We start from the raw sequence: 288,358 nt of genomic DNA on the forward strand, positions 1-288,358 counted from the left end.
GCCATAAAAAGAAATGAAATTGAGTTAGCTGTAGTGAGGTGGATGGACCTAGAGTCTGTCATACAGAGTGAAGTAAGTCAGAAAAACAAGTACCGTATGCTAACACATATATATGGAATCTAAAAAAAAGGTTCTGATGAACCTAGGGGCAGGACAGGAATAAAGACGCAGATGTAGAGAATGGACTTGAGGACACGGGGAGGGGGAAGGGTAAGCTGGGATGAAGTGAGAGAGTAACATTGACATATATACACTACCAAATGTAAAATAGATAGCTAGTGGGAAGCAGCTGCATAGCACAGGGAGATCAGCTCGGTGCTTTGGGACCACCTAGAGGGGTAGGATAAGGAGGGTGGGAGGGAGACGCAAGAGGGAGGGGATATGGGGATATACGTATGCATATAGCTGATTCACTTTGTTATACAGTAGAAACTAACACAACATTGTAAAGCAATTATACTCCAATTAAGATGTTTAAAAAAACAAACACATGTGCCTATGCACCTCCTGGAGAGTCTTCATTTATCCCCAGGGATATCTGTATCCTAGTTTAAAGAATGCTTGTGTAATTAATTTTATCCCCCTCCCAACTAGACATAATTTTTGCTTTATGCAGTCTTTGTTTGCTTAGTTTCCCCCACATGTTCACCAATTTCTTTGTTCATTCTTGTATTGGAAATCTGCTTGTAATTATCCTTTCTTCTTAAAGTACAGCCTTTAGAATTGCCTTTGGTGAGGATCTGTTGATAGTAAACAATTGGTTTTCTCAAAAGATCTTTACGTTTTTACACTAAATGTTAGTTTATAATTCTAGGTGAATTTTCTGTCAGAACTTTGGCTATATTATTTGGTTATCTTCTAGCTTCCGTTTTTGCTGTTGAGAAGGCAAGTTTCACTGTTATTCTTTTTAGGCAATTTTTTGTTACATTTAGGACCTCCTTTTTGTCACTCTGCAGTTTCACTAAGTTGTCTATCCTGCTTATGATTTGTTGTGCTTCCTAAATTCAACGATTCCTAACTATGATCAAATCTAAGAAAATCTCAGCTATTATTTAATATTGCCCCTCTCGTATCCTTTTATCTTTGGAACTCCAATTTTATATAGATTCAATTTTTTTTCACTCTATCCCCCAAGTCTCAATATCTTTTATTATTTTCTGTGCATTTGTGTTATTTCTGCTGTATATGAGGCAGTGTATATTGGGTAAGTTTTTACAAGTTTTAGTTTTTCTTTGGCTGTGTTCAATGTTCTGCTTATTTTTACTTTCAGTGACTTTTTAAAATTTTATTTGTGTGAGTTGATTACTTTTCAAATATGCCTGGTCATATCTCAAAGACTTTTAGTCCTTGCTTGGCTTTTGGATACCTTAATTTTTCTAAATATTCTTAAGCATAATCATTTCGTATTCTGCATCCAATACTTCCAATATCTGAAGTACTTGGTTTGTAATTGTCTCTTAGGTATAGTGGCTTATTTCCCTGTGCTTTGTAATTTGGACTGTGAGTTCATATTTAGGTGGGCTTTATCTACCAGAATCCTCTGGGGCCCCAGTTAAGGATGCATTCCCCTCAAAAGAGCATCTATGTTTGCTTTTGCCAGACACCCCAGGGCACTACCAACTGAGGGCCACTTTAATATCTTGGTTTGAGTTTCTTAAGCCTTGATGGTAGCATAAGTCTGAAGTCCAATGACATGTTAGGGCACACTTGTGGTTTAAAATTCTTGTGGAGGACTTTTTTTCCCACCAGGAGCTGAGGCTGTAACAGACATACATATATATATATATATATATATATGTATATATGTATGTGTATATATATATGTATATATATGTGTATATATATATTCTTTAAATTTTTCTTTCCATTAGTTTATTAGAAGATATTGAATATAGTTCCCTGTGCTATACAGTAAACCCTTGTTTATCTATTTTATATATGGTAGTGTGCACCTGTTAATCCCATACTCCCAATTTATCCCTCCCCCACCATTTCCCTTACCGTAAGTTTGTTTTCCATGTTTGTGAATCTGTTGTTTTGTAAATAAGTTCAGTACTTTTTTTAGATTCCACATATAAGTGATATCATGAATTTGTCTTTCTCTGATTTACTTCACTGTATGATAATCTGTAGGTCCATCCATGTTGCTGCAAATGGAATTTCATTCTTTTTTATGGCTGAGTAATATTCTGTTGTATATATATACCACATCTTCTTTATCCATTCATCTGTTGATGGACACTTAGGTGGCTTCCATGTCTTGGCTATTGTAAATAGTGCCGCTACGAACATTGGGGTGCATGTATTTTTTTGAATTAGATCTTTCGTCTTTTCTGGATATATGCCCAGAAGTGGGATTGCTGGATCATATGGTAACTATTTTTAGTTTTTTAAGGAACCTCCATACTGTTTTCCATATAGAGTTTGTTTTTTAGAATATCTAATCATCCCTATTGCTGGAAGTAAAAGTTCAAATATTTTTGCTGTACTCAAAAAGATACATGTACACAACTGGTTGCAAAAGTCAGCTTAACCTGTTTCTTGATAGATAGATGAAAAAGCATGGATATTAATGATTTGGTCATTCTATTGGTCTTTACTTGCAATCTGTATGATGATGTATATGAAGACGTTAACTTTTAAGGCCCTTGTTGGTAAAATAATTGAATGATGAGTTTTGGTATATAGTATAGAATGAAAAAGGGTACACAAATGACTAGACAGGGCCACATCTGAATCTGGGAAAAGTTAGGAAGCTTGTATAGCTAAATGCCTCTTGATTTTTTTCAGTGTGTCTAGTGGGATGGAAAAAATGGTTAGTTTTTTAACAATGTGGTTTGAATAACTTGTGTTTAAAAAAAATTGTAGTAAAGTGAAAAATGATTTAGAAAATATGTATTACTACAGATATGAGCAATGGCTTACCTGGGGGAAGATTGGTTAGTTGGTTCTACCTTGAATTATTTTTCGTGGAAAAAAAGTCATGCCAAAGGAGAAAAACATATATAAGAGGTAATAAATTCAAGTTATTCATTGTTTGCCTTCATAATAAGGAAGTGGCTAAAATGAAAAGCTTTAGCTCTGTGTTCATGTGGAACCACCTTCCACATTGGTCAAGTGGAGAGAAGAGGGCAAGACACAGGAGTGTTCGTAGTGTGCTGTCGTTCCTATAAAAATATATAAGCTTGATTATGCAGAGTATCTCTGGAATGATCCCCAGAAACTGGAAACAGTGGTTTGCACCTCTAGGGAGAACGATTTCCTTTTCACTATCCTTTCGTAGGTTGTACCATGTGGATGTATTACTAATACACACATAATATAGTTTTTTTCGTTGTTGTCTATTTTTATTTTGGCTGTGTTGGGTCTTCGTTGCTGCACACGGGCTTTCTCCAGTTGCGGTAAGTGGGGGCTACTCTTCGTGCGGTGCGCGGGCTTCTCATTGCGGGGTCTCCTGTTGTTGCAGAGCACGAGCTCTAGGCGCCTGGGCTTCAGTAGTTGCGGCACGCAGGCTCAGTAGTTGTGGCGCACGGGCTTAGTTGCTCTGTGGCACGTGGGATCTTCCCATACCAGGGCTCGAACCCATGTCTCCTGCATTGGCAGGCGGATTCTTAACCACTGTGCCACCAGGGAAGCCCTACAATATAGTTTTTAAAAGGAACTCACAATATTGTCTTTACAAGATTTTTCTTCTCAAGGATAAGCGTTCTCAAAAACTCTAAAGCTGTTCGTTAAAAAAAAAAAAGGTATAACTGCTGTAATTAATGGATAAAAATAGTTGGCTGTAAGGATGATGAGCTGTGAAAATTAGTATTATTATCAAAACATAAGTAAAAATAAACCCATTTTTCTTTTCTACTTAGAGATCTTTTGAGTATTTCCCTGAGACAGTAGGAGACTGACTGCTGTTTCAGAGACCTCTGAAGTCTGCTACCTTACATAAACACTGACCTCTTAGCAAGAAGGTCCGCTTGTTAAAAATTCTACCAACAGCAACCTGAAAACATTGTAATTTACCACTTCTTTCCAAGTATCTGGGCATTGTTCACTCACTGGTAAAGTCACAAGAACAGGGGAAAATGTTATCACTTGTGTTTGATTCTTAAAATATTTTAAAACTGAGAGAGGAAAAACTGGATGTTCAATCAGTAAGCAGTATCAGTCTCTTCCATTCAGCCCTGATTTCCAAAATGGAAAACAAGATTGAATAGCATTTAACTTATTCACTGGAAAATTTTTACTTTGTTTTTTCCTTCATGGTGTGTCATTTAAAACATTGAGATAAAAGTACATTAAAGAATGGAATGTAAAATGTGCATGAATTCTGGAGCTGAGATGGGAGTGAGGAGGACTGATTTCGGGCTTATGTAAGCGGGTGGATGATGAAGCCCAGAGTTGAGGGTTGAGGCGTACGGAGCAGATAGAGCACCGTAACTGGAGTCATTCTCTTCCATCTCACCTGCCAAAAAAGAAAAGCCTGGTGCTGTGCTGTCAGGAGCACCACCCTGGCACTGGTCCTAACCTAACACGAAGAGCCCGGCTCAGTGTACAACTCTACTCCCCTTGTCCCCAACCCAGTCCTTTCCCTTCCACAACTCCTCATGAAATAGTTAAACCTCAACTATTTTGCTAGTCTAGGAAGGGGAAAAAAAGAGCTAGTGGGGAAGTGAGAATGATTTAATAATAATAAAATTGTCGGGGGAAAACCATTATTAATTTCATTTTTGACATGGCTGAGGTGCCTGTAAGATACCCAAGTAGAAATTTCTAACAGACACCCAGTAGAAAAATCTGGGTATATAGGTAAGAGATTTGGGGTCATTCTCTTACAGTCAACGAGGCCATGAGGGTAGATGAGGTCACAAGGAGAGTGTCCAGCAGTGGATCTTGGCTGCACATTGGAATCAATTGGAGGACTTAACAAACAAACAAAACCACAGCACAAAACTGATGCCTGACCTTGCCTCCAGAGATTCTGGGGTGTGGCCTTGAAATTTCTGAAAGTTCTCCAGGTGATTCTACCAAGTAGCCAAGTCAAGACCCCTTGGCTTTAGAGTTGGATGAAAACCCAGGGTTGATCCCTAGCCCAGAGGACACAAACATGTGAGGATTAAGCAGAGGAAGGAGCCTGTAAGGGAGAGTTGTGGCCCCTAAAAGAGAAAAACAGAGGTGTGTTTCAGAAGCCAAAGAAAGACCATTTAAGGAAGGAGGGGTGGAGAGTCACTGCAGGGAAGACTCTCAACGTGTCCATTTACTACCGTGCTGTCTAGACGTTACTAGAACACAGTAGAAAACAGCACCCCCCAAAGCTGTCTTAATTTAAAAATCCATGCAAGTGATGCATTCTCTTCTTTAATGTATTTTAATTTTAATATAAAAGTAATATTTAAAATGACTTAACCATAGAGGAAAAATGAAATAAAAACTCCAAATCTTATAAGCCACCTCAAGAGATTATCTCCATCTTCTGGATTCTTACACTTAAATTGCAAACAAATTGCAGCTGCTTACAGCCCTGACTTACTTGTTCATACTGATTACTGGCTGTAGAAAACTCCACATTTTTGCAATTATCAATAATTTTAAATTAAGAAATAAGGCATAAATCCCCTGGTTAGGTGAGCAGGTTCTAGTGGGAACAGGTCAACAAGTTTTCTCTAATACTTATCTGTGAAGTTTAGTTTCAAAGTGTTATATGTGCAGTTATTTCTTAATGCTCTCGTGATGAAAACTAGTTTTCTTATTTAAGCATTATTGATATTAACAAGGCTTCCTTATAAGTAATTATTGCACTTAGTAGGTTTTCAAAAGTTTGTTGGATAAAATAAACTAATACTTGTATTTGTATTGATTTATATAACAGTCAACTCCTCCCATGTCAGGAAAAAAAAGCATTCATTTTGCTAAATCAGGAAAAGATAGGGAGAAGTACACATACCACCTACAACCCCAAGAGTAATGTTCCTTTATCTAGTCTCAGGGAAAGTATTCTGAAGTTAGGCAGTTTGGTATCAGGTCTTAGTCACACCACCCAGCTGGGGCTTCTTTAGCTGGAGGTACCTCTGGGATGCCAGGGGCAGGCGGCAGAAAAGAAGAGGAGGGAGGGGTCAAGCCCCCTTAGCAGTCTGCTGCATCCAGAGCAGCCCACTTTTAATATAATGGACTCCATTATATTGATTTCACATGAAAATAGGATTCTTTGCTTAAAAAAAAGTTTGAAAACCACTGGCTTAGACTCTAAGGTCTGGAAAGACTTTCGAATTGCATATATCTATTTAAATCACAATATCTTTGACATCAGTTAACTAAGTTTCCAATACGTTTTTGGCAATCTAAAGTCTGAGAAGATTAAAAAAAACCCACAACTAATTTCCTCAAAGATTGAAATGGAAATATAAATAGGTAATGTCTCAAAACTTTGCAAATTCAGGATACAGGCTGTACTGAAGAGAAAATAAAGGAAAGGAATTGAAATAAAACAGATGACACCTCTTTTTCAAATGTCACATTTAATGTTTTCACCACTGTACTTCAAATCTACATTGTACAAAGTGACCAGTAAGTGTGCCACGGTAACTGACCAACCTCTGAGATTGTACCTTTCACACCAGTGTCTTCTTGGGCTCTTTTGATACTAAACACGTTTCTCATTCAAGTGAATTGAAATGCTTCAGTTGGGTTGATTCTCAGGAGCCTCATAAAAAAAAACAAAGATATTGCACCATCTTTGTTTAGTAATTCAATGTTTGTTTCTTTCACAGCAAATAATTACTTCATTGAAGTTAAAACTTCCAAACATAACTTATTAATAGTCTTCAAATTCAGCTCAGATCACTCAAGATGAAAATACTCTGCTAAATACAGATAACTTACAATAACTTTAACAGTTAATTGTCCATAACACACACCAAGGTTTTTCCTAGACCAATTTTAAGACGATCCATTAGTATTCCTTGTACAGGTGAAAAACGATCTTCAATTTTCTTGTCTTTTTATTTTTAATATAAAAGTTGGAAGGGACATTCAAGTTTCAAGTCTCCACATTGAACTTAAAAAAAAAAAAAATAGTCATCATCAGCATGTGGAGGTAAACAAGCCAAGTTGTATAACTCCAGGAGGTAGAGGCCTTCAATTTGTATTCATATATACATATGCACAGAAGAATTCAGTGTTCCAACAGAAAAAAGAATTTGTCAAAAAGTAATAAGTTATTTACTACTGTGACATTTCAAGACTCCCACAGCTTTGCCTAAGGACACAAACACATTTGACATAATTCCCTATGTGCCTTTTTTTTTGTGGCTTAAATTTTTTTTTAAAATTTGTTTTTGTCTTTTATTTATTTTTTTTACTGTCCAGTGCAGGAAAAGTCTCACAAAATTTCACAGACCTAAAATGTGCAAGCTAGTTCTCTCTCTATACAGCAATGTTGGGATTCTTTTGAAATTAGCCCAGAAATGAATTATTTACACACATGAGAGATGCATGCTTGGGGGTTCTTTTATGTAAGAAAGAGCAGAAAAACTTCTAATAAAAATAGATTAAATATATATATATATATTTATACTGGGTAAGGAAAACAAAAGTTTAGTCTCTCCTAGTCACAAACTCATTCTCTCTACCAACAACATTGGATTTTAGACAGCACACATCACCGTCACGGCTCTAATGAGAAGCTAATTATAGGGCTTGATCATTAGGTGGCATGCCCCTCCCCCCTCCCCCCTCCCGAGGTGCAGCCACGATCAGCTCACGTGGCTCCATGATTGGTCGCAGGCAAGGTTTCCAGATTCTTTCGTTTTAGAGAACCCCAAATTTTCAGGAATGGCTCAAATATCAAAATGTATGACTGTCCTTGTGTGTGTGTGTGTGTGTGTGTGTGTGTGTGTGTGTGTGTGTGTGTGTGAACAATCTCACTTCATTTTAAAAAAGAAAAAACAAAACAAAAAACACAAAACCCCAAACTCCCAAATTTGGTTCAATTCTCTTTTGTTCTGAGGTGAGCCATAACAGCTGCACTAAATTCATAAAACATGTGCAACTCTGGGTAAAATATTTTTCTTCTAAAAGCACAACCACTTTACAAGATTAAAAGTCTAGTAACATTTCTAAATATTATTCATATCATACAAGTAGTGGTTGTTAATTTAAAACTTCATTAGTAAAATTACAGTACAAGCATGATTAACCTCCAGAATTGCAAATCCCAGACTCCAGTGGAAAGCTACATTACATCTTCAGTAGTACATTATCTTCCACCGTCACTCCCACACCAGAGGAGATGGGGGCATCTCAGACGGCTGAGCAACAGTGGAACTGGAAGAGAACAGAGACACGGTGAACCGGTTGTAGCACCACAAAAGGCACCAGGGCAATCCACTGCTGCCTGTTTTCCCCCTTCCTTTAAAAAAAAATTGTAAAGTCCATTCCTGGATTTTTATTTGTTTCTTTTCACTTCTTGAAAGGTGCATTTGTTCCAAATTGTTCATGTAAGGATCTGTATCTGTAGTGAGGCGATATGGTACAGTAGCTAATGAGTGGGCTTGAAAGCAACACATCATTTACTAGTTGTATGACAGCGAGCAAATTCCTTCATCTTTCCTCTCCTGGAAAGGGATGCTATCCACCTCATAGGATATTGTGATGAATAAATGAGATAATGTACGTTTTTCACAGTGCCTACTTCATAATATAAATGGTAGCTATTATAAACAATAATGCCTATAAATCAGTCGGGAAAATAACCTTAAAGGATACAGAATTATCCATTTAAAAGTAGCTTCTCAAAATAAGGTGATTTTAAGTGGGGACCTATTTTGAATGAGCCTCATAAGCATTCTTTTATCAAGTTTTAATTGATAATCATTTAGCACTTGTTATCCACAGATCTGTTTTATCAGTTATTTCACATGTCTGTCTAATGTTGCCAAGATTATAGACTTGAGGGGGTTGTGTGTCACTTTGCTTCCTGGGGGCCCAGGATAATGAATGACTTGCACCTGAAAGGTATTAAAACACCTAATTGACTCTTAGGGAAAAATATTAAAACAAAGTAATTTAAATTTTTATTTATTTATTTATTTATTTTTGGCTGTGTTGGGTCTTCGTTTCTGTGCGAGGGCTTTCTCTAGTTGCGGCAAGCGGGGGCCACTCTTCATCGCGATGCGCGGGCCTCTCACTATCGCGGCCTCTCTTGTTGCGGAGCACAGGCTCCAGACGCACAGGCTCAGTAGTTGTGGCTCACGGGCCCAGTTGCTCCGCGGCACGTGGGATCTTCCCAGACCAGGGCTCGAACCCGTCTCCCCTGCATTGGCAGGCAGATTCTCAACCACTGCGCCACCAGGGAAGCCCAACAAAGTAATTTTAAACCACAGGGAAGTAAAAAGGCAACTTAATTCCTTCTTTCTACAGAAAAATACATGGAAGGAATGAAAGTCACCTGATTTTAAAAATTATAAACAAAAATTCTTGACCTTGGTTCAATAAATTCAATCAGCTTCAACACTATATCAAGGCCAATTAAAAGGAAAGTGAAGGGAAGGGAAAGAGAAGCAAGGAGGAGAGGGAAAAAGGAAAGGGAGGAAGGCAGGAAGAGTGTGGCCTCTCAGATCAAAGCCTCCCTTCGTGCTGCTCTGTGATACCTGAGCCAGACCCTGTTCACCTTTTTCCTTCGCCACGGGCCCAATGATAACCTTTGTCAACAGAGGGCGCTGAAAGGGCATTGCAAGGCCACAGCATTAGGAAGCTGCTTCCCTTCCTGGTTCCGGTGTGCGTCTTTTTTTTTTTTTTTTTTTTTTGCCGTGGAAGGCCCAGCTTTGGTCTACCCAAACTTTCTGGCAAGTTTCTCTCCACCTAGCAGGCTCTTTGATGGATCAGCTCTGTTCACCCCTTTTGATGGTAAAGTCTCTTCACCATCATGCTGTGTTCCTGTGGCTCCTCTCCAAAGAGGTCCAAATCTTATTAGCCTTGGGTAGAGGGGCTTCCTCTAAGTTCTCAATTTCTCCCTTGTTCACTCTCCCTCAGTCCAGAGGGAGTACTTGCTTTCTGCATTTGCTACTTCGGACTCTTCAGAATCCTCTTGCATGCCTTTTAGTAGTTAACCATCTTTTCCTAGTTAATGCTTGTTATTAAATTTTCCCTGTTCATATTACCGGGTGTGGTTTCTTTCTCCTGACTGGACGTTGATTGATACAAGGAGTTAGGGAAAAAGAGATGGAGAAGGTAAGGACAAAGAGAGATCAAGAGAATGACGCTTTCTAGGTTCTGAAGGAGGTTTATAGCTCTATAACCAATAAGACTATTGGTTTCTCTTTAAACAGGATACACCAGCAGTCCACCTATAAAATAGAATTTTCTCGCTTGCGGTTATTATTAAGGTGGTGGGGATGGCAGTGGGAACTGAGACGACCATGTGCAACTCCAGGACAGTGGCTGCCGCGCTGCTGGCAGAGGAAGATCCCCATGTACTTGACCAGGCAGCGTAATGGGCATCTGGGGAACTGCCAAGGCAGCCACAGCGAACTGGAGCTAGTGTAAGAACAAATGTTTACATTTTTAACATGCTTTTGACTAAAGCCAGAACTCACAACAGAAACTTTCTGTTGGACCTTTTATCTATGTTATCTAATCTAAATAAAACCAGAAATATGCTGAATAACAAACTCACAATGGCATCCTTTTAATTCTAACAAGTCAGAATTACATCCATATAGTTACCTAATAAAGCTCTTAAAAGCAGCAGACTGAGGGTTGATGCAGAGAGGCACTCTGTTTCCTTTCTGCTGTTCCAAAATGAACTGATGAATAATTTCTGTGGAGAAAACAAATATCATACAACCCACGCCAATTTGCAGGCCTGGGAGCAGTGGATTCTCAGGTTAACTCTAGTTAGCATCTGAATGGCATTTCCTAGTGGTTTAGTTAAACACACACGTCATCTATCAATCAGGCAGAATCCAGTGGAACTTTCCTGAAACCAAAATGACAGGTGCTGCTAAACGTAGGCAAAACCCCCCAAAGTGCCATTACAGGGGTTGGAAACCCCACGAGTGGGAGGTGTAAAATGGTCTATAAATTTGAGAGTGACTCCACTGGGTTGGCATTATAAATGAACTCTTCTAAATTGCTGGTAATTATTGCCTTTTTGAAAATCACTTAAAAAACCTCAGTTGGTATTTAGGTACATGGTTTCAGGCTGGTCATTTTGGGGACTACTCTCTTCTAAAATGTCCTAGAGCAGACACTTAAAACCACTCAGAATTCTGGATGTCTTTACCTGCCCCCCCAGTAGGAGATCGTGTCTGGAAATTTTACGAGCAGACAATCAGAAATCCCCTTCTCGTCATCATCCAAGGAATGATTCCCTCAGTGGATGTTTATCCTTTTAAAAACTTTGCATATTATATAAAAAAGTCCAATATGTATCATTCCATGAAATCACACTGAGTGACTACATATTAAATATACTGAGTCACACTAAGTAAGTCAGCTTTGAAAACAAGAACAAAATGTTCATTCCTCTGCTGGACCCTCCCCTGGATATAAAATCAGTGTTTTTATAACACACACAGCTTTCTTGGCATATGTGCTCCAGACAAACAGCTGTATGCAAGTTTGTAAAACAAACATATAAAGGAGCTTTGATCTCCATCCAGAGCTCAGCTTTCCACAGCCACATAACAGAAAATGTTACCAGTCGTCACCCCACCTGGCGGAGGGCCAAAAAAGCATACTCACCTTTAACCTGTCGGACAGAACTGAGGTTCTTCTCAAAAGTGTCATCAAACTTGGGATTGGTGATGGGCTCAAAGTCACTGGTATAAACTCTTCCAGTAGAGGTGGAAAAGCAACATTTACACATACACGTGTGATATCGTAGTCGCCCTTCATCTAGGTAGGGGTGGGCTAAGGCATCCTTAGCGGATATTCTTTTGGACTGAAATCAAATTTAGAGACCAGCACATCAACACTGCAGATAAACACGACTGTCCACACAGGATCTTTCACGAGCCACAGTGACTGCTTTACACAGCTTATACTTAATTTATGGAACATCCTGTGTAAAGGGATAATTGTGGACAGTGAGGGTAAGAGAGTAATTGAGTTTGGAGGTGGGTAACGTAGCAGTAGAGGGAGTATATGACGTAAGACAACAAACTACTGTGATAAACCACCATACGCCACCAGAAAGCACTTAGAAATGACCCTGCTAAGATCCTGAAAAGTTCCTACCTTGAAATAGATATATGCAGGGTCAAAAATGACAAATAACATGACATTCAAATATGTAATGCTTTGGAAGGGATATATTTACATTTAAAATAACAGTTATATTTTCTAAATATGTCTCAGCATTTAGAAGAGGTGTGATCATGGTGGCAATTTTACAAAGCTCCTTGAAACTTTTATCCTCTTGGATACCAAATCAACTTGGGCAAAAGCTTATCTGAAAGCTGCTGGAGTTAGGCAGCAGCTAATGAATGGCCTGTATGCCATGTTTTGATATCCAGCCCAGTGTGAGTATCAGCAGCCTGGGGTTTTCTGGCTCTTCAGATTAGAACACTTAATATACTAGTTTCAGGTTACATAAACCATAAACTTTTAAACTCATTTCTCCATGAAAAAAAGAAAAAAGCTGTCCCTCCTTTTAGCTCAGTGGGTATGTAAGTACTACTGAGAGAAGGTGGATTTTAAAGGATTTAAGGATGACTCACTAGTAGAGAGTAGAACACAAACTGACACTTTGCCCTGCTTATAATATGATCCAGCACTTCACATAACACAACTAAAAAAAAGAAAACCATCTGCACTCAAACCAAAAATAACTGGATCACCGCAACTGGTTCTGGTCCCCCAAATAATAAAATGTTAAATATTTCCCATAAGCCTGGATTCCCTAAAAACACTTTATCTCTGATTTTTTGCTATGCTAATGTTAAAAGGCATGTCATGACCTTTTGGGATATGATAATAACAAGAGAAAGCTGCTGTTTATCCACCATGAAGAGATGAATGTAAGCTTCACAATCCTGGTTTTGTTCCTTTTGCTACTTGTCATGTTTTGTATTTGGTGATGCAGCCCTTCTGAAGTCTGACTCACTAGCACGCTTAGCAACTAAACTTTTCCTTTTCTTCCTAAATGAGTCCAACTATTCCCAGAGGTTCCACTGGGATCAAGGTCTACTGTCAGAACCAAAAGAAACAGGACAGTACACCTTGCCTGGGTCTGGGCCCCTCTCAGTCCTCAGCATCTCTGGCCAGTCTCACGTGTGGGATTGAGCTCTTTGGCTTTTGCCCACTAAATCTGGTTATTGGCCAAGTCTATTTCTGTTTCTGACTGAGCATGGCTGATCGTGTCCAAACTCGTGGCAGCAGTGATTGAATCTGGGTTTTAATTTTATCATATGACCATTAAGTCACTTCTGTCAGGTGGCAGATGTCAGAAATTGGGTCCCTGTCAGCTGCCACCAGCAGATGGAATCTGGTTTCACTGTTAGTCTTTTTTGTTTGTCTGGGAATTCTGATATTTCCTGAAATTTCAGATGCAGAGCTGAAGAGATTTTGGTGTTTTCCTAACTATGGATGGCACGCTCTGTGTTTGTATGTTCCTTGTGCACCAATATGGGGTCCTCTAAAGTGTCTTACCTAAGAGAAGCCTTTGAACAAAAAGTAAATCAAATCCCTAGCATGCAATGATCAACTTTCATTTCTTTAAACAAATTAAGGTCTCTCTGGGACTTCTGAAACAAGGCTAAAGAAAGGAGACTGTCGTTTTTTAAGGGGTATGAACACTGAAAAGAAAAACTGTCCTGTTAAATTGAGGAAAAAAAGAAAATCACAAAATTTCTCAGATTTAATAGTGATGTTCTTTTGAAGGAATTGATGGTGCATAATTATGTCCTCTATGTCTTAATTACATCTCATTTAAGTAATCAACATTTGTAATAGATACGGACACTTCACTTGTTTATATCCTAGATTTTGTTACTTTATCAAAATTGGCTCTTCTAGTTTTGAATAAGTGAAAAAATTTTCCATTTTACAAATATAAATGGATGTGCTTCGTATACTTCTGAGGGGAGTTAATACATCATATTATGAGATCTCTTAAAATCAAATGGAGCAAACTCCTATTGCAACTGGCTTTTAGAAACAGTATTAACACATTAAAGACATATAAAAAGAAATGGAAAGGTTTAAAAACATTATTCTTCCTTATGAATAAAATATTTCGGCTCTTTAGAAATTTTTGCTTGCTCAAGTTATAACTCAAAAGATTAAAAAAAGCTTTAATTGGGAGTTAAAATAATACTATTACTTGATTACTAGATTACAAAGTAGGCAAAATATTTCTCTTAAACAACTTAGAAGTTTTAATATCCGGTATATAATTGTATAAGATAATTGTATACAAGATGACTCTTTGGGCAAATCAGTCTGAGTTAATAGTTATAAAAATTAAAAAACACCTGTACAAATAATGCTAATACAATATTCTCATTTATATAAGTTTTAGGTTTGTTTTCTCAAAGAAAGCCTAATCATTTTGAATTTGATTTTTTTTCCTACTGGTTTTGCTGGTCAGATAAACTAATATTACTTTCTCTAAGATTATGGAATTGCAAATTATGTGTTAAACTAAATGAGATGAATCATAATAGGTAATGTGTTTCTAAAAAGAAATTAGTTTTTTGTATGCTACGAATCATAAAGACTTAATGAGTCAACTAAAATTTCAATCTCCTAATTCTTAGTTAACATTAAGACCTTACTAACATTAATTTGAGTTAATAAATGGTCTTTCGATATATGGACAACATAATTTTAATATACCTAGGCTCTTCATTAATACTGTATTGAGTAGCCATCAATAAACAGTTAAAAAAGATGTGCAAATACCTTTGGGTTAAAGTACATATGTATTGTTTTGAAGAACGTAAAAGAATGGGTGATGATAGGAAGATGTGTATGTAAGATAACAGTGTTTTTTTGTTTGTCAAGAGAAAAAAGTAAATAATTGTCTAAATTCCTAATAATTATTGTTGTGCTTTAAAAATATTGCTTGTAACTGTTTACTGCCTTTAGATAAATTAAGGTCTCTGGAGATTTGTTTAATGTCATCACTATTTTGAGGTAATAAAACCCTCATTTCTTTCTTCTTAATGTATCACTAACCCTCAAATTTAACAGGTTAAAACCAGAATGAAACATTCTTTAAAAATGGTATCTAGAGGGACGGGCAAGATGGCGGAAGAGTAAGACGCGGAGATCACCTTCCTTCCCACAGATACAGTAGAAATACATCTACACGTGGAACTGCTCCTACAGAACACCCACTGAACGCTGGCAGAAGACGTCAGACCTCCCAAAAGCCGTGTGGATGAAAGGCTCTTGGTGCTCCAGCCAGGCGTCAGGGCTGTGCCTCTGAGGTGGGAGAGCCAACTTCAGGACACTGGTCCACAAGAGACCTCCCAACTCCACGTAATACCAAACGGCAGAAATCTCTCAGAGATCTCCATCTCAACATCAAGACCCAGCTTCACTCAACGACCAGCAAGCTACATTGCTGGACACCCTATGCCAAACAACTAGCAAGACAGGAACACAGCCCCATCCATTAACAGAGAGGCTGCCTAAAATCATAATAAGGCCACAGACACCCCAAAACACACCACCAGATGTGGACATGCCCACCAGAAAGACAAGATCCAGCCTCATCCACCAGAACACAGGCACTAGTTCCCTCCACCAGGAAACCTACACAACCCACTGAACCAACCTTAGCCACTGGGGACAGATACCAAAAACAACAACAGGAACTACGAACCTGCAGCCTGTGAAAAGGAGACCCCAAACACAGTAAGATAAGCAAAATGAGAAGACAGAAAAACACACAGCAGATGAAGGAGCAGGGTCAAAACACACCAGACCTAACAAATGAAGAGGAAATAGGTAGTCTACCTGAAAAAGAATTCAGAATAATGATAGTAAGGATGATCCAAAATCTTGGAAATAGAATAGACAAAATGCAAGAAACATTTAACAAGGACGTAGAAGAACTAAAGAGGAACCAAGCAACGATGAAAAGCACAATAAATGAAATTAAAAATACTCTAGATGGGATCAATAGCAGAATAACTGAGGCAGAAGAACGGATAAGTGACCTGGAAGATAAAATGGTGGAAATAACTACTGCAGAGCAGAATAAAGAAAAAAGAATGAAAAGAACTGAGGACAGTCTCAGAGACCTCTGGGACAACATTAAACGCACCAACATTCGAATTATAGGGGTCCCAGAAGAAGAAGAGAAAAAGAAAGGGACTGAGAAAATATTTGAAGAGATTATAGTTGAAAACTTCCCTAATATGGGAAAGGAAATAGTTAATCAAGTCCTGGAAGCACAGAGAGTCCCATACAGGATAAATCCAAGGAGAAACACACCAAGACACATATTAATCAAACTATCAAAAATTAAATATAAAGAAAACATATTAAAAGCAGCAAGGGAAAAACAACAAATAACACACAAGGGCATCCCCATAAGGTTAACAGCTGACCTTTCAGCAGAAACTCTGCAAGCCAGAAGGGAGTGGCAGGATATACTTAAAGTGATGAAGGAGAAAAACCTACAACCAAGATTACTCTACCCAGCAAGGATCTCATTCAGATTTGATGGAGAAATTAAAACCTTTACAGACAAGCAAAAGCTGAGAGAGTTCAGCACCACCAAACCAGCTTTACAACAAATGCTAAAGGAACTGCTCTAGGCAAGAAACACAAGAGAAGGAAAACACCTAATAACAAACCCAAAACATTTAAGAAAATGGGAATAGGAACATACATATCGATAATTACCTTAAATGTAAATGGATTAAATGCTCCCACCAAAAGACACAGACTGGCTGAATGGATACAAAAACAAGACCCATATATATGCTGTCTACAAGAGACCCACTTCAGACCTAGAGACACATACAGACTGAAAGTGAGGGGATGGAAAAAGATATTCCATGCAAATGGAAATCAAAAGAAAGCTGGAGTAGCAATTCTCATATCAGAAAAAATAAACTTTAAAATAAAGACTATTACAAGAGACAAAGAAGGACACTATATAATGATCAAGGGATCGATCCAAGAGGAAGGTATAAGAATTGTAAATATTTATGTACCCAACATAGGAGCACCTCAATACATAAGGCAAATACTAACAGCCATAAAAGGGGAAATCGACAGTAACACAATCATAGTAGGGGACTTTAACACCCCACTTTCACCAATGGACAGATCATCCAAAATGAAAATAAATAAGGAAACACAAGCTTTAAATGATACATTAAACAAGATGGACTTAATTGATATTTATAGGACATTCCACCCAAAAACAACAGAATACACATTTTTCTCAAGTGCTCATGGAACATTCTCCAGGATAGATCATATCTTGGGTCACAAATCAAGCCTTGGTAAATTTTAAAAAAATTGAAATCGTATCAAGTATCTTTTCCGACCACAATGCTATGAGACTAGATATCAATTACAGGAAAAGATCTGTAAAAATTACAAACACATGGAGGCTACACAATACACTACTTAATAACGAAGTGATCACTGAAGAAATCAAAGGGGAAATCAAAAAATACCTAGAAACAAATGACAATGGAGACATGACGACCCAAAACCTATGGGATGCAGCAAAAGCAGTTCTAAGAGGGAAGTTTATAGCAATACAAGCCTACATCAAGAAACAGGAAACATCTCGAATAAACAACCTAACCTTGCACCTAAAGCAATTAGAGAAAGAAGAGCAAAAAAACCCCAAAGCTAGCAGAAGGAAAGAAATCATAAAGATCAGATCAGAAATAAATGAAAAAGAAATGAAGGAAACAGTAGCAAAAATCAATGAAACTAAAAGCTGGTTCTTTGAGAAGATAAACAAAATTGATAAACCATTAGCCAGACTCATCAAGAGAAAAAGGGAGAAGACTCAAATCAATAGAATTAGAAATGAAAAAGGAGAAGTAACCACTGACACTGCAGAAATACAAACGATCATGAGAGATTACTACAAGCAACTCTATGCCAATAAAATGGACAACCTGGAAGAAATGGACAGATTCTTAGAAATGCACAACCTGCCGAGACTGAACCAGGAAGAAGTAGAAAATATGAACAGACCAATCACAAGCACTGAAATTGAAACTGTGATTAAAAATCTGCCAACACACAAAAGCCCAGGACCAGATGGCTTCACAGGCGAATTCTATCAAACATTTAGAGAAGAGCTAACACCTATCCTTCTCAAACTCTTCCAAAATATTGCAGAGGGAGGAACACTCCCCAACTCATTCTATGAGGCCACCATCACCCTGACACCAAAACCAGACAAAGATGTCACAAAGAAAGAAAACTACAGGCCAATATCACTGATGAACATAGATGCAAAAATCCTCAACAAAATACTAGCAAACAGAATCCAACAGCACATTAAAAAGATTATACACCATGATCAAGTGGGGTTTATTCCAGGAATGCAAGGATTCTTCAATATACGCAACTCAATCAACGTGATACACCATATTAACAAATTGAAGGAGAAAAACCATATGATCATCTCAATAGATGCAGAGAAAGCTTTCGACAAAATTCAACACCCATTTATGATAAAAGCCCTGCAGAAAGTAGGCATAGAGGGAACTTTCCTCAACATAATAAAGGCCATATATGACAAACCCACAGCCAACATTGTCCTCAATGGTGAAAAACTGAAACCATTTCCACTAAGATCAGGAACAAGACAAGGTTGCCCACTCTCACCACTATTATTCAACATAGTTTTGGAAGTGTTAGCCACAGCAATCAGAGAAGAAAAAGAAATAAAAGGAATCCAAATTGGAAAAGAAGAAGTAAAGCTGTCACTATTTGCAGATGACATGATACTATACATAGAGAATCCAAAAGATGCTACTAGAAAACTACTAGGGCTAATCAATGAATTTGGTAAAGTAGCAGGATACAAAATTCATGCACAGAAATCTCTTGCATTCCTATATACTAATGATGAAAAATCTGAAAGTGAAATTAAGAAAACACTCCCGTTTACCATTGCAACAAAAAGAATAAAATATCTAGGAATAAACCTACCTAAGGAGACAAAAGACCTGTATGCAGAAAATTATAGGACACTGATGAAAGAAATTAAAGATGATACAAATAGATGGAGAGATATACCATGTTCTTGGATTGGAAGAATCAACATTGTGAAAATGACTCTGCTACCCAAAGCAATCTACAGATTCAATGCAATCCCTATCAAACTACCACTGGCATTTTTCACAGAACTAGAACAAAAAATTTCACAATTTGTATGGAAACACAAAAGACCCCGAATAGCCAAAGCAATCTTGAGAACGAAAAATGGAGCTGGAGGAATCAGGCTCCCTGACTTCAGACTATACTACAAAGCTACAGTAATCAAGACAGTTTGGTACTGGCACCAAAACAGAAATATAGATCAATGGAACAGGATAGAAAGCCCAGAGATAAGCCCACGCACATATGGTCACCTTATCTTTGATAAAGGAGGCAAGCATATACAGTGGAGAAAAGACAGCCTCTTCAATAAGTGGTGCTGGGAAAATTGGACAGGTACATGTAAAAGTATGAAATTAGAACACTCCCTGACACCATACACAAAAATAAACTCAAAATGGATTAAAGACCTAAGTGTAAGGCCAGACACTATCAAACTCTTAGAGGAAAACATAGGCAGAACACTCTATGACATAAATCACAGCAAGATCCTTTTTGACCCAGCTCCTAGAGAAATGGAAATAAACACACAAATAAACAAATGGGACCTAATGAAACTTAAAAGCTTTTGCACAGCAAAGGAAACCATAAACAAGATGAAAAGACAACCCTCAGAATGGGAGAAAATATTTGCAAATGAAGCAACTGACAAAGGATTAATCTCCAAGATTTACAAGCAGCTCATGCAGCTCAATAACAAAAAAACAAACAACCCAATCCAAAAATGGGCAGAAGACCTAAATAGACATTTCTCCAAAGAACATATACAGATTGCCAACAGACACATGAAAGAATGCTCAACATCATTAATCATTAGAGAAATGCAAATCAAAACTACAATGAGGTATCATCTCACACCGGTCAGAATGGCCATCATCAAAAAATCTAGAAACAATAAATGCTGGAGAGGGTGTGGAGAAAAGGGAACACTCTTGCACTGTTGGTGGGAATGTAAATTGATACAGCCACTATGGAGAACAGTATGGAGGTTCCTTAAAAAACTAAAAATAGAACTACCATATGACCCAGCAATCCCACTACTGGGCATATACCCTGAGAAAACCATAATTCAGAAAGAGTCATGTACCAAAATATTCATTGCAGCTCTGTTTACAATAGCCAGGACATGGAAGCAACCTAGGTGTCCATCATCGGATGAATGGATAAAGAAGATGTGGCACATATATACAATGGAATATTACTCAGCCATAAAAAGAAATGAAATGGAGGTATTTGTAATGAGGTGGATGGAGTTAGAGTCTGTCATACAGAGTGAAGTAAGTCAGAAAGAGAAAAAGAAATATAGTATGCTAACACATATATATGGAATCTAAGGAAAAAAAAAAAAAAGGTCATGAAGAACCTAGTGGCAAGACGGGAATAAAGACACAGACCTACTAGAGAATGGACTTGAGGATATGGGGAGGGGGAAGGGTGAGATGTGACAGGGTGAGAGAGTGTCATGGACATATATACACTACCAAATGTAAAATAGATAGCTAGTGGGAAGCAGCCGCATAGCACAGGGAGATCAGCTCGGTGCTTTGTGACCATCTAGAGGGGTGGGATAGGGAGGGTGGGAGGGAGGGAGATGCAAGAGGGAAGAGATATGGGGATATATGTATATGTATAACTGATTCACTTTGTTATAAAGCAGAAAGTAGCACACCATTGTAAAGCAATTATACTTCAATAAAGATGTTTAAAAAAAAAATGGTATCTATTTCTAACTGAACCCTCAGAACTAGAAAAAGAATCCTTAATATCAATCATAAACTAAATTCAGTAAGCATGTCAGATAAAAATTCCAGATAAATCATATCTCCTTCTTATAGATAAATCATATCTCCTTCTTATAGACAAATCTAATTTGTAACTATGACCACACCAAAGGTTTCATTTAATTAGGTGTGACAATCCCACTGTTAAGGAATAAGGACTACATTTCACATGTAGAACTGATGTCTAAAAGGCCTCCCAGGAAATATGCGTGGTATCCGCTGTACAGTTCAGGAAATTCCAGCCTTAGAGTTCCAGCCATGAGCTCCTGGCAGGTCAGGATCATAAATAAACATGGGATCTCAGAGAAAGAGGATACCCAACAGCTGTAAGTACTGCGGGTAAAACCTGGTACAGGTGAATTACACAGTTCCTCGTTCTTAATCTAAGTAGAACTAATAAAGAAAATAACATATTTCTGACACAGAAAAGTAAATTTAACCTCAGGGCCTTTAGAAAATCCTCAATGGGCAGACAGAAATTACCTCTGAAACCTGAAGTTCATGTGCCTCTAGTTTTGTTAACCATACAAAAGGTCTTTATGTATTAATCAACATCTCCTGTTAGCTACGCAGATAAACTTGCGAAATAAAATATCAAACTAATGACACTAAACCACTAGCTCATTCAGCAAATTATGTGGCTGAAACTGTCCTTAATGGCAGGAACTTCACCACAAGGAGGGACTGTGGGAACAAGAACTGCCACTTTGTCTTGCTTCCCGTATCACTACGTACCTCACATGCCAAAGTAAACAAACAAAAGGAAAACAAAAACACCAACCAAACAAAAAATCCACTTTGCACCCTGAGATGTAATAAAAATAACTTGATCACTCTGATTGGTTCTGGTCCCCCAAATAATAGAACCCTGACTGTTTCCCACAAACCTGGACTTCCTAACAAAACATTTTTATCCCTAATCTTTGTTATGCTGACATCTGAAGATAGTTCTCACCTCTGTGGATTTAATAATCATGTGAGAAAGTTGCTGTTTTCTCATCATGAACAAACCAATGTAAACTTAATAACTCGTAATTTTCTGGGTATTTTTCCCCTTTAAATACCTGTTGTATTTTGTATTTGGTGACTTCCATGTACTCTCGGCAAGTAAAATTTTCTTTTCTAAATGCTTCCGTTTTTTAGTCTTCTTTGACAACAGTTATTGGCACGGATGTGAATAATGAATATTCTTTGGACAAATGAATAAATGAAGAGCTGAACTTTGCCCCAGAAGAGTCAAGTCTAGAAATGGCATTTGGAAAAGCCACCATTTCAACAACCCAGAGTAAATATTTCCTTACGCAATACAATGGGCAGATTTTTTTCAAATAATGTTAAAAAAATTTTTTTTTCCTAATTCAAATTGGTGTCAAACTCCTTTTGCAAATATTGAGATAAATAAGGATGGTACCGTTCCTTATCTCTCTTCACCTAGCCTCTTATGTGGTAATACTCAAACTTCTGTGTGATGGGTGAGCATGATACACATGGAACTGGGGGCTGAAGTTTATCTTTTAAAAAGTCATTATTCATTAAAAAAAAAAAAAGTCATTATTTACGTTGCCCATCTATTCAAAGCCAGGATGTTTTTCTCAGAACACATATTTTTAATTCATTAAAAAAAAATAAAAACAAACACTACTTACTGGATCAAAGACCAACATCCTGCAAAGGAGATGAACAGCTTCATGTGTAGCCTGGCTAGACAGGGTATAAAGTACAGGAAGAGATGGCTGTGAAAAAATAAAGAATTCAAATATGCAAGTGAGTCTTTGTGCAAGTAGATATGGAATACAGCCAATTTATGACAAGGTAAGTATCCAGCTCAAAAGGTGTATGCACATAAGTTTCAACTCAAAGGAAATGAGTATTCCCCTCATTAACCAGTCTTCAAAAGCAACAACAGTCACTGACTTTCAGTGGCATATTTTATATTGCATGATTACCCATTGTAGGTCAGAGCACAAAAGAGCCTATGAAAAATGAAAGCTAATCCTGAAAATATGGAGCTCCTGTTAGCCTTATATCATACACGCTTTGGCAAGAAGGGAAGACCAAACACGCCCAAGGATGGGAGAAAAGAAGATTTAAAACCTTGGCTACATGCAAGTAAACTGCGCAAAGTAGGCATGTGAACTATGTCTTACAGCAACATTACCTTGCTAAAACACTAAAGGAGCTTTAGGACACTCGGGAATTTACAGAATCTTCTAAGAAAGGATGACACCACTTTAGCACCGATTACTCACTCAATAACTGTCTTTTGTAAGTGGCAGGCATATCCACACACCTATATCTAACCCTCTTGCACTGAGGCAGGGAGCTGACTCTAATGACCTGAGAAGCCACAGAGCTTATAAAGCTTTTATTTCGCTGCTTGGAGAGTCGGGATGGAGCAGGTGAATGGCATCACTGCTCTGTCTCTCACGCAAGTAACACTAAAAGGTCTCCTTGTATCTCAATCACGGGCCTAGAATCCTACTATGATAACCACTAACATCAAGTACTTTACATATCTGCCTCCTTCCCTCAGTTAAGCCGTAGAGGAAAATTCTACAAGAACAACAAGACACCTCATAATCATCAGGAGGTAATTATTCACTGTACAGATGTTTTCTTCAGGATCAAGAGTAACAGGAGATGAGATGGGGGTTCTAGTTTACTAACTAATTAGATAAATCAACATCCTGAATCCCAGTATCCTTAAGTATAAAATGAGGAGGTTGGACTAAATGATCACTGAAGTTTACTTTAGTTCTAAAATTGTATGACACTTGATAGGATTACTATAGGTAAAAAGCATTATGTGCACAGAACCCATATATAGTTGGCACTTAAATATTTGTAGAGGGGAATTCCCTGGCAGTCCAGTGGTTAGGGTTCTGCACTTCCACTGCAGGGGGCACAGGTTCGATCCCTGGTTGGGGAATTAAGATCCCCCATGCTGTGGGGTGCGACCAAAAAAAAAAAAACCCCCAAAACCCATATATATATATACATATATATATATATACATATATATATATATATACATATATATATATATATATATACATATATATATGTATATATATATGTATATATATATATTTGTAGACCAATTTACTACTCCTTGATGCATTTACATGTTTTCCTGCTAAAAATATGTAAATCTATGGCAGCTCTGAAATTATTTGTATTAGTCAAGATAAAGGAGGGGGGATTGTGGAGAGCGTGGGGAGAGGTTTTAACTTACAATTTACATATATTTTCCATAAGAACTTTTTTATTGTGTAAAATGAAGTAATTTGATATTCTTAAAAGATTCCGATTCTTGGTTTGACGGTGAATAACTGTGCTTTTTTTCACTGGCTTGTGCAGGATGGCAGCCAAATTCCAGTCAGTTTTTACTGACCAAAATGTCTCTCCATAAGCAATTCTTTTCTTTCCACTCTCAAAGTGGATCTACCCCTCATCCCATTTTTGTGGTGCAGGCAGGTTATAGGGAAGGGAACACTGGAATGAGTACTAGAAGACGCGGCTTCAAATTCTAACTCTGCCATCACTAGACTCAGATAAGTCACTTGAACCTTGGCTTTCTCATCCATTAGACTGCGCAAGTACAGACCTGCTGACCTACCACCATCACTGCTGATCATCTAACATCCACCAAATGCCAGGCCCTGAGCTAGGTGCTGGGACAACAAAGATGAATAACACCTCTCTGTGGGCAAGGAAAACATAAACAAACAGTTCCAGAGGCCACTGAATAGAGGATATAAGACAAATTAGAAGGCAAAATTTACGACTCAAGGACAACTGGGTATGGGATGGGGAGCTTGTGAAAATCAAGAGTGGATGTTTAAGGCTACCTGAAATTTTTAAAATCCACCCCCCCCAATATTATCTTTCTTTACAGAAGTATACCCCAACAAATACACTAAAAATAAGCCTAAGTTTCATTTCAGCCTAAACAGTCATTTGATATGCTTTCTCCTTTCCTGTGTTTATATTATATATGCAAGTTAAAAAGAGGGACAGAGAAAAAGAGTCAGTTCACTCATGCCAGTACCTCTCTAGAATGACACCCATTAATAATTTAGCATTGGCTCCACAGGAAAGATGCAATACTAGAAATGCTGCATTTCTAATTCCATTTTCTTCCCCTCTAATTTACCAGCCATTATGCCCGGGCAAGAGGCCCTAGATGGTATATGCCACAGTCATCATGAGCCAACTGCAGAGTGTGGTCACCCCGGCAGCATCGGCCAGGCTGCACAAGGCCTGTTAGATGTTCCTGATAGTCTTCACCCGGCAGCAGAGAAGCTGAGCTCCTCAGTCAGCAGCGTTAATTGAGTTGCACCATGCGCGGTGCGCTCTAGTAAGCATTCTTGGGGTTATACAAAAGAAACCCCCGACTGAAACATAAGAAGTTTGAATTGAATGAACTCTCTACCATACTCTGAGTCTCTTAACTGTGAGATAAGGTCCCTGTCAGGGGACAGGACCATTTTCACCTCAGTGAAAATATTTTACCTATTTCTGACACAATTAACTGAGAACAATCTGAGGAATGATGAAGATCTAAACCTTATAAGAGATGAACAAAGGGACTAAGGGCTGATAAGAGACTTTTCAATCCTATCAAAACGGCGGTGCCTCAACAAGTATCTGCCTTAATAGATCCCTGGGCCATGGCAGCTAAGATTTTGAGTTGTGGAAAACAGACAATAAATTAAAAATGCCATATAGTGTTCTTGTCTGCCCCCCGTTTCCTGACTTTAAGGGAACCACTCCCTTTCTCACTCTCAAATCAAGTGGTTTGGCTGGGCTTGATTTCAATCTCTGAACTCCAAGGATGGGCACCTGACCCACGCCTGGCCAATCATATGGTATATTCCCCTGAGTACCACGACTGGTTCCAGGATGGGCACACAGTTAATACAGGTCAGGAACATACAATGGAATGGATAAACTAACACACACCTCCAATCTGTTTATCCCTATCTACCTTTATTAACTGGGATAGAAAAGACCCATTTTTTTTTTAGCTTCTCTTGCCATCTCGGAGGCCATCTATCGCATAGTTCTGGACAACGACATATAAGCAAAGGTTTGCTAGGCAGGCTTCTGGGAAAACTTCTGCTTTCCCGATAAAAGGAACAGATAGTGCTAGTTCTCCCTCTTTCCTCCATTTTTTTCCTTTGAATATGGATATGATTTCTGGACAAGCTACAGTCATTTTGTGACCATGAGGCAATAGGCAAGAGACTATGAAGTCAATATTCTAAAGATGGCAGAGCAGAGAGAAAGGAAAAAACTAAATCCTCTATGACATAATTGAGCTGCTATGCCATCACCAGACTGCCTACCTCTGGGACTTCATGATATGAGGAAAAAAATAAACTTCTATTTCTTTAAACCATTGTAAGCAAGGTTTTCTATTACTCATAACCAAATACATTCTTAATGGAATCAGAGACCTTCCAAATATTTTTATGGCTATTTGGGAAAGCTCTTTCCTGAGGATTGATATGCTAATAGAACGCAGGGCTGGACTACTGGTTCCATTTTTGCAAACACACGGGGGAAAGCCTGTCTGAAAATGAAGCCACCACATAGGAAAACAGAACAGAAGAGAGTCAGATTCCTGGCATGAAACATCACTTGACTACCTGAATCCAGCAGAGCCTGAAGTCAGTGGAAGCTCAAGACTTTTCAGTTGTATGAGCCAGTAAGTTCCCTTTTTTGCTTAAGTCAGTTTTAACTGTCTCAGTGGAAAGAGTCCTGACTGATGCCACATGCAAGTATGTATATTAATCAACCAACACAAGTATATTAATTTGAGGCAGTAATCTGTGACTTTAAGAAGACAGCCAATAAGGTTCTCCTTCTGTATATGTATATTTTTTATAAAGTCCCAACAAATAATAGTACATATTTCTGTTTGTACAAATTATGTAAATAAATGCATAGAAAAATATGTCTGGAAAGATACTCTAAAATTAATCCAGAGGAGACTAGGATGGCGTGGGGGTAGCTATGGATGACTAACTCTGTAAAATTTTTATTTTACATATACTCACATATTACTTGCATATATACAAACAAAATTTAAAAAAACTGCTTTGAAGGTATATGTGCCAGGTATTGATAAATTAGTTTAATATTCCCGATACTGGCCAGTAAACTGAACATAACAGATCTTGTTAGTTCTTTCTATTTATATAGAACCTTCCTCTAGGTTAAGACTTACTGTGCTCTTCTAAGGGAGTTAGGGCCCAAATGATTCTATACTTCTAAACTAAATGCAACAGAAGGACGTAACCAGCAGGGGGCTATTTAAAATACCAGCACCTACATCTCTAGTAGTAAATCTACATTTACTAGTTCGGGCTGGTTTTAGAAGATAACACACTTTACCCATTGCCCTTTTTGCCTGTGAAAATGGAAGCTCTGGAGTCACTAGAATCACAGAGAGGGAACCAAAAGGGAAAGGTAAGGCCTTGACCAAATGTCTGGCAGGTAATTTGAGAGGACTGTCAAACTCAGTCTGTCATTTGGTCTATCAATTAGATCAACCAGATCTTCTAATGATCAATCAGATCATCTAAATGCCCAGTTTAAAAGAAAGCAAGGCAAAGCCCAGGAAAATTAGTTGCTGAGTCTTCCTGTTCAAGCCTTCTCTCTTCTGTTTCGGTTTGTTGTTCCTAGGAAAGGTATTCCCCTTACTCACTCTTCACATCATTAAGCTGTTTTGTCCAAAGGAGATTAGGAAAGTGCTTCTAAAAAATGCTGCTAAATCGACAGGGTGGAGATAATAACCATCTTGTCTTTCTCAGCAGTGACTCGGCTGGTTGCAAGTAATATTGATCAGTGCAAATCTGGCAATCTCTCTTCATACTTCTTTTCTAACAACATTCACATCTGATTCTGTGTTAGTGGCAAGAGTGCAATAGAAACAGCTTCACATTCCTGGCTGGAATAAGAGATACCAGGTATTTCGGCTCAGTATGTGGAAAGGATATCTTGAGTATACATGCACTAGGTTATGGTACTGAGGTCAAAGCTCCACCCCCAGTAACTTTTCCCGGACACATCAAAAACCAGGAGACAAAAGCCAGGGGTCATTTATTAGCAAAGGTGCTACAAAAATATTTACTATTTCCTATAGCATTGGGAATTACTATATTCTATTGGGTTTGACAAATATTTTAACATTTTCTTACTTATGGCCATGACATAAAAAAATTAATAAAACCTACAAGTAATGCTTTTGTTTAAAAATTCTCATTTCATTATTCTGTTGGAAGAAAACTGCCCAAACAGATGGTTACCAGATACAGAGCCCTTCTCCTCCTCTTACCTGTTTATGAGGACCCCTGAGTATGTGTGCCTTAGCACCTTCACAAGCTGTCCTCATTGCTTCCAGTGATGGTGTGCCCAAGAGATCTGTGATCAAATCCAACTATGAGGAAACACGAAGTACAGATGGATAGTAAGCTCATGGAAACAACATTTCATTACTCTTAAATCACAGCGTTAGAGATGAGGACCAAATTCGGGGGAAAAGAACATTAAGGCAAGTTCCAGATTAACTGGTAGGAGCCTCTACTTTCACTTTCTGGCCTTTTTTTAAAAAAAAAACAACAAACAGATAAATGTTTATTAGCAATCCGTAAGATACAAATAGAGAAAATAATTTTGGCAAGCATAGCATTCTAAGGCTATAGTAATTTAGGGTCTGCATCTGCCTGCCCCGTGTCTTGATACCGCAGCCTCTATGATCCTTGTAGAAACGAACTGCTCTCTCAGTGATGGCTAATGACTATTCTGTTCAAACAGAAAATCAATGGATTCTGATGCTTCAAACGGATTCAGGTTCATCAAGGAGCTAATCCAAACCAGGCAGCTGTGATTTAGTAAATACTCAGAACATTCACACCTGAAATAAAAGCTAAGTTTGGGCCAGTGCAGACCCTTTACATTCTAGTTATGCTAGAAATCTCTTATACTGGCGAAAAACCGTGTGATTTAGAAAACTATGACACCGCATAAGGCCACACCTAATTAGCTGTGCACAATAAAGGAGACCAATAAAAATGGTCTTCTCACAAACAAGTCTTTGGAGGTAGCAAACTACCTTAACAATTTTCTTTAGTGCTATGATTGTTCTAATTTCATAACCCAATTAGCAATAACATTTCATTCTAATTCCTCCAGGATGGAAAATTCTTATCCAGAGAATACTTATTTTCCTGGTTCTGGGGTTGCCAAATACAAAGCACTATTTTCTGCACTTAACTAAGCTATGGGGTAGCCATCAGTATCACTGCCCTCCAGGATAATGGAGATTCTCAAGTAGCTTGTTTTGCACAGAATAAAAGATCTCTATATAAAAGCTCTTTGGGAAAAGTGTATTGGCGATACTTTTGGACCTCTAACAACTACACTAAAGGCCGAAGGAAATGACTGGCTCATGAAAACAAATGGAAATATTGAGAAAGTTGTCTAAAATGGGTCAGACCTATGGATGAGAAACATTTTTATGAAGTCTGCTGGTACTACAGTACATAGGGTATTTATTTCTCGAAGAGAAAATGCTACAGAAAATATCTACTTCCATTTAGAAGTTAGACTCTTTTTTCATTTTAGATCTTGATTTCTCACTCCAAAATACACTGATGACTGATAGATGTGAAGGAGACTTCAGCGGCTACATCAGACTGGCAAACTCAAGACCTATGTTATTTCTCTAGAAAATGAGATATTTGAATCCCGTTCCAGTTGCTTCACACTTTCTTTTGTACATTCTTTTCAGCAGCAACCCAAGATCCTTGTTCAATATATAGTATTTGAACAACATCTTAATTTTTACTTAAGCTTATCTGTATGGCAGCTTATGTCCAGATATGACATATCATCTTACAGGTAAGTCTGTTAAACTCTACCTTCCAAAGAAATTGAATAGTAAAGTGAATATTATCAATAGTATCCAACATTAGATTATATATGATAATTTTTTATCACCAGGATCAATTTTAAAAGATGTAAACTTAAACAAAAAGACTGAATGTATAGCACAGAAATAAATTTAAATGTTGATCAGAGCATATATAGTTTCTAATGTATCAGTTAACAATTCTTGGTAGATAGAGCATAAAGGAAATGATTTCATTTTTGGTCAAGTGCATGAATTATTTACAAAGATACACAATAGTTAGGGTGATCTTTTAAAACGTGATCAATCAAATCTTAACACTCCCTTGCTCAAAACCCTTGCTCAAAAACAGAGAGCTTTCCATCACACTTTGGATCGAATAAAATCCAAAGTCCTTATCAGGTCTCCATGGTCAGGATCTTTCTCTCTGACCTCATCTCTTACATACACTTCCTTAATCAAGCCATCCCTCCAACACGCCACACTTGTTCCTGCCTCAAAGGGCTTTGTTATGCTGGTTGTCCCTTTTGTCCCAGGTATGCTCCTGGCCTCACCTCCGTCCAGGCACCTTCTGGTTGTCCCTTTTCCTGGAATAATTCTTCCCGGTATCTTGCTCCCTCATTTCACTTGGGTCACTCCTCAAATGTTACCCTTCAAAGAGTCCTTTAGCACTGCTCTGCTCCATCATCATTATCTATCCCTAACCTGGTTTAATTTTTTCTTCATAGAATTTACCATTACTTGGGATATTTATTGGTATACTTATTTTCTATCTCATGTGAAAGTTTCACAAAGCTTTGTCTTATTTATGGCTGTATCCCTCACACCCTGGCACACCACCACCACCATCATAACTGCTAACATTGACTAAGTGCTTACTAGATCCCAGGCCTTACTTTCAGCTTTACTACTTCATTTAATCTGCACAACAATCCTCAGGAACAGTTTAACTTGCCCAAGATTTGATAGATAGCAAATGGCAGAGCTAGGATTTGAGCCCACCAATTTGATTCTACGGCCTGACTCATCATTGTTACGTTATTCTCACGCAAACAATATTGTTAAAATTTATGAATAAAAAATACTTAGGAATTACCCCAAAGAAAATATGGGTAGTAATGAATTAGCTATAAAGACAGACAGTTAAAGTATAATATCATGAACGGTTTCCTAAAGCTACAGTTTAATCAGCTCCTGATGTTCTCTGCCACATTTAAATATTTTAGCTCAATAAAGGTTAGAAAGGGTTTCTAAATGTTCATAAAGAAGTCAACACTTAAAATTTACATTCTAAGCACAAAGTGTAAGTACATTAAGTCACCAAATACATTTTCATGTCAGATCCATTCAGTTAGAAAGAACAGAGGCCCTCTAACCACTGAAGATTACACCTGTGCAAACTGTTACATCGGAGTCTGCTGCCATGCATCAGTGCGTGTAATAAAGTCAACATTCCCTCTAATAGGCTCGTAAGTTGCAAAATCAATCTCTCTGTAATCTTCAACTTCATAACTTTCTGAATTTTAAGTGAACCTGAATTTGCTAAAAGCAATTTAGACAGTACAATGAATAAGCCCAAGACATGTGTGCAAGATGGTTTTTCCTTTAAATCTGTAACAGAATTGAAAAGCTCCTAAAGCCTCAAGTGAAATCATACCTGCTGAATGGGACTCTGTGCCTGAAACAGTATTCTTCGTCCTAGTAGTTCTGCAAAGATACATCCGACAGACCAGATGTCAATAGCATTGCTGTAATGACGGCTGCCCATCAGGATTTCCGGAGCCCGATAATACTGAGTAACAACTTCCTGAGTCATGTGACGGGATTCATCTAATTCTTCCACTCTGGCCAATCCAAAATCACAAATCTAAATAGAAAACATTATCAAAATATTGTCAAACAAATATATTTACAAGTGAAAAAGTAAAACAAAATAACAAAAAACTAAAATCTTGATAGACCTCTGAACTTTGAAAAGTTTTCAAAGATATAGGTAGAGTATATTTGTGTCAATATAATTTGATCTTATTTGGATGAAAGGGAAGAAAATTCTCAAACTTCCATATTTCTATATAAAATGATGTATTATAAAGATATGCTTTTCACTTTTCATCTGTTTTCAATTGTAACTAACTAAACAAACAAACAAAAAGCAGCTGAATGCATACTTCTAGGTTTAATGAACAAATCAAGCTAATTTATTTTCAAGGCTGGCTTATGGAGGAAGATATTACAAGGAAAATCTTGAAGACCTCCTGAGCTAACTATGTTCACTATCTTTTTTTTGTTTGTTTGTTTTTGGCCGCACCACATGGCTTGCAAGATCTTGGCTCCCCCGACCAGAGATGGACCCTGGGGCCCCGGCAATGAAAGCGCCAAGTCCTAACCACTGGACTGGAGGAAATTCCCATGTGTTCACTACCTCAATGGAATATATACGGTAAAATTTCTTTAAAGCTACGGGTTTCAAACGGAGTCCTGCTGAATCCAGTTCTGAGGAGGTAATTCAGGAGTTCCGTAAACATTTTACCTAAACTTCACATGTATCTATTTAAAATACACACTCAAATGTGTGAATATGTCAAAATGTAGCACACTGTAGAATACCAATGCTAACAGGTTCCTTCATTTCTTCACACCATAAACATTTAATTAATTGAGTGCCTGTTATATTTTAGACAGTATGCTAGAACTTGGAGACATAATGGTAAATGAGAAAGACTGGTTAATTTACATGCAGACCTAGGAATAAATCTTTTCTTCCTCTTTCTGTTTAAGTGAAAAATATTTGGAGGTTGCAAGGTGAGCTGTTAGTAAATAGCAGCAGTGCCACCACCAGCAACTTCTGCTTATTTTCAGGAATTAAGATTTTCTTGATACTGGGCAACCAAAACAAAAACTGGGAGCACTGAGGATAAGAGAGGAATGACCATCTAAGCTCCAGTGTTCTCACTGATTAACTCTGAGCCAATATTATAAGGGACAAAATAACACTTTTTAATCTGTCTTCTAAGTTGAGGTGCCAGCATAATATTTCATTTGAAAAAAGGGTCTGGAGGCTTAAAAAAATTTGAAAACCACTGCTTTAAAGAAAACAAATTTTACCCCTAATTTTTGGCAATCCTCTGTTTTTATCTTGAATGTATTATGTCTGGTCACATCAAATGAATTCATGTTTGTATGTGGGGATGAAGAAGTATAAAGCCAACATCTTTAAAACTTAAAAATGAAGGTAAATTTCCAGACCACACAGAAAAAACTATACCAAAAAGGAAAAAAGGCATATGTTGTTTATCAAATCCTCCCAAAGGCCAGTGTTCAAATAACACATAATATTTAAACGCTCTATTACTTGGCCAAAAAATTTTAGGATATCTTTTAAAACAAAATAAAACTAAAGGAAAGAACTTAAATCCACTTTATTTTTCTTGTATTTATACTAAAAAAAACAAAACACAAAAAAAACCAACCACCTACCCAGCAGAAAATGTTTTCTCTTATAAAACAGATCTGGAATCATTTTTGGCAATTTATCTGGAAGACAGGCTAAATTCAAAGTAAGAAGCTTATATGGTCAGATAACCAAAAAGATATTGCGATTTCCAGCAAAATTATCTGTTTTGTGTCTAACAGTAAACAAAATATATTCACAATCTGAAAGGATGTTAATTTTAAAAAAATGTTTTATCATAATTATTTTCTATGCATTTTTACATTTGAAAAGAGAGAATTAGCATCAGCAGACTGGCACTCTACTCTGGCTTTTAAAAGTAGGCTGCTAAGACAAGTTAAAGGAACAGAGCAAAATTTCAATTTGTTCTGATCTGTATGTTGTTTATTCATAAATGACATTTTCTTTTAGTTACTCATTCATGTAGCCAGAGGTTACAATACCATAACGATTTGGAAAATGGACTGCAAGCAGTTAATGGCATCAAGCATGACAGATTCTACACAAATGCTTTGTGAAGTTCTCCAACCAGAAACTGAAATAAGAAGAAACTGGCTTAAATTGTCATAAAGTGATTTGGTCTGAATAGGACAAAGAATTCCTGACTATAAGGTTTTTAAAAAAAAAAAAAAAAAAAAAAAAACAGGATTTATTTATTTATAAAATCTTTACTTATTTATTTATTTTTGGCTGTGTTGGGTCTTCATTGCTGTGCACGGGCTTTCTCTAGTTGCGGAGAGCGGGGGCTACTCTTCATTGCAGTGCGTGGGCCTCTCATTGCGGTGGCTTCTCTTGTTGTGGAGCATGGGCTCTAGGTGCACGGGCTTCAGCAGTTGCAGCACGCAGGCTCAGTAGTTGTAGCTCGCGGGCTCTAGAGCGCAGGCTCAACAGTTGTGGTGCACGGGCTTAGTTGCTCCACGGCATGTGGGATCTTCCTGGACCAGGGCTCGAACCCGTGTCCCCTGCATTGGCAGGCGGATTCTTAACCACTGCACCACCAGGGAAGTCCCTGACTGTAACGTTCTTAATTTTTTTTTTTAAGAATTAAAATAGCTTATGGGGATAGGTTACAGCTCTTCTTATTTTTTTATTTTTATTTAAAAATATTTATTTATTTGGCTGCGCCGGGTCTTAGTTGCCACATGCAGGATCTAGTTCCCTGACCAGGGATTGAACCCGGGCCCCCTGCACTGGGGGCGTGGCATCTTAACCACTGGACCACCAGGGAAGTCCCTACAGCTCTTTTTAAAAAGTGAAAAGGTGGCAGGGGAATGAACTCAATGACCTATAGAAGGAATATTTACTTCAGTGGTTTTTGGGACAATTAATTTTCTGTGGAAACAACAAAAGAATGAACTACAATATTAGTTGTTTTCAGGGAAGATATGAAAAATAGGTGTTTTAAATCTTTCTAGAGTTAAAACAGGAACACAGTTCTTCAAGGATAGAGTGAAGGGAAATTTTTTATTCAAAAGCAGTATAACACATCAGCTTTTGAAGAAAATTGGCCCGCAGTTTAAAGAAAGCATTTAAGATAAAAGTGAAATTCATTTATATACTTGGTTTTAAGGTTTAGTTTAACTGCCAACAAGCTAAGTACTAATGACAGTCTTGATTATGTTTAAAATAAGATGACATTTATAAACAGTTCTTTTCTTTTTCAAATATATCAGTTGAAATGTTAAGAATATTTACTGTAGACTGAAGCACCATATAATACTTTAGCCACTCATAAAATAAGAGGAATTTTAATTTGCTTACACAGAGATGACTCAGCTCTAGGAAGGCCCTTATCTCTAATTTCTATGATAGGGAAAAATATGGTGGGCCCCTCACTATTTAGGAGTTCTGCTAATACACATCTCTATTAGGGGTAGGGTATATGTACACATGTGGATTTTGCTATTTGTGAGCCACTCTAACAAAAGACAATGGGGTGGGGATGGTACTGGGGTAAGAATAAAAAACTGAAATTGACATCTTGAGATTTGCGGGCTGCTAACCGTAATAAATCCTGTAATCAATACCCCTTCAGAGGGATAACTGAGAATTGGCTACTGTATACCGTGGAAATACATTTGACCCTTTCCTGGCTTAGTATTTTCACTTTTAAATGTTTCTATTTCCCTACTTTGCTGCCTCAGTCAAACAGCATATAAAAATGTTAGCTGTGCAAAAACATAGACAGTCTTCTTAAAAGCCACACTTGATTCTTACGTAAGTAGAAGCTTACTGGTCTTCCAATCTTTCTTCTGATATACACTTCCTTTATAAGGGAACAATCTGAAAAGAAATCACCTTCTCTATTCTTATTTCTAGTCACACTGCAATTCCAATTCCAATGTTTCCAAAACATGTGCAAAATATCACGAAGAGACCATGAGCCAAGACTACAAATTAGTTACTATGTCCATGACTAGTGATATTGCTAGAGAACACTGGGTTCTTTAATTTTTGGTAAAGTGATGAAAATAAATTTAACCATTTCTTTCTCAAAAACATGTTCTTAAACATGCCTTGACGTTCCAATTTTTTCTTACATGTTTAAATAAACTGAAAAGCTACCTTTAGAACACAGTTGCTGTTCACAAGGAGATTCCCTGGCTTAATGTCTCGATGTAAAATGCCAGCTGAATGGAGATATTTCAAACCTGAAACAACAAACAGATTTAACTGCAGACACTTAATTCCTTTTACTCAACCAATGATTTGGGGAAAACCATAGAAACAAGAGTACAGGATTTTAAATTGTTCTCTAAATAACTGCATAATGAACATTATTAAAAGCTTGACTTAGTCCTACTTCAAAAAACTATAATTTTGCTACAGTAAAATAAAATGTCATCAAAGGTTTGCACAGTCTAGAGATAATGTCCATAATTCGAAAGATTATTTAGGTTTAAGTATATAGACAAGCGTTCCAAGCACTGGAGTTAAGGCTGACCAGACCAGTAACCTTGAATTGTTCACAAGTGTGGCTACTGGAGCTCTGCTATTGATACTCTCAACCCGTGATTGTGAGCTGCTCCCACAAAATAGTTCCCATCAACCAGCAGGGAGCCTTTCCCAGGACAGATCTTCACTGATGAGACAAAATTCAGAAACTTGCCCAGGTTTGTTGGTAGTATTCTCCACCACTAAGAATCAAGAGGGTAATTACTTTAAAAATATTCTTGACATCTTGAAAGACTGTAGGCTTTAGCACTGCTCAAGATCACAGCTTCAAGGCTGAGTCTTCTGAATAAAATATAGCAAATCCCATTATTTTTTACAAGTGTGAAAAAAAGATCCAATATCCAATATCTCCCCTCTACCCCCACCCCACCCCCATCCCCAAATATCAACAAATCTATAGAAGGTGAACTTTCTAGCTTTAACACTGTGTATGTGCTTTAATTCTTTTGGCAGATGCTTGTCAATTTTTATAAAGAATGTCTTAATTCTTTGAATCCCGTGGGAGAAAAAAAGTATTTTACTAGGTAAGAAAACTGTTTCAGTTTTAAACAACTCTCCATCTGTAAGAGCAAAATTCTGAAGGACACACCTGATGGCCAGAGGAAGCTCCAACAATGTCAGCCCAAATCGCTTTTCTGTCAAGTCAGTGCTCTTTAATGAGCCAGCCTAGAGAATTAGTTAGCTGGCTGTTTCTATCAGTCTCCTCCATGCTTGAAGAGTCATTTTGCTTTTCTAGAGTTGAACTCAGGCATGCCTGCCAACACTCAGGCCAGGCCCACCTACTGCTGGCTTGAAGAATGTATGTTATCCATAGGGAACACAGTTCCTTTTCAATTTAGTCATCTGATGCCAGCCACACACTCCTACTAAAGGCTGTTTAGTGGAAACTTGGTGACAAAGCATTCCTGTTTGACAAACCATCTTGCTTATTTACCTCCCTATATTAACCCCCTCGGCTACCTAATGAATTAGATAGGGCCTTCTCTTCCATCACTGAAAATAAGAACCACTTGGCTACCCTTAAAAGCCTCTTATTTAACATCAAGTATAGAAATTATTAAATATACCTTGGTCAAAAGAAAGAAGTTGTTAGGGAAGAAGTCAGCCTTGGAAGGTCAGATTAGTTCAAATGAAAAGCAAAACATTTCATTTATACAGTGACACTACCTTTTTCTTCATAAAGAAAATCTTACCTCGCAAAATCTGATAAAGAAAAACTTTGACATGATCTGAGCTGAGTGGTTGAGGAGAGACGATAATTTTATGTAGGTCACTCTGCATCAATTCTGTGACAACATATCTTGAGGTTTCAAGTTAAGGAAAGTTCCGAGAATTCAGCCCCCAATCCCTGCAAAGTAGGTACCAGGTCTAAATAACTTCTGTTCTTAAGGCTGGAAAAAGCTTAGGGAAAGAAAGCTTCTAGACAGCATGATAGAGGTGACAATTCCAGCCCTCACGAGATAAAACACTGCCAAAACTAAAGAATTTTAAAAAGTTAGCAGAAGTAAACAACCAAGTGACTTCACTATAATTAGCATTATAAAAGAGAAAAATAAGGGTAAATATTTTCAACAACAGCTGGGCCAGGAAGAGCGTGAAGACCAGTCTGAGGGTCTATTCAGACATGTTACTGGAGTGTCCTTTGAACCCCAAGAGAGGGTTGTTGGTCTCACCCTAGGCCACCATGGCACCAATGGAAAAGATGACAACCTACCTATCAACTGTGGCTTAAGTTACTTTATAAAGTATGGTACTCCTAAAAATATGCAAAATGGTTATTAGTTCAAATCCAAATCTCTCTACAATCTTCACAACTGAATTCTTTTATTATTTAACTTTTTATACATTTATACTTCCCTTACTAAATTTTAAGCTTCCCATGCTTTGCACTCTGTTATACCCTCAGGGTTTTGCTCAATCAACACAAGGCAGATGATCAAAGGCTGGGGCACAGGGAGCAATGGAGATGGGAATTCAGGACTCTTGTGAAGGCATCACCTTTTGCTTTATCTAGAAAAGGAAAGATTCATGTCTTACTCTGCCTGCAGTTAAGAACTCCTTAAAAGTCTGGGTGAGTTTTATGATTTAAATAATATAAGCTTCCTTATATTATTTAAGGGGAGAGGGCCTTTGACTTTAGGAGGCTCCTACCAGGATTCAAATTCTTTTGACACCTTGTAAAAGTCAGTTTCACATTCTGCGTAAAACAGTAAGGCTTCCCTGGCCCTGTGCACCTGAAAGCAGGGAAAGGCAAGACAAAAAATGTCAGTTATTTTGCTTTCTTACATAGTTCCTCAGATCCTAAAATTCTTCTTCCAGAAAGATATTATGGAGGCTGTAGTCTTAGGGTGCTTACCATTAGCTATAAATGAACTAAGAGGTCCTGGGGCTCTTGTTTTAGCATTTACATGCTTGTTTTAAGGGTAAATGCTGGGCTTATAAAAATAAAGACGAGAAGGAATCTGCCTTCAAAACTTAAATTTTCAAAAAGTGATGTTAGGCTTTGTATCTTACCCTTATGAGCTTTAAAAAGTCTCTTGTAGTAAGTGATTATTATTTGGGGAGAAGGATTTAAAAACACTTCTCATTTAATGTTGTAGCAAAAACAGGTAGGAAAAGGGACAACTTGGGAGTAAGGGAGAATAACTGACAACACTCGACACACCACAGTTGGAAACGCCCTCCTCCTTGAGACATTTTCTTCAACTGGCTAGCAGGACACCCAACTGTTGACTTTCCTTCTCCCTCTCTGGTTCTTTCTTCTCAGTCCTCCTTTGTTGGTGCTCTTTCCCAAGCACTTAATGTTGAAATGCCCCTCTTGAAATGCCCCAAGAGGCTTGGTCCTCTTCTCTCTCTCTCTCTTTTTTTGGTCATGCAGTATGGCTTTCGGGATCTTAGTTCCCCAACCAGGGATTGAACCTGGGCCCTTGGCAGTGAAAGCACAGAGTTCTAACTACTGGACCGCCAGGGAAGTCCCTGGTCCTCTTCTCTTTCGATACTCACTCTCTAGGGTAATGGGGTCCAGTCCCATGACTTTAAATAACATCCATGCTGATGACTCCCAACTTTGTATCTCTAGTTAATCTTCTTTCCTTAAGTCCAGCCTTGTCTATCAAACTGTCTACTCATCATCTCCACGGGATGTCTAATTGACAGCTCGAACTAACATGTCCAAGATGTATTCTCTATCTTTCCCCCACCACACACTTTCTAGGTGCAGGCTTTCCCACAGCAAACCTATTTTTCCAGCAAGTTGGTCACACCACAAACCACAGACCTTGGAGTCAACCTTGATCCCTCTCTCACTCTGCCTCCAATCCTATTGGTTCTTTCAAAACGTAGCCACAGAATTAGAGCACTTCTTATCATGTCCACTCTTACCACCCTGGCCCAAGACCCCTAGATTTCTAAAACACAGTAGCCAGAATACATTTTTCACTGTTATATCTTGTCTGTATATTGAGTCACTTTATTATATAGAAAATGCAATTTTAAGGTTTTTATACTCTTAGGTTTAATTTTTATGTTAGGTTTTATTAACCAGGCTGTCTCCAAAGAAATATATTCTACTTCATAACGAAGGTTAGTGAGGAAATGAGATTTGGCATGTAGAATTTCCTTATAGGAGTTTTCAGTGACATGTTAGAATCTTTCTATAAGATGATACACATCAGTTAAATTACAATATTATTATCAAGGTTAGATTTAGTTATCTTCTTAATAGTTAAAAAATTTTTTTTCTTATAAAAATTTCCAAACACACAGAAAACTTGAAAGAATTAAATAGTGATCACCATATATATGCCTACCACCTAGATTTACACTTAACGTTTTGTCATATTTGCTTCAGTGCACATTTATCCATGGCCCTTTCCATTCATCAATTCATCTTATTTTTTAGATGCACTTCACATAATCATGCTTTAGAACGAAAGCCAGATTATGTCACTTTCCTGCAAAACCTTCCCATTTCATATAGAGGAAAAGTCAAAGTCCTTAAAATGTCCTTGCAGGGCCATAAATGATCTGGCTTTCTTCCTTGTCTAACCTCCTGTCACTTTCCTCTTTGCTGTTCTCTGAAAATGCTAGACACATACTAACCTTAGGCCTTTCCTTTTTCTCTGCCTGGACTGTGCTTCCCCAGACATCTACTTGGCTAACTCTTTCACCTCCTTTGTGTCTTTGCTTCAATTTTATCTTTCGATTGAGGCCAACTTTGACTACTCTAATAATGTGTTCTGCATTCCTCGTCCAATTGCTACCCCCTCGCACAGCCCTACTTTTTCTTTTTTCCTTTAGTATTTATCCTACATAATTTACTTATTACATCTATTGTTTGTCTCTCCAATCCTTCTCCAAGAGGGCAAGGGTTTTTTCTCTGTATTGTTCACAAGTCTATCCAAAAGTCTCAGAAGAAACAATGCCTACATATAGTAAGTCCCCTGTAAATATCTGTTGAATGAATGAATATATATTGAGCACCTACTAGGTATTAGCCACTCCATTAAGTATTTTAAATATATCATCTCATCTAATTTCAATGGCAATCCTACAAGATAGGTAGTGGTATCCCCAATTACAGATGAGAAAATTGAGGCTAACAGAAGGCAAGTAACCTGCCTAAGGTTACATAATAGTGAAATTGACTATGTTTAAATTGTTTCAATGGCCCTACACAATTTAGGATTTTACCTTCTTTTCTTTTGAGTTATATTTTTAAAAACTCTAATAAAATATACTAAATGTTCAGTGTCCTTTATAGAAGAATTTCAGCTAATAAATACAGAAGTAATGATAGATTAGGGGAAAAAAAATCACTGTTTTGCAACCTCTATGACACCATGGATCTAAGGTACCAATTATCAATGGTTGTTAAAACCACTTGAAAGGAATGAGACCCACATCAACTCAATCCACCACTCAATCTTAGCAGCACTTATTGTGGGACAAGATATTATGTCCCTGTGATATACACACCACTGCCTAGAAAATATTCATATCTTAAAAAACAAAATAATCGGGCTTCCCTGGTGGCGCGGTGGTTGAGAATCCACCTGCCAGTGTAGGGGACGCAGGTTCGAGCCCTGGTCCGGGAAGATCCCACATGCCATGGAGCAACTGGGCCCGTGTGCCACAACTACTGAGCCTGTGCTCTAGAGCCTGCAGGCCACGGCTGCTGAGCCCGTGTGCCACATCTATTGAAGCCTGCGCACCTAGGGCCCTGCGCACCTAAGGCCCGCGCACAGCGATGAAGACCCAACACAGCCAAAAATAAAAATAAATAAATTAAAAAAAAAACACAAAAAACAAACAAAAAAACCCAATATAATCAATCTTCTAGTTCTAATTATCAGTTTACTAGAAATATGGGAAATAAAAAGACAACATGAGGAAGCAATCAGCTAAACACACAATGTGGATCATTCTCCAGGAAAAATATCTCCAAAAAATCAATGAGAAAGAAAGAAAGAAAGAAAGAAAGAAAGAAAGGGAGGGAGGGAGAAAGAAAGAGAGAGAGAAAGGAAGGTGGGAAGGAAGGAAGGAAGAAAGAAAGAAAGAAAGAAAGAAAGAAAGAAAGAAAGAAAGAAAGAAAGAAAGAAAGGAGGGGGTTGTGAGGGGAAGGGAAGGGAGGAATGTTTGGGATAAAAAGTCTCAAGAGATATAATAACCAAATGCAATGTATGTACTTTGTTTAGATCCTGATTCAAACAAACCTGATTAAAAAAAGAGATCTTTGAGGCAACCAGGGGATAGTAAGGAATTAGCTAATTTTATTAGGTTATGATGGTTATGTTTTTAAGGCCCTTACCAGTTAGAAATGCATATTTAAGTATTTTTAGGTAAAATAATGTGATAGCTGGGATCTACTTTAAAATAATACAGCTCTCTTTCCCCCTCCTCTCAATAAAAAGGAAATGAGACTGGCAAAGTGATTAGTAATTGCTGAAGCTGGGTATTGTGTATATGATAGATATTATACTATTGTCTCTCCTTTTGTGTATTTTTAAAAATTTTCCAAAATAGTTAAAAAAAAAAAAATTCAACACAGAACTAGGGAAATACAAAGACGCCAAAGAGTATAAAAACTACATAGAATCCTACCTCTTTGAATTAACCTATAATATCTTCATGTAAATGTTGTGTATGCATACCTATATGTATATTTAAAACTGGGATTATAGCATACACATGGCTTTGCTGCCTGTTTTCTTGCAGAATTTTTACTACTGTAGAGGGTTCTAATGTATGGATATATTTATAATTCATTTAACCAATCTGTCATTGTTGAAAATCCAAGTTATTTCTAATTTTTTAAACTATTTTAAATAACCATGGGATAAATATCCTACATATATAGCTTTATGTGAATCTGATTATTTCCTAGTGATATATTCCTTGTAGTGGAATTATCGTGACAAAGTAGATCATATTATATATATATACACACACACATACATACATATTTTTTAATTTAAAATATCTTGTGAATATCTTTCCATGGTATACAATTCTTTTATATCATTTAAAGTGCTTAAATAGGGACTTCCCTGGTGGTGCAGTGGTTAAGAATCTGCCTACCAATGCAGGGGACACAGGTTCGAGCCCTGGTCCGGGAAGATCCCAGATGCCACGAAGCAACTAAGCCCGTGCGCCACAACTACTGAGCCTGTGCTCTAGAGCCCGCGAGCCACAACTACTGAAGCTCGTGTGCCTAGAGCCCATGCTCCGCAATAAGAGAAGCCACCGCAGTGAGAAGCCCGCGCACCGCAATGAAAAGTAGCCCCCGCTCGCTGCAACTAGAGAAAGCCCGTATGCAGCAATGAAGACCCAACACAGCCCCCCACCAAAAAAAGTGCTTAAATAGTATTCCAATTTATGTAATATGTCATGACTTAAGTAATCCCCTATCAATCGGCCTTTAGGTTATTACTGTTTTGACTGTAATGTAGCTTTGTGTGTGTGGGGGAGGGGGCGGCGGCATAGAGCTTTAATTTTGTTTCACGAAGGATCCTCAATTACGTATAGATCCTCTCTCGGGTTAATCCATTTCTCTAGAGAAGAGCCCTCCAAACTTCTGTCTTGGAGGGCACAGGCCAGGTTGCCAGTGTTCTGTATAAGTGGGGGATGGGGCCAAAGACACCACAGCTCGGCTCATGCTGTCTCCAGGGGATAAAGCATTATATGGTCTCCTGCGGAATAGGAAACGATCTGAACATTTGAACATCTTACTACTTCTTACACAGGCTTGCAACCAATTCTGTGTTTAGGCCTACCTGCATCGCTACTTTCTGAGATACTTGATGCCTCCAAACCCTGAGCTGCTCTGATGTTCTGAGCAAGAACTTGTTTCTGGGTTCTCATTACTGCCAGCAGAGGTTTCTGCCTCTTCTAGTTTGAGTTCCTAACCCTTTAATGACATTTTAGGGGGGCTGCAGGAAGAATTGGCAGTAAAGATTTGTGTTCTATCAACTGTGTTTTCAGATTGAAAACTGTTTACATGTTTATTGGCCATATATATGTGTGAGTATGAGAGAGGGAAAAAGAGAAGAAGAGTGAGAGAGAGACTTGTTTCTTTTCTTTACTCAGTTTTCTACTGGGGTGATAATTTATTTGTAAAAGTGCCTTACATATTAAGGATATTAACCCTCTTGTATATACTAAAAATTTTTCCCACTAGGAAATCTTAATCATAGGATAGAGACAGGAAAAAACTTCTATTTGCACCATTAAGCCTTAATCAGAAGTCCTAATATTCTTGAGTTGGTTCCAGAAATCTCAAGGGACGAAAACAAAGGAACATCACACAGGAAAAAAACCAAGACAGAACAAAAGAACAAAACCAGAAAAACTTCACAACTGCTATCCCTGTATTAAGTACTATCAACTTGCAGTTTTACTCAGGTAAAAAAAATTCCTAAAGAGAGTACTCATCTGTATGGGATGTCAGCCATGTCTTCTGAGTTTATTGGCAATTTTTTCTTCCTGCCAGGATTGAAAAGTTCTTGCATGGAAGTGAAGAGCAGGTTAGATTCTATTCTGCCTCACTTATCTATAAAACAGGCAGCCAAGCTGCGATTCCAGAATCTTTACTGTTACTGGTGACAGTTGGTATGCATGCAAACAGCAGAGAGAAAACATCTTAGTTTTCAAGTTATCAGGTTGAATTCACAGTGCTGGCACTTGAAAAATCTTGCTTTGACTTATAAAAGGAACGAACTGATACAAAAGCCAAAAACAGAGAATAAGTATGAAATAATGTCATATGCTTTCTTCTAACAGTGACTACATTTTCAAAGAAAAGGGAAAAGCAAAACATTGGCTGGAATGGGTACTGTTCTAGTCAGATATTTTATAAATAATTACTAATTTCAGAAAAAATTCTTACGTTTCACTTAGCATTACGAAACATATATTTCCAGATCAGGGTGTTGTTCACATCCTAGACCTGTTGGATTTGAACTGACAATGTTTGACCATTTTGACCAACAAAAATAGTAATTTCACATTTTTCAACCTAACACAGAGCAAAGTATTACCAGATATCAAAAAAACCCTGAAAAACAAGGCATTCAAAATGAATATAAAACACGATTTCAAATGGTAAGTCAATTCTTCTATACTAAGTGCCCATACATATGTGCACAGTTTCTTAGAAAATATAAACCAGCAGGTATTCCCTCTGCTAAGCGCAAATAACTAGATTACTATGTTACGGTCCTCAGGATCTGTGAATTTAAAAAACCTTTCATTCAATCTCCTGTTATAATATTTAAGAAAGAAGAGTTTAGAAGAGTGTTACTTTCATATCTCTGCTTCTTGAGAAGATGACATGCTGGGTTAAAAAAATATGAGGGTAGGTTAATAAACTCTTAATTTAACCAGAAAGTCCAGGGCAAAACCACATACAGCCCTGTCTACCTTGACCATTTTGTTTACCTTTGTGCAGAGATGCTTTCCCCTCCTCTAATATCTTTTAAACATAAAAGTCTGAGAAATTTTAAATGTATGATTTTTACAAAGTGATTAAAACAGCCACTCTGCAGAGAGTAAGTTCTGTCAAGCTTTAGCTTAGCAAAGTAAATTCTTCAGGGTTGAAATGAATATTTTTCACCTCACGAATAAAGCATTTTTTTCTTCACAGAAAACAAGCCAAAGACCAGGCCAACCTTAAAAAATTTTATTTCTCTGGAAAATACAATTCCTGAATTTGGAGATTTAACAATATAGCTGCAGAAATTTAGAAGCAACACACACCACTTTATGATAAGGTTTCTGCTTTGCTCTAGCAGAAATCCTCTGAAGTCTCAATCCCTAGCATAATGTCTCCCAGATGTCTCAACTAGTTGCCATGCCAACTAAAGCAGCTTAAATTAAATGAGGGCCTGAAAAGGCACCTGCATCACTCCAGGTCTGTTGCACATTAAATAAAGCTCTCTTGACAGGGACTCAGAGGTGCCATTAACTTGAACAGCAGCTATCTGATTATTGTTTCTGAGTAATTGAATGAGGGTCTCCAAACAAGAAGAAAAACAGGGTGCACTTTCCCTCTCCCGGTCCTTCTAAATGGGACAGCCTCTCCGACAGCCGGTGCACCCACTGGGTCAATGACTTGTGGCCTTTTAAGTTAGCATTGGGTAAAGGTAAAACACAGGACCAAAGTTAGGACTTTCAGGAGAATATCAGCAGATTAACCATTTTCCCTTATTAAAACTCATCATTAAAAATATGGTTGTAAAAAACACACTGTGCATGGTATGCCAACCTCAGAGCGATCTGAACAGCGCTGCTATAAAATAAATTGCTGCTGATTGCAGCAATTAGTTAAGTAGCTCCATGAAATATGGATTTCAAAATGTTCTGATTTGCTTCAGAAAAACGAATGATGCAAATTAACAATTACAAATGCAAGGGTGGGGGCGGGGGGGGGGGATGGCAGCTCTTGATGCCTCAGGTGCCCAAGAGACACAAACGTTTCTGTGTTGTTTTAAAGAGTTAATTGTGTGTGGTTTTTTGTTTTGGTAATACTGACATTTCAGAAGCTTCTTTATATATAACAGGGTAGAAAATAGTCCCTTTGCTGCTTTCTCAATTATTAGTCAATGGGGAATATCACTTAAGAGAAACACAAACTTCAGCTAGAGAGGTTATGTGATTTACCCAAGGTCACATTCAGTCCCGACTCCTAGTCTAGTGCTCTCTCTACCCCACCAAGCTGCTTCCCATAGCAGCTTGCCTACTATTCCCATTTCTTAACCAAATGTCACCACAACATGCAGATTACTTCGAAATAAAGAATAGCTGAATTACTTTTAATTATGCGCTATGAGAAGAAAAGGAGAAAGGAAGCTAACTTTCTGTTGAAGCTACTTATGTGCCACTTTATATGTCACCTCACTTAATCCTCACTTACAATACCTAATTTGTAACTATTTCTATTAAGATATGAGCACATCGAGGCTGGGACAGGTTAAGCTGCTGACACAGAGCTCGGATTCAAACCCAGATTGTCATGATTCTTAAGACTGACCCTTTCCATGAAATTTTGCCTCACTCTGTTTACTATCAAGAGAGAAAATGAAATCCATAAGACTGACATTATTTGTATGTTGCAAAAACCAGGTTCCAAGCAAAAATCAGAAAATCAGTACTGCATTACATGATGTGGCTTTCAGAATCCCTCCCTTGCCATGTGTCTTCAAATGGGAAGTCACTCTCTTCATTCTTCAACAAATATTCTCAACAGCAGCATGTGCCAGACACTGTTCTAGACACTGGAAATTTGATGGTCTATAAGAACGTCACTGGGCTTCCCTGGTGGCGCAGTGGTTAGGAATCCGCCTGCCAATGCAGGGGACACGGGTTCGTGCCCCGGTCCGGGAAGATCCCACATGCCGCGGAGCAGCTAGGCCCGTGAGCCACAACTACTGAGCCTGCGCATCTGGAGCCTGTGCTCCGCAACGGGAGAGGCCGCGACAGTGAGAGGCCCGCGCACCGCGATGAAGAGTGGCCCCCGCTCGCCCCAACTGGAGAAAGCCCTTGCACAGAAACGAAGACCCAACACAGCTAAAAATAAATAAATAAATAAATAAATAAATAAATTTATAAAAAAAGAAAAAAAAAAAGAATGTCACTGATGTCACTGAGTTCATAGCCCACCAAGGGAGATGGACAATTAAACGAGCAATTATAACAGATTCACTCAAAGATCACAAGTGTTATGGCTGTTAATCTCATAAAGCCCCTTAGGCACTGCTTTGGGATTGAATACTCCAGATTTGCCATCACACAGCCAACAGGAGTTAAGAGAAACAGAGTAGCACAACCAAGAAATATTCTTCTAAAAAGATAAATCTCTAAATTATTAGAATTGCTAAATTCCAATAACTACAGAGATTTAAACCTTTAGTTAAACATGTGAGAAACCATCAAGATTTCTTCAGCTCCTACTGAACTTCTAATTAGATGCACATTCTAATTGGCAATTTGCCTATATCTATAAAAACACATACATACTTGCCTTAGGTTTCCTAAAATGGTTCACCTTAAGACTTTTTTAAAAACACATGAGAAATAACAAAAATAAAAGCAACTAACACTTATTGAGCTTTCTCTATGTGCCAGGCACTTTCTAAGCACTTTATACAAATTATCTCTATGAGTTCTCACAGCACAAGTGGTAGGTTATTCTAGAGACTACTTGTTCTCTTTTTGAGTTTTAGTCTTTCCTTTTGGAAGGAACTGAATCCGAAGATGTCTGAAGTAACTGCCCAAATCCACACAAGTACTCTTATTAATTTCTTCTAGGATCTGTAGTCTTAGTTCTGTTACTAGTAGGCCACAACCTCAAATAAGAAGCAATCCCACTGTTTGCTGAAGGATGATCTCAGTTTGGTGAAAAATATTTTTGAGCCTAGTATGTGCCACTTTTAACATAGTTCACCTCATTTAATCCTCATAACCTGGAACTACTCCCATGCAACAGATCTAGGCTGGGGGTGAAGAAATGTCAGGTGGACAGGCTAAATAATGATACTCCTTTTGCCAGCAACTGAAAAATAATACAAAGGTTAAAAAAAAAATCATAGAGGCAAGTTTTCCTACCTTAAACTTTCTTTGCCTCTGTCTCTTTCTACCTCCTGAGTTACTTCCTTCAAGTCTTATTCCTTTCACCCTTTTTTCTTTCTTTTTTTTTTTCATTTATTTTTGGCCACTCCGTGTGGCATGTGGGATCTTAACTCCCTGACCAGGTATCAAACCCACGCCCCCTGCATTGAAAGGGTGGAGTCTTAACCACTGGACTGCCAGGGAAGTCCCCTTCCACCCTTCTTAGTCAAATTACAAAGCTAAAATTGACAATTCAATAAACATTTTCCTGTACCTATGAATCATGTATGCTTACCTGCATAGCTTCATATTCCCTATTTTTTTTTTTAACGGATAAGGAGAATTTTAAAAATTCACGTGTGCGCACGTCTGTGTACATATAAAGAAGTCCCAGCTAACTTTTTGTGTGTGGTGGGGTAGAGGGCTGGGCTAGTAGTCCTTGAGAAGAAAATGGGAAAAAAAGAAAAAAACTGAACTACAAAAAACTCTGAACTAGAGATTGCTGGAAATATAGGACAGGCTTTGGTGGGAGATCTAAATTGAAAATATAAGTTTATATATTATATTACATTAGATATGGTAAGAAATAAACAAGTCTCTACTTTCTACTAAATGAAATCTGCCACAGATGGGGTATTAATTTTGCTTTTGGTCACAATCTTCTTTTTCTTGTACAAAGTTTTTATTTTTTTATTAAAATTTTTTTCCCATTCTTTCCTTTTATTAAAAAAAATCTGGATTTTGAAATTATGGAAGCATGTCACTATTAATGAGCTATAAATTCAACCTTACTGATATGATGTTCTTTAGAATAATGCACATCAGTGTCAAGAGCTGAGTTGTTAGTGCATAGAGCCCAAATATAATATGCAGGACACCCTGCTAGACTTCCACAAAGGTTGCTGAGGAATAAAATGTGTTCATGGAGAACAAAAGTTGAAGCAGGAAAAAGCAAAAATAAGAAATCTTCTGAGGATCAATCAAAGAAATGAGGTAGGAATGTATTAGAGATACCAGGAAGGCAGAGAAAAGGGAGGAGTGTTTAGGATTAAAAACAGTTTTGTACAATTTTCTTTGATGCAAAAGAGGATTATGGGCAAGATGACTAGGGAACTAATGTAGATGGATAGAGCCTGGCAGTCAACTACCCCTCAATGTAAGCCTCCCCTGACCTCTTGCTTCAATTAAAACAAATCTGTACTACAATCAATATTTGTTTAACCCACCTTTATGATGCTGCATCTATTTTAGGAAGTAATTTAAGAATGCATGATAATCAGCCTCATGCCAGAAAGCCTGACTACTCCACCTGTCAAGTAATTCTGCAGAAAAAGCTATATAATCACCACAGAAACAAATGCTGACATCAAATTCTGACCTTCAATTATGAGTAAGATGATTGAGTCCTTTTCTGTTTTTAGGAGTCATGATTACTCAGGCAGTCTCAGAGGCTGCAGGACCGGTGCCAACAGCATCTTTGTTTAACCACCATCATTAGCATCAATAAATACTGACTAGGTACCAAGTGGGTGTAAAGAGCATGCTAACTCAATGACAAAACAGAGAAAAAAGATGGATGAATGCAAGGCAACATTCAAGATATTAGAAGAAGCCTGAGACTAATGTGTAAAAATCAGGTAGAGAAAACAAGAAGGAAGCAAAAAGATTTTAATGTACACAGCCACAGAAACTTGATCAAAAAAGAAAAATAGCTGATATTTATTGAGAGTTTTCTATGTGTCAGACTTCCAGCTTAAACTTAATTTGCCTCATCTACCCCTAATTACTCTAAGTAAGTCCTATTAAGATTCCCATTACACAAATAAGCGAAGAGGTTTAGAGAGGTGAAGGAACTAGCCAGAGGTCATAGCTGGTACACAGAGGAGTTGCTGCTAAATCCCAGCTTTTGTTCTTGACCTGTGCTCTGTCTTTCAAAAGATGAAACCTCAAAAAAGGTGAACAAAATAATTCTACTTAAGAAGAGAGCATATTTTTAAAATGAGGAGTTAAACGGGTTTAGGCAGTGTGGTGTAGGCTCTGGAATCAAAGACCAGGTTAGAATCTCGACTCGGTCACTTACTAGCTTGGTAACATTAGGCAAGTTAAATAACTTCTCTGAGTTTGTTTTTACTTCTATAAAAGAGGCACAACGAAAATAAAAAAAAAGAAAGAGGCACAAAGATACCTACTACACAGGGTTACTGCCGGGTTTAGATGTTGTATGTGAATCACATATAAATGCCTGGCACATAGGGAACAGTGATTACGTGGAAGCTGCTGCTACCATCATCACCATTGTTATGGGAAGAACACATGTGACTATGTTCTTATCTCCTCCTAACATCCCTCCCCCCCACCCTAAGAAAAAGCCAAAGGAAATAAGTAAAAAAAAAACCAAACACAAACAAAACAGGCAACCAATTTAAAAAGCTCTTTTAAGGTACTGATCTTAAAAAGAAAGATCAGAATCTTAAAAGGATATCACTGCTGAAAAGGAAAATTATATTCACTTCTTATTAACGGGGTCTCATGTATTAGTTTTCTTGGCACCAAAAAACAGTACGTCCATTCGTGATAGTCACATTCCTTCATAAGAGGACAAAAACCCTTTTCTTAGGCCAAGAAAAGTTTTCTACAGGGCATACTGCGTATTACTTTTGAGAAAGAACTAGGGTTGGTTTTGGACAGATTGGAAACTCAAGGGAGCAATTAAAAGTGTTAATCTCTGTGAGACCTCCACACAGGGGACTCCTGGTTTTGGTAAAGGGCTTCTAGTAACCTGAAGAGTTTCTCAGTCTGAGCGCAGGGTGGTAAAAATTAGCTATCATACTGGTTTCCCCTAACTGATTAGTATTCCACATATCCAAAACAACACACACATGAAACAAAACTCTGCTTGGCTCATGCATATCATATTTCCTTTGGAAAAATGCCACTTCAACCTAATCCTATTACCTACCATCTGGGTTCTCTTGCCACCTCTAAGTGATGTAGCAGTAAGAGGAAAACTGTCAATAAAACACATAATTATTAAACCTATCACCAACAATTCAGTGCTCTTAATTTTTAATAATGACATTCATATATTATACAGAGAGAAAACCAATATAATAAGTAGTACATAAATAAATTGTACTCCGGCTAAAATACAGATTTGTGCTAGTGCACTGTAGGTCTATTAAGTTCCTTGAAGTACTGCTCTCAAATAAATTGAGTTGGTAGCTGGAGACTCAGCTGGTCTATGAAGTGGCTGAGAGCCCCACTGCTTCCCCATATCCTCCAATTAAGGCAGGTCTGATATATTTAGTGGCTTCTGAAACCTCTGGGCATGTAACACATGCCTCCCTGGTGTCCACCAACCTTAAAAAATAGAAATAAAGTCAGAACAGTGGGATAGGACAAAAAGATCAAATAAATAGTCCTACGAGCGTCCCTAAACTCTCATACCTGAATTAAGTATGTCAAGAGGCTAATAATCAGAAGGTTAACCAGTTCAAGAGAATGATAATGGGGTTATTTAGGTATGGCTTTGTTGTTATTAATTATTACCCTCTATTAGTTGGGAAGCCTGACAGCATTTCATTCCCACCAGCTGGGAAGTTTTAGAGGTATATTTATTTTGTAATAGAGGTGAAAAGACTAGATTCTAGCTTTAGACTTTTTTTGGCTTCACCTGAAACACACATGTTTCAAAGAGCTGGTGTGAATAAGTTGCTCTGACTATAGTGACTCTCTTCAAAGCAGAGGGAAAAAAATTCCAACTGTGAGCTGGAGCTTTAAACAGTTCTTTTAAAACAACCTCAGGATTTGCTAGTACACTAAGGCCAAGGTAATCTTTGTGCAGTCAGGAAGGGACTACTACTAGGAGATGTGACTACTGCTTTAGGGCATAACAAGGGGAGTGGTTCTGGGACTGTAGGTTGAAGGAGGAGATTAGGTCTTATCTTTCTAATTAATAAGAAAGGTTTGGTTAAGGTAATGGAAAAAGAAAAAGTAGTAAGAAAGATATAATGTGGATGCAGTCTGGATGGAAGGCTTGGAGCTGCTAGCGAGTTGTATATAGAATATATTTTCTGGTAAGAGGAGACCACGTAAGGGAATATGAGGTACTGAGGTTGACAACCCATTCCTCATTAACAGTTCACATCTTATTAAGACAAAAAATCTCTATAATTAGGCTAGGTTTGTTACTGACAGACCATTATGAAAGTCCATTTGTTTGTGATGAGTACTTGTTAATGCCATCTGTTGGTAGTTGGCTTGGCACACTTTGTTTGCATCACAAAGTTTATAGGAGTTCTTATTGTCTTCTAGCTTCACTAAGTTCTACTTCCTCTGTAAGGCCTTCCCTTACTACTTTTATAGCACTTATTAAGTGCCAGGTACTGTTCTAAGTCTATTTAACTATCCTAATTTATTCCTCAAAATAACTTTATGAGGTAGGTACTGTTATTATTTTCATTTTATTAACCAGGAAATTGAGGCACAGAGAGGTTAAGTAACTTGCCCACGAAAACACAGGTTGGACTTCCCTGGTGGCGCAGTGGTTAAGAATCCGCCTGCCAATGCAGGGGACACGGGTTCAAGCCCTGGTCCGGGAAGATCCCACATGCCGCGGAGCAACTAAGCCCGTGCACCACAACTACTGAGCCTGCACTCTAGAGCCTGTGAGCCACAACTACTGAGCCCGCATGCCACAACTGCTGAAGCCTGCAAGCCTAGAGCCCGTGCTCCGCAACAAGAGAAGCCACCGCAATGAGAAGCCTGCGCACCACAACAAAGAGTAGCCCCCACTCGCCACAACTACAGAAAGCCTGTGCGCAGCAACAAAGACCTAATGCAGCCAAAAACCAAAAACCAAAAAAAAAAACCCAGAAAACACAGGTAGTAAGAGGCAAAGCTGCAATTCAAATCTAGGTGGTCTGGTTCCAGACTCCATGCTCTTTGCCACTATGATAGATTTTCTATTACCTCAAGCTAGCAGAATGCTGACTAGGTCGGCCCTGAACTGATGATAAAGATTTTGAAATAAACAGAGGATAAGGAGCTTGTTCCCATTTCATGATGTGATAATAAGTCATCAAACTCAAGACTGCTCTTGTCAGGCAGCAGAACTAACGGATGATGAGAGTATGGCAAGCAGAAGGAGTGGAGATGGCATTGATTTTAGAGTGCTGTTATTTAGGCTCCAACATCAAGAACATATATTGGAGGAGCCACCAAGGCTTTGTAAGGAGAAGAAAGGGAGATATTTGGTGGTCAATTTCCTAATATAACAATCCTCTAAGAATATGTAATGAAGGCCAATTTTCCATATTCCCATGTTCAGGCCTGCCAATCAGTCTATAACTTAATTGTTTCCACCTCTCAGACAAAAGAGAATAAAGCTGATTCATTACCCAGCTTCTACAGTCAGTAAGAACCAGGGGAATTTATAAACTATTATGAATAAATGACTGCTATTGATAAGGGCTATGCAAATATTTCATAAGAAAGCACTGCTATATAAGTACTTTAATAATAGAGAGCTAACCATTCTGGACAGCTCAAGTTGTGCATATATGTGAAAATCTGTGATGTGGTCTTATGTAAAAAAACTACCTATCAGCTTCAAAAACTCTGGCCATCTGGAGTTCCGAACTACAGCGGCTGACCTGTCTGCTTAACTGAACTGAAGTCTGAGAACACATTTAATGTTTTATGTGCAATCAGCAACTGAGGTTGTGTGAGAAACTATTAATGATGCATTAAAAGCCTTCAGATAGCAAAATAAGGGTATTTAACTGGTTTAGCTGGGTTGGGAGAAGAAAATGGAGAACCTGCTGTATCAAATTATTTCCTACAGAATGAATATAGACAGAAAGCTCTGAAAACACAATTTTAATCCCTGACTTCAGATATTAAAAACTGGACAATTCTTTCTTCTATTTCATTCTGGACAGAGACCAACACTAAGCCAAATTATAAAAAAGAAATCTTGCAATATTAAATATTTATCAAGTAGAAGCCATCCATGTTGGTCAACAGTTTTACAACTATTTGTTTTAAAGTCTTCATCTTTATGCAATGAGTTAAAACAAATATGAAAATCAGGTGATTTTTCCAAAAGGACATGGTGAATTTTTGGTTTAATAAACTATAGTATGTAGATACCAAGTCTGATTCCTGAAGCCACAGATTCTCTTATATGAAAAGTCCAAGAATGACAGTTAAAATATTCTTAAACTCACATTAAGCACTAATTCTGAAATCCTGCCATTCCTGTCGGAAGGAAAAATCTCACAACCATAAGTATGGGAGACTTAACAGTATCCTTTTCCTTACATTTTTTTCTTCCAAAATCAGGTCCACAGAGCAGGGAAATTTCAACCTCGATCTCAGATATATAACTGCCTCTGAAATAAAAACGAGGGCATTAAATAGCATGGATAATGAAAATCTGGTTTATGGGTATTGTTGATTTCAAACAATGCTTTCCACGTGAAAGAAAAACAGCAATGCATCACAGAGAAAATTGCTTTCTCTGGTAACAAATGGTCAGCCCTAAATCTCATCATCTTCTTTGCAACAAAAACCATGGGTGTCTTTGCAACCAGAAAAAAATTGGTGTGTGCTTCAATTAGAATCACTGACCTTTTCTGAAGCATGCTGGTGCTTCTCTATAGAAATCAATGGAATAAAAGGTCACGGTGTTAAAATGTTTGAATATAACAATCTCTTTCCCAGGCTAAGGCAAATTCCTCTTCTTTTTAAGGTAACTAATTTGTTGTATAGAATATCAAAAATCAAAAAATTAAAACTACCTTTAATTTGCGATGTAAAATTGACTAAAAAAAGAAAAAGAAGTCTATTCTACCACCGGAAAAAAAGAAAAACACCCTGGAAAGTTGTCATTCTACATCCCCTGTCATGGCCTAGAAAATTCTGTTGGCTGAGTCCTTGTCACTAAGGCTATAACCACAAATGCAATGAAACAGAAAAAGCATCCTAGAAAATATTATGTTATTTCAAACCTCAGCTCTTTTCTTCCCAAAGTACCCTAGAGAAGGCAAAGGCAAGCTTCTGTGTCTGTCAAATGTAGGTGGTAGAGCCTGGGATTACTAATCTTCCATCATCACAGCCCTCCAAAGCAAATAAATGCACGTATACACAAACCCAGACATTAAGAGCCAAGGAACAGGATTTCCCTGGTGGCCGCAGCGGTTAAGAATCTGCCTGCTAATGCAGGGGACACGGGTTCAAGCCCTGGTCCGGGAAGATCCCACATGCCGTGGAGCAACGAAGCCCGTGTACCACAACTACTGAGCCTGCGCTCTAGAGCCCGCGAGCCACAACTACTGAGCCCACGTGCTACAGCTACTGAAGCCCGCACTCCTAGAGCCCGTGCTCTGCAACAAAGACAAGCCACTGCAATGAGAAGACCTCGCACGGAAACGAAGAGTAGCCCCCGCTCGCTGCAACTAGAGAAAGCCCGCAAGCAGCAACGAAGACCCAACAGAGCCAAAAATAAATGAAAAAAAAAAAAAAAAAAAAGAGCTGATAAGTAGAGAAGGAGTAAACTGCCTTCTTCTCTCCTACCCTTTCCAGGCTATGGTTGGCCCCACTGTTATGCTCAAAAACCTCTTAAAAAATATACAACAGAAGCTAATTCCACATTCTCTCATCCTTGTCTTTTCTAGCAGCCTATACAACAATCCTGATTTTAGCTACATGACACAAAAAGCTAGTTTACATTTGCGTATTCAAAGTCTCCCAGGTGGTCACTGGTAACTTCAACATTCATACTGAGAATCATTCCAATGCTTCAGTCTAGTGGATCCCAACCCCGAGGCCACATTAAGTTCACTGGAGGGAAGTTTAAAAAAAAAACTGACTGATGCCTAGGATCCAACTCAAACCAATTAAATCAGAATCTCTGGTGCTCAACATTGCTAATTATTAGAGAAATGCAAATCAAAACTACCATGAGGCACCACCTCACACTGGTCAGAATGACCATAATTAAAAAGTCTACAAATAGCAAATGCTGGAGAGGGTGTGGAGAAAAGGGAACCCTCCTATTCTGTTGGTGGGAATGTAAGCTGGGGCACCTACTATGGAGAACAGTATGGAGGTTCCTTAAAAAACTAAAAATACAGTTGCCATATGATCCAGCAATCCCACTCTCCCACTCCTGGACACATATCCTGACAAAACTATAATTCAAAAAGATACACGCACCCCTCCCCCACGTTCACAGCAGCACTATTTACAATAGCCGAGACATGGAAACAACCTAAATGGCCATTGACAGATGAATGGATAAAGAAGATGTGGTATACACACACACACACACACACACACACACACACACACACAATGGACTATTACTCAGCCATAAAAAAGAATGAAATAATGCCATCTGCAGCTACATGGATAGACCTAGAGATTACTGTACTAGAAGTAAGTCCAAAAGAGAAAGACAAATACCATATGATATCACTTATATGTGGAACCTAAAATATGACACAAATGAACTTATCTACGAAAAAGAAATAGACCCACAGATAGAGAACAGACTTGTGGTTGCCAAGGGAAAGTGGGGTGAGGGAGGGCTGTATTGGGAGTTTGGGACTAGCAAATGTAAACTATTCTATATAGAATGGATAAACAACAAGGTCCTACTGTACAGCACAGGGAACTATATTCAATATCCTGTAATGAACCATAATGGAAAAGATTATGAAAAAGAATATATATATATGTATGTGTGTGTGTGTGTTTGTGTGTGTGTATATATATATATATATATATATCTGGGATGCAGGGTCTGTTCATTTCTTTTCTTTCTTTTTTTTTTTTTAAAGTTCCCTAGGTGAATGTGATGTGCAGCCAGGGTAGAGATTCTCTACCCCTCAGTTTCTCAACCACCTGAACTCTAAAGACTTTCATTATTATTCTACTTCATCCACTTCAAAGCGTGGCTTTAGATCTTGAAGCTACTACAACTTGTTCTTCCTTTCTTAGAATAATCTCCATATTCAAACCACACGACTACTCCTGCTGAGCCTGCTATTTGCTGTCATCCCAACATCTGTCTTTGGATCTTGCCTCTCCCCTTTCTCAGAGTACGCCAAGTCCTCTTCTGATTTCAATTATTTCTCTACCGATGTGGCCAGCCATTCTGTAATGTTCTAAGCAGCCCCTCAGATTTCTTCATTTCCTTGTCTTGCCTCTGTAAATACCCAACCAGTCATCAACTCGACAACCTAGGCTGTTGAGTACATGGCTAAAGAAGTCCCAATCAATTGCCAAAAATCCTTCTGTCCTTTCACTATATTGTGCACAGTAGTCACTGCCTCTCAGCCCCAAAAGTCAGGTCCTTGTTAAGGTATTTTTAATTAAAAAAAATTTTTTGGTAAAATATACATAATAAAAATTACCATTTTAACCAATTTTACGCGCACCATTCAGTGGCATTAAGCACAATCACAATGTTATGCAACTATCACCGCTATCCAATTCTAGAACTTTCTCATCACCCAAACAGAAATTCTTTGTTAAGTTTATAAAGTACGCTTCCAATTCCGTCATTCCTCACCACAAAAATCTTTCATTGGGCCCTAAAATGCCTACTGAATAAAGATGAATTTCCTTAGTTCAACCTTCAAGGCTCTCCATGACTTGGCCCTAACTAGCTTAATTTCTCATTATTCGTGCATTCTGAACTCTAGCCATTCCCTAAAAGATGCTAATACTTACTCCCTCCATTTGGAATATCCGCCCTCCTCAATGTTACCCATCCAAATCCTTCTCATCCTTCCATACTCAACTGAAATGTCTTTTCCTCCACGAAGTCTTGTGTTTTCTTTTAAAGTCCCACATCACCTGTCTATATTCTTTTGGCACATTCTACCATATATAATAGTTTTTTCTTTACATCTTATCTCACCCCACAGACTAGAGGGAAACATTGTTCTTGAGGGAAAACATTAAGAGGCATCAGTGGGTTAAGAGCACTCTTGGCCCATTGGACCAGTCAACATGGGTTCAAATCCCAGCTCTATCGTTTTTAAGTGACCCTGATCAAGTTATCTGCCTCTCTGAGCTACAGTTTCTTCATCTTTAAAATGGAGTTAAAGGTATTTAGAACAATGCTTGACACACTAAATTTTAAAAAAGTAAAGAGCCAAAGAGTCAGTAGATACTAAGGTGGTTAAAGTCAGGAATTTTGCTGTTCTTGGACTGTTCTGCTAACTTTTCCTTGGTTTTGCCTTTCTTTGTCTCTGTCCTAGGCTTCAGGGCTAAGGAGCCAGAATTGGTGACAGTGGGTAAGTGAAAGTTTTTGTTTTAAATCATCAAATGCTTTTCAAGTAATCAGCTTGGAAACTAAAATGGGAAAGAGTGAAAAATCAGATCCTCAACGCTCTGAGGATATGTAGATTTTTTTTCTATCACTATACTTTCCAACCTATATTATAATTATTGTTTACATGATTGTATCCCCCACTAGATTACAAACTTGAAAGGCAGAGACTATCTTATTTATGTAGCACTTACTATATGTTAGGTACTGTTCTAAGCACTGGGAATACAACAGTGAGCAAAACAGAAAAAAATTCCTGGTTCTAGGAATATAGTTGATGCTTATGCTTACTGAATAAATGAAGAGGAAATTCTAACAATATGGGAATCTTCAAAACTCCTAAAATGTAGATTTCTGGTCCCTGCTGGTACTGTTGTTGCAGAAAGAGTGTACTTATATATGCATATACACATTTTATTTTGTTTGTTCTTAGCTTTTCACTGGCTCCTAAGATTCCCTGAGGGTTATAGAGCTGTTTCATAGCACTAGGGAATTACATATTGTGTATATAAAATATAGTATACTAACACTATCAATTAAACTACTGCATCTGGGAGTAGTTTAAGTGATAGTATTACATTATTGCCTACCAAGGACTTTAACTGGCTGAACTGGATGTGTAGGTTCCCTCACTGCCTTTACGACAAGAAATTCCTGTTTAAACATTGCCTGCACAAGCCAAACCTATTATTCAAACAGGGACATTTCTGAAAGTGAAAGGAGAAACTTATTTAGTATTTATACCAGGATATCAGGTAAAATCCAGGAGTCCTGGCAAACTGGGACACATAGTCATCCCATTAGACTTCTTGTTTCCAGTGGTTTTAGGCTGTAATTGTTTCTAGCACACAAGACCTGTACCATCCATATTCTTCTCCATAAAATGCTAAGATTATGTTTCAAGTTAAAAAGAAGCTTTTCCCAAAGCAAGCCAAATTTTAATTTCTAATCCAGTCGGCATCTAGTACTTTCTGGGAAGGGGCCTGTTTATGTTACAGAGTCCAGAATCCTGATGGAAGCATGATAAGTAATGTTTCCAATCAAACAATTAGAAACTTGTTTCTCTTGGATGAAATTTCAGTAGGCTCAAAGTAATTAAATGCCAAACTGCTTTCATACACATTTCCAAATAGGAACTCAAAGTGCAAAATGAATAATGTAATCCTTTAACAAGCTGAAAGCTCAATTCAGAAAAAATATAGTCTTTCTTAATTATTAAAGAATATATTTTCTAGGTGTATATATTAGATTTTAAAACTATGAAAACACAAAAGCTAAAAGATACAGAGGTCATAGTAGAATTTATTGCTCTTTCCATACCTGACTCATCTGTTGAACCCTGTAGGAAGATTTGTAAACAGTTATAATCATTGTCTTTTTAAAAGCTGCTTAAGGAGGTATCTAAAGATGCATGGTCTTTCAAAACCCAAGCTAAATCTTTGGTGGGCACTGATATGATCATTTTTATTACAGTTTTAGGGAAAAACATATGATTAACTGCGTGATACCCATGTTGACACTTATTGTGATTGTGACACCTGATTACATCAAAATGTTCATAGACCTCAGATTTTCAAAAATGATATTAACTGTTCAGTTTTAAAAAGACCTGGTTTAAAATACTATTTGCGAAAACTTACATATGCAATATAACATCCCAATTTTCTAGTCTTAGAAAAAAGTGTAATGATATGGTACTTTATGTTCAATGGAAGATTACAAAAGATTGTTTCTTTCCCTTTACAACTTAAATAATATGATATATATTTTTGACTCTATAAACTGACTCCTGTATCGACTAAATATTAGAACATCCATTAGATGAATAGCAATATGTGTACACAGAACTTACCTAAAACAAGAGCCTCAAACAGTCCTCAAAAATAGTTTCTTCAAAGCACAATTCCAAGATCATATATTTAAAATTCAAAATATTATCCATTCTAAAATCCTCCAACTTGAAAAAAGCACTGTCTAAAACCATGTGTAATGTGTATGCCATGATTTTGAGATACTATAGAGGGAGCTGCTGGCACAGAGGGATAATATATTAAGTTGAAATCAAACAGTAACTTGAGATCCTATTAATCCTCAATATTTTTGTGTTGTAGGTAGTAAGTTTTCTTATTTTTCAGAGGGAAACTGAGGGGAAAACTTTTTTTTGCTTTGACTACAACAAATTTATTTGTATTAAAAAGCACAGGACACAGAAAACTTTCTATTTAGAATATTAGAAGAATCAGGCAGAGCATATATGTAATAACTAAGGCATTTCTTACGTTTCTATTTAATAGCTGTTCTAAAACACAAAATTTTAGTATTTTGTTTCCCAAGCTAAACCATGCCTTCCTAAAAAGTCTTTATAATCCTGTAGCAGCTATAGGTTTAATTCTTTTTTATGTTAACAGGATTTGGTGCTTTCCAAATGGCACCACCACTGGAAAACACCTTTTTTCTGTGTATCATTCTACATATAGCTAAAAATTATACAACAGAAATAAAGAATATTGAGGTTGAGGTTTAGGTTTGAAGGTTTTTCCATCTGTAGCCAGCTAATTACTGTGAAAGCACAGGTGTCAATCTTTTAACCTGAAGGTAAATAATTAAATAAAAAAGTAAAACATTTAAGTAAATGGTGTACTAGGGGTTCCATGAATATTTTATGACAAAGGCTTTTAATTTAAACATTCATGAACAATTTTAGGGAAAGAATTTCATAGAAACATTCTGCTAGCTAATGAAATGGGCTGAAATCAGCTACCAACCACTCATGGTTTTAAATCATAACTATGCTAAAATTTCCTCTGCTCTGCAAGTATTTGAAATAATAATGAATCCAGGATCTCCCAGACTCAAATTATGGCCTATAATAATAAGCGATTGAGAACTCCTAGCTTATAAAAGCACACATAGGGTTTTTAAAGGAATGACAAACCCAAGTACAAAAAATTAATGCCTGATGTAAACAATTCATGCTTGAACTATAAGATAAGACAGACATGGATATAATGAATTAGCTAAGTTCAGTGAAGAAAATCTAAAAATATTTGACATTTATTTAAAATACTCATATTCACCAATTATCTTATATGAAAACATTCTTTCCCCACAGATGGTCTAAGTGTAGTAAAGGGTTAATTCAGCTGATCTGGGTTGCCCCAAACCTACACATTCCAAAAGTCTTTAGGACTGGTCCCCAACTGGCTCCTGGGATATAACCTCTGAACTCTTGCAATATCCTGCCTCATATGAATGTCTTAGTATACATGATGCTTTGGCCATACCAGATGGCTTACGCTAACTATGTGATTTATGGTGAACACCTGTTTTTGTTCACCTGTGGCCCTGGGCCAGCTGTATTAGTTCAACCTCTGGGTGAGGAGAAGGGAGGAGGGCTGAAGACTGAGTTGCTAAGGTCAGTCCCTAAGGCTCACTGACCTCCAATAAAAACCCTGGACACCAAGGCTCAGGTGAGCTGCCCTGGTCAATAACATTTACCTGTGTTGTCATACACTGTTGTTGTGAGAATTAAACTCTATCTGTGCAATTCCACCAGGAGAGGACAACTGGAACTTTGTGTCTGGTTTCTCTTGGACTCTGCCTTATGTACCTTTTTCCTTTGCTGATTTTAATCTATATCCTTTTGTTGTAATAAACTGTAACCGTGAGTAGAACAGCTTTCCTGGGTCCTTGAGTCCTTTCACTGAATCATCAACCCTGAGGGTGATCTTGGGGACCCCTGACATACCTGTAAATCCAGTAAAATTATTATTTAATAAAGAAAATTTCTTAATTTCCAAAGAGGCAGAAACAGTATTACACACTCAGAGGAATGCCTGCTAGTATGTGGATGCCCTTCCCACCAAAAAAAGGATAAAGAAGGTGGCTCCTGGCCAGGTGTAGAAAGTTGCTTCTGCTGAATGAAACAAGTACTGCCCCCATCCTACCAGCTTCCTTCTTTTCTTCAGTGAGGAGCCAGGTAATCTTCAGGAAGTCTAAGAAATGGAATCCTTAATGCTCTCACCTCAGTTGCTACCACTGACCTATAGCTGAGGAGAAAAGAACTTTCTCAATCCTTCTTTCCTTAGATTAATTTTATACTTTTAAAAAAAGGGTGTGTCAGAACCATCTGGCCTGGCCCAAGATCTCATTTTTGTATACCAAGAGGTATACAAAGACTCTATCAGCCAGGAGCTGGTCAAGGGCCAGTCTCTTCTTTGGAATGTACAGGGGTGGAGCACCCCAAGTCCACTGAGTTAACCCTTTACTGCACAAAGGGATTAGTTCCACAAAGGACTGGTGGGATAAAATATCACCAAGAATTATAGTATTCAAGAGCTCTCTTTAATTTTCACCTTACCCCAAGTGGTGGATAAAAGGGCAGTATTACCTTCTTGACTGATTGGCAGTTGTTGTATAGTGATAAGAGCACTTTATTGAGTTCTACTACAGCACAGCTGCCTCAGTGGTTTCACCAGCAAAATGGGAATAGCAATACCTATCTCACAAGGCTGTGGGGATTAAATGAAATATCTGTTCAGAAGTCTTGTTTTGTGGTATCACCACTCAGGATATATTGATAATGTTGTGCTCTGTCAGATACTTGGGATTTCAAAATTACCTGGTTCCAGGTACTCAACCACTTCTGCAAGGATGAGATTTAATACACTTCAAGGCATGAACCCCAGAAGGTGCTAGAAGAACAAATTAATAAAAAATTGCTCCCTTCTTTCACATTCCCTGGTTAGGATACATTTCTTCAAAATAGTCAATGTGTGGAGGTTGGAGTATGTCAAGGGCAGAGAGTACCTGGGAAAAGGAAAAAAAAAAAAAAGCCAAATTTAGAGAAACAAAAAAGAAACAAAATATGACATAAATGCAAAAGGACACTATTAACTCATTAATGATTTTAGGCTTGGTTACAACTGAACACTGAGATTAACTAAATTTATCAATCAAGAAACATGGTCCAAAACATTAAGATAGGTTTTGTAAAATCACTATCAAAGACAATTTTACTTACGCCAATATGAGAGAGGCAACTGGGTTATACTACATGCTACCAGAACCCCTGCACAGGAGAGTGCTGGAAAGAAATGCCCGATTTTTACTCATCAGTGTTGCTCTAAGAGCATGAGGAGCCGTATCTACCATTCATTCCTTTACTCCTCTGTTCAAAAAATGTTTACTAAGTGCATTCTATCTGGCAGGTACTGTGGGAGGCTCTTGGGTAAAGCTGATGAATAAAACTGATAATCATCCCTGTTCTGGGGACCACGGGAGAGGAAGGCATTAAACAAATAGTTACACAAAAATATAATTGTGACATTTATTATTATGAAGGGAAAAAGTAAAGAGGAGTGGGAGAAAGAGCTTCCCTGAAGCAAAACTACTCTAAGAGTTGAAGGGTGAATAGGTGTTGGTCAGGCAATGTAAAGGCACTGAGGCAAGAAAGAACCAGGCAGATTCTAGAAACAGAAATGCCAGTGTTTATGGAACATAGTGGGTGGGAAGAAAACAGACTGGGATAAAACAGAAGAGAAAGGCAGGGTTATATCACACAAAGTCTCTTTAAATTATGGTAAGTGTTTTGGATCTTATTCCAAGTACAAAAAAAGAAGTCACTAGGGTAGGAAAAAAAGACTTTAAGGCATCTGAAATTCAAGTCCTTTATAAAAGCAGCACACTACCAATGTAACTTCTGCCATCGAAACACAACAAATAGGCCTTCTTTCCCTACCAGCTGTTTATCTACTCTTTTAAGCCCCATCTATGATGTCACACTTAAGAATCTGAATCTATCTTGCTAATGAGAAATACCAGGCTCAAAGGATATAGAAGAAATTATTTAACAGGAAATAAACTGTGTAGTACAAGTTCAAATTTTCTGATCTTTAGCTTAGTTTTTTAAGAAAAAAATTTTTTTATTATGGAGAATTTCAAACATATAAAAGTGGGCAGAATAGTATAAAGAATACACATGTAATCAAGACCTGGTCTTAGTAGTTATCTACACATGACCATTCTTGCTTCATCTATGCCCTCCACTCTCCTTATATAATTTTGAAGAAAATACAAGACTTATTTCAGCTATACATCAGTAAATATCTCTAAAAGATAAAAACTTTAAAAAAGTACAATCATCAAATCTGAAAATTTACTGTTTTTCAATACCATCAAATATCCAGTGCTCAAATTTCTAATTTTCTTATTTTTTTAAAAAAAGTTTGTTAATCTAAATCAGGAGCTGAAGAAGATTTACATATTATGGTTGATTTATGTCTTTCAAGTTTTACCTACAGATTTCACCTCCATTTCTTTCTCTTTTCCCCTTGCAGTTTATGTATGGAAGGAACCTTGTTCATTTTAAAGGTTATTCTTTTTCAAGCCAAAAGTTTGTCACTTTAAAATTTTTAATTAAACTAAAACCTCCTGTATTGAAAAAGCCTTCACTCACTTTAAAACCAGTTAAATATAAAGGTTTTAAAATATTTTAGATGTTTTATAAAGAATATCTATATTTCCTTTCTGAATTAAAATGTTTATACGTAGACTCTTTGTATAAATGGAAAATAACAGATTTTCCAGTTCCTTCAAAGAATAATTTTTATCATATGAAAGATAAATTATTTCATTTCTATATTTTTAAAAACCTATAATTAGCTAGTGTCACAAATTCACATAAATTCATTTCTCATTACGTGATAGAAAAAATTTCAACATGAATATTTGATGCTTGTGGAAGGCAGTTAAAAATTAATGTTTTACTTGACATCTTTTGGACTCTAAGCTCTGTATCTGAACAACATACATCCTGTCTTGGGGGAAAACAGAATGCAATGAGTGACAGCGTCCATTAGACAAAGCTATTTTACACTTCAAATCTATCTGCTATAATTAGAGGTTATCTAAAGGAAAGTGACAACCATACATTTTAAACCTTGATAGAGAAGAATGAGGCTTTCTTACTCCAAATTTGATGAGGCTTTTTGTAGAAAAGCCATATAAAACAGTGTTAGACATTTGCACCAAAGCATTTAGCTGTGATTCTTAGCTTCGAAGGTACAATATTTTAAACTCTGCCTGGAATTTTTGAAATGGCTGTTGTCTTATACTCCTGTTCTTTCTACCACCTCAAAATGTTTATCGGATGATGGCATTCCACAGTGTTTCTAGGTGGCAAAAACAGTGCTTAGACCATTAGAGATGATCCATGAATTTTAGAAGTGGTGTAAATGAGGAAGTGAGAAGGAATAAGTAGCAGAGTTTCAAACTCCAGACTTCATGCTTGACTCACTATTTAAAAAGCCCAAGTCCTTCTATAACCCCTCTATTATCTGTGGGAATAAAGTACGTGAGATTAGCCTTATGATGTAAATAGGAGGACCCTTGTAAAGACTTTGACTTGTAAAGAGTCGAAGTATCCCAAAATACCACAGACTCGTCAGAGGATCTCAAATACAAAAAAAAGCAAGCAGACCTGTTTAATTAAAAAATGAACTAAAGCTACATCCTTAAATAATGGTCATTACCAGTGTCTCAGCATACTTCTCAAATCTTTTAAGAGTTGGACAAAAGCTCATTGCGGTAGCTGCTTTTTAGAATTTTAACCCCTGTGATGTTAGAAGATTCACTATCAATTGGTTACATGATGAGTTAATGGCTTAGTGTTTTTTTTAGTTAATCCTTTATCAATAAAACAATTGCTGTGAATAATCGCAATCCTAAATGTAAAGACTAAAAATTTAACTGTTTGTAGAGTGCATTCCCACATTTAAGCAAAGGAGCTCCCACCTCCCCATTCTCTCACCACCACCCCCACCCGGAATAGATTTCAAGTTCTTTAAGGTAGCGACTATTACTATTTTTTATAGAGTTGTAAGATATAATAAAGTATACAAATCCTAAGTGTATAATCTGATTAATTTTTACATACAAAGTGTATAACATGATAAATATTTACTCCATGGTTAAAATCTAGATCAAGAAATTAAGGATTTCAAGGCCCCCCCTTGCTCCTTTCCAGTCAAAACCCACCTCTGCTCAGAGATTACGATTATTCTCATTTCCATCACCATAGACTCCTTTTGCCTGTCCTTGAACTTTATACAAATTGAATCATAATGAGTGAAGACCTTTGTATATGGCTTCTTTCATTTACTGTTATGCCTGTGAGATACACCCATGTGTGGATCCTCATCCTTTTTATTGATGTGTAGTATACCATTATATGAACTAACACAGTGTATTTATCCAGAGTACTGCTGGCAAACTTTTGGGTTGTTTCCAAATGATATCATGAATAAAGTTTCTATGAACATTTTTGTACATGTCCTTTGGTAGATATCTGCAGTCATTTGTCTTGAGTATACCAAAGAGTACACATGCTGGGTCATCGGGCAGGTGTATATTTAGCTTTAGCAGAAACTGCCAGGTTTCCTAAGTGGTTTTACGAATTTACATTCTCACCAGCAATGATGGGTTTCAGCTGATTCACATCCTTGTCAACACTGGGTATTGTCAGTCTTTTATTTAAGCCATTCTGGTGAGTATGCAGTAGTATCTCACTAGTCTTAATTTACATTTCTCTGATGACTAACGACTTTGAGCACTTTGTCATATGCTTATTAGCCATTTGGTTATCCTTTTATGTGAAATTCTTGATTAAGTCTTTTACTGATAGGCAAAAATTCTTGATTTGTAGAAGCTCTTTATAAGATATATGATGTTTAGATACAGAATTTACAGTCTGAAAAATGTCAAGTAAAATATTTATTTCTAATGGTCTTCCTCAAATGCTAAATATTTATTTTAAAACTTGTTCTATCACATAATATATTCTGGAAACAAGTTTTTTGTTGGATAATGCCTGAGGTCTGTCTTTTCATTCTCTTAAACTTCTGATGAGCATTAATTTTTAATGTTAATGGTGTCCTGTTTAACACTTTTTTTAAAAAAAGGTCAATGCTTTACTTGTCTAGTTAAGAAATCTTTGCTTATTTCAAAGTCATGAAGACATTTTCCTATGTTTTATTCCAGAAGCTTTGTTATTTTACTTTTCATATTTAAGTCTATGATCCATTTTGAATTAATTTATGTATATGTCATAAAGTAGATTTTTTTCATATGGATATCTAATTGATTCCTGTTTATTTGCTTTTAAAAGTCTTTATTGAATTTGTTACAATATTGCTTCTGTTTCATGTTTTGGTTTTTTGGGCACGAGGCATGCGGGATCTTAGCTCCCCAACCAGGGATCGAACCCGCACCCCCTGCATTGGAAGGCGAAGTCTTAACCACTGGACTGCCAGGAAAGTCCCTGATTCCTGCTTATTGAAATGGCTATCCATTTCCCTCTGGATTGCAGTGGCACCTGTCTTGTAAATCAGGTGGACATGTATGTGTATGTCAGTTTATAGACTCTCTATTCTGTTCCATTAATCTATTTTTCTGTCCTTGTGCTGCCTTGATTATTATAGCTTCATATGTTTCAAGTGTGAATCTCCTACTTTGTTCAACTTCTTCAAGATTGTCTTGAGTATTTTAGGTCTTTTCCATTTCCATTAACTTTAGAATGTTTGTCAATTTCCACACACACATACGCATAAAACCCTGCTGGGATTCTCCTTGGGATTACATTGAATACATAGTTCAACTGGGGAAGAACATGGGTATTAACCACAGTGAGTATTCCAATTCATGAACGCAAAGCTGTATTATTTTAAATGCATCAAGAATCTGCTCAGTACCACAAATTTTAGGCACAGAGCACACAAAACCAAATCCACTGATAAGTAACATATTCTAAGTATCCTTTGCCTTTTCACACTCCTTAGCAGCAGAACCATTAGCATTAATAATGTCTGCAGCCAAACAGCTTGTCTGCATTCAGAGAAGGGAGGGTCCTATTGGTATGTTTCTTTATCCTACTTATGAACCTAGAGAGGCCTTATTTGAGTTCAGTCAGACTATACAAAGGAAAACAAATGATCCCCCTTTGCCTTCACTACCTCCTCTTTTGCCTCCTCTACTCCAGAACTAAAAGGTTGGGAAAAAGTAACTCCAAGAGAGATCACTGAGGTTATCATTCCAGACTCGGAGATTTCATATTTTTTTTCCGTCACTTTCACTCACTCACTTACTCTTCCATAGACTGACTACCTACCGTGTGCTTAGTGCTATTGCCTAAGGACAAGAAAAACCCAAGAACTCTATTACAGGGGCTCTTAGCAGGAATCAATGGGTCCTAAGGAGGCACTGGATGGGCATTAAAGGACTAGTAAAAGTCTAAAATGACATAAAAATTATGTGTATATGTATTTTTCCAAAAGAGGGTTCATGGCATTCATCAGATCATCAAAGAATGAAAAAACCCTCAGTCATCCTTTTTCCATGCTGATAAAATGACAACTCTGTGTGTGTGTGTGTGTGTTTATGTACACACATGCACAAGTGCACAGATGGGCAAAGTAGAGAATATTTTGTCAGATTTTATAATAGCTCAGATTCTGACTAGACACTGCTGAGAGGCCTAAACAACATCAATCTTTAGAAAGTTAAACCCATTTCTGTTTCTCTAAGTTGCTACATCAAGGCGAACCTATCCCTTTAAGATGAACAACCTTTAAGGAAAAAAGTGTGCGTGTGTGTGCATGTGTGTGTGTGTATGTGTATTTCAATCAGTCAGATCACCTGAAATCAATGAATATGATATAATGACTTTGAAGGTTCTGTTCAAAAGAAAATCTAAAGGCTTCCAGGGTTTTGCAGCTATTCTCTGACACATAAAAAGCCACATCCAAATTAAAATCCAACCTTCCTACAACAGCCAGGTTAATCTTTCTAAATGCCATTTTCATCATGACATTCCTTTCTTTTCCTTCTATTCAATCAAATGTTAATCTCAAAAGGCTCATCTTAAGGTTTCTCCCTGTTTAAAGCATCTTTGAGATTCTAAGTCCATGACAATTACTCTCTTTTTCTTAATAGTACAATACTTGTCTGTCATCTTTCACCTGAGAAGCTTTAAAAAAATACAGCTACCTGGGTCTCAACCCCAGAGATTACAATGTAGTAGGTCTGGGATGAAACCCATGAATCTGCATTTTTAAGGCTCACTTGGTGATTCGAATATATTTTTAGGTTTGGTTGCCCAGCTTTTCACTATGCGCAGAACACACAGTGTCCTGTATTAACGTTTAACCATGCTGGCAGTCCTCCCATAGCACTGTTATCACAGTATTTATCACATTACTAAACTCCTTGAGGGTAGAAACCCCTAGAAGCTGATGTAGTTTAGGGATATAGGATGTGCACAATAAATGTTTACTGAATTAATGAATATGGGCCCTGAAGCAAGACAGATTTAGACCTCAATCTTGTGCCACCTTGACCTTGGGCAAATTACTTAACTCTAAGCTTTGGTTTCCTCCTCTGTAAAGTAGGGATAATAAGCCCTATCTGACAAGACTTTTAAGTATTAAATTAATATATGTAAAGGACCTACACATTTTCTGACCCTTGGTAACAAATGCTTAAACACCTGGTCCACTTCCTTCAAAAAAGGACCATGTTTTGAACTTTTTTTTGTATTCTCCACATGACCTGGCACTGCACTCTGCACACAGGACACAATTAATAAACATCTGTTGTCTTAACTACATCAAATACCAGTTGCCTCTTAGATTGGCATTCCACACATACCAGGTATGCTGGCCCTGAGATGCTTTTGTAGATCTCAGTGCACAGCATAAATTCATTATGTATAAAATAGTGGTGCCATGATGTCCCATCTCCAACTATCTGCCTCACTTTTGAACATTCCCACAGAAATCACAAGCACTCTTTTACGATACAGCTCAGGAGCTCTGAACAGTAGTTGCTGTGTTTTAATATGTGTGATTTTCAAGAATGCAGTTTGTTTCTTTTCTTACACTACTCACTCTGACACTATCTTTGTAACTTAATTAGTTGCTCTATAGGAATGAGTCATGAGCAAAGACAGCAACATATACAGATAGCAGCCTATTACACCATCCCTCCTTTATAAAAGAAGCCAAGATAGGTTTGAATAAACCATTGAAACCCTTAGTAAGTGAATTTCTGATGCCACCTTCAAAATATTTCTTCATTGTGGATCCCTTTACTTGAGTCTCTGACAATGTACATAAGGTCTGTACTCTTTGATGCTGGGGTGGCACTCACTCAGGCAAATTCAAGAAATAAATAACAAAGCAAGCACTAGACATCATTCTAAAATCACTTCCAAAATTTCAGGAAACAGTCATAAAATAGCAACTGGAATGATGTTTTCAAAGTTATTGAAACAAACAAACACATTGCTAGGCAGTTCCAACTGAATGAAAGACAAGCAGTTACTTTCTAAAAAAGTTTAAGGAAAATGGATTTCAAGAGGGGTAATCAATAAAGTGAAATGTGTCAAACCAAGGAGCTTCAAGTGAACAAATTATAAGTTTGATATTCCTAGTTTTACCAACAGTTCAAACTTTTACAAATTTATCTCTTAAAGTGTGACCTACACTTCGGCCAAAGTTCTTCAGGTTCCTGTGCAAACAAGCAGTCAGACTCACAAGAAATTATCGTTTTCCTGATTTTTATTTCAGCAATTAAAATAGCACAGGTTGAATACCAAATGCAGAATGTGAGGCAGTTTTTTTTTTCATATGAAACTGAAAACTAAGAGTTCAATGTTAACATCCCCCAGGTAAATTTTACACATACCAAACTTTTAATTCAGGATTAGTTGAGAAGAAGCTCTCTCCAACCACAGTGATTCTATTTCCCCACGAATCCTGACATCTCTAAACACAGCCATAAATAAGATAAACTATGTTATCTTTAAAAGCTGTATTGTTTTTAAGAGGAGAAACTTTTTTCTCACATCTTTAACTTAATCTCTGGTTTAAAATATTAAAAGATATAAAGCATTTAAAATCAGGGGCCAATTACTTCTACTTAAAGCACTCAGACTACATTATTATACTCTATTTTTATGTTGTACATTAGTATTGTTCCCAAGCTAAAATATTAACATTTGCTTTAAATCAATTAATATTTATCTGTCAATCAATAAATCCTAGAATTCACTTAAACTTGCTCATTCACAAAAAAGGTCTAATTTGTCTCAGGTTTCCAAATCCCTTAATATGGTACATGTACCCTTTTTAACTCTCTTTTGCTCTTTACTAATATAATCAGACATACTTAGGAAATAGTTTATCCCAAACACTGATTTCACTTACATTATCATGTTTAAAAAAACACAACATCTTCAATTCCCGGAAGACCCTTTTGCAAGAGACCAGATTCTGGAAGACGTTGGGCATCTTTTTGAGTGCTACTCTCTTTCCATCTCTTGGATCTGTTACTGACCTAAAGACACAATATTTAGGGGGAGAGGAAAAAAAGACAGAGAAATCAATCCCAAACTTTGTTCTTCAATGTTTCAGAGCATGACAAATACCTTTATGTTAAAACACTCAATATTAAATCCACTTAATAATGCTTCAGGTATCAGTGAGAAAGATAAAAAAAAGTATAATCAAAGAGAATGTTTAGCCCACCCAACTCATTTGCCATGTTTATTTCTTTTTTTAAAATCCCTGTCTAAATTTCTATAAACACTTAATCTTCCTGAGAGGTCACTTAGCAATACATCTGAGGTAGGAGAGCTACTAGTGGTAAAGCCATTTTAAAGACGGGAGAAAAAGTATTGAACATGAACACGACTGAAGTCAAATTAGTTTTATGCTTTATTTTCAGAACCAAATTCAAGATGGAAGAGGTGTTCATTCAGATGTGGTCACTTTTAGTTGAATGTAGAGAATACAATTTGAGTATTTTGGTTTCTTATATAAATAAAACATCTTTTAGTAATACGGGTTTCAGTACATTTCAGGGCACAACAGTGTCCCCTCATGAGTCTGAGTGGCAGCTTAGGGGCTGTAGCTTCTAGGTTATGGTAACTTCTTCCCTTTTATTTCTCAGTTTTTGGTATGATAGCTGCCTCTTGTGGTTACTCTCTAATAGCTCAGTGTCCGCCTCTTCTCTCTTTTAGCCTTCTAACACCTATACTGCCAACTCCTTGTATTATATTTCCCTGTGTTTGAAATACTAATGTGTTTCCATTTTTCTGATTGGACCCAATCGATACATATTAAATCAAAGCGTTTTGGTAAACATGGCCAATTGGCCATCTGGCTAATCGAGTTTCCACGAATTAACCTAAAGCTTTTTTCCTTCCACCCATCATTGATGACTGGTTGTCTTTGTAGAATTTATTCCTGTCAGACTTATTTTGCTAGATTCCTATCATGCTCGGCTACCATTATCTTTCATTTTCTGTTTCAGCCATTCAATGCTTTGGCTATTCCTCCCAGATTTGTATCATTTTGAAATCTGGTCTGTATGTCATCAATGCCTTTATCCAAGTTGTTAATTAAAGTTTAGAACAGGACTGAGGACAGAGCTCTGCAACAGATACAACACTAGAAGCCATCTATGAGGCCGGCATCCAATCATTAATCTGGGGTATGGTTAGTCAATTAATTATTTATTTAATTAACTACAATCACTCAGTTTATTTCTTCATCTTGTCCACAAGGAAATAAGACACTCATCAAATTGCCTTCCTGAAAATAAAGCATTCCTATTTTTTACCTAAAAATCATACCAAGCTTCTTTATGAATATCATCACTTCTTTATAAATTTATCTTAGTGATTGTTACTTCCTAAGTGCTTGTAAAACTCTTAAACAGTGCATTCTAGTATTTTTAAAACAGCATGAGGACTTCACTTTCTCCCTCTGATTGAAAATTTGCTAAAACAATTAAGTATTATCATTTTCAAGTCTTCAATAGCTTGAAATGTAATTCAACTAGGCTAAGAGACCTAACATTTTTGACTGTTGTTTAAAAAACACCAACCAAAATCCACAACACTGCTTAGAATCCACATAATCTAGGAAAGTAAAATAGGAAGGAAACCAAATATAATATTATATTGACTATTAAAAATTTTTTCCTGTTTAAATACACCACTTCTGTAGCTAGATACTAGAAGATAAAAAAAGTCAATGAAACAGCAAGGAAGGGAAATTCTGGATCACACATTGCACAGCAGTCATTGCCTCTCGAGTCTTCTTTAATCTAGAACAGTTAATTAGCATTTCTTTATCTTTTATGACATTGCCATTTTGGAAGAGTATAGGCCAGTTATTTTGTAGACTGTTCCTCAGTTTGGGTCTATCTGGCATTTTCTTGAGATTAGATTCAGGTTCTGTATTTTTCACAGGAATAACACAGATGACTTCTTAGCGCACCACATTAGGAGGCCCATGAAGTCGATTTTTCCCATTACTGGTGATAACTTTGATCACTTGGATGAGGTGTCTGTCAGGTTTCTCCACGGCAAAGTTACTATTTTTTCCCTTTGTAACTATGTAAATATGCTATTCCTCATCAAACTCTGACCCACTACCTTTAGCATCCATGGATTTTTTTTGCCTGAATCAATGATTATTACTATGATGTTGCCAAATGGTACTTTAATAATTTTTAATATGTCTAACAGCTAGCCTGCACAATAAATATATTTTTAAAAATGAGTAAATTGATTTAACACAATACCCTTTCCAAAGACCTCATGCAGCAATACTATGCAACTTCTGACTTCTTACTGGTCTTGACCCTCCTGCGGTGAGGAAAGCTGCTTTAAGATAAACCCACTCCTGGCTCAAGGTTAGTACCGTGCCTTGTAATGTTTTAAGGTAAAATTCACAAAGCAGCATTTTATTTTATTATTCATGCAAAAGCCAGTCCTGCCTGTGGCTGGTAACAATATAATCTCATGAATGTGAATGGCAGTGCAGTAATTTCACGCCATGTTGAGTTTGTTCTCTCTTAACTTGAAGTAGCAGATGCTTTAGTTCAGCGCAAACAGTATCACAGAACACAGATAAGTGTGGAAGCCTGTTACACAGGAATTCTTCTATTTTCTTTGTTACTGAAAGGCTTGCTGTGCTTAGTTTCTCTGCTGCTGCAATACCCTGGTTATTTCAACTGCACTTGTTAATGAAGCTCCAGCTGTAGAGATAATGAACAACATTTAGGGCAACTTTCCTCATTTCAGAAAAAAGGAGCCATCCTTCGACCTACAATTCACTTATGACCAGTTACTTTCTCTAAAATACTGTTCGCTCTAAATGAAAACAGTGCATCTGTCATTTCATCTGATTACCTTCATAATCATTCAAGTTACATTAATAGGCACTTACTTCTTCAGTTTTAAATTAACGTTTGATTCTGTAAACACTACATTAAAAATAATGTTTTAGAAAGAGAAAAACAAAAACAAAAAAATAAAGTTTTAAGGGTTGTGAGAAAGAATCTTTTCTTACATCTGCTCCGGGTACATCAATCCTTCTCTGCACTTAGAATTTAACTTCAACTGCTTTTTAAACAGCCAAAAGAATCCAAGAGCCATTCTTCAGAGAGATACAGAGTCAGTCAAAAGAGTACAATACCAAAACAGGAAGCTTTTTAGATCTGGCTGTGGTCGTTTTGTTGTAGAGTTTTCTTAATCCCAGGAAACTGTGACCACTGCCACAAATCTGCTTATATTACTGACAAGCAGAAGGGGTGAAATGAAACCAGAGTAAAACTTATCATTGGGGATACTTTCCCAGGCACTAGAATGTTACATTATAATATCTTTTCATTAGTATAACTAATCAGCAAGAGTCCCCAAGAAATTAAATGCTCCTCATTCATTTTATGTGAAGAATCTTTCCCCCATGTATTTTAGCAGTTTTAAAGTTCATGGTGCTGATACAGGTTTTTAACTATCCAAAGCAAAAAAAAAAAAAAAAAAAAAAAAAGAGAGAGAGAGAATGCTTCAACTTGGATTAAGAAAATCAGGTTCTTCTAATTCTAGTCACATTAACTTGTAATCAGCAATTCTCTATTTTTTGCTATACATACTACAATTATGTCAACTGTACCAATACAGTACACATCTCAGTAATAGAACTTCCTAGCTAGACTCTAAATATTTAATTATTGCCTTCACATTCATTTCAAGATTCACTTCCTTAAAAGTTATTTTTACTTGTATTTAGATTAAGTTTCCTTGAGAAAACAATAGCAAACTATGAGACAAAATTTTTGACAACAAATAAGTCTAGAAAATGTTTATTTGTCCTTAGTACATATTATATGTTCATGGACACTACAGGTTAAATATGGAATTTATTTGTATGACTCTCTGGTTTTTATAATCAGAACTTCAACAAGCTCTATCTAGCTTGTGTGCACTCTGACATAATTTAGAGTTGCAAACTATTTAGAAGAACCAACCTTCTAGGCGTCCCTGCCCCCACCCAAAAACACATAGAAAAGGATTCTCATCTTTCATATTTATATAATTTGTTCCATCAGTTGGGGTTTTCTGATGTTTGGTTTTTCTTTTTAAATGTTTATCCAAATTTGGTATTTGCTGAGTTAGCTCTATACATGAGAAAGCAACCCTTTTCCTTTAACTTAAGATACTTATAAATGATCCCCAAATTTGTTAATCTGATTATTACAAGGAAAAAAAGGTCTTACACAGTAGCCAAACCAAAGCAGTGAAATAGTTCTTTCTTTCTCTCCTATCCTAACACTACTGATCAGGAGAAGCAGAACATCTACATTTAACTGGGAGAGTTAATAGGAACTTATCCTCTAACTCTGTGTCTAAGTAAGTATAAACAGCAATGATCCCAGCAGATGAGACACAGCACTGAGCCATTCTGATCTGTAGTGAGAGACCCAGGAAGGGAAGGAGGAAGAATAAGGAACAGGCAAGCCATCCAATATCAAGCTGTCACATTTATTTTCAAATACGTGTTATTGTAAGATCTAACTTTTAAAACTGCCTCAACTCCCCAAACCAATAACCATTGAATAAGTTAAAATATAGGTGAAAAATTATTTAATGCTAATTATTGTTGTCTTGGGAATATTTTATGGTTCTTTAGAGCATGAATTAATTAGTTCCATCCTTACTGTAGATGCTGGGAAGACAGAGAGACTCTTCCTCCTCAGTCACTGTCAAATATCTCTGTGAGAGTCTGACCGGCCTGCACAAAAGTTGCCACATTGCCTTTTCAAGGGGGATTTTCTCATGTTAGAGGGTGAACATGACATAACCTAGTCTGCCAAGTCTAGGAAGTTTTCATGGCACACTACCCACAGTCTTCTAGAAAGAGACCTGTGAACATTGTATGGGGAGGAAAACCAGCTGCAATGAAGGAAAGGTTTCTGTACAAAACCACAAAGGAAAATAATTCACAACTGCAACTCCTTCTTGCATTTTAACAACTTTGGGCAAGAGGAGGTTACAAAGGGTAACCAAAACTAAAACTATGTCACACAAAAATATGCTTGCTTTTAATCCCATTGATGAATTCCTGAAAGATATGTATTCAGTAACAGGAACACTGAGGAATATAAAGATTTTTAAAAAAAATTTAAAGAACGGCAATTTTTGTTGTACATTAGTTTCATAAATGTGGAAGACATCAAATGAAAGGACAGTTTTACTCACATGGTAGGTTTAAAAGATTATGGCTTTACCAATGTCAAAAATTGTAATGAATTTAGAAACAGAAACTTCACATCATCAGAAAAATTTTAATTATTATTTTTAAAGATTTATTATTTATTTATATTTTATTTTTGGCTGCATCAGGTCTTAGTTGTGGCACGTGGGATCTTTGTTGAGCCACGTGGGATCTTTCGTTGAGGCAGGTGGGCTTCTCTCTAGTTGTGGCGTGTGGGTTTTTTTCTCTTCTCTAGTTGTGACACGCAGGCTCCAGGGCATGTGGGCTCTATAGTTGTGGCGTGCGGGTTCCAGAGCGCGTGGGCTCTGTAGTTTGGGGCACGCAGGCTCTCTAGTTGAGGTGCGCGAGCTCAGTGTTTGTGGCACACAGGCCTAGTTGCCCCGCGGCATGTGGGATCCTAGTTCCCCAACCAGGGATCTAATCCGCGTCCCCTGCATTATAAGGCGGATTCTTTACCACTGGACAACCAGGGAAGTCCCAAAAGTTTTGTTTTTAATTGCCATAGAGAATGCTTTATCATTTGATATTTTAGTGGTTAAGCTAATATTTTAATAATTACTTAACATAAAATGTAAGTCTCAATATGCTATAAGTTAAAAGCAAACTGAACACACCAACAGTAAACCGCCGTTTTTGAAATAAAAGGGAAAATTTGAATATGGTTTAAAATTATGATTATAAATTAAATCTTCATATTTTCTAGAGATGTATATACTAAGTATACATAGGTGAAATGATATGAGATCTAAAATTTGTTTTAAAATACTTCAGTAATAAATATTGTTGAAACAAAGCAAATCTTGAAATTATTGAATTTGAGTAGTAGGTTAATGGGGTCTAATTATTCAAAACTAAAGAAAATGTATATTTGCAAAATTGCAAAATAAAAAATTGAAATAAAAAAATTTTAATGTTATTCATAATAATGTTAAAAATATCCAATATTGGGATTAAAACTAAGAAAAGCTAAGCAAGACTTCTACACAAAAGGACTAAAAAACATCACTGAGAGAAATTAAAGACATAAATAAATGGAGAAACATACCATATTCATGAATTAGAAAACTACTCAATATTGTAAAAATTTCAATTCTCCCCAAATTGACTTACAGACTCAGTGAAATTCAAAACATGAAATGGTTTTCTTTTTGTGAAACTACACGAATTAGTCTTAAAGTTTTTATGGAAATGCAAATATGCCAAGGACAGCTAAGACACTCCTGAAGAAGAATAAGGTGGGAAAAGTTGCTCTACCAGATAAGAAAACTTACTATAAAGCCACAGTAATTTAGCTAGTGTAATAGACCAATGAAATAGAAATATGGCTCAGAAACAGATTCTCCCATATATAGACACTTGGCTTATCATAAAGGTGGCTCTGCAGACAGGAAGGTTGTGCCTTAAGCTAGCGTTTCTCAATTTCAAGCCCATCCGTCTAAACACTGCTCTATAATACTGGGGCTAAGACTCTGCAAACCATGTTTTGGTTTTTCCAGCTAGCTCCAGGTTAGACTCTGCTAATAGAGGGCTTTAGAGGAGACTGCAAGGCTGGAGGAGCAAAAAGGAACAAAGGGCTCTTATCAAGATACGTACAGAATTCCTACAAATCAATTTTTTAAAAAGGCTTGAATAGGCATTTCACAAGAAAGGATTAATTCAAATGGCCAATAAACATATGAAAAGGAGCTTAACCTCATTAGTCATTTGGGAAATGAAAACTAAAACCAAATGAGAAAGTACGATATAACCACCAAAATGACTAATGTTTAAAAGTCTGACAATACCAAATGTTTGGTGAAGATGTGGTGCAATGTCAATGCTAATACACTGCTAGTAGAAGTGTAAATTGCACAATCACTTTGGGAAACAGGTTGGTTTTATATACTAAAATGAGAATAAATATACACTGGAACCCAGCAATTTGACTCTTAGGTATATACCCAAAAGGAATTTGTGTACCTATACACTAAGACACATACAAGTGTGTATGTCCATGGCAGCCATATCTTTAATACCCTTAAAACTGGAAACTCAAATATCCATGAACAGCAAAATGGATAAACAAATTGTTGTAATTCACATAATGGAATACTCTGTAGCATTAAAATGAACTACTGCTACATGCAACAACATAGATAAATCTCACAAACATAATTTTGAGCCAAAGAAAACAGTCACAAATGAATAATAAGATTTCTATATAAAAAATATAAGCAAAGTTAAACTCTAATGTTTAGGGATGCACACTTAGTAGACAGAAACTATTAAGAAAGGAAGTGGTTACCATAAAAGTAAGGACAATGGTTACCTTGCGGGGGTGCTTAATGATGGGGCAGAGAAGAGAGGACTTCTGGGTGCTACCAATGTCTTATTTCTCATATGGATGATGGCTAGAGGTGTACACTTTGTGATAAATCACTGAGCTGTATGTTTTATTTTGTATTGTTTCTCTCTGTGTGTTATTATATAACTAAAAAGGTAAAGGCTAACTTCCCAGTTAAATTTGAGCATAAAAAAGCATTTTAGATTGAAATCTATATAATGAGTAATTTTTAAAGAGGGTGATTCTTTCCTTTTTTCTTTTTTTTTTGCATATAGATACACATCTACACCAGCCCAATGGATTCTATCATACCTTTCCTTGTGCCACTGGTTCATTCTGTAGAGAGGAGTATACATAATATCTTCCTTATGTTTTGATAGAATTCCAAAAGAATTCGCTTGCTTAAAAAAAAAAACAAACGTTTTCTTCATCATTACACAAGAATATGCTACTAAGGAGCATTCCACAGGAGAGTGCTGTCAGCAGAATTATAGCAGAACTACAGTCCCACCCCTAATCTAATCACAATCTCCTAACTTCTATTGTGAAGCAAAATGCTGAAGCAGCTACAATATATAGATGTCCTTCAGGTTTTTAATTAGTTAGCCTTTTAAAAATAACCAAACCCCAAAATGTTGCAAACACAAAACAGGAGGCAAGACTTCCAGCTGTGGCAAACTGAAGAAATCAGCAAATCCTCTCCCAACAAAACTACTACAAAACTGGACAAATGTGTCAGAAACAACCATTACAGGACTCCAGAAAACAACTAAAGTCAAATGACAAATTTAAAAGTGTTTATTTATGAAAAATGTGGAACTCTGGGTAAGAACAGTAGAAGTCAGTGGTGTTACTGCTTTGGGTTGCTCCTTATTCACCCCCCACCCCAAGCACAGTCCATGCAGTACCTGGGAAGTGCTGGCCACGGAAACCAGCGGCTTCACTGCCTGAGTCTGTTGAAGTGATTTGAAGTGGAAGGCAAAAAACCCATACCCAGTGGCACTGAGAGTAAAACCATTAAACCCAACTAGAAAAGAAGAGATAAAGCCTACAGCTCTGCTAGCCTGAGGCTGCTGTCCCAGTTGGGAAGAGGTGCAGACTAACAGAAATCCAGAAATTTAATAAGGAGAGTCTGGAAATGAGAGCCACAGGGGGCCTGGTAAACTCTCTATGCATTCTTGGCTAACTGGAGGCTGCGTATATGCTCAGAGTTGACTGGAGAGGTCCTAGGCTCTCCACCTATCAAGGGCTGACTAGGAGGCTTCCAACATATGAAGGGAAGAAATGAGAAGCTTAGCAGAAAGTAAAGGCTGCGGCATGCCTGAAAACTAGAGCTCCCTAATACACTCACAGAACGCTCAGCAAAGGGTAGAAGCCTTACTGGCTCAAGATGTTTGAGCACAACCTTTAACTAATCGCTGGCTGACCACTAAGCTATGGGACCCCAAGAAGGCCAAGGTAAAGATGAAAACAAAAACAACTGAGCAAAAACTTGAATGGCTGCAATCCACAGGGGAGAAAGATCCCGCATATTAAGTCAAGTTACTTAAATATAAGCAAACATACATAACAACAGCAATAATGACAACCTTCAGACATGGGAGGAGGGCTGGGGAGGAATCAGACCCAGGGTTGTTACAATATATTACCAAATATGTCCAGTTTTAACAACAACAACAACAAAAATTACAAGACATGTTAAAAAAAAAAATAGGAAAATGTGACCCATACTCAGGGGGAAAAGCAGTCAACAGAAACTGTTTCTGAGTGGGCCCAGATGCTGTATTCAGAAAAACTTCAAAAGCAGCTATTATAAATATGTTCAAAGAATTAAAGAAAAATATGGCAACAATGACACAATAGAAAATCTCAATACAGAAATAGAAACTACAAAAAAGGAAACAAACTCTAAAGTTGAAAAATACAATATTAGAAATGAAAAATTCACTAGATTGGCCCAAAGCAGATTTCGGATAGCAGAAGAAAAAAATAAATCAGTGAACATAAAAGACAGATCCATAGAAATTATACAATCTCAAGAACAGAGAGGAAAAATTTGAAGAAAAATGAACAGAGCCTCAGAGACCTAGGCAATAACACTGAATGTACCAACATACATCTAATGGGAGTACCATGAAAAAAGGAGAGAGACAGAGGAGCAGAAAAAAAGATATTTGAAGAAATAATGGTTTAAAACTTTCAAAATCTGATGAAGAACAATATACAAAACTCAAAAACTCCCAAGTAGGATAGACACAAGAATTCTGCACCTAGACACTTCATAGTCAACCACAGATCAAGTTAAAGACAAAGATAATAACTGAAATATGAAGAAAACCAAGACAATTAATGACTGACTTTTCATCAGATATAATGAAGACTAGAGGGAAGTGGAACCCCATAATTGCAGTGGTGGTAGTGGGGCAGGCAAAAATTCTATATTCAGTTAAAAAAGACCCTGTCCTTCAAAAATAGAGGCAAAGTGAAAACAATCCAAGATAAGTAATGACTAAAAGAGTTTGTTGCCAGCAGGTTTGCCTTACAGGAAATAAAAAGAATCCCTTTGGTCTGAAAGGAAATGACCCCAGAAGGTAACTCAAATCCACAGGAAGAAATGAAAAACAAGAAATGGCAAATATGTGGATAAACAGCACGATATATTGTTGGTTTTAACATATATAGATGTAATATATATGACAATAACAGCACAATAGGGGGAGGGAACTGAGCTATATTGGAGCAAAGTTGTTGCATTCTACCAGAATTAAAATACTATTAATCTGATATAGATTGTTCAGAAATTAAGATGCACACTGCAATCCCTAGAACAACAAATAATAAAATAACTAAAAAACCAAAGAAGGATTAAAAAAAAAAATCAAGAGATGAGTTAAAATGGTCAAATGAAAAATAGTTGACACAAAACAAGAAATACAATTTTGAAATACGGATTTGTTTAACACAAAAGATAAAAAGGAAGGCTGTAGCAACAAAAGAAACGAGATATATAGAAAACAAATACTGTAGCAAAATGGCAAATGTAAATTCAATCAATAATTACACTAAATGTGAATGGATTAAACACTTCAATAAAAAGCAGAGATTGACAATTTTTTTAAAGTTTTTTAAAAAAATAAATTTATTTATTTATTATTTATTTATTTTTGGCTGCGCTGGGTCTTTGTTGCTGCGTGTGGCCTTTCTCTAGCTGCAGTGAGCATGGGCTACTCTTCGTTGCGGTGCACGGGTTTCTTATTGCGGTGGCTTCTCTTGTTGCGGAGCATGGGCTCTAGGCACGTGGGCCTCAGTAGTTGTGGCACGCGGGCTCAGCAGCTGTGGCTCGTGGGCTCTAGAGCGCAGGCTCAGTAGTTGTGGCGCACGGGCTTAGTTGCTCCACAGCATGTGGGATCTTCCTGGACCAGGGATCGAACCTGTGTCCCCTGCATTGGCAGGCGGATTCTTAACCACTGCGCCACCAGGGAAGTCCCAAGGTTGACAATTTTTAAAAAGCAAGATTCAACTATATGCTGTCTACAAAAGACACACTTCAGATTTAACAATAAAAATGGGTTGGAAGTTAAAAGAGGTAAAAAGACATACCATAAAAATGGTGACCACAAGAGAGCTGCAGAAGCTATGTTAATGCAAAACAGAACAGATTTTAAGACAAATATTACTAGAGACAATGAGGGACATTTCATAAAGATAAAAGGGTAAACACATATACGATAATTATAAATGGTCTACATAGTTAAAAATAGACTCTCAAAATTCACAAAGCAAAACTTGACAGAATAGAAGAAACAGACAATTCAATAATTATATTTGGAAGTTTTAATACCCCACTCTCAAAGATAAAATAACTAAACAGAAATTAAGCAAGGACAGAAGAGAGTTAAAAAAATACCATCGACTAACTTTACCTAAGTGACATTTACAGAACACTCTACCCAACAAGAACAGAATACGCATTTTTCTCCAAGCACACACAGAATGTTCCTTAGGAAAGCCCAAATGCTAAGTCAAAAAACAAGTCTCAATAAACTAAGAAGGACTGAAACCAAAATATGTTTTTCAGACCAAAGTAGAATTAAATTACAGACGTTAGAAAGAAATTTTAGAAATCCCCAAATATTAGAATATGAAACAAAACAAAGAAGAAATCACAAAGAAATTAGAAAATACCTGAATTGAATAAAAATTAAAACACAATATATCAAAATTTACTGGATGCAGTTAAAGCACTGCTTAGAGGGAAAATGTAATTTTCCCTTAATGTAAAATTCCCTTAATTTCCTTTAATCAGTTATATAGAAAATAAAGCCCTAAAATCAGTGAGATATAAGCTTTTATCTACAGAAAACTAGAAAAAGAGCATATTAAACCCAAAGCAAGCAAGAGGAAATAACAAAATCACAATGGAAACAATAAAGAAAAAGCACATCAAGAAAATCAATGAAATAAAAAGTTAGTTCTTGACAAGGTCAAAAAACGTTGATAAACCTTTAGCTAAACTGATCAAGAAAAAACAAAGATACAAATGGACAAAATCAGGAATGTAAAAGGGGACATCACTACTAACCCTACACAAATTATTAATTAAAAATATTCCCTCGGGGCTTCCCTGGTGGCGCGGTGGTTGAGAGTCTGCCTGCCAATGCAGGGGACACAGGTTCGAGCCCTGGTCTGGGAAGATCCCACATGCCGCGGAGCGGCTAGGCCCGTGAGCCACAATTACTGAGCCTGCGCGTCTGGAGCCTGCGCTCCGCAGCAGGAGGGGCCGCGATAGTGGGGGGACCGCGCACCGCGATGAGGAGTGGCCCCCGCTTGCCGCAGCTGGAGAGGGCCCTCGCGCAGGGACGAGGACCCGGCACAGCCATAGATAGATAGATAGATAGATAGATAGATAGATAGATAGATAGATAGATAGATAGATAAATAAATAAATAAATAAATAAAATTAAAAAAAAAAAAACACCTTTAAAAAAATACTTAAAAAAAAAAAAAAATTCCCTCAATGAATAGCCCAGGTCCAGATGGCATCATTGGTCAATTATATCAAACATTTAATGAAGAAACAGTACCAGTCTTTCACAAATTCTTCCAGAAACTGAGAAGGGACCACTTCCCCAACTCATTCTATGAGGCCAAAGTCAGACAATGACAAAAGGACTGAACTCCTTTATCACAAGAGATAAAAACTATAGCTTAATATCCTTCAAGAATATTAATGAAAACATCCATGAGTAGGAAATCCAATCCAGCAACATAAAATCCAACCCCCATTTATGATAAAAACATTCAACAAACTAGAAACAGAAAACTTCTTCAACCTGATAAAGGGCATATGAAAAACAGAGCTAATATCTTACTTCACAATGAAAGACTGAATGCTTCCCTTAAGGTCAAGGAACAAGGCAAAGATGTCTGCTCCAGCCACGTCTATTTAAATTTTACTGGAGGGTCTCAACAGTGGAAAAATCGCCCCCCCCAAAAAATTTTTTAAAAAAAAAATCCAAATTGGAAAGGAAGATCTAAAACTGATTTTATTTGCGGATGACATGATCCTCTATGTAGAAAACCCTAAGGAATACTCAAAAACAGTACTTAAACTAATAAACAGGTTTATCAAGGTTGCAGGATACAAGATTATTATACAAAAACCCATTTTTTCTACATGCCAGCAATGAACAATCTGAAAATGAAATTAAGAAAACAATTCCATTCACAACAGAATCAAATCAAATAAAATACTTAGGGAACAAGTTTAACAAATGAAGTGTAAGATATACAGCAAACTATGAAATATTGCTGAAATAAATTACAGAAGATTTAAACAGAGAGAACACTTCATATTCATGAATTGGAAAACTCAATGTTAAGATGGCAATCTCCCCATAGTGACCTACAGATTCAGTGCAATTCCAATCAAAATTGGAACCCTCATATATTACCGGTGGGAATGTAAAATGGTACATCCACTTTGGAAAACAGTTTGGTTGTTTCTGAAAAAGTTAAAATAAACTTATCACATGATTCAGCAAATCTACTCTTATATATTTACACAAGGGAAATGAAAATATATGTTCACACAAAGATTTCTATGTGAATATTCATAGCGGTATTATAGCCAAAAACTTGGAGTCAAATCCATCAACTAGTGGATGGATAAACAAACTATGGTACATCTATACAAGAGAATAAAAAGGAACAAACTACTACTTCCTTACAAGCTACTACTTACATGGCTAAACCTCAAAAACATTATGCTAAGTGAGAGAAGCCAAACACAAAAGACCATGTAATATATGATACCATTTATAAGAAATTTTTGGAAGAGACATTTAGAGAGACAGAAAGCATATCAGTAGTTGCTCAGGGTTGGGAATTGGAATGGGTGATTGACCACAAATGGTTAAGTTTTGCGGGTAATGAAAATGTTCTAAAATTGGGTCGGGGTGATGATTGCATAACAGTGGAAATTTACTAAAAATTACAGAATTATTACATACTCATGATGGGTGAATATTATGGTATGTAAATTATGCCTCACTAAAGCTGTTAAAACAAAAACGTCACCTCAGAATACTGACTGTTTACAATATTCTAGACCCTATTCTGATTTTATGCTATATAATTCCCCCCTTGATATTTATATAGTTTTTCCATTTATCCACAGAGATTTCACATTTCAAAGAATACAGAAAAACTGTAACTTCTCTCTCCTTTTTTCTTTTAATATCAGCGTTTTGTTAATCTCTAATTCATCTGGAAATTCCTATAATGTATGCAATGAGGAATTAATTTTTGGAACTGAATGAATGAATCCATGAATCAATCTTTGGAACTGCTACTTTGTTTTATGGTTTACTTGTTTATTTTTCAACCAATACTATTTGATAATTATCACTTAATATGTCTTATAACTTCTTCATATATACATTATTGCCATATAATCAAATTCTTTAAAGCAGCTACCATCAAATTTAGCACATCAGAATCAACTGGTAGGCTTTACGAAAAGAAACACAAAAACAAAACAACCCAATTTCATTACTTCCTAAGAATCTGTATTTTTAAAAGCTCCCAGCTGACTCTGACTTTACTCAGATTCAAGAACTACTGCTTTAAACACAGTGCTTCTGTAACTTTAGGTACATAAGAATCACCCAGAATTCTTAAAGTCTTAAGATGAAGATTGATTCACTAAGTCTGCAGTGGTGAATTGAGGTTCTGCATTTATAACAAGCTTCCAGGTGATGCTGATTTTACTGGTAGCAAGGTTTTAAGATATGTATCTTACTTGGTTAAATATTAAATATTAAATACATAAGGTAAACATGGGATGTTAGTATATTTGGGCTTCCCATTAGCCAGGGTATAAGTCCTCATTTATTCTAACTTCTTTTATGCTTGCACATTAAAGTTTTATTGTTCACATATACAGAGTAAGCTAAAGTATCATGTCTAGTGCCCTGATTTTTGTGACTGCCACTTAGGGGATGCCTCTTGACTGCCTGGCTCTGGAGGCCAGAGGATTTTGTGTCCTGGTCCCATGGGACTGTAATGATTTGTGTCACCCAGAAAGAAACTCATACCCCATCTGGTGCCTTGATTTTTGTTACTGCTGCTGGGAACACCTCTACCCCTCCTGGCTCTGGTGGCCAGCAGGGCTTATACGTGTGGTCCCAAAAGACTGTATATATTTGCATACACTTAAAAGCTGATGCCTGAGGATCTGGCTTCTAGTTGTCCTGAACCTGGGTGCTGAGACCCTCCCTTTTGGGACACTGACAGGTCTTAGCACATCCTCAACTACTAGGAACTATTAAAAATGTAATAAGCTGCTTGGACAATCACAAAGGTTTGAGAGACAACCAAGAGCTGAAGTAGGGTTGAATGATAAGGTTCATCTCCTATACAGGCCAGTCCTTCAAGACTGGGAGATGTGGTTGCTTCATCTACTGTATAGAAACCAACAGAGAGTAAAGCAAAATGAAGAAACAGAGGAATATGTCCTAAATGAAAGAACAAGATAAAACCTCACGGAAAAAAAACCTTAATGAAACAAGAGAGTTAAGTAATTTACCTGATAAAGAGTTCAAAGTAATGGTCCTAAAGATGCTCACTGAACTGGGGAGAAGAATGGATAGACACAGTGAGAACTTCAACAAAAAATGGAAAATATAAGAATGTAGCAAATATTTAGAAATCACAGAGCTGAGGGATACAATAACAGCACTGAAAAATACACTAGAGGGGTTCAACAACAGACTAGATGAAGCAGAATAAAGAATCAGTCGACTTCTAGAAGGCAGTGGAACTCACCCAGTTAGAACAGCAAAAAGAAAAAAGAATGAGAAAAAGTGAAGATGGCTTAAGGAACTTTTATGGGACAACATCAAATGGCCTAACATTTGCATCATAGGACTTCCAGAAGGAGAAAACAGAGAGAAAGGGGCAGAAATATTATTTAAGGACATAATGGCTGAAATCTTCCCCATCTGGGGAAGGAAACAGACATACAGATCCAGGAAGCCCGAAGAGCTACAAATAAGAAACATCCAAAGAAACCCATACCAAGGCACATTATAATTAAAAATGCCAATTTAAAGACAAGGAGAGAATATCAAAGGCAGCAAGAGAAAAATAACTTGTTACATACAAGGTAACCCCCCCTAAGGCTATGAGCAGATCTTTCAGCAGAAACTTGTAGGCCAGAAGGTTGTGCATGATATATTCAAAGAGCTGAAAGAAAAAAAACTTCCAACAAAGAATATCTTCCCGGGACTTCCCTGGTGGTCCAGTAGTTAAGACTCCGCACTCCCAATGCAGGGGGCCCGGGTTTGATCCCTGGTCAGGGAACTAGATCCTGCATGCCACAACTAAAGATCCCACACGTGGCAACGAAGATCCCACACATGGCAACAAAGATCCCACATGCTGCAGCTAAGACCTGTTGCAGCCAAATAAATAAATAAACATATATTAAAAAAAAAAAAAAAAAGAATATTCTACCCAGCAACGTTATTAATCAGAAGTGAAGGAGAGATTCTGAAAAAAGATTTCCAGCGAAGCAAAGGAGTTCATCACCACTAAACTGGTCTTATAAGAAACGTTAAAGGGACCTCTTTTAGCTGAAAAGAAATAGCACTGATTAGTAACAAGAACACATATTAGGGGACTTCCCTGGCAGTCCAGTGGTTAAGACTCCATGCTTCCACTGTAGGGGGCATGAGTTTGATCCCTGGTCGGGGAACTAAGATCCCGCATGCTGCATGGTGCAGCCAAAGAAAAAAAAAGAACACATACAAAAGAATAAATCTCACTGGAAAGGTAAATATATAGTAAAGATAGTGGATTAATCCCTTATAAAGCTAGTATGAAGGTTAAAAGACAAAAGTAGTAAAAAATATCAATAACTATGATTATGATAATTAGTTAAGGGATACAGAAGATAATGATTTTTGGACCATCTGGCAACTCTATTTTCAGTTTTTTGAGGAACCTCCATACAGTTTTCCACAGTGGCTGCACCAATTCACATTCCCACCAACAATGTAGGAGGGTTCCCCTTTCTCCATACCCTCTCCAGCATCTGTTATTTGTAGATTTAAAAAATGATGGCCATTCTGACCCGTGTGAGGTAGTACCTCACTGTAGTTTTGATTTGCATTTCTCTAATAATTAGCGACGTTCAGCATCTTTTCATGTTCCTTTTGGAAGATTGGCCTTCATTTTTATGTTCTGTCCTTATCAGGCACCATATCTGTCTGCCTCACAAAATAAATTAGTAGCCTTCAGTGTTTTGTAGCTATTTATGATATAGGTATTATATGTTGAAAAATATTCACCAGTGATCCTAGCAAATTGTCTTGTGTTTCCTATTACAATTGATTTATTCAAAGTATCTAGTTGTGTAGTGTTCTAGATTTTTAAAGTCTAGTTTCTAAATTTTTATAAATGCTATCCATTTCAGTAGTTATGTTAATTTTTTCTACCTTATCACTCTGTTCTTTTCATAGATCCTTTTGAGATTAGCTAGTCCATTATATATAGATTTTTTTTTCTTGCTGAAATAGGCAGGTAGAGTTGAACAAAACTCTAAGTTTAGCTTTGCCAGTCTTAACGAGCTGAAAAATTGGTGACGGGGGTTTTTATGTCTTTCAAGTAGTACATAGCCTTTTGTAGTATGTATTTCTCTTTTTCGTCTGGTTGAAAACCAGCTATGTTTTGCTACTCATTTCTTAGTTTTTGTACCATAATATGAAGATGCTGCATGTAAAATTTATGCTGAAAGTATTTACTAAAAAATTGTGTGTATTCAAATCTGTGCACTAAAGCACACACGCCTACTATTTCCATTTCATTCTCTCAAAAATTTACCTTATTATGATACTGAGAGCAATTAGTTTTTGATTTATTTGAATTGAAATTTTAATAGTGAGGGACTTCGCTGGTGGTCCAGTGGCTAAGACTACGCACACCCGGTGCAGGGGGCTGGGGTTCGATCCCTAGTCAGGGAACTAGATGCCACATGTCATAACTAACAGTTCGCATGCCACAACTAAAGATCCCGCATTGCACAACTAAAAAAGATCCTGCATGCTGCAACTAAAGATCCCACATGCCACAACTAAGAGATCTGGTGCAGCCAAATAAATAAATAAAATAAATATAAAAAGAAAGAAATTTTAACAGTGAGATGTTGTCTCCTACTCAACTGTTATGGTATATAGCTCTTGCATTTATCAGTTTTTGTTTCCCATGGTTTCCAGTTATGTAACCTGGAACACATCTGCTGGCATATAAGAATGGTGTGTAAGACATATCCCAATTTTACAAAAGAAATTTTGAGATACTTTATGTATTTTCATTATATATGAATTGAAAATGATTTTAAATGTACAGGAAAGCACTATTTTGTTCATATAAATAAAGCACACTGTATAATAAACAATTTAGTTGAGGATAATAAGTTCTGAATATGCAAAAATATTCTAAAAACTAAGATAATTTTCTTTTTGGCCACGGGGCTTATGCGATCTTAGTTCCCTGACAAGGGGTCGAACCTGTGCCCTCGGCAGTGAAAGCATGGAGTCCTAACCACTGGACCACCAGGGAGTTCCCAAAACTAAGAAAATTTAAGAAACAAATTGTTTGAGGTATGTTTTCAACAACATAGATATAATGAGGCACACAAATCATAATTCAACGTATTTTATGCTAGGTTCTTCAACCATAATATGGAAATGAAATAAATCACCCCCAATAGGAACATCAAACATTGCAAACAATTTTTTTCATATCTTGGTGTTCTAGCATAGGGCTAAATTCACCCTTGGCTCTGGGCAGAAAAGCCTGCTGGCATAATGCAGGGAGCAAACTGGCTCTAATGAGCAGGGTGATCATAATTAGCTAACAATGTCTACCACAGACCCACCTGGGGAAATGGGGGTGGAATGGAATGTTGCTGTTAACAGATAACAAGGGCTTTCTTCTATGGCCAGTCGATGGGTAAATCACCAGGTCTTCTTCATGGCTCACTCAAGAAATGAAAGGGGGAGGATTTGGCTGCCCAAACACCTGGGCAGGGGTGTAACTGATGACTGACTCCTTACTTTTTCCCAAATCCATTTTTCACCAGCAAATGACACCTGTATCCCTTTGAAGAGTAATCCATATTTTCTCCCACTTGAAAAGACAGCTGGAGGGAAGAAAAAATACCATCCTAGGTTTAGATCTGAAGCATACCAGCCTTTGGACCAAACAATGATTTAAAAATTTTATATTACCAGCCTATATATATATATATATATATATATATAAATAATAGAATTACAAACTATAAAATCTCAGGTACAGAGGAATTCATTTGCTTCAGCTACAGCTCATTAGCCACCTGTTATACCACAGTTAGAATATCAGGTGTATATTATTACGTGGTAGGAAGATTTTCAGTCCTCCTCTGGGATACGAATTTGAAAGACAGCACTGGGTGAAAGTAAGTGCCTGTCTCCTTTCTCTTCAGCTAAGACAGAAAACCTTGAACCAAGGTGAAGATTCAGTGTAGCAATCAAGATAGTCATGCAGAATGCAGCTGAATACAGGAAAATGGTCTGCTGCCTGGCATTTTACTGAGGAGAACACCTGAAAAAAAACACCTGAAGAACAGAAGGCTAGCAGAATTAAACTGGGATTTAATGGCGCAACGGTTTTAGTAGTGGAAGGTCAGAGAAAGCGACCACAAGAAAACCACAAAATGGATTTAGGACTAGGACAACCTGAGTTTGTTCTTAGAGTTTCTTTTGCTACTTATATCCAAATACCATCCCAGGGAAAAGAAAGGCTTTCCTTAACCTACAGGGTTCCATATAAAAAGATTTCAAGACTATTACTACCACCTCCTATCAAATAACTGCAAATTACTTCCACATGAATCCTGAATCACTCCTTGAGAGCCCTGCTCTGCTTATTGTCAGTTTCACTTCAGGAAAGATGAAACTAACCATCAAAGTCATGAGGATGAGAAATGTCCATTGTTTGCCAAAAAAAGTCTATCTGAAAACTACCACTTACAACATCTAATAAAGATAACTAAAATCTAGCCCCTGTCTTCCAGTGACTGGCCCCACTTTGATAAAGTAAAAATGATTGTTTATAAATAGCAATTTGTTATCAGGTCACACAAATCCCCAGGAGAAACAAACCAGAGAAATAAGAACTGCCAAGGTCTACCTAAGAAAGAGGCTAGAAAGGCAGCTTTACATCTAGTCCAAGATGGTATCTTAAAATCCCTGCCTGCTCTTAGAGAATATAGTAGTTTCGGTGACCAATATAATAAAGTGAACATCAGGCAAGAAACATTCATCACTAGACAAAGGGTAAATGGGGAATCTCAAGTTGAAAAGGAATTCTGAAGTGTTTCACTTATTAAGTAGCAACTACAACCAATAATACAAATAGAATGAGAGTATACAAAATGATAAAGGTATGAGTCAAAAATTAGTAGGTAAAGTGGTCAGAATAAATTCTTCAAAGAGCTTATCAATCTTAAAACTATCTCCCTTGGAACAGAAGTATAACCTACAAACCTGCTAAGTTTAGGAAGAGAGTAGAGTTTTGCCTGTTTTCAAAAGTATTTATTCAGAACTTGGTTTCAAAAGTTCATCAATGGGCTTCCCTGGTGGCGCAGTGGTTGAGAATCCATCTGCCAATGCAGGGGACACGGGTTCGAGCCCTGGTCTGGGAAGATCCCACATGCCGCGGAGCAACTAGGCCCGTGAGCCACAACTACTGAGCCTGCGCATCTGGAGCCTGTGCTCCACAACAAGAGAGGCCGCGACAGTGAGAGGCCCGCGCACCGCGATGAAGAGTGGCCCCCACTTGCCGCAACTAGAGAAAGCCCTCACACAGAAACGAAGACCCAACACAGCCACAAATAAATAAATAAATAAATAAATAAATAAATAAATAAATAATAAGGGATCTATCAATCCCTTTAATAAAAAAAAAAAGTTCATCAATGACATTAATTTGCCACCACTGTGATAACCAGACAAAATTTAAAATGTAAGCATATTTCCAAATCCGTTATTATATCATTTATAAATATACATTAAAAATTCCCTTAATTAAATCTCTAGAACTTTAAATATGTAGTGACTATCTGAAGCAGCTCTCTTGAACTGTTTTTAATATATGGCTGAATACAAATAACTTTCAAACAAAAATTTTTACATTACAAAAGTTTCAAAGTTCAGAAAAAATAAACCATAATTTTAAAAAGTGAGTGCAAAAAATATTTTAATTTTTTAAGTAAAAAGGCACGCAATGCATAATCTCAATGTCTAAACTTCCAGAGAGCAATCTACAGGACTCATCCTTGTCACTCTCACAACATTTTTAACACTATATATAAAGTTGCAAGACTGATGCAAAATAAAACTTCCTTCCACTTCACCACTGTTGTTTAGAACAGAATGGCGACTTCTAAACTCTCTTACACTGGACCAAAAAACCAGAAGTGCTATTCCCTTTTCAAATGGCTATTCTTAAACATGTAACCTAAAAGTCCTCTAGAGTTACTACAGCACATAAGGAAGGTAGAATAAATTTATATAACACTGGAGATGTTCTACTAATCTGATTTGCAAAGACAAAGCCTTTTTCAATGTCAAAATCATATCAAAAATGAAAAAACTGTAACATCGAAAAAAGATCCTCAATGATTGAAGATATACAGGAATAATTCTAATAAGGGATGAGGATAGATAGGTAATAAATGGATATAGATATATAAAAATGTAAAATCTTACGGAAAAACCCAAAAGATAACTTGAATAAACAGAATAAACCACATGCCTGAAAGAGAAGAGTGCGGCAGCTTCTTTTCCAAAAATGTCCATGATAATAGTACTAGTCTCACATGCTCTTCAAAACTCTTCAAAACATTGCCATTTCGCTCACAGAGAGATGCCTATTTTCTTCCCTTTCCTTGAATCTGGGGGAAGGCTTATGACTTGTGTTATTCAAATGCTGAAATTCTCCCAAACATAAACCAATCAAACAAGACCTCTCTCTTGGCCTTTTTTTTTTTTTTTTTAAAGGAACTCCTTTATTTACTTATTTATTTATTTATTTATTTATTTATGGCTGTGTTGGGTCTTCGTTTCTGTGCGAGGGCTTTCTCTAGTTGCAGCACGTGGGGGCCACTCTTCATCGCGGTGCGCGGGCCTCTCACTATCGCGGCCTTTCTTGTTGCGGAGCACAGGCTCCAGACGCGCAGGCTCAGTAGTTGTGGCTCACAGGCCTAGTTGCTCCGCGGCATGTGGGATCTTCCCAGACCAGGGCTCGAACCCGTGTCCCCTGCATTGGCAGGCAGATTCTCAACCACTGCGCCACCAGGGAAGCCCTCTCTCTTGGCCTTTTGAGCTGAGCTACCATGTAAGAAGTCTGGCTATCCTGCAGCCATCATGCTGAAATGACCACAAGTGAAAAAGATGCTTCAGGAGCCCTACTTCTTCCATCCCCAGCTGTTTGAATCTTCCCAGTCTAGGCACCATTTATGTAAGGAAGCCTTCTGATGATTCCAGCCTTCAGCCTTGGAACTGTCCACGCTGACACCAAATGCAGCAGAAACTAGCCATTCTCACTGGGCCCTCCTCATCAGACTGCAGATTCAGGAGCATGTCGTTTTTTAGCTCTAAGTTTTCAGGTGGTGTTACACAGCCATAGTTAAGTTGGAAAATAGTACTAGGATGTAAATTATTGATTCATTTATAAATTTAACAAAATTACAATTAATACTCCAAAAAGATTTTGGAGAAAATCTGATAAAATGATTCTGTGGCAGATTAAAGATGGCCATAAATTCTTAGACACAAACCCATTAACCCTTCAGACTAGACAAACTCACAGGTGAATACCACCAAGTGACCCTAGTCAACGTCATGTGGAGCAGAATTCCCAGCCAACCCTGCCTGAACACCTGGCCCACAGACTGTGAACAAATAAAATTACTGAGTTTTAAGTCACTAAGTTTGGAGTAGTTTGTTATGCAGCAACAGATAACTGGAACAGGTTCTAAGATTTATCTAAAAGAATAAACAGTGATAAATAGCTACAAAAATGATAAAATAAGATGCTTTGCTGTTCAGATATGAAATGTAACAAGCTATAAAAGTTATAATATTACAGTGTGGTATTAGAACATAAATACATGACAATTTTAAAAAAACAGAAAATTCTGAAACAGACCCAATTAGATATAAAATTTTACAGAATGATAAATGTATCAAATCAACAGAAAAGGGATATATTATGCAACAAATGGTGCTGGGGCAACTAACTAATTACTTTAGGGGGGATAAGTTATATCTTTACCGTAATCTTTATGCCAAAACAAAAAAATACAGATAGACTGAATATTTGAAAGTAGAAAATAAAGCCATAAAATCACTAGAAAAAAAGACAGATGAATAGTTATACATTCTTTTTTTTTCAAATTAATTTATTTATTTTTGGCTGTGTTGGGTCTTCGTTGCTGCACGTGAGCTTTCTCTAGTTGCGGCAAGCAGGGGCTACTCTTTGTTGCGGTGCGTGGGCTTCTCATCGTGGTGGCTTCTCTTGTTGCAGAGCATGGGCTCTAGGCACGTGGGCTTCAGTAGTTGTGGCTCGTGGGCTCTAGAGTGCAGGCTCAGTAGTTCTGGCCCACAGGCTTAGTTGCTTCGCGGCATGTGGGATCTTCCTGGACCAGGGATCGAACCTGTGTCCCCTGCATTGGCAGGCAGATTCTTAACCACTGTACCACCAGGGGAGTCCCATAGTTATATGTTCTTAAAATGGGCAAGACCTTTCTAAGTATAACAAAAAGCATCAGTCATAGAATAAAAATCTGTCAAATTTGACTATGTAAGAATTATAAGCACTATAAGAAAAAAAGAAAACCAGGAAAACATTTTAAAATATGATAAATACTTATCTTTCATGTATAAAAGTTTTTACAAATTGATAAGAAACAGCTCAACAGAAAAAAAATGGGCAAAGGGCATAAATAGGGACTTCACAGAAAAATATATATGGCCCATTATTTAAAAAAAGAAACACTGACTGGAGGAGAGTAACAGAATCTAGACACTCTACAACACAACATTCATGATGTCCAGGATACAATCCAAAACTATCTAATATATGAAGAACCAAGATAACGGAACACATGCTCAAGAGAAAATAAAATTTGGCAAGTTTGACTCTGAGATGAACCAGAGGTTTAAACAAAAAACAAAGATTTTAAAATGGCTGTTATGATCCTCAACAAAATAAATCAAAACATGCTTTTAATAAATGAAAATCTCATCAGAAAATAAGAAATCTCAGTAGAAAAATAAAGCCAAAAAGACAAAAGCAAGTTCTAGAGCTGAAAAGCTCAGTTTCTGGGGGAAAAAAAAAAAAAATTCAATGAATGAACTTAACAGCCAAATGGAAACAGCAGAGGAAAAAGTTAGTGAACATGAAGATAGGTCAATAGAAATGATCCAAGATGAAGAACACACACACACAACATTTTTTAAAAATAAAAGAACAGTCTCAGGGACCTATATGATTAGATTAAACAGGCCAGCATATTTGTAACTGGAATGCCACAAGGAGTGGAGAAAGAAAATGGGACAGAAAAAATATTTTAGGAAATAATGATTGTAATTTTCCCAAATTTGATGAAAGCATCATAGTCAAACTATTGATATACAAACATTAAGAGCAAATCTTGAAGGCAGCAAAAGAAAAACAACATATTATATACAAGGTAAAAAAATACACTGATTTACAACCTATTTCTTATCAGGAATCATGGAAGGACAAAAGAAAGTGGAATAACATCTTTGAAATGCCTTTGAAAGAAAAAATAACTCATACTTCCATATATTCAGTGAAAATATCCTTCCAAGAATAAAGGCAAAATAGAAATGTTCACAGACTGTTTTAAAAATTAAGAAAATTAATTGGCAGCAGACCTACAATACAAAAAATGCCAAAGAAATTTCCTTAGACTTAAGGGAATTGATACCAGATAAAAACTTGGATCCTCAGAAAACAATAAAGAACACTGAAAATGATAAATATCTTGTTAATGCAAAAACTTTTTTCCTGATTGCCTTTTCCTCTTAATTCTTTATAAACCATTAAACAGTTCAAAGAAAAACCTATATCACTATTTTATGGTTCATAATGCACTACATATAACAACTATAATATAAAGGATGAGATGGTTTGAGAGCTTTAACACTGCAAGATTTCAATATTTAATGAGAAGTGGTATGTTATTAATTGTAGGTGAGCTGTGAAAAGCTAAGGATGTATACCACCATCCCTAGGGCAACTACTAAAAACATAATGCAAAGAAGTACAGCCAAAATACCAAAAGGAAATTGAAGTCAAATTCTAAAAATATACTTCAAATAATCCAAAAGTGAGGGGGGTAGGCAAAAAGGAACATAAAAACAAAAAACAGGAGACAACAGAAAACAAAAAATAATATGGTAACCCAAACCTGACCATATCACTAATTATATTAAACATTAATGGACTAAAAATTCCAATTAAAAGGCAGAGACTGTCAGAATGCATAATAAAACAATACCCACTCTGTGCTGTCTATGAGAGACACAGGGACTTCCCTGGTGGTCCAGTGGTTAAGACTTCACACTCGCAATGCAGAGGGCCCGGGTTCGATCCCTGGTCAGGGAACTAGATCCCGCATGCTGCAACTAAAGGTCCCGCATGTCACAACAAAGACCCGGCGCAGCTAGCTAGCTAGCAAATAAATAAATATTCAAAGAGACACAGTTAAACCATAAAGACAGATAGGGTAAAAGTAAATGGATAGAAAATAATACACCATGTAAACAGTAAGCATAAGAAGGCTGGAATATTAATATTAGATAAAACAGATTTCAAGACAAAATCTATTCAAAATACAAAGAGAGGCATGCTATATACATAAAGGACAATTTGTCAGGAAGACACAGCAATCATAAGTGTGCATGTGGCCAATAACAGAGCTTCAAAATAAATGAAACTAAAATTCACAGAACTAAAAAGAGAAGCAGATCATTCCACAACTATAATTGTGATTTTAACACCTCTCATAGTAATTGGCAAAACAGCTAGGCAATATATCAGAAAAGACATAGCTGACCTTTCTTTACTTTGTATTTATAGAACATCATACTCAACAACAGCAGAATAGAAATTCTTTTCATAAGCATATGCTATATGTTTACCATGATAGACCATATCCTGAGCTGTAAAACATTTCAATAAATTAAAAAAGATTAAGATTATATAAAGAATGTTCTTTAGCCATAATGGAATTAAATTAGAAATCTATAACAATAAGATCAAGAGAAAAACAGAAATATTTGGAAATTAACAACACACTTCTAAATAATCAGTGAGTCAAACAAGAAATCACAAAAGAAATTTCAAAATATTTTGAATGGAAGGAAAATGAAAATACCACAGAGCAAAATTTGGGATGCAATTAAAACAGTGTTTACAAGGAAACTTACCACTTTGGATGACTGTGTTAGGAAAAGAGATCCGAAATCAATAACCTGAATTTTCACTTTAAGAAGCCAGAAAAGGAATAGCAAATGAAACCCAAAATAACCAGGAAGGAAACAATAAAGGGCAGAAATCAATTAAAGAAAAATAATAGACAAAAATTAATGAAACCAAAAGCTAGTTCTTTAAAAAGACTGATAAAATTGCTAAGCCTCTGCCAATACTGCTCAAGAAGAAAAAAGAAAAAGTAAGAGAGGCCACAACTTATCAGTATCAGAAATGAATATGGGTATATCACTATAGATCCTGCAGCTATTAAAAGTATAAGGGAGTATTATTAAAATTTTTATGCTAATAAATTTAACAACCTAGGTGAAATGAACAAATTTCTTGGAAGGCACAAATGACCAAAATTGACCCAAGAAGAAACAGATAACCTTAATAACCCTATATCAACTAAAGAAATTGCATTCATACTTTTAAAACTTCCTTTAAGAAAAATTCAAGACACAGATGGCTTCCCTGGTATATTCTATCAAATGTTTAAGGAAACAAAACCAATTTTACACAAACTCTTTCAGAAAATAAAGAAGGCAGGAACAATATTCAATTCATTTTATAAGATCAGTATTATCCTAATATAAAAGGCAGACACAGACATCAGAAGAGAATTACAGACCACCTCAAGAACATAAAACATAAGTAGCAAAAATCCTTAACGAAATGTTAACAAATTGAATCCAATGGTATATACAAAGAAAAATTCATCACAATCAAGTGGGGTTTAATCTGGGAACTCAAGGTTAGTTTAACTTCTGCAAATCAAAGCAATTCACCATATTAGAATAAAGGAGAAAAGGAACGCAACTGTTTGAATAAACACAGAAAAAGCACTTGACAAAATTTAATATTCTTTCATAATTAAAGGTAGATGATAACTTTCTCGACCAGATTAAAACTAACAGCTAAAATCATACTCAATGATAAAAAGCTCGAGACTTCCCCGGCGGTCCAGCGGTTAAGACTTCACCTTCCAATGCAGGGGGTGCAGGTTCAATCCCTGGTCAGGGAGCTAAGATCCCACATGCCTTGTGGCCAAAAAACCAAAACACAAAACAGAAGCAATATTGTAACAAATTCAATAAAGACTTTAAAAATGGTCCACAGCAAAAAAATCTTAAAAAAAAAAAATGATGAAAGGCTCAATGTTTTCTAAGATCACGAACAAAGCAAGGATGTCCACTCTCCCCACCTCCATTTAAACAGTGTTCTGGAGTACCTAGCCAATGCAATAAGGGGGAAAATAAATAAAAGGCATATGGGTGAGAATTTAAGAAGTAAAATTGTCCTCATTGATAGATGACATGTTCACGCACATATCAAACTCTAAGGAATCTACAACAAAGCTACTAGAACTAATAAGTTAATGTAGCACAGTTCCAGGATATGAGGTTAATAAACAAAATCCAATTGTATTTCTATATACTATCAATAAACAATCAGAAGATAAAAATTTAAAAAACAACCCCATTTACAATAAAATAGAATGAAAAAATAATATACTTAAGAATAAATTTAATGAAAGATGTGTAAGATCTATACACTGAGAACTATAAAACATTGTAAAGGGAAATTATAGACAACCTAAATAAAAATACACTATGTCCATGGATCCATGTTCATCGGCTTCAAGGACTTAATATTGCTCAAATAGCAAAACTTCCGAAATTTATCTTTATATTCAATGCAATTCCAATCAAAATTCTGCAATCTTTTTTGAAGAAATCAAGAACTGATTTTAAGGACTTACAATACCTGATTTCGAGACATATTATAAAGCTACAGAAATCAAGATGGTGTGGTATTGGCATAATGATAGACACACAGACATAAAACAGAGTAGAGTCCAAAAACAGACCCATGCTTACATGTCAACTGATTTTCAACAAAGAGAGGCCAAGGTAGTTTCAATGGAAGGAAAGAGTTTTTCAATCAATGGTGTTGGAACAATGGGATAACCATATGCGGAACAATGAACATGACCCTTAACTCACGCTATATACAAAATTAATTCCAAGTTAATCACAGACCTAAATATAAGAGTTAAAACTATTAACGTTCAGAAAAAATAACAGGAGAAAATTTTTGTGACTTTGAGTTAGACAAAGATTTCTAAAATAGGACACAAAGAAGCACAAGCTATAAGAGGGGAAAAAAAAGATGAAATGGACTTCCCTGGTTGTGCAGTGGTTAAGAATCTGCTTGCCAATGCAGGGGACACGGGTTCGAGCCCTGGTTTGGGAAGATCCCACATGCCGCGGAGCAACTAAGCCCGTGCGCCACAACTACCGCGTGCTGCAACTACTGAAGCCCCCACGCCTAGAGCTCATGCTCCGCAATGAGAGAAGCCACTGCAATGAGAAGCCCGCACACTGCAACGAAGAGTAGCCCCCTACTTGCAGCAACCAGAGAAAGCCTGTGAGCAGCAAAAGACCCAACACAGCCAAAAATAAATAAATAAATACATAAATTTAAAAAAAAAACGATGAAATGAACTTTATTGAGATAAAAAATTTTGCCTTTCTACAAATAACAAATGCTGGAGAGGATGTGGAGAAAAGGAAACCCTCCTATGCTGCTGATGGGAATATAAATTGGTGCAGCCACTATGGAGAACAGTATGGAGATTCTTCAGAGAATTAAAAATAGAGTTGCCGTATCATCCAGCAATTCTACTCCTGGGCATATATCCAGAAAAAACTATAATGCAAAAAGATACATGCACCCCCTATGTTCACTGCCACACTATTCACAATAGCCAAGACATGGAAGCAACCTAAATGTCCATCGACACATGAATGGATAAAGAAGATGTGAGATACACACACACACACACACACACACACACACACACACACTGGAATATTAGCCACAAAAAAGAATGAAATAATGCCATTTGCCGCTACATGGATGGACCTAGAGATTACTGTACTAAGCGAAATAAGTCAGAAGGAGAAAGACAAATACCATATGACATCACTTATACGTGGAATCTAAAATATGACACAAATGAACTTATCTACAAAATAGAAACAGACCCACAGACATAGAGAACAGACTTGTGGTTGCCAAGGGAGAGAGGGGGGCAGGGGAGGGCTGGATTGGCAGTTTGGGGCTAGCAGATGCAAACTATTATATATAAAATGGATAAACAACAAGATCCTATTGTATAGCACAGGGAACTATATTAATAACCTGTAATAAACCATAATGGAAATGAAAAACAAACAAAAAAACACAAAAAACAAAAAACTTTTGCTCTTCTAAAGAAACTGCTGAGAAAATGAAAAGGCAAGCTACTAAATGGGAGAAAATATTTTTAAAACATCTGACAAAAGGCCTGTATCCAGAATATTTATATCTCTTTCCATAGTAAAAAGACTAACAATCCAATTAAAAATGGGCAAAAGACGTGCACACTTTATAAAAGAAGATATGCAGGGGACTTCCCCAGTGGTGCAGTGGTTAAGAATCCGCCTGCCAACGCAGGGGACACAGGTTCAACCCCTAGTCTGGGAAGATTCCACATGTCACAGAGTAACTAAGCCCGTGAGCCACAACTACTGAGCCTGCGCTCTGGAGCCCACGTGCCTAGAGCCTGTGCTCCGCAACAAAGAGAAGCCTCCGCAATGAGAAGTCCGCACGCTGCAACGAAGAGTAGCCCCTGCTCGCCGCAACTAGAGAAAGCCCGCTCACAGCAACGAAGACCCAATGCAGCCAAAAAAAAAGAGAAGATACGCAGATGGAGAATATGCACAAGAAAAACAAAATTCAACATCAGTAGTCAAAGAAATGCAAACTAAAGCCACAGTGAGATTCTACTACACACTCACTCTAGAATGACTAAAGCTTAACAAGACTGACATTTTTAGCACTAACCACACTACACTGTGATTATGGACATGTCTCTCTATTCCAATAAAATATAAGCTCATAAGGGAGAAAGAAAAAGACTGACAATAAAGAGTGGTGGTGAGGATTTGGAGCAGCTTGAACTCTCATACATTGCTGGTGGGAATACAGAATATACAGACACGTTGGAAAGCATTATGGCAGTATCTTATAAACTTAAGCATATACTTAGCATGTGACCTAGCAATTCCACCTCTAGGTATCTACCCAAGAACAATGAAAATATATATCCATGTAAAGACTGGTACACAGAAATTCTTAACAGCCAAAAATTCAGTGCACTCCAAATGTCCATCAAGTGATGAATGGTAAATTTTAGTACATCCATAGTATATGTAATACAACTTGATATTACAAACAATTGAAATATTAATAAACAACATGATGAATCTCAAAACATTATGCTAGGTAAAAGAAGTGAAACACAAAAGACTATGTGCTATATGATTCCACTTGTTTGAAACTCTAGAAAAGACAAAACTATAGGGACAGGAAGTAGATCAATATTTGCCTGGGGTTGCAGGTGGGAGAGGGGACCAACTGCAAACGAATGGGAAGAAACTTTTTAGGGTTAGAGATCCATTCTAATGTCCTGATTGTGATGGTGGTTGCACAAATGCATATAACTACCAAAGTTCATCAAAGTGTACCATTAAAATGAGTGAATTTTACTGTACATATAAATAAAACTTTAAGAAAAAGAACACACAGTCAGAAAACAAAAGAAATGGTACTCCACTTTACTAGTTACAAACACTGATGATATAAATGTTTATGTCCCCCCAAAATCTGGTCAGAAATCACTTTTGATTTTTTGATTAAGTTAAACAGTCTACAGTAGGATAGAGTACTGGGTACAAGTGGCCCAAAGTAAGATAAAAGACTGCGATAAAAATGCTAGATCTTTTCAAAATTAATTAATTAATTAATTAATTTATTTATTTATTTTTTGCTGCGTTGGGTCTTTGTTGCTGTGCGCGGGCTTTCTCTAGTTGCAGCGAGCAGGGACTATTCTTCGCTGCGGTGTGCGGGCTTCTCATTGTGGTGGCTTCTCTTGTTGCAGAGCACAGGCTCTAGGTGTGCAGTCTTCAGTAGTTGTGGCATGCGGGCTCAGCAGTTGTGGCTCGTGGGCTCTAGAGCACAGGCTCAGTAGTTGTGGTGCACGGGCTTAGTTGCTCTGCCAGCATGTGGGATCTTCCTGAACCAGGGCTTGAACCCGTGTCCCCTGCATTGGCAGGCAGATTCTTAACCACTGCGCCACCAGCGAAGTCCAATGCTAGATCTTAAAAAAGAAACTGGTTTATGTACTAAACGTTTTGTGCTTTGGTCTAATATTAACATGTCTGTGTAAAATGACAAAAAGAACCACTGTTAAATCACATTATTATTTCCTGTCATTCTGCATTATTCCAGATTGCTAAATGTGTTCTTTCCAAGAAGTTTGATTGAATTACTGTATACATTTACTGTCCTATGTGACAGTTTTGTCATTGTTAGAGATTTCAGTAATTAAAATGGGAAACAGAAGTTTAGGTTATTTTCCTTATCAAAACTATCTTCCTTGGAGCTACATTATTATGATGGTTTTCATGCTCTTGTACATTTCATGTTTTAAGCTGAGTGCAGTTTAGGGGATCCTCTCTAATTTCAGGAAGGTACTTCTTTCCTTCACCACTGTGATCTGACGTGTGACAAATTTGTACTATACACTATGTAAATGGCTAACAAGTCAATTGCTCACCAACTGAATGTACAAATCTTAGTGCTGGTGCTAAAATCTCTTCATGATAGTCACCATGATCTCAAAGTTTGTTTCAAAATTTGCAAGCATCAAGTGTCAATCAAATCTGAAGATGAAACACTAATGAATGTTGAATTCTCACGCTTTAGGTGTATTTCCTTTTTTAGATTTTTTGGTTCTCTGCTATTTTTACAGTACTGTTTCATTTAAATTTCCTACATGCCAACTTCGTTTGTGTGATTGAAATAAAATTGCAGCATATACATGTTTAAAAAAATAATTTGTTGTTTAAGTCAAAAAAAAAAAGAAAGAAATGACATTGAAACCAAGAGCTATTGTTTTTTTCTCCAATTGCCTTGGTAAATACTATACTAATGATGAAAGGCATTAATTAGTACAACAATTCTTGAAAGTAATTTGGCACTGTACACCTAAATTCTTTAAAAATGAGTGGACCTTTTGACCCAGCAATTCTATTTCTAGGAATTTTTACTACAGAAATAATCATAAAAATTAAATAAGACTATATACAAGAATAGTATTGGAAAGCTTTTCATAATGACAAATAACTGGGATAAAGCCCTGTATGTCCAACAACAGGTGATCAGTTAAATAATAAAACATCCATTCAATTAAAATGATGTGCCCAATAATATACGTGTCCTTCCCAATGTACGAAAATATACTTCTTTACTGCATTTTACGTTGGTACCTTTCACAAAAATGTTTATCCTCTACCTGTGGGAGTTATGGTATAAAGAAGTGACTAATAACTATCACAACAGTCAGATTTCTAACATTAGAAGAAAACTAATTAATCATTACTGTCCTCTTTTACCCCAGATTGGGCATATGAAGTCATATTTTCTGTCTAATTCTTATGACGATTAATGGAAAGAAGGAAAAAAAGAACCTTTGCACTTTACTCAGTATTATCACAAAAGATCTGATATGAGCAACTATTTCACTTCAAAAGGGCTTTGACCCACAAATTTAATTAGTTATTTTAATGATTTACTTACAGTTTGCCCTGTAATAGACAAAGGAGTAACAGAAGGTTCTAGTATACACTTTTTAGGTTTGTATTACTTGGGTCTCAGTTCCTTATCTATAAAAGAAAAATGGTAAGGTACAGGATTGGTCATTTCTAGTTCTAAGGAAGATTAATATACTAAAAATCAGTCAATGCTTTTAAAAATTACTGGCAAATGCAAAGTGTCAAGAAATAAACCTTTGTCGGTTAGTCTGGGATATCTTGTAAACATTCACTTAAAGAAGAAAAAAGAAAGAAGGAAAAGAATAAGATCCTTATTAAATCCTGGTGAATTTAAACCCAGGGAACATTCACTATCAACCTGTCAAGGAGACTAACAAAGGCAGGAATCACAACTAAAAAGTGATATATCCTCAATGGTCTCCTAGTTGCTAAAATTTAAAGTCAGTTATCTTACTTGAAGACAGTGAAAATGTATAGCATCTATCAATATAACCACGTCAGCATCAGGAAATAAGATGTCTAAGAGTCCCACAACTACAGGTAATTCAAACAGAAAAGAACAATACACTAACAGTTATTCGAGGCTAATAATTTATTGTGCCTGCTTTAAAATAATGTTTCCCAATCCAATGAGGTTCAGATATTCAAAGTAAGGATAATTAATTTATAAAAATGAAATACAACTTGGATTTCCACCTAACAAATAGTATTATGCCTAACAAATTTGCCCTGCAACTCAGCATAACTTAATTCAAAGAAGAGAGTAAATAACCTATGTAATATGTTTGCAAATTTGACTGTAAAGAAAGATTTGAATTTCATTCATTTAATGCCAAATCAAAGAAAACAAGTTAAATTTACAAATACACAAGAAATGAAACTCATTTATTAAACCTTCTTAATAAAGGAAATAATTACATTTGGGAGAAATGGTCAATTATAAATATTATACATTAGCTAAATTTAAATTTTTCCATAATCAACCAACCATCTGAACTATCTTTGCAATATGAACATGTTTTTTGTGCAGTTGCCTTCAGAAGTTACACGATAAAAATGACTTGTAACATGGCCCTTTTACCTTGGTGCCTCATTTTTAAGTTAAATTACATCCCAAACCAAAGTGAAATACAATGTGGAATCTAAAAAAGATGATACAAATGAACTTACTTACAAAACAGACACAGACTCACAGATTTTGAAAACAAACTATGGTTACCAAAGGGGAAAGGTGGGGGGTGGAGGGATAAATTAGGAGTTTGGGATTAGCATATACACACTATTATATATAAAATAGATAATCAACAAGGACCTACTGTATAGCACAGGGAACTCTACTCAGTATTCTGTAATAACCTATATGGGAAAAGAATCTGAAAAAGAATGGATGCATGTATAACTGAATCACTTTGCTGTACACCTGAAACTAACAAAACATTGTAAATCAACTATACCCCAATATAAAATAAAAATTAAATTAAAAAAAAAGAAAATAAACAAAAAAACCAAAGTGAAAATTTGGCTCAAGCAAAGTTCCATCAGGTGGAAGAAGAATAAAACTATCATTAAGTGTGACTGGAGATGGTGGTGATGGGATGTGATGCTGCGACATATTAAGACACAGCCAGACAAAACAAAGCATGAAACAAGGGAAAGGCTCCATCTTATCACTGTTTAGACCCCACAGTGTTGCATTCATATATTCTACAAGGCAACTGCTGGGAGAAGAATGCACCTCTTATTTTCTAACAGAAAAGGAAATGATTCTTTAACTGCCAATAGTAAGGGATTTCTTAAACTGTCTCCCTGACATTAGTGATTTGTAAAAATAAATTTTTATTAGGGCCTCATTTCTTTATTGAGGAAGACAAAGATGTTTCAATATTATTTTTCCTTTTCTCTCTGCAGTTTGGAAATAGAGGTGGGAGTGTGTAACTAGAGAAGTGTCTTCAAGATCTACAGGAGCTTTTAACTGACTTATATCAGTGGCCCACTGAAAGCATGTCTTTTGATTGCCAGGTGTCAGGATTCCAACATTAAAGTTAAGGTAACCTCTCAGTCCAAGTGCAATGGTTGACAGACATTTTCTCCTCCTTCAGTACTCCTCTGATTATATTTCCTTAGGTCCAGAGATCTGAGGATATAGTAGAGGAGGATTTTTAAAAATTTAAGAACACTTCGTTTTCAAAAACTCAAGTCTATATACCAAGTGAGTCACAATAATAACAGTTCTGTTAGGTTTTGGTCAGCACATTTTTTTAGGCTTAATTAAGTAAACTAGGGTAAAAGTAAACTATATATATTGTACTTTTTTTCTCATGTGTGAAATTATAATTTTACATAGTAGAATCAAGAACATATGCATTTTGTGATCCTCTTCAACAACAATTCCTATTTTCAGTGAGTCAGTATGAAGTCCAGAATGCTACTTAAGCCTTGTTTCTGTAGTACAGTGGCTAGCATGTTCATGTCACAGAATGCTGTTTAAACTAGATTCTTCTGAAACCAGTTAAGTAGCTACCATTCTTTTTCAACTTTTTCAAAATAAGTATATTCTTGACCTATAAAAGAATGCTTGTGCTGACAATTGCTTGCATATCACTATTTAATAAGTAAGGCATCATGATGAATGTGCAATTACATTTCATCTGTGAGAGAGACTTCGATGGAGAAACGTGGGAAATTTTGGAAAAGTAAATTCCCCATTCTGGTGTTATGATTTTAAGAAAAGAGCAATAGTTGCAACACACAACGAAGAGAAAAGGACAGGAACATACCTGAGGGAAGATGACTTCTATTTGAGCCAGCTATTTTAGAAAATCCTAGAAAACTTACAGTGAGTGTCAGAATGCCATCTGGCTGTACTACTGATGTAATTTTTAAATGTAACTTTAAGGATTGATGCAATCCAGGGGAAGCAGAGGGGAGGGAAAACCTAAGGGAATAATCACTTCCACTATATTTATTTTAAGTGCAGATTTGGCATCATATGATACTTTACATCCTGATGAAGTGAATTTTACTGACACCTTGCTTTATAATAAAGCCCTTGAAGATTAAGAAATTACACAATAGCAATAGGATCCTTGACTCTAGAATTGAGCCTTGGATAGACAGATGCATCTTTTCCAAAAGAACTCTAAATTTCTTTCACAACTATGTCAGTTATAGTCTGGGGAAGAAGAAAAAAAATAAAATAAAATAATTCCATCACATGTAGAAGCTACTAATCTGTGTTAGAAATGGAATGAATCGGATGCATTGCCGTGTCTAATAGAATGGTCAGCAAACTCTTCCCTAGGGTCCAGGTGACTGTCTAAGTTGACTACCCTCCTAGTTTGAGGGGTGCTGCATTGCTGGGGAGAGAGGGAGATAAAACAGGAGGACGAGGACCAGGAGGCAGCAACAGTAGTATGGTGTGACATTTAACAGTACCATATATAACTCAGTCTTTTCTCCCATGAATACAATCCTCTCCTAGTACACATAGCAACAATTTCCACTTGAGGTGGCTGATGGTTATTACTTGTGCCTTCCCAGTGTTCTTTCTCATCTTAGACTGATAAGCAGATCACATTCCCCACCATCCAAAAAGACTTCTTAGGAAACTGAAAAAGTGGAGCTAACCCTTTTCCTCTTTCATTAAGGAAAGAGCTGTAAGGATGTGTACTGAGAGCTGCCTCTGCCATGTGGAGAAACCAATTCAAGAAAATAATCACAATTTGCAGAGAAAGAGAAAGGAGACAATAATCCTGATAATATTCAAGTCTTACATTTCATTTATACCTAAGGCTAGTTCTACTTCTATCCATCTTGAGGTCTGGTTATGTGAGCCAACAAATCTTTTTTGCTAGTTTGAGTTGAACTTTTGTAATCCAAAAGACTCAACTCTTACACCAACTTTTACTAGATGTTCATTTTTACCTGTATAAAAATATTAGCTTTTGTCTCTCCTTCCCTTACCCTCACAGATCATAAACATTGTAATTTGCCCTTCCAGCAAACCCCTAAGAGATGTCAATGTCTAAAATAATCTTTTTTCAGATATTTAATCTCTTCATGACTGACCTTACATTATATATTACCATGGATGCAAATCAGTAGCTCCTTTGTCAACTCCCCGTATCTCTCCCCAACCTACTTCCCTTTCCGGTATGCAAGCCTTGGACTCAGCCAGCAAAGGACAAGTGGCTATAGCTGGGTTAACAGTGCACTATTTATAAATATACCCACGATAGTCATTTCAAAGGTGCAAAAGAGAAAAGCAGCCTCACTGAAATGTGTTCTCGCTTTTAGATTCAGGACAGGAACGATTTGACATCAACTTTCAAACTACTTGGGCTCGAAACTACTTTTGGATTTGTTTTGGTGGTGTATTTGTTCAGAAATCTGAAGAAAGAATGTAACCATTCCCTATATAGCAAATCCTAGGAACTTGTAGAAAATTATAGCCTTTTCAGAGAACTTAATTTCACTTCATATAAATAAAAACAAATCATTTTACTTGTTCAGAGGTTATTAAGTATCATCTGGTGAGGATATAACTGCTACTGGCAAAACTTGTGAATCTATCATCTTCTAGTAAAAATATTACAGCTTCTTTCTGCTACCCTTGTTACTGAGCAATAGTCATTTTTTGTAATCTTTCTTGTCATTCTCTTTTTGGAGATGTTGAGTTGAAATTCTACTGTGTTCTAATGCAAACCATATCCTGACTTTGGCAGTCTGACAGCTGAATAAGGCCTGACACAATGTTCATCAATTATTAACACTAGCAGGAACTATTAAGGAGTCTAGTGCAACATCAATAAATTAGCTGAACAAATGAAATAAATGAATAGTGAGAGCCTTTGATGTGCAATTTTCATGGGAAAGATTGTTACCTTCATTTTTCAAAAAGGAAAATTGATGCCCAGAGAAGTTAACAAATTTGCCTTGGGTCACAGAGAATAAATAGCAGTACTGGGATTGGATTAAAGTCTGTAAAACTCAGACAGTATGTGTTCTTTTTTCTATACCAGGCAGCTTTCTCTGAACTCTGAAGGTCTATGAAGCAGCAATTACAAAGCTGTCCCTCTATACCTTCTAAGGACCCCTTTGACCACAATTACATTTCACAGAATTCTCCTTTTTATTATAAATCGCTCCTCTTGATATGCTTATAGAGTCAGTTAAGGGAATATGCAGTGAGGACAGGGAGGGAGAGTTAATGGGGACCGCCCACAAAAGCTCTACTTTTGGAAATGCTATTATATATAGATCAGCCTACTTTAGGAGTGCTCAATTTTGGTTTCATTAAGTATGTATGTATTTCAGAGCCAGAACTATATTTAAAAAACCCATTGTATATTTTTCCAGCATCTGGTCACAAGAATATTTCAAAGAAAGCAAAGTCCTTTGTTTCATTAATGTATGTTCCCACCTCCTCCTAACCCCCTTCCCAGCCAGTTATCATTCATTAGTTGGGAGACAGCATTTCTCAAAAATGTAGATTAGGAAAAGTATAAGGATATAACAAAAATTAAACCATTTAGTTTCTTAGCTGTTTCTGCACAAGGACAGGACAGTCTGTTTCACCTTTATCTCCCTACCACTTGTTACACAGTAGGTGTTTGTTGAAAGCGGAGGCTTTACTAATGTAAACTTGGTTAGAAAACAAGGAGTTTTATAAAATATGTATTGTTCACTGAGCTTGAGGATAGAAAAACCTTAGTAACAGAAAGATAAATCCTGAAATACTGTTCCAAAATATTTATGTAGTTAATGGGAAAAAGAAAATTCCTTGGCAGGAACTTCCCTGGCGGTCAGCGAATCCACTGCAGGGGGCGGGGGTTCAATCCCTGGATGGGGAACTAAGATCCCACAAGCAGCCAAAAAGCTAAAAAAATAAATAAATAAATAAAAAAGAAAGAAAGAAAGAAAAGAAAATTCCTTTGCAAACAATGGTTTCCTCCAAAGAGAAAAATAAATATCACCAAAATGGAAAAATTACCACATACTGAGAAAATGTTCTAGATTGGTTTTTATTTGTTGTAAAGAAACATGTGTATCTATAAGTTTTCTGAAACTGCTAACATATTAAATGCTACATTTCAATTATCTAAATTCTTTTTCCAAGACAAAAATGCTGACAAGCCTTCCCTTTCCCTTACCCTCCATTCTCCCTTTCCTCACCTCCCCCCCTTTTTTAAAGCTACAAACAACATACCAAACTTGAGGCATTAAGACCAGAAGCATAGGACCAAAGAAAAGCTGGTCCTGACAGAGGAGCATTTTACTTTAAAAATGGGAAGAAAAAGCCGCTGTGCAAGACCTACTAGAGAATGGACTTGAGGATATGGGGAGGGGGAGGGGTGAGACGTGACAGGGTGAGAGAGTGTCATGGACATATATACACTACCAAATGTAAAATAGATAGCTAGTGGGAAGCAGCCGCATAGCACAGGGAGATCAGCTCGGTGCTTTGTGACCACCTAGAGGGGTGGGATAGGGAGGGTGGGAGGGAGGGAGATGCAAGAGGGAAGAGATATGGGAACATATGTATATGTATAACTAATTCACTTTGTTATAAAGCAGAAACTAACACACCATTGTAAAGCAATTATACTCTAATAAAGATGTTTAAAAAAAAAAAAAGCCGCTGTGCAGGTGCTACATGTCACCAATCCGAAGAGGTTTTGCTCTTTGGCAGCACATTTAAGAAAAACATGTATATTGTTAGTTATAATGATTTCTAGGTCTTTCTTGTTCAACAAGGGGCACCTACCTGGCAACATTTCAAAAGATGATTAAAATGACATTCAGGACATAGAAGACAGGCTAGTTGTCAAAAGAGAAAAAAAATGTGATGCCAGCATGACAAAGGCTTTTTATTTTGGAAGATATATAACAAGTGTATTATTTAAAAAAAAATAAAATAAAAGGCTAAGAAGGGGACATTACCCAGTATGATCTATTTTACTTGGATTAAATGCCATAAAACTTGCAATGTGTCTTTTGGGATACCACAAAGGGTAATTCAACAAGGGTCTCCTAACAGGAAAAGGAATGGTCCCACAAAACAGACACACTCATTTTACAGAGTGCTATGAAAATTTTGATCATTACTTTTTAAAGGAGACTAACTGGAAATAGGTCTTGAATCTATGGGAATAATTTATTTGGTAGATTATCAAATGTAACTAAGTATGTGGATGAGATTTATGTGGGAGCACTTATTTTATATTTAATAAAATGGAAGCCATGGAAGCTGTAAGAACTATATTGACCTCTGTTCAAATCAGTGATAATATATTTCAGACACAAACGTAAACAGAGAAATTAGACACTCACATACTCATTGCCCAGATAAAATGTTTGCTACATTTGCTTCAGATATCTTTTGTTAAAATATGAAATGCTATATAGATGCATCAAGACTCTCCATCCCTCACTCTCTCCCTACCCAGAGTTAACCAACATCCTCACTCCGGTGTGAATCCTTGATATTCATACTTTAAAATTTATCCATGTTGATCTGTCTAGATTGAGTTCACTCATTTTATGTGTAGCATAGTATTCTACTGTATGAATAAACTATAAGCCCACAGATCCAAGAAATTCACTGAACCCCAAGCACGAGAAAATTATACCAAGACACATAATAATCAAATTGTTTAAAACTGGTGGAGCATGGGGGAATTGGATGAAGGTATGGTCAAAAGGTACAAATTTTCAAATAAATAAATAAATACTGGGGATGTAATGTACATGATGACTACAGTTAACACTGATGTATGTTATGGTATGTTTGAACATTGCTAAGAGAGTAGATCCTAAAAGTTCTCATCACAGGGAAAAAAAAATTTTTTCTTTCCTTTATTATACTGCACGCCTTAAACTTATACAGTCCTATATGTCAATTATATCTCAATAAAACTGGGGGGGTGGTATTGCTTAAAACCACTGATAAAGAGAAAATCTTAAAAGCAGTCAGAAAATAAAGACATATTACATACAGGAGAACAAAGTTAAGGATTATAGCCTATTTCTCAATGAAAACAACAACATGTGGAAGACACTGGAGCACCATCTTAAAAGTACTTAAATGAAAAAAAGTCACCCTGAAATTTCAAATCCAACAAAAATAACTTTCAAAACCAAAGATGAAATAAAAACTTTTTCAGTCATGCAAAAGCTGAAAGAATTCATCACCAGGAGACTTGCACTGTAAGTAATGGCAAAGGAAGCCTTTAAGCAGAAGGAAAATGATACCAGACAAAAACCTGGATCTACACAAAGGAATGAAGAGCATGGGAATAATAACAGACCTTTTAGTATTATCTAAATCTCCTTAAAAAATAATCAATGTTTAAAGCAAAATAACATGTGGTGTGGGGTTTAAAACATGTATAAGTAAAAACAAACAAAAAAATTTTTAAAAAACAACGATAACATATGTAAAAGTAAAATATATGACACCAATAGCACTAAGGCTAGAAGGAGAGAAATGGAAGTAGACTACTGTAAGGTTCCTGTAAGGTTCTTACGCTATGTATAAAGTAGTATAACATCAGCTGAAGGTACTCTGTGATGAGTTAAAGATGTATAGTATAAACCCTAAAGTAACTGCTAAAATAACAAAGCAAAGAGTTATAGGTGAAAAGCCAAACAGAAAAATAAAATGGAGTCATAAAAAATATTCATGCTCCATATTTAAAAATTGATAAATTGGAAGTCATCAAAATTAAGAACTTCTGCTCTTCAAAAGACACTGTTAAGAGAATAAAACACAGGTCACCAACCTGGAGAACTTATTTGAAAATCATATAGCTGATAAAGGGTTTGTATTGCAAATAAAAAACTCTCAAAACTCAATAAAAGTGAACAATTTTTTTAAAAATAGGAAGAGAGTTGAACAGACACTTCAAAAAAGATATACAAATGGCAAATCACTAGTCATTAGTAAAATGCAAATTAAAACTACAGTAAGATACCACTACCTACCTATTAAAATATCTAAAATTCAAAAGACTGACCCTACTAAGTATCAGCAAGGATGTAGAGAAACTGGAACTCACACTGCTGGAGATGTAAAACGGTAAACCACTCCGAAAAACTGCTTAACTTAAAAAGTTGTACAGGGGCTTCCCTGGTGGCACAGTGGTTCAGAATCCACCTGCCAATGCAGGGGACACGGGTTCACGCCCTGGTACAGGAAGATCCCACATGTTATGGAGCAACTAAGCCCGTGCACCACAACTACCGAGCCTGCGCTCTAGAGCCCATGAGCCACAACTACGGAGCCCACGTGCCGCAACTACTGAAGCCCACGTGCCTAGAGCCTGCGTTCCGCAACGAGAAGCCACCACAATGTGAAGCCCACGCACTGCAACGAAGAGTAGCCCCCGCTTGCTGCAACTAGAGAAAGCCCGCGCGCAGCAATGAAGACCCAACGCAGCCAAAAATAAAAAATATTTATATATAAAAAATAATTTCAAATGTTCTTGAACTATTAAAAAAAAGTTGTACATACACTTACCTTATCATCTAGTCATTCCATGCCTAGGTGAAATGAAAACATAAGTCCATGCAAAGACTTAAACATGAATATCCACAGCAGCTTTATTTGTAGTAGCCCCAAACTAGAAATAACCCATAACTATGGTATATCCCTACAACAGATTACTACTAAGCAATAAAAAGTTATTACCTATTGATTTGTGCAACAACATGGATGAATCTCAAAATAAAAATGCTGAGTGAAACAAGTCAGATGAAAAAGAGCACACTCTATATGATTCCATTTATATAAAATTCTCAATTTTATGCAAATAGATTTTATTTCCTAAATGCAAACTAATTTATAGTGACCAAAAGCCTGGAGGTGAGGTGGGTGAAGTAGGGAGGCATGGAAGGGAACGATTACAGAGAGACAAAGGAATCTTTCTGTGGTGATGAATGTGTTCCGAATCTTGACTGAGGTGACAGTTTCATGAGTGTATACATACATCAAACATATTGTGCAATTTAAATATGTACAGTTTGTTGTATGTATTAAATTATAAATTATACATACAGTATTAAATTATACTTTAATATAAAGCTGCTTAAGTAATCTTAACCTGTTTTCTAAAAAGGTACAAACTTTCTGTTATAAGATAAATAATTCTGATGATCTAATATATAACATGCTGACTACAGTTGATAATACTTTATTGTATAACCGAAATTTGCTAAAAAAGAACTTCAGTGTTTTCACCCAAAAAAATAATAAATAAATATAAGAGGTGATAGATATGTTGATTAACTCAGTTGTGGTAATCCTTTCACATGTCAAATCATCACATTGTACACTTTAAATAAATTAAAATTTTATTTGTCAATTATACCTCAATAAAGCTGAAAAAAAATCTTCACTCATTTTCATTAATGACATTGGTGTTGGTATGCTGAGTGCTGTGTATGTACTACAGAATGAAACAAATGCATACTTAATGTGATGTTTCACTTCCATCATTTCAGATGCCATTGAAGACCAGGATTCTCAATATGTGAGAAAGGAGATACAAGTGTAAGATCAGAGTTTAAATAATTAATTTTGATTTGAAGTATCAGTATAAACTCCTGATGCTATTTTATCTTAAAAAGATCTGTCCACTGAAAAAGCCTTGGAAACAATGACCAACCCAAAAAGAATGAGTATCTCTTATACCCAGGGGACACTGGACAAATGGCTGATTCTAGGTCTGGGGTAGGAAATGCACAGGATGAGCCTGGAACATTTTGCCGTATCTAAACTACCAGGATTATGTCAAAAGGACTCAGAAGACCAGTGCCAAGACAGTATAATTTGTACATCAATAAAGATAACTGCAACAAAATTAAAATATCAAATATGTTTAAATCTATAAGTTAATAATATTAATTGGTCACTTTTGGACAATGGTAGTGAACCAATACATCATTTTGAAAACAGATAAAGGGGACAAATCATGCATTTATCCTACTTTAACAAATCTTACCTATACAATCTATACCTACCAACAGGTAATCAAAGAGAAGAGGAAGCTTCACTTTACAGAAATATTTCAGCTAATAAATGAAGAGTAAATGGTAGAATTAGAGTATCACTACTGTGCAAACCTTAACAAATCGATGGACCTAGGTTTTAGTCATCAATGTCTACTAATATCAAAAAAAGAGAGACAACCCAATATTATGTGTCTCCTCATTAAGTACACACCACTATCTAGTAAAGTAGTCGTGCCCACCCATAAAAAAAACCAAAAAGCAAAAAAAACATGGACATGATTAAGCCTCTAGATCCAACTACTAATGAACAGAAAACAGAACAGAATAACATGCTAAACCACATGGATGCAACCAGTAACTCTCAGTAAACTCTAAGAAAAAACCACCTAGATTCCTTAAAATTAAATTATAAGAAGAAAAAAGGGAGAAATACAGAGAGGGAATCACTCCCTTGATGTGGTCATTCTCAGAGTATTCTAACCTTTCCTCCTTGATGACTTCATCCTCTGTATTAAGCTATAAACCTGAGAACTGATGACTAAATCTCTTAGAGCTGACACCACAGAGGTGACATGGCCTCATCATGGGTTATAAATTCATAGTACTAAAAAAAAACTTAAGATATCATCCAGCCTAACCATCTAACTAATATATTCATCTAAGGCAAACAAAAACTTTGAACAAACAAAAGTGAATAAAATCCAAATTTCTTATCCTAACATTCAAATCTCTGTTTCTAGTTTTACCTCCCTTCTCTAAATATATACTATTCTACTGCCAAACTAGGCACTGAAATTTATTTGTGTAGCACTCACGATACTGCAAAAGATACAAAAAGCAATGATATATAACATTTAGTCCTGTTGACAAGTCACAGCCTAGACAATTCTGAAGCCTGGAAGACTTTAACCCCATCACTGCCCCTTTTTGGATTAGCAGTTAGGTGGTTGAGTTCTTTCTGTTCCCAGCTCTATCACTCAATCAGCTTTCAGACTTGATTCTAGAAATCAAGCCTCTTCATTGGTACACATAACTCTGAAAACAAATGGAAAACTTACCACAAGACAATTTTCTACATATCAGACACTGCAAGGGATAGTATAGAAATGGGAAAAAGCAGATTTAATATACATCATAAGGAAGTTCTTTTCCTCTGCTTATTTCTAAACCACATGACTATTATTTCAAATAGTTCTCTGCATACAGTTTTTATGATCAATCAAAATCCTTTTAGGAAGGGCCACAATAGAAACCATTGCATTTAACTACACAGTATAACCCATCTTAATGGTTAAAAATTTCCTTCTAAATGACTATTTAGGTGTAACGTTTAGGATAAATAAGAAAACCCTGAGATGTGCACCTGCATATGTTATGTTACTTAGTCACTACAAACATGCTATTTCCTCAATGTTTGCATTTTAAAGCTTCTACAGCCAAAAAGCACTCTACTCAATTCAAAAATTGACAGGCTTCAGGGAAGACAAATAAACCCTTTTGGACCATCAACTTCAGAGGTCAACATTAAATTCTGCTCTTCAATTTCATCTCACAATCCAAACTGATCGCGAAATAAGAAGAGCTGTAGGAAACACAGAGGATTGTGCTTCCCTAACCCCACTTACCCTTTTCCCCAGCTTCCTATTCACAAGGACAGGGAGGCATCCTGGTTTCGGACAAAAGGAAACGATAAAAGTTGGATGAACATATTAGCAGAAACTTGTAATTAGGCATCTGGGACTTGGAAAGATGCATTTTGCCAAAATATCTTCTTACAATCCAGGTAATCCAAGTGAACTTTATCTGCTATGCTAGCACCCTTTATTTTTCTTTTTAACAGCTAATAATGTTTAAAAAATACAAGATTCCATAGAAAACTATTTTCTTTGTCTGGGCCTCTTAGAAAAAGCCAATCATAATATGTTGCAGATGCACTATTTCTGTTTAAAGCGTTACTTTAAAAACAGCAAGAATTTCGGGGGAAGGGGGACACTTCCTCTTGCGTGGTTGACAAGCTTTCAGTGACAAGGGGCATAAAAGCATCCCTAAAACATGCTCCTGAATGGTGATTTGCTTAGGGACTTAGAATTTGCCTGGAGATGTCAATATCAAATGAAAACCCGACTAAAAAGAAACCTTCAAATCAACACAAAAGCTGACTGCCTTTGCTTCCACAGCATACACATCATCAGTCTATGTGAAGGGTTAACAACAGAGGCTTCAGGATAAAGCTCAAAGGTAAGCTTTATTCAATCTTGCCCCACAATGGAAAACACTACGGCCAGTTCTCTGTGGTTTATATTTGTTACTTTTTGGGGGAGGGCAATAGGGGAGGGTGGACATTCTAATTTTTAAAATTCATTTAATGTTGCATTATAATTACCCCCCAAGAATGCATAATAATCATTATCACTTATTCTTTAAAAATCCAGCTCTAAAAGCAAAACTGATTACATCAAGGAATCAAGTCCCTTGAATAAAATGCATACCGTTAAAAACATAAATAAAATAAAAATAAAAAAATAAGACTTCAAAAAGCAACTAGTTCTACCATTTGGATGTTTGGCTTTCTGTTTTCAACAAACTTTCAAAATAGATAGCAAGATATATACTATGCTGATCTACCAATTTGGTTCAGGAAATGCTACAAACTAACAGAAGAACTAAAGTGCTTGCAGATGCTACACTTGGTACTGTCCCCATTGTGCTTCTCACAGAGGTTCTCTACTTCATTAGCAGCATGAACTTACACTGCATTCGTAAATGTGCTATGTTCCAATAATTTAATGATCTTTTTTTTAACTTTTTTTTTTTTTTTAATTTACTGGCTGCGTTGGGTCTTCGTTGCTGCGTGCGGGCTTTCTCCAGTTGCAGCAAGCGGGGGCTACTCTTCGTTGCGGTGTGCAGGCTTCTCATTGTGGTGGCTTCTCTTGTTGCGGAGCACAGGCTCTAGGTGCATGGGCTTCAGTAGTTGTGTCATGCAGGCTTCGGTAGTTGTGGCACACGGGCTCAGTAGTTGTGGCTCACGGGCTCTAGAGCACAGGCTCAGTAGTTGTGGCACACGGGCTTAGTTGCTCCGAGGCATGTGGGATCTTCCCGGACCAGGGCTTGAACCTGTGTCCCCTTCATTGGCAGGCGGATTCTTAACCACTGCACCACCAGGGAAGTCCCTAATGATCTCTTTTAGACTGTCACAATCCTAGCCTTGTGGGGTGGGGGGAGGGCGGTGAGTATTAGGGATCACTTTTAGAATCGGATGAAAGTTAATGGGTCCTCTTAAAAAGTCACACACACACACACGCACGCACAAAATATTTCACACAATTTCAGGGATTCACAGACATTCTGAAGCCACAGACCTGCAGGTCATAATACTGGGAAAACTAGATATCCACATGTAAAAGAATGAAGCTGGACTCTTACATCATATACAAAAATTAACTCAAAATGGATTAAAAACCTAAATGTTAAGACTGGAAACTATAAAACTCCTAGAAGAAAACATTGGGAAAAAGCTTCATGATACTGAATTTGGCAACGATTTCTTGGATATGACACCAAAAGCACAGGTGACAAAATAAAAATAGACAAATGGGACTGCATCAAACTTAAAACTGCACAGCAAAGGAAACAATTAACAGAGTGAAGAGCCAACCTACAAAATAGGAGAAAATATTTGCAAACCATATATCTGATAAAGAACTCCTACAACTCAAAAACAACAAAAAAAAACTCGATTAAAAAATATGCAGGGCTTCCCTGGTGGCGCAGTGGTTGAGAATCTGCCTGCCAATGCAGGGGACACGGGTTCGAGCCCTGGTCTGGGAGGATCCCACATGCCGTGGAGCAACTGGGCCCGTGTGCCACAATTACTGAGCCTGCGCGTATGGAGCCTGTGCTCTGCAACAAGAGTGGCCGCGATAATGAGAGGCCCGCGCACCGCGATGAAGAGTGGCCCCCGCTTGCCGCAACTAGAGAAAGCCCTCGCACAGAAACAAAGACCCAACACAGCCATAAACAAACAAATAAATAAATAAATAAAATATGCAAAAGACTTGAAGAGACATTTCTCCAAAGAAGATATACAAATGGTCAAAAGCATATGAAAAGATGCTCTGTATCACTAATCATTCAGGGAAATGCTAAACCATACTGAGATATCACCTCACACCATCAGGATGACCACTATCAAAAAAACAAATGCTGGTGAGGATGTGGAGAAACTGGAACCCTTGTGCATTGTTCGTGACTATATAAAATGATGCAGCTGTTATGGAAAACAGTACAGAGGTACCTCAAAAAATTAAAAAGAGAATCACCATATGATCCAGCAATCCCACGTCTTGGTATATATCCAAAAGAACTGAAAACAGGATCTCAAAGGGTTATTTGCACATCCATGTTCATTGAAGTTGTTCACAATAGCCAAGAGGTACAAGCATCCATCCACCAAGAGAAGAATAGATGAAGAAAATATGGTTGTCAAGTTGACCCTTGACAGTGCAGGGGTTAGGGGTGTTGATGCTACATTCATGCATATAACTTTGCAGTCAGCCCTCTGCATCCAAGGATTCAACCAACTGCAGGTTGTGTAGTACTATATTTGTTTAAAAAAAATCTGTGTATAAGTGGACCCGTGCAGTTCAAACCCATGTTGTTCAAGAGTCAACTGTACATAAAATGGAATATTATTCAGCCTTAAAAAAGAAGGAAACCCTGTCATATGCCACAATATGAATGAATATTGAGGACACTACGCTAAGTGAAATAAGCCAGTCACAAAGACAAATACTGCATAATTCCACTTATATAAGGCATCTAAAGTAGTCAGATTCATAGAAACAGAAAGTAGAATATGGTTACCAGGTGCTGGGTGAGGGAGGGATTGTAATTTAATGGGTATAGAGGTTCAGTTTTGCAAGATGAAGAGTTCAAGAAATCTGTTACATAACAATGTGCATATAGTTAATATTACTGTACTATTTTTAAATGGCCAAGATGGTAAATTTTATGTATTTTTAAAAGTAAACCAAAACAAGAGATAACAAGAAAAGAATCCGTAACGGTACAATAAATCTAGGGTGAGAGGCTGAGGTTGGTTTTTAAGGGTCCTTTAATGCCATGCTAGGGCTTTGAATAAACTTTTTAAACAAACAACTGAAAGAATGAGATAGAGAGGGTGCTACAAACCAAATACTTAATGACTACTCTGAGTCTGGCACTGTACTTAGGCACATTACACATATCATCTCATTTAATTTTCCAATAAGCCTGCAAATGAGTACAAAATAACATGGAAAGTGGGTGAAACTGGCATAAGGAGCCCAACTAGGAGAACACTGCAGTAATGCTGCTATAAGGAGATAATAACAGTGATAACATTTACTAATGCTGCAGCTGGAATGACCCCTAAAAAGTCTTCAACAATTTCCTGAACCAGGTTTAATTCTGCTACCAAGAGGAAGATTTTGCAGGTTTTTGGTTTCTTCTATATAATTTCTTTTTTTCAAATGGTAACGTGATCATACAATCCAGCAATTGTACTCCTTGGTATTTACCCAAATGAGCTGAAAACTTATGTCTACACAAAATCTTGCACATGAATGTTTAGAGCAGCTTTATTCATAATTACCAAAACTCAGAAGCAACCAGTATGTCCTTAAATAGGTGGATGGATAAACTGTGGTATATCTGGACAATGGAATATTATTCAGCACTCAAAAGAAATGAGCTATCAAGCCACAAAAAGATAAGGAACATTACATGCATATCACTAGGTGAAAGAAGCCAATAGGAAAAGGCTACACATTACATGATTCCAACTATATAACATTCTGGAAAAGGCAAAACTACGGAGAGAGTACAAAGATCAGTTATTGCCACAGGTTGGGGGAGAGGGAGGGATGAATATGTGGGGCACAGAAGATTTTTAGGGCAATGAAACTATTCTGTATGATACTTTAAGGTTGGATATGTCATTATACATTGGCCAAAAACCATAGAATGTACAACACAAAGAGTGAACCCTAATGTAAACTATGGATTTTCAGTGATAATAAAGTGTCAAAATTGGTTTATCAATTGTAACAAATGTACCACACTTGCGTGGGATCTTGATGGGGGGAGGAGGTTTGGATGGGGGATGAGGGGGGTAGAGGAGTTGAAAGGGATAGCTGGGAACTCTGTACTTCCCACTTAATTTTGCTGTGAACCTAAAAATGCTCTAAAAAATAATGCCTATTAATTTTTAAAATGGTAACATGGTTTATTTTAAAATATAATCAAAGGAGATGCTTTTCAATGCTTGAAAAAAAAATGCATGTTATTTCAGGAAATCTTCTAGTAAGTAAATTTTAACTTTCTCCTATTGGATATGCAATGATCTAAACTCCCATTCAGCTACCTTTACCAAAAATAATTACATATGCTTTCTAGGACAAAAAAAATGTACAGTACTTCTTGGATTGAAGCAGTCCTTTCATAATTTTAGCTGACTGAATGAATGGAAGTGTTAATAAGTTTCATTCAATGCAACTTTATTTGCTTATTCTTTTCAGTGTTTAAATAACAAACGTATACTTTAAGGTAGAACATCCTTGTAAGAATTCTGTTCCATAAATCCAAATTATAAGATGCTTGAGAAAGACTGGAATTTTCTGTGACTCTATTTGTTAAAAAGAATTAATCTTGTTTCAAAGCTTACAGAAAGAGAACTATGCCAGTAACATAATGTAAGGTTAATGTTATAAAACATGAAAATCTAGAATTCGTTTATCATCTCGGTATGAATGAATAATAACACATCACTGACAAGAAGAAGCTGCAGTTTCCAAACATTATCTTATTACTTCCCTCCATACTAATGCAAGGTTTAATGTAACAGTATTCTCTGCGTCAAATTGATCAAGATGCCTGATTTTAATCTCTAGATTAATGTTTTAGATTAATTTACAGTGCCAGATGCCTAATAGGCTTAGAAGCAGTTATAATTTAAGTATCCCAAGACAATTCTCCAGAATGACTTTTGTCCCCAAGGGCTGGCAAACAGGGGAAGGAAGGGAAAGGAGGTTTGTATCTAGTATAAGAAAGAAAAGTACAATGCAAAGAAAGACAAGAATAGGAAAAGGAACGAAAGGGGGCATAGGTACTAACAAAAGAAAGCACCAAGAAGAGAAAACAATAAATAGAAAAAGAGCTGACATGACACACAGTATTAGATTAGTATAACTTTATGTATATCTCTGACTATAAATCTCAGTCTTTCATGCTACATTGTTAGTTCAGAGGCAGAAGAAATAGGGAGAGAGTAAAATATGCCAATGGTGAGGCAAGTCCAATCATCACTTTGGATTCTTATCTGGTAAGACAGAGGACAGATATTTGAATAAAATGCATGTACCAATAATTGCTAACCCTCTCAATCCCTAGTTCTTTCCTTCCATTGTTTTATAAACCACAGGTTGGTTCTCTGTATTTTGTTCACATAATTAACTTTCAACTTAAAATACATACACATAGATGCACAAAAATGAAATACCTTCTCCATTCTCAGGCAAAATACCCGGAGAAAAGCACCTTTTCTGTTAGAAAAGAATATAGCTCTCTCTTATTATTTAAGCTAATCACACTAACTTTAAAAGTATTCAAATTTTAAATTATCATCATTTCCTTAAAAAACCCAGTCTCTAAATTAGAAATAACCTGAAAAGGCTCACAATCCTTCTTCGCCCCCAAACACTATAACAACAACAAATGTCAGCAAAGCAAAATTCTCCTTTCCTCAAAACAACTCACTTCATTTATGACACATATGAAGAAAAGAAAACAAAAATGGACTTTCCACTCACTTGTTTTAATTTGCTGTATCGCTACATTAGAAAAAGTTTTTAAAAGATAGATTGTGTTGATTTTTTTTAGTCTGTATTTATATCCACCCCATTCCAAAACAAATGGGAGATATCTAAGAAAGAAAGATTAAAAAAGAAGAAGAAATAAAAGTCTAGGGAAGGGGAAAAAATAGGAAAGCTACGAAGTGAGGACGAGAGGCCTAGAAGGTAGTCTGTAGGTAAAACGTAAGCTAAAATATTCTACATTTCTTAACCAAGGAGGCTGTGCATTTGGCTATGAGCCTTAGAGCAGTAAAAGCAAAAGAGGAAAACCTAAGAATGGTTTTTAAGTTGAGGCAGTTTCACTCAAATGCCCAATTTTGTCAAACAAGACAAGTCTGTGAGCATGAGTTATGTTAAAATTCCAAAGAGAGTCAAGAAGATAAAACAGAGATGAACCTGAGGCACAAATTGTAGAGATGTTGTTGTTTAAGCATTGCTAAGAAGTTGCCATACAAGTTGTTCTTGCCTGTATATGTAGGTGCTGCATGGAAACAGCCCCATAACTAACACAAATGAGGAAAGGTTACTTTCATTTCTAGTGATTACTTACATTTGATTCAGAATTTCTGGCAATTGCAAACACAGCCTGTGCAGTGGCAGACCTTTTAAAAAAGTTGTTGCTAGTTTCACATAAATCACCTTAGAGAGGAGAGGCTTCTACTTGAGTAACATCAAGACTCAGTTGTCTGAATCAGTTTAATGCTGGGTCTGTTTCTGAACGTTTTAAGAAATTGATTCGTCTGCCAAATCACATAATATAAACTCACAGGCTAATACAGCCAATACTCCCTCTTATGAGGAAGGTAAAGTTATACCATATTTCATTAACTGTAAGATGCCACCAATGGTAAATGTGCCATTATTTTATGTACCACCAAAAAGGAAAAACACCCACACTGTTTATTAAGCTGTGGGATACAACTGATTGTAAGAAACATCCTGATTGTGGAGATGTTAAAATGAAAAGTGGATATCAGAAAAACGTTTACATATGAGACATGCTCCTTTGAGCAACACGAGCCAGCTTGCTGTCCATCCCCCAGCCTCTGGTACTGGCACCTCCTCTTGCCTTCTTCTCTGACCTGGGCCTTTCACTATTGTTAAGTCATCCCAACCTCTGCTCTAGTTGGTTTTCTTGCCAACCTGTCTGTACTCTCTACTCTCTACCAGGTATTCTCCCCATCTCTTTTTCATACCACTACTTAATTCTTTTCCTCATCTGTACATCTTCAACTATGAGAAAGAATGCTAGGCAGAAGGGATATGTGTTCACAAAATTAGTTTCTCAAATAGACACCATTACTTTTTCTTATTGTAGGACAAGTATATAATAGCCACAAAATGACTATGTAATTCACCACAGAAAGAGAGACCTAAATTCAGGCAACAGGAAACAATACCATCCACTATCACCCCCCAAAGTAATCAAGGTCATCTAGGAAACATCCTTTAAAATTAAAAAAAAAAAAAAAAAGTATCCCAGGGGCTTCACCTGGTGGCGCAGTGGTCAAGAATCTGCCTGCCAAAGCAGGGGACATGGGTTCGACCCCTGGTCCGGGAAGATCCCACATGCCGCGAAGCAACTAAGCCCGTGAGCCACAACTACTGAGCCTGTGCTCTAGAGCCCGCATGCCTAGAGCCCGTGCTCCACAACAAGAGAAGCCACCGCAATGAGAAGCCTGCGCACCGCAACGAAGAGTAGCTCCTGCTCGCCACAACTAGAGAAAGCCCGCGCGCAGCAACTAAGTCCCAACGCAGCCAAAAATAAATAAAATAAATAAATTAAAAACAAAATAGTATCCCAAAGGCAAAACTTCCCTTTGATGTTCCAGACACAAAGTTCTGCTTCCAAGAAAATTCTACATATTCCGTAATTTTAAAGTAAATTGGAATTGGGACCTAAATCTCCATTTGTTCCAATATCATACCACCCCAACCCCTCTGGAGATTTTAAGATAGATAACATTTCAATCATACTCAATCTCTCCTTAAATATGACCAGCCAAGCAATTTACCAAACACCACATAAAATTATTTTATTTTCAATATGCTGAATAAACTTTAATTGCTTTACAAGTTATTTTCTAAAAAGAAACAGCAAATTAAGTTGTAACAGTCCTAGCTAAAAGCTTAAAATTTCAAGATTTGTTTTAAAGGTTTTGAGAACTCAATCCAACAAACTTTAGTGATTGCGTATTACATGTTAGGGACATAGAAATAAATAAAATCCAGTCTGTATCTTTGTGTCTACAGGGATATCTACCCTTTAAGAAAGACATGTATATAAAGCAGTATGGAAACAAATGTGAGGGATTAATTCATTCTATCTTGGGGAATAGATCGGGGTGGGACTTGAGCCAGAAGGAGAGAATACCTAGAGAGAAGAACATCTGAAGTGAGTGTTAAGAGTAGAATGCTTTTATCACAATGGAAACGAGGGAAGAACATCCCAAGTTTGGAGATAGGCCTGAATGTGGACTTTATTTTTCCTCTATATTATACCTTGTCACACTTCAAAAACATCTAGAGGTAACACACAAAGATACATCGAGTACAGGCGCAAAAGGAAATTAGGTTGAAAAATGTACCTGAAAATGCTGTATAAAATATATGGCTACCCTTGAGGGGGAAGCAAAGGAATTCCTGAGGGCAGAAACAAGAAGAAAGCATAAATTCACAAGAGTGAGGAACACTATAGCCAAAGTTTTCCCTGGAGTTACTGGCCAATCCTTGGGGGACAAAAGTCTAGGTTTTAATGGGCTACTTGCTGAGATGACAGGAGGCTACCTCAGGTCCTACCATGGAGACAGACTGGATTAACAACACATCTATAAATATGCCAAGACTCCCCAAAAGGCTGTATCCTTAGTAGGTGAAACAGGAAAAAACTCATTCTGCAGAGGGAGATGATGGGAATAAAAATCTTTACTGGCTTTTGCTCATGGTAGAACAGTTAAACCAAAATATATCTCCACTATAATTCTTAACCACAGTCTGCACCACTGTGGGGCTAGAATTCAAACTAGTTGTGTGGCCTGAAAAACTAAGGTGAAAAATTTGCTTAAAAATAGGTGGTACCTCTAGACACTCAAATTATCTTTGAAAAAAAAAATCTGATTTCTAGCCTCAAAAAATTACAAGTTCCAAAGACCATGAGTCAGAGCCAACTAATAGTAAACTATAGAATTAGACCAACAAAGACTACAGATAATACAATTATCAGATGCACAATATGAAATAAGGATTTTTAATATGCTTGAAGCAATAAAATAGGGAGAAAATTATTAAACAGGAATAGGAGACTACTAAAATTGACCAGGCAGATTTGAAAATAGAAAATATATATTACCTATGGACTTTAAATATGCATGTTAAAATTTCTAGGGCAACTGAAAGAACAGAAATAAGGCATGAAACTTAAAGATAAAAAATTTAAGTATGTATTGTTTACCAGCGACATATAAAATATAGGACACAGAAGTGTTGAAAGTAAACGGATAATAAAAGAAAAGCTAAAAGATATACCAAAACACTAAACAAAGAGAACTGGTAGCGAGTTAACCACTTCCAGTTAGGGTATAAAAGTTAACAAGGGCTTCCCTGGTGGCGCAGTGGTTGAGAATCTGCCTGCTAATGCAGGGGACACGGGTTCGAGCCCTGGTCTGGGAAGATCCCACATGCCACGGAGCAACTAGGCCTGTGAGCCACAACTACTGAGCCTGTGCGTCTGGAGCCTGTGCTCCGCAACGGGAGAGGCCGCGACAGTGAGAGGCCCGCGCACCGCGATGAAGAGTGGCCCCCGCTTGCCGCAACTGGAGAAAGCCCTCACACAGAAACGAAGACCCAACACAGCCAAAAATAAATAAATAAATAAATTTATTTTTAAAAAAAGGTTAACGAGATACTTCTTCTAACAAAGAAAAGAGGTTGGGTAAAAGCAAGAATATCAGAGTTTTTTGGTTGGTTGATTATATACATGAAAGTTGAGAATTCAAAGAAATGGAAATGAACTAAATTCCAGAAAGGAATGAGAAAACATCCAAAGCCCCTTTCATTCCAAGACACAGTGGAAGGAGAAAACTGGCCACTAAGATGGGTAAGGAGAAAACAACAGAAGCATTTTAGCAAACTTTTACTGGCTGAAAATAGGCTGGTTTGGTTGATTAGAAACTTGAGGATCTCTAGACCCAAGGTTTGTACCTTTTCTGCCAATTCTTTCTCATGGGGCCTTCACAGTAGGATAGAGCAATAAGACTGCTGAAAGAGATGCCACTCAAGTGCCATGGTGCCTTGAGTGTAAAGTTGTGGTGGGGCAGGAGGGTCTACAATTAGTCAATGACGTTAGGCAGTGAAATTAAAAATTCAAATATCATTTCTAATAGCAATGAAAAACATTAAATAGTTAGGGGTAAATTTAACAAAATGTGTACAAGAGCTCTATAATGAAAACTCCAAACTACCGATAAAAGTAATTAAAGACAAAAATAAGTGGAGCGATATACCATGTTCATGGATTAGAAGACTCAATTTTGTTAAGATGTCAATTCTCTTATATTTAATCTACATATTTTACATCACCCTAATCAAAATCTCAACATATTTTAAAAATAGAAATTGACAAGTTAATTCTATATTGATATGGAAAAGTAAAGTTTTAGAATAGCCAAAATAATCCTGAATGAGACCATGAAATTTGAAGGGCTTTCATCATCTGCTTTCAAGAGTTATTTTAAAGAAGTGGTTCTCAATTATGGGTGATTTGTCCCCTGGGAGACATTTAACAACATCTGGAGACATTTTTGGTTGTCACAACTGCGAGGATGCTACTAGCATAAAGTGGATAGAGACTAGGGGTGCTGCTAAACATCCTATAATACATGGGATAGCCTCCCACAACAAATAAGTATGAGGTCCAAAATGTCAATAGTGTTGAGGTTGAGAAATCCTGCTCTAAAGCTACAATAATCAAGACAGTACAGCATTAACATAAGAATAGAGAAAAAGACCAATGAAACAGAATTAAAGTCCAGATTAGACTATACTTACATAATCAATTGATTTTTCCACAGCAGAGCAAGGCAATTCAACAAGAAAAGGAAAGCATTTTCAACAACAGGTGTTGTAAGAACAGGTCATCAGTATTAAAACCCAATAACAACAACAACAAAAATTTTCAAACCTTTATCTTACTCCATATACAAAAATGAAATTGAAATAGGGAATTCCCTGGCAGTCCAGTGGTTAGGACTCTGCATTTTCACTGCCAAGGGCACGGGTTTGATCCCTGGTCAGGGAACTGAGATACATACATACATACATATATACATACATAAATAATTAAGATCTAGAACATAAGATCTAAGAACATAAGATCTAAGAACAAGTAAAATTAATCAAAGAGGATAGAAACAAAAAAATGGCTGTCTAGGGTAGGACAATGACAGTACATGGTGGAATTCACTAGGGTGAACTTCTTGGTGATGAAATGTTCTGTATGTTGATTGGGGTGGTGCTTACTATTGTCAAAACTCATCAAACTGCATACTTAAGATCTGTATATTCTGTTACATGTAAATCACAATTAAAAAATTTTTTTAAGAAAAAGTAGCAGCTGCATTACCAAAAGATAAACCATGGAAAAAGAGTTTTTAGAGATAAAAGTGAGTACATATTCAGAAGGCTCAACATAACAGAAACATACAAATTCTAAACCTGCATGTAATATGAGCTTCAAAATATATAAAAGCAAATATTGAGAGAACTAAGAGGAGAAATAATACAAATTTGCCAGAGTAAGAGATTTTAACAATACGTTTATCAATTGAAAGGTTATGCATATAAAATATATTTGTTTACATAAATACTTAATTATATAAAGTATATATATTTAAATAACACAAGCAAACTTCATCTAGTGAACATACACAAAACACTACACTAAATAACCGCAGAACAAACATAAGTTTCAAACACAATAGAATATTTATAAAAAGTGATCATATACTAGGCCATAAGGTAAATCTTGACAAATTCAAAGAAAATAGTATTATGTAGACCACCCATTCAAATCACAACAAAATGTTACAAGGTAGTAACTTGAAAATAAGTATCAGTTTTGAAAAGTAAAAACACACTTCTAAATAATCTACAGGTTACAAAGAAATAAGGGATACACAAATATGGCCAAGTGATTTTTGGGAAAGGTGCAAAATCAAATCAATGGAGAAAAGATAGGCTTTTCAACAAATGATGCTGGCAAAACTGGACATCCATACACTAAAAAAAGGAAGCTCAGCCTAAACATTACACCTTATATAAAATTAACTCAAACATGGATCTCAACATAAACCATAAAACTATACAACTTTTAGAAGAAAACAGGAGAAATCTTCATGACCTCACAGGCAAAGAGTTTCTAAATATAGCACCAAAAGCATGATCCATAAAAGAAAAAAATGATCAACTGGACTTCATCAAAATTAGAATGTTTGTACCACAAAAGACACTGTTGAGAGAATTTTTTTAAAAAGAACTACAAAACAGGAGAAAATATTTGTAAATTGCCTATTTGAAGAAGATGTCTATCCAGAAGATATAAAGATTGCTCAAAATCCATTATTAGGAAAACAAACAACCCAATTTAAAAATGGGCAAAGGCTTGAACAAATACTTAACCAAAAAGGATAAAGAGACAGCAAATAGGCACATGAAAAGATAAATGCTCTGCATCATTAGCTATTAGGGGAAATGCAAAACCACAATGAGACAGCACTACATACCTACTCAAATGGCTAAAACTGGGGGTGCGGAGGGGCGGTGATGGATAATACCAAATGCTCACGAGCATGTGGAGCAACTGGAACTCTCATATATTGCTTGTGGGAATGCAAAATTGCAATCACTTTGGAAAATACTTTGGCGTTTCTTACAAAGTTAAACATATGCTTATCATGTGACCCAGTATTTTCTCCTAGGTATTTACTGAAGAGAAATGAAAGCATACATCCACACAAAGATCCGCATATGAATGTTCACTGTGGTTTCATTTGTAATAGGCAAAAACTGGAAACCCAAATGTCCATTAACATGTGGGTGGATAAAAAATTGTGATGTATAAATACAATGCAATACTATTCAACAGAAAAAAGGAGCAAACTATTGATATATGCAACATAAATCACAAGGACTGAAATGTGCTCACTGGATTTGGTACCTAGCTGCTAGTTAATAATAGGTCACTGGTCATTTCATTCGTCAGAGCAGTTTGAGCTGTATGGTAAGTGTAAGAAAGATGCATACGGTGGATTGGGAGTAAATGAGAAGTGAAGAAGTAGAGACAATAACTGAAGACCAATCTTTCAAGGAGCTTGCTGTGAAGGGAAAGAAAGGTTAGACTGGTAATCTAGAGGATGATAAAGACTGAATTTAGGGGTGAGCCTTGGGCAAGTTCATAGGCTATGGGAAGAGGTACTATAGAGAGACAATGACTAAAATCTGAGAGAAGATAATACATGGAACAAAGCCCCTGGAAAAACTGGAAGAGAACAGGATCCAGAGACAGGAAAGTGAAGGAAAGCTGAATAATGTTGACACACATTTGTCTGTGGGTGTAGCAGGAAGTTATCCAGTTCCTCCATCCTTTGGCTTTATGTTCTCTGTGAAACAGAGGATGAAGTCATCTGTGGAAAGTGAGGAAGAAGTGGAGTAGGAACTGAAGGACAGTGAAAGAGATCTGAAATAGCTGCTGTGGGAAGTGGAGGAAAAAACTGACTTGAGACAAGTATAAGGCTGTAGAACACTGAAAGTCCAGCAAAGGTTATAAACCATGAACTATGTCAAACTGCCATAAAAGTTTCTGAATGTCTAGAAATGAGCCTCTAGTAAGTAAGGAGAAAGGTATTTTCATCACTGCTGGCTTGTAATAAAGTTTGTAGTCCACACTAGGAGTAGCACTGACCTAGTACTACAGTTGCCTTCTCCTAGTTTCTGTTCTTACTGCAAACCATTCTCCTCAGCACTGCCTATGCACCTTATAAAAAGAAATCTGATCATTTTAATCATCAGTTTAACTCATTCAGTAGCTTCCTAGATTCAAATAAAATCTGAAGGTATTAAAATACAAACAAGGTCCTTCTTAATCTCATCTCCTAGTAATCATTCTCTCATCCATCTCATCTTTCACTCTAGTTATAATGAACTAATTCCAGGTCTCCAAACGTACCATGGTCTTTCATGTCCCCATGACTTTGTACATGAAATTCTCTCTGTGCTATCCTTCCCCATCATCCCTTGACCTTTCACCATCAAAATTTAACTCAGATGTCACTTTCCTAATTAGGCGTACTACAAAAAATGCACTGCATAACTACACAGGCTACCATTCACAATATAATGCTATAAGAACTGTCCCCTTGGAATCGTACAAAGTGAGGCCCTGGGTATCCCACCTATATCTTCCTGCTGTAAGTATCCTGGACCTATCTGTATGTATAGTTCAACTGTAATTTGTTTACAAAGATTCAAGTACAAGCTTCTTCAAAGTAGGGATTGTGTCAGGGAAGCTTCCTTAGCCTCACAAATTAGACTAGGTATCATAACCACTCTGTTTTCCTCCATAAAACAAAGATGTTAAGAGCTAACAGATAACAATAAACACAGCTCATATTTATTGTGTGTTTACTATGGGCAAGGCACTCTACTAAGCATTTTACATATATTATCTCATTCAATTCTTACAAGAGGCTGCGACAGGTACCATCATAATCCCTGCTTTATAGAAGAGGGAAACTGAGACACAAAGAGCTAAAGCAACTTGCCTGAAATCACATGGCCAATAAGTAGCAGAAAGTTAATTTAGGTAGATTATCTCAGGAGATTTGTTTAATGTCTGCCTTCCCTTCTTAAGGTCATATTAATTTTGTTCCCACTATGTCCTCAGGGCTCAAAGCCTAGTACACAGGTCTTCAATAAATACATCCGCTAACTTAAAGATGACTCTTAAGTTCACACCTTTACACTTAGTTCTACTAAATTTCTGCTTGTCGATTTCTGCCCATCATTCTCATAGCAGTCTCTCTGAATACCTGTCATCTACTATACCAGCCATCTTTCCTGGCTCTTATTCCTTTTTTTAATAAATTTATTTATTTATTTATTTATTTATGGCTGCTTTGGGTCTTCATTGCTGTGTGTGGGCTTTCCCTAGTTGCGGCGAGTGGGGGCTACTCTTCCTTGCAGTGCACTGGCTTCTCACTGCGGTGGCTTCTCTTGTTGGAGCACAGGCTCTAGGAGTGCGGGCGTCAGTAGTTGTGGCTCGCAGGCTCTGGAGCGCAGGCTCAGTAGTCGTGGCACACGGGCTTAGTTGCGCCAAGGCATGTGGGATCTTCCCGGAACAGGGTTTGAACCCATGTCCCCTGCATTGGCAGACGGATTCTTAAACACTGTGCCACCAGGGAAGCCCCCTAGCTCCTACTGATTTGAAAATTTGATAAGCCTTATAGGTTATTGTCCAAGTTATCAATAAAAATGTTGCAGAGTCCTATATTTAGAATCAGAAAATTATTTTTGATATCTTAAATCTGGATATTCACTCAACTACTTAAGTGAAATCACAGCTTTTTAAACTATTTAAAAGGCTAAAGAATAGACCTATTACTTTGGTAGAGTCTTCCATAAAACATTATTTTGCCTTAACTTTTTTCATGGTATGCAGTTTTTCAACAGGTAAATAAACACTCTTTTGTCATTTCATTCAGTTTAATTATATATTAGCTTCCAAATGCACTTCTCAGGGTTTCTCATTTTGTCATGATTCCTTTCTGCTAACCCTCTATTTGTCATAAAAGCTCCAGAAGAAAGAGTAGGGAATAAGATGTTCCATACTACTAAGTGAACTTTTATGAGGGTGAGGGGATAAATCTTCCAAAAGTTTGACTCTATACACATCTTTGGAGAAAAGAATTAGGAACTTTCTTTATATAGACAAATACAGACAAAACATAAAAGGACTTTCAGACTGTAAAATTATCTCCTCTTTCAGGAAAGCATTTTAGGGACTATTTTTAAAGAATAAAGTTCAATAAGAAAGATACAATAAAATGATTTGTTTTTAAAACCTAAACCCTGAGAAACAAAATGAGAAAATGAGTCGCCTGAGGAAAAAACTGTGTACATACATAAATCTTCAATTTTAAATTATTTTTTCTCTTGGAGACTATATTAAGCTTTATAATTGAAGTATGCTAGCATCAGACATTAATATTACTCACCCATGAAGTTTATTTGGGGGTAAAGTGTTCCAGTTGTGTTACAAAACTGACAATGTAACAAACAGAAAAAAAGATAAGGGGTGACTTGATTATTGTCTCAAAGATAAAACAGTCGTCAATCTGTCATAATTTAATAATTTTTGCTAAAAGTATTTATCCCATAGTTTATTATGTTAATTATTAAACACACGACTTTAATATTAAACTTTCCATCATTATCCAAAGACACCAGAGTAGATTTTAGTAAAATTTAAAATGTTTACCTAAAACATTATACAATTCCAGGTTTTGATTTTTTAATAAATAAGAACTTTTTAAACATATTCACTTCGACAATTCTCAGTCACCCCCGCCCCACCCCCGAGACTTAAGTGTCATAGGAAGCTTAATAATGGTATTTACATTCAGTGAAAGAGAACTAAATGAAAGGAAATGGGCATAAAGTTAGTATTAGATACACAACTTTTGACCAGAAGGGCAAGAGGGCAATAAAACTCAGAATTAAGCCACTAAATGAAGACTATGGAGTCACAACTGCAGGCATTCTAAGAAAAAAATGCCAGCAACTTATCCCATCAATAATTTTCTCTCTCTCTCTCTGGGGGTTCAATACCCTATTCTTATTTATGCACTTTCAATAGGCATCACCTCTCAAATCTTCCCCACTAAATTACATGGCATTATTTTCTTAAAAATTAATTTTATAATAAATTGAGCAATCCAAGAGATCCCCTATATAGCAACACTGAAGGAAGGAATCATCAATTACTAGAGCATTAATTGAGTGTACTGGATAAGTGATCTTTATGTCTCTTTCACATCTACAACTAAAAAATAAGGCTTCTAAGGAAAGAAGCTGCATTTCTAGTTTTGAGGAAGAATGGATCCTCATTAGATACTTACATGAAATACAGAGACCCCACAAACCATGTAATAACTTTTATTACTCTCATTCAAGTTAGGAACACAAATGACACAGCATACAAATTAGCTGGTGCTACTTTCGTCACTAGCACTGTTGCGTCATAACTAAGGCATCAGAAAAATTATCTCTGGGATCATTCAAAATCATGACTTTTAAAATGTGTTTTTTCAATTTTCTTCTAACTATAAGATTACGGGCTTCTTTAAGGGACTTCCCTGGTGGCCCAGTGGGTGGAACTCCGAGCTCCCAGTGCAGGGTGGGGGTTGGGGGGTGGGGGGGAGCAGGCGGCCCAGATTTTTGGTCCCTGTTCGGAGAACTGGATCCCACATGCCACCACGAAGATCCCACAAGCCACAACTAAGAACTGGCACAGCCAAATAAATAAAATAAATATTAAAAATATCTAATAGGATTACAGATTGGTAAAATACTAAAACTGGAAAAACTACTACTTCAACCTTCCAACTCTCAACAGTCACTGGGGAAGCCTATGTGAAACTAACTATTCCTACCACCATCTCTTACAGACCATGTTTACTAAGAATTAGTTATCTGAGGATGCAGCTTTTAAATAACAGCAGGTGCTCAGTATTAAAATTCAGGGGTTATTCCCTAAAACAAAATTCCCCAGAACTCAGGTTCAAAAAACAACAGAATAATTACAGTTTAAGTTAAGAGAAAAACAATTAGTTCATTCTAATAGAAAAGAATTATTTTTATTTGGTAAGGTAAACAAAATGGTGAAACTTCTGCAAATATCTTTGAAGCTATCGTGGACACCATAAAAAGTTAGATGGAGAAGACTTTTAAAGGCATACTACAAAGAACCATTTTTATATTAAACCTAATTGAATGTTTCCTTTGGTTTGAGGAGCCTGAATAAATGGGTCAACTATCCTCTAAAGTATAAAGCTTCTGTATAAACTCTTATCATGTGTTCCCTCAGAGACTCATTAAAATGTTGACAAATAAAACAAATTCATCTCAATTCTTTATCATATTTTAAAATTAGAAACAGGAACCAAATTTATTAAGTTACTGCATTCTCTATTTATACCTTTCTTTATGGAGTGCAAAGTACTTTATTTACTTATTTATTTCCTGCAATTTATTTATTTATTTATTTATTTATTTATTTTGGCCGTGCTGAACAGCATGCAGGATCTTCATTCCCAGACCAGGGATCGAACCCGGGCCCCCAGCAGTGGAAGTGCGAAGTCCTAACCACTGGACTACCAGGGAATTCCCCAAAGCACTTTAAAGTCCATTTAAACTTTACCATATGTATAAAGCCCCCAAATAAGCAAAACCAAACAACAGGTTGTTTAGGGAATTTTGTGGGGTGATAGAACTGTTCTAAAACTGGACTATGGTGATGGCTGCACAATTGTATAAATTTACTAAAACTCAATGAACTATATATTGTGCTCTAAACAGGAGAATTTCATAGCATGTAAATTATACCTCAATAAAACTTTTAAAAATAAAGCATCAGGCTTCCTTGGTGCCGCAGTGGTTAAGAATCCGCCTGCCAATGCAGGGGACATGGGTTTGAGCCCTGGTCCAGGAAGATCCCACATGCCGCGGAGCAACTAAGCCCGTGTGCCACAACTACTGAGCCTGCGCTCTAGAGCCCATGAGCCACAACTACTGAAGCCCGCGTGCCAGAGCCCGTGCTCCCCAACAAGAGAAGCCACCACAATGAGAAGCCTGCGCACAGCAACGAACACCCAATGCAGCCAAAAATAAATAAATAAATTTATTTTTAAAAAATAGTAAAATAAAATAAAAATAAAGTATCGAGAGAATGAGAAGACAAGCTACAGATTAGGGGAAATATTTGCAAAAGACATATCTAATAAAGAAGTTATCCAAAATATACAAAGATTGATTAAAACCCAACAATAAGAAAACAAAAACAATCTGATTAAAAAATGGGCCAAAGACCTTAACAAACACCTCCCCAAAGAAGAAATACAGATGACATATAAGCATATGAAGAGATGCACCACATCACATGTTATCAGGGAAATGCAAATAGGAGATACCACTACATACTGCTTAGAATGGCCAAGATCCAGAACAACAACAACTGCTTGTGAGGATGAGGAACAACAGGAACTCCCATACATTGCTGGTGATAATGCAAAATGGTTCAGCCACTTTGGAAGGCAGACTGGCAATTTCTTACAAAACTAAACATACTCTTACCATACAATCTAGCAATCATGCTGCTTGGTATTTACCCAAAGCTCTGAGAATTTATGTTCACACAAAAACCTGCATATGAATGTTTTTAGCAGCTCTATTCATACTTACCAAAACTTGGAAGTATCCAAAATGTCCTTCAGTAGGTGAACGGATAAATAAACTGTGGCACACCCAGAAAATGGAATATTATTCAGCACTCAAAGGAAATGAGCTATCAAGCCATAAACAGACATGGAGGAACCCTAAATGCATATTACTAAGTGACAGGAGTCAATCTGAAAAGGCTTCATACTGTATGATTCCAACTACATGACATGAAAAGGGAAAACTGTGGAGGCACTAAAAAGATCAGTGGTTGTCAGTGGTTAAGGGGGAGGGATAAATGAATACACGGAGCACAGAGGATTTTTAGGACAGTGAAACTATTCTGTATGATACTACAATGCTGAATACTTGTCATTATACATTTGTCAAAACCCACTGAATGTACACCAAGAGTAAACCCTAGTGTAAACTACATACTTTGGGTGATAATGATGTGTCAGTGTAGGTTCATTGATGATTGTAACAAATTTATCACTCTGGTTCAGGATGTTCATAGTGGAGGAGGCTGTGCATGAGCAGGATCAGTGAGTTTATAGGAACTCTGTAGGTTCTGTTCAACTTTGCTGTGAACCTAAAACTAAAACCTAAAAAATAAAGTCTATTTAAAACAAACAGGGACTTCCCTGGTGGCGCAGTGGTTAAGAATCCGCCTGCCAGTGGACACAGGTTCGAGCCCTGGTCCAGGAATATCGCACATGCCACGGAGCAACTAAGCCCCTGCGCCACAACTACTAAGCCTGCGCTCTACAGCCTCAGAGCCACAACTACTGAAGCCCGCGTGCCTAGAGCCCGTGCTCCACAAGAAAGAGAAGCCACTGCAATGAGAAGCCTGCGCACCGCAACAAAGAGTAGCCTCCGCTCGCCGCAACTAGAGAAAGCCTGCACACAGCAACGAAGACCCAACGCAGCCAAAAATAAATAAATATAAAACATATAAAACGATAAAATAAAGCAGATTATACACCATGATTAAGTGGGATTTATCTCAGGAATTCAAGGTTGGATCAACATTTAAAAATCAATTAATGTTCAATGCCCTTTCATGATTAAAAACACGAACTAGGAATAAAAGAGAACTTTCTCAATCCTATATGGAGCATCTGGAAAAACCCACAGCTAACACATTTAGCAGAGAAAGACTGAAATAACTTCTCCTTAAGATCAGGAACAAACAAGGAAGTCTGCTCTTGTCCTAGAAATTAGGCAAGAAAATAAAGGCAGCAAGACGGGAAAGAAAAAGTAAAACTCTCTCTTTGCAGATGGCATGATATTGTATATAGAAAATCATGAAGAATATATTTATAAACTATTAGAACTAATAAAACATGTTCAGCCAGGTTGCAGGGCAAGATTAATATACAAAAATCAGTTGTACACACAAGCAACGAGCAACCTAAAAATGAAATTAAGAAAGCAATTACAATATTAAAAACAATAAAAAAAATTAGGGATAAACTTAACAAGAAGTATAAAACATACTCTGAAAACAAAATTGAAGAAATTAAAGAAGATCTAAATAAATGGAGGACTTCCCTGGTGGTGCAGTGGTTAAGAATCTGCCTGCCAATGCAGGGGATATGGGTTCGAGCCCTGGTCCAGGAAGATCTCACATGCCGCAGAGCAACTAAGCCTGTGTGCCACAACTACTGAGCCTGCACTCCAGAGCCCGCAAGCCACCACTACTGAAGCCTGCATGCCCTGGAGCCTGTGCTCCACAACAAGAGAAGCCACCACAATGAGAAGCTTGCGCACCGCAACAAAGAGTAACCCCTGCTCTCCACAGCTAGAGAAGGCCTGTGCACAGCAACAAAGACCCAATGCAGCCAAAAATAAATAAATAAATAAATTTATAAAATAAATAAATGAATAAATAAATAAATAAATAAATGGAAAAACATACCATGTTCATGGATTAGAAGACTTAACATTGTTTAGATGACAAAATTCCCCAAAATGATTTACAGATTCAGTGTAATCCGTATCAAAGTCCCATCTGGCTTCTTTGCAGAAATTGGCAAGATGATCCTAAAATTCATATGAAAATTCAAGGGACCCAGAGTAGCCAAGACAATCTTAAAAAAACAACTTATTACAATGTGATAGTAATCAACAATGTGACACTGACATAAGGAGAGATTTATAAATCGATGGAATAGAATTTGAGACATAAACTATTACATTTATGGTCAACTGATTTTCAACAAGAGTGCCAAGGTCATTCAATTAGGAAATAAGAATAGTCTTTTCAACAAATGGCAATGGGGCAAGCAGATACCCACATGCAAAAGAACGAAGTTGGACCCCCTACCTCACACCATACAGAAATTACTCAAAAGGGATCACAGACCTAACTGTAAGAGGTAAAACTATAAAACTCTTAGAAGAAAGTATAAATATAAATCTTCATGACCCTGGATTTGGCAAAATCTTAAATATGACACCAAAAGAGCAAGCAACAAAAAACAAACAGATAAATTGGACTTCATCAAAATTAAAAACTTTTACGCTTCAAAGGACAACTGCAAGAAAGTGAAAAGAATGGGAGAATATATTTGCAAATCATATATCTGATAATGGACTGGTATCTAGAATACATAAAGAACTTAACAACCTCAAATGTCCAGAATAGGCAAATCTAGAGAGACAGAAAGGTTAACAGTTGCCAGGGGAAGGGGGAATGGGGAATGGGGAGCGATTTGCTAATAGGTATGAGGTTTCTTTTGGTGGTGATGAACATGTTCTAAACTTAAAATGAAAATTTACTCTGTGAATATATTAAAAAACATTAAATTGTACAGTTTAAGTGGGCAAATTGCATGATGTGAATTATATCTCAAAAAAGCCATTTTTTAAAAAGCAGGTAATAATAAACACAAAGTTCAGGATAGTCGTTTTCTCTTGGCAGGGGAAGTAAGGCAGAGAGATGGAGTCAGATGTATTCTAAGGGCAGCTTCAACAGTGTTGATTTTATCTTCTATTTCTTAGGCTAGATTGTGGGTTCATGGATACTTTATTATTCTTCATAACTTCAATCACATATCTTTTATATATATCAATATTACATTTATTTGTTTGTTTAAAGAGCACAGGCCTGGATGAAAGCTCTTTTCTACCATTTGTTAGCTAGGAAGCCGGAGGCAAGTCATTTAGAACTTTCTGAGGCAAGTCAGCCTGAGGCAAGTCATTTAGACCTTTCTGTAGCTTCCTCCTCTAAAAACAGGGACACTATCATGTACCTCCTTATGTTTATAATAAAGAAATTCTCAGTGTTTCTTTAAAGTAGAAGTTATTATTATAAAATCCAAGTGAAAATCCACTATACTCTCACCTCACTGTAATAACCATTGTTGGTAGATATCCTTTCAGACTTTCCCGGAACATATGAGTAAATTTTTTTTTATATTTTAAGGGGACAATCTTTGACATTGATTTTCACTTAATAAATTGTGAGCATCTTTCAAAGATAACCACTTCACTATTCATAGACATTTAGGTTGTTTTCAATCTGGGGGGATTTCCCCTAGTTTTTTTGTTTTTTCTTTTAGACATTTTTTATGGTATATTTTACCAAACACACATCTTAAATTTCTACACAGATAAATCTGATGTTCTTGTCTTACTCTGAAGTCAAGGTAATATACTCTTCCCCTCCTAAGATGATTAAAAACAGTTATCCATATTTTCTTCTTACTTTTTGGCTTTGTTTTTTACATTTAAATCTTTAATCCACTTGGACTTTATGAATAGGAATCTAACTTCATTCTTCCCCACCACTAGCTAAACACCCCAACAAAGATACAAAATAAACCAGTGATGTGCTGGAGCTAGCTCATACTGGCTCCTGAGAGACTGTCACATTTTCTGGAATTTTGCAAAGCTGACAGTGAAAAATTGTCAAAAACTGTCAAAAATTAAATTATATAAACTTACAATGAAATAAATTATATTTAAAATAAAGGTAATAAATACTCAGAAATCATCATTCCTAATTATTTTATTATGATTTATGCTTTTACGGTTAACATCTACTTTACCTGTATGGTGAAAACAGTTTACAATGGGTGTGCTACTGTGTTTCTTTTTCCAATTCAGCGTTTAGTGACTTCAGGTTGCTAGCTTGAAACTGGCCATTACAGGAGTATTAGTATTTACACCACAGAAATTGGCAAGCCCTACAAACTAGAGCTTTTTTATTTTTCAGAGAACCTGTTGTTAAACGTATACCAGCACACCACAGAAATGGGCCTTTTTTTCTCCCTAATTTTAAAGAGGATCTCTAGTACACACTAATCTGCCATTTACTCATAAATTTATAGAACAGCATAAGGAGCTTAGTTTTTTTTTTTTTTTTCTGTGCTAGCATCACAGACTGCTTTGGTATGTTTTGATATATTAGATGACACTTTAGACACAGTTTCTATTTTTCTAACATGAGATCACAGCACTGCACTGAGAATGTATTTTTCCTAAACAATTCAACAGCACTCTTATTTCAATGTAGATTATAAAAATAAAGGACTATTTTGGTGAATAGTTGGTTATTGTATATTATTTTTAGATTAGGGCTCTTTACTCTTAAGAAAAAAATCCAAACACAAAAAGCCAAAATCACCACCATGGGGTAGTCTAAGTACCACTCTGTTTTCTCATAAAAATTCCTCCTTGCACGAGGAAGTAGGGATCTGTGTAATGGCAAGAGCCAGTGGTAGTACTCTTCTTCGACAGTCACCATGACATACAAACTTAGCATTAGCAACTTTCAGCTTAACAACAAACACTTAATAAGTACCCACCAAGGACCATGTTAGGCTCTGGAGACGCAAATGAAACATGGTCCCAGCTTTTGAAGCTCTCATCATTTTTAGTGGATCAGTGGGTAGAGAATGTGTCTTAAGTGACTACAAGCATTTGCTTTGATTAGTACTGACAGGGAAAGAGACAGAAACAGATGGATTTTCATTTGTCTTCTAAGAACAAGCATTTACCTTAAGAGGAAAAAAAAAAAATCGAGGTATTAAAAAAAAAAGTCTGCCCACCTACAGAGACAAGCTGATGTGTATTGGTAACTAGATCTTCAGCACCTACACCAGTTAAACATCACAATGTCCCTATTTTAATGTCTTTCCTGCTGAGGTACTTTAAGAAGTCAGTGATTTATTTGCAGATACCACTATCAACTGCCATCAAGTAAACCAGTATCTGCTGCATATATCTTTCTTACCTGTCATAGGCCATTTAGATTTGAACTCCAGCTACCTCATTCTTGGTGTTTATGTTGTGAAACTACGTATTGTAATAGCTGGGTGGACTCAAACAACCCACTTTTGCACATAAACCAAAAGACTTTACTTTTAAAGACTTGCTGTCCGTTTGGGGTTTCTCATTAACAAAATATCTTATATCGTAGCCCAAGGAGCAAACACAGCAGCTGCCCTTTTCATATACACAGTTGTGGCTTGATATACACAGTGACGATTTCAACCATTTCTAATCACTAATATTTTAAACCTTAAAATTTATTTCTTAGGAATTTGTGCTATATATGGAAATAATCATTACCCTTTGGGAAACAATGTCTCATTTACTGAAAATGAGTTTAACAAAGGAATTATCTGGTACTGAAAAATACAGAGCAGTGAATTGGGTGACACAAACCACAACATCATCGGCTCATGTGACTTTATTAGGGTAATTTCCTTAAAAAAAAATATATAGTAACTTAAAATTTAGCTTCAACAATATAATATCCTCAGTCATGTCCTCTGTCATAAAATTGTGAAACCAGATCTTAGGTTCTGATTTTGAAAATGTCCCTTAACTCCCAATCTGAGATAAATACCACAAAAAAGAAAAACTTTGCAGAATGGAATATTTCTATTCTGCCTGAAGCCTAGTTTTGACTGGTATGTTTCAGTTGCACACTTGATTCACACTGAATTTTGTTTTAAGTATTAAGAGAATAAATAGCATTCCAAAAGTCACAAGCTTGAAAATTTCCAGTTCGTTCTCTAGTTGGAGACCGTACAAAACTTATTACATGGAACAGTGAGTTGATGCAATGACCATAAATTTCTTAACACTGTAAGTCTAAATTTAATTGAAACCCAATCTCAGCAAGTTCTGTAAAAATAGCCTCAAAGTAGATAAAGCAAAAGTCACAAAATGTTAATCTAGAAGAATGGTTTATGGGTATTATTATTGTACAATTCTTTCAAGTTTTCTGAGGTTTAAAATTTTTCAAATTTTACAGAACATGATTACATACATGAAAAGAGTGAGCTGTTTTCCACCAAAAGCCTTGTAGTTCATGACATTAAACATTTACCAGAAACCTTAGAGTCACCGGCACACAAAAACCAAACAACAGAGTATTCTAAATACTCTATTTTTTTTTTTCAGAAGCATTGTTCCTGGTTTCATTTATAGAGTTTTTGTTTTATATTTGTTTTGTTTTGCTTTTAGAAGAACACTTCCTCCATTTTCAACAGGCATTAAGTTGGACAGGTATCATGGTAAAGTAGCAAAGGTTCTGGCTCAGCCTCTTACCAGCTGCATGACCTTGAACAATTCTCTTAGCTTCTTTCTCTGCGTCTCAATTTTCCCACTTATAAAATGAGGCAGTTACACTAGATGCATTCTAAAGTATCTTCCAACTCTATAATTCCTTTCAGATAGAGCTCTAGGCTTGCGAGAATGAAAAAATTAGCCCTCAAAAAAAAAAAAAAAAGGCCAAAAACCTACCTTTGTAATGTTAGTGAAACAATCAGGATACAAAATTGTAAATATACAATGTAATAATCATGATCCCAACGCTAACATTACAAACACACACATTCCAGATTTAAAAAATCGAAAAAAAAAATTACACCAAAATACTATTAGTGGCTATCTCTGAGTTGTAGGTTAAAAATAGCTTTTTGGTATTTTCCAAGTTTCCTACAACAAACATATTATTACTTTGATAACAGAGTGGAAGGAGGGAGTTGAAGAGCAAGGAAAAACCCTTCTCTTATGTGCTAAGGGAAATTTTACCTTTGGAAGGCATTCTAGAATCTGAATGAATTTTTCAAAAACAGTTGGGTGTTAATCTGAAGAAAATCTCTGGTATAGTCATTTACTTGATACCTGTCAACAATCATTCAAAAGCTGTTAGTTATATGCCCTAGGTTAGTAAACTTAAGGAGGTACTGCATTTTTTCACACGTACTGAAACTGGTAATAACAATGATAGCTAACATACACGCATTGCCAAGCACAGTTCTAAGACCGTACATATATATTGATTCATTGAATCCTCACAACAACCCTATGAGATAGATATACCATTATTTACTATCCCCATTTTACACACAAAAACCAGAGGTTAAATAATTTGCCCACAACTAATAAGGGGTAGAGTCAAGATTTAAATACAGGCAGTCAGTCTGTCATCAGAGTACAGGCTCTTAACTATTAAACCATCCTGTCCCTACTTAAATGTTGTCCTTTTCAGGTCATTCTTTAACTTCCTTTGCTCTCAAAGTTCGTCTAAACTACTTTTCTTCAACCTGAAAAGAAACAATATTTAAGTACTGGGATAAAAAAGACTGGCCAACCTTTTAACTTGCAAGCTTAAAATTATGATTCATTTCTAAGTCATTACTTCAAAGGTACAGGAAGTATAACTTAATCTCCACACATATCACCAGGTAAACAATATGATAACATCTGAGGAATTAAATATGTGGCATTAATTACTAAGTTAAAATTGGAATGTTTTAATAAAAGACGCTTTATTGACGCTAATTTGTCCTCATGAATCTTCTGTGAAAAGAGCCCCTAAAACCAACTGTTGTACCTTTCTAAAATTTCTATTTTATTGAAATGACATTTTAAACCATGTTGTAATTAACTAGTTTGTTTTTTAAAAGAATGCATCAATATTTATTTTGAACACTGGCCTTAGTACACAACCAGTTATCTTCACAATAACCTCAAATACTATAACATGCAGAACCTGGAAAAGCAACACAAAGGAAGCCAACCAATTCAACATAGTTGAAGGTTCTCACCTAATTCTTAGGCAATTCAAACCCAAACCAAGTATACATGTTTCTCTTTTTCTGCACAGTACCATTACCTGTCAATTTTTATGGTTTCTGGGTTACTTTTACTAAAGCTCAAACTTCCCCACATCTGTATTACTAAATTTCTAGCCCTGTCAAAGTAAATATAGAAAGCAATAGTTTCCTATTTTAAAAAATTAAAAAGAGAAGAAGTGGAGAAGTGAGAAAAAAAAACTTTGCATCAGGCTGCCTGTTAACTTAGATGTGCAATGAGACAATCGCCTGATAATTGCACCCTTTGGGTGCTTCTGTACTGGTAAGATAATAAAGAGAAATAAAGTTACCTGGTTTATTTCAATTTACTTACACAATTTGCAAATCTGTAGCTCTCTGCCATGGTACATTAAAAAAATTAGCATGTAAGAAAAATCACCTGCTTATGTAAATTGGAGGACGGTTTTTATCCACGCAGACAGAAAAAAAAAAAATGGCTGCAATCTGGGTCAAATGACTAATTTTATCCATTTGTTCAAATGTCTCTCTTCACCTTTTCTCTGTAGCTCAGAGCAAGAATTTTAGGTCAAGGAACGGATAAACAAAAAGTTTCTGTGTTGTCCATTCCCCTGTAAGAAGTTTGCTGCCTCACACTACTGAGCTCTATATTACTTAAACTGAAAACAAGACTGAGAACTTTATCTAGATAACAAAACCACAACACTGAGAGGAAAGAAAAGAAATCAGTGGAGGATATCTGATCCAACTGGGAAGGAAAGCAAAAATGGCAAGGATCAAGTACCAATTTTACCTTTTGCTACTTTAGGCAAACAGGGCTTCAGGAAATGAAAATACTCCAAATAATTCAGGGCAGGCAGGACAACTTCTCTACAAAGAACATTATTCCACTTTGCTCTATAAACACACCCTGTCAAGTTCTTCTGAGTCTGACGTAAGTTAGATGAATGCGTTCTTGGTCATTTAATGACTACTTCCCAGCATTCGTTGCTGGAATTCATCCCTCCCTCTTATAACTGACTTCATCTCCCGGTCCAGGGGTGGACCTGACTGATCCAAAAGTAACCTTATCCCCACTGACAGTGACTGGTTCAGAAATGAGTAAACAACCCAATAAAGGCCAAAGAGACTCTAGAACTGGGCAGGTCAATAAGGTAGTCAGTAGCCCCACGGCTACTGAACACTTGAAATTTGGTTAGTCCAAATTGAGAAGTGTTGTAAGCGCTAAGAGACACACTGGATCTTGTACATTTTGTATGAAAAAAGGAATGTAAAATATCTAATTAATAATTTTTATAACAATAACATTTGAAATGATAATATTTTGGATACATTAAGTAAAATAATTACTAAAATTAATTTCACCTGTTTCTTTTTACTTTTTTAATGTAGAAAATTTTAAATCACATTATGTGGCTTGCATTATACAGTTGACCCTTGAACAACTCGAAGGTTAGGGGTGCTGACCTCCCCCACCCAGTGCAGTCAAAAATCCATGCATAACTTTTGACTCCCCCCAAACTCAACTTCTAGTAGCCTATGGTTGACTGAAAGGAAGCCTTACTGATAACATCAACAGTCGATTAACACATATTTTGTATGTTATATATATTATATACTGTATTCTTACAACAAAGTAAGCTAGAGAAAAGAAAATGTTATTAAGAAAATCACAAAGAGGAGAAAATACTTTTGCAGTGCTATTTACAAGATGAATCATCTGTCAGTACCTATATCAATACTGTCTTATATGATACAAAACACTGTAGATATTATACGTATCACTAATGCTAGACGTCCAAAATGAAAAGATAACATGAAAAAGAAATTAATATTTATTTACAGGTATAACTAGTCATGCATTGATAACAAAGAAGCAGCAATATGCTAGCTTTATGGTAGGCTAGTTTAATCAATATGAGTATTGGAAACATTGTTACATTTTTTAAAAAGCCAGTTACCTGTGATGATAGGCTGATACAGTTTCTCCAACTCTGAGTAAATGGGGGGGGGGGGCAGGGAGCATACTGTATGTTAATGTAATTCTTTGAAAGCAAAGTTATGAAAGAGTAAGAAAACTAACACACTGTTAATTTTATATTAAACATCCTTCACCTTATGCCTATGTAAGGATAGACTAGTATCTACATATATTTTATGCATTCATGACACCTTTTACTTAATGTTTTGGATATTTCTAGGCTATGTGGTTTGTGAGTTTTTTCAAATTGTCACAAATCTCTAAGAAAGTTTCCAATATACTTATTTTTAAAAATCTGCATATTAAGTAGACCCGCACAGTTCAAACCCATGTTGTTCAAGGGTCAACTGTGTATCTAGGGACAGCGCTGCTGGCTTACTGAGGACTATTGAGGACATCTATGAAAGTGCTCCCTTCCTACTGTGGAAGAGCTTTAGGAAGTCGAGCTCCCTCTATCTCTGGGCATTGTATGCCCTAAACTGCTATAGCCTTAAAGCTGTGATACAGCTCTTTTTCTGGGAGATCCATCTGCAAACTAGTAAATTCCCAATGTAAATTCAGAATTTCAAAGATTCGTAAAAACAAAACATTTTAAATCAACTTGCTAGTTAATGTAAGCACTGAGGCAAATCAGCTTACCTGGTTACAAAAAAAGACAAAATATTTAATATTAGACTTTATTTAAATATTTAAAAATCACTCCAAATATTTAGGAAGGCAAGCAAATAAGTCTAAAACATTAAAAAGGGAAAGTACTATCAGGAAAATAATACCAAATTTATTTTGAGGAAAAAATTGATTGCCCATTTGCAAATAGGCAGGCCCTTCACAACTGCACCACAACATGTATAATCATTACCAATAAGTCAGTAACAGGAGAAAGTGAGTCTTTTGGACAAACTGCACACTTAAAATTTGATCCCAAATTTGAAAACTCTATGTAAGTCATCACATTGGAAAAGGGTTACATTTACCTCATCCTACCTTTAAACAAGTTGACAAGCTATTCAACATCTGGAGTCCTGAAGAAAGTTGTCTTGTGGTCACTAGCAGAATCTATTTGCCCAAAGTAATGCCAGAATGCTTTACAAATATTAATGCAATTTTATAATATAAACTTAGGAAGCACAGGATTTTATAAATGAGGAAACCAAGACTCAGAAAAGTCAAATAACTTTATCAAGGTCATAGAGTTGTTGGTACCAAGGCAGGGACCAGAACCTTGTCTCCTAACAAGTTTAGTTAGTACTTTATTACCCTGTCATTTAAGAAAAAGAATCCTCCCAAGGAAATGGTGCCTTGAATATGATAAACATCAAGTTCCCTGGTTTATTAAACTATAAATAACAACTTGGGATTTGGGAGAATTTTATTAACAATAAAAGTGCTGCTAATGCTGAAGACATTCTTTAGAAACAAATATATATATATATATATCAGAGGGGGAAAAAAATCAATCATTCTCTCATGTGCCATCAACGATCTGCTTGCTAAATTCAATGGCCTTTTTCCACCCTCATTTTGACTTTATCTGCACCAAAGATCACTTCCATCGTCCTAACAATCTTCTGCTGTGCGTAGGTTGTCAATCTATGCACTATGAACATATTTTCCTATCTGACTGCCCTTAGTTCCACCTCCAATAATTTCTTCCACCTACAACTGAGAACATTCCCTAAGGCCCAGACCTCAGCTACCTCTACTCTTCCATTTACATATCTTAAAAAAAAAAAATCAATCTGAACAAGTCACTCTCTTACTTAAAAACTTCCAACGGTTGCCATTCCTAATGTTTCAAACTTTTTCATTATTGCCCGCCCCCAGGAGCGTTTTCAGACATTTTCCCCCTTAACTGCCCCCCCATGAAATTTTAATACCATAGGTATGTTGTATATCTGTTTATGTACTGTATGTATATACGTGCTTTACTCATAAAAAGAGTAAGTTTTTTTTGCCCCTCTCCCACGTACCAGTGGCGTCTCATCTCTTCAGCAGGACACTCCAACCTCTTCAGGATCTAGCTCAAGCTTGTGTCTCCACCCTTATCTCCTATCACCTTCAGCAACTCCAGCGCCGTGAGTCCCCCTCACAAGGGCCCATCCACCCATAATGCCCTTCCCCATTGTTGACTCTCTCATTCGTTTTTTTTTTTTTTTTGACTCTCTCATTCTTAAGACTCAGTAGTTGAGGTATTATCTCTTCTAGGAAGCATCCATACCTTCCACAGAAATTCCTCCTCTGTATTCCCAGGGAGTATCTCTATTGCTGCATTTATGGCAGTGAATTACAACTATCCATTTACAAATCTCTCTCCCCCACTAGATCATAATCTCCTTCAAATCCTTATCATCCAGCACAGTGCCTGGCAAACAGTCAACACACAGTAAATGAGCATTATAAGAACAAGTGAAAATAATTTGTCCTTATGTTTTTGACAGTTTCAAATATAGTTTCAATTCTCCATCAAGACTCCCTGAGAGCAGGGATGTATCACTTTTCATACTGTTTATTTAACTGTAAGCTCCTTCAGGGCAATACTGTGACTTAAACATCTTTATATCCCAAGCACAGTACAGTTAATAGCAGAAACTTGAAACAGGTTTGCTAAATTATTAATAGAGCTAAATATCCTCATTAGTGCCTACAACAGTGCTGGTATGTAGCAGGCTGACAATAAAAATACTTTGACTAGTGACTTCCAACATTGTCAAAACCTTCCATATGATTCAATTAGCCAAACTAATTCAAAACACAGATGTGAAACTGGGTTTAGGTAAAGAGCACCGATCATGATCAAAGGCAGAATTCCCTGTACAGAGTCCCTCTACTCACACCATTACAATTAACTATTAAAGTTGAACTCAGTATAGTTTCCTTAGAAGTCATCCTTTCATAATGCCAAAGTGCCAGAATTTTTTCTAATGTCTCTTGGCCAGGTACCTTAGAACTACCGACTAGGCCTATGAGGACTTGTCACGTGCTTATTCACAGTATTACAGCTGTTGCCTCAGGCACTCTTTGTTACCCCCCAAGCAACAAAAGGATCAAACTGACAAGCTATTTTAGTTAGGAAATCATTGTTGATCTGCATTAGATGACCCAATCAACAAATAATTCACGTATTATGGAAGCACAGGGAATCATACGTAAAACCCAAATATAATCTTATAATGGAAAGAGCTTCTACCCAATGACTTCTTTCTGTTTGGTTGGATGACAAATGGAAAAGTTTCTTTGGCTTTGACAATTCCCATCAAAGAAATCAAATCAGCATATTAAGGAAACTTACAGTAAACAAGCAGTTGATTCTTAAACTGCTAGGACATCAACAAATCTAATAAAAACCACCAAGAATAGACACTCAATTCTACATATAGAAGTCAGTGAAACTCTAATGCTCCAAGTTGTGAAAATAATGAAATATTCCAGTACTCCATTAGAAGATGGCTTTTTATATCAAGGAACAACAATGCTACAGTTGCCTAAGCTTTGAGGATTAAATCCCAGAACTTGAGACTCAAATAAATATTCAGTTAACGTACTTTGCAAATATTCTTCTAGCATAGCACATGAAAGGGAACTATATCTACCCCTATTTCTTTTTCAGGACATGCACCAGTGGTACTAACTGACAGCTAAAAAAGATGCATGTAATTTTGAGGGATATTGTTGTTTTAGCTTGTTTGAAAAGGCAACTCTTTCTGAAACGTATTTTTTTAGGAAAAAAATCATCTTTTTTTCTTTTAAGCTGATATTCAATAGCAGAACATGACATTTCTCCCTAAGAATACAATGAGTTTCTTTTGTTGTGTTTTGGTTTTGTTTAATTTTTGGTTTTTGAATAAAATCTGCATAATCTTGTCCAGGAGCACAAGTACAAAATGACTTCCAGTGTTACAGGCCATGGAGTTTCTCTCGCCAAGAAACCAGTTCAATATCATTAGACTGTGTTACTTTTATTTTCTCTCTTTGCCTCCTCTGCTTTATGACAATGAACCTGCAGTTTCTAAAAGTAAGTTCGTTTGTAGTTAAAACTAACAATATAGATTTCCACATTTCTAGTTTCACACGGATGCTTTGTTATGTCTAGAAGAGCAACCGTTTCCTTTTTATGGTGCAGGCTCTGCTTCTTCAAAGCTCTTTTCACAAAGCAGACCCCCCCCCAAAGAATCCAGCTGTGGCTGTTAATCTTGGGTGATAGACAAACTTCTCAATACTACAGATTCTCAACCTGTAAAACACAGTTAATAACAGAATACACTTTAGTATACCACTCTTTCTGATGCAACTAACTCCAGCATTTTCCCAAAATTATTCCAAAAGCATTCCCCATTTTTCCAAATTATATTTTGCTATTTGAGGAGTAAGAGGACGAGAGAAAACATCAGAAAATACATGATGCCTCTAATTTCCACAAGATGAGCAAGCTAGACAATCTCTGCCATGCATAAGGATTTACACTGAATAATTTTTGATTAAATCACACATATTTCCCCTACCTCACTGGGATCTTCTTTAACAATTCACACCTTTTCATCCAAACACAAGTAAAATGAATTTCTACTAAAGCTGAACTTTGACAATAAGGATGTCCTTCATGTGTTACATTCCGAGAAAAAAAAAATTAATGTCCTTCCAGGCATGGAAATCCATACTTTCTAAAACAGTACAGATGATCTGGCTAAACACCTACCAAGTCCATACAAACATGTATATTATGGTTTTTTATGCATTTGTTTTTAATTAATTGAGAGACTAGGACAGAATATTTTACCCTAACTCTAAATTCAACCCTCCTTACTTCCCTGGCATATAGCACAACTAAGGGGACACTCTATGGTATTTAAAGTCATGCCTCCAAAAACTAGTGTGCATGTTGATTTTACCTGATAAATCTGATCTTATGTGAAGCCATTTCTATGCACATTTACACAAGTTTGATTCTCCTACCAAAAATAACCACAATAAAAACCAGCTAACATTTATTGAGTGCTTACTGTGTGCTAGACAGTGTACTCATTGGTTTACAAGGATTACCTCATTTAATCCTCATACCAATTGTACGAGATGGGTGCTAGTATTATCCTCACTTTATAGATGAGGAGCAGAGAGGTTAAACAATATATCAAGATCACACAGCTAGTAAGTAACTAAGTATCAGTACAGTGATGCTTAAGTTTCAAACTACTTAAATAAAAGTAACCTGCTGAAGGAATCAGAATAATAAAATTCAAAGTTCTCCAACTTTAGTTGGAGTACAAAGGCAACAGACTGAATGAATCCCAGGATCTTTGATCTTTCAATTAATCAGATAAGTAAAAAACACTGATTTTATAAAGTAGACACTTTTCCCAGACTCACTTTTATCAAGGTGGCAATATGTACCATTAATTCAATCTGATATTTTCGGCTGCCAATGTCAAAACTGCCTGGGTTTAGCGGTCCTCAAACCTTTCTTATGTGGTCAACTTCCTCCAATTCTCAAAAGCATACGCTTCACGAGCCCCTGAAGCCTTTATGTTATAATACATCTTTAAGAACAGTATAACTTACTTTCCTCTGGCAAATGAACTACAGACAAGAAGGTATTTACATTATTCTCACCAAACAACTGAGGTTCCCGTTTGTGAGTTGTTTTGTGTTTTAGTTTTGCATTATGAAAATGTCCATATGGGCATTTGAAAGCCTTGTTATCTGATAAAGAAGGTCAAATTATATACAATGCTTTGATAACCCATGAACAATATTCTGTCATTGGCAATGAATGTGTCTCAGGCTACCCCATGATATTACTAGGTAAACTGGAAACCTTACTTTGAGATAAAACACAGCAGACAGTTGTTAATGAAACCTTAATTGAACTGTCAAAGCACCACCTTTACCAGCAAGGTTATATAGGTAATTCACTACTTTTACACAACTGTCCAACACTGATAGGTTATTCCAATAGTTAAATTCAGGAGAAAGATAAATCAAGCCTGGTAGACTAAATTGTTCAGTGATAAATCTGAATGGTAAAATGCTGCATCACTTCTACAAATATCTCTCCTTGTCTACATGGAGAAACAACAATATCCCTCAAAATTATATGCAACATATTTAGCCATCAGTTAGTACCACTGGGTACATGTCCTAAAAAAGAAACGAGAGCAGATATAGTTTCTTTTCATATGCTATGTCAGAAGAAAAAGACTTGCAAAATGCATTAAACATATTTGAGTCTAAGTGAATCTTATAATGCCCAAGTAGTTATATGGTGCTTTGAATTAAATGATGTATCATTAGGAGAATATTTTTATGTTCCATTTTAATCACTTTAGAAAATAGTTGTTCTAGACTCATTAGGTGCCTTCTAAATTAAAATGAAAAATTTTCGTTCAGTTAGTTAAAAAGTAAAAAAGCTCACTAATATCTTTAGCTTGGGTTTGAGAATACTAGTGCAATTCACTGTGGTTTGGTGTCCAGATCTCTAGTTTTAACAATCTTACTCACGTCATATAGCAGTCAAATTCCAAATATAATAAGCAATTCAGACAGCAAGTCATAAATATGTAAATATAAAAATAGAAAAGAATTTGCATACTAAAACACACACCTGGAACTCTTTCCTCTTTTTTTTCATACCAAATTGTATTTCACCTGTAACAGCTGCTAAAAACATTCAATGCAGCTAAGTAGAAAAACTTGATTAAAGAACAAAGGAGGACCTGACCAGGAGATCAAAGAACCAAGCAGCAAAGATGCCACAACACTGTGCTAGGTGCTGGGGAAAAAAAGAAGTACTCTAGCAGACACAGTCACTACCCTCATAGGGCTTACAAATGTAGTCAGTCAGACAGGGCAAACGCACAACAACTGGTGTACAGTGGAAGATGGCATAGAGATGGAGGTACTTCAAGTACATGGAAAGAACTCCATGGGTGGTAGAAGGGGTCGATCAATGAAAGAACCTAGAATGGATTCAAATCAAACACATTCAGATTTTCATGTATTGGTAATTCAGAACACCCACTACCAGAATGTTTGCTGTGGGATATGTTTCAGCACTACAGTTCCTCACCTCCCTCCCCTTAAAAAAAAATTCCCTTAGCACCAACTTGAAGTTAAAACTTCTACAAATCACATCACCATTTGATAGAAATGTCAGTGAATAACATCTTTAGAACATAGTCAAGAATGCTGCAACCCATTTCCCTTTCAGCATCTCTAGTTCTTAGCACTGTATGCAAAGCACTAAAAAGAAAGAGAGCATCCAGGTCTAAGAAAATCCAAACAAATTCTCAGTAAATCAATGACAAAATTTAAAGCAAGGAACGATCTTTTTCCTGCCCCCTGCCCCCCAGCTTTGAAATCCTCAAGGGTGGGACACGGAACAGCAGTTCACAGTGCAGTCCCTGAGGATAGGATATGGAAGGGATGAGAGCAAGGCAAGAACAGGCAGGTCCCTGAGCAGAGACTGAAAAGGCACCATTACCGGCTGCATTCTTTCCCACCAGGAATCCCACACACCTTGGAGAACTTGCTGGGAAAACACTGGACTTCACCAGTTTAAAAAAAGACGGATCGGATCATTTAGTAGCCTAGTTTATAAAATCTGAAATGTAAATAAAGATGGCCAGATATAATGCAAAAATGAAACATGTCAATTATAGCCTGAAAAGCAATGACGAAAGGAGACATTTACCAGGCTAGTTCCAAAGAGTTCGTTTTCCTGTGGTGATGGGGGCTTTTCTATACATTAACAAGAATCTTTTCTTTTTTTAAATCGAGGTATAGTTGAAGGAATCTATTTTTGAAGCACTGAAAACATCAATTCATCTATCCACACCAGAATACTTAATCCTTGGGGGGAAAAGCTCAGTTCACTCTAGTTTTGAAAGAAATAGGACCCTACAATGATAAATACATTTTATTATAAACTACTAATCTTCCTAAGAAGGACAAATAGACAAAATGTTGCATTTAAGAAGCCCTTGGACTTTAAAAAGTATACTAGCACTAGCAAAAGTAGAGAAGTTTCATGTTTAAAAAGTATACTTCCTACTACAGCAACCAACCAAGGGATAACAGCAACTTACAAGCCACTAAATGACACTAAAACATTACACTGAATGTGGGCCACTGCATAGTTACAGTCTACTGACCTCAATTGTGGTACTCATGTGTGATGCTATATTTAATGCATTCTTATCAAAAGACTAAAGCTACATACTTCCCAACTGTAGCTTTATGGTTTAAAATAAACCACTCATGCAATGACTTAACTGGTTCAACTATGAACCTTATCTTCCTTCTGGGGATCAAGATCACAAATTAAGGAATGAAAAGACAGAAAGAGCAAAGTAGTTATGCAACGTATACCCCAATGACAAGACTATTATAAAGAATCCAGTTTGGGTCAGTTGTGACATTTGCTGCAATTGGGCAACTGATTCAAACTAAATCGAACATGAGAGATGGCCAAGGTCTGTGTAGAAATAAGCATTCCACGCATTCATCTATTTACTGAATCTCCATTCAGTGGCTTGCTTAGGTTCTACACAATAGGTTTGGTAGACAACAAACTTATGTGAGTTACTCAACAGAGGGTGCTCCACCAAAGCTGTCCATGACTCGAAAGCACAAGCCTAGATAACCAATGCCATCAGGCCTCTTTACCAGGTAAGGAAGGGTGACTTCCTACAGTTGAGCTGAGAAGCTTGTTCCACTTGGGTTGACATGGAGAAAACCATGAGAAAGGACTTGCCCAACGACAACCATGAGGAGGAGAAACCAGGAGAAGCTGTGTTTTTCTTTGGATACTCACCAGACGACACCAAAGGCTCCATATCCAATAGGTCTATCCGGCTCAATATCCAGCTGCTGTTGTGGATGATGCGAGTGCTGATGATGGTGCGCCTTAACTGCGGCAGCTGCGGCAGCCTGTACCTGAGCTGGGGCTGCTGCAGCTGGTCCAGGAGCCTGACCCGGTGCCGGTGATGGGAAATACGGCTGCTGCTGCCCAGGGTTTAACATGGCTGCAGCTGCGGCCGCTGCTGCGGCTGCCGCAGCTGCCGAGGAGGTATGCTGCTGTACGGGATGGACAGCAGCAGCCGACCCGGGATGAAGATGGTGCTGGGGGTGGTGGTGGTGGTGAAGGTGAGGAGGAGGGAGGTGTGGAAGGTGGTGGTGATGGTGGTGGTGGTGCCCTGCTGCTGCCGCAGATGTACCGCCATTGTAAGCCGCCATCATTTTTGCGTTGGCTCTTGCGCCACAAAGAGACATTCAAAAAAAAATGCCCTTTGATTGGAAAGCAAACTGGGTCAAGCTGTCATTTGGCCATTTAAAAATGAAGAAAAAAACCCACTCACTCCACCTCCAAAAACAGGGAGCGGAAGTGGCTTTATGTCTTCATCAGTCAATCCAGACAAGTTAGAGGATCTTGGTGTTTAATTTGGGGGTGAGTGTGTGTGGAAGGGCGTGGGTTGCACCCAAAAATAAAAGAAAAGAGAAAAGAAAAAGAAAAAGAAAAAGGAAAAAGGGACCCCTTCCCCCCAGGTTTCCTGCCACAAGTGGGTACTAAAACTCCATCCTTAATTCGGGGGAGGTTCCAACTTTGAATGTGGGAATAAAGGCCAAACCTCCCGACCCCCTGAACTCCACACGCGAAAAGGATCAGGTAACACACCACCCTGGGAATCTTGTAAGAGGCTTGACTCATCTACCCCTTCCATTCCCACATCCTTTTCTAAACACCTACCACCTCAAAAATGCAACTGAAAAAAATTCCAACCACCCCAAAGTGAAAAGATGGGGGGAAATGTTCAGGGAAACTAGCTCCCCCCCTCGAACTCTCAGGCCTTCCTACATCTCCCCCTACTCCTCGTCAGGTTGACCTGATTGGAAGGGGGGGGGTACTAAACTTTCCCGAACAGAAAAGAGCCAGGGAAGGAGGCAGGAGGGACAGAGTGAGCAGAGGAGGCGACAGGGCAGGACAGAGAGGAGAAAGAGAACCGGGGCAAAGTGAAGGTAAGCAGGTGCGGGGAGCAATGAAAGAGAGGTGGGCAGCACTCGGACGCCCAGACAGAGGGAACCGCCCCGGGAGGAGGTTAGGGTCCCGGGGCCAAAGAATGGGAGCCCCGGGAGACGGGCGGGGTGCAGTCGGAAGCGGGCTGACTCCTGCCCCCGCCGCCGGCTGCTTCTGCTGAGGAGGGTTGGGGGGGAGAGCGGGTGGGTCCCCCCGCGCGACGGCCCCCGCAGGGCTCAAGGCTGCTCCGTCTCCCCCCCTCCCCCCCACCCGGCTTCTGTCCCCGCGGCCGCTTTCTCCTCAGCCGCCGCGGCCGCTTTCTCCTCCAGCCGCCGCCTCCTCAGCCGCCGGTGCCGCCGCGGCCGGACTCACCTCCCCTAGCAAAGCCGGATAGAGCGGAGCCAGCGGCGGACACGCGCAACCAGCCGCCGAGGCCCCGTCCCCGCCTCACACTGACCGGCTACCCTAGCCAATCCACGCCCACCTGTCCGCGTCCGCCTCCAATCCCGGGCCGGGAGCTTCAGACAGGCGCACTGTTCGGCCAGTGGCGACAGGGTGTGGGTCTCCTGGGGAAATCCCGCCCCCGACCCGGGATGGGCAGATCGAAAGACCAATCAAAAGGCAGAGTTGGGCCTGACCGACAAGACCAAAAGCGAATTAAACACCAACGATCTCCGTGACATTTTCTTTCGCCTCTCTCTTTTCTTTTTCTTCTTTTATTTTTTTGGCAGGAGCAGGAAGCTGCGTGATAATCCCGCCTGCAAAAGCTGGAAGAGAGGGGTGGAACGAAAGAACCAATCGTGAGCCGGGGACCAAGAATAGAGCAACCAATCATTGGCTTGAAGAGGAAGTGGGATGAGACTGGGACCAGATAGACACTTGATTTGACAAATGGAAAAAAAGACTGATCTCGGTCCCACCCTTCAGGTCTCCTATAGGTCAGGATTGCGGCGAATTCGCTGTCATATCAGCGACGATCAAGGGGCGGGGCCAAGTGTAAGGGGTGTGGTCTAAAGAAGGGGGCGGGACCTAGATGAAGAAGGCGGAGTCCAAATCATCCATTGATTGGAATCATCTACTACCCCTTTTAAAAACATCAGGTGTGGAGAAATAGGAGCAAAAGGGGATGTCGAGCTTCAGAAACTCAACCAAGGTTACTCAACAAGACAGTCACTGAAGAAACTCAGTAGACTGACAGTTCATAGCCTATAGCTGGTCCTCCATGGCTAATCCTCATAGTGGCAGAAAGACGCGTTATTTCGTTTTCACAACTACACGCTCATTGAACGATAGGGCTATTGATACTAATTAAGACAACAAAAGTAATAAACTTAACCACAAAGACTGTAATTTTCTCCCATATTTTCTAGTAAGTTCTAGTCATTGAAATCTTACTAAAATAACATCTTTCACATAACCTCACTTAATTTACTTTTCTTTAAAAATACGAAATAATAAGCTTACAGTACCTTACCCTTAATAAAACTGTGCACTCAATCCTGGAAATCATCATTGATTCCTCTTTTGCCTGCCCACTCCTCCCCTTCTAATCATCAAGTCTTAAACGCTTTTGAACACTTCGAAACACACACACACCCTTCTCCCCAGTCACCACAGTATTACCTAAATGCATGCCACTAGCATCTTTAATTAACGCATCTCCCTGCTTACAGGCTAGCTCTCCTCTAATCCATCCTCCACTGAGAGCATTGCAATCTTTTAAAAATACAAGTCTGACCACACCCCTACCCTTGAAAAACGTCAATAAGTCTAAATAGCCCAGCTAGATCTGGTTCCCGCCTTCCTCAGCAGCCTTATCTCTCACCTGCACCCTCTATACTCCAGACATTCTGAATTTCTTTCAGTTCCTCAAATGGTTTGTTGCCTCCAAGCCTTCATGCATATCTTCAGCTCCAAACACTCCCTACTCCACTCCTCTAACTTATAGTTCAGGTCTTCACTTTTTTTTCTGGAAAGCTTTCCCTAATGGTTCTGTGGTAGAGTATGTGCTTCTGTTATATAGATATATAACAAGGCACTACCTCCCTCATAGCACTGAGAACTTTTTATTTTTTAATTGTTTACTGAGTTTGACCAGGACAGAAATCTTGTCTGTCTCACTCTGTGATATGCCCGGTTCCTTGGGCAGAGTCTAAAAGGTGAAGGTAATAAAGATTTGCATACATTTCTGAGAACAGAAGTGGGTACCAGTCCAAGCTCTGCTATTCACTAGCTTTATGACTTAGGCAATTTAACTTTTCTGAGTTTCAGTTGCCTCGACTGAAAATGAAGGTAATAATATATGCCTCATCAAGTGGAGTTGGGGATTAAATTAAGGTGATACATTTTAAAGTTCCTGGCAATATATGTTCATTCTCTTTCAGTCAGAATCTTGGGGATGGGGGGCAGGAATCTGTTTAATAAGCCCTCCGGGTGATTCTTACATGCACTAAAGTTTGAGAAGCACTGGCCTAGAGGAAAGGGGCTGAGTCAACTTTACTTTTCTGTATCTAGTATAGCACCTGGCACCTAGAAAGTGCTCAATGCATGTGAAGTAAAGAAATACATCCAATTCACCAGAAAATTATTGCATATGAAGAGCTATTTATTCCTGCCACAAATATTTACTGAGCACCGACTCTATCTAGGCATTGTGCTAGGTGCGACAATAGGGGAAGGGAGACACAGATTAACAGTCTGCCCTTCAGGAAGGAGCTCTAAGTCTGGTGCAAGAGTTTCCAAAATGGTGTGTGCACACACCAAGCGGTGCACAAAGTGAGCCACTGGGCTCCAAAAAGAAATTAGTACAACTTCTATTTCTGCTTATTTTTTACTTCATCTTTTTAAAGTGTCCATTTTGTCAGTGTTTTATAATGTACATAATATACAGAGTTGTGTACATGTATATTATGTATAAATAAATAAAATATGTAAATTGGGGATTTATGCTCCAAAAATTTATAAAAAATATTGGGAAATCACTAGTCTAGTGACTATTTAATGTCCATGATTTAGATCAGCTCTGTCCAATAGAAATATAAAGAGAGTAACGTAAAAAAATTTAAATGTTCTAGTAGTCACATTAAAAAGTTAAAAGAAACTAATTCTATTTGTAATTTAATATATTTTATCTAAATCAACATATCCAAAATTTGTCATTTTAAACATATAATCAATGTAAAAAAAAAAGATTGTGTATATATGTATATATATTTTGATACTAAGTCTTCGAAATCTGGTGTGTATTTTGCATTAACAGCATATCTCAACTAAATTAAAAATTCAGTTTCCTCCGTCATTACCAGTCACATTTCAAGTGCTCAATAGCCTCATGTGGCTAGTGGCTATCATATTAGCACAGATATAGATCATGGCTTTGAATCCCTGCTCTGCCCCTTACTAGCTGTATGATCTTGGGCAAACTCCTTAACCTATCTTAGTCTGAATTTCCTTGTCCATAAAATAGAGAGGATCCCTTACTTCTCCAACAGTTGCGATGATTCAAATAGACAATAATGGAAAGCACAAGCCCAGGGCCTGCCCCGCTCCTCATGGGGGCAGTAAGTGGAGTGGTTATTATTAGTATTACACTCCAAGGCAAAGTGTCCTACGTGTCAGATGAGAAATACACTTCGGGGACTGCTCAGTTCATGTCCCCAGCATTCCATCCACATGGAGCCGGCCTGACAGACACTCAATTCCCCTTAAACACATCACCAGACAGTACAATATCTGGCCCTTTCCATTCTGTTCCATTTTCAAGAGCTGAGCATGATGAACGAGAAGTTGGAAGTGACTCAGCAGGATAGCACTTAAAGCCTAAAAAAAGCACGCAGGACATCAGAATGCATAAGCAGGAATAGAATGTGCAGGAAGTGGGAGGTGATCTTCCTTTTCTTCCAAGAACTGGCTCCCCCCCATGAGTTGTCTGCGGAGACTATGCGGCTTTGGGCACTTAACACTTTTGAGCTTTAGTTTCTTCATCTACTTTGAAGTAGAAAATATCTACTTCGAAGGGATATTGAGAGGATTAAATAAGGTTATGTATTAACATATGAAAGACCTAGCACAGTGCCTGACACAGATCAGCCACTCAATACAGGTAGCTTCCTTCCCACTTCTAGGTATTGGTTATTGATCAATTTTGTTCCTGGTGTCTCCTTTCCCAGTGCTCTTCAGAGAAACGGGGCATGGCAAGAAGCTGGGACTGGGTAAGGCCAGACAAATCCAGGTTCATGTGTTGTCCAAGCCTTTTGAAGCCTTCTATCCCCAGAGCTGGGCTTCCACTCAACTCAACAACATAGCTTAAGCCCCACGAGAGCTCCCTTTGCATGTATCTGAGGACTTTGGCCTCATCTTACCCCTCTCCATCTTTCAGCCCCTGGGTGAGATATTCGTCCCAACTCCAAACCCCAAGACCAAACTTCAGCCCTGACTCATGTCCTTGGCCAGGAGAGCCAGGCAATGTTCAACACTTTCCCCCTTCCCAGGTGAATCAGTGATGAACATTTTATCTTAGTTTTATTAAAAAGTTTTAAACTATGTGATAAAATTGATATGTTTAACATTTATAGGTGCCCTTTGTCATTTTGACTTTTTAAATCAATAAATGAAAGTATAACTCACATGCATTGGACATACAATAAAATAAGGCATCTTTCATAATATCATATGGGAAATGTCCTATGGATCCATTTTCAGCTTGGACTCCAAATGCGATAAGATACTTTTCACTAAAAGGGCAATAAAGAGCCTTGTACAAAACTTCCACCTATCCACTCCCAGTACATCAAGTTGCAGAGCTCAGCCTCCAGAACAGAATAAAGGCTGCCCTCCCTAAAAGCCCTCAAAGACAGTGGTCCCAGGTTAGAAAGAGAGCTGCGGCCTTAAACAGCCATTCCTAGATTAGCAGGTGAAACCAAGTTCTCTAAGACCCACTGAGCACTGTGTAGGCAAAGAATAAGACTGGTTCCAATGCCTTGCTGCAAATTGGAATCACCTGGGGATGTTTAAAAATTACTGAAAGCCTGGCTTCAGTGGTGTGATGGTAAATGCTTAACACTCAGCTCTTTAGAAAGAAAGAAAAGAAAAAAAGCCCTGATTTGTAACCAATTTCCATGGTATGAAAACTTCTACCATGGTTGATCTCAAGTTACCAGTATGACTTCACTGACGGTGGAACTGGGAAGAGATATATATACAACAGAGTCTCCTAAGGCACGTGGCAGCTGACCACTGCCTGGCATCCACCCCATTTATCTGGTAGGGGTCTGGCCTGGGCATCAGTATTTTTTAAATCTTTGCAGTAGATTGTAATGTGTTTGCAGCAAGCTTGGAACCACTAGGCTAAGGGCCTCATAATAAAGGCCCAGAAGCAAGAAACAGGCCACTTCACTGTCTTTCAGTGAAAAATATAACTGACAACTAGATTTAATATTTGCCTCCTCATGTCAGTACTTTTTCTCCCACTAGGCAAGCCTCCACAGGAAACTAAATCATTGGCAGAAGGTTGCTCAGTGGGCATGGTCTCAGGGCACAGGGCGGAGGCGTGGAAGGGAGGCTGCTGGGACATCTGAAGAGCCAAGGTCATTTTACCAATGTAATTGTCTGACTGGAGATTCCTGGCGGTGCCAGGAAACACTGATAAATTCCCCCTCTGGGACACCCCTCCAGGGATATCACGAGTCTTCTATTAAAACCATCTGTATTCTGACTGGGTGGCAAGCACTTGATTTGCTTAATTCTTAATTGTTACACTTTCAGCTGTGCTGATTGAACCCTAGTCATTTTGGTTGAAGTGTACCTAACTCTCCACAGGGGAGGTGAGGGAGGAATGGCGTTTTCTTCTAGAGATGGCTAGCTGGGCCCCACCTCTGGGTTCCCATAGCCCCTTCTGCTTATTTCTTTCATGGTGCTTATAACACAGCATCACAGATGTTTACTTGTCTGATGCTCTGGGAGCTCCCTAAGGGCAGAGACTGTGTTCCTGTTTTTCTCTGCATCCCCAGTGCCCAGTGCCGGTTCTTAAGCTGAAGTGAAACAAGCTCGTCCATCACATTATAAAGTATTTTTATCTTATTTTTAAAAACACAAACAATTCACAAATAGATTGTTGTTCTAAATTTTTCAGTTTTCTATTTAAGCAAATTCTCCCTTGACCCTCTCATCCAGTCCTACTCTCCTCGGAGGTAACCACTATTCTCAGATAAGTGTGCATCCCAACTAGACTATTTTATGGTCATTTACACACACACACACACACACAAATAGAAATATATGGTTTTATTTTTTGTTTTAAAAATAGGTGCTACACCACCGCAATGAGAAGCCCGAGCACCGCAACGAAGAGTAGCCCCCGCTCGCTGCAACTAGAGAAAGCCCGTGCGCAGCAATGAAGACCCAACGCAGCCATAAATAAATTAATTAAAAAAAAAAAAATACGTGCTACAGAAACTAACACACCATTGTAAAGCAATTATACTCCAGTAAAGATGTTAAAAAAAAAAAGTGCTATTATGCTACACATCTAGTCTTTATAACATGCTTTTTCACTTAACAATATGTTTTGGGGATCTTTTCATAATTATCTAATGTATTTATTGTTCTGCTTTGTTCTTTCAAAATGTTGAACTCGAAAGGAGACCCTGAAACAAGGATTCAAGCACAAGTACTTTATGTGAGAGGTGATACTAGAAAATACCAGTAGAGGGATGGGGAAGTGAGACAAGGAAGGGAAGGAAGCCAATAAAAGGTGTTTTATCAAGCAAGTCATCACCGTAGGTAACCAGAGCTCAAGTCCTTGGGGAACTCTGGGAGTCAGTGTACGACCTGAGTGTGGAACCCTCTACCTGAAGAGAGCTGGGGCATCACCTCCCATCTACCATTGGTTGAGGGCTGCTTCAGAGAGAGATTAATTCCCCAGTACTTTTGGTTTGCCATGCTCCTGGGCAGAGAGCACTCTGGTGGCCAGAGAAAGTCCTCAGACAAGTAGATGCAGGTGCTAGCAGTAGAAAGTCAGCGGGCATACAGAGACATCGTAAATCCCAGGTTCTATGGGTAGAGCACTGACAGGGTCTGCTACAGAGCAGGTATGCCTTACTTTATTATATCATTTCCCATTTAAGTTGCTTACATTTTTTAGCTTTTACAAACAAGGCTTTCACAAGTGTTCCCATCCATGCTCCTTACACGCACATGCAAATATTTCTTTAGGATAGATGCCTACAAGTGGGTCCATCCATCACTCAATGTTTCTCTCTTATTCTTCCAGGTGAGGGAATGCCTACTGTGATCCACTCTGAACTCCAGGCTGCCAGAGTGTGAATGTCCTCTCTTCCTTAATCTCTCAATCTTGCCCTTTCAGGAATTCATCCACGATTAAAGAGATGAGGGCATCTAATGACTTTCCTACCACACTGGATGGAATTCCCATGGCCTTGTCTTTTTTCTCCACAGGCATCCCTATGACTTTACCCTTGTCTTCTGCCTTCAAAATGTGTTGCTGCTGGTATATTTCAGATTATAAGTCGTCCTCTGGTAATAAAAATCAAATTTCAGAGCAATGGCTTCTACTCGGACAGATACTTTACCTCTATTTATCTGCCTAGGCAGGCCATCATTTCCAAATAAAGGGCACTTGTTTACAACCTGAGACAGCATCTGGGCAATCCTTTTTATACAGTAGCTAGCACAAGGACACAATTAGGACTTAAAAATTTCCAATTCAAAAAATCAATTCAAATTTTTACTTTTACTTTTTATGTCAACATTATGGATCTGTAGTGTATATCCAATAAATATTTTAACTTTAATAAATTTTGACAAACATACATAGTGACACCATGTAATCACTACCCCAATCAAAATACAGAACATTTCTATCCTTGCCCCTTTTCAGCCAATCCTTCCCACCCTTGACCCAAGGAACCACTTTTTTTGCTTCCCATCACTATAGATTAGTTTTGCCTGTTCTAGAATTTCATGTAAATGGAATTATACAGTAATTACTCTCATGTAAGTTTTCTTTCACTTAAAATGTTTTTGATTCACCCATGTTTTTGCATGTATGAGTAGATCTTTTTATTATCATTATCATTGAGTAGTATTCCATTGCATAGGTGGATCACACAGTTTGCTTATCCATCCATCAATTGATGAACTTTGGGGTTATTCCCAGCTTTGGGCAATTATAAATAAAGCTGCTATAAATGTATGTGTATAGATATTTGTGTGGACATATGTTTTCATTTCCCTTGAGTAAAGACCTCAAAATAGGAATGCTGGAGAGTAATGTAAGTGTATGTTTACTTTTATAAGACACAGCCAAACTATTTTCAAAGTTATAAGTAACATTTTACTTTTTCACCAACAAAGTATGAGTTCCAGTTGCTCACCCTCACCAACACCTGGGACCATAATCTTTTTAATTATGGCCATTTTAGTGGATGCGTGGTGGTATCACTTTGTGGTTTTAATTTGTATTTCCCTTCTTACTAATGATGGTAACCATTATTTTCATGTTGTCATTGGTCATTTGTATAACTTTTTTGGTGAAGTGCCCTTTTGAAAAATTGAGGGTAGCTATCCTTTATATATTCTGTATATAAGTCTTTTGTTGTATATACGTATTGTGAATATTTTCCCCCAGTCTATGGCTTGCTTTTTCAACTTTTCTTAACAGTGTTTTTGAAGAACAGTAGTTTTAAATTTTGATAAAGTGAAATTCATCCATTTTTTTCTTTTATGGCTTGTGCTTTGGTGTCCTGTCTATAAAATTTTTGCCTACCATAAGGCCACAGGACTTTTTTCTTATATTTTTATCTTTTACATTTAAGTCTATGAATCGAGTTTATTTCTGTATATGGTGGTGAGGTAAGGGTCAAAGGGTTTTGGGGGGATTCCCCCCATTTGGATATCCAGTTGTTCCAGCATCATTTGTTGAAAAGATTATCTTTTCTCCATTGAATTACCTTAGTACCTTTGTTGAAAGATAATTTTACCAGATACGTGTAGGTCTACTTCTGTAAACTCTATTGTTTCACTGAACTATGTGTCTGTCCTTATGCCAATACCATATTGTCTTGATTAATATAGCTTTAAATTACATCTTGAAATCAAGTAATTTAAATCCTCCACCTCAGTTCTTTTTTTTCCAAAATTGTTTTGGTTATTCTAGGTCATTTGCACTTCCATATAAATTTTGAAATCAGCTTGTCAAATTCTAGCCAAAAAAAAAAAAAAAAGCCTTCAGGGATTTGGATTGTTACTTCATTGAGTTCATAGATCAGTTTGAGGAGAACTGACATCTTAACAACATTGAGTCTTCCAGCCCATGAACGCAGTATATCTCTTTGTTTATTTAGGTTTTCTTTAATTTTCCCAAGCAATGTTTTGTTCTTTTTGGTGTACAGGTCTTTTTTATAAATTTATTTGTTTCTTTATTTTTGGCTGCATTGGGTTTTTGTTGCTGCACGCGGGCTTTCTCTAGTTGCAGGGAGCGGGGACTACTCTTCATTGCGGTGCGTGGGCTTCTCATAGCGGTGGCTTCTCTTGTTGTGGAGCATGGCCTCTAGGTGCGCGGGCTTCAGTAGTTGCAGCACGCAGGCTTAGCAGTTGTGGCGTGTGGGCTCCAGAGCGCAGGCTCAGTAGTTGTGGCACACAGACCTAGTGGCTCCGCAGCATGTGGGATCCTCCCGGTCGAGGGCTCGAACCCACATCCCCTGCACTGGCAGGCGGACTCCCAAACACTGTGCCACCAGGGAAGTCCAGGTTCTTGAACATATTATTGTTGAACAAAATATTATTATTCTTGAACAACACCAGATCTTGAACATATTATTTTAAATTTATCTGGAAGTATTTCAAGATTTTTAATGTTATTGTAAATGGCATTGGTTTTTAAATTTCATTTTCCACTGGTTCATTGCTGTTATGTAGAAATACAATTTATTCTTTTTATAGCGACTTTGTATTCTGTGGCCTTGCTAAATTCATTTATTAGTTGTAGTAGCTTTTTCTTCTAGATCCTTGAGGATTCTCTAATCTTATTAATCTATAAATAAGAACAGTTTATCTCTTCCTTTCCAATATTTAGGCCTTTTATTTATTTTTCTTGACTTATTGCACTAGTTAGGACCTTCAATGAACTGTTTAATAGAAGTGGTGAGAACAAACTTCCCTGCCTTGTTCCCAGTCTTAGGTAACAATCTTCTAACATTCAGTCTTTCAGCATTAAGTATGATGTTATCAGTAGGTTTTTTATAGATGTTCTTTGTCAAGTTCAGGAAGTTCCCCACTAGTTTTAACCTGCAAGTATTTTTAGTTTCATTGTTTACATTTCACCATGATAAAAGATGTTGGAACTCTAGGTCTTGGCTCTGTTTCCTCTGGCAGTATTATGTAGAGAACATGGTTTTGGAGTCAGATAGACTTGAACTCTGCCACTTTCCAGCTGTACAAACTTATTCAAGTTCTCTATCTTCCACCTCAATTTCCTCACTTGTAAAATAAAGATGACTAATTTTTCAAGTTTATTGTGAATGATATGTGGTTTCTTTGCATGTATCTGGCACAAAGTAGACACTCAAAAAACATTATTACCCTCTCTCAATCCCTTGCCTTCTTTTAGTAACATGCTTTTGACTTTATAATGATATTTATGATGTCTGCCTAAATTTCACGATAGGGTTTTCTAAAATGGGTATTGGTCACGTAGGAAGGTCAAGATCTCATTGGTGGATGACAATTCCATGGTTCACCATAACATGACATCAAATCAGGTGCTTCCCTCTGCTGACTGCAGATTCCATAATTACTCCCAAGCTAAGACTTTCTGGGATTAACATGTTGTCCCAACCACTACAAAAACAAATGCACTGTTGCAAATGATACCTAATTATACCATGTCTACTTCTTTTAATAGTATATCCAGAAAGGATGATTCACAAGTCTTGGCTCCAATTCAGATGTACAGAGAAACTTTATTGTTAGTCCATACACACGTCTTCTTAGGCCTGAAATTCCCCTGCTCTGAACACAGCAGGACTCAAGGATACTAGGGCAAAAAGTGTTATAACTCCCAGGGCAGTGTTTCCAAATGCCAGTCTCAGAGCAAATGCCTCATGAAGCGTTTCACAGAGACCTCTGTAGAACAAGAAATATAAGGATGATTTGTGAGTTCTTCATAGAGCTAAATGTACCGTTCCTTATTCTAAGATTCTCTCTCTCCTACCTTTCTGGTGTGAAAATGTACCCATATTGTTGTTTTATGATGATAGTTATTTATTACCCTTATTTGGTAAAATAAGTTAGCAAAATTATCTTAATCTACTGCACACCACCAATTAAAAACATAAGTTACTGGGACTTCCCTGGTGGCGCAGTGGTTAAGAATCCGCCTGCCAATGCAGGGGACACAGGTTCGAGCCCTGGTCCAGGAAGATCCCACATGCCGCGGAGCAACTAAGCCCGTGCGCCACAACTACTGAGCCTGTGCTCTAGAGCCCGCGAGCCACAACTACTGAGTCCACGTGCCACAACTACTGAAGCCCGCGCACCTAGAGCCCAGTGTTCCGCAACAAGAGAAGCCACCGCAATGAGAAGCCCGCACACCACAATGAAGAGTAGCGCCGCAACTAGAGTAAGCCCACGCACAGCAACGAAGACCCAATGCAGCCAAAATAAATAAATAAATTTATTTTAAAAAATAATAAGGTACTGGCCTGCCTGAGAGATAGCAGAGTATATTTTCCAGGAGAACCTCAGTATGCCTAGATTTGTGTCATGGTAACAGATTGTGTATCACCATTATTACTTAGGGCAACTATGGACCTGCTTGGAGTCACTTCAGAATTCCAGCCTTTATCCTCTAACCAGGGGTGTCCACCGCAGTGACAAAACTGCAAGGGCCTGGATGCAGAGAGCCTGTAATGCTCTAGTGGATTGAGGTCAGCCTCACCTGACCTGAAAAAAGTGTAACTGTCAATTTGTGGCTCTAAACAGGGGGATGTATTGGACAAGCTGAAAAAATATAGGTGAACAAACACCAAGAAAAAGGGCCCACGTCAACTTGTTGAATATTTAGGGGAACCCAGGATTTGTGGGAAGCCTGTTGTAGGGTATAGAGACAGAATCATGAGTGAGAAGAAGCTCAGCCAACTTGGCTGAGACTAAACCTTATAAGCCTCCGTTTCCATAGCCGCTAAGTGGAAATGATCACCCTGCCTGTCCCTCTGGAGTGTTTGCTTGTGGATTGAATGATAATGGATAGGAGAGTGCTTTGCAAACTACAACGTCCCGGACAAATTTAAGAAATGACTCTCTTTCACTTTGTTGACAATTGAGAAGGCAATATTTCTAGACATATGACATAGCTCCAGGCAAACGCTTTACTGAGAAGAGATGATGGAAATGTACATGGCCTGTAGGCTAAATACTGTCAGAACGTGTTACCACCAAATAAATCTGGACAATCGTATTTTTAACGCCATGCTCCCAAAGCTAGTAACTAGGCAGAAAAGCTCAGCTCTGGTGAAATGCTGGATGCAAACCGGTCTGAGGTTCACAAAAAAACAGCCAGGGTCTGTGTCAGCTGCCCATGCCTCCATATTCTGGATAACTTCTCAGAACACATTTTGGCTACAAAGATATGCTGGTATAAATTCAGAAGATGTTTTATCTGAAGACCTAACCTAGCATGAGCAGATTTTTCAAACAACAATAAATTATTTTAATTGCCCTGAAGTCCATGCTGTTAGAGTATATTCAGATCATAGTCAGTTCTTTAATAATAACAGTTATCATTAAGTTAAGTGCTACCTATGAAGGGGGACTCTTTTAAGTTCTTCAGTATATTCTCATTTAATCCTCCCAACAAACTTATGAGGAAGGTACTATCAATATCTCCATCTTCAAGATGAGGAAACTCAAGCATAGAGAACTAAGTACCTTTCCCAAGGTCATGCTTTTAATAAGTGATGAAGATTGGATTTGGATAAGGCAGTCTCTCCCCATAACCTATTCTGCTCCTCTGTTTTTATTAAACATGTGCTTTATTCCAGACACTGGACCAGTAAACTACAGGGATTAACAAAACCAAATCTATGCCCTCAGAAACACTCAACCTAATGGGCAAGAGGGAGGCACAAATGATTATGACACAATGTAGTGAGTACTACAATAGACATACTTATCCCTCTCCCCTAATCTATTTCCCTCCAACGCATCCCTTATCGCCATCTAACAAACTACATATTTACTTGTTTATTATCTGTCTCCTTCTATTAAAACTATAAACTCCATGAGGACAGGGGTTTTGTTTTGTTCACTGCTGTATCCTAGTATCTAGAGGAATGCCTGGCAAGTAAATATACTTAGAACCTGCCTTCAAGGCACAGGAGTAAAAATTAAATAAAAATGAACAATAGATGTCACAAAATATCATCTGATTCTTTCTTGGTGATCTGGACTGATAAGGTCTTTGTGGAATGAGGTGTGATGAAAAGCTTCAGAGAGAAGAAAGAACATTAGCTAGAACTTAGGCAGTGAAGTTGCCCTTTAAATACCCTGGAGTTATTCTATGCGTATGTACATATACACTCCAGTCCATCTCCCGACCTCCGTCTCCCCTCCAGCCATATTGAGCGGGTTGTCCTTTTCCATAAATCGACATACCTTCACACATTCTGTTCCCTATCCTACAGGGCCCTCCCACTGCATCCCCCCCTCACTTCCCCTCTGCTTTACTCCCTGTTTTATCCTTCAAAACTCATATCAGCTGTCGCTTCCTTGAGATGACACACCTCTGTGCTCCCACAGCACCCTCTAAAATGATTCAGTATTAGAATCACGGTTTTACTTGTCTCTGGCCCTACACCAAAGGCTCCTTGAGAGCTGAGTCTGTGCCTTATTCAGTCTGTATTTCCAGAACCAAACACTGTGCCTGGCATGAGAATAAGACTCCTGAAATGTTTTTAATGGCTAATGGAAGAATCAATCTCTTTGTCTCTCTCTTTCTACACACACACACACACAAACCCCTACACCTCAGTGCAGGGACTATGTCCTCTCATTCCAGTACCACTTTCACTAAACTTATGAAAGTTCTCCATACGGAAGTTGCTCAATAAATTTTGAATAAAAACAACCATAAAAATATAAAGAATAATACCATGGAAGTACTTATACTACTTGTCATTATAAAACATGTTACAAACCTACACAAAGCTACAAAGTAGTGTGCTAATTGTGCAAGAATAAACAGGCAAACCAATGAAACAGAATAGAAAGCCCCTAACAAATAAAAGTACGTGTAAGTATTATTTCATGGCATTTGGAGTTGGCATTTTCCTATCAATTAGGAAATGATGGATCATTCAGAAAGTGCTGGAACAAAGTGGTTAAAGACCGGGGGTAAAAAGAAAACTTAAATTTCTCTATCATAACATTTACTAAAATAAATAAAGATGAATTCAATAATAACTCATATTATTGTTTACTACGTGCCAGACCTGATACCAAGCATGTCACAAACATTAACTAATTTGAGCATGATGGCAATTCTATGAAGTTGATACTATTGATTTTATTTCTGTTTGTAGAGGAGTAAACTGAGGCTCAAAGAGTTTAAGTTGATCAAGTTCTCACAGTTAATAAGTGAGGAGAGCTCGTTTTCAAACCCAGGGCCAGCTAACCCTATAGCTTTTACTTTTACCACCACACTAAAGAAGTACCTCTCACTAAAGAAGTGTAAACACTTGAACCACAGAAGAATTACCACTAATATCTAGGTGTCATGTCTCCTTAGCCTCTTCTGGTCTGTGACAGTTTCTCAGACTTTTCTTGTTCTTGATCATCTTGAAGGTTTTGAAGAGTTCTGTTAAGTATTTTGCAGAATGTCCCTCAATTTGAGTCTGTCTGGTATTTTTCTCAGGGCTAGACTGGGGCTATAGATTTTTGGTAGGAAGACCATAGAAGTGAAGTGTCATTCTCATCACATCATATCAAGGGCACATGCTATCAAGATGACATAGCACTGTTGATGTTGACCTTGGACATCTGGCTGAGGTAATGTTTGCCAGATTTCTCCATGGTAAAGTTACTTACCACCCCTTTTCTTTCATACCATATTCTCTGAGAGCAAGTCACCAAGCACTGCTCACACTCAGGGTGGAAGGGGATGGTCTGTGTCCTTTTGACATAGCTTCCTGCCTTCCTTAGCAAGGTATCTCACCTCAGAACAGCATTCACTTTTGGAGCCTCCACTCTAAGACAGATTGCTGTGGGTTGGCTATTGGAATTTTTTAGGAGGGTGCTATTTAGAAGCCTTTACAAATCATACTCAGATGTAGAGGGCCTCCTGTGATCCCCTTGAGATTAACAGAGGGGGAGAGAGAGGCTACCAATGGACAGATTTCCAGGGCTCGCTGATAACCCAACGCTGTTCTAGATCTAGCTCTCCCCAGCTAAGCTCATATCCTTTATCTTATGTTTCCCCCCTACCAATACCTTTATAGTAGGGCTCAGTAAATGTTTATTGCCTGATGGATTTTTTAACTTAAGATACTCATTTGCCCAATTGCAAGATTCTCTAGCACAAGTCAGTACCTTTAAAAAAATGACATTGATATATATTCACTTAAATAATGTACCCATCTCAGCTGTTCTTTTTGGCTATATAGATAAGCTCACATTCCAAAGCATGAGACTCTAATACTTAAAAAAAAAAAAAAAAAAAAAAAAAAGCTTCAGGCTTTATGCTGACACATTTGTTGTGAGCATTAGACGAGGTGATACAAAACCATTTTACACAGTACCTGGCACACAGTTTGCACTCAATAAATATTACTACTGTTATTGAGAAGTATCAGGTCTCTTCTTCTTTTTTTTTGGTCGTGCCACGTGGCATGGGGGATCTTAATTCCCTGACCAGGGATCGAACCTGCCCCCCCTGCAGTGGAAGCACAGAGTCTTAACCACTGGACCACCAGGGAAGTCCCAGGTCTTCTTTTCTTGACATTTGTTAAGGTATGCCATTGTGCCAGAGAGTGCATGAATGGAAAGGTAAAGAGAGAGTAAGGAGATGGGGTGAGAGGCATTTCATGATTTATTAAATTATGAATACAAGAACCCCACTTCTTACAGAAATAGAAAAAGTGCTAGAAATGCAGCAATAATAAAATATAAAAATGTGCATCTGAAAGTAGTGTTATAAACCAAGCATACAGAAAAGATGAGGTGGACCTGACTTTGCATTTTTATTTATTTATTAAGATACACTTAATGATAATCTACTAACTGCCAAGTTACATGTTAGGTGTTAGGGATACAACACTGAATAAGAAAGATTTGGTTCTTGCTTTCGTGGAGTTTACTGTCTACTGTTTACTGTTAACTGATACAGTAGTTAATAAAGACACAAAAAATAAATATGTAATTACAAATTGTGATAAATACTACCCATGTCTAATAGACAACTCAAACTCAACTTATCCAAACAGAATTCTTTGTTTTTCCTTTGTACCTTGTTTAGTGTTCTCCAGCTCTGTAAATGGCACCACCCTTCACCAGTTATTTAGATCAAAAACCTTGAAGTGATCCTTGACTTTGTTATTTCTTATATCGCAGCAAATCCCATCTTTTGGCTTTACCTTCAAAATGTATCCTGAATCCAACTTCTCCTTCCCATTCCCAAGACCACCTCACTGTCCACGCCACCATCATCTCTCACCAGCAATATCCAACACATTTCCCTGCTTCCACCCTTTCTTCTGTAAGGTCTATTCTCCACACAGCAGTAAGAACAGTCATCTTATTTATGACTTAAAATGGTCATTTTAGCATCTTCCTCCAGAATATAATACCAGAGAATAATTGTAGCCAAGGAGATGAAAGACTTGTACACTTAAAGCTACAGAATACTGATGAAAAAAATTAAAGAAGACCTAAATAAATGACACTCCATGTTCATGGATCACAGACAATATTGTTAAGCTGGCAATACTATCCTAAGTCATCTACACATTCAATGCAATCCCTATTATAACTCTAATGACGTTTTTTTTTTTGGTAGAAATGGAAAGCCAATCCTCAAATTCACATGGAATTGAAAAGGTCTCTGAATAGCTAAAACAATATTGAAAAAGATGAAAAAAAGTAGGAAAATTAAAACTTCCCAATTTCAAAACTTATTACAAAGTTACAGTAATCAAAACAATGTGGTGTTGGCATAAGGATAAACATATAGACCAATCAAAGAGAATTGAGAAACCAGAAATAAACCCATCCATTTATGGCCAGTTGATTTTTTGGCAAGGGTGCCAAGTCCACTGAATAAGGGAAGTATAGTCTCTTCAACAAATGGTGCTGGGAAAATTAGATAACGACACGCAGAAAAATGAGGTTGGATTACTACCTCACACCATAAACAAAAATTAACTCAGAATGGATAAATGACCTAAATATAGGCGCTAAAGTCACAAAACTCTTAAAAGAAAACAAGGGTAAATATTATGCTCTTGGACTTGGCAATAGATTCTTAGATATAATACCACAAGCATTAGCGACCAAAGAAAAAATAGATTAAGACTTCATCAAAATTAAAAACTTCTGTGCATCAAAGGACATTTTTAAGACAGTGAAAAGACAACCTACAGAACAAGTAAAAATATTTGCAAATTATATATCTGATAAGCATCTAGTATCCATAATACATAAAGAACTTTTACAACTCAACAACAGAAAGACAATCCAATTTAAAAATGGGCAAAAGACCTGAACAGACATTTCTCTAAGAAGATACACAAATGGACAAAAAGTACATGAAAAGATGCTCAACATCATTAGTCATTAGGGAAATGCAAATCAAAACCACAATGAGGTACCACTTCACACCTACTAGGATGACTATAATAAAAAAGACAGATAATGCAGAGAAACTGGAACCCTCTCATGTTGCTGGTAGGAAAGTAAAATGGTTCAGCTACTGTGGAAAATAGTTTGGTAGTTCCTCAAAAATTTAAACATAGAATTACCATATGATCCGGCAATTCCACTCCTAGGTATATACCCAAATGAATTAAAAACAAGTACTCAGAAAATTTTTGAGTACTGTAAGTATCTTAAGTTAAAAAACCCATCAGGCAATAAACTAGTACTCAAATAAATACACATAACATGCATGCTCATAGCAGCACTATTCACAATGGCCAAAAGGTGGAAAAAACCCAAATGTCCATCAGTGGGTAAATGGATAAACAAATTGTGGTATGTATATGCAAGGTAACATTATTCAGCCATAAAAAGGGATGAAGTACTGATACATGTTACAATGTGAATAAACTTTGAAAACATGCTAAATGAAAGAAGCCAGACACAAAAGATCATATATTGTATGATTCTATTTATATGCAAATCCAGAGTAGGTAAATCCATAGACATTGAATGAATATTGGGGGTTGCCAGGGGCTGGGGGAAGGGAGAATGGGGAGCAACTGCTTAATGGTACAGGGTTACCTTTTGAGGTGATAAAAATGTTTTAGAAGATAGAGATGGTAGTTGCACAACATTGTGAATGTACTACATGCCACTTAATTGTTCACTTTAAAATGGTTCATTTTGTGCTATGTGAATTTCACTTTTTTAAAAAAAAGAACAGTCCTTTTAAAAAGGAAGTCATATCAGGTCTCTGTTAGTGGTTTTAGATGTGGTCAGAGAGTCAGCATGAGCCATATCAGGCAGGGCCTTACTATCAAGCTTCATGGGATGTCAAACTGTGATCAATCAAAAGCCATTTACCATGAAAACCACTGTCTTAGGGACCAGAAATATAGACCAGAACTTTCTCTCCCTATAAAAGAGGAGGTCAGAAGCTTGCTTGAAGGAGCAAGAATTAGCCCCGGGGATAATAGGTTGATGGTGCCTACTGACATCAGCCTTGGGTGGCCTGATTCCTCCTTCTCATAACAGAGGTGGTTTTACCTATGGTCCATGATGGTCCAGGTCTGATTGTTGAGGCTCCCTTGGTGATGGGCACTACCAATCCTTGCTTCAGTACATGTATACACTGTATACACTGATGTGTATAAAATTGATGACTAATAAGAACCTGCAGTATAAACAAACAAACAAAACAACTAATACTAAACTTTCATTGGGTTATTTGTATGGAAATATGTTAATATAAATGTTTCAGACATTACATGAAATTTCTAAAAATCTTATATGTTCTGGTATAATGTTATAAGTCATAATCCTAGTTATTACTTTAAAATGTATATCTCAGAAATAACTAATTTTCTTGTCAACTGCATTATTATGAACTTTCATCAAATCTTTAACCGTGGTCATTTTTAAGTCTTTTGTCATTTACAGATAGTTCTGGGTGTACTCTGATGCTTTTGTAAATATGTTCCTATAAAAGGGTTTCATCTTCAGGAAATTCATGGAAAAGACTCTGACAAGTACAGGTTTCTGGTACCTGACTGTACTGCTGAACTGAATGAATAAGCATTTTCAGAACTCTAATGAAAAACTGATGAGCTCATAAAAGTGCTAACAAAAGATCAAGATGAAAAAAAAAAATTAATTACATGGGACTGAGTGAACTGATGAGGATGAGTATAATTTTTGTGACTTTCTGGTTGAATTTAAAAAAAAGAAAAAATCCCACAAGAACTCAGAGGCAAAGAATATACAAATCAATTTTCACTGCAAAGTAAAGGAGCTGTTGCAGTGGAGGATTACTGGACTGAATGTCAATATTATGACATAGTATGAGTGTGTTTCATGTTTGGTAATTGCAATCATTGTTGCTTTTGTTGTGGTCATCCATGTACAATGCTTGGTGTCAGTCTATTTATCTCTTGTAAAAATAAAATACAGTGTGTGTGAAAAAAATATATATATATCTTCAATTACACAGAGGAGCCACCCTTGTCCTTCAGGTGACTGCATATGTCTAATCCCATCCATTGTCTTACTTAAGGTCCAAGTTGTGTGTGTGTGTGTGTGTGTGTGTGTATGTGTTAATAGGCACCTCATTTATAGACTCCATGTAGCCACAATATTCCCAAAGTAACCCAAGGGACTGGGTAATTGTCAGTTCAACAGTTCTCAAGTAGGACTAGAGGTGAGGGTACCGTGGGAGAGGAAAGGGCAGTGAATCAAAATCACCTAGGGAGCTTTTCTGAGCTGTGCATAGTTGACTCCTTACCCCACAGCCAACTGTGATAGACCAGAGGGTTGGAGTGGGTGGTGAGGACAAGTATGAGTATTTTGGATAAACACCACAGGGAATTCTGAAAATCTTTCCCTCCTCCCCCATACTTGTGAGAACTTTATATACTTCAAGGGGGCCACTGACTGTGGCTGGGAACTTGAGACACACTGACCCTTGTATCAAAGGAACTATGCCTTTAATCTGTGAATCTGGAGCCCAGCTGCTTTTGAAGAGACAAGGCGATCCCACAAAACTTCCTTGGATACTTCTCCATCAGCCAGGTCTTTGCCACTATTTTTGTTTCAGAACCACCCACCTAGTTGAGGCTTTCTTTCTCAGGAAAGGCATTTACCCAGCAGAGTTCTCACCCACCAGAAAGTGGAAACGATGAGGACTGGTGGAAGTGTGAGCTGAAAGGCAAAAAAGAATATTTGTCCCCCGATGACTGATTCTCCCCTCACCCCCCGCAACTACTTCTTTGCAAGAGGAAAGACTGACTCAATGGTTTCAGAAAGTGAAGGAAAGAGAATGAATTCACAATCACTTTTGTGGTGGTAGAGAGTAAAGACGCAGGTTGAATCTTCTTTACAAATGGTCTAATACCCCAACTCACTTGGAATCTGGGTGGCTGAGATAAGCAGATTGCAATGCCAGCTTCAAGTTGTTTCAGTTGCAGAGGGTGGTGCTTGTCAGTGGAGATGGTTCTTTTCCTTGGGAAATTTGTTTTTTAAATAGGCAGCATATTCCTTCTTTTTATAAAAAAAATTTTTTATTTATTTATTTATGGCTGCATTGGGTCTTCATTGCTGCTTGCGCACTTTCTCTAGTTGCGGCGAGTGGGGGCTACTCTTCGTTGGGGTGCGTGGGCTTCTCATTGCGGTGACTCCTCTTGTTGCAGAGCACGGGCTCTAGGCACGTGGGCTTCAGTAGTTGTGGCGCGTGGGCTCAGTAGTTGTGGTGCACGGGCTTAGTTGCTCCGCGGCATGTGGGATCTTCCCGTACCAGGGCTTGAACCCGTGTCCCTTGCATTGGCAGGCGGATTCTTAACCACTGCGCCACCAGGGAAGTCTGGGAAATTTGGAATATATGCAAGAGGAAAAGCAACCAGTATAACTGCTAGGATTCTAACAGCACTGAGTTGCCCATATGATTTTTTGGATTGCACAACAGTAATATATGAGTGGTTTTTAGCAGTGGAATTTTGTCTATCAGTGTGTCAGTAAGATGCTTTAGCACAATCTACCAGAGCAGGTTTGGTGATAGTAAGGACTGGCGCTGTCCCAGCCCTTCTCCCTCAATTTCTCTCCCTAAAACTAAAGGTCACACTAAGATCTTCACCTTGACAGGTGGCCAAATCAACACAGCATGAGGTGACTAAGTGCTTTAGAATTGCAGCTTTCAAAATGGAAATGATTCCTTTGGCAGATGTGGCCAGGTGTGGCAGTCTGCTCTCAAGTCAACAAAAAATCATAAAGGTGTTGTTTTCTGCTGAGTTTGGTTTGTAAACTGGCCAGATGGGGCCTACAGAAATCTTTTATTTGGTCCACATGATATTTTAAAGTTTTAATGTGAACCAATACCTGATCTCTGGCTTTTAAAAAAAAAAAAAATCAGAAGCTCTGGTAATATTGCATTTCTGTATGACAAGGATTAACTGAAACTAAGAAGGAGCATCTTCCTTTAGACAGTTCACCTTAGTCCTCACTACTCACGCAGGACGTGGATGTGCTATTTTACCCATTTGAGCTTAGACCTCCTTCATTGTGCACCCAGCAGCCAACATGTCCCTGAACACTTAAAACCAAGAGGAGGAAGCACCAGTCCCCTATCTAGAAAAACCCAAAAAGAACCTCCAAGTAAGTGCAAATCCCCTCAGATGGTAATGGGGGAAACACATGGGAAGTTCCCTGGAGATGAATTAGAAATCCTCCTGGAAGACATACCAGATGGTGGAGAATGTAGTGGCTGCTCTGTAGCAGTACTGAGGAGGTTAGCATTAATCCCTGTGGAAACAGTTCTCTTACCTCCAACAAGTTTATTTCTAGGCTCATTAGATATGCAGTAGTTCTCAACTGAAGTGAGTGTGCTGGAGTTGAGAAAGTGTTCCTGGTATTGACACATGCCTCCTTTTTTTTTTATTATTAATTCATTTTTATTTACTTTTTTAGTTTTGGCTGTGTTGGGTCTTTGTTGCTGCACGCGGGCCTTTCTCTAGTTGCGGCAAGCGGGGGCTACTCTTTGTTGTGGTGCACGGGCTTCTCATTGTGGTGGCTCCTCTTGTTGCGGAGCACGGGCTCTAGGCGCACAGGCTTCAGAAGTTGTGGCACATGGGCTCAGTAGTTGTGGCTCGTGGGCTCTAGAGCACAGGCTCAGCAGTTGTGGCGCATGGGCTTAGCTGCTCCGCGGCATGTGGGATCTTCCTGAACCAGGGCTCGAACCCGTGTCCCCTGCATTGGCAGGCAGATTCTTAGCCATTGCGCCACCAGGGAGGCCTGACACGTGCTTTCTGATTGAGAACCACTAGTCCTAACCAGTCTCTAAGTCCTGTGTGATCATTTCCATGGGGACTGTAGTTCCTCCTTCAGAATCGTGCCTTGTCTCTGAATTCCTGAGGATTATTTATAACTAAAGGCAGAAGAGAGGGAAGCCTGAGGCTTATAAAGGTTGCCAAGAGCAGTGGTTCCAGTACTTCCCTGGTGACGCAGTGGTTAAGAATCCGCCTGCCAACGCAGGGGATAAGGGTTCTATCTCTGGTCCGGGAAGACCCCACATGCCGTGGAGCAACTAAGCCTATGCACGACAACTACTGAGCCCACGCGTCACAACTACTGAAGCCCACGTGCCTAGAGCCCGTGCTCTGCAACAAAGAGAAGTCACCACAATGAGAAGCCCGCGCACCGCAACAAAGAGTAGCCCCACTCGCCGCAACTAGAGAAAGCCTTCGAGCAGCAGTGAAGACCCAACACAGCCAAAAAAACAAAACAAAAAAAGAGCAGTGGTTCCCAAAATCTGTCTGTGCATGAGAATCCCCTCGAAATCTTTAAAAATTCAGATTCCTGGGCTCTGTTCCACACCTACTGAATTACTGAATCTTTGGGAATGGGGTCTACGTATTTGCATCCTTAACATGCCCACCGGATGACTCTGATGCAGCCATCTTAGCACCAGCTTGTGCTTCTTTTTTTTCTTTTAATATTTATTTATTTATTTTTGGCTGCATTGGGTCTTACTTGTGGCACGCAGAATTTTTTGTTGCAGCACACAGGCTTCTCTCTAGTTGTGGCACGCAGGCTCCAGAGTGCGCGGGCTCAGTAGTTGCGGCGTGAGAGCTCTCTAGTTGCGGTGCGTGGGCTTAGTTGCCCTGTGGCACATGGGATCTTAGTTCCCCAACCAGGGATTGAACCCTTGTCCCCTGCATTGGAAGGTGGATTCTTAACCACTGGACCACCAGGGAAGTTCCCAGCTTGTGCTTCTAAGACAAACTTTGAGGCACTGGCTCACAGATGTGGAGAATGCCCCTGAACCTTCATCTTGGAACCAATGACCCTGTGACCCACAATCAGCCCCTATTATACCATCAGAGCCATTTGCCTTATTGGAGTACCTGAAGCCACAGACAGATGGTTGTTAAGACTTGCTACCCCTTGAGTGGTCTTTTTTTTTTTTTTTAAATAATGATCAGACATTGAGGATTCTTTTTTAAAAAAATTAATTAATTTATTTATTTTTGGCTGTGTTGGGTCTTCGTTTCTGTGCGAGGGCTTTCTCTAGTTGTGGCAAGCGGGGGCCACTCTTCATCGCGGTGCGCGGGCCTCTCACTATCGCGGCCTCTCTTGTTGCGGAGCACAGGCTCCAGACGCGCAGGCTCAGTAGTTGTGGCTCACGGGCCTAGTTGCTCTGCGGCATGTGGGATCTTCCCAGACCAGGGCTCGAACCCATGTCCCCTACATTGGCAGGCAGATTCTCAACCACTGCGCCACCAGGGAAGCCCCCCCCTTGAGCAGTCTTGAGTAAGGTATGACCCCTCCTCAAGTTTTAGCTTCCATTCGCATCTGTGAAGGGAATACTGGTACCTACCTCCCAGGGTTGCTGTGAGGACTTGATAACGTGTAAAATATCTAACTAAGACTTGGGTACATGGTAGTTATACAGTAAACATGGCACACTTTCCAGAAGTGGGATCAGCTGAGCACTCTTAGGAAGTCTTAATCTGGACTCTTTCTCCAGGCATCCTAATATGAGAGTGCTAGTGTCAGCCCAGGACTCAGGTAAAGATATGAAAGACCCCAACTTAAGCAGGCCAGGGGATAACAGTCAGCTTTTAACATTTTGACTTTATAGTCAACATTTAAGAGTCTACTCTCATTGTTAATGTATGTATGGTTCAGTTCAGTTCTCTGAAAACAAAACAAACTATCCCCTATAGCAACAGTTACTCTTCTCTTCCTTCTATAGTCCATGCCTCTCTCTAGGCGAAAAGAGACAGAAGAATTATTTAAGCTATATACTCTCAATAGAAGTCTAGAATATCAACCCGCTCCCCAAATGTGCCCTTAATCCCTTGATAATTTGTGAAAAGCTAAGGCAGCTACACAAGCATTTTCCTAAGACATGGAAAACAAAGCCAGACAGAATGAAACTATAAAAGACATTAATTTCAACCCAGTAGGGGATCATTAAAAAACTTTAAAAAGTTACATTGTTTTCAAAGCATAAACTTATATCAGAATCAGCCTCCATAGATAACTATGCGACATTTCCTAAAAAGTTGAAGGCAGTGATACAGGTTTAGAAAGTTTATTTATCTGAGTAAGTTTTTAAAGATGTTGTCTAATCTGGTTTGTTTTGGAATCAGGTTCTTTCTGGTTTACTAAATGCCAAATCTATGGACTCGAACTCAAGTGCTTAAAGCTGTGGCAAGGAGAGCAAGAAAGGCAGGGAAATGCTGATCAGAACCATGGGCAGAGGCCAGGTTCTGGAATTAGAGTAAGGAAGTCCTGGGAAGGAGCTGTCCACACGCTTGGTGCTGATACCCCCAACAGGGAAGCCATTGTGAAGCTACAGGCAGAAGCAGTGTATGAGTCAATCTTGCAATCCTAGGAGAGTCTTACCTAGTGAATGTATGCACTCCAAATGGGGGTAGAAGTACTCCTAAATCAGGATGGGATGCGCCTGCACCAGGTAAGGCCATCAAAGCCTGATGCCATTGCTCTTCCCAGATGTAGAAAATGACCCATAAATACCACCAAGGGCATGGGGATATCACATCCCAAGAATCTCACAAAGGGGAATGGTAATGGAACTGACATTTATTGAGCACCTAACTGTCTCTGCTAGGTTCTTTACTTCCAATTACTCATTTTAATTTTAAGAAACAAGTACCATTCCTCTCATTTTCAACTGGGTAAACCAAGACTCAGAAAGGCTACGTATATTTATCCAAAGTCACATAGCTAGAAGTGGTGTGTCCTTTCTCCCCCACCCCTCTCCCCAGCCACGCCACATGGGATCTTAATTCTTTGACCAGGGATCAAACCCGGGGCCCCAGTAGTGGAAGCATGGAGTCTTAACCACTGAACCGCCAGGGAATTCCCTCCCTCTCCTTGAAATTCAGCCCCTGTATATGAAATTTGTCTAACTTTCAAGCCTGTGTTCTTTTACCACATGAAATTTACCTAGGGCTGAAGTTAAGACCTGAGTGGAACCATGCCTATTGGATGGAAAGGAGGGTGACCCTGGGAAATCAAACTCAGGAGGCAGGTGTTCAGGCCAGAATCTGAAGGCACCATGTTAACTCCATTGCCTCTTCTGACTGATAGGAACATTTGGTGAAAATAATGCTCATTCTCCTCCTCAACCAGAAACCCATCACTTGTAGTTACAAGCAAGAGGTTTATTGGTAAGAATAACTCTGCCAACAAATGGAGATGATCTCAATTCTGATATCCTTTCCCCTATAGAAAGCACTGGGGCATTTAGTATGCCCCAAATGTACTAATTCTTCACCTCACCCTACTTTTCCTCTTGTCTTCTCTGTCTCAGCTATTTCACTGAACAAAGTTGCAAATCTGTGATCCGTACTTATGCCCACACCACACTTGTTCTCCTCACCTCACCAAAATCTACTGGTTGTTGTTGCCTCCCTATATCTTTGCTACTCTTCCATTTCTCTCATTTCTACTCCACTGCCCTAGTTCAGGTCATCATAATCTCCTGTCTGGGCTACTGCAGTAGCTTCTGAACTTGTTTTCTTGCCTGCAATTTTGTCCCCCACTAATCTGTCAAAGTAATCCAAAGTAAAGTGAAGCTGACTATGTTATTCCCCTACATTTAATGTAGAGAGCAAAGTGGTTAAGAGAGCTCTGGATCCAGACTACTTGGCTTTGCATTCCAGGTTTGACACTTACTGTGTATCCCTGCACAAGTTACTTAACTTTCTTATACCTTAGTTTCTGTAGCTGTAAAGTAGGGATGATAATAATGTCACCTACTTCAAAAAGTTGTTACTGAGGATTACATAAAATAGTACTGGCCACTGCCTTATTTCTCTGGTCCCCTTCACAGCAAAACTCCTTGAAAGAATTATCTGTACTCACAGTCACCAATTTCTTTCTTTTCTTTATCTTTCTGTTTTTTAAAAACTTTTTATAGGGCTTCCCTGGTGGCACAGTGGTTAAGAATCTGCCTGCCAATGCAGAGGACACAGGTTCGAGCCCTGGTCTGGGAAGATCCCACACGCCGCGGAGCAACGAAGCCCGTGTGCCACAACTACTGAGCCTGTGCTCTAGAGCCCGCGAGCCACAACTACTGAGCCCGCGTGCCTAGAGCCCATGCTCCGCAACGAGAAGCCACTGCAATGAGAAGCCCGCGCACTGCAACAAAGAGTAGCCCCTGCTCGCCACAACTAGAGAAAGCCCACGCGCAGCAACGAAGACCCAATGCAGCCAAAAATAAAATAAATAAAATAAATAAATTTATTTTAAAAAAACTTTTTGTAACAGAAAATTTCAAACATACACAGAAGGGAAAATTGTTTAACATATTCCCATGTGCCTATCACCTAATTTTCAATAATTCTCAATTTTTGGCCAAGTGTTATTTTCTTTCCCACCCTTTCTCCTGGGTTATTTTGCAGCAAATCCCAGACATATCATTTTGTCTGTAGATATTTCAACATGTGCTTCTAAAAGATAAGAACTCTTTACCAAAAACTTCAATACTATATCAAATCCAAAAAAGTTAGGTCATTTTTAATATAATCAGATATTCAACCAGTTTTAATATTTTCAATTATTTCAAATGTGATGTTCCCCCCCACTCCAGTTTGTTTGAATCAAGATCTAACTTTCTGGATATACCTTTAACTCTCTTTTAATCTATAAGTTTCCCCCTTCATCTCTTTTTTTTTTTTCATTCTTGCAATTTTTCATTGATGAAATCAGCCATTTTTCCTGTAGGGTTTCCCATAGCCTGGATTTTCCTGATTGCTTCCCTGTGGTGTTGCTAAATGGGTTCCTCTCTCCCTGTGGTTTTTGTAAATTGATGTCAGATCTACAGGCTTAATCAGATTCCGTTTCCTTTTTATTCAGGAGCATGTCTTTTCATAATGCCAATGGTGAGCATTGTCGAGATCCACTCATTCATCAGGGGCTGCAAAATGATGATACTCTGTCATTCCTTCCTTATTTGCTAGCTGAATGCTTCTACAGAAAGAAACTTCTCCTCATCAACTATTTGGTTACCCTGAGGAAAAAGGATAAATATTAGATTTTCCCCTTTTATTTATTAATTTTCAAAATAATGAATTGGTTCTTTCCCATTTTCTTCCGAACCTTCTCTAATCACGATTTCACCCCCAACCATGCTGTTGAATCTGTTCTTGTTGAAGTCACCAATGAATTCTATGTTGATAAATTCAAAGGTCAGTTCTCATTCCTCATATTGATCCATCAGCAGCATTTAATATTGAGGATCAACATCTCCCTCCTGAAACACTTTCTTCACTTGGCTTTGAGGATGCCACACACACTCTCCTAGTTTTCTTCTCATCTCATTGGCCATCCCTTCTCAGTCTCCTTTGTTGGTTATTCCCCCTAAACTTTTATGTTTTTGTACTTCAGAGCTGTCTATAAACCTCATCTCTCTACATATACTCAACTCCCTTGGGGTTCTCATCCAGTTTCATTATTTTAAGATATCATTTATATGCTAACTACTCCTGTATTTATATCTCCAGTCCATACACCCAAACTCCAGACTTATATACAACTGTCTACTTAATATCTCTACTGAGAAGTCTAATAGGCATCTTCAACTTAACCTATCTGAAACTGAACTCCCAATTTTTTCTTAAAACCAGCTTTATCCACGTTCTTCCCCGTCTCGATTAATGGCAACATTCCTTCAACTGCTCTGGTCAAAATTCTTGGAGTAGTTTTTGAGTCCTAGTTTTCTCTCATATCCCTTATCTAATTTGTAAGGAAATATGTTGATTCTCCTTTCAAAATATATCCAGGATCAGATCACTTTTCATTGCTACCACTCTGGTCCAAGATAGCATCATCTTTCACCTGGGTTATTGCAATAGTTTCTGGTTCATGCTGTTTTTCTAGTCCTTATCCTCCACTTTCACTTGTATTGCTACCACTCAAAATTTGATGCTCAACTCAGTCAACTCAGTCATCCCTTCTTCACACAGCAGCCAGAGCGATCCGTTTAAAATATATTAGATCATATCACTTCTCTCTTCAAAACGCTCCAAAGGTTTCCATCATACTCAAAGTGAAAGCCGAAGTCCTTGTAACGGTTTACAAGGCCCTACGTGATCTGCACCCCTTGCTTCTTCTCTGACCTCAGCTCCTACCAGCTTCCCCTCATTTGCCCCATTCTAATCACACTGGTTAGAACAAGCCGACAGCACTCTTGCTTCAAGGTCTCTGTATTTGCTGTTTCGTCTGCTTGGAATAATCTTTTCCTTCCTATGTTCTTGCCTTATTCTCTTACTTCCTTCAAATCTTTGCTCAAAAGTCACCTTCTTAATGAGCTTATTCCTGACTTCCCTTTTAAAAACTACACTTCCCCAGCACCATTATCCTCCATTGCACTTCACACCATTGAACGTACCATCGATTTGCATCATTTATTTTGTTGGTTGGCTACCCCCCACTTGAATGTAAGCTGCAAGACAGTGGGACAGGGACTTCCCTGGTGGCGCAATGGTTAAGAATTCGCCTGCCAATGCAGGGGACACGGGTTCGAGCCCTGGTCTGGGAAGATCCCACATGCTGTGGAGCAACTAAGCCCGTGCGCCACAACTACTGAGCCTGTGCTCTACAGCCTGAAAGCCACAACTACTGAGGCCCGTGCGCCTAGAGCCCCTGCTCCACAACAAGAGAAGCCACCACAATGAGAAGCCCGTGTACCACAATGAAGAGTAGCCCTCACTCGCCGCAACTAGAGAAAGCCCGTGCGCAGCAACAAAGACCCAACACAGCCAAAAAAAAAAAGACAGTGGGACTTTTATCTGTTTTGTTCTGTCCACTGCTATATCCTAAAATCAAGAATAGAACTAACATACTGTAGTACTCCAGGGATGGCCTCATAGGCGAAAACCAGTGCAGTTGCACAGGGCCTACTCTCAGAAGTGAAGCCCTGTGTAACTCGAGTTGAATGCTCTGTGGTCACCACCTTGAAATTCTTCACAACTTTATCTTTGAATCTGTGCTTTATAAGTGAAGTCCGATGGGACAGTGGAGCATGCTCTGGGGGTTTGGAACCCCAGTTCACATGTGATCCTGCCTCTGCTGCTGCCACATCTTTGGGATGGATTCTCGCCTGCCTGCTCCTCCACTCCTACCCAGCAACCACTGCCACCCTGTGCCCCAGAGGAGCTTTTGGCATGGACATAGGGAAGGTCAGAGATAGGCATATGTATGCCCATGGTCCAAGTCTCAGTGTTATCGAATGCAAGTCCGTGTGCCCAACACACAGTCAGGCCAAGCAATACCAGAATGTGGGAGTCTGGAGCAGAGAAAGGTTTATTGCGGGGCCATGCAAGGAAACAGGTGGCTCATGCCTTAAAAACCCCGAACTCAGGAATTCCCCAGCGGTCCAGTGGTTAAGACTCTGCGCTTTCATTGCCAAGGGTGCCGGTTCAATCCCTGGTCGGGGAACTAAGATTCCCACAAGCCACAGTGCAGCCAAAAAAAAAAAAAAAAAAAAAATCTGAAAAACCCCAAACTCCCCAAAAGCTTTCAGCGAAGCCCTTTTATAGGAAAGGTGAGGGAGGGGTGTGGTTAGTTGTTGCAAACTTCTTGGTGTCAGATCCTTTGTTCCTGAGGTCACGTGGCAGTCAGGTCACCATGTTCCTGTAAACCTCCACCAAAACAAATGTCATTCTCTGTTCTGACAAGAAAGGGCAAGGTCCCAAGGCTCAACTTTCACCCTCCGGAGATCCAGGGCCTGGCTAAGAGGAGGGAGTCCCTGCGCAGGCCGGTTACCCTGCCCGGGAGCGTTCGTCCAGCACCCAGTCTGGGTCCTCCCGCCAGTGTCCACGCCCAGCTGAAGAGGGAGATCTCAGCTGGCGACACCCTCAGGGCCAGGTCCCCAGACCCTGCCCAGCCATCTTCACTGAGGGAGCCAGGCCCCCAGGACCCAGCCTGCCCTCAGGCTTTTTATTTAAACTGGAGAGAATCATTTGTGTATAAGATCAATAAGAATACATGTTGTAGCACAGGGGTCCCCATCCCCCGGGCCGCGGACCGGTACTGGTCCACGACCCATTAGGAACCGGGGCTGCACGGTAGGAGGTGAGCGGTGGGCGAGCGAGTGAAGCTTCATCTGCCGCCCCCCATCGCTCCCCATCGCTCGCATTACTGCCTGAACCCTCCGCATGCCCCCCGCACCCCACCCCCGGCAGTGGAAAAACTGTCTTCCACAAAACCGGTCCCTGTTGCAAAAAGGTTGGGGACCGATGTTATAGTAAATACCCATCAGGTGAATTGCCAGCTCACAACAATTGCCCTTCTTTGAGAAAAGCACCAACCACAGAGGTGGACCTGAAGTAATGATGTGCAATGTCCTTGCCACTTAACCCTGACCTCTGGCCACCTCCTACGGGTACACAACTGATCTAAGCTGGACCAATTTTTGAAAATTGAGTGGAGAGACTGAAGCTGGTTGAAGCTGTTACCTTAATGGCAGTGTCCATATACTCCAGTTGCTGAGGCCTCCATGAACTGCGAGCCGTGGAGACGGTCGCCGCCATTAGGTCACGGAGGTGGGGAGGAAGGAGAACTTCGCTGCTGCTACAAGGCCTGGGCCCAGCCAGTGGGCGGCCGTGGAGAGGGCTCTGGAGCTCTGAGGGGTCCCCAGGCCCCCCAGCTCACCTACCGGCCCCGAGGCGGGAGGGCCCGGAGGGCCCAGGGAAGAAAGCCCGATCTCCCTCTCACTGCCCTCTCCGCCGTGAGGACCACTGCGAGGCTGACTGTGGGCGGAGCAGGATCTCTAACCTCGCGATAAGGTCTCGTGCTAATGCGGCTGCGCGCCCGCTCCGCCCCTTATTATTATATAATAATATAATATTATATTATTATAGGGTGGGGCACTGGGCACCTGCAGTGACCGGTACTTGCCCTGCCAGTATCTCAGTGCTTCAGGAATGCAACTTTAAATAGCAAATAAAAAAATACCATGACTGGTGGAGAGAGAGATCACAGAAGAACGTAAAAAGCTTCTTCTTGCTTTTGAACAAGGGCCCCCCACAGTTTTCACACTGTATGGAGCCCTGCACGTCATATAGCCAGCCCTGTAGTGTTCAATAAATATTTGTGGAATGAATGAATGAATAATGTATGTAAAGCTCTTAGAAGTATCTGGCACGTGGTAAGCATTCAATAGAAGTTAACTATGATCAGCTATTGCCTTATTAGTGGTCACTTCTTTCTTCAAGTTTATCACTCGACTTACATCCAACTATAGTTTTCCCCCCACCTCATGATGTTTCTGGCACGTGTGTCTTTGCTTATTGTCTTCTCTGCTGGGAATTCTCTTCTCTTTTCCTCTCGTCCACTTCCACTTACATGGCTACCACTCAACTCAGTTATATCCCTTCCTCTAGGGAGTCTTCTCTGCTCGTCCTGGGTTACATACTCCCCTCTGTGCTCCCTTAACATTCTCTATTCTCTTCCTCTATCAGCCTCACTGCTTCCAAGGTGGGTCATTGGCTGAGCTGCACCCAAAGGCCCGGGGCTTCATTTGGCAGGGTTTGGATGTGGCTGTGCTGCTACCCAGGTTAGATACCTCTTTTGCCAAGAATGACCCCCCTCCCCAGCCCCTGGCCCCTGAGTTAAATAGCGGCTCTTCCTCTGCCTCATCGCTTATCTGCAGCCAGGTTGATTGCTCTCCCTTAGACCCCAGAGTCCCAGTAGCACAGGAAGTTGCTTGAACCACAACCTACTATTGGGATTCTGACACTCATCTTAGTTGCAAAAATGGACATGCAGCTCCATTGGCATTGCATTTTCTTGCATTTAGCCTTGTGCATTTTATTTTGTGTGTGTGTGCTTTTTAACATCTCTGAGCCTCAGCATCTTCATCTGTGAAATGGGAATAAGAGTGTCTATCTGGCAGTGTTGTTGAGAAGTTTAAATAAAGAATGCCAGACCATAGTAAGAGCTTGGAAAATGTCTGCTTCCCCCTTCTGCCTGGTGTATTATTAACGATTGGCATGGGCCCTTCCCACTGGCATAGGCCTCCTGGTTTCCATGCTAGTGTGAACACTTTTAAGCTGCCCAGCTCCAGCCTGTATGTCATGCTGGTCCTGCTTCAGTGTTAGTGACTATCTCCCCAGCAGGTCCTCCTGCCTCAGAGAGGGAAAAAAAAAAAAAAATCATTGTTTTGGTTCAAGTGTGATAAACAGTGATTGACAGGCCTGAAAAAGAAGCTGTTGAATAACAAGAAAAAAAGCCTCTAATTATTCCCCTTAACCTGTCTGTTATCCCGTCTGTTCAATTCATTCTTTGACAACTGTCTCCCCCAACCACTCCTTTGCTTTAACTGTTTAGGAATAAATTATTTTGAAGAAATGTGTTTTCAAATAAATTTGTTAAAGCTAAAACGTTGACATTTGGGAGAGTCCCTATCTTCTGATGCTGAGCTCGCCTGCCCTCCGCTGAGAGACTGGGAATCACTCTTGCTGGGGAACCATCAGTGATGGCAACTACCAGGGGCACCAGGGTCCAAGATGGGGAGACCAGCTTCTGGTCCTGAATCCTTCACAGTTAGCTGGGCGACCTTAGGGCAATCCCTTACCCTCTTGAGACACAGCTTCTTCATCTGTAAAATGGGCATACCCTACATACCTCTTTTGGAATAATGGATGTAAAAGCACTTTAGAAATGCAAACGATTATTATTATTCTTACATGGTGCTCAAGATACTGATCAATTCAGTGAAAGAAAAAGAATGCTTGATTTAGAGCTGGTTGCCTCAGTTCCTGCTCTTGGAACTCAGTCTCTGACCTTGGCCTCTCCGACAGAGCCCTCTGCATAAGTCTTCACATCTCTCCAGTGAAGACAGCCAGTGAGCCCTTCAGGACTCCCCTGGGGCTGGGCCCGGGGCAGGAGTGGGGATGGAGGAAGGGAGGAAGAGGAAGGTTTTTAGGGAGAAGGCAGGGGAACTCCAGATTTTACTGTGGGAGTTCAGAACCACAGGTTTTGTGGTCTTTATCATGGCTATTGTTACGCTGGCTACATCACTTGCTCATCTTCCCCGCTGTCGCTGGGCCCTGGGGACCCACAAGTTACCTAGATAGTCATTGTCAGTAACCTGGACATGGTTCAACCCATGGAGTGGGCTCTCTTGGTAGTGAATCCATTGTGGTCTGCATGAAGTCTCTAGTAGGTGATGTTAAGGGGAGGGGCCTGAATCAGGAGGGGAGTCCCTACATAATAGAGTCTGCTTTTGGGGGTTGGGTTGATAGCTAAGCAGCTCCTTAAGAAGGGATCTGAGCATTATACTAATACTACTAATAATGAGCATTTTGAGCTCTACTATACATCAGGCAGATGCCAACCAGGCCTGTCAATCACTGTGTATCTTGCCCCTCAAGATACAGATAAAATTGGTTTCTCCCCACCCAGCCTCCTCTGCAGCCTATGGAAATCTCCTCCTGCAGATTGCTGTGTCTGGAGATGTGTGCTCCCAAGGTCAAATCTGCCTTCAGGGTCCTCTGTCCTCCCTTTTGCACTAGATCATTCCAGACCTGAAATTCAGGGCACTTCTTCCATTTCCACAGCTACAACTTCTCACATCAGCCTTCACACAGTTATAGTGTAGGATGGAGAGGGACTCAAAGGGAGAGGTCCACACAGCGCAGTTGGAGCCGCCCTCTCTCTTCTCTTCTGCCTCCCCTTTTCCTCTTTCCTTCTCCACCTCTCACCCCATTCCCCTCTCTCTTCTTCCTCCCCAACCCATCCTGGCTTGCTTTGAAACTGCCATAATTTTCCTCTCTGTATTTATGAAAAGTAATTTCTAAATGAAATATTGTATCCTGGACTGGATCCTGGAACAGAAAAAGGACATTAGTGGAAAACTGGTAAAATCTGAGTAAAGTCTACAGTTTAGTGACTAGTACTGTACCATGTTAATTTCTCAGTTTTGACAAATGTCTCGTGTAAGATGTTAACATTGGGGGAAACTGGGTGAAGGGTATATAGGGATTCTCTGGACTATCTTTACAGTTTTTCTCTAAATCTAAAATTATTCCAAAATAAAAAGTTTAGTTTTGAAGAAAGTACTTTCCCTTTTCCTTGCTGATGTCTTAGCACTAACTCTCATGGTCCCATCTTCTACCCTAAGCTCCTTATCAGGGGAGTTTGCCAGCAAACACAGTTCTCTCGTTAATAGAATTTCTAGTGCCAGATAAGATAATACAGTTTCCTCTGTTTTCCTTCAAGTGTACATTATCTTACTTAATCTACACAATGACCCATGTGGCTGACATTATTACTCAATTTCCAGATTTGGAAATTGAGGCTCACTGTAATTAAATATTGTGACACGGTAAGCAGCAGAGACAGAATTCAAATCCAGACTTTTATTCCAAAACCCATGCTTTTAACTACTGTGTTAACCTTCCTTTCTTTTCTTTTGGGAGGGGTTGTACTCTTAGGTCAGCATTTAACCTCCTTATATCACAAGAGAAGTTACCCTGACAATCATACTGTGTTAATCATCCATGTTATCCATCCATAAATTCAACAAACATTCATTGAGCATAACTGTGGTGTGTGCTGACTGCATACTAGGTACTAGGGTTCCAGAATGAATAGGACATGAATCCTACCTTCAAAGGTCTTTACTCTGGTAGAGGAAACAGGAGACCAATTTCAATGCAATTAGACAAGTCCAGCTATAAAACGGTGGAAACAAGGGGTAATGAGGGAGCTATGAAGGTCACCTACACCTCGGGCTCCAGGAAAGGCTTTATGGAGGAAGAAAGACTTGATTTGAATCTTTAAGGATGAATAAGCATTTTCCAGGAGGAATCAGAAGTAGGGATAAGGTACTGCAGAAGGAAATAACAGGAACAAAGGAACGGAGGTGTGAAAGAAAATCCAGGAGGTGTCAGTACTATGGCCTGCGGGGAACACAGAGCATCTGCGGGAGGGTCATGGGAAGTGAAGTAAGAGACCCACCAGGGCGGATCATGGGGAACCTTGCTAAAGAGATTTGACTTTATCCTGTAGGTGACAATGGAAGGGCAGGATGAGTTTTAAGGAAGAGAGTGACATGGTTGGATTTGTGGGTCTGGCTGCCGTGAGAGCAAGGATTAAAGGGACAAGTCCTCCTAAGTTTGTCAGTACCTTGCCTACTGATAAGCATAGCCTCACAGGTGCTGGATTAGGTAAGACTGGAGTTGCTTGCGGTCATCTGGAAGCCCAACTGTAGCAACAAAGAATGAGGTTAATACAGACAGGGAAGCAGAGCTGAGAGACAGAGAGATTGACAAAGTCCTTCAGAGACATCACTTGAGCCCCTGATTCCAGATGTGCTTGAAACTATCTCTAACGCCACCCCACCCCATCCTTCTGAGTTATATGAGCCAACACATCTCCATGGATTAAGCTAATTTGTGTTGGGTTTCTGTTCAAGTTATTGAAACCCTGTTCCTCAATTTCTTCCTCTGTAAGATGGGGGTAATAATATTACCCACCTCATAGGACTTTAATAAGAATTAAATGAGATGTTATAGACATAGATATACACACATGATGCATGGGACTGTGTGTGGCACATAGAAAGCACTCAATAAAAGTTAGTTATTATTATAATAATTATCATCATCTTTATCATTAAACTCCTGGGCTTAAGCCCAAAACCATCAATCTGAGCCCACACTCCCTGTCGCTAGCAGAGGGACAGCTGTACTTTCTGTCAGCTTATTCTCCAAAGGCTTAGGATTTGGCAGTTGCTGGTAGAGTATTTTAATGTGGCTCAGTGTTTTCATTTCTGTCATTTTGTTGTACCTGCCCCCTGAGGTGGCTGAAGCAGAGAAATCCCCGAGAAAAAGAAATAACGAAAATAAGAAGCTGTGAAGAAGCCCCCTCATTATTCTCTAGGTTCAAGCTGTTTTTCAGGGTGTCTTTTGGTAAGCAGGCAAAGATTTGGTACCTAGTGGCTCAAAGCACAGGTGGGTTGTGGCCCCTGGAGGTGACAGATGGGGTGGGCTGGGGCCAGCAGGTGACAAGGACAATATGGGGAGCTTTGCAGACAGCAGCCAGAGCAATAATGCATTCTTGAGGCAGTAGTTTTTAAATTCCTATAACAACATGAAGATCACGCATCAATTAGAGCCACAGATATTCAGAAGCCAGCTTAGAAAACTCTAAAGATTATTTTTAACTACACATACCAGACAGCTGGGCTGGCTCCTCTGCCAGCTCTGTCAATCTCAGCAAATCTGAGTTAGCATCGTGGAAGGTGACAGCAGGGGAAAGGTGGCCCAGAGCAGCATTCCTCTTGGGTTTGTAGCAATTGAAGAAAAACCTTTAGACTATGCAGACCCACCCATGGACCACATCAACAGAGCGAGTAAGACGCCCCTTTCTGTTATCAGTGTTCGTCCAGGCCTTCTACCTGCCCCTGCTCTTGACTGATGAAAGCCTCTCCCGAGTTCCTGACCCATTAGTTTTGTCTCTTGCTTTCAGCCCTGTTCTTTCACTGGAATTTAAAGATGACCTTCAGCATCTTTACTTGACCTTTAGTGGTCCCAAGAGTGACTTGCATCTCCAGTTAGTCTGCTTTGGATAACACTCCACCTGGCTGGAACTTCATTATGCACGGGTCTTTCCTGACCCTTTTCCCACCTTCCTACTAAGGGGGCACTGGAAAGCTTTCCTACACTTCCTCCTTCCTCTCCCCAGAGAGTCTAATTTGGTAAGTCTGGGGTGACGACTTAGCATCTAAATTTTCACGAGTACCTTAGGTGATCTGCTGCAGGTGGTCTATGGATCAAGCATTCAAACACACTTCTTCACAGCTTCCATGAATGTTCTCTTCCTTATCTGCGTTACTTGTAAAAGGATTTTTTTTCCCTTTGGACATGGACTTTTAGGTCATACAGAGAAATTAATTCAGCTTGCAGAGACTTGGGAAATTTATTATCCTCATGAAGTCAAGAGGCCCCACAAGACTGAGTGATGTTATATCTCAAGTTCATTGATAAAGAGATTTTACAAAGGTACTATAGATAAGATTTTGCTACTATTATCTTTTCTACCTCTTTCCTTAGAAATCCCTGTCTGTACCATAGAAATCCCTATCCCATGATGAAGAATAAGAGAAAAGACATCCAATGGTGGCCTTTCTGGCCTTTATGTTCTTTTAGATTCCTCACAATGGACAGCACCACTAATCTCACCCTCAGTTCCAGAGGTTTTCACCACCCTTAAGCCCTCCACTATGCTTTGAAGACCCTCAAGTTACCTACATTCTGTATATCAGACAGGACGACTTGGGTTCTATCATGGGTCCACAAAGCAATTGAAGTGAAGAAAAGTTAAGTTGTAGTAGACTTAGTATGAAACAAAAGAAATAAGAAAGCCACCATATAAACAACAGGTAGTTTAGGGCCATTCCCATCTTGAGGAAGGAAGGTGAGATCCTTGCTTCAGACCCAGAGAGAGGGGAGAATGGTAGTTTCCTGCCCATTGGCATGCTTTAGTCCATTTCTGTTTGATGATCAGACCTCCATGTGGTTAAGATTCTGTAGCATTATCTTAACTAAGCATTATCTTAATTAAGGTCTCTATGACTTATAACGCAACTCTCATGCTTGATTCTCACAGCCTTTCCAAGGAGTGTAATTAATTAATTCAGCAAATTTTTATTAAGCTCTTATTGTGTGCCAAGTGCTCTGCTAGGTCTTTGATATAAACAGAAGTGAGTATATCAGACAAGAACCTTGCAGTCTAAGGGCTTGCTCATCACAGGTAAACCAAGGATCAGGAAAGCCAAGTGATCTGCCAGGAGTTTTAAAACAGGTAGCGGCAAAGCCACGACTGGAAACCAAGATCGCTATTCTTTTTTCTCTATAAGACTTGGTTACTGAGCTTATGATCTCTTATCTCGATATCCTGAGATACATGTACAGAGACAAGGGCTTTTCCTGCAGTGAGTCACCAGATCCTGACTGCTCCCCTCCACCCTCGCTCCTCCGAATTAGACTCACTGATGCTTTCTATATGGAGTCCCAATTCCTCCAGTCTTTCAAACCAATCCTTATTGTCAAGGGTTTCCTCCGCCTGTAATCTCAGCCCACTGGCCAGTGGGTTCTGGAATTAGTCTTGCTTCTTTAGACTTGGATATGGTGTGCTTGGGGGTAAACCTGAATTCTCAGCAAGACAGTTCCCTTTCCTTCCCTTCTCAGTTCCCTTTCCTTCCCTTCTTTTTCTTTTCCGTTCTTTCTTTTTCCACCCCCAATCCCACTATGCTGGCACTGTTCTGATGACTGGGCTTCTGCCTGGGGGACCTGCAGAGGACTCTAGCTCTCTGTGGGAACTTAAGCACTACCCTAAATCCAGCTTATGTGATTGGGGTCCTGACACCCTACTTAATTCTTAGCAGCTCTTTTGCTCTTTTTCTGCGATGGTGAAAAGTGATATTAGGTCCTTCTGGCCTGAGTTTTGCTGTGAAGAGACAGGTTATCTGAAGCCAGGAAGCCTGAACCCACTTGGATTCCTTCTGCCATGATCTAACCTACAGATGGGGAAGACTTGGTGCCTGTGCCAGCTAACCCACAGGTGAGCATGAGCTGACCATTTTGCATTCAGTCATGTGGTTGTCCCAGGGGATGCTCTAGGGATTCAACTTCCTCAGCTTGGTCCCTGCCTGTTCACACTTCTGCCAGCTCCTTACCGGTCACGTGGTTGTGGTTTCAGCTCACTGTGTGGCTGAGCCTACTTGAATGAGGTCCAATATGGATTTTCCCTGACCCATTTATCCTCTCTTGCCTTGTGGTCAAGCGTGTGTGTGTTCCCTGGGGGAGCAGAATGAGACCCTCTAGCTTACACCAGGGTCATTCCTGGAGCCACATTGCCCTTGTTACAGTGATTATTCCCAGCTGAGCCAACTCAAGATGATGTGTGCACATCAGCAGAAATATATGTAGAAATTAAATGACTCATTGTAGGTAAAGCTTTTTGCAAGGTGTCTGAGATACAGGGAGCAATCAGTCAATTCGTTCAGCACTGGCCTGGGGATCTCAAGTACATCTAGCTTGTAGAAGCATAGTTCAGGAGCCTGGGAGACAGGTGAGCCTGACTACATCTGGTTAGGAATGGCTAAAATGAAACATATCTTCCTTCCGTCTAAAGCATCCTCCACCTCTCCCAAATCACAGGACTCACAGCCATTGCAAAGTAGGACACAGCAAAGACAAAAACAAGGGGTGTGCATGGACCAACATGATAAAGAGAGCAAGGTTCTGGAATCAGATGGTTTTGGCTTTAAATCATGCCCCTGCTTGTTATTTGCTATGTGATCTTGGGCAAGTTACTTTACCTCTCTAAGCCTCAGTTTCTGCATCTTTCCAGTTTTGCGAAGTGTCTGACCCAGCATTTAGAAGGGGCTAAGAAAATGATGGGTGTCAACTATTATACTATCCTGTTGGTAGGGGACTCCAAAAATCAAGCAGGAGATATAGTAAAAGCTATTGTCCAGAGAAGAAATTACGCTTAACAAAGTTAATGTGTATGGTTTTAGGGGGGCTGGTGGCGGTAACTGATTCTGTCCAACACACCTCTAAGATGGCTCCCAGTGTTCGCCATCTCCTAGTATTCATGCCCTTGTGTAACTCCCTCTCTTTGAGTGACTAGTGACTCACTTTTCGCAAACAGAATTCAGCAGAAGTAATGGGATGGCACTTCTTCTTCTTCTTTTTTAATGCAGAATGCCCATTTAAAAAAAAAATATTTTATTTATTTGTTTGTTTGTTTATTTATTTTGGCTGTACTGGGTCTTAGTTGCAGCACTCAGGATCTTCATTGCCGCATGTGGACTCTTAGTTGCGGCATGCATGTGGGATCTAGTTCCCCGACCAGGGATCGAACCTGGGCCCCTTGCATTGGGAGCGTGGAGTCTTACCCACTGGACCACCAGGGATGTCTGGGATGACACTTCTGAGATTACGTTATAAAAAGACTGTGTCTTGCGCCTAACGTGTGCTCTCTCTTACTCTTTCTCTTGGATCACTTGCTCTGGGGGGATGCACGATGCCATGTGTTAGCAGCCCTATGGAGAGACCCATGTGTCAAGGCAAGGAACTAAGGTCTTTAGTCCCATAACCACATGAGTGATCTTGGAATTGGATCCTTCAGTTCTAGTCAAGCCTTCAGATAAGACCACATCCTTGGCCAACAGCTTGACTGCCATCTCATGAGAGAACTTGAACCAGAGGCCCCCAGCTAAGCCGCCTTCAGATTCCTGACCCATAAAAATTGTGATATAATAAATGTTTATGTCTTAAACGGCTAAATTTTGGGTGTAATTCTTTTTTTTTTTTTTTTAATTTTATGGCTGTGTTGGGTCTTCGTTTCTGTGCGAGGGCTTTCTCTAGTTGTGGCAAGCGGGGGCCACTCTTCATCGCGGTGCGCGGGCCTCTCACTATTGCGGCCTCTCTTGTTGCGGAGCACAGGCTCCAGACGCGCAGGCTCAGTAGTTGTGGCTCACGGGCCCAGTTGCTCCGCGGCATGTGGGATCCTCCCAGACCAGGGCTCGAACCCGTGTCCCCTGCATTTGCAGGCAGATTCTCAACCACCGCGCCACCAGGGAAGCCCGGGTGTAATTCTTTTATACAGAGAGATAATACAGCACCTTTGCTACCTGGGCTTTTAATTTAGTTATCTTCTGCCTTGGGGCTTCTCCAAGGGCCCACTCAGCCTGGTGATAATTAGAACTGGGAGACTGGAGTGTGTTGAGGGCACTGGAGTTGTAGGAGAGTGCCTGGAGCAGCAGAAAGTAATTTCACAATGATCTCATCTCTCAGAGAATGACTGTGGAGGAACACAGAGGCTGGAGAATAAAGCTTCTCTGTGGTGCAAGTCCAGCTGGGCTAGGCAAGGCCTTAGGCTTGGGTTGAAATTGTTAAAGACGGTGGATTTCCCCTTGGCAAGGTTGGGGCTCCCAGTAGGTCACAAGGAACAGGATGAAAAGTGAGAGGGAATTGAGGCAGCAGTACAGAGATTGGAAGCATTGTCATTAGAGTCCAAAGGACCAGGCTCTCCTGCTTACTAGCTGTGTGATCTTGAACAAATTGTTTAACCTCTCCGAACCAAACACTTAAAATAGAGATGATAAAAATACCCACTTTGATGGATTTTCTTGAAGATTAAATAGCGTAATGTACGTAAAGCTTTTAGCAGAATAGTTGAATATTTGATGAATAGTGATATTTCTTTCTTGGAGAGACTGTAATGCATATTTATTTGGTGAATAGTTGATATTGCTATTATTCCTTTGGAAGGGGTCCAATTTGAGGGTCCTGCCTAGATTGTTTCTGCTGGAGCCTGGGCAGGTGGTAGGGACAAGCAGGGTCTTCCAAAGCAAGGTTGTAGAAGGCAATTTGATGAGTCTCTCCCTGAAAAATAAGTGCATGAGTAAAAGGCCAATGGAGATACCACCTCAAAAAGGATCAAAACATAAGACAATTCATATGGGAAAGCCCAGTAGTCTACTGAACATAGGATAAGCCTTCAGATAGCACTCAACCCTCATTTGACATAGAAAAACTCTTATAGACAGCTTGTTCTAAGACATCAGTGAACAGAAATGGGCAAAGTTTCTCATCTAGAAGTCATGACTCACGGTTCTCCAGAAAATTCATACAGCAGCAAAACCCAGGAGGATGAATTCACACCTCATTGATGTCAGCAGTTTTACACTAAGGAGAAAGTATCAGTCTAACGAGTTGGAAGACCAGATAATATTAGAAGAGAAGTGATGCTTCAGAAATGACACCGAAGTATTTGTAAAAAAGATTACAGAAAATCCATAATTATAAAATAGACATGGTTGATCACAGGTGGGTATAAATATTTAAAAAGATGAATAAATTGAGTAATAAGAACATATATTACCACTTCCCAAGGTTTGCAAGGCTTATGGTCCTGAGTCTGCTACATTTAGAAAATTATACATGAGTTGAAGTTGCATATGTGAATTTAACATAATTCTGAAGATGAAATATTATATACTAGGCCCTACAGAGTACCTGACATGATAAAGTTGCTCATATATGATCAGGTTCTAAAGTTTTTGTAACATTAGTAGGTAGAAACTGAAAAAGTGCTCATTTATAATTTACAGATCATCATTTTATGTATCTAGATTTAGAGACCTCAATTCACCTTTGGGGAAGACTGCTGCTTTAGGAAAACTCTCAGAATAGCCCTTTAATTATCCAGATGTAAAATGTTATACTTAATCATTGCTCTTGAAGGCAATGGTGACGTCATTGTTAAATTGACTGTAGATATTGATAATGTAAATTACAACTCTTGAAAGCGACCATTTATTGAATACTTACCATGAGGTAAGTATTAATAAGAACCACTTGGGATTCTCATTACAAGTACAGATTCTGAGCTTCTCTCTGGAGGTCTGATTCACTAGGCTTGGGCAAAAGCCCTGGAATCCACAGGCAGGCTGAACTTTCCTTAAATCTAATCTTGAGTATGCTGAATGCCAGAAAAGGCAACTTGCCTAAGGTCACACAGCTAGTAAGTGGTGGAGCAGGGAGCAGAACTGGTCTGTCTGATCTTTACTCTAGCATGAAAACCCTTGCATAGAGGGAGAGTGGTATCCTACCGGATTGGAAGTACAGGAGCAGCATGGAGCTTCTAGAGAGACCAAGCCTATCAACCACCTTGGGTGGGCCATAGGTATCTGTCTTAGGAAACATGTCAGGGCATAAGTTGTCCCAGTCTGTGAGTACCCAGGCACAAGCCTGGCCCATGGAAGACAAGTCATTCATGCTAGCAGTCACAAGAAACTACCAACTGAGCTGATAATTATTACAAAGAGGCTGCCATCCCGGACCAGCAAGGAGAATTCATATTCCACAACTCTCTTTCTCCTTCTACTAAGACAGGAGTAAATGCAAAGTGCTGAATGACTTGGTTTCTAGTTCTTTCTCCAGCCAATGACTTGCTAACAGTCTCAGTTACTAAGCCATAAGAGACTCTAAAAGGGCACATTTATCAGGCAACCTAATGGCCAGATAGCTCTTTGTTTTGGCCTTAGCTTCCTCCCATTTTCTTATGCGATCAGCAGGGCTGCTTCTCAAGCCAACATGACGTAAACTTTGGATATTTTTTATTCCCACGTTCCCAGAACCTAGTGTGGTGCCTGACACACAATAGGCATCCAGCGGAAGTTTGTTGACTGCGTGAATGAATGAACCAATGACCATTCGGGTATGGAGGAGACTCGCGTACCCGCAGTTCTGCCCCCTTGGGCATCCCCCTCTCTGGTCTTAAAAAGTTCTCTTACTCTGCACCTGATGTCATCAGCCAGGACAAAGGATGCAACTGTGGCACAGATACCTTCTGCTTAAGGGAAGCCTTAAGTTTCACTGTATGAAAACTTACAGTTAGATGAATAATAATTTATGACGATGGTGGTTCTTTTAAACAGACATCTGTGAGGAAAGATAAGCAAGACCTCACCATAAAGGCCTTACAATTGTGGGCAGAGCCTGGGAAAGGCTGTTAAGAAGGCAGGACTGTCACAAAAGACAGAAAGTTGTTTCTTACAGTCATAATTATGCTTTAAAAAAACCCAACTAGCATTTTGGTGTGTTTCCTTCCAGTTATCTTTCTTTGCATATTTCTTTCTTGGAGAGATTGTAATGCATATTTATTTTTTGAATCTTGCTACTTTTTACTCCACATAACATAAACATTTCCCCGTGTTGTTATAAACTCTATAAATATCAGTTTTAGTGGTTGAATAATACTCCATTTTATGAATGTACCAGAATTTATGCAACATTTCCCCTGTTGTTGATCATTTAGTTTCCAAGTTTTTCCTTATTGTAACTAAGTAATTCTGCAAAGAAGATCTTTGTGCATTAAACCTATTCCATATTTAAGATTATTTCCTAAAGCTAGGGGATCAGGAATTGAATCCTAGATCCCAGAGAGATTCTTGAGATTCCTGAGATTCTTGAGTCTATATCATTGCTAATTTGGGGGATTTTCTCATTGTTTTTGGGAATCTAGGTTCTGGATTCAGATAGGCTGAGCACAAATCCTTGCTCTGGCACTTACCAGTGTGAACTTGGGCACCTAGGTTGACCTTTCTAAGTCTTGGTTTCTTAGCTGTAAATTAGGGCTGATTGCATCCTATTCATGGGCTATTGTGAAGATGAACAAGTAATATATGCCAAGCTCAGTACTTGGCATAGAGTGTGCTCCATAGATACTAGCTACAATTAATTTGTTTAACTTTGATTAACACCAAGGATGGACCTTTCCACTTACACTTATTATCTGTTTCTATCTCTGCGTGTGTGTATATGTGCATGTGTTTGAATTAAGATATATTCTTTTTTAAAATAAATTTATTTATTTATTTATTTATATTTTTGGCTGCGTTGGGTCTTTGTTGCTGTGCACGGGCTTTCTCTAGTTGCGGCGAGCAGGGGCTACTCTTCGTTGTGGTGCGCGGACTTCTCATTGCGGTGGCTTGTCTTGTTGCGGAGCACTGGGCTCTAGGCACGTGGGCTTCAGTAGTGGTGGCACATGGGCTCAGTAGTTGTGGTTCGTGGGCTCTTGAGCGGAGGCTCAGTAGTTGTGGTGCATGGGTTTAGTTGCTCTGTGGCATGTGGGATCTTCCCGGACCAGGGCTCGAACCCGTGTCTCCCGCATTGGCAGGCGGATTCTTAACCACTGCGCCACCAGGGAAGCCCAAGATATATTCTTTTAGATTGAAAAAAAAAAACTAAGCCATAAGGAACTCTAAAAGGGCATATATATCAGGCAACCTACTGGACATATAGCTCTTTCTCAGGGTTCATCTAACCCCAACTAGTACCCTAGAGTTTCCACACAGCATCTCTCCTTTTTGCTAGTTTTAAGATTGATCATTTCCTGTCATTTTTCTCTTTATATGTTTCCTTTAAGGCTAACTACATTCTTCAGTATGATTTTTATTATGTCGAGGGACCCTGTGGGAGCATATCACCAATTATGGAACAAATTCAGAGGGAAAAGTGGATTTGATTTCCAGAAATCTGCAGCACCGCCGACCTCTCTAGGAGCACATCTCTGGGTAAAGCAAGTACTCCCAGGGCAAGACTCCGGCTTTGCTCTGGGAGGCTTTGAGCCCTGTAGGCGCACAGAGCAGTCCCAGCAGCTGCTGCAGCTTCCCCTCCCACTGACAGTGTCTAGAAATCCATTTCCTGTCTTGTAATTGCGTCTCAGGTAGCAATTAGCCCCTTCATATCAATGAAGCCAAATGTCCATGTGTAATGGAGTGAAGCCTGAGTGTAGGAGACAAATTGAAATGCAGCTTTGGTGTGTGGTGGTGGGACCTCTGAGAGCTCCTCGGGGTCAGGGAGGACGGTCCTCCCTTGCAGAGTCCTACTGTGCGCCAGGCACAGTGCTGGACCCTTTGCATGCCCAATTTCCTAGAATCCTCACACGGACCCTTCCTCTCCAGCATCTTCAGTTTTGCTTTCACTGTCAGAGTGCAGCTTCTGCACACTCCCTCAGCTAGAGAATCTAAACCTATCAGCGGTGCCTTGATGAGTAGATGACACTGCGTGCCAAAGCCCCTGCGGTGCCAAAGAGGGAGGTGCTTCAGGAGCCAGCCAAGGTGAGCTGTCTAGAGGGCTGCTTCCCTCCTGGAATTTCACCTGGACCACTGAACCCCCCCAGCCCCGAGGCAGGCAGGCACGCACGCATGGAGTGAGCATCAGGGTGGGACATAGGCTCTTTGGGGTCCCAGGAACCCAGGGGCCCCGCTGGGGGAGGGGGGGAACATCTGGGGCATCCCTGCAACCCTTGGGAGACAAGACAGGGAAGCGTGGAGGATCGAACCCATGCCCCCTGCCACGGAAGCGCCGAATCTTAACCACTGGACCGCCAGGGAAGTCCCTCTCCTCTCCTTTCTTTTCCCTCTCACCTCTTCTCAGGCGTCTCCTTCCTATAATTGGGTTGTGTTTAAGGGGGAAATCCATAATCCTTTAGCCTGACAGAGAATTTGTGTGGGAGGAGGAGGGCGGGCACAAATTGCCAGGAAGGTTAAGAAAAGGATAGGAAGGGCATTGGATTAGCAAGCTACTTAGATCCCACTAAGTCCCTTAGATTCCCGATCTCTAAAATGGGGATAATAACCGCTGTCTTGCACACCTCACCTGACCCAGGAGAAGGTGGAAGATGCCTCATGTTGACTCAAGCACGTGCTGGTTTTTCAGCGACCTGTCTAGGGAAACATGTATCAATGCATGTTTATCTGTGTGTATCTATACATCTCTGACTGCACACACACAATCAACTAAATGTATGCATTTTTGTCTTTTAGAAATTTAAAACCACCACATATAATAATAACTAGTTACTACTTATTAACTACTTGCTCTACGCCAGCCCCTATCTAGGCTCTGTACATATTCTCTTATTTAATTCTCAAAACCCTATAGGGTAAGTATTATTTGTCCTGTTTTACAGATGAGAAAACTGAGATCCCAGGTTAAGACTACTTCCCAAGGTCAAGGACCTAGTTAGTGTTAGAGCTGGAACTGAAATAGCCCTGAATTCTGAGCCTTCAGTCTTAATCATGATGGTGTTTCTAAGAATCTGGGCTTTTTCACAGCCTGATATATTTGGACTCAGAGAGGATATTTCCAAACACCATTTCCCCCGGGCTGACTCCTACCTTCCAGTCCATTGTGGCTCTGGCTCAAAGCGATCTAATGATTGAAATGAGAAAGGCTTTGGGAGTGTGCTGTGACTTTCACCTCTGCAGAGACCTGGGATGTTTCTCCAGCTCCATCCCCAGCGGAGAGAGAGCCTTAGCCAAGGCTTCAGGCTCAGGGCAGGGGTGCCAGGGCTCCGGCTGGGTGATGGCCTCTCCACAGCAGAAGGTGGCTGCCTACGGATGAGTCACTGCTGCCTCTCTCTCCCCATACTGCATTGGAAACCACTGTGCCTTCTCCTTTACCTGCTTCTTCCTTCTAGACCAGTGCTCTCTTTTCCGTATTATACAGAATTCTAGAAGGGTTCACTACAAGTCCAGTTCTTCGCCAGGCTGGGAGACCCCTTCTCCATCTTTGCCAGTTCAAACAGTGAGCTGGCAATGGATGAGGGGTTAGGAGTAAGAGCTGGGTTCTACAATCATGGGTTCATATCTTGGTTCTGCCACTTTGCCCTGTCACTTGACCTCTCATGGTCTTCAGTTTCCTCCTCTTTTTTTTTTTTTTTAAAGAAGGAGCTAATAACATCTGTATTTTAAGGTTGTTGCTGGTATTAATTAACACACACAAAGGACTCAGGACAGTGCTGAGTATATACTAAGTGCTCAGTAGCTCTCATTTTTACCCCACGTCAGACACTTCACAAGATGCTTCACACACACGATTCTCATTTGGATCACACGACAACCCTGTGAAGTAGATGTCATTTTATCCCCATTATACAGATGAGGAAACTGAGGCTCATGGAAGTCAGGTCACACAGCAAGTAAGTGAGAGCTAGGATTCAACCAGAACTGCCTGACTTCAAAGCTCCTGCTCTTAACCTCCTCACTGCAGTGTCCCTCAAAGACCTCCTCATAAAGAAAGTCCCACATGTCTTCCACGTCCCTTTCTGGGGCTTCCTAAGGGAAACCTCTGCAGTCAGAGAATGGCTTCAGGTGGCTCATGTCATGTCATAAGGGGTGGGTGCAGTGTGATGCTGGTGACCTTGTGGTGAGCTGGACCCTGTGATTGTCAGGGTCCCGTCCAGCACTAATGCTGAGGATACTGTCCCCAAACTGATTTGTAAGGGGTCTGGGGGTGCCTGGCAGAGTCAAGATGTGATCTGAAGGCTTTTAAAGGCGTGAGAGCAGACAGGGCAAAAATTAACTTTTGCATTAATCCATTATCCTAATGATCATCCTAAAGATAAGCTTGATCAGATATGAGCATTGCTGAGATTGATTTGCCTAAAATACGAATCTCATTTGCATTTTTCTGATTTTCCTCGACTTCCTTTAGCCACATCAAGACAGCTGCAGCTCTCACCAAGGACAAACATTTGAAGTAGATGGATACTGCCCACGTGTATTTATGGGGCATAGTATACTTCCCACCCACGGGCATAGTATCCTTCCCACCCACCTGTGTGTATGTTGTCATCTCTTTGACACAGGAGAGGAGGACAGCTTAGGGAACTTCAGGGTGACAACTCTGGCTTGCTAATACAGGGTCAGCCTTTTCAACTTCCCTTTGATCATCTTTTCAACTTATGTAGGAATCTAAGGAGCCACAGAATACGCCTGGGTAAAGTGGCTTGAAGAAGATCCTAATTGTCTAGTCTAGAGTCGGAATTAGAAGATCTAATTTTTTTTTTTTTTAAAGTGGAGAAGAAGTGTCAACACATTTTTTTTTTAAAGATGGGAAATGATGATTCATAAGAAATGAGAAAGTTAACACTGAGTGCTTGCAAGGGGAATACTAACACAAAAAAGGTGAATTAATACCAGATGATGTCGGGATGGTTTAGGAGTTGGAGGCATCAGGAACTGCAAAGATGTTGGTAAGGAAACACAATAAGATTGGTTGAAAGTTTGTTTAAAGAACAGATATTTCTCTCTCCCGTCCGGCACAACCATGAGACTGGCCTTCCTCCGTCTTGGATGGAACCTGGAAGTTTGATCTTTGTAGAAATTGAACTGTTGAAATCCAGACCTGAAGATATAAAAAGACCCCAAAACAAGGCACTTCACCATGAAATTTCAGAATTGCAGGGGTAAAAAGAAGGTCCCATAACTTTCCAGAAGAAGAAATACAAGTTGTGTATAAAGGAAAGAGAATAGAAATAACAATGGACTTTTAACAATAAAACTGAAGCTAAAAGACAATAGAAGCTTTGAAGATCTAATTTCTTGTGTCCCTTTTCAGAAACTATTCACATCAACCCTGATAGGTAGCTAGGGCAGGTGTTTTTATTCCCATTTTACAGATGAGGAGACAGAGGCCCAGTGAGGTGAAGGAGTATTAGTTTATATGCTGTGTCAACAGTGTCCCTTTGACTCCCAGCGCTGGGTCTCAAAGCTCCTGACTTTCTGCCTAGGTTTCTTTGCTGTTGGGCCCAGATGTCTGTGAGCAGCTTTGAGAAGAACCTCTTCCCTCACAGGGCAAGACTTGGTCCTGGTCATACAGGTAAGACTACATCTTTCATCCATTTGACCTTTCATTGTTTGTCTTCGTGGGGGAGACAAGGGCAGTGAAAATAGCTGAGAGCAGGTGATGCGCACTTGCGTATGTTTCCTGGCAGAGCTGATCACGGATAATAAAGCCCCATGAGGCCATAGTGTCCAGGCTTCAGAGAGATCCCACTGACCCCATCCCTATCTTCAACCTGCAGCCCAGTCTTCTCTATGGACAGCCTCTCTTCAACTTGACTTGGTGATTAACTTCTGTAGTGGAAAGAACAAGGACCACGGAATCAAATAGTCACGGGTTGAGTCCTAGCCTTGCCATCAATGTCAGCTGGTGTTCATAAGGGGGCTCTCTATCCGGAACCTAATTTATTACATTATTTCATTTAATACATTATTTTACTTAATCCCACAGCACTGCCGTGAGGCAGATTCTAATGTTATTGTCCCCATTCTGATTATAGGAAAACAGATTTATAGAGGTAGAGGCTAAATAACTTACCCAAGTTAGACAGGCTTGCTCCCTGATTCCAAACACACACACACACACACACATATATATATATATATATATATTTTTTTTTTTTTAAATTTAACTTTAAAAAACAGATAATGCATTCACTTGCCTCAAAGTTCAAAAGATACAAAGAAGAAGAAAATGAAAAGTCTCTTTCCTGCCCTTTCTTCCGCTAGTGAGTCCACCTTCCTGGAGGCAACCAATTTTACCAGCTCCATGTGTTTTCTTCCAGAGACTTGTTATATATATACAAGCAAAGAAGCAAGGCTATTGTTTCTGCTCTTTTCTTTTTGTGAGTGCATAAATCTTTTTTTTTCTTTTAACTGAAGAGCTATTGTTAAAGTTCTAAATATATAAGACAACAGTACAGTATTGATTTTGGTCATATTAATACAAAGTAGTATTTTTAGTTAAACACACTATATGCTTTCCATTTCCCTGCCTCTGTTCTTGCTTTTCCCTCAACACAAAATGCGTGACTCCTCACTCATGCCTCTCATCTGGCAAGCTCCTGGGCATCTTTCAGGATGCAACACAGATGCCATTTCTTGAGAAATTTTCCTCAACTACCCCCTCTCCTCACTTAAGTTTATTCATTTCCTTTTGTCCTCACATTTTCCACACTATATTATAATTATTTTTTAAAAATTAGCTATATTCCCAATAGCCTAATAGGTCCCAGGAGAACATTCATCTATCTATCTATCTATCTATATTTGGGGGGGTAAAGTTCTCATCTTTTTACTTTAAATGGCAGCATTTTGAATACACTATTCTGTTTCTTGCTTTCTAAAAACTTTTTGTTATAGAAAAATTTCACACATATATGAAAATAGAGGAAATAGTGTGTAACTCCCATATAGCTATCAGCTCGCTTCAACAATTATCTCATATGCCAGTCTTGTTTTATCTATACCCTCAGCCCTACCCTCCTCCCCCTGATTATTTTAAAGCAAATCTCTGACATATACTTTCATCTGTAAATACTTCAGCATATATCACTAAAAGAAAATGACTTAAAAAAACCTACAATATCTGTCACATGAAAAAAAATATATCATAAACTATCCAATCCGCATTCAGGTTTCCCTGATGGTCTCTTTCTTTCTTTCTCTCTCTCTCTCTCTCTCTGTATTTAACAGATGATACTTTGTTGAATCTAAATTCAAGCAAGGTCTACATATTGTATTTGGTTGATCCCTTGCTTTTTATCACCTAACAATATTCTGGGAGATCATTTCATACCAGAACATAAAGAATGGCTTCATTCCTTTTTTCCATTGCAGGGTATTCTTTGTAGGGCTGTACTAGAATTCATTTAACCAGTCTCCTGTTGGTGGATATTTAGGTCATTCCAAACCTTCTGCCATTATAAACAATGCTGCATTGAATAACCTTGTAAGTACATCACTTTGCACATGTGGGAGTGTGTTTGCAAGATAAATTCTCGGAAGTAGAATTTCTGGGTGAAAGGATATATGTATTTGTAACTTCAAAATTATTGCTGGTTTGTCCTTCATAGAGGTGGTACCCAAGCAACAGATACTTCCACCAGCCATGTGAGTGAGAACAGTTTCTCTGTCCTCTCCTCAGAAGCATCATCCTCTCTCGGACCTCTGTCTGTGTGATTTCCTTTCCCTGGAATGTCCTGTCTCACCTTGTCCATCTGGTGAACTACTGTTCTTTAAGGCTCAGCTTAGCCCCCTACAAGCGTTTTGCGTTGGTGCTCACTCAGTGCTCTGAGACCCCCTTTTCATAGCACACATCACACTTCATACTGGGCTCTCTTTATTGACTCATCTCTCTCCTCCACTGGTTAGTGACGTCCTCAAGGGTGTAGCCCCAGGCACGCAGTAGGTGGTCTACATCAACGGTCCCCAACCTTTTTGGCACCAGGGACTGGTTTCGTGGAAGACAGTTTTTCCACGGGTGGGGGAAAGGTAGGGGATGGTTCAGGCGATAATGCGAGTGATGGGGAGTGGCCGATGAAGCTTCCCTTGCTCTCCGGCCACTCACCTCCTGCTGTGCGGCCTGGTTCCTAACAGGCCAAGGACTGCTACTGGTCTGAGGCCCGGGGATTGGGGATCCCTGGTCTGCATGAACTGGTCCATCCATGTGCTGAAGGACTGAGAGGTTAGGATATAACCTGTGGGTCTTATTCCAGTGGGAGTTTGGGGACTTCTATTGTTTCCTTGGGTGGAGCAAACCCAGAGTCATGGGTACAAATCTGCTTTTGTAACCCTCTGGCACTCAAGTATTAGAGCCCAGAAAAAACCCCAAAGCTTCCCACTGCCCAGCCCCAGGGGCCTGCAACAGATGGCATTGCATTCCTGAGGCCAAGAGGTCTGATTATCCTAGACCTACAAATTGTTTATGGATCCTGACCTTTCAAATTGTTTTCTATTTAATCTGAGCTGGAAGACCTTGATTTTTGTTGTTTTAAAATCTAGGCTCTCTTCCCACCCCACAGATGAGCTTTCATCTTCCAAATTATTATTCTCTGGATGGGCAGGAGCAGAATTAGTCCCCACAAAAGCCAGTTAGGCGGGGCAGGTGGGAGTAATCCCATGTGCCCGAGGTGGGGGAGGGCATAGCAGATGGCTCCCCGGGCAAGCCTTGAAAGCCAGGATTAAAAAGTAATTTTCAGCATGCCGAAAATGGGACTGCAGATTTGGGTCACTGCAATTAACTCTTTCGGGGCTGTAGGCTGGAGATTTGGAGCTAAGAGGAGGTGTCCTGCCCTAGGGGAGGTGCTAGGTGAGAACCCCCGGGTTTCTCCTTCCCGGGCCTCATGGAGATCATCTCCTAGGTCTCTTCTTGAGGAGGGAGCTAAGGCCCTCAGGGTCAGCCTCTTCCTAGAGAGGAGGCTCCTACTTCCCCTCTGAATGTGGACTCTGTCAGAGGGAAGTCCCTCCCAAGTCTGTGGGAGGCTTTGTGTCTCAAGAGATTGAGTTCTTATCAGAGCCCCAAACTGGCACCTCATCCTGTTATCAGAAGTACCTCAGGTATTTGCCCCACAAAAGATGAAGTGCTGCCTTGTCAATTACTTTCTGTGCTGGAGATGCTACAGTTCTTTCCCCATGCAGGATCTACAGGTATCTGTCCCTGTTACCTGCCCCACCCCCAACAATAATTCCTTTACCTCCAAAACCAATGCATTAAATTCTCTTCCCTGAGGAATGATATTTTTCTTCCCCTGCACTCGTGAATTGTAGAATTGTAATTAATGGGGTTTCCTTTTTCTCTTTGTTTGCCAAGAAGCTCAGAGCCAAATTCCCAAAGTAATTCCATGGTCTCCGTGAATGCATTTTATTTTTCCACCTGTCTTGTTATTCTATTCTAATTTACAGATTTCCTTTATCTTGGTTTCATTTTTCTATTTAAATTGCACTACATGGCTGAATGTATATCCTGTATGTTACATCAAATCCTTTGTACAACTAGGTAGAGTGTAAATAATTAAAAGCAGAAATAATTCCACTTTCATTCATTAAACTTTTAAAACAGGCACCTGTTAGATGCTTAATACTGTAGTAGATGAGTGGCAGCTACAAATAAAATACGTTTAAACATTTATTACCTGTTATATACCAGGTACTATGTATGCCTGGGACTTTTTATGTCATCCGTTTTAATTTATGTTCAACAGCAATCTTATGACATAAATAATTAAATAAGTTGGAATACATAAAGCACTTAGCCCAGTGCCTGGTACAGTAAGTACTAAGTAAGTGGTAGCTATTCTTCTTATTAGGGATCATTATTCTCATTTTGAAAGAGGAAACTGTAGTTCTGAAAGATTAAATTACATTGTTGTGAGAGTTTAATGGAAATAATGAACGAAGGGCCAGGGAGATATAGGTACAGCAGGCATTTGATGTCTTTTTGGCTACCTAGAATCCATTTTCCTTTCTTTTAGTAACTGTCCTTTTATTTCTTTTTGCGAAACTCTACTCCCTAATGCATTTTAGTTCTTGTGCTCTGCCAGGCTTCATCTCCCACACCAGGGAAGGGGCATGTGACTCAGGCATGGCCAATCCGTGCTCTGAATTTACCTAACCACAATAATTGGTTCAGGGCTATAACATGTGACTCAGGTTGGACCAATCAAAGTCATCCTAGGATTTGTGTGGGCATCATTGAGAAGAGACTTGTCTTCCTTACTGCTAGGCCTGAGCCTGACCATATGTATGACTGGCGTTTGGGCAGTCATACATCTTCCTTCTCTGAGTAGAGAGCCCATTTGATAATGGAGCCAACAAGAGGATGTGGAGTCTAGAGATGGAGAGAGTGAAAAAGTGTCCTGAAGATATCATTCCCCTGGGTCAAGCCACACCTGAAGCCAACATGATCTGTTCCAGAGTAGTTTGTTTGCTGAGCTGATAAATTCCCTTTTTTGTTTAATCCTGTTTGAGTTGGGTTTCAGTCACTTACAACTAAAAAGATCCTAACTTATCAAGGCATTCAATAAATTTTTGTTCCTTTTCTTTTTCCACTTATTGGACTTGCCCAGTGTCACAGTGACAACATCAATATTTGAACCTGTTTCTGGCCCCGAAACCCATGTGTATCATGTTCCCTGCTACAGGAACTTGCACTGTAGTTGGGTGCTAGACAGAGACAGATGAAACAGGTGAATGATGTGCCATGGGGGGAAAGCTTGGCCATTGTGTAAAAACTGTGGGCAAGTGCTTCCAGAGCACTTTCCCTCTATGCTCTCCTCCCCAGAATCTGTAAGTGGTCTGGGAGAAGCACAAATGCTGATTCACAGACATGCCAGCTGGCTCTGTGTGTTTCTATGCAAGGAGCTGATGCTTTCCCTGCTTGTTTAAAGGAGAAATCTTGCCTAGAGCAGAGGCTGGATGAAACAGAGATATATCTATAGCACTGGACTCCGACTCACCATGTGACCTCTTTGGTTGAGTCATCTCCCTCCTGAGATGGGCTTTTTCATCTGCACAATGAAGGTTGGCAAATGAGGTACCAATGAGATCTCATAAATCATTAAGCCCGAAGGTTACTTCTGGGTAGCCCCACCCAAGTAACTGCAGGACTGGGCCTCTCCTCTCTGGCATATCTGGCAGTCCCCGAGGGTGTTTGTGAATAAGTCCAACCTTACACCATCTCCAGCCCTCTGGGAAGACCCTCTGCTCCCCCAGCTCAGGGCCTCGTGTTGCCCACACAGTCACCACTGCCCAGAGTGCCTTCTGCCTGTGGCACATACTCCCCACTGCTCTGGACTTTTGATGAGGAAGGGAGGTCCCTTCCCCGTTCCTATTCTTATGGAGAGACTTTCCAGGGAGTTGCCTGCTTATCATGGTAGAGAGAGCCAGGCTGTGAGCTACTGGGACTCTTGATGTGGCCCTGGTTCTTCAAGTTTTGTTACTTTCAGTGCATCTCCCCGCCTAGGGAAGCGCACCAAGCTACACATAGGAAGATGAAGCAGCCAGTGTCCCCACTCAAGGACAACTTCAACAAGTGTGAAAGATACTATTGTTGCAGGCAGCACATTCAAAAGAAATAAGCCTGGTAAGACAGAATTCTGCAAGGGAGTTGCTCACCCAGTTTTGACACTCTGGGTGACGGACTCACAATCCTAATAATCAGCTAGGGCCTGCCTCATTCAGGATACAAAGATGATTCAAAGATGGTGCTGGTACATGTTTAAAAACTGTCTCTCCAGAAAAAAGCGTGCTTATTATAAATTTCGTATAATGTAGTATAATTTATGTATAAGTTTATTCTAAAATTTTATAAATTTTATAGCTAGAAAGGGTATGTAGCACACAATTTACAAATAATAAAATACACAATGCTTCATTGTAAATTCCATATAGTCAATTGAATCTCACAATACTTTTATTGACCTTTGTTGAACTCTTGTATCCATAGTCAAACTATGGCTGCAATTCAACCATGATTTGACGAAATCAGACTGTGAATAAATGCTTGATTATTATCCGATTCAGCAAAGAAGACACTCGTGTCACTAGACAAGTGAGTATAATTCCAATATGAATGTTGGTTGATATTTTCATTTATGTTAAGGAGTAAGACAAAAGAGAAACAACAAAGATGTATATCAGAATTTCATCTGTTCATCGGCGACGTAGAGACTTCTTTGCTGAATCAGGTAGCAGTTTTTGAATACTGAAAGAGTATTTCCCCAATTTTTTGCACTCATCACAATGTAACAGTTATAGATACAACACGGGTTTAAATTGAATTTCCATTATTAACATTTTCTCCATCATTTTCTTAAGTCTATACAATCAACAATTTCCATGGTATAAATCCTCCCACCATGGCTGATTTCAATCTACCAACGTTAAGTCACTGAATGCGAAGTTGGGTTCTAGCAAAACATTACATATAGTATTTCCACCGAACAGACACAGTAGATCTGAGTAAACTCAAGGGCATAGATGATAATAAAATGTAGTAAAATAATTAGAAATTGATGAGTTTTGAGTATATATTGCCTTTGTTTTTAACGTAATTTATTTCACTATCAGTACGTATAATTTAATTTATTTATTTATTTTTAATTTTTGGCTGCGTCGGGTCTTCATTGCGGCACGTGGGATCTTTCGTTGCAGCCCATGGGTTCAGTAGTTGTGGCGCACGGGCTCAGTAGTCGTGGCGCGTGGGCTTAGTTGCCCGGCAGCCTGAGGGATCTTAGTTCCCTGACAAGGGATCCAACCCGCGTCCGTCCCCCGCGTTGGAAGGCAGATTGTTAACCACTGGCCCACCAGGGAAGTCCCCTAATTTTTTTTTTTGGCTGCGCTGCACAGCATGCGGGATCTTAGTTCCTCGACCAGGGATTGAACCCATGCCCAGTGCAGTGGAAGCGCAGAATCTTAATCACTGGACTGCCAGGGAAGTCCCCTATAATTTAATTTTTAATAATGGCTGTATTTAATAACCAGTTTGCAAAATTCCTGAAACCTTAACAATTGGCTCTTGTGAGCCAGTACAAGCTGTCTCTGGCACTCCATTGCCAAGGATAGCGGCAAATCACACTCCTGGCTGAAACCACATTTGGTAAAGAGAACTAGATCAGTTGCTCAGCATACTAATACCGGACGAACTTTCAAGGCCAGTTGTGCTCTCCTGTGTGATATTATTAGCCACATGGCTGAAGGGTCATTCTGGGTGGCTGTAGATCCTCCAGGCCGGTGCTTCTCAAAGTGTAGTCTCTAGATCAGCAGCCTTGGCATAACCCCAAACATTTTGGACATGCAAATTTTTGGGGCCCTTGCCAACCTACTGAATCAGAATGTCTGGGGATAGGGCCTGCCATTTGTTTCCGAAGTTTCAGATGCAAGTTCAAGGTGTTTCTGATGCATCCTTAATTTGATGTTCTTTTCTGAGGACTATAGTTTGAGGAGTATGGCTCTTTGGTGTATCCCACATTGCTCTTGCCCCATACTGTAGGTGATGGAGTGTCAGCTTTTTAATTCAGCACCTTTGTTACTTCTTCCAGGCGTGCTCAAAGCTCAGCGTTTGGGAAAGAGTTCTCATCAATCGGTCCCTGTGCAAGGCTTCACCTCCATCCAATATGCTTTGTAAAATGGTGCTGTGGGACAGGTGCTCCTCTAGCTTCTCTACCCCAGGGCTCAGGGCTTACGTGATTCTCCTGCGCTGTGAACACAGCGGGCACAGTTTAAATTGCTTTTAGTCAGGGGAGGGGCTTTCTGCTTTGATTGGGGGCTCAATGTAGATGCCCCATTTGTGCTATCCTGTGACACTGACTCTGATATAATGTTAAACATTCTTCCTTTCCTGTAAATTAGCTGAAGTGACAGAAATCCTGGGTCAAATGGGCTTGAACAAAAAGCAATTTATTATTTTTCGTAGCGGAAGTCCATGGGCTTTGGAATTGGTTGGTTTAGAGGCTCAACATCAGCATCAAGGACTGAGGTTCTTTTTATCTCTCTGCTATGCCAATCTCCACATCAGTCCACCTTTAGGTTGTCAGCAAGATGGCTGCAGTGGCTCCAGCTATCACAGCCAGAGTATAAAGTCCAGAGCAGGGCTTATGAACTGGGCTCTATGGACAAACTCAGGGAGCCATGAACCTGAGTGGGAAAAAGAATTACATCATTAGTTTCTACCTGAAATTTGGTGTTTCCTTCAATTATGAGTGTAGGCAATAAACTATAGCAGCAGTAGTGTACTGTGGCTCTGCCATCAATAGAAATCACATGTATTTTCACACAACGTTATAATTGTGAATAAATTGCGAAATGTTGTTTATGCTTAACCCCACTTTGAAATTATAGCAGTTGTTAGACCCACACTAGATCTTGATATTGAATGTATTAATAAAGTATCACATATTATTATATCATACATGTTTTAATAACTGTTACATTATAATTGTTTGCATGTGATTTTTATTTTATTTATTTATTTTTTTATTGAAGTATAGCTGATTTACAATGTTGTGTTAATTTCTGCTGTACAGCAAAGTGACTCAGTTATACACATATATACATTCTTTTTTTATATTGTTTTCCATTATGGTTTATCACAGGATATTGAATATAGTTCCCTGTGCTATACAGTAGAACCTTGTTGTTTATCCGTTCTAAATGCAACAGTTTGCAACATGTGATTTATTTTACGTATTTAAAAATATTATTCTAAAAAGGGGTCCATAGAATTCATCTGATTGCTAGAGGGATCCTGGCACCCAAAAAAATTTTTTTAAGTTTAAGAATCCCTGATGTGGAAGGAGAAGTGAGGCCATCTCCTCCCATCTCTCTAGGGTTTCTCTCAGGAAGCAGCACATCTCATTGGCCAGAACTGGGTTACATGACATCCTTGAGATAATCATTGTGAAGGGAAATGGAATTACCCTTGGATCAGTCAGGTCCACCCCCGGTCAGGGGGTGTGGTCAGGTCTCCCTGAGGCGTGGAGCTACTTGGAGCAGAGTGGATATCAGAACAAATTTGGGCTCTGATGGGGAAGAGGAAGGGGAGAAAGGATACTGGGTAGGTAGTCCCTCAGGTGCTGTGGGTCAGATGTTGCCCAGGTATCTGCATCTCTTTCTGCCGCGTATCAGAAGGATAAGACTAAGATAAAAAGAACACTTGGAGAGAGTAGGGAGGCAAGATGGGCTTTTTACCTTTCCAGAAAGTTTCCAGAGGAAAGTATGTATACACTGAGTCTTGGAGAATGAATAAGACTTAGCCAGGGGGAAGATGGAAAATTGTTCCCGAATGTGGAAATAATATGCACAAAGGCTGGAGATATGAGAAGGCATGTTGTGTTCTGGGAACCACAGGTAGTTTAATATTTGGTAAAAGAGGGAGTGGCAAGAAAAGAAGCTACAGAGGTGGCCTGGGGCACCAACATGAAGGGCACTGGGTACCAAGGTTGGGGTTAGAATTCTATCCTGGTGAACACAGGTCGTTTCTGAGGGATTTTAAGCAGAGCAGTGACATGATCCTATTTTGTTTCTCCGCAAGCTCATTCTGGCTGTAGATAGAATAGACAGAAGGGAGCAAGGCAGGGAGACCACTTAGGAGCCTGTTGTTAAACCAGAGGAAAGATGGTGGTCTGAACAAAGGTGGAACTCGTGGGGCTGGAGTAGAAAGAATGGCCCTGGCAGGACATAGGGGGCTGGTTGCACATGGCATGAGGGTGGTGGTGAGGGAAATGGACAAGACCCAGATGACCCCCACGTTTGTGATTTGAGCCAGCGGTGGACAGCGGAACCATTCACTGAATAGGAAAAAGGAGGAAGTGCAGTTGGGGGCGAGGAGAGGTCAGAGCTGACGACGAGATCACAGGTTCAGAATTGGACAGACTGTGATATAATTTTGGTTCCTTTTGGTGTTGGCATTCCCATTTCTTGTACTTTCCCTGAAAGCTCGAAACCTCCACAACTTTTGCATGAGAACCACGACACTGGGTCTGAGGGCTCCAAGATCTCTGTAGAAATAGGAAGATCTGGCTGGAGAAGGGATGACACCCAGTGATATAATTTTTGGTCCACTGCTCCAAAGACTTGCTAAAACAATACAACCACTAATTCTGTCTCCTAGTATAACAGGGGGTGGAAGCTTTGCAGGAAAACCAAGTTGTATTATAACTATAGGCTTTTAGATAAGCATCACGGGTGATTTTTAGCACCACACAATGAGGTGTTGAAGACCTTATTGCTTTTGGTCTTGTACACAGAGTAAAATCAGACTCAGCAGAATTCAGGGACTTTTAAATAGATGTGGAAAGTGACTCTGAGCCAAGGTGCCTGCCGCCTTACAGAGTGAATTATCAAGGCAATAAGAGGCTGGAACTTCAGCCTGGGGAAATGGTTAATTGCTTTGGCCTCTAGCTATTGTTTTGGTCCTACGCTTACTGTAGAGGGTAGCCTTCCAAGAGAGGGGCTGTAAATTTCATGGCAGGGGGGACCTAGGTAGGGGTGGGGTCGAGGTGGGAAAGGCAAATAATTATTGATGCCAAGGTTAATTATCAATCACGGGAAATACGTACCTTTTTAAGACAGTGCTGTCTAACAGAACCCTTCCTTCCATTTTGGCTTCTTCCTGTGTTCTCAATTCCCTTCATACATACATACGTGTCCCCGTCAGCCAAGCATACACACGAGAGGACCCATTCGACAAAGCCTTGGGCTGGCCACTGTTTTAGATGCGTGGATGCATGCAGGGTCCGTAGACAGGGACGTTATTAATCCAGGTCCTTTAAAAAGAGGATGCCTGGCTTGAAGAAGCAAATTTCAGGAAGAAGTAGATGATTGTATTGATTTCATACACGCCACCCCCCCGCCCCACTGTGTCCTGGGACTCAATGGTAGTTGTTACTATTTCTTGATCTCTTGTCCTGGGTTTTGAGCTGGATGGAATGTACCAGTTATGCCGGCCCTGTTCTTAGGAGCTGACAGGCAAAGGCTGACAGCATTGCCATGACTTTGGCTGTTGGCACGGAGGCGGAGGCGTCGGCTGCCGCCGCTGCTGCAGGTGTCACCTGGTGGGTGGGGTGGTGGAGAGACAGGTGGGTTCTTTCGCACACCGCGTTTGTGAAGGCGTTTTTTGCTTGGGGGCTGTTTGTGTCTTCACTTTGCAAGCTGTTGGATGCCTGTGCTCCGCCAGAGGCCAATTGCCCAGCACGGGGCTCTGCTCAAATGCTGCCTTAGGAGGCGTGTCCCTTGCAGCCGGGCTTGTCACCTGGGCTCTCTCTCCAGCATGTCCTCTCCGGCAGGGAGCAGGCGTGCAGGTGGCCAGGGCTGTTCTGACAGCACTGGCACCAGGAGCCGGGGACGCAGAAGTGCCTGAAGGCGAGGGATCAAGTCAAGGGAGGTCAGCTCTGGGCTGGGCTGGCAGCAGGCTCCAGAGTCCAGGGGTCAGAGAGGCGGCCAGAGGGTCCTGCCAGCAGCGGGAGTGTGAGCTCTGCTCCACGGGCCCAGACCACGTGTTGCTGGCCTTGCTGGCACTGCCCGTGGAGTGGATGGTTGTAGCTGACAGGCTGGTGATCTGCAGCTGAACCTGATCTGATTCAGGCGAGGGTGGAGGTACCAGAACAGCAGTTCCCAAAGTCCATTCCACTGGACATTGATTCCGTGGAACCTAAAAAGGATGAAAGTGTTCTGGGATTATGTAAATTGAAGAAACACTGAGTTAAATAAAGGGAAACAAATCTCTTTACTGAAAAACTGCTCAAACTTATAATTTGCTGAAGAGTGTAGTAAACCTTTAGGCAGGAATTAGAGTATAAAATGTTTCCCAGACCGATTTGACTGTGGAAACTCTCTTGTAGCATCTCTTGGGCGAAGGGTTCCCTAGATCATACTTTGGGAAACACTGCCTATGCTTTCCTCACATACTGAGTTTATGTGACCAGGCTGGGTGCTCAGATCCTGGTACCAGGATGGTGGATTTTGAATCTAGCCATTGGTGGGGCTACTCTAGGCCTTTAACTTTGGTATTTCTTGCAATATCAGTCAATGAATATGTCAGAGAGGGTCCCCTAGGAATCCAGACCTCTTGATATTAAAACAAGACTGAAGATCTTAAGCTGCTTTGCTCTGAATCGCGAAAGTGACTTAAGGTAGTGAAGTAGGAGTAGCTAAGAGGTGCCTGCCTGTGTTAGTGGTGGATGCCCATGGCAATAACCTCTGCCTTGAACAATAGAGAGGGCAGAATCAGTGTGGAGATGAGTCTGCAAGGAGGTTAAGGTCAATATCGCCAGGCTGAGTCAAAGGGAACGATGTGGCGTAGCAGTAACACACTGGGCTCTACGGTTGGATAGACCTCATTCAGATCCTGGCTCAAGTCTTCATTGGATGTGGAATCCAGGCAAGTTTCCTAACCACTCTGAGCCTGTTCTCATAGTCATAAAATGGGGTTAATATTAGTACCTACCTCCCAGGGTATTTGTGATGAATAAATGAAACAGTACCTGTCAATCACTTAGCACATGACCAGCTACAAATCGGGAGCTCAGGAATTCCCTGGCGGTCCAGTGCTTAGGACTCTGCACTTTCACTGCCGAGGGCGAGGGTTCAATCCCTATTTGGGGAACTAAGATCCTGCGAGCTGTGCGGTGCGGCCAAAAAAAAAAAAAAAAAAAAAAATCAGGGGCTCAACTTTTAAAAAGTTCTGATACGGGAACAAATATGTCAGCTGACAGAAGGGACCAGGAAACGAATGTGCACTGCTGTACGCGGAAGGCAGTTGGACAGGGACAGAGCAGGTGGGTGGATGGATGGATGGATGGGGTTACCTTGGTGCATTCAGGACGAGTGGGTTGAAGGAAGGAGAGACGTGTAATATAAATAGAATTATTTTTCTGCTTCTGCAGCTTGGGCTGACCTGGCTTCGGCTTGGCTTTGCCATCACTGGTCAGTGTACGGATGGGAGAAAATCACCAACACATGCAGTCCACTCTGACCTGTGCCATTTGGAGTCTAGAATCCCTTGACATGCCAGGGTGGTTGTGCAGCTGGGCTGGGGACTGCGGGCTGAGGGCGGAGTCCCTGCCACTGGAGGCCTGGCATCAACTCATGAGAGGGAAAGAAAAGGTCACTGGCACGTTGGGATGCCTGGAACCTAGTGACCTGAGTCGTGAGGTCACCCATTCACCCTCTGGCTGTCCAGTCCCATCTCCAGAGGTGACTTACATCCTAATGGCAGGGGGCTGGGGGGTAGATAATGAGCAGCTGCTTTTCCTCCTCTCCGTGTGTAGTGTTACCTCCAGGCCAGGCACAGTCAATATGAGGAAATGATCTGAGGGTTCAGGTGAAGCCTGAATGTGGTGAAGCTTCTTGGGCCACATGAGGGGAAACAGGGGAACAGCTGGCTTGTGAGTGATTAAGGCCACACCCAGCCCGTTTCAAAGAGCATTCTTCTTGATGTAGAAAGGCTTCCCGGCCAGTCCTTGCCTGGTTCTCTGAGAGGCAATAGGTGAGGTGAGGGAACTGGCAGGGCTGTTTAGTATGGTCTCCAGAGTGGCATGCTACAGGCCCTGGAAGGGGTTCTTTCTGGGTTGCAGGATGTGGGTCAGGCAGTGCTGAAATCAAACCAGAGATAGCATCACTAGCCAACTTACCATGTTATGAGCCTTTCCACATACTAACTCACTGAGTCCTCACAATCCTATGTGGTAGATTTTCTCATTAACCTCATTTTGCCAATGGAGAAACTGAGCCAAGGACAGGTTGAGTCACTTGCTAGAGGTCATTAAGATCCAGGATCTGAACCCAAACAACATAGCTTCAGAGCTTAGGTGCTGAACTGCTGTGCTCCCATGGGATTTAGCAGAAATGGAATCCAGCGATGGGCCGGGCGAGATGCGTGGCAAAGAGTATGCACTCCTCATTTTTCTTGGTCTGAGCTCTGGGAGGCAGGGTTGTGGTAGGCAGCTGGCTCACGAATGAGATCAGGCCAGAACCGGATACCTGAAGTTCAATGGTCTTATAGACAGAATCAAATAACCACAGAAGCAACTCAGACGTGTTACTGCGTAAGTTGCTTGTGGTCTTTGCCAGTGTTTATCGCCCCAGCTTCATACATGATATTTGGGTGGTTGAGATGAGGTTATCTCCTGGTCCTGCACCTGCTCCCACGTTCTTCAGTGGCAAGTGGATTCTGATTCCCAGGACGGAAGAAAAGAGCACTGGCTTTAAAGTGATACAGGCTTGGCAGGGCTTGAAATCCAGCTCTAAATTGCAGTAACTGTGTGACTTTGGGATATTTAACCTCTCTGACCCTCATCTGTAAAATAGGGATAATAATATGCACCTCATGGTATTATTTTTTTTAAATGGAAGTACAGTTCATTTACTACTCATAGCATTATTATGAGGATTAAATGCGATGATGAATGCACATTATACAGTGCCTGGGGCATGGTAGGCGCTCAGTCTGTGTAAGTACCTCCCCACACTTGCTTTCTTCTCCCTCTTTCCTGGAAAAATATGGTTCTCTGTGGTGAAAACAAGAAGAGCAAGAGAAGGGCAGCGCAGCTGCAGGGCCTGCAGCCCTCCTCAAATGCCTAGGGCAAAGGAGGAAGTTATTTCTGATTGCAGTTGTGCTTGGAGAGGACGAGATACAAAGAGAAGGCTGCTGGCCCTGCCTGGCTGCTTTTCTGTGCTCGCAACAACCATGGCGTGGATTCTGCCCCAGGACCTGACACCAGAGACTGCACACAGGGAGGATGGGGCTGAGGCAGGCCTGAAGGGACAGCTGGGATCCCGGGTACCTTCAAGAGGGCTGAGATCAGAGGAGGTAGCCCAGAGGCCCTGACCAAAGAAGGAGGATGGGATGGTGACTCCCAACTGGCAGGATGGCCAGCCTGTTCCCCGGGGAGCAGCCACAGCGGGGTCTTGGGCTCAGGCCAAAGCCACTCCCTCCCTTCTCTTGCCCTCCCTGGAAAAACCAACCAGGGGGGTTGTCCCATGAGATGTTCAACGTGCCCTCGGAGCCACCAGGAAGAAAAAGGCTGCAAAGAGAAGGCAAGTGGAGTGTATTCATTCATTCATTCATTCACTTATTCCACTAATATTTATTGAGTACCTCTTTCCTCCACGTGTGTCTCAGGCTATAGGCTACTTATATAAGCCTCATTTCACAAACAGCACAGTTACTAGCAGTGTGGCCTTGGTCAAGTCACTTAACTTCTCTGGACATCAGTTTCTTCAGCTGTATGATGGGTAAGGAGACACCTACCTGGTATACGGCAAGCACTCAATAAATGTTGTTTTTCTTTCTCCCCCCACCCCTTCTCCTCCTTTCCAAATGTCTGCTGAGGGAGGGAAGACCCGAGGCTGCCAGCACTCATTTACATGTGATTTTTTATAAGTATGGGGTGTCTTTTGAGCTGGGGAGGTGGCAGAGCTGCCAGAGGCCCACTTTTTTCTTTACTTACTCTACTAACCATGCCTGTTTCAGCTACCTATTGCTACAAAAATGAATCATCCCCCAAAGCAGTGGCTTAAAACAACAATCATATATTATTACCTCTCATGGTTCTGCGGATTAACTAGACTTGGCTAGGTGGTTCTCGCTCAGGATCCCTTGGGCCATTGCAGTCAGACCATAGCTGGAGCTGGAGTCATTTCAAAGGCTTCCTCACTCACATGACTGGCATTGATGCTGGCTGTTGGCTAGAATCTCAGTGAGGGCTGTCGCCCAGACACCTACATGTTGCCTCTCCATGAGGTCTGGGCTTCCTTACAGCATGGCAGCTGGGTTCCAAGAGTGAGAGTTCCAAGAGGACCAGGTGGAAGCAACAATGTTTCTTCTGCCATAGTCACAAGTCTGCCTAGATTCGAGTGGAGGAAATGTAGACTGTGTCTCTCAATGGGAGAATGGTCAGTGTCACATTGTAAGAACAGGTGGGATGGGAGATCTTGTTGCAGCCACCTTGGAAACACAATCTGCAGCACTGCCCAACCAGGAGGGATGTTCAGAAGGAAGGCTTGTGGCTGGGCTCCCAGGGGTGAAGTTGCTGGTGCACTGAGAAGCACAGGTCCCTTGAGAAGAGGCTTTGGGTATAAGATGGGGGAGGGTGGTTCAGTCACTACCAAGATAGTTCTTGAAACTCCAGGATTCCAGAATTGGATTAGATTTTCCCACAGGGAAATGGAGCAGAAAAATGGAGAAAGGAAGGAACAACAGAGCCTGGCATTAGGAATTTGTTAGGTTTAAGAAAGAACATCTAATGTTTTTCTGGTGATGTTCTGGTCTTCCTCCAGGGGACCCTACTTAAGCTACTTGAAGAAGGCTCTGGGAACTCAGGTGATGGGCAACTACACTGGGGTCAGAGGTCAGTGAGCACTGACTGTGGCCCCAGATAATGTAGCTTCAGCCTTCTCCTGGCATTGGTTCTCCTGTTCCACCCCCAAAGCAGATGGCTATTCCTCAGCATTGGTAGGTGATAGGCTGGTCTCTTCTCTGGTAGGCCTGGGACAAGCCCCCTCCTGCAGAAACAGAAATAACCACACATGTTCACACCACTCCACCTATTCTTAAAGACTAAGTAAATATGAGAGTGAGTTTGGCATTAGTCTTTAAAAAAATAATTCTCCAGGCAGAAACAGAATGAAATCTACAGAGATATACATGATCACTGCATGGAAAATAGAAGAGGGAGCTCTCGTTGTTCCACCCCCCTGTGAATGAGGCAGAGATGGATCTACTGAAATCAAATGTATAAATTATACATGGATGGGAACGGGCTCCGGCATAAGGTGTCTGATAGGGTGCTGATGGAAATGAAAATGACGCTTGAAAGATCAATTCTGCATTTGAATCAGCTCCAGACCTGCTGATGCCCCTGGGCCTGCCTGGCAGAAATACCCTGACTTATCAAATGAGAAAACCCCCATCCCCAGACCTTTGGAACACGCACCTTCAAAGTAATTATTAATGTTTTGGATGATATTTCTGTGCATCACCAGGAATAATAAAAAGGCAGTAAAAGTTTGAAGGTCCCTATTTTTTGCTGCCTGATGGCTGATGTAAATCAGACCCACCTCTTCAAAGGGATAGACAGGAAGTTTTACAGTGTGGCTGTTGCCTGCCAAGGGCAGAGGGGGGCCGACTTCTAGGGACAAATGTCATTTGCAGTCCAGTCATTGCTGTGTGACCCTCAGCCTGTCATTTAACCACTCTGGGCTTATCGCTCTTCCATCCATCTATCCACTCCTTAACTCACCTATGCATTCAATTAACTTCATGAGTACCTGCTATGTGCCAGCCACTGGGCTACACACATAGCTGATGCTCAATATATATAATCAACACAAAGATGAATATAGCAAGTGCCTGACGTCAAGAAGTTTCGTGTCAGAGAAACATAAACAGATAAATTGCAAAACCACCTTGTTAGCGTTAAACCAAAGTGCTTTTATCAGAGGGTTTGAAGATGGATAGGTCTGTAAAGGAACAGAGATTGTTTTGCCTGACAAAGAGGATTATTCCCTACTAAGGATCATCTGTCCAGGGCTTCACAATGTGCCCTCAGAAAGTCTTTAAGATGACTTCTGCTGAGAAAGTAGAAGAGGAAATAAGCTTAGATTGCAACAGGAGCTATTTAGGTGAAGTAGAACAGAACTTGACCATGCGTGTTGTAGCTGGACGAGTGAGATGGCCATGGTTGATGCGGCTCCATGAGGTCACCGACCTTCTCCAGGGCTTTGCACAGGGCCTGGCTCAAAGGAAGTGCCATTTTTCTTTAACAAATGAATAAACAAATGATCTATTACCTAGCGTTATTTCAGGATAGAACAGATCCTGCCCTGCTTGTACAAGGAAGGTAGACACTTACCTGTCAGGGGAGAGATGTCACCCTTCACTGCTTGTGATGTTGGTATTTGTACCCATTTGAACTGATGGCTCACTCTCTTTTTATTTTTTATTTTTTTAATTTGTTTTTTTCCTTGGCCGTGCCATGCGGCATGTGGGATTAGTTTCCCTGACCAGGGATAGGAACTGCGCCCCCTGCAGTGGAAGCACGGAGTCTTTACTGCCAGGGAAGTCCCTCACGCCTTTTTTAAAATGATGTTATTCAGGGTATAATATATACACTGCAAAGCACATAAATCTTAATTGAACAGCTCAGTGAATTTTTATGTATGTCCACACCCGTGTAACCACAAGCAGATCAAGATATGGAACATTTCCTGCTCCCCACAAGTCTCCTCCATGCCCTGCAAGTCACTTCTCTGACATCTTTGCTAATTCCTTCTGTAGACTCTACCTCCATATTCCCACCCTGCATGAAAAGAAAAAAATCGAAAGGTAAATTTGTCTTCAATCTAGGAAAAAAATTAACAAGTTGATGTTTTCTTCCTGACGTTAGAAAATCAGTAAATGTCAGCTCAGGCAGGGGTTTGGTATCTGTAGGTCAAGAGCTCCTCACCTTTCCCGGAAGTAGAATTCCTTCTCAACATCAATTTATTCCATAGACCCCACATAAGAAGAGTTGTTGCCTTTTTAGTGTCTTTTGATTAAGAAAATAACAACCGGTGGTTACCAGGGGCTGGGAAGTGGGGGGAATAATGGGGAGTTAGTGTTTCATGGCTAGAGTTTTAGTTTGGGATGATGAAAGAGTTCTAGAGATGGATGGTGGTGATGGTTGTACAGTGACGTAAATGTACTTAATGCCGCTGAACTGTATAGTTATAAATGGTTAAGATGGTATATTTTATAATATAAATATTATAACATATTATAAAATATGTCATGTATATTTTACCACAATAAAAAATAAAAAGGATGAAGTATCATTTAAAAAAGAAAATAATGACCCCAATTCCCATGAATTCAGCAACTGGTTTAAAATAAATTTTTATTTTATTAGTAACTGCTGATTCTATATTCATTTGAAAAACAATAGTACACGTGAGCATGAGAGCTATTCTCTTCCCCACGAACAGACAGTGTAGGGTACACACAAAAGTTCCTCAAGCTTAGTAATACCTGCAAGACCCCTGGCTCCTCCCAGTGTCTGAGACCCAGGGATTGAGATTAACCGTTCTTTCCAGCGCCCCTCAGTTGAAGACACCATGGCTCAGAGAGGGAAGTCACTTGTCCAGGGTCACACAGCCCGTTTGGAGCAGAGCTAGGATAAGACCTCTGGGCTCAGGTCCCTCTTGCTGGTGTTCTGGTCTCTGCACCACCTCTGTTCTGCACCAGCTGAGGACCACACGTGCTCTTCTGAGCCTCCGCCTTCTGTTTCCTGCAAATACTTAACTAGATGCGATTACCAGCTTGTCGATTACCTCGCTTGCCTGTCCCATCAAGGCAGGAAGTAGGATGTACAGCCAAGAGATGGGGCCTCCTGATTCCTTTGTAATTTGACCCTGAAGCTCAGTGGGGGAGTGGGGGCTGGTACAGGCTCATTCTTATCACCAAGGCTGTGTTCTGGCTCCTGTGAACACGGACAGATGCACCTGGTGGCACAATGTTCAAAGCCAGAGGCTGGGAGTCGGGTTTCAGAATAGAGGTGCTGTCAGAGGCGAGAGCGGGTGCCTTGGCTATTTCCGCGAGAGCTGACACTAAGGAATTCTTCGCTCGCACACGCTGCCCAGAGCATTTTGCACTGTGGGCTGTCCTGCCCCCGCCTTTCCCTTTCCCAGGCTTGGTGGCTGTTGCTGCTCCCCAGCCCCCTCCCTGACACTGCTAAGGACATCCAATTAATTCAGCATAATTTGGTTCATTACAAGCCCTCAGATTGGTAACAGTGTTTTCTCTGAGCGCAGCCTTCCTGGACTTTCTCAAAGGGACAACAAGGCTCTGAGGCTGGGAAGGGAGGGAGGGCGGAGTCCTGCTTTATTTGCTCAAGTGGGTACCAAGGAGCTGGTGGGTGCCTGAAGCGGGCTGGGCTGTGCTCACACCAGCAAAACACATCCTTCCCAGTGCCCCCACAGCCCTGGTTAAAAATATGATTGGAAATGGGGACGTGGCAAGACACCCCAGCAGGAACATCAGGCCACCCTCGGGGACTGCCAATAGGCACCAGCCTTGCGGGGCTCGAGATGTCAGTTCTGTGCTGAGTGGGCCCGACTTGATGACTGTGGGAGTTCCTGCAGGGGTCTGTGGAAAGGAGGCCCTGGCCGTGGCCGAAACCCAGCAAAGCTAAGCAGACCGCCAGCAGGGTCTGCTTTAGAGGCCTGATCTTCAGTGGGGAGGAAATGCTTAAGAGAACCAGGACCTGCCCAGACTGGGTGGGGCTGTGGAAAGAGTGCTGGGCCCTGGGAGCAGGCTGGGGCAAAGGACCAGGCAGGGTTCCTGGGTCAAGCAGGTTAGGACTGGACCTATAGCCACACCTTCCTTACCCACGATGTGACTGTGGCCTCCTTGATCTTCATTGTCTTTGATTAAGAGCAAGAAAATAATACCTCATTCATTGGCTTGTGAGAATGAAACAGGGTGATGGGAGGCCTTTGATGCGATGGTTAAGGGAGGAGGCTCAGCAGCCAGGCCTCCTGGGTTGCAATCCTGACTCCACCACTGTGTGACCTTGGGCAAGTCATGTCCCGTCTCTAAGCCTCAGTTTCCTCATCTGTGAAATGGCGATAACAATAATATCTGCTCAGAGGAGTGTTGTGAGGATGAAATGAGCACTTTGAAGGGTCCTGGTGCACAATACATGTGAGCTATTATTACTTTTATTGATGATGTGTGTAGAGGACCCAGCACCCTGCCTGGAAGGAACATCACGAAGGCTCTGAAACTGTTTGTCGCATCCCTCTCCCTGATGACTTAAATTCTTCGTTTTTGAATAGATCTCCTACCTATCTCAGAGGATGGATGTCTGTAAGGCTCCTCTAGAAAATCCGTCCTAAGCACTCTCCTCCCACCCCGGGAGGAAGTGATCTTCCCCTTGCCACCCCTGCAAGGATGCAGACTTCCATCCTGGCCCTCAGACATGTGGGTGTTGATGGTTAGTCTCCTCTTGAGAGCCAGGACTATAAGGACTGTGCCCGCACCTCACCTAGTGCCTGGTGGGTGGGAGGCACTCAGGGAGGGCCTGCGGGGTGAACTGGTGTGGGCTTGAGGGCCATGTTAGCTGGATCAGGGGGAGGACACATGGCAGAATGAACAAGAAGCTACCTGTGTCGGTGAGTAGCCGCCCTATGAGCGGGAAGCAGCAGCGCTCATGCCCACCGAGGCCCCGAGGCTGCCTCTTTCCTAGACACTGAATTCTCCTGAAACACTTGGGACACAGCAGAGGAAAGGATTGGGCTGGAACAGAAGGGGCAATGAGGCGACTATCCTCCCGTCCCTGCTCTTCCCCCAACCCTCCACCCGACCCCCACCCTTGGTTAATCACCAAGTCTGCAACGTTAAAATCTCCCTGGGAGCTCTTACAAATCCGGCATGCCCAGGCCTCACCCCAGACCAATTAAATCAAAAATCCCTGGGGGCGGGACCCAGGCGTGTGTATTTTCTCGTCAAGTCCTCAGGTAATTCCAGTGTGCCACCGAGGTTAAAAATATCAGATCGTCTAGGGAAAGACACTGTTTCAGAGTCTCAGGGACCGCAGGATTGAATGATGTGTCTTAGCAGCCGCATCGATTCAGGTTTCCAATGTTGCTGTCTTAGAGGGGAGATGTAGAGAATTACTGATACTCACTGGGCATCCACTTTGCACAAAGCCCCTGGCTGGGTCTGAAGGGACTACGCCAGTAACTCACAGCGAAGATCATAATAACATTTATTAAGTGCGTATTGTGTGCCAGGCACTTAACAACATTTACTAATCCTCACAAAAATTCACAAATTTTTTATCCCCATTTTAGAGATGAAGTCTGTATGGATGCTGTCAACACAGTGTTCAATTTCACCTTCACACAACCAGGACTGCTTATGATAAACATCTGTGAGTTTCGTTTGGGGAATTTTCGGGGGATTTTTTGTTTGTTTGTTTTTTCTGCTTAAGAGACCTGAGCATTTTTTTTTTTCTGGCCAAGGGAGCATCTTCTCGCAAAGATGGATGAAGACAGTGGATAAACACCCTAGTGTTTTCACCTCTTGGCTGGAACAGCTCTGGGGTGTATTCTATACCAGTAACTCAAACTTTGCTGTACATTAGATCATCTGCGGAATATAAAAAAATTTTGATGCCCAGGCCACATCCCAGGCCAATTAAATCCGTGTCTCTGTTGGGGGAGGGGACTCAGGCACATGTATTTTTTTTAAAATAAATTTATTTATTTATTTGTTTTAACTTTTGGCTGTGTTGGGTCTTCATTGCTGCACCTGGGCTTTCTCTAGTTGCAGTGAACGGAGGCTACTCTTCGTTGCGGTGAGCGGGCTCCTCATTGCAGTGGCGTCTCTTGTTGCGGAGCACGGGCTCTAGGCGCGCGGGCTTCAGTAGTTGTGACACACGGGCTCAGTAGTTGTGACACACGGGCTCAGTAGTTGTGGCTGTAAAGCGCAGGCTCAGTAGTTGTGGCGCACGGGCTTAGTTGCTCTGCGGCCTGTGGGATCTTCCCGGACCAGGGCTCGAACCTGTATCCCCTGCATTGGCAGGCGGATTCTTAACAACTGTGCCACCAGGGAAGTCCCCATATGTATTTTTTAAAGCTCCCAGGTGATTGCAGTGTTCCGCCAAGTTGTGAACCTACAGTCTACATGTGCCCCAGAGTCGCCCAGCAGGGCTGAACTCCAGTGCCCAGTGTTGTAATGTGCTTAATAATTTACCCTATTTGGGGTTCCTTCCTTTCGCTGTCTCACTTCCTCATTTGTCTCCTGGAAAATCCTGGCATCACCTCCTGATACACTTATATTGAATCCTGGTTTCAGGATCTGCTTCTGTGGGACTCAAAGGAAGCTGAGATCTAGAAAGTTTAAATGTCTGGCCAAAAGCCTCACAACCAGGACACAGCAGAGGCAACGTTTAAATTTCCGCTCTCCACAGATTTTGCGATGTAAGGAAAGAGACAGGTATTCAGAAAACTACAATATAAGACAAAAGGACGTGAAAGATCAAATAGATCTTCAAACAGAGACCAGAGGAACATTAAAAAAAATCCAACCCAGCAATTAAATGTGATTGGGAGTTTGGAAAGGCTACACGGAGTTGAATCACTTATGCTAGGCAAATGAGAGGGATTTCTCTAAGTGGAATGTGGGCAAGGTCATTGTCAATGTTGGACCAACCCGAACAGAGGCCCAGAGACAGAGTCCAGGACAGATCTGGATGGTGAGTGGTCAGCGGGGATGTGGTGTGAGCTAGGGCTAGAGGAGGTGGGGGTGGGCTTAGGCAGTCCCTGAAGATCAGGAAGTTCCTCTGGTCTCCTGGGCCCCAGGGTCTTTCTTTAGCCTCCCACACTGGATCTCCTTCTAAGGCACAGATGGGCAAGAGTCTTCTCTCTGTCATCTTTTATTAGCCTGTTTAGGCAAGGGGCCAACCCAAAGTCGTATTTGGGGACATGAGTGGGAGGGAGAGAAAGAGGTCTAGGGATGTCAAGTCCTGATGGTGAACCTTATGAAGGGCAGCCATCCCACCCACACAAAGCGCCAGGGCTTGGGGGTCCATCTGATCCCACCCTCCTCTCTCCTCTCCCCACCCACCTCTCTGCCGCTTACAGCACTAGCCTTCTCGCGGTCCAAAAGGCCAAGTCTGCTCCTGCTGCAGGGTCTTTGCCTCTGCTGTTCCCGCTGCCTTGAGAGCTCTTTCTTCAGATCTCAGAATAGTCCCTTTCCCCATCACTCAGAATTCAGCTCAAACATTACTTCTTTGAAGAGGCCCTCTCAGGCAATCTTCCCCCTCTTTCTTTCCCTCCCCACAAATCTCTCTCGCATCGCCTCATTTTATTTTCTTTACCTCACACAACACATCTGAAACTGATCTTGGGTCTCTTTCTCTTTCCTTCCTTGTCCTATCAGTTTCCCCTTTGAGGCTGCATGAGAGTAGGTAGGACCTTCTCTGTCACGTGTGTGTCTGTCCTCCCAGCTCCTAGAATGGTGAATGATTGAGCCGGGCAGGCCCAGAGGCCCATGCAGTGGGGTCTGGTGACAGGAGGGGGTCTGGGTGAATTCTGGGGGGTGGGAGGGAGGGTCAGCTGTCTTCGCTCTTCTCCACGCCTCTGTGATGATGAGTGGTGCTCAGGAGGCCAGGCTGGTCTCAGTGAACAGCTCCTAATTGTGACCAATCAATACAGATAGAGGAGTTAAATCAGGTTAAGACCCAGCTCTCCCGGGTTGGTGTCATGCCATAAATGGCCTCCCAACAGCTCAAGGTCAAGGGCACATCTCCCACACCACTCCCAGCCCCCACTGCCTACAGGGGCCCCTCTCTGCTGGCCAGGAAGCCGACCCAGCCCACAGGCAGTTGCTCTGGGCCGTTGCTCTTCTTCTGCTCTGCCTACCTCTCGTCCCACACGTTAGAACGCCCTTCCCTTCTGCATTTTATTTCTGCGCCCAAGGTCTGAGGCGGTCACGCACACGCTGACGTTTAAAGACCCAGCCGAGAACTCAATCAGTGTGGTCCGTCCTTCAGCACCCCGGGAAGCTGTGTGGCTGCTCCAGGTCTCATCTGGCTCACACCCCATCGATTTGTAACGGTATCTGTGGGCTGCTGAAATTGCACGTGGAACCTGCTTTGAGAAAAACGGGAAGCAGTGTATGTAGCAAAGTGCTCAGGAACCTCGGAAACCAGATTCCCCCGACTTGGATGGCAGCCTCTGTCATTTGCTGGCTGTGTGACCCGGGCCACTTGCTCCACCTCTCTGAGTCTCAGTAAAGGGAGCCGACTGGAGTCTCTACACTGTAGGACTGCAGTGATGATAGAATGAGCTAATACACGTAAAACATGGAGACTGCCACCTGCTAAGTGGTGTTATATAAATATTCGTTATTGTTATTGTCTTTGGACCAGGGGTAGAAACAGTACCCAGCTCCCAGGATTGTTATGAGGATGAAATGAAATAATTCACATAGAATCCATTTAGCATGTTGTAAAGACTCAGTAGATATTAGTTCTGCCCCCACAGCTTAAGGAGACAGAGTCTGGTGAATATAAGCCAAGGATAAGGATCCTTTGAAACAATGATAATCATCAGAAGTCAGGAGGGTTTGATTTATGAACTCCCATACTCCCGAACTTTTTAGGAAGATGACTCTCAAGTAGAACAACGTTGCCATGAGGCTGACCGGGATCCAGGCAGTGGGGAGCCGCTTTGTCCCAAGGAATTGGTCCAGGCTGAGGTGCGATGGGAGGTCATCTGGGCTGGGAGGGGCGGTCACGGGTCCCCATGTGACTCCCTGAGCCTGATTAGTGAACCGTGGGAGGTAGAAATCCACCCCCAAGGAGCTCCAGGCTCCCGGTTTCAGATACAATGTCCTTTTTATATATCTACCCTGTGTCTGGGCCAGGACCTGATCATATGCCTATTTGGATGGAGGGCAAAAGGGAGAGAGGGCCGGGAGGGAGGATTAACAATTACCCAAGTCCTATAAACATGACCGGAGACAGCCCTCAGGACTGGAATGTGACAGAAGAAAAGCGCCTGGAGAAATGCTGCGTCTGCAGGAGGGAGCGGGAGAGCAGCCAGAACTGGGCTCCCGGCTGTGAGTTTTACATACATTCACTACGTGTGAAGATCCTGGGAGGATGAAGCAGAAGTGATGTGTCTGAGGCCTGAGGTCATGCGGCTAATGAACGGAGGAGCTGGGTTTTGAACCCGGGTTTGTGGATTCCAGAGCCTGTTTTCCCCACTGATTGCGCAGGTCAGGACCTTGAAGGGGCAGAGACAAAACAGAAATCTGCCGGGGCTTACCGGCATTCTGCAAGGAGAGGGTCCACTGTGTTGTGGAGATGTCAACATTAGGTCGCTAGAGAGCAGAGTTCTGTTCTGGGTCAAGGTTAGTGTGGTCATAGCTTTGTGGGCAGTGCCTCCAGATCTCCATCCCCTTGACTTGCGTTCTGTGCTCATCTTCAGATTATAATTTAGTTCCCAGGGATCTTGCTAACGGGAAGAGGTGTCCCGGATGCAAACATACTTGTTCCTCCTCCTGGCAAGGCCCGCTTCCTGTAATGACTGACAGGTTTTGGACTGCGTAGCAGTGTGGGATAGAGGAAAGAGTAAGGATTTTAGAGTCAGACTGCCTCCCCCACTCATTAGTCCGTAAATTCTTCTCTAAGCTTCAGTTTCCTTCCTTATCTATAAAATGGGGTTTAAGGGACTTCCCTGGCAGTCTAGTGGTTAAGACTCTGTGCTTCTACTGCAGGGGGTGCGGGTTCGATCCCTGGTCAGGGAACTAAGATCCTGCATGCTGTGCAGCCAAAAAAAAAAAAAAAAAAAGCTTTAAAAATAAAATAAAATAAATACAATACAATACAATACAATACAATACAATGGTATTTAATAAGATCTACCCTGAGGAGATATTGTAAGAAATGCCTAACCCAGTACGTTGCACACAGTAGGGGCTCAATGAATGGTAGATATTTTCGAAACACATTAACGTTCTGATTTGTTAATCAGCCTTTTGTGAGTTGGTCTCTCAGTCACTGGGTAGCAACAGAGTCAAGGTGAGAATTCCACTGGGTTCTAGAGAGCTAGACTCCCAGATGCTGACCCTTGGGAATGCCCTGGGAGAAGCCAACAGGCAGGACCAGGCTTGGCCTTGAGGAGGTTTGGGCCTAGCGGGCCACAATGGTCAGGATCCCTGGGAGCCGGATCCCTGGAGAAGCAGGAAGTGGTCTGAGCATAGAAGAGTGTCTGAGGAGGAAAACTGAGGGCCAAGGAGTTTATGAGTCCCCAGCTCTGAGAAGACCCCAGGAGGCCAACCAAGCTGAAGGCAGGGGGCCTGGGTGCTCAGGAATGGCCGGGAAGCCACAGGCTGGACCAGCCGCATCCCTACCAACCCCCGGCACGTTCACAGTCCCTGGCGAGCTTGGTAAAAACGATTCCTGGGCCCAATCTTGAAAATTCTGATTGGGTGGATGAGGGTTGAGGCCCTTAAAATTGTATTTTTTTTTTTCAAATAATTTTATTAATTTATTTTATTTTTATTTTTTTATTTTTGGCTGTGTTGGGTCTTCGTTTCTGTGCGAGGGCTTTCTCTAGTTGCGGCAAGCGGGGGCCGCTCTTCATCGCGGTGCGCGGGCCTCTCACTATCGTGGCCTCTCTTGTTGCGGAGCACAGGCTCCAGACGCGCAGGCTCAGTAGTTGTGGCTCACGGGTCTAGTTGCTCTGCGGCATGTGGGATCTTCCCAGACCAGGGCTCGAACCCGTGTCCCCTGCATTGGCAGGCAGATTCTCAACCACTGCGCCACCAGGGAAGCCCCTTAAAATTGTATTTTTAAAACATTCTCCACTGCAGAACAGTGTGTATGGTGTGCTACTATTTTATATTTATTTGCATAGGTTTAAAATATCTCTGAAAGGATACTCAAAAACCTCTAGTCATTGCCTGTGAGGAGAACTGAAGGTCAGGTGTGGAAGGGAGACATTTCATTTATACCCATCTGTGGGATGGGAATTTTCTTTATCCTGTGCATGAATTAAAATAATTACATAATTAACACAATTTAAAAAAACTTATTGAGGTAAAATTCACATAACATAAAATTAACCATTTTAAAGTGAACAATTCAATGGCATTTAGTACATTTTCAGTGTTGTACAACCAGTAACTCTGTCCAAAATGTTTCCATAATGCCAAAAAAACCCCCTTAACCATTAAAAAGTTTCTCTCCACTACCTCCTCCACCCAACCCCAGGCAACAACCAATCTTTATTCTGTCTCTATAGATTTGCCTATTCTGGATATTTCATTTCATTTTATATGATTTCACACAAATGGAATCATCCATGATGCCATCTTTTGTGTCTGGCTTCTTTCACTTAGTATAATGGTTTTGAGGTTCATCCACATTGTAGCATGCATCACTTTCCTTTTTCTGGTTGAATAATACTCCACTGTATGGATATACCACAATCTGTTTATCCATTTATCTGGAGCATGGTTTCCACCTTTTGGCTATTGTGAATAATGCTGCTATGAACATGCATGTGCATGTATTTGTTTGAGTATCTTTTTTTTTTTTTAATAAATTAATTTATTTAATTTATTTATTTGTGACTGCATTGGGTCCTCATTGCTGCTCACAGGCTTTCTCTAGTTGTGGCGAGCTGGGGCTACTCTTCATTGCGGTTCACGGGCTTCTCACTGCAGTGACTTCTCTTGTTGTGGAGCACAGGCTCTAGGTGTGCGGGCTTCAGTCGTTGCAGCACACAGGCTCAGTAGTTGTGGCTTGCGGGCCCTAGAGCGCAGGCCCAGTAGTTGTGGTGCACGGGCTTAGTTGCTCTGCAGCATGTGGGATCTTCCTGGAGCAGGGATTGAACCCGTGTCCCCTTCATTGGCAGGTGGATTCTTAACCACTGAGCCATCAGGGAAGTCCCGAGAAAGAGGGAGAGAAGGGGGGAGGAAGGAAAGAAAGAGGAAAGAAAGGGAGAAAGTCTGGTTGTTCCCCTGGGGATGAATGTCCCTGGAGCTGGGCACAGTGAGTATGGCGCATGGGAACAAGGCGTGTCAGTTGGATGCTGCCTGATTTCAATTCTTTTGAGTATATACCTAGGAGTGGAATTGCTGAGGCATATGGTAATTCTGTGTTTAACTTCTGAGGAAGCAAACTGTTTTCCATAGGAACTGAAATATTCTACGTTCCAAGTAATACAATTATAAAGATTTCAAAGGTATTGGGTGCAAAAGAACAAAGTAAGCTCTTAAGCTTTTGTTTTCTAAACTGGAAAACCTAAATCTTCGCCTAAAATTTAATTGAGTTCATGGTGCACACCTTGACTGGATCTTGTGTTCCACGGCTGGCATTAAGAGCGGGGGCTCGCTCCCTGCCTCCCTTCTGCCCACTTCTCACTTGCCCAGCACACCCTCAGTCACTTGTAACTTATTGTTACCGACTCTGAATGGAAGCTTTCAGTTGCTCCATTCTTCCTCTTTTCTTTGAGGGACTGTCAATGGGGGGGAATTACAACCTTATCTGCTGTAACCTGTGTTGTCTGACTAGCTGGTGTGTTACTGGCTGCAGTTCTCAGAGAATTAATCCCATAAGTGTGAATGGTAAATGATGAAAACCTGGCACATAAATAAGGATGCAGGCAACGTCCCACTGACATGCCTTGTCCGCATGCGCCATACTCAATGTGCCCAGGTCCAGGGCCATTCATCCCCAGGGGAACAACCAGACTTTCTCCTTTTCTTTCCTCTTCCTTTCCTTCCTTCCTTCCTCCCTCCCTCTTTCTCTTTCTTTCTCTCTCTCTCTCTCTTTCTCCCGCCTTCTTTCCTCTCTCCTTCCCCCCTTCCTCCCTCCCTCCCTCCCACCTTCCTCCCTTTCTTCCTTCCAACACTTATGAAACGGAGCACCTAATCTGTACCACACACTTTCTAGATATCTTTATTTGAGTTATATGTTGTAAGACTCATAATGGGAAGACATTATTGTCCTCGGTTCAAAATAAGGAAATGGAGATTCAGAGAAATTAAGAAAATTTTCCAAAATCACACAGCTAGTATAGTGGAACGAGGACTTAAAGTTGGTTCCCTTGTGGCCTAGATTATTTAGAGTTCCTCTTCTCTTCCTCTTCTTTTCTTCCTTCTTTCCTCTCTGTCTCCTTTCCTTCTACACTTATTTCTAACATACTCTGTGTGCCAGGTACCCAAGGTAGACACTAAGGATGTCACAGTGAATAAGGTGGACAGGTGCAAACTCTTTCCTGTTGCTCTTTCATTGAGTCCTATGACCCCTGGGTCTCAAATCTGTTCAGTGTCTTCTCAAATGTTCTCCCTCACATAATGAACAAATGTAGCAGATCAAAGAGCTGTGTCGTTGAAGATGAATTAAATTCAGGCCCTGGGTTCATGCCTCCTTCCATCTTGCCCCCAAAGCTTATACTTCAGAGATGTGATTAACAGATCTGATCATGCCCTTCCCCTGCTCCAAAACCTCCTGTGATCCAGGGCCCTGCAGACATTTCTGTGACATGAGAAATGGTAAAGACCCAAGCGGGGCTCTCCGTGTGAGCTGAACCCCGGGGAAAGATCTGGGAGAGCATTTTGAGAAGCGCTTTTCTGTACATAACGTGCAATTCATGGACAGAGTGGCATAGCTGGGCATCGGGCCATGGAGGCATTTCTCCAAAAGAGGAGCAGGGAGAGGGCTTCAGGGTCAAAAGACCACCTCTCCTTAGAGGTCCTCAGGGCATGCGCACTCCCAGTTCATTCGTGTATGGCACTCATCCCTGCCCTTTTTCATCGTTGATTCAGGTACGTTTGTGCTTATATTATGCAAATAAACTTACGCTGAGAGGTAGCAATGTTTATTTTAGTGGAAGCATGTATTTTTAATAGTTTTGTAAATCACACCAGGATTGCATTTATAGCATCATTAAGGATCTGAAGGGGTCACTTAAATATTTAAGTTAGACTTTGCTGCTGCAGTTTATGGGAGAGAGTATTTGCTATCAAAGGTCTATTGTAATTCTGCAAAGCAGAAGGGTAAGCTTGATGCCACCTCTCTGCTCCCCCAACCCTCCACCCCATACCCCAAGTTTCTACATTTCAAAGTGAGGGGTTGTTGACAGCAAACAGGGAGACTTGGTAGTGTCCCTGGGTTCCCACCAGTCTCCTCCTGTGGACTAAAGAGGTCAGATTTGGAATCTAGAGACCCAGAGTCCGGGATCTTGGACAAATCACTCAAACTTACTGGACCCTTTTCCTCAGCTGTTAAAAAAAAGTTGGGGGAGGAGGGGGAGTGATTGTAACACCACGTTAACTACAAAACAACACCACATCTCAAGGTTGTGGCTAGACCCAAGCGAGATAAAGATGTGCTTAGTGAATTATACTAAGTTTTGTGGCTCTTATAATTCTCCATCCTCCCTCTCCTGCTGAGATTCGGGGCTGAGATGAACCAGGAGCCTCTGAAGGGAGGTGTGTTTGTTTCCTGTGGCTGCCATAACAAACCACCACAAAGTGGGAGGCTTAAAACAACAGAAGCTTATTCTCTCATAGTTCTAGAGGCCAGAGGTCCAAAATCAAGGTAACCCCAGGGCTGGTAACTTTGGGATGTTCTGAGGGAGAACAAGTTCCACGTCTCTTTCCTAGCTTCTGTGGCTCTGACAGTCCTGGTGGTTCCTTGGCTTTTAGAAGCATCTCTCCAATGTTTGCCTCTGTCTTCACATGGCTTTCCCCCTGTGTCTTTTGTCTCAAATCTCTCCCTCCTATCTCTTATTAGGACACCAGTCATTGGCTTTAGGGCCCACCCTACATCCAGGATGATCTTATCATGAGATTGTTTCCTTAATCATATCTGTCGTGGTCTGAACGCAAACGCGGGTTGGAAAAGAATTTCCAGACACAAGGCAGAATGTAAAGAAGATAGAACTTATTAGAGGGAAGGGTCGCTGCCAGAACAGCGACCCGACTTCCTAGTAGTCTGGGAGAGTCGAGCCCGAACATGTGCTATTGATCAGTTTTTATAGCCAGAAAACAAAGGAATGGTCCGAGGTGAAAATTTTGGTCGAGACACATATACCTTCCTTCTATAGGGTGGGAGTGAGACAGGGCAGATGCCTTTCCTTATTCGGGACAGGTCCCGTTGCCCAGGTGGGCGTCACCCAGGTGGGCTCAGGAATTTCGTAACCATCGCAACATGGTGGGGAGGGCAAGTAAGAGTCCGGTAGGGGGTATAACGCTGACACTTTTTCAGGCAGGGTCGTCCTTTGTCCTTGAAGCACCATTGTCCTTGGAGTACCACAATATCCACAAAGACTCTATTTCCAAATAAGGTGATATTTGCAGGTGCCAGGGGTTAGGACTTGGACATATCTTTTTGGGAGGACACAATTCGATCTGCTACAAGAGGGAAAGTTTAAATTCTTTTCAAGGGATGAGGCTAAAACTAATGACAACGGTGAGGATCTGGATCAGATTGGTAAGGGTGAGAGGTAAGGGATGGAGACCCTGGAGGTGGGGATAAGGACTGGCTTTTGTGTGACATTAGCTGTGAGGTATATGGACATGACTAGCACTTCCAAAAAGCCAATTGAACCAGACTCCACTTGTCTCATGCCAGAATAGGAGTCCCGAATTTGGTACCTCCTGGTATTAGTTGCTCTACCAGACACATTGCTAAGAGCACGGACTTTGGAATAAGTCTGCCTGAGTGCTAATCTGGGCTGTATGACTTTGGGCAAATTACTTAATGCCCAAGTTGGGCTGAGTTCCCTCAAAGCAGATCCTGGGACAGGATTTCAATGCACTTGATTTATTGAGGGAGTACTCTTGGGAGAAAAGGGGTGAGGGAAGCCAGTGAGGGATGGCAGAAGGATCTAAGCAAGGATGTAATCCCAGCTAGAGTCTGTCTTTCACCTGATCCCACAGGGAACGCAGGGGGTGAATTGCATCACAGAGTTGGTCCCACTTTCCAGTGGTCCCATCCTTCAACAGTTGACCTACTGTATAGCACAGGGAACTCTACTCAATATTCGATAATAACCTATATGGGAAAAGAGTCTGAAAAGGAATGGGTATATGTGTATGTATAACTGAATCACTTTGCTGTACACCTGAAACTAACACAACATTGTAAATCAGTATAAAATAAAAATTAAAATAAAAATTAAACTAAAAAAACCTCCCAAAAACAGTTATTGGCTGAGGGCTGCCACAGTGGAGGGAGAAGCAGTGTGTAACTTCGCTAGGTGAGACCACTCCCATTTCGCCAAGGGCAATTCTCTGGAGGAGGGGCAGCTATGAATCATTAGCAGCCAACACTTATAGCTGTTGGAGGATGGGTGTGCCTACCCCAGAAAGGGGGTTAACTGTGTCTGCTAGACTTAACTTTGTATAGTTTAGTATCCTCATCTACAAAGTGCAGCCAATAACAGTTAACTATCTCATAGGATTGCTATGAGGATTAAATAGGTTAATATATGTGAAGCCTGCCACATATACATGTTCAGTAAATCTTAGCTATGATTAGTGTATTTTTTTATTGCTGAGTAACAAATTAGCCCCCTGTTTTGCAGCTTGAACAACAAAGATTAAATAACTCGGTTTCTGAGGGTTAGGAATCAGGAGTGGCTAAGCTGGATGGCTCTGGTTTAGTCTCTTTTGAGGCAGGAGTCAAATGTCAGCGCTTCCAAGATGGCTCCCTCACCAGGCTCCCTCACCAGGAGGCCTGAGTTCCTCACCATGGACACCTTCACAGGTTGCTTGAGTGTCCTCGTGACACGGCAGCTGGCTTCCCCCAAAGTGAACAATCCAAAAGAGAGGACAAGGCGGACGCTGCAACGCCCTTTATGACCTAGTCTTAAGTCACGCACCATCACTTCTGCTGTATTCTATTTGTTAGAAGTGAGTCACTAAGTCCAACCCATACTCAAGGAGAGGGGAGTTAAGTTCCACCTCTGGAAGGGAAGAGTATCAAATAATTTGTAGAATTTCAAATCCACCACAATTAGCTATTATTAATTTCTATAGCAAGCTTGAAAACTATTGTGTTGCCTTCCAAGGGATATCCGTGTTTGACACATGAACACACAAGTGGGCAATGAATGAATTTCTAGTGATGGATCATTCAGGCACTTAAGTAAAGTCCCTGGCTTTGTAAAGGAGAGACTTCCAGGGCCCAGAGAATAACATCGTACCTTCCATGTGCACCCCAGCAGGCCACCACTGCCTCAGGAAATCCCACTTCTCTTGGTCTACTGGTGGGGCCCAAGAATCCGCGTTTAGAAGCACTCAGCTGGTAAATGTCAGGTGCAGCCAGGTTTGGGAATCCCTGGTGTAGGCAATTATTTTACCCTCCCTAAACTTGTACACACACATACATCTCTTAATTCTGTTTTGCTTGATCTTCCAGCTTCCTGGCTTCACACACATATCTTTCCCAATTCCTTTCAGGTTGCAGTACTGGTTTTTTGGACCTTGTGCTTTTCAAGCTTTGCCTGCTTTCTGGCCACCAGCTCCAAAGAATCCCCAGCTCCTGACTGAGCCAGTCTCTGGTGGGTTGAGGGGGATTCAGGCTTAACCAGCCTTTCTGTCCTTTCTCTCCACATACAACTTCCATTCTTTACTACTGGATCTATAGGTCAAGTCTTCATTACCAGACCAAAAAGAGGGTGGAAACAATGATTCAGATAATTCAGACGCTCATTCAAGCAAAAATGATGATTTTACTTCTCTTGAATGATTCAGATAATTGTTTTAATTCTCAGCTCCACTTTGTCTCTGGAGCCCTGGCCTCTACATTCTGTGACTCTAGTTAAAATTTGGTCTCAGTGATAAATATTTCTGATCTAATTGTTTCCTCCATTCATGTTCCACAGGGAGTATTTTCAGGGAAGAGGATCTGTAGGTAAATGAGAATTAACTTCAATCCTTGGCAATATTAGAATCAAAGTAAAGCTGTCATTGCAGACCCGCTATCTCCATTTCACTTTCTGGAAGGCCCCACTCTATTTTATCCTTCTCCAACCTCCGATATACTCAGCAGCAAGGAACAAATTATCATTCATTAAACTCTAATTATTTTTCCCATTTTTCAATATCATTTGCTGTGTATGTATGCAGCACACAAGCCTGTACTTCACTGTCATTAAATTAGCAATACGTCTTGTTAGCATAGCATCCATATTAATAGACAGGGTTGAGTGATGCTGTTAGTGACATGGTGCAAAGTCAAATGCCCTTAATAGAAGGTTAGGGACATGTCTTCATCTGGGAGCAATCCAGGCACTCAGCAGATGTAAGGGATTTGAGGGGACTTAACAAAGTCCTAGGCTGTTTTGAGATAGCTTCAAGCCTTCCGTGGGAATCTATAAAAGTTCAAGCAGAGACATCTCACTTTGGGAGAAAAGCCCATGCTTCTTTATTTGGGTGTCACCGAGACTGGGGACTGACAGGAAATGACAGTGTCCTATTTTATTGCTCACAGAACAGCAGTTCAAAAAGTGCATTACAGGACTTCCCTGGCGGTCCAGTGGTTAAGACTCTGTGCTTCCACGGCAGGGGGTGCGGGTTCCATCCCTGGTCAGGGAACTAAGATCCTGCATGCTATGCAGTGTGGCCAAAAAAACCACACCAAATACAAAACAAAACAAAAAGTGTATTACAGATCCTGTTCAAGCTGGCTGGGCTTGGACCACTCCTCCTGACCCAGGGTGTTCAGTCTTGGGCACCTGCCTGGGCAACATAAGATTCTTCTGTAATTTCCTCCTAGGCTAGGTAACCCTCAAGTGGTTGTCAGGGCTATAATATTGATATATGACAGGCCAAGTCCTGTATCTTATCAGTAGGGGAAGGTTAGCTGTGCACCTACTTAGCCAGGGTTCATGGATAAAACAGGTCTGGTGAATCTGGCTCAAGAAACCCAGGTCTGTACAAAGTCCACCCTTTTTAATAATACTGAGCATCTCTTGCTAGAAATCCAAAGCACAGTCTCTTTTATTTCCTGTTTCCCACTGCAAAACGTTGTCCTGAGTTCTGAAAAGCATGCAGATTTCCCAATCACCATTTTTCAAACAAATGCTGCCCAAAGAGGCACAAAGTGACCTGCCCACTCCTCAGGGTACCACTTCTCCCCCCAACCCCAATTCCACTGTACTTGTTAGGTGGTCCTTCCCAACTGAAGAAGCCCATGTTCCACTGGCTACCCATCCACCCTTCCTGCCCCCAGCTAAGTTCGGTAGCCTCTGGGGAAGTTCCCTGATGAGACCCAGGTCTTACCTGGTCTCCCACTTCTCATCTTAACCCATTAGATTTAGGATCTGGGACCTAGAAGGAACAGAAGGAAGAACCTGGCCCAACATTTTCATTTTGCAGTCAGGTTCGTGGAACTGAGGCCGGGGCGGGGAGGGGGGCTTAGAATAATCCATCCTCCCCCGCCCCATCCCTCCACAGACACCTGGCGTCCCTTCACCTATTGTTCAGCTGGGGCTGGCAGCTCCCTGCAGTGTAATCACCCTTGGCTCATTAACAAGCTGTGCTCATTTGCATATCTAAATATCCCTGTACATAGAAAACAGAGACGATTACATCTTCCCCTAATGTGTATACAGGAAAAGGGCAGGGAGGAGGCAGACGGGAAAGTCAGATCACACACCTCTTCCCCTGTCCTTCACATTCACCTGCTGGTCAGTTTCTTTTTTAAACCAGCTCATTCTTTCCTTGCAGACAGAGTATTGAGAAACTTTACCTTGTATTTAATCCCTCCTTCCTTTTCATTTGGAAAAGCTAAGATTCTTCCTTATTTTCTTATTTTCACCTTTTCTCCTCTGGCTCTGATTCTGAGAGGAGACCCCATCCCCATCTTTAACAAAACAAAACACCATAGCCCTCTACATCCATCAGCTTTATGCAAATGTATAAACACACCCATCGCATTCAGCATGCTCAGAAACAGGAACTGTCTATCTATAGATCAGCTTGATTACAGTTCATTTTTATACAGCTTGAGAAGCGTGAAAAGTCACAGGCTGGGGATAAACCAGCCCTAAATCATCATACAGATGATCGTGACACATGTAGATCATTTATTCCAGAAGCGCCTTGATGGGCCCCCAGGATCCATCCTATGGATTTCTTGTCAGTTCATAGGAAAGGATGTTGCTCAAATGATGCCTTCTAGGGCAGTGCCATCTTAATCATTGTGTGTGTGTGTGGCGGGGGGGGCACTTATCTCCACCCAGCTGCCAGCTTCCTCGGAAAACAGCTTCCAAACAACGAACCCCAGGGCAGGAGGACCAGCCCTGAGAAATGGAGGGGCTGGGGAGGAAAGTCTAGACAGTACTGGGACTTGCTCCCAGCTTTGTCACTCACTCCATTTAGTCTGCAAGCATTTACTGGCCTCTCTGCTATGTGCACAATCCCCCACTAGTTCTGACCACGTTTATTTAACAAATGCTTGTAAGTGCTTGTTAAGTGCTAATCTTTGTTCTAACTGCTTTACAAACGCTAACTCAGTTAATCCTCATCACAATCCTGTGAGGCAGGTACTATCATTATCCTCACTTTACAGGAAACTGAGGCACAGTGAGGTTAAGTAGTTTGCCCAGGATCACACAGTTCGGAAGCGTGGTCCTTGGATTCTAACTCAGGTAGGATAACTGCAGTCTGTGCTCTAACCACTATGTGGAGTTTCCAAGTAGCTGGAGCAATGATCAGATGCAGTAAACACTATTTGGTGCTTGTTTCTCTAGCATTCATTCACCCTTCCTCTGCCAACAGCATCTCTAGTCTCTCTGTGAATCCGCCTCTCCCCAAGGTGGTTGGGGTGGGTGTGGCCCCATCCCCAGTTCCAGGGGGTGGGTCTTCATTTGTTTGGGCCAATCATCATATCCCATCCCCAGCCACCCTGATTGGTAAGGGACAGGCACATGGCCACAGAAGGAGAGTCATGGGGATTCTGAGGGAGCTATCTGGGGAGTCCGGCTCTTCTATGTGACAGTGCAGTGTGAGGAGGGTGAGCTGCTGGATGAGGGGTAGTGAGAATGGAACAACCACGTGGAGCTTAAGGATGAGCGTGTGGAAGGAAGAGCAGAGAGTCAGACAAATCAGGTCCTTGGTGAAAACGTTTAAGCTGCTGGATCAGCCTTTGCCTGAAGCTAAAGCTGCCTCCAAACTTTTAGTTGCCTGACACATACATAGTAGGCTGTCAATAAATATTTGTTGGATACATGAGCTAATAAAATCCCTTTATTTGTTAAGCCAGTTTGCTTATTTATGTATTTATTTATTTATTTATTTATTTATTGGCTGTACCACGTGTCGTGCGAGATCTTAGTTCCCCGACCAGGGATCGGACCTGGGCCCCCTACAGTGGAAGCATGGAGTCCTAACCACTGGACCACCAGGGAATTCCCTGTTAAGCCAGTTTAAATTGGGTTTCTGTCTTGGGTCTGGGTGCCACTTTATAGGTTTCTCTAAGCAGGGACTTTTTGAAAGTGACAATAGGATTTGTTAAGGGTAAGTGAGTCCACACTCTGAAATGAGACCTAGATGTAAAGTGTGATCCACATTTATAGGCTATAAAAGATCAAGCCTCACAGTGGTTCCTGCAGTCGGTTCCCCGCTCCCTAAAGAAGGGCCTCGTGGCCCGGTATGGCTGCACGAGGAGTTCCTGGTCAGACAGGATCCTCTCCCTGAGTTCCCGCTGGTTTGCCCTGAGCTCGGGCCCAGAGTGCCTCTACCCCGTAGATCTTTATTATTAAAACCAAGCATTTAGTTCTTTACCTGCTCAATGCTCAGACTGATAGAACTGGGTTGCTATCTGTCCCTGTCTGTGGAAAGCTGTTCTTATCTTTGCATCCCTGGAGCTGGGGCGGCCCCGTTTGCATCACTCTGCCCCTAACTGAATGGCTCTGTGTTTGCCTTCATCTGCATTGTAGTCATTGGGGGAGGGGAGACTGCATTTTACACCCTTATCTCTTCCAGGAGTCACTCTGAAAGCAGACTCTTGGTTGTGCAGAATCATGGAAGGTGATGAGGAAGCTAACCTCTTCAAAATCAGAAGCTCATGTCACATATTCAGTTAAAAACTAAATCAACAGAAATGGTCCTTAATGTTTTATTCTACTGATCTACCATCATGACCATTTTACAGAACTTCAGCCTCATACTCCCCTGGCTTCTTTGGACTACTCTGACTCCCCTTGTTTTCAAATGCATATTTGACCTATTTGCAAATGCAAGTTATTGGTTTTCTCTTTTGGAGTTTGGTTTTTTTTTTTTTTGCCAGCATGTGACCTCTCTCCCCTGTGGACCACATAGCAATTCCTGGAAGCTTGTGTGCGTGAGACTGGGTCTTGGGTATACCCAGGTGCATCAGAGAGCCTCTATATAAGTAAATGTGTTAAGAAACTGGTATGATGATGCCCAGGGCCTGGCTGGCAAGCACTCCATTTCTCCCTCTCTCTAAGGCAGGTCTTAAAAACAGCAAAATCCTATTTTAAAATTTAGAGTCTGTGGATTATTTTTCCTCATACAGAGATGCCTCTATATTTTCTGGGCCATGCGTCATAAGTCTCCATGTCCTCCATCTCCCCTGCATCTGTGCCCTTCTCCCAATGCCAGGCATTCAGCCTCTCCTTCTCTCCTTTACCCGGCACAGGCCCTGTATTATAGCATCAGAACACTCTCTCCCCATCACCTCTGTTCTCCAATCCTTGCCTTCATCTGCCTGGCAAACTCCATCCTACTATAGCACAACTGTTGCTTCCCTCATTGCTTGACCAAGATAGAGGACCACTGTTGGAGAAAATTGCAGAATGGCTCAGAAGTGCCATTCTTGGGCCCTAGGCCCAGCCCAGCCATCAGGGCTGTCCCATAGCAGCCTCCTCTCCAGTTCCCCTCGTCAATCAAAGAAGAAAGTTTCTCTACTTGCCTTGAGATTCCTTCTCACTCTTGCCCTCTTCCATCTTACCTGGGGAGTCTGCCTTTCTTCATGAGAAAATTGAGAGTACTACTCAGCCATAAAAAAGAACAAAATAACACCATTTGCAGCAACATGGATGCAACTAGAGATTATTATACTAAGTGAAGTAAGTCAGAAAGAGAAAGACAAATACCATATGATATCACTTATATATGGAATCTAAAATATTGACACAAGTGAACATATCTACGAAAGAGACTCACAGACATAGAGAACAGACTTGTGGTTGCCAAGGGGCGGGGGAGGGAGAGGGATGGACTGGGAATTTGGGGTTGGTAGATGCAAACTCTTACATTTAGAATGGATAAACAACAAGGTCCATCTGTATAGCACAGGGAACTACAACCGATCTCTGGGATAAACCATAATGGAAAAGAATATTTAAAAAAGAATGTCTATATGTATAAAACTGAGTCACTTTGCTGTACAGCAGAGATTGACACAACATTGTAAATCAACTACACTTCAAAAAAGAAAAAGTGGAAACAAAAAAAAAAAAGAAGAAAATTGAGGCCATCAAAGGTAAGAGACTCCAACTTTGCCCACTGCACCCCCATCCTTACCTCCTTTCCTTCGGAAGATTAGGTATCTTTCCTCCAGTTCAACACCTACCGTTTGTCCTCAGTTCCATCCCCTCCCATTCCAATCTGGGCCTTGCCTCATCAACTTTTATGACCCTTCCCCTTCCCATATCTCCAACCGCTTCTGCTCAGCCTATAAATATGCTCAAGATTTTTGCTTTTTAATGACTGTGCAGTAACAACAGTAATTACGGTGATTCACAGTTTTTATTAATCACATAGATAACTAAGTATTCTAGTATTTCATGGAATTATTTGGAATGTCTAATAATTCTGAAAGCTGTGTAGGACAAAACAGCATAGGTTCTATTTTAGATATGTTGCAGTTATACTTTAAATGCATATTGTATAGTTAAAATTTCTCTGAAAGACTCTTTTCTCTTTCTCTTTCTTTTCCTGACTTATTTCCCCTGCCTTCAGAAACCATTAATGTATATAATATGTGGAAGAAACATCTTTAATTAACTTAATGAAAGTATATTTAAAAAAAAAAGATTTTTGCTTTTTAACAAAATGCCCCCTAACCCAAGGTCCCCTGTAACCACCCTTCAAACTTCCTCCCTTTCTTTTCACTTCTGGTTCCTCGGAAAAGGTCTCTGTACTCTCTGCCTCTTTTTTTTTTTAATTAATCTTTATTGGAGTATAGTTGATTTACAATGTTGTGTTAGTTTCTGCTGTACAGGAAAGTGAATCAATTATACATATATTCACTCTTTTTTAGATTCTTTTCCATATAGATCATTACAGAGTACTGAGAAGAGTTCCCTGTGCTATACAGTAGGTTCCTATTAGTTATCTATTTTATATATAGTAGTGTGTATATGTCAATCCCAATCTCCCAATTTATCCCTCCCCCCGCTTCCCCTCCCTGCCTCTTCTTAACTTTCTGTTCACTCTTGAACTCATTGAAACTCACTGGAGTCCCAGCCCCAACTCTACTAAATTGCTCTCATGATGGTGACCACCTTAATTGACAAATCCATCAGACAGTTTTTGGTCTATAACTGATTGCCCTTGACACTGTTGATTCCTCTTTAACATCTTCTTCTGTGACAGTAAACTTTCTTGGTTCTCCTCCTACCTCCCTGACTGTATTGCTCAGGATTCTTTTGGTAACAGGTGACAGAAACCCAACGTGAACTGGCTTAGTTCAAGTTGGGTTTCTGATAAAGACAGATGTATGGATGGAACTCAGGAGTGACTGAATCAGGGACCATGGTGGTAGGACTCTCCAGGCCCTTCATTGCTTCTCCTTCCTCCCTGGTGTCTTCATTCTCTCAGACCAGGTCTCTCTATGCGATAAGAGACATGGCTCCTGGCCTCAAACATCTTAGAGAGTCTGAGAACTGCTTTCCCTAACCTCAAGGTAAAAAATCTCAAGGAAGGCCTCTGTTTAACTTACCTTGGGTCAAATGCCCATCCCTGGACCAATCACTGTAGTCAGGAAGGCAGGACCTATAAATAGATGGCAGTTCCCAATGGAGCCATCTGGTTAGAAGACGTATTTCCAGAAGAATGATGCTCCTATGAGCAGGTAGAGCACTAGATGTTCATTATGTTGCTTTTCGATCTCCTTCTCATCTTCCTATATCTACCCTCTAAATGCCAGTGTTCACCAGGTATGTTAGTTGGGATTTGGTATAGCAGTGTATAACCAGAAAAAGCAACATTGACTTGAACAAGATAGCAATTTAACTAACCCTCATACAAATGTCCAGAAATTTGCAGTCCAGAGCTGGTATGGCATCTCTATTTCAGGAAGTCCTCTTTCAATTACTGCCTACAATTCCCTGGGAGTGATCTTCATCCTTGTGATTCAAGGCAGCATTCAATTCCAGGGAGCAGGATAGGGCAAAGATGTAGAAAAAGAGTAAAAAGGGCATGAACTGTCTCTTAGGAATGTGTTCAGGAAGCTGACATCTGACATCCCATTAGCCAGAATACGGCCACACCTAGAGGCAAAGGAGCCTGGGAAATGCAGTCTTTATTTGGGTAAGTCATGTGCTCAGCTAAAGTTTCTATTGCTATGGGAGATAGAAAGAATGGATATTGGTGAGGGCAAACAAATAGAAGTCTCTACTGCACCAGGGTTCCATCCCCAGCCCACTGGTTCTTACCCAGTGTGTTCGTCCTTGTTCATCTCATTCACACTCAGGATTTCAGTTTTCACTTATATATTAATGACTTCAACCATCTCTCTTGAGCCTGGCTATCTCCCTGAACTTCAGATTCATATATCCAGCTGTTCACTGGACACCTGGATATCCTCAGGCACCTCGAACCCAAGCTGACATCTTTCCCACCCAACTTAGATCCTTCAACTTAAAATACTTGATCACCATTAAGCCTAGGTTACAGATCATCCCAGGGTTTTCTGTAGAGAGGAATTATGACATAGTCATGGTGAAGAAAACTGCGGTGTTGGAATTGGTCAGACTTGGGTTCAAACCTGGCTCTGCTTCTCACTGGCCATGAGAGTTTGGGTGAATTACTGTATTCTTTCAATAGGGCTGCCGTAACAAAGTACCACAGACTGGGAGGCTTAAACAACGGAAATGTATTGTTTGACATTTCTGAAGGCCAGAGGTCCTGGATCAATGTGTCACCAGGATTGGTTCTTTAGAGGGTTTTGAGGGAGAATCTGTCTTATGCCTGTCCCCTAGTTTCTGGTGGTTTGCTGGCAATCTTTGGTGCTCCTTAGCTTGTAGAAGCATCACCCAATCTCTGCCTTCATCTTCACATGGCATTCCCCTTGGGTGAATAGTTCTCCAAGTTTCCCCTTTTTTATAAAGACACCAGTCATTTTGGGTTAAGGTCTATGCTAATGAATAATTTTAACTTGATTACCTCTGTAAAGACCCTATCTCCAAATAAGGTCGCATCCTGGGGATTAGGACTTTAACATATAATTTTGAGGGGTACATAATTCAACCTGTAATAATTACTTAATCTATCCCTGGAGGATAATAATACACTACATAATAAGGATGCTGGTAGCGAGACCCACGTTGCAGAGTTGTTCTAAGATATTGTAAGTAAACCTTCTGGGCACAAGGTTGGTGTTAGATAAATGCCAGTTTCCTTCTACCTGACTGTGCACTGCATTGCAACTTTGAGACTCCTGGAGAAAAAAAAGATGTTTCAGGGATAGTACAAAAACCAGAGGGTGAAACTATAGTGAACATTTATTATTCTCTTTGGCCGTCCAGCTTCTGCCGCTTTCCCGTGTTTCCACCTAATGAGTTTTGGAAGAAGTAGAGCCCATTACCTAACCCTGGAAGCTAAAAATACCAGCTCCCTGGTCATCTCAGGTCAGTTCCAAGTGTGATCTGGACACTCTCTGTATAACCTTCAAACCTGGTTTCCTAGCCTCTCCAGAGATACCACAAACTACAAATATCCTTTAATAAATGAATTTTCTGCTTCAATCACTCAGAGTTGGCATCTGATGCAACTAAGAACACGAACGGATATGGGGTCCAAAAGGTATAATTTTAGGCATCAGAAACTGCTCTGTTATGGGAAAAGCCTGAATAGGACACCTGTCTGTTCAGCTGAGGTTCTGCCTTATACTCAGAAGACAGGACGATTAGCATGCAATTAAACTGACCACTTATACTTGGAAAGACAGAAATGTGATCAACAAAAACAAGGAGGCATCAGTCACCCTATGAAAATGACAGGTGGGAGGGTGATGCCAGCTGGTCTGGCAGAGCTGCTGGAAGAACTGTTCTGGAATGCTTCTTCCACCAAGTATATAGAAATAACCACAAGTCAAGCGGTTGAGTTTATCTCACCTGCTCAGAAGTTTGCCAAGTGACACTTAGAAATGGGGTGAATAGGGTAGGAATAAAAGGAACACTGACTTTCCGGCCAAGAGAGAAGACACTGTTCATCCTGTGATGTGCTTCAAAGAAAAAATTCTAACATTTGGACAGATTTCTTAGATTATAAAGCATCATTTTCTTTCCTGTTGCTTGAGCTTTTATAATTGATACTGTTATTTCATCAAATCTTTAATTGATTCTACAAGGACTTATGTAAAGTTTATGGGAGAATTTAAAAAGTGGACATGAATGGCAGAAACCCAAGAATCTACATGACGTTAAATAAAATCTTAGATCTCTAGAGAGGACTGATGTGGAGACATAGATCAAGAATTTCAGAGCTGGATTGGGCCTTCTCGGTCATATATTCAGGTCCTTTTTATTTTACAGATAAGTAAATTAAAGCCCAGAAAAATTAATAGCCCAGTGTCCTAGGGCCCACTTGGGACCTATGCCTCATTCCTGACTAATAGTCTTCATTATATCACTGTCTCCAAAACCAACCAACCAACAGAAAACATACAGGAGCGACTTCCCTGGCGGTCCAGTGGTTAAGACTTCGCACCTCCAACGCAGGGGACGCGGGTTTGATCCCTGGTCAGGGAACCCACGTGCTGCCGCAGTGAGGCCAAAAAAAAGAAAACACACGATGTCGTCTGTGCAGGCCGATTTTCCGTGTAGGCTATTTCCGAGGAAATGACAGGAGTCAGTGCCTTTGAAGTTTGATGGGTGAGTCTTATTCTTAGAAAGTCGCTTCTGAGTCCTGTGTGTTCTCAGACAGGTAAGGACATTTCTCATTCTAAACTGTTCGTAAAGATCTAAATGAAGGCGGTTATTAGACAAACAAACCCCAAAACTTTCACTAATGTAAGATATAAGAAGATAAATCATCTAGGTATTGTCTACCGTTTGGCTAGCATCATACGAGCATCAGAATTCTTCATGAAATGTAAGCTATAATCAATCCTCCAGCCTGGGCATAAAAAATACAGTCCTCTTACCAAGTAGTAATATTCTTTTTCTGCTTCTACTTCCCCTGGGTAGGTCCAACCTCTGGTTGGTCGCCCCTGGCAGCGGTGTTAATATGTGTCCCTGGGTCTGGTTCTCTTGTCCAATTCTCCCCACCTCAACTCCATATTCCTGCTCTAAGGCTCCAGCTTGTCACGGGTGTTTCCTGCTGATACCAACAGAAGATGCATGGCTGCTGATGCCCGCCAGCATCTATGCTGAGGCCATGCCCAGTGTTGAGAGCTGTTATATCTGTGCCAAGGGTACTGTTTCCTGCTGCCGCCAGACCCATTTCTGAGTCATCGCTGGTTGTCATCTAAGCCTTGAGAAGGCTGGAGTATCGTAGGCAATAGCTTTTGTTGACTTCCTTCAAAAGTCATTATAGGTCCCTTGACCCTGGAACTTACTTGATCCCCATCCAAAGGGGCTGACCCTTCCAGGTAACCAGATGAAGGGCAGACAACCTTGAAGACAGTCACCTGACTTCTCACATCACCCCTCTACCTCTTTGTCTTTGAACCAAACTGGGTTGCCTTAACTCTCTAAAGTAGATTCAAATCCTGTTAGCTGAGTGACTTTCAGTTAGTAGATGAACCATTCTAGGTCTTACAGTCTCAGTTGTAAAATGGGTGAAAGTATTCCAAGTATTTGGAATTTCAAGTATTCCATGGGCCAGGCATGGAGTAAATATTCCATAGCATTATGATAAGTTATTCTTAGAAAACCCTTCAGTCCCTAACCAGTTTTCTGAACACATCTAACTCCTAGGATCATTTTATTATTTTTTACATTTGTGTTTCCATTTTTTCAGCCCTTTCCATGTGCCAGGCCCAGTACGATTATTCATTGTCTTGTGTATTTCTCACGACAGCCCTTGGAGATAGGTACTATTGAAAGTCTTGGTTAAGGCTGAGTAAACTGAGGCCCTTAGAGATCATGTGGGCTTTCTGAAGGCCATCCATCAGGTAGGTGGTAGAGTCAGGATTTGAACCCAAAACAAATAAACTCCAAGCCTTGTGACCTTACCTGCTCTGATGTATTGTCACTCCAGGATGAACACAACTTAGTCTCAAGAGAGTTCCTTGCTGTAGGGTTTTTTGTTTTGGGTTTTGTTTGGTTGTTTTTGAACTATATAACTGAAGAAAATTCTGTAATGTCTTATTAGTTTAACCAGAAAATCCTCATAGCTGGGATTGCAGTCTTTTAGCCATCTGGTGTGTTCTGCTTGTTTGTCCAGATGTGCTGGGACAAGAGCGCCTCTTTCATTTCCTAATTCAAGTCAGGAAAGGCATGTTACCCTGGGTAAAAAGGGTGTTCCCTTTCCTTAATTTTTCTCAAAACTGGCCTTGGCTCTCTGCTTCCATGGCAAAGGTACAAGGAAAGGGACAGATACTTCACATTCCTCTTATTTTTTAAAAAGATTTTTACAGATGGGGTATTGTTTTGTTTATTAAATTGTCATGCTTTGCTTTATATTTTTGGAATAACTTTTTGGTTTGCTATCCTTTCAGTGTTGTAAGAATAGTACAAGGAATTCCCGTATAACCTTCACTTAGATTCACCAGTTATTCCCATTTTGCCCCATTTGTTTTCTCTCTCTGCATTTTTTCCTAAACCATTAAGAAATAAGTTGGAGACATCACGTCCCTTTTACTCCTAAATACTTCAGTGTATGTTTCCTAAGAACAACCACGTAACCACAGTAGTTACCAAAATCAAGAAATTTTATATTGATACAAGAGTATTATCTAATCAATAATTCATACTCAAATTTCTTGGAATTATCAAAATAATGCCCTTTATAGATATCTTTCCAGGTCTATAATCCATTTCAGGATTGCACAGTGTGTTAAATAATCAGATCTCTTTAATCTGGGACAGTTCCTCAGTCCTTCTTTGTGTTTTTCACCTTGACGCTTTTGAAGATTAAAGGCCAGTAATGTGGCAAAATGTACCTAAATTTGTGCTTGTCTGGTGTTTTCTCACGATTAGATTCAGGTTATATACATTTGCAGCAGAAATATCACTGAAGTAATATCGTGTTCTTTTTGGTACATCATATCAGTGGGTACGTGATGCTGGTTTGTTCCAATATTGGTGATGTTAACTTTGGTCATTTAGTTTTTCTTTACTAGACAGTTACCATTTTCCCTTTGTAATTAATAAATAATAACAAAAATAGCCTCTCTTAGTTTCAGCTTTTTCTTCTTTGCCAAAATGTCTACAGCAGCTCTGATATGATATTAGGTCTAAATTGGGAACTGAGCTCATTCTAGAAGGAAATCCCAGTCTCCTTCTCCGTCTATTGTCCTCTTTCTCTCCTTTTTTTCTTACTTTTTAATCGAGGTATAATTTATGTATATCTTATGTGTATATAATCTTAAGCATACAACTTGATGCATTTTTACACGTTTATGCCGGTATAACCACCACCCAGACCAAGATACAGAATATCGCCAACTCCCTAGCTGAGTTCTTTGTGCCCCTTATTAGTTAGTTCACTTTCCATAAAGGCAGCCACCAGTTTATTATTTTATTTTATTTTATTTTTTATTGAATGAAAGATTCTTTAAATTCTATAGTGCTTTATAATTTTTGAAAGTTTCACACAGATGATTTCATATAATCTCATAATAACCCTTTTTTTCCCCTTACCCCTATATTGACCCTCCCCCCTTCCCTCTCCCCACTGGTAACAGCTAGTTTGTTCTCTCCATCTGTAAGTGGTAGCCACCATTTTAACCTCTACCGCTGTAGATGTGTTTTGTTTATTCTTGAACATCATATAACAGAATAATTCAGTATGTATTCTTTTGTGTCTGGCTTCTTTCACTCAACATTGTATCTGTGGGATTCATCATGTGGGGCATGTAGCAGTCATTTGGTCTTTTTCATTGCTGTGTAATATTCCATTGCACGAACATGTCATAAGTTATTTGTTCTAATATTGTCGGACATTTGGGTATTTTCTGGTTTCTAGCTATTATTAATAAAACTACTATAAACATTTCTACATTTTTAAATGCACATAAACACTCTTTTCTGTTGCATATCCAGGAATGAAATTGCTGGGTCCTCTTTATCTTCTGTCCTTCACTGATGAACTTCTCGAAAGGTTGGTCTGTCCTCTTGCTGTTGCCGCATCCTCGTTTTCCATTTATTTCTCATTGAACTGTGCCTGGCTTCTGCCCACTGCCCTCCTTCCTATTGAAGTTACTCCTGATGAGGCCATCAGTGAACTCCCACTGGCTAAATCCAATGTCCCTTTTGGCTTCTCTTCCGCCTGACCTATCTGCAGCACTTGATAATGTTGACTACTTTTTCTTTGACTTCTGCACGGTGGCTTTCTCCTGGGTTTCCTTTCTCTTAGTTCTATGCCTGCCCCTTAAATGTTGGTGTTCCTAGGGTCTAGTGACACAGGAAAACCCATCTTCTCATTCTACATTAGGGGTCTCAAATTAGTGGCCCACCCAAGGTGTTTTGATTGGTCCCCACAATGTTTTAATAATATTTACTATGAATGTCTTTAGATATAGGACATATCATCTTTAATTCCCACTGCAGTAACCACCACTCTTTATGGTTTTTATCTAAGCTAGTTCACACATCTAAATTATTTTCCTGGCCTCTGAAAGCATTTGAATTTACAGCTCCTCCTCTAATGCTTTCCTTGAGTGATGTCATCTTCCTCCATAGTTTCAATTCCACATGCTCCAAATCTTGCGTTTCCACCCCTCTCTGACGCTCCAGACCCATGTTTTTAGTCCTTTGCTAGATGTCTCCATTTGGACATCCCACAGGCTCCTCACACTCAATGTGTCCTCATGAACTTATCATCTTTCCCACCAGGCCCTCCCCTTTCCTGTACTCATGGTCATGATGAATGTCACCACCATTCCTGCAGGCTCCCAAGCTTGGGGTCACCTTGGACTTCTCCTTCCTTTCCCTCACCTTCCACATCTAATTGGTTGTCTAATACCATTGATTCCTCCTCTCAAATATTTTTCCAAAAGCTTCCTCCTCTCCATTGCTACTTTCATTGTCTTGATTCAACTCCTCTTCTTTTGTCTGGATCATTCCTTATTCCACAAATATTTATCAAGTGCCTACTAAGTGTTGGGCACTGTTCCAAGCACTGAGGTCAGAGCAGGAGGCACAGAATTAACAAGTAAAAAAATACGTACCCGAGAGAGCTTTAGGTAGTTATCAATATTATGAAGAGTGACTGGGGTGGTCGGTGTGTGGGTAGGGCTACATGAAAGTGGGTAGTCAAAGAAGACTTCTTGGAGGAGGTGATTTTTGAGTTGAATAACACTGACAAGAAGTGAGCCACATGGAGATCTGGGTGCAGAGTTCTCCAGGCAAGGGGAAAACAGATGCTTGAGACAGAAGACAGGAAAAAACTCAGTGTTTGAGGGACAGCAAGATTGCCTTTGGGTCTGGGGCAGAGTGACTGAACAGAGAGGTAAAGTAGGGGCCAGATCATACAGGGCCTTGCAGTCTGCTGTAGATTAATGTTTGTGTTACCCCCAAATTCATATGTTGAAAAGCTATTGCCCAAGGTAATGGTATTTTGAGGTGGGGCCTTTGGGAGGTGATTAGGTTATAAGGGAGGAGCCCTCACAAATGCAGTTAGTGCCCTTATAAAAGAGGTCTGGGAAAGCTCCCTTGCCCCATACGCCATGTAAGGTTACAGCTAGAAGGCACCATCTGTGAACCAGAAAGTGGGCCTTACCAGACACTGAATCCCATGGAGCAATGATCTTCGACTTCCCAGTTTCCAGAACCATGAGATATAAATGTTTGTTGTTTATGAGTTGCCCAATGAATGGTATTTTATTATAGCACCCCGGATGGACTAACATAGAGTTCATAATAAAAGTCATGCATTTTTATTCTAGACATAATGAGAGGCCATTGGAAAGTTTTGAGCAGGGCAGTGATCTGCTCTGACGGATTGTCAAAGGCCACTCAGGTTGCCATGGGAAGAGTCAACAGTAGGAGCACAGGGAGGACAGGGAGGTGTCTTGGATCAGGTTCACCCAGAAGCACTGGGTCAAACATTAAGTACGAGGAATTTACTTGGGAGAGGATCCCAGAAAATGACAGTGGAGACGCAGGGAAGTGGGACAGGGAAGGGAAAGGATCGATGAAAGGTGCATTAAGTGAGTTACCACTGTGAAAAACCAGAGCTTAACATTCCCAAGGAGCTCTGCGGGCCAGTGTAAAACATCCACCTTCGAGATGGGATGTCGTCCTTGGGATGAAGAAGGTGGGTATTTATACCAACTCCCTCAGTCACTGGTTGAGGGAAGCTGCTGTTGTGGCTGGCAGAGGTGTTAATTCTCTGCCCTGTGCTGCTGTGTGGGGAGCAGGGTCCCACCACCCCAGAAAGCCCTCAGGCAAGGAGATGCAGGTGTGGCTGCAGTGGGGAGGTCCAGGAGAGATGGTGAGCACCTCGGAGGGTACTTCAGTGATCCAGGCATGCGGGAGGCGGATGGTATGGACGCATGAGCTTGCTCTGTCAGGGCAGTGGAGGTTCCCACAGGGAATCTTGCAGATAGGAGCCTAGAAAGGGAAAACTAGGGCCTCACGGTTGTCACTTATTTGAGGGCCACCACTTGAGAATCCCTCTGGACTCCTGGAAATGACTGGAAGGCGCAATAAGAATGTCTTTCACATAGAGAATGGACTTGAGGACACGGGGAGGGGAAAGGTAAGCTGGGACGAAGTGAGAGTGTGGCATGGACATATATACACTACCACATGTAAAGTAGATAGCTAGTGGGAAGCAGCCACATAGCACAGAGAGATCGGCTCCGTGCTTTGTGTCCACCTAGGGCGGGGAGATAGGGAGGGTGGGAGGGAGATGCAAGAGGGAGGATATATGGGGATATATGTGTATTGTTTAGCTGATTCACTTTGCTATACAGCAGAAACTAGCACACCATTGTAAAGCAATTATACTCCAATAAAGATGTTAAAAAAACAAAACAAAAGAATGTCTTTCAGGGGACTTTTGGCTCTGAAGTTGTTGACAGGGAAGAGGACCAGTGAAATGTGCTCCTTTACGATTCATGAACCTCATTTCTTCTCTAGCCCCAGGCCCAGGAAAGGAGGTTGCCTTTTGAGTCTGTTTTTCTCTGTGACTGGCCTGGATCTCAAGCTCAGACCATGCCTTTCCTGCCCAGTCTGCATTTCTGAACGCTGCCTGCCATTTACCTCCCCAACCTCTGACCTCAGCTCGGTCTTCTGGACTCAAAGCGCCCCCTCTGTCCCTGCACACACCTCTGTCTCTGTCATATGACCCGGTCGTGACCTCCTGCCGGCACATTGCCTCATCTTGCCAACCTGGCATAACTCCCAGAAAGGCTGCCCTTGGCTTGTCCTATTTCATTTCTCTCCCTAATTTGACACTGACATTGACAGATAAAGACAAGAGAGAAGCCAAACGCCAGGGCTTAACCAGTATTATTCAAGGGCCACCAAATTCATCCTTGGGATCCAGGATCACGCCGGCCTGGCATATGAATCTCCACCTCTTGGAATGGAAGTGGAGAGAGGCTTCTGGAATTGACATGTGGAGGAGCCATTTGCCCAACCAGACAGCCCCAGTCTCTAGACTGGGGGCTCCCAGAGTCCAGTTTCCGGAGAGGAGAGAAAAAAATCTTGGTGTCAGGGAGGAACAAGAAGACAGAAAATACGAAGCTCTACAGAGATAAGATGTCTGTATTTCACGGTTGTGCCCAAGCGTGGCCCATGGTCTGTGTGGGATCTTTCTTATTCCAAAAGGGCAGTAGCACCTGGGAATGTCTTCCTGTGTATTTACTATCCCACCCCTGCCATATGGAGTTGTCTTCTGCCCCAAAAAAACAGTCACAGTTAAGAACTCACCGGCCCTTGATCTTAACATCTTTATTTTGGCACTCTGAATATTACATTTCCTGCACGTTCTTGAAAAGCAAAAAAACACCTGCTATAAGAGAGGATTCCAGCTAACTTCAAATCGGTAGAGGAGCTGCTTGAATGCCCTTAATGGTCATAGTGGATGCAGAATTTGGGGGGCCCCTGAGAGACCTTTTGGACATGAAGGGGCATCCCTGGAGTCCCTCTTGGACTTGACCAAAATCTGGCAACTTTGAGACTTGCTGGCTGCCTGCCCTTGTCGGTAATGACTGGCCTTGGGGAAGCACCCATAGTCTCAGAGCCTTGTTTTATCCTCATCTCTTTTCTAATAAGCCTTTATCTAAATGCTAATGTGATTCCAACTTTTTGATTAGGATATTATATAGTCATCCATTCCAGAAAAACCACAACTAACGAGTGATTTTATTTCTGACTCAACATTTCTTTGTTTGGAAAATTCATTTGTTGTGTGATGCTCCTCGTGGAAGCGGGTAGAAGGAGCCACTCTTTATGTGTGGGAAGACCTCTGCCAAGTTTCCTTAAAGGAAAGGTGTTGGCTTTTTATCATCATGGGTGGCAGGTGATAGTGCAGTGGGTGTGTGGTGTGGGTGTGATATTTTACCCGAAACTATTTTTCTAAAACATGTTAGCAGCTAAATCTGGCCAGGTTGGTGGGATTGGGTGGAGTTTTACTTAAAGTGACAAGGCAGGGCACGCATCATCTCAGAATTTTAACTGAAATTGAGTTACACATGCTGGAGAGACCACTCAGGGGCAGCCTGATTCAGAGGGGCAGTCACATGTATCCTGGCTTACTGCATGCTAGCTGTGTGACCTTGGGCAACTTACCTAACCTCTCTGGACCTCCAGTTTCTCATTTAAACAACACTACCAAACTCCTAGGATTGGTGGGGGATAAAATTAAATGAGTTAATATTTGTGAAGTATTTAGAATAGAGTCCAGTGCATAGGACTTGCATGAATGATATTATCCTTTCTGCCTCTAAGAATAGAGTCTACCATCTATTAAGTACCTAGTAAATGTCAGGCACTGTGCTAAGAACTATATAGGCACTTACCTTGTTTAATCCTCAAGGATACAGAGTAGTATTATGATCTCTGTGATAATTTCACATGTCAACTTGGTAGCGTATAGTACCTAGTTATTTACTCAAACACTCATCTAGGCATTGTTGTGAAAGTATTTTGTACATATAGTTAACATCTACAATCAGCTGACTTTAAGTAAAGGAGATGACCCTCAGTAATGTGGGTGGGCCTCACCCAATCAGTTGAAGGCCCGAAGAGCAAAACCTGAGGTTTCCTGTTGAAGAAATTCTGCCTCAAGACTGCAGAATTGGGACTTCCCTGGTGGCGCAGTGGTTAAGAATCCACCTGCCAATGCAGGGGACACGGGTTCAAGTCCTGGTCCGGGAAGATACCACATGCCGCAGAACAACTAAGCCCATGGCCACAGCTACTGAACCCGCGTGCCACAACTACTGAAGCCCACGCACCTAGAGCCCGTGCTCCATAACAAGAGAAGCCACCGCAATGAGAAGCCCGTGCGCAGCAATGAAAACCCAAAGCAGCCAAAAAAATAAGACTGAGGAATCATCTCCTGCCTGACTTTCTAGCCTGCCCTACAGATTTTAGACTTACCAGCCCCCACAATTGTGAGTGTGTGTGTGTGTGTGTGTGTGTACATACGAGAAAACTGATGATCAGAGAAATTAAGTAATTGCACAAGGTCATGTAGCCAGGAAGTGGCAGGATTTGAATCCAGGTCCCTCGCACTACAAAGTTTACTTTCCACTATAGGATGCTGCCTCTCCAGTCATAACACTGCAGGTTAGAGGACGTTTGATTTCAGGCTGTTTAATAGAAAGTGGAATGTTCTCCTACCCTCAAACTCTGAAGAAAGAACCTATAGAAGTCCAATTCCTCTGACCATCTGGTCTGCTCTATATTCTGGTGACACTTGGAACAAATACTGGAGCCGGGAGCAGGGGAGAAAGTAAAGGGAGGGATAAGGATTTCATCACTGGGGTTTTTGGTTGCAAGCAACAGAAACTGACTTTCCCCGAGTTGCAGAAAAAGGAAAGGATTTGAAGAATATTGTTGAGCGACAGCTCACAGGAAAAAGTGCTATGCAGGCTGGACCACGAGGGCCCTAGCAACGGACTCACTGCACAGACAGGCTGATGAGCCCACTGCTGCTGCAGAGACTAACCTGGAACCTGTTCCTTCTTCCATGAGTGAGGTGCTCAAGAGGACCTCTGTCCAGCTGAGCAGCGTAGGTCATGCTTGCCCCAGTCTGTACCCAGACGCGGAGGCAGGACCTGGGCTTATACCGGGAGGGATGCTAGGAATTACCACCCACAGAAAATGAGGGAAGCTTTATTTCCCAAAAGAAAATCAGGGTACTGGGAAAAAGGGAGATGCATACTTGACAGCCAAAATGATAAATGACCACTATAGCAGCAAAAGAATCTTAGATTAAAAATATTTCAGGATGGGTCCATCACCGGTGGATAAGACAGTCATCAAGAAGGACGAACAGCAGCATGAGTTTTACAAGCGACCCCTCTACCCACACCACAGGGGCCGGGGTATTCTCTCACTTCCCCGACCTCTGTCCCCAAAGCTAGTTCTGTTTTTTCTTTACCCAGGATTGATTTATTCAATAAACTAACAAGATCGAAAAAACACACAAACAAACAAACAAACAGGCCCAGCTGTCCTGTTTGTGGGGTAATAAGAAGCACACCTCTAGGCTTTAGCTTAAGATTTTTGGCTCTAGAAAAAGGCTCTTTGTACGAAAGTTTTCATATTAAACATAAATAGCAATAATAAGAATAGCAACTAGTCTCCACCGAACGCTAACTGTGTGCCGGGCAGTGTTCTAAGTGCATTGTTCGATGCTCATTTTGTCTTCATAACAACACTGAGGTAGGTACAATTATTATCACCACGTTACATGTGAGAAAACCGAGGGAGGTGGAAGTTAACTAACTTGCCCACATGGCTAATGAATGGCAAGCAGTACATGCTAGTGTCTCTTTACAATTCTAATCCTAAAATATTAAGCTGCATAGGAGATTGTCAGATAATCACAAGCAACTAAGGTTCTCCAGGCAAGCCTTCCTCCTAGCTGGAGAGCTGACAGGGTCTGATGCTTGCTTGATAAAGACTCTGCCTTGATGTCTGATCTGAGCCGTTCAATTCCATTTTCTTAATGGCTGTCAATCAGTTCCCCACTGTTTCCCCTGAGGCTGGACCCAGCAGGGGTGTCATCAGCACTTAGGAAGAGCATTAAGAACAAAGCCCGATGCGGCTGTTTGTTTTTCCCCTGTGAGAGGGCTCATCCCTCAGCACAGCCAGGGATGAGCTCTCGGTGCCCCGAATGAATGGCTTCCCAAATCGCTGACCTTCCCGAGGCACCCAGTAAGACCAGAGCAGACAGAAATGAGATGTGAGTTCAAATGATGCTGGCCACCACTTCCGGTTCCTGGGACTTCACTCTTAGACCAGCGACATCCAATAAAAATATAATGTGGCTCCCTAACACCATAAACAAAAATAAACTCAAAATGGATTAAAGACCTAAATGTAAGGCCAAACACTATCAAACTCTTAGAGGAAAACACAGGCAGAACACTCTATGACATAAAGCACAGCAAGCTCCTTTTTGACCCACCTCCTAGAGAAATGGAAATAAAAACAAAAATGAACAAATGGGACCTAATGAAACTTAAAAGCTTTTGCACAGCAAAGGAAACCATAAAAACGACAAAAAGACAACCCTCAGAATGGGAGAAAATATTTGCAAACGAAGCAACTGACAAAGGATTAATCTCCTAAATATACAAGTAGCCCATGCAGCTCAATATCACAAAAACAAACAACCCAATCCAAAAATGGGCAGAAGACCTAAATAGACATTTCTCCAAAGAACATATACAGATTGCCAACAAACACATGAAAGGATGCTCAACATCACTAATCATTAGAGAAATGCAAATCAAAACTACAATGAGGTATCACCTCACACCAGTTAGAATGGCCATCATCAAAAAATCTGTAGATTTTTTTTTAAATGCTGGAGAGGGTGTGGAGAAAAGGGAACCCTCTCGCACTGTTGGTGGGAATGTAAATTGATACAGCCACTATGGAGAACAGTATGGAGGTTCCTTAAAAAACTAAAAATAGAACTACCATATGACCCAGCAATCCCACTACTGGGCATATACCCTGAGAAAACCATAATTCAAAAAGAGTCACATACCACAATGTTCATTGCAGCTCTATTTACAATAGCCAGCACATGGAAGCAACCTAAGTGTCCATCGACAGATGAATGGATAAAGAAAATGTGGCACATATGTACAATGGAATATTATTCAGCCATAAAAAGAAATGAGATTGAGTTATTTGTAGTGAGGTGGATGGACATTGAGACTGTCATACAGAGTGAAATAAGTCAGAAAGAGAAAAACAAATACCGTATGCTAACACATATATATGGAATCTTAAAAAAAAAATGGTAATGAAGAACCTAGGGGCAGGACAGGAATAAAGACACAGACGTAGAGAATGGACTTGAGGACACGGTGCGGGGGAAGGGGAAGCTTGGACGAAGTGAGAGAGTGGCATGGACATATATACACTACCAAATGTAAAATAGATAGCTAGTGGGAAGCAGCCGCATAGCACAGGGAGATCAGCTCGGTGCTTTGTGACCACCTAGAGGGGTGGGATAGGGAGGAGGGGAGGGAGGCTCAAGAGGGTGGGGATATGGGGATATATGTATTCGTTTAGCTGATTCACTTTGTTATACAGCAGAAACTAACACACCATTGTAAAGCAATTATGGTCCAATAAAGATGTTAATATATATATATATATATATATATATATATATATATATATATATATATAATGTGGGCCACACATTTGAAATTCTTTAGTAGCCATATTTTTCAGGTGGAATTAATTTTTAAAATATATTTTATTTAACACAAAAATTCAAAGTATGATCATTTCAACATGTCATCGATAGAAAATTTTATTAATGAGGCATTTCACATTTTTTTCACATTAAATCCTGAAATCCAATGTGTATTTTGCACTGAGCACAGCTCAGTTTTTTGTTTTTTGTTTTTTTAATATTTATTTATTTATTTGGCGGTGCTGGGTCTTAGTTGCGGCATGCGGGGTCTTTCAGTTGCAGCACGTGGGATCTAATCCCCTGACCAGGGATCAAACCCAGACCCCCTGCATTTGGAGCGCGGAGTCTTAACCATTGGACCATCAGGGAAGTCCCCGCAGCTCAGTTTGGACCAGTCACATTTCAAGCGCTCAGAAGCCCTATGTGGCCAGTGGCTACTGCATCAGAGAGACAGTCCTAGAACGTAATTTTTTCAACCACGTCATTCCTCAGATATGAGCACCTGTGAGGTGCCTATCTGGTCTGAGACCTCATGGAATTTACATTTTAGAGAGGATGATGTAGTAAAGAAGTAAACATACAAATAAACAAAATAATTGTTGGTTGTGATGAGCTGCTACCTCAGAGTGAGTTGGGAGGGCATTTGAGTGTGGTAGGTGGGGGTGAGGGGATGGGGAGCCTTCTCTTGGGAAGGGCCATCCGAGCTAGAACCTAAGGACAGAAGGAATCAGCATGCGAAGCGGGAGGCAGAGCCTTCCAGGGGAGGCCAGTGGTGGTGCAAAGACCCTGAGGCTGGAAAGTCCTTGGTGTGGGAGATGCAGAAAGGATGGCTGTGTGTTTGGGCACAAATGGCCGAAGAGTTGAGTAGGCAGGGACCAGAGTGCCTACTTAGGGTTTGGGATTTTGTTCTAAACAAGAGGAGAAACCACTGACCTGTTTTAAACAGTGGAGTGGTGGGGTCTGATCTCAGTTTTAAAAAGATGGCTCTGCCTAGTAACAGGATAAGTTGGGCCAATAGGGATCCTTTTTTTCTCCTCCCCACCCCCAAACACATAGGAATGCCTTTCATTTAAAAAAACAAAACTAAACAAAATTAAACTGAGCTATGTATCTGAGTTTGATAGAAAGAAAGGCAAATAATCTTGGATCAGAGACTAAGAGGGAAGTTAAACACAGAACAGGAAGATCCTGAGTGGACTCTGGCTGCTGGGGAAGTGGGGAGGGGAGTGAGGCCAGGAGAAAGTTCCAGAATACAAACCCTAATGGATGGGGGCTGGAGTTTTCATGTCTGTGCTGGGCCCGCTTGAAAAGGGGACCTAGAGCTGAAATCCATTCATAAACGCAGGACCCTGAAAGGGGTCTCCCAATCCCCAATGAAATGGCTTAAAATACCTTCCCTCACCAGCTCAGGGAGGAAACAAGAAATCTTGTCATGGTCTGGTGGGAGAAATAATCTGTCAAAAATTAGAACTGCCATCCTGTGCCATGTGGCAGGGTAGATTAAAAAAAAATTACACTATCTGAGGGGTATGGGAATTAGCAAATTGGGCCCAGACCAATAGGTTGGAATTAGGTAGGACAAGGACAGGGAGACCAGGTTAGGAGGCTCCTGCATTCTTTTGCAGGGTTCTTGGTCTTTAATGTGCAAATGGATCACCTGGGGATCTTATTAAAATGCAGATTCTGATTCTCCAGGTCTAGGTGGGGGCCTGAGACTCTGCATTTCTAAGAAGCTCCAGAGTGATGCCAATGCTGCTGGTGCCCAAACCATTCTTTGAGTGGCAAGGCTCTATGCAACAGATAATGGTGGCCTAGACAAGGTTGGTGGTGAGATAGATAGAAGAGGATGGATTCAAGAGATAGGTTGGGAGAGGATCGATACTGAAGGACAGATGTGGATGAAAGGGAAAGGGAATCAAGGAAACCCAAGCTTGGGTTTCTGGCTTTGGTAACTGGGTGATGGTGGTGCCATTTATTGATGTAGGGAAGACGAGGGGAGGAACGGGCTTTTTTTGTGGGGGGGGGGTGGGGGAATGGGACTGTGTGTGGGAGGGATCAAAAACTCAAGGCAGGCAACTGCAAATACCATGTCTTATCTCCTTTCTATGAAAAATGTTACTAGGAGGCATCCAGGACATGGATGATCTATCTTCCCAGCTTGGGTTGCTAACAACAATTTTTGCTTTGTAGGTCCAAGCTGGCAAGTCTTAACAGCCAACTTTGTAAATGAGATGCAGAAATGACCAGCAAACTCCTCCTATCTGCCTTTCACACAATCAACACGCACTTCCCCTGCTTAGTATCAGCGATGATCATGACACAAATCAGCTGAATTTAGGCTCTATCTACTGGGATCTTCCAGACTCCTCATCATGCAGTCAATTTGAATGAGCAGAGTGCATCTGCATTGCAGTTTCTAATCAATGATATAACATGTGCAGAGTTAAGGATTCTTTTTGGACAAATATTTCTTTAAAAACGGAAAAGAAATGATCTTTTGTGCCAGGCACTCTGCTAGGTACTTTTACAAACATCATCTTCTTCAGTTGCTGCAGCAGTTTTTCCAGATAGGTTCTGTTATTCCTCTTTTCACAGGTGAGGAATCTGAGGCTCAGAGGGATGTGTACCTTGTTCAAAGTCCCACACAGCCAACGAATGGAAGGGTTGGGAGCTGAACCTCTATCAGCCTTGGTTCAAAGTGCAAGTTCTTTTTATCCTGCTCTGGGCTCCCCAGTGTCTGGCTCTGTGCCATGTGTGAGGCGGGATGCACAGAACTTCAGAAAACATCACTCCAGTCCTTGAGGAGTTTAACCCAAAAGGAGAGGGAAGACAATCTTGCAGACCTATTTGACATATGGCCTTGCATTGCTAGTTAAATGCCAATTGTATGATCAGGCCACCCCGGATGGCTGTTCTCTTGCTCTCTGTACATCCCCCTCCTCGACCAGTGCCTGCTTCACCTCACCTGACTGACCTTCCCTCTTAATCATAGAGACTAATCAGCAAATGCCCGTGTACTTGCTCCCCAACCCAGCTAGTGATTGTTCTAATCTTTAAGGTCAGAACTATCTCCACTAGGATATTTTATCAAAGAGGCGGTGAGAGGCGCGCCCCTCTGCTGGTTTCCCTGGCAACCGATGAGCCGACCTGACGTCAATTCCCTCTCTAACTGGTAGCCTCCCTCTTCCCCTGGTAGCAAGACTGCTGCCATGTCCTGCCCGCCGTCTGCCTTGCAAGGTGGGGTGTTGCTCCAGGACCTTGCTTTAGACATGTAAGCCCCTCCATCCATGAAACCATTGATGTCTCTCTCGCTGACTCCGGGCTCTTTCTTTGGTCTTGAGGCTGGGCAAGTACAGGGCTTGCAAGCCTGCAGGGTGCAGCCCAACACCAGTGTCATTGGAGAAATTACTTCAGAGTCAGGGCGAGGGAGGTTCAGCAGAATGTTCCAGAGAAGGTGGCAATTTACACCATGTTTTTGAGTATGGCGAGGACCTGGAGAGAGAGGAGACCCTCCCAGGCAGCAATACCAGGTCGTGGGACTAATGCAAGCCAGGCAAGATGGCAGTCTCTGCTAACAGGCTTTCCTCCACTCCCATCTTCCCCACTAACACCCATCCTGGATTTCTGGGCCCAGGTTGAATGCCTGATGCCTTTAGGCCAAAATAGCTGTCCATTTCCCATTCACTCATGACACCCTGTGATTATTTCTATCACTGCTATTTCCATATTAAATGATTGTGTTTTCTACTATATATAAAAGAGATAACTAATAAGGACCTACTCTATAGAACAGGGAACTCTACTCAGTACTCTTTAATGGCCTCTGTGAGCAAAGAATCTAAAAAAGAGTGGATATATTTATATGTATAACTGATTCACTTTGCTGTACACCTGAAACTAACACAACATTGTAAATCAGCTATACTCCAATAAAAATTTTTTTTAAATTAAAAAAAAAAAGACTGTGTTTTGTGTTCCCTTCTTGAGGTCAGGGACTTCATATATTTTTGAATCCCCAGAGACAAAACAATGCCTGGCACATAATAAGCTCTTGATAAGAAAAATAATTTTGGGAAGAATTGAATATTTTTCATGATGAGTTTCCTCTCCTCTGCACCATTCTGTTAATTGGTTTTTTCCACTCCGTACTGGTTGGGATATATCAGTGATTTAAACAGGATAGTGTATTGCCTCCATGTAAGAGTAAGAGTAGAAGCAGTCCACAGTGATAAGGTGCCTTCATGGTGTGGGATACCCAGGATCCTGCTGGCCAGTAGCTCTGTCACCTGTAGTATGTCACCATTTATTTGCACGGATGAAGGCGGCTCACTGCCACATCTGTGTTCCAGGCAGCAGGAAGGGGCAAAGAGGGAAGACAGGCCACTTTCTTTTTTAAAGGTGGAAGCAGCACATCTCCCATCTCTTCACATCCCATTTTCAGGACCTAGTCACATGGCTGGAGATGGCTACAAAGGAGACTGGAAAAAGGTAGTTTTCATCTGGTCAACCATCTAAGATTAAAATTCTATTGCCAGAGAAGGAAAGAACAGATACGGGGGTGTGGGGAGGGTGGAAGTAGCAGTGTCTGCCACACTTTCTTTTCTTTTTTCACAAATTTATTTTATTGAAGTAAAGTCGATTTACAATGTCGTGTTTGTTTCTTGTGTACAGCAAAGTGATTCAGTTATACCTGTGTATACATATTGTTTTTCATATTCTTTTCCATTGTGGTTTATTACAGGATATTGAATATAGTTCCCTGTGCTATAGAGTAGGACCTTGTTGGTTATACTCTCTTTTCTTATACTGTCTTATTGTAGATGTCCAAATAGTTCCATATGATATGCTTGACCTATTTTTTTTCTTGCCAAGGTATATTTTCTACTGAATTACTTGCAATTGTTGAATCATGTATGGTCATCTTGTCTGTCCTCTGAGAGCGTGAATTCTTTCATCTGTATCTTGCACAGCCTTGATCGTATAGCATGCCTTGTACCTAGATACTCAATCAATAGTTGCTGAATGAATACATGGGTGAAGAAGAGAAGAGTTTTGTCATTATGCCATTACCTTGTCTCTATGCAATGGGATTTATCAGTTACATTGAGTCAACAGTACAAATAAACCAGTATCATCCATGTGGAGTTCTCACAAGATGTGGAAGCAGTAAGGGACATAAACATCCTCTTCCCTGCCCTTTGGTGATCACTTGAGCCAGGGAAGAGTCAGATCTAGGACCAGTGACTTTACTCCCAGGACACATGTCACGATGTCAACTGTACCACCACCGTCTTCTCCCCCTTTCCTCTGGCTCTCCTTCAGAAGGAGGACCCACTCTCCCCTTCGTAATTCTAGAAACACTTCTTTTAAGTTAGAATACAAATACCAAGGGGGGCAGGGGTGAGTAAATAGTCATGAGGATCTACATCTAAAGAGTCCTGATACTACCTTCCCTGTACATTTTGATCAGCGGGTTTGGCTTGTAGAGGTGGAAATAGCTCATCCACCTTATGCATCTGGGTTACATTTTGGTGATACCAGGACCAGCTGGCCCCTGAGAGGTCTGTTACCATGGCAAACAGTAAGGTCACCTTGTGATTACCCACTTGACCCGAGCTTGTTATGTCTAGACACTCATGCTGAGGGCGACATCACCCAGGAAATCAGAGACATGTAGACCTGCCCTAGTTTCTGATTTGTCACATTTTCCTCCAGCCTCCTGGACCCAAAACAGCATTTCCAGCTCCTTTCATATTCCTGTCTGGCATTTCCTCGCTCTCTGCACTCCTGGGGCAGGGCTGCCTTCGGCCAACAGACACTGCCCCTCCCTCCCCCAGTCCAGGAAGGGGCCCGGCCTCTATGACAGCAAATCCATTGCACCACTTAAGTTTAATTAGAGCACAATAACGGATGATTAGTTTACACATCAAAGCACTGAAACAACTCAACAAATTGGCCCCATCCCAAAGCCCAGCGCAGGAGCTGGCCTTGAACTCAGAGGCTCTGCCCATGGGGGCCCCAAAGCTGGCGATGAAAGCTGGGGAGTCCCATGCAGAGGCACACAGAAGGAGTTCTGTTTCTCAAGAGGAGAAATGGATGCCAGCTGTTTCCCACCCTTATTGTGCCTCTGCATCTCTCTCACCCTGGCTTTCCACCTCCGAGCTCTCCCTTGGCTGCAGCTTCAAGTTCATGTGTAGTTGACTCTCGGTACTTTGGAGACAGATTATCAACCCGTGAGTTACCCAAGCCCTTTGCTAATTCTCTTCTTTGCCCTGTTTACCCTCCAAGTGGGATCTTTTTTAAAATTTATTTATTTTTATTTATTTATGGCTGTGTTGGGTCTTCGTTTCTGTGCGAGGGCTTTCTCTAGTTGTGGCAAGCGGGGGCCACTCTTCATCGTGGTGCGCGGGCCTCTCACTGTCGTGGCCTCTCTTGTTGCGGAGCGCAGGCTCAGTAATTGTGGCTCACGGGCCCCGTTGCTCCGCGGCATGTGGGATCTTCCCAGACCAGGGCTCGAACTCGTGTCCCCTGCATTGGCAGGCGGATTCTCAACCACTGCGCCACCAGGGAAGCCCCCCAAGTGGGATCTTGACTGTTCATTAGGACATCTACCAAGGAAGGAGAGAGAAACAGAAAATTCATCTTCAAACCAGGCCACTTGGCTACCAGCTGCTGATTTTTGGTTTGCGTTTTAATGGGGGAAAAAGATAAAAACTATAGATTGTGATGAGGTAAAGGACTGGGTCTCCTTCATGCACATTCTCCCCCTTCCTGTGGATGACCAAGAGCCAGGTGAACACATGAGAGCACGTGGCATTAGACTTTTTCTGTCGTTTATCACATATTTCAGATCCCTTATTGTCATGCTGGGGCTCCAGAGAGGCTGATGTTGTGTTGGAAGGGTTTGGTTCTTCTGGCTCAAAAGACCAGTCTGTTCATACTAACAATCACTTAATTCAGTGATTAAACAAACAAAAAACCCTAAAAGTCCACCCAGTAGTTGAACTGAATTGACCCTCTCACTTGGTCTACACTCAGCCTCATGGAAACAACTGGTGTGTCCTGCTTCTTTGATGAGATGACCTTTTTAAAGGTGGAAGCAGCACATCTCCCATCTCTTCACATCCCATTTTCAGGACCTAGTCACATGGCTGGAGATGGCTACAACGGAGACTGGAAAAAGGTCTCCTCTTTGACCTTCTTTGACCATCTCATCAAAGAAGGTCATCTCATCAAAGACAATGGCAGAGCAGAGACTTGCATCTAGGTCTTCCTTCGTGGCCCTTATGTCTCAGGACTATGTGATATTTCTAATGGTCGGAAGAAAACAGGGCTGTGGCCACATAAAAATCTCACAGAGCACAAAGGCTCAGCCCTCTCTCCTGAACAATTGGTGGAGGCGCAGTGCATGGTGGGATTCTTGTTTCCTCGCTGTGGGCCATGGGGGTGAGCGGGCATCAGCCTCACCACTGTGATGTGGGCAGACAGATGAATGCTGGCTGCCTCTAGCACAGGACAGTGGGCGGGAGCTGTACTGGGTTCAGACTGCTGTAAGCAAAGCACTTCGGAGGATGACACTGCATTATTAGCATAAACCAGGAGCCTATTGATCTGGCTGATTAGAAAACCTTCCAAGGCACTGGGGTAATTAGCACAATTTACAGCGTAGCAGTTATCAGCTTCATTGCTTAATTAACAATGTAAATATCTTTCTAAATGACATTTTATAATCATGATCAGACCCTCTAGCATTTGCCCTGTTCACTGCTAATTCCTTCCCAGATGTACAGATAGTCGCCTGGCATCCCATTTCGGCATCTCATACGATAAAGCAATTGTCTATGCCCCACATCTCCTCTTTTGGATCTTACTAGGGGTCTGTTCTGCATTCCTCTCTCCAGCCTGAAATATACAGTCTGCCAATTGAATTGCCAATTAAAAGTACTTAATTAGATGTGAAAGGGGAGTTCTGTCATGTTCTGGATTCTGAACTATTTTTTATTTATGTGCTTAGCAGGATAAGTCATCTTAAATTAGCATCACATTTTTCCCTCTGAAGAGCATGTGAGAAATAAGGCTATTAGGAGGAGAGGTTTAACACAATATTTGTGTACACTAGTCATGGGTGCAGAGAATCATTCCAAACGCATATGGTGCTTTGGCAAGCAGGGTTATTCTTCATCTTTATTTTATTTCCTTATCATCTCTTGTTGAATTAATGTTTGCAATAGAATATTTGGCCTTCGTTATCAAACATATGTGCAGGGAACTTGATTGTTTGATTTATTTTTTAACTTTAAATTTGCCTATTCTTTTGAGTATCAGGGCCATACCAAAAGATTATTATTCCATGTCTAAGTTGCAAATGACATACAAACAAATTCAAATCTTTATGCAGCCCTGGGGGTGGAAAGTTCAGAGGCTCATAACCCTCCCTGGAAAGAATGCCCCCAAAGCTTCCCATTACTGGAGGCTTGATGATTTCAGCTGGTGGATTATTCACTTCTGGTCTTTTTGCTCCTACTCACTTTATGGTGAGCAGTGCAGTTACACATCTACAAAGTGTGCGGAAAGGGGGTCTAATACAAACCAGTGCGTATCATATTGGTAAAATGGTAGGGAAGGCAAATGAATTTTAGAGGAATTTGCTGTGGGTTTTAATTAACCATCTTGCCCTTGTTCCCCATTATCACTGATTTGTGTGATAAGTGCCAATTATATGTGTCATAAGTATACTCCTTTTTGCTGAAGACAAGAGATCTTATGTGTGATGCAAATCAGGGTTCTCAGAATGCTAATTTTGTAATGAGCCAATGCATTCTTCAAGGAGTTTATAGTCTAGCGGGGAAATAAAACATGTGCATAAATAATTATAATGCAAAGTAGAGAACTGGTGTGTCATGAGACAGTACAGAAGGAATTATGGCCAAAAAAGAGGGTGGAGGAATAAATTATAGTTGAGGGAGTTAGGAAGGCCTGCTTGAAGGTTGGGGCAAATTGGCATAAAAGCAAACTGAGAGTGTAGGGTGTGGTTTCTAGAAGAGGGGAACAGCAAGAAGAAAACACAGAGGTGGAAGAGCATGAAATTTAAATGAGGAACAAGATGTTTACCATGGCCTTTTCAGGAGGGACATGAAGGAAAGCACTAGAGGGAATGCTGCAAAGGTAGGTCAGGGCTCCATTGCACAGAACCTAGCATCCAAGGCTGAAAACACCTGCACCGCTTTTTGTGGACCACGGATTGGCCAATTTTTTTTTTCTAAAGGTCCAGAGAGTATTTTGGGCTTCGAGGGACCCGTGGTCTCTGTCACAACTGCTCAGCTCTGCCATCAAAGCACAAAAGCAGTCAGAGACAACATGTACATGAATGGGCATCACTACGTTCCAATAAAACTTTACTTATGGACACTGAAATGTGAATTTCACATAATTTTCACGTGTCACAATATATTCTTCTTTTGAGCTTACTACTCTCCTCTGCTGTTGTGGTAGGCAGTGGCATGAAGCTGTAACCATCTCCTAACCTCTGAGTTTTTCTTTACTTTTGAACATATCCCCATAACCACAGAGAGCCAAGTGTTGATGAGCTTGGATCCAGGGCGGCAGAGAACCACAAAGTCAGGGTGTCAAGCAACCATGATGGCGTATGCGTGTATCGGTGGCTGTGGGTCTATCGCCCTGTGGACCGGGGCCAAGCTTCAGCATGCAAGTACTAGGGCAGCGCTCCCGATGGGCTTAACAGTATTTGGTAATTAAAAAGAAATTCCTTAACAATCCGTGTGTGGTAAATGTGATACACAGACTGTCCTCTACTTTTATGAACCCACGTTTTGGTACACTACACACTGACATCCCTAAACCAACTTCCCGGTGCTGAATTAGGTCTTTCCGTACATCAGCAGGCTAATAATACCTTCCATTCATCTCCTGGGTAAGATTCTGTAGTTTCCAGCAAGTAATCTTCCTCCTCCGAAATCTCCCCGTCCCTCACCAACCTGCCCTCCAGGACTGGGAGGGGGGTTTAGACTCGTGGTCCTTCAGGAAGCCTCCTAGCCCCCTCCAGCTCTCCTTCCTGCCCAGGTCCCCTGAAAACTAATGTAGGGCTCAGAGAGGCTGGTCTGGAAGGAACACTGGACCAACCTTTTCCTTTGTGACCTGGATCAAAGCAGTTATGTCTCTCACTTCCAGATACACCGGACACGACATAGGAGTTTTTAAAAACATAAAATGTATTTTTTTGTCCGATTTGGAATTACATGTTTATGCTTGAATAAAATATATCTCATTTATCTCCTTCCCCTTTATCTTGTCTGCCCTCTCTTCTCTTACTCACAAAAGTCTTTTTTTTCTAACAAGAGCTAATGTTGAACGCTATATGGCGAAGAAAATGTTAATTACGTAACTAACCTAATGTGACAATGTTTCAAGAAGGAAGGTGTCGTCAGCTGATGCAAAGGCTGCTGGGAAGTAGAGAAAGCTAAGGACAGAGAATGAGCCATGGCTTATGACAACGTGGAAGCCACTGAAAACCTTGTTAAGAGCAGCTTCAGTGGCATGAAGATGGAAGCCAACTGTATCCCCCAAAGGGTGAACGGGTGAATGAGTGAAGAAATGAGGCAGCCTGTGTAGACAACTAATGATGGCTTCTTCACTTAGATATCAGTTTATTTTTTAAATTTTTTTAAAATTTAATTTATTGTTGGCTGCGTTGGGTCTTCGTTGCTGCACGCGGGCTTTCTCTAGTTGTGGTGAGCGGGGGCTACTCTTTGTTGCGGTGCGCGTGCTTCTCCTTGCGGTGGCTTCTCTTGTTGCGGAGCACGGGCTCTAGGCGTGTGGGCTTCAGTAGTTGTGGTGCACGGGCTGAGTTGCTCCGCGGCATGTGGGATCTTCCCGGGCCAGGGATCGAACCGTGTCTCCTGCATTGGCAGGCGGATGCTTATCCACTGCGCCACCAGGGAGGTCCCTAGATGTCTATTTAAATGTCACTTCTTTGGAGTGATCTGAAGTAGCCTTCTGGTGACTATCACATGACTATATGCTATTTCTCTGCAAAACACTTATTTATGATCTGATCGTGTGTTCTTTCTTTCTTTGCTGTTCTCTGCCACCAGGACGCCACACATGCACAGTGATCTTGTCATGTTTTATTTCTCTGTATCCCCAGAACCTAGAAGATTGCTTGGTACCTGTAGGTATTAAACATATGTCGAATGAATGGATAAAATTTGACTGTGGTGGGGGGTGGAGAAATAGACTGGAGAAATAGCCCAGTGCTTCTCAAACTTTAATGTGCCTGGGGATCTTGTTAAAATGCAGATTCTAATTGTGTAGGTGTGGGGTGGGAGATTCTACATTTCTAACAAGCTCCCAAGTGAGGCCCGTGCTGCTGGTCCGTGAATCCCATTTTGAGTAGCAAGGCCTCTGGACCACGGTGGTACGTTGCTTAAAATGAACAGGTGGAGAAGAGGAGGTTAATGGTGTGGGAGAGAGGGGTAAACCGCAGGAAGGCAGAGGGGACAGAATCCAGAGAACCAGCAGGGGGCTTGGTTTTTTCAAAGGCAAAAGGACACTTTCCTCCTTGTAACAGGAGAAAAGGAGAAGGGAAGTTCTTGACTGAGGGTGTCTAACTTTTCAATGAGGTCATCAGCAGAGAGGGAAGGTGGAGGTGGGCTGTGGGAGTTCTGGGAAATTGTCATTTTCTTTCCAGGCAGCATCCAGTATGCCTTTGAGTTTGGATCATAAATTTAAAGTGAAACATGGGACTTCCCTGGCGGTCCAGCGCGTAAGACTCTGCGCTCCTAACGCAGGGGGCCTGGGCTCCATCCCTGGTCGGGGAACTAGATCCCGCATGCATGCCTCAACTAAGAGTCCGCAGGCCGCAACTAAGAGTCCGCATGCCACAACTAAGAAGTCCGCATGTCGCAACTAAGAGTCCGCATGCCGCAACTAAGAAGTCCGCATGTCGCAACTAAGAGTCCGCATGCCACAACTAAGACCCGGCACAGCCAAAATAAATAAATGAATAAATAAATATTAAAAAAAAAATAAAGTGAAACTCATCAGCTCTATTGTGTCATTTTCCCAACATTAATCCACTTGGGTGCAGGTTGGAGAAGGAGGATGACAGGGTCATCCAGAGCACGTGTGACAGAGGGCAAGAGGAACCAGGGAGTTGAGAGTGTTGGTAAGGGGGCGTGATTTTAATGGTGGACCACAGGAAGTGGGGCACAGGCAGGGGGACACTGCAACACTGGTACTCAGTCCCTGCTCTCATGGGGCTCTAGTGGGGAAGACAACATGCATATATGTGTATGTATTAAATGTGAATGTACATGTGTATATAACTAGCAGAACTGTCAGTGCCTCACCCATAATTCCTTGAGCCTTACATTGTGCATACCTGGCTGACTTGCAACTGCCAGCATCTGCACCTCTGCCTGAGAGCATTGCAAGCCAGAAGTATCGGGGGTCAGTGCTGCTGAGAGCATCATTCAACCAGTAACTAACAGGGACTGATGTATAAGTACCCCGGCTCCCACGACCCTCTGGTGGGATAACTGAGGTGTGTGTTCCACGTTGGTTCCCCAGCAGGATGAAGCTTGTTGCCCTTGGTGGTAACTTGCTGGGCAAGATTCTCTTTATGGGTTGCCTTCCCTTCCCTGTCTCACTGCCCTTAATGGATATTTTCTAGGCTCACCTTCTAAATAAATTACTTGCTCTCGAATCCTCACTTCAAAGTCATCTTCTTCTGGGGGAACCCAAACTAAGGTTATATAATTATAAACTGTGATGCATGCCTCGGAGAGAAGTACAGGCTACTGTTTGGGAGGAGAGGGTTATCTGCCCCAGTGTCTAGTGGGAGTAGGGGCATCAGGGAAGTTGATCTAAAGGTGGAGCAGGATGGAAGGAACATGGGGCATTTGAGGGTCTGAAAGCCCACAGTGGCCACAGCAGGGGACCAGGAACACCAAGTGAAGCCTAAGAGGGCAGACCCTGCAGGATCTTGCTGGATGTGGTAAGTAGTCTGGAATATCTATTCAGAGAACATTGAGAAGCCATTACAGGGGCTAAAGGAGGACAGTGTCAAGATCAGATGTGCTTCTAACAAAAAGTGGAGAAGGACAGGAGAGCAGGACTGGGAGAGGTGGAGCCCAGAGCCTTCTGCTAAGACTCCGGGCTTTGCACGGAGTTTTGCACGTGGAGGAGTCTCAACAAATGTTTGCTGAAGTGGAAGGTAACTCTTAACTACCTATTTGATTGACTAAAACACCTTACTTCCTGGCCAAAATGAATAATGGTTTCTCTTAATTAATGATGCTCTTTTGTTCAGGGCTGCTTCACTTAACTTTATCAGGCCTTTCTCTTTGGGGAAGGATCAAAAAGATAACTTCCTTTTACTTTTTCTCATTCTCCACTCCTCTCCTTTTTTTGTCCCGTTCTTCTCTCTCCCACCTCCCCCTCTATACTTTGTCTCTCATCTTCCTCCAAATAATCCTATTTAATAAAGTTGATCATTTCAAACAGTCTCCATTTCTATTAACTGTGGCATTTAATTCTTGTCTGTGGCCATCTTAAGGCTCTGCAGATGTAGTCAGTGGAAACAGAATTACACTTTGTGAACACGGTGATTTTAAAGTGGATCTTTAGTCAAATGCCATCAAAATGCAAAAAAGAAAAATATTCCCAAGCACATTCACTCCTTTGTTAATATCTCCATAGACACACCCAGCAGGCACGTATATTTTTTATGGGAAAAATTCCATTCCAAAGCTGATTTATACAAAAAATTTCATGTCTGTGTGCATGTTATTTATAATCTGAAATCATGAGACATTGAGCATATTTTCAAGAGATGAAAAAGTAAAGACTCAGTATTCAGAGATAACATACATCTGATCATCAGTGTGGTCTCACGTGTGGCCACTGTAAATATATGACCACAGAACACACTAAGAATATAGAATGATATATACCAGTCAGCAAGTTTAGATTTATGGAGCTGCGGAAAGTAACACAAGACAGAGAGAGGTCCAGGAAGGCTAAAACCCAGGCGGTAAATTACTCTCCAAGTGTGTGTTGTAAACAGTCACAATTGTACCCTTCTCCCTCTTTACTCTTTTTATAAATATCTTTAAATCCTTGCTCATCCCGTTCTTCAACCCAGCAATTAAAGAAAAAAGACACCAGTTGTCTGAGATTTCACATAACCTTTCATACCCAATATCTTCATTGTCTTAAAAAAAGAAATCTTCAGTAGTCAGCGAGGGTTATGTTTTGCAATACCCCAGGGTGGAGAAGATCTGTTCACTGGGGTTTCCATTTTCACCCTGATGTCCCCTTTTGGCACATTCACCAGTCACCTCATGCCCCTCACCCTGTGTTCTGGCAGGATTTGAGACATGCAAATTGCAAACTGGTCAATAGCAACTTTGCATATTTTGAATAGAAGAGAACCCTGTAGTACCACTCAATCTGTTCACAAGGAAATCTGAGATAATGGGGAATGAGAACAAGGGCAGACCAAGCGTCCTAAGTGTTTTCTTCAAAGTGTTTATTATGCTTATTAAATCTATTGTACAGTGATGAATGAATTTGAATTATTTACATGGTCAGCCTTTGAGACAATAACCTGATTTAATCAGAGGATGCAAATGTATCTTGTCTCTTTGAAATCTAAAAACAGGTTTAAACTAGAAGAAACTTCAGGACTTGTAACTTTCCCCACAAATATGGTTATAAACCTGCAGTTGTCAGGTTAAATGACATATTGTCAGAAATCAAGAGAACGGAATGATGTATTTCTTAGGAAAGTCGATAAACGCCCCTGGGAGAACATGTCCCCTGGACAGCCAACTCTTGGGTGACAAAGTTCTCAAGTAAAAAGTCTTTCAATTCTGTTCGTCTCGAAATATCATGCACCGTCTGACACGAGGGTGTTCATCTGCTAAAATGTCAGTGGAAAGGAAAATGACATGGTAAGAATGGTTGGGTTTTCATTAGATTGTGGGTCTGGTGTCATTTTAGTGAAGGTTTGGACTGGTAAGAATTCTCCAGTTTTACTACTGAAGCTGTAAGAACCCAAGGTTGCTGTCACGTTAAAAGTATTATAATCCAATTAGTTCACAATCTAGGTTTCCATTACGATTTGGAAAACAATTGGAAATTGGTATCCAAGCCTACTCTACTTTGTGTTATTATTATTTTTTTCTTGGACGCTTATAAGGAATGTTTGTGAAAGGTAAAATCTCATGTGTTTGTAAAGACAGAACAGGCACCCATGGTTCTGAAGGTGGAGTCTTTCTGAGGTAAAGTGAACAGCTTGCATCTTGAATATTTTATAAGATCTAGGTATTAGAACAATGTTTCTGATGCAGGAACACAGCGATCAAGGAACAAAAGGAAGATAGGGCCAAAGAACAGACTGTAATATTTCTTCAAAATATTAAGTGATCCTAAGGCTGAAAACAGGAATGTCTGGTGACTGCAGATTGTTCCTTAAAAGGGCTCTAAAAGCTTAATGATTTATCGATTGGATCTACACTAACGATGTGCCTTTGACTATGCGTGTGTAAATAAGGGGGCTGATTTATGAGGGTACAATCGTATGTTTCAGATATATTTGGTCCAAGTCTACATATTGAAAATAAATTGAAGGATTGAGGTCATTATCTGAATATTTCAGGGGAGGAACCCCCAAATGATTTGGAGGAAGGCTAGTATGTTAGGTGAAGGGGGATAAAAAAGAAAGAAAGAAAAGAAAGGAAGGAAGGAAGGAGGGAGGGAAGGAAGGAAGGGAGGAAGCGGGGAAGGAGACTCTAAAGGAGGTTAGGAAAAAAAGAGAAAAACTTTAACAAACACTTGTGTTAAGAAATATCTCCTGCTTTTCTTACCTTAAAGGAGAAAAAGAGATCCCCAGGTGCCACCAGGGAGCAATGTCTTCCTTAAAAAAAAAAAAGAAGAAGAAGAAAGAAAAAGAAAAAAAAAAAGGAAAAATAAAAAGTTGTCTTGTTAAATCAGCTACACATGGAGTCTGTCTGTGTAAGGTAATCGGCCTTTTCATTACAAATAGGTTTAAAAAGCCCTAGAGAAGAGAGACGTGAACAGAAGCAATATTATCCACTAACAACCTAACTCCCTTTTAGGCATCAGCTGAGAGAAGATCAGCAGCATCATTGAACAGGGGTTTGTCTTAAGATAAAGACTCATCTTTATCTCTTTCAGGATATAAAACTTGTATTTAAATCAATTCAGAGAAGCACTTTAGCTCTAAACATTAGAAAGCGGGGAGAGCCTATTTAATAAAACAGCATTATTTCATTTTCAAAGAATGATACTGGCAGTCGCTGTGAGTTTAAATTCTGTATTCTTTTCCTCAATTATAATTATAGATGGGTCTGAAAGGAAGCATGCCTATTACTCTCATATTTATTCTTTTGACAGGTGTTATGGGACTGTAATTTGATGAAATGACTCAAAACGCAGATTCCCATCCAAATATAATTCCTGTCATCAACAAGAGTGGTTTAGGAAAAGTCCTTCTGCAAGCCTTTTCACGGATCTTGAACACCCCTCATATTTTAGCAGCAATCCATACTCAGGAAAACGGGCAGAGCCTGTCTTCAGGGCTTATATCCGAGGTAGCAAAAGCCAAAAGGAAGAGTGGGTGTTTAAGGTAAAGAAGGTTGTGAGTGGGACAGCTTTCTTTTTCAACCGGGTGTACTCGGATCAGGGAAAGGGCACCCAGTAGGGTTTCCTCATTAACAGACCCCAAGTCCCGCGCGCGGCCGATAGAGGGCGCTCGGCTCAAGTCGCCCTGCAGGGGCGGTGCTTCGGCGATCCGGGGGCGGTGCTTCGGCGATCCGGGAGCGCAAGCGTACTGGTGGCCGCCGCGTCCGCTGCGTCCGAGGCTAACGTTTTCCTGTGGAGGCCGGTGAGCCGTTAGGCGCCGGCGGAGGGCGGGAGCGCGGGCGGGCGAACGGGGGCCTGAGCCACCCGGGGTGGCGGGGACTGGCTGGGGATGTGAGGTCTCGGGCGTCCTCGGCCTGGCGCGGCTTGTGGAAGACTCAGTGCCGCTGCCTTTCCCTCCCCGACCCTCTTGCCTCCGGAGAGCCGTGTGCCCCGGAGCGCGGCTCCTGGACGAGCCGCAGGCCTTGCGGGGACGGCTCGGGAGGAGGAGGCCCAGGACGCCGGGGGGTTGGGGGCGCCACGGGGAGCCCAGGGGTCTGCGGGCGCCGGGCCCGCTGGTGGAATGTTCCTGACGGGCACACGTCTCCGCCGTCGGCCTCAGTTTGCCCATTTTCAAAAGCAGTCGTAGCCCCTGCACGGGCCAAGTGCCCGCAGCACCCCATGAGCGCACTTACCTCGAGTCACCTTCACCTTTTGATTTACGCTTCTGCCTAACTGATCAAGTCACTCCGTGGCCGAAACCCCTGAGCCCTTAGGGCTAATCTTTCCTTTTTTTTGTCTTTACACAGCATACAATTCACCCACTTAAAGTGCACAATTCAGTGTCTTTTAGTTTAGTCGCAGGACGCAGGCTGCGCTCTCTGCGTCCACGTCCACGTCCACCCAGCCACACTCTACTCGTCCTTCAGACCTCAGATTTAATGTTCCTTTCTCAAGAAACCTTCTCTGACCCTTGACTGGGTGAGGGACCCCATGAGCCAGTCTCTCAGGGACCTGAATTCCACTTTGTAGTATTGTTATAATTGAATACTTGGTTTTTATTATCCTCTGTTATTGTGTAAGTTCTGTGGGGTTAGGGGTTGCCTTGATTTGTTTCCGTAACGCCAGCAGCTAACACCTTATTGGTGCTCAATGACTATTTCAGCACACACGTGCCTTCTGTGTGTCAGACTCTGTACTGTACTAGGGATACAGCCATGACCAAAATAAGCTTCCTGCTCTCCTGGAGCTTACATTCCAGTGGGGGAATGAATACAAACAAATAAGTAAATCTATATCGTGGTGAAAAATGCCGTGAAGAAAAAAAAAAGTGCCGTGAAGAAAAGAAGAAGGGACTATAGTGTGCTCAGAGAAGGTCTCTTAAGTGAGACTTGGATACATGGGCGTGTGAGCCACGTGGGTGCCTGGAAGAGTGGTTGGGTATATGTGAGGACAAGCAAGGAGGCCAGAGGGAGGAGGAGCACGAGAGAAAAAGGGTAAACCAGGCGCTTTCAGCTCAAGGGTCCTTGGAGACAAGCCCTAGGTGTGTGTAGAAAGAGCTTGAGTTAGGAAGGGAGAAGCCCAACTGTGGCTCTTAGCTGGTTCTTCTGTGTGACCTTGAGCCTCAGTTTTCTTCCTCTGTAAAGTGGGAGTAACAGAATTGGAGCTTAAGTAGGCCCTTTGAAGTACCCACCGCCAGTATCTGACACCTGGTAGCTGTACAATACATCAGTTCCTGTCTTTGGCCTTCGAGTAGAGTGTGTTGTGGCCTGTGTGGGCAAGGCCATTGGCACAAAGCAGTCTAACATCACTAGATTCAGTTGAGGTTGCTGGTTGCTCTACTCTGCAACCAGCATGTTTGCTTTTGGATGATGTTTCTGGTTTGCTTTGGCTGGAATAGCTCACCAGGTTCACTTCAAACTGTCAAGGCCCAGGGTGGTTTGGGCTGACAAATGTGATGTTCAGGATCCTTTGAGACAGCAGGTGTGGTAGAAAGAGCTGAGGATTCAGAGCCAAAGGATCTGAGTTTGAGACCTGCCTCTGCCACCTGCTGGCTTTGTGACTTCAGGACAGTCCCCTTCTTCCTGGCTTTAGTTCCTCTTTGGTAAGTGGGAATCCATCAGCACACATTTATTGAGCTCTGTTATGTACCGGGCACTGTTGACTATGGAGGGCTGACTAATATAGGCTGTGTCCTCCAGAAGCTGACAAACAGCAAGGAACACAGGTAGCCAGGTAGAGTAGGAAAGGGTAAGACGTCCAAGCACCTAACACGTGCCAGCCCCTGGGCTAGGCAGTGTACTGACGTTAGCTTGAGTGATCTTTGCAAACCCCCCATGAGGTACATATGCTGTTGTCCAGTTTACAGAGGAGGAAGCCAAAGGCCAGAGAAGGTGAATTTAATGAGAGAAGTTGGAACCAGACTTCAGAGGGCTTTGGATAAAGAACATTCCACAGAGGTTTTGGAGAAGGGTGTGTTTTTTTAGGACGTGTCCTTGGGTGGCACTGTGAGGGCTGGACTGGAAAGAGAGAGGCTGATAAGGAGGCATTGTTACAAAGCTGGGAACCGAGATAGTGTCCGTGAGGCTGGATCTTGAGAGCCTTGACCATGTGGGAGAGAGACTGGAGGAGCGAGGATTGTTCCCCGTTTCTAGCTTAGGAGAACATGCGTTCACGCTGGAGCCCCGGAGTTGGGGGGAGCAGAACCATTCTGTTCCTATATTGCGACTTTACCCATCCAGAAGAATAATTGCATATTTAAACAATGTCCTGTGCAGGCTTAATTTAGCTTTATCCGTGCTCAGTGGGGCATAATTTCTGGTTATTTTCTGTAGTTCCATTCTTTTCTTTCTTTTTTAATGTATGACTTTTTTTTTTTTCCATTTATTTCTATGTGCCCTATGTCAGGGCACAGGTTAGGGAAAGACAGTGGGATTAAATGGGGCCGAAGGCCTGTTTCTCAGCGTCTGTAATGGTGATACCATTTGGCTCCCAGGAAATTCCCTTTGTGACTTTATTTGCACTCTTTTCCTTTATTCTGTCACATTCTCCTTGGGTTTCCTAAGAGCTTTTTTTTTAGTATTTCTCTAGTTGCCCCTTTTCTTTGTGTAATTGACATTAGTCTTGGGACTTGTTTTTTCATCTGTATGCAGGGGGAAGCCATAGATGAGGTCCTTGGGTTTCTGAAAAGCATGGAACAAGGGTTTATGGAGAAGGTTGAAAACCAAGAACTGGATATAGTATAGTCAGGTGCTTTCATGAATGCTTGGACCTGGTCCTGAACGAGCCCTGGGGAGAGTTCTCAGTGGGGTCCTTAGCCCTGATCTGGGCAGCATTTGCGAGTGGCTCAGATATAGACATAGGTAGTGTTAGAAGCAGGTAAGGGCATGGGCTTTGGAATAAAATAGGCCTAGGTTTGATTCCTTACCTGACCATGTACTAGCTGTGTGGCCTCTGGCAAGTTACTTAACCTCTCAAGAGTTTCAGTTTCCTCATCTGTAAAATGGGGCTAATGATACCTACTCCATAAGATTGTTGTGAGGATACTTGAGATAACACTTGTAAAGCTGTCAACACCTCCCTGACATATGCTAATCACTCCCTGAATGGTAGGTAGTAAGACATGCCATCAGCTCTGCAGAGGCCAGGGGTAGGAGAGCCATGTAACACGTCAGGCTGTTCATCTCTGTGGTCCTAGGGCTGAGTCCAGAGTCACACACAGGATAGATGCTCAGAATGGCCTTGCATGGGTGACTGACACAGCTTGCTGGGCTTACTCTCTCTCTTTGTACCGCCTTTGTACCTCGTATGTGGTTGTTTCTGTGCTTTTGTTGTGCTGACTTGAGTTGGATAACAGACAGGATCAGGTATCCCAGAGACTGTGGCAGATTGTGATTCTGGACTGAACTAATAAAATACAAGATGGGGAAACAGACTTAAGAATAGTTCGTGGAAAAAAGGTTCCTTTGAGCCGAATGCCAGGGCCATGTGAGGGCCAGAGCAGAGAATGCAGTCTGGGCTGCATTCCTTGGATTCCCGAGTAAAGGAGGTGGCATTGCCATGTGAGCGCCAGTGCCCACGGAGCCGGTCAGAACACAACCAAACCATGGTTTTTCCCTCTGGGCAATATGTTTAAGAGTGAGATGGATAATGAAGGGATGTGTGTGTGTCCAGAAAGAGGAGGGCGGTGAGATGGAGAAGCATTGGGGGTTACGGCACCTTCAGGATGCTTATCTCGGAAAAGATATGGCTGGGGGGCTGGGATGATTGACTTTGAATAATGACAGACTGGACTTGGTGGTAGGTTAGGGAGACTTTAGCCCCAAAGGGCAGAGCTCAGAACAGCGAGTAGAATTTTACAGGGCAGATCTTAGCTCAGAAGCGAAAGGACTTTCAGCGCCCTGCCTAGAGGGAACGCTTTGAGGGAGAAAAGGTGGGTGACTCCCTGCCAAAGAGAAGAGATTCTTTGACACCGAGTGGGAGAAGGTCACTTTCAGTTCTTTGGCATCCTGCTTTTGAAAGGTGGCCTACTTTGCCCTGGTTCTATTCATTCAAGTTAACACCTTTTCCTGAGAGCCTGCTACTTCGGTGGCCACAGGATGAGTAACCAGAACTCAGTTCTGATTTGGGAAAAAGCTAAATAAGTGTCACGTGATCTGTAGTTTGATTTAAAAGTTAAAAAAAGGATGTATTTCTTTTTCTCTCTGATGTATAGAGAGCTAACTGAATCAATGAAATGCACAAACCTCTTCTGACCTCAGTCTGCACCAGAGGCTTCCTTTAGCAGGCCATCCCTATTTTGGGTAGAAGCATTAAAAGGGCATCATAACGTATTGTTTTCCCTTTTGCTGCTCTTCCAGGGGCAGAGAAGGGCCTGGGAGAGGAACCTCATATTCAGTGAGCTGCTGCCATGAACCAGGCATCTATGTCTCTTTATTTAATCCTCACATCAGCCTTGCCATGGTTTGGGGCCCACATGCTTCACTCTTCCACTCAGTCAGTACTCAGGGACAGAAAAGTGGCCTGAAAGTTTTTGGGGAGAGGGAGGATTCAATCTGACACCCCTCTGTTTAGTGGCCACTGTGTGCCAGGCACTGTGGGAGTGACAAAGTGACAGAGGAGACCGAGCCGGGAAGAACGTAGAGTGCGTGGGGATTTGGTTACAGATGGGATAGAGGTTGGTGGTTGATTGGGGAAACTCTTCAACACCCCACCCCTCCATCACCATGCATACATACTAATGACCCTAGAGTTTGTTCTGTGGGTGCCATTAAAGGATATCAAGCAAGGGGCTCACAGATGAGATTTTTGTTTTTAGAGGCTCATTCTGGCTGAGCATAGGGAGGGATTGAAGAGTCGACGTTTCAGAAGGGTGTTGGATTAATCCTGGAGAGAGTCTCTGAGAGCCTAACGGGTCCTTGGAAAAGGAGGGGCCTCCTTTCCTTCAAGAACTCAGGGAGGTTGGAGCACTGGAGCTGGAGCTGGAGCCGGAGCCCACATCCCAGCTCCACCACTCCCTGGTTGTGTATCCATGGGCATGTCAGCCCACTTTTCAGCCTCAGTTTCCACATCTGCAAAGTGGGGATTATAATGCTTTTTGTCAGAGGGTAGTTGTAAAACTGCACCATGCCTAACGCATCAGTCGGCTCTCAGGCGAGGCTGAATTTCATGGTGGTGGGGAGCCGAGGATATTCTTGTCTGATGGCCTCTCCAGACTGAGTGAGGTAGGAGGCGTCAGTGGCCTGCGGGAGTTCCTGCTGGTGAGCTGGAGGGAGGCTGAGGAGACTGGAAGAGGCCTGGAGTATTTGGGTGGGAAAGGGAGGGTGTTTCTGCCAGAGGGGATGGCCAGGAGTACCGAGGCATGGAGGACCCTGCAGAGGGCAGCGGTCCTCGCTTTATAATGGGCAGGACCACAGGCTGTCTCGGCCACATTTGGACCTCCAGGGCCTGAAGGCAGGGAGGAGGCTGAGCTGTTGTTTTCTCAAGCTTGGGGGTTGGCTGGATTTTGAGGTTGTTCAGTCAGCAGGCGTTGATGGAGGAGTCCACTGTGTGCTAGGACTGTGCTAGGCACTGAGGCGGAGGATCTGACACAGTCCTTGCCCTCGTGGGCTGCTGGGAGAGGTGGACAGGCAAACACAGGGTGATTCCTGCACGTGCAACAGGCTGTGGACGCACAAATAAAGAAGAGAGTCTAGTTCTGTGTGGGGGTAAGAGGGATAGGAGGAATTAACCAAAAAGAAATTATTGAAAGAGTCTTAGGAGCTCACAGAACCAAGGGAGA

The 288,358-nt window shown here is 40.2% G+C and overlaps 2 protein-coding genes and 1 non-coding gene across 8 annotated transcripts in view; 2 read left to right on the forward strand and 1 right to left on the reverse strand.

Moving 5' to 3' along the window:
* Positions 1-6,492: 6,492 nt before the first annotated feature.
* On the reverse strand, positions 6,493-158,480 carry NLK (nemo like kinase). 4 transcript variants are annotated; one of them, XR_009698410.1, is made up of 12 exons: positions 156,842-158,480; positions 72,128-72,257; positions 63,619-63,674; positions 37,609-37,715; positions 36,026-36,111; positions 31,667-31,876; positions 28,435-28,536; positions 22,736-22,822; positions 11,737-11,935; positions 10,717-10,810; positions 8,190-8,316; positions 6,493-7,048 (listed from the first exon to the last, which is right to left on the reverse strand). XR_009698410.1 is itself a non-coding variant. In XM_061176008.1 (11 exons), the coding sequence occupies exons 1-11, from the start codon at positions 157,297-157,299 to the stop codon at positions 8,262-8,264; spliced, it is 1,584 nt and encodes a 527-aa protein (XP_061031991.1). In that variant the 5' UTR covers positions 157,300-158,480; the 3' UTR covers positions 6,493-8,261. The 4 variants fall into 4 exon arrangements, 3 of the variants coding, with proteins under 3 accessions (XP_061031991.1, XP_061031990.1, XP_061031992.1); XM_061176008.1 differs by having other exon boundaries at positions 6,493-8,316; XM_061176007.1 differs by lacking the exons at positions 6,493-7,048; positions 8,190-8,316 and adding an exon at positions 9,071-9,304.
* On the forward strand, positions 97,985-98,057 carry TRNAA-CGC (transfer RNA alanine (anticodon CGC)). Its single transcript has one exon. It is a non-coding gene; the product is annotated as a tRNA-Ala (tRNA).
* A 123,804-nt stretch (positions 158,481-282,284) lies between the features above and the next one.
* Positions 282,285-288,358, forward strand: part of LYRM9 (LYR motif containing 9) — a 17,531-nt gene continuing 11,457 nt past the window's right edge. For all 3 annotated transcript variants that reach the window (XR_009698365.1, XR_009698366.1, XM_061175782.1), the window contains exon 1: positions 282,285-282,343. The gene's annotated coding sequence lies outside the window, so the exon portion shown is untranslated. The remainder of the gene's footprint in view (positions 282,344-288,358) is intronic.

This window comes from Eubalaena glacialis, chromosome 19, assembly GCF_028564815.1.
Source record: "Eubalaena glacialis isolate mEubGla1 chromosome 19, mEubGla1.1.hap2.+ XY, whole genome shotgun sequence".
Taxonomy (NCBI): Eukaryota; Metazoa; Chordata; class Mammalia; order Artiodactyla; family Balaenidae; genus Eubalaena; species Eubalaena glacialis.

Coding starts and splice junctions, on each gene's coding strand:
- NLK (XM_061176007.1), bottom strand. CDS start 157,299: ATGTCTCTTTGTGGCGCAAGAGCCAACGCAAAAATGATGGCGGCTTAC. Junction 11,936..22,735: donor GGATGTTGGTCTTTGATCCA/GTAAGTAGTGTT, acceptor ATTTGATTTCAG/TCCAAAAGAATATCCGCTAA. Junction 9,305..10,716: donor GCTTTTAAGAGCTTTATTAG/GTAACTATATGG, acceptor CTGCCAATGCAG/GGGAGACGGGTTCGAGCCCT.